The 241,059-nt window shown below is 41.3% G+C and overlaps 3 protein-coding genes and 2 long non-coding RNA genes across 16 annotated transcripts; 3 read left to right on the forward strand and 2 right to left on the reverse strand.

Annotated features, from left to right (window-relative positions):
- Positions 1-17,631: 17,631 nt before the first annotated feature.
- LOC140133404 (uncharacterized) lies at positions 17,632-27,575 on the reverse strand. The gene is made up of 3 exons (XR_011855886.1): positions 27,304-27,575; positions 18,973-19,007; positions 17,632-17,965 (listed from the first exon to the last, which is right to left on the reverse strand). It is a non-coding gene; the product is annotated as an uncharacterized lncRNA (long non-coding RNA).
- Positions 26,035-82,323, forward strand: TOPAZ1 (testis and ovary specific TOPAZ 1). Of its 5 annotated transcripts, none has more exons than XM_072153543.1 (21): positions 26,035-26,181; positions 28,489-28,596; positions 34,791-36,756; positions 41,195-41,253; positions 41,927-42,024; positions 42,652-42,704; positions 45,079-45,191; positions 47,230-47,315; positions 49,511-49,630; positions 59,299-59,362; positions 61,888-62,039; positions 63,533-63,625; positions 65,650-65,765; positions 71,520-71,586; positions 72,835-73,009; positions 73,155-73,255; positions 77,363-77,528; positions 78,295-78,459; positions 80,641-80,844; positions 81,755-81,938; positions 82,060-82,323. In XM_072153543.1, the coding sequence occupies exons 1-21, from the start codon at positions 26,172-26,174 to the stop codon at positions 82,271-82,273; spliced, it is 4,314 nt and encodes a 1,437-aa protein (XP_072009644.1). In that variant the 5' UTR covers positions 26,035-26,171; the 3' UTR covers positions 82,274-82,323. The 5 variants fall into 5 exon arrangements, with proteins under 5 accessions (XP_072009644.1, XP_072009642.1, XP_072009645.1 ...); XM_072153541.1 differs by lacking the exon at positions 26,035-26,181 and adding an exon at positions 26,883-27,104; XM_072153544.1 differs by lacking the exon at positions 26,035-26,181 and adding an exon at positions 27,080-27,140.
- Positions 82,324-87,626: 5,303 nt separating this feature from the next.
- TCAIM (T cell activation inhibitor, mitochondrial) lies at positions 87,627-129,068 on the forward strand. Of its 6 annotated transcripts, XM_072153552.1 has the most exons (12): positions 93,546-93,706; positions 100,450-100,519; positions 102,098-102,233; positions 104,905-105,058; positions 106,433-106,679; positions 107,488-107,610; positions 108,561-108,658; positions 110,031-110,122; positions 115,996-116,228; positions 117,512-117,643; positions 128,614-128,699; positions 128,801-129,068. In XM_072153552.1, coding segments are annotated over exons 2-12 (1,332 nt in total). In that variant the 5' UTR covers positions 93,546-93,706; positions 100,450-100,490; the 3' UTR covers positions 128,803-129,068. The 6 variants fall into 6 exon arrangements, with proteins under 6 accessions (XP_072009650.1, XP_072009648.1, XP_072009653.1 ...); XM_072153549.1 differs by lacking the exon at positions 93,546-93,706 and adding an exon at positions 87,627-87,647 and having other exon boundaries at positions 128,614-129,068; XM_072153547.1 differs by lacking the exon at positions 93,546-93,706 and adding an exon at positions 93,303-93,514 and having other exon boundaries at positions 128,614-129,068.
- A 17,382-nt stretch (positions 129,069-146,450) lies between these two features.
- LOC140134219 (uncharacterized) lies at positions 146,451-168,741 on the reverse strand. Its single transcript, XR_011856135.1, has 3 exons — positions 168,561-168,741; positions 166,038-166,125; positions 146,451-146,647 (listed from the first exon to the last, which is right to left on the reverse strand). It is a non-coding gene; the product is annotated as an uncharacterized lncRNA (long non-coding RNA).
- A 14,688-nt stretch (positions 168,742-183,429) lies between these two features.
- TRIM71 (tripartite motif containing 71) lies at positions 183,430-222,529 on the forward strand. 3 transcript variants are annotated; one of them, XM_072153553.1, is made up of 5 exons: positions 183,430-184,775; positions 196,997-197,062; positions 211,057-211,224; positions 216,217-216,351; positions 220,501-222,529. In XM_072153553.1, the coding sequence occupies exons 1-5, from the start codon at positions 183,993-183,995 to the stop codon at positions 221,950-221,952; spliced, it is 2,604 nt and encodes an 867-aa protein (XP_072009654.1). In that variant the 5' UTR covers positions 183,430-183,992; the 3' UTR covers positions 221,953-222,529. The 3 variants fall into 3 exon arrangements, with proteins under 3 accessions (XP_072009654.1, XP_072009655.1, XP_072009656.1); XM_072153554.1 differs by having other exon boundaries at positions 196,997-197,044; XM_072153555.1 differs by lacking the exon at positions 196,997-197,062.
- Positions 222,530-241,059: the final 18,530 nt, after the last annotated feature.

Below are 241,059 nucleotides of genomic sequence, written 5' to 3' on the forward strand. Positions count from 1 at the left end.
TATGACCACTGACTCTGGTCCTTGAAATGGACCATATAAAGCAGTATTCTGTGGGATAAAAAAAAAAGAGCTATATATAACTTGGGGGGCGGGGGGACTATCAGAAAAACAAACATCTTGTGCCTACCCCTTGAGGTGCTCCCGTTCACCTGCGACACTATACGTCATTGTACGTATACAATGAATTAATGTACAGTATACTGATAGTGAATTAATTTCTCCTGCTGTTGTGCAAATGTAACAGAATACAGATAGAAATGATTAGCAATTAGCAAGACAACCCCAATAATGAAGTGGTTCTGCAGGTGGTGACCACAGACCATTTCTCTTTTCTCGTCCCATTTGGCGGTTGTTTTGGTCACTTTTGCATTTTGTCATTGCTCTCACTCTTAAAGGTAGCATGAGGCAGTGTCTGCAACCCATAGAAGTTGCTCGGGTAGTGCAGCTCATCCATGATGGCACATCAATGGGCCCAATGTCCACATTTAGATATTGTGCTTACAGCTCCACATCGTGCAGGACAATTGACATTTACCAGAGTACACCAAAATTGGCAGATTCAACATTGGTGTCTTGTGCTCTACACGGATTAGAGCAGGTGCCGACTGAGCACATTTTACAGACGATGTGGAGAATGTTCTGTGGTCTGCAACATTTTCCAGCATGAACAGTTTGTCAATGGGCAGTAATGAAGTGTGGAGGCATATCTTTACAGTAGCTCCATGTAGCGGGACGTACAGTGACTGCCATTAGTTAAAGTGATGAGATCATCAAATGCATTGTGAGACCATATGCAGGTGCAGCGGGCCCTGAGTTTCTGACACATGACAATACTAGGCGTCATGTGGCTGCAGTTTGTCTGCAGCTCCTGCATGATGAAAGCATTGATGCTATGGAGTGGCCTGCCCATTTTCCAGGCCTGAATCAAATTGAACACATGTGAACATAATGGGGCTCATTTACTACTCAAACTTTGCACTTTTTTGGGAGATTGCACAGCTTGGACAGGTATTTAACACCTGTCTGAGCTGGGATTTGTGACACAGACTAGGGGGGTGTGCCATCCTACGATCCGACTGATTCGGACTGAGCGCAGGATTTAACTTCAAATTGCATTGCAAAACAATGCACTTACATGCCCCAAGAATAAGATGGTGAACTACGGCAGACCTGAGCAGGGAAGCAACACATGCAGGATATCGGGCGTCCAATCTTAGTGAATTGCGGCACAGTGCATTGTGGTTGGACAATGCACTTTCGGTAAATAAATGTGCCTCAATGTCTACCACACCGCAGACAGGAGTTGATGGATGCTTTAATCCAGGTCTGGACGGAGGAGAACATCTGTTACCCCATCAAGACCATGCCCATAAGGAGGTCATAGAGGCACAAGGAGGGCACACCAACTACTGAGCCTCATTTTCTTGTCTTGATCATTCCAAATCCATTCCCCAGCTGCTCTGTTCCAGTCATAGTGCAGGTTTCCACTGGATTCAATTTCCTATAAGCTCTAAGCAAATGATCGGCTGATAGGGCCTCTCTTAACAGTTCTTGCACTAGAAAATTGAGTGAGAAAGTACCCAGGGCAGCAAGAGCAGCATGGGATCAGGGATAGATATTAGGTGCCCTATATAATGTTAAGTGGACTATTTTCAGCAATTTTTTAAAATATATTTATTGCCCTGAATGAATTCAGAATAAAAGTAATAAAAAAAATATAGACTGAGAATTAGCGAACATTATGTTGTGTAAGTTAAATCTTCAGGAAATTAAGCTCTCTATTAATTACAGACCACTTTCCCAACTTCAACACCTGGCAATTGAGTACAAGAGGTTGCAGCGTTCGATTGAGCACAGCAAGGAAAGGTCCTGCAGCAACTCATCCTGAAAAGTTTTCTCAGGTAATAATGCTAATGACTGGTTTCTTCTGCCAGCAATCTGCTAGCATGGCCTACTGTAGCTACTAATTGTTCACATCTTTCATCTGACATGATTTGGAAGAGAGAATTGATAAATTCAGAGCTCTTGTAAGGAAAATACTATGGAAATATTCAACAATGAAATAATTAATATGTAAGAAGCTGGTGATGGGTGCCTCCAGCCACAAGCGACAATTCTTGTCTCCTGTTCCATCCCATGATTCTGGTATTTTGTATCTGGTGTCTGTGATCCTGGTCCTGGCAATAGGGAGCCTCATTCTCTATTTATTACTTATATTGCATCTGACTTTATATTGATAGGGGTGACTGTGTCTTTACCCTTGTTTTGCATTTAGCACTTTATATAATTTTCCAGGATGAAGAATTCTATTGCATACAGGACTTTGTAACTTACCAGTTCGCACAGTCTTTTACTCGACGTTGCTTGTGGTTGTACGTGGACCATAGTTATAAGTTGGGGTCCACATGTGTATTTTTGATGTGTCTTTTGTATACTTTTAAATGGTTTATTCCATCTGATGCTTGTCATCTATGTGTATTATTATTTTGTTATATATTTTAGTATTATTATATACCTACACTTTAGTTTGTTTGCCACTGCATGGTCTTGGCCCACTCCCTTCACTGGTGTCACATGGGATTATTTTTTGGATCTGGGTAACACACACTCACTCATTTTTTTTAGCTTTGGTTTTAGGGGCACTGGTAAGTATATATTTTTTCAAACATGATTTTATACAAAATTATCATTGGTGCTCTCGAGTGGACCTTTCTCCTTCTTATGGCCCTTTGAGGCCGTTGCTTGTTTCCTCCGTGTCCAAGTATTTGATAAAACATACATGTCTAGAAAGGTAGGTCGTCTTTAAGGCTGGATATTATAATCAAACTATAAACTTCCAGAGTATATAAAATATATTTTCTATATTGAACAGTTCCAGAAAATTCTGATTGCTAAACACAAAACTGACCATATATTACAACAATAAAATATGAGAAGTGTCACGGTTTATAAGGAAGCAGAAAACTGTATTGTAATGGCAGGACACAAACAAGGACAGTGAGCCCTGACACTGAGACCCCCAATCTGTCCCTACCTACTTATTGGGTCCCCCCTAATTTAGGCCAATGACTGGGCGACGTTCCCTCCCTGGGTAAGGTATGAACATGTAACAATACAGACAAACAAACACAATAAGGCGAGGTATACAATCCGGGTCGGCAACAGCGAGGAATAACAATAACCAAATCACAATCCTAATAGAGTAGTCAAGACACAGGCAATAAATCAGAATCCCGAACTAGAGAATGCAAGAGAAGCTAGTGAACACAGAAAGATAGCAGTTTGACCAGCAAGGTCTGATGGGAGTAGGCAGGTATATATGCAGTTCTCAGTAAATCCAAGCCACAGTTCACACACAAATCAACGCCACCTATTCTTCCAACTGCGGATAGTGCGACATTTTGGCACAGACATTACACGTATAAAGAGAGCAGCAAGAACTAGAGAAACAGGGAAGAGAAAACTGTCCCTTACTCTAATGCTAAGCTAGTCCCTACCTGTAGGTGATGGTCAGACAACTGGGGCTAACCCCGGGACTGACAACTTCTCTCTCTCTGAACAAAAAGACCTTTCCAGATATTAAGGAAAAGGACTAAAGGATACTAGGGTCTGGTGTACTAAATTTGGGCTGTCCTAGTGAAACGATTGCTACAAAAAGAACTTGGTGAACTACCAATCCCAGTATGCATGCAAACACACAAGCGAGACTGAATACAGGAAGGAGGGCAATAGGAAGGATAGGAAAAATTGGTAACAACCAGAGTAGTTCCACAAAAAAATATTAAATTAAACTATTAAATAAACACAAAGGGAAACAGACAGGAAAGTGGTGAGAGAATGAATACAAGAGAACAGACAAACCGCACAGAATCTCTCACCACATTCAAAAAACCATGCTACTAAAAAAGTGTAGATGTTCCAACAGAACAGAGTCAGGGATAAGATGCAGATACAATACCTAGCAAATACTGAATGACAAAACTGGCCTGTAATGGAGCCCAGCTATTTCTGGTAGGATAAGGCCGCGGTCACACGTACCGCTAGGCGTCCGTTCATAACGCGACGCTAGTGCACAGGGGGAGGTCCTCGGCCCTAACGCACATGCGTTTCCAGGGAAACGCATGCTATTGATAAGCCGATCGCATGCGTTTCTCTGGAAACGCATGTGCGTTCGGGCCAAGGACCGCCCCCTGCGCGCTATGAACGAACGCCTAGCAGTACCTGTGACCGAGGCCTAATACAAATGAACACAGTTGAGACCTAAAAACAGCAGCAGATAATGCAGAAACACCAGCAACAAGAAAACAGGTATAAACTAATCAGGCTACATAGCACAGTGGTAGAGAACCGACTAGTAGGGCCAAAGGATGCCGGTTTAAATCCTGACAATAAGCTGCATGGGATATATCAGGGGTAGGGAACCTATGGCTCGGGAGCCAGATATGGCTCTTTTGTTGGCTGCATCTGGCTCTCAGACAGATCTTTAATAAATAGTGATGGCTGCCGTGTGTCTCTTAGACTGATCACTGGACATAGGCAGCAATGTTACCGTTGCCTATGTCCTTTGTACGACCCAGGCGCCATCGTCTAAGCCTGGGTCAAAGAAGAGTGTTGGAGCGATGAGGAGCTGGCTGCAGGGAGCGCTAGTAAGTGATTTTTTTTTGCTGTGACTACCTATCTACCTGGGGGCATGTGCTGTGGCTACCTCTCTACCTGGGGGCATGTGCTGTGGCTACCTATCTACCTGGGGGCATGTGCTGGGGCTACCTATCTACTGGGAGTATGTGCTGTGGCTACCTATATACTGGGGGCGTGTGCTGTGGCTACCTTTCTACTTGGGGGTATGTGCTGTGGCTACCTATATACTGGGGGACATGTGCTATGGCTACCTATCTGATAGGTGCCGGTCTTTATAGGAACCTCGCAAGTGGACAGTGACAATCAGCGGCGCACTGGCCCTTTAAATCCGCGAGTGTCATTGCGCGCATGCTGGCCAGTCGGGACGGGAGCCGGAAAGTGGTGGGTTGAGTGAGCTCGGAAAGGGGCGCCGCCAAGGAGAGGGGCATGCGTGTGTCTGGGATCCAAGACCTAGATCGCAGGGGCACCCGTGATACTGGGACTACCTATCTACTGGGGGGCATGTGCATATGGTACGGCTCTTACGGAATAACATTTTAAAATATGTGGCGTTCATGGCTCTCTCAGCCAAAAAAGTTCCTGACCCCTGGGATATATAGTACATACTTTATTCACTGACAATTTCAGATCAGTCAAGTACTTTCTAATCCCAAACTGCCTTATGCTGATAATTATCGTCCCACTTGTGTAATCTATAAATAGAACTTGCCTGATGGAAGCAGCTTCAAAACTGGGTTATTCAGAAAATGCAAACAATAAAAATAGGACTGCAGTAAAAGAAAGAGACAATAGAATTGTTAGCAGTAACATGGAAATTGTTATTAGTATTTTTGTATATTAAAACACAAAATGTTCTTGAATATTAATGCAAGTTAAATTTTTTAGCTTTAGGATTAATTTGAAGTATATTTAAAGGATTGGTAACATTAGTTTTTCTGTGGGTTGGGGGGACAGGATACTAATTTACCAATACAAATCTATTAAAAGTTCTCCATACACTAAATCTATAGAAAGCACTGCAGAACCTTGTATATATGTATACTGGTATATTACTTCATATCCTGCCCTGCACAAAAAACTTGCAGTGGACAACCCTTTTATATTCTAAAAGTATATGGCCAAAAAAAATGTAAAATCAGAATTTCGGACATTTGAAATAAAAAAAAAACACAGTTGAGAAAAAAAGTTCAAAATTGGTTTTAACGGTTGTGCCCAGCAATGGGGGAGACTATAAAATATTACACATACTTTTCGGCTATTATTGCTGACAGTCTCTCCATTATATTCTATTGGGCCACTTCTCCCCTCAGCAGTGATTACAGGAAAAAAAAGAAGCGAATATAAGTTCTGTTGGACCATCCATTTAACGCAGGGCAAGATTGGTTCATGAAAGTCCATAGGATCTTTGTGTATGCACCAAAGGGAGAACAAAAAAAAAATTACAATCACCTGCTACTTGGTCTATTTTACTGCTTCTTACTTTTTTACAGGATTTTTTTGTTGGTGAATTTATAACAATGTGTATTGGAGGCTCAAAATGTGAACTTAGCCTTACTATACATGTACTGCTCTGCTCTGTATCAGGTCTATACATAAATGTAAATACATTTAATACACCTCTTTATACTTTCTACTTTATGCCTGTGATAATACTGTTAACTCTTTTATGTTTATCTTAAGGAAATCTACAATTAAAATCATGATAAACTGAGGACACTTACTTATAGATCCTGGAACTGTGGTAATCTTCTTACATGCTATCCATGGCCTCCTTCCTTCTCAATTATGCATTACCGGAACCCCTCTGTGCTCTGGCTTCACAGGCTGTTACAGTGTGCTGGGAAGTGTAGAGGTAGCAAGTGGGAGGGTTTGACATGCCCCTGCACCGTGTAAAAGCCTGTGAAGCTACAGAATGGAGGGTCTCTGGTAAATCCCCCACAGCTAGCATAATTTTAACGGTTGATTTTAGAAGGATGGAGGCCATGGATAATCAACATAAGATTACCACAGTCATTGTGCCTGGTTTATCATGCTTGATTTTGATGGTAGATTTTATAATTATCAATATCATTTAATAGCAATTTTTGAAATATTTAAATGATCACTAACTTTACAAATAGCAAAATCCATAGAACAGGTGAATTTTTGAGTCCCTATCTAAAAGTCCCAGTCAATAGCCTCTCACTCAGCCTAACCAGTTCCCTGTACTGAAGAGACCCAAACAGGTTGAATCTGTGCTCTCTATCGTTTGGAGTCTATTCCTTCTGGAATAGATATACTAAGTTTGGCTTCATCATCATGTTATTAGACTTCTTGTAGGACATACTTGGTGTTAAGGTGGCTGCCTTTCAAGGTGGCAAAAGGAGGCATTGTTTTCCATTTAACACCTTGGAAAACATATTTGCATTCTTCCCAGAAATCAAGGTGGCCAAATATGTGTTGTTTTTTCTCATTTGTTGCCTAGTTATTATATAATAATTATAACTATTATAATTATTATACTTTTTGATCTTATTTTTTTGGACCCAGAAAGGAAAAAGGTACAATCATGTGATCACATAAATATAGGCCATCTTTAAGGCAGCATTAGAGGCATAGTTTTCTTTTTTTCCCTTTTTGGAAAACTTATTTACAGACTCCTTTGTGTATATGTATATGTATATATATATATATATAGCTGTTAATAGTAGTAGCTAATAAGGAGTGAATTGTGGCAGGTCCGATGCCTTTCAATGGGCCTGTTGTTGTCATGGCGATGCATCAAGGGCCATATAGGTAAATGGAAGTAAAAAAAAATTGTTTACTTCACAGTGGATACAGATACAAATCAACAAAGTACAACCTCTTGTGGAGCGCATGACAATCAAATATTGATGGCATATCCTGTGGATAGACAATCAATAGTAATTCCTGGATCAACTCTCTGCATTTTTTAGGTGTCCGAAACCCATCAGTGTACCCAGTAAAATCACCATTCATTCTGGCTTTAAAAAGCAGACAACTCCTACAAGTAAATCACTCTACAGTATTCAATGGCACTTCATAATTTTTCTGAGATTGAAAATGTTCCAATGATAAGATCATCATTGTTTGGTGTAGACAGGGTCGGACTGGGGTGCCTGGGGCCCACCAGAGGAATTGATTTTGGGGGCCCACCATACCGCTACCTAGAAATATTCCCCATTTCACAGTTCACAGTGGCTGGATTGTGCTTAGCACTAACTTAACAATAAGAATAACTAACTATGACCCTTAACATCCTATTCTCTTCAGCACATAAGACTAGGCACTGACATTATAGAAATAGTCTAGATAGTCAGTAATTACAGTTATAAGACTCAGAAGTGGGATTCAGTACCTCACATGTCACACGTCTTCTCCTTTGGGTACTGAACTGCAGGACGACTTCTCCCTTTATTTTCTTATCACTGGAGAATTTTCCATCAGATATCTTCATCTCTGTGAGGCACATCTCCACACTGTGCAACTAAAAATATCACCGTCACTACAACATAATGTCACCTGGATAACAATGCCCCACACTGTGCTAGTACTCCTCCTATCCTGTATATATGAGCACAGCACAGTACTACTATTCCTATCCTGTATATATAGACACAGCACAGTACTACTACTCCTATCCTGTATATATGGGCACAGCACAGTACTACTCCTCCTATCCTGTATATAGGGATATAGCACAGTACTACTACTCCTATCCTGTATATATAGACAAAGCACAGTACTACTACTCCTATCCTCTATATATGGGCATAGCTAAGTACCACTACTATCCTGTATATGTGGCACAGCACAGTACTACTACTCCTACCCTGTATACATGGACACAGCACACTACTACTCCTATCCTGTGTATATGGGCAGAGCACAGTACTACTACTCCTATCCTGTATATACAGACATAGCACACTACTACTACTCCTATCCTGTATATATGGGCACAGCACAGTACTGCTACTCCTTTCCAGTATTTATGGACACAGCACAGTACTACTACTCCTTTCCAGTATATATGAGCACAGCAAAGTACTACTACTCCTATCCTGTACAGTATATATGGGCACAGCACAGTACTACTACTCCTATCCTGTATATATGGGCACAGTACAGTACTACTACTCCTATCCTGTATATATGGGGACAGCACAGTACTACTACTCCTATCATATATAGATATATATGAGCAAAACACAGTAGTACTACCCCTATCCTGTATATATGGGCACAGCACACTGCTACTACTCCCACCCTGTATATCTGGACACAGCACACTACTATTATTCCTATGCTGTATATATAGGCACAGTACTACTACTCCTATCCTGTATATATGGGCACAGTACAGTACTACTACTCCTATCCTGTATATAAGACACAGCACAGTACTACTACTCCTATCCTGTATATAAGGACACAGCACTACTACTCCTATCCTGTATATATGAGCACAGCACAGTACTACTACTCATATCCTGTATATATAGACACAGTACTACTACTCCTATCCTGTATATATGGACACAGTACTACTACTCTTTCCCTGTATATATGGGCACAGCACAGCACTACTACTCCTACCCTGTATATATGGGCACAGCACTACTACTCCTATCCTGTATATATGGACACAGCACTACTACTCCTACCCTGTATATATGGACACAGCACAGTACTACTACTCCTACCCTGTATATATGGGCACAGCACTACTACTCCTATCCTGTATATATGGACACAGCACTACTACTCCTACCCTGTATATATGGACACAGCACACTATTACTACACTTATTCTGTATGTCTGGGCACAGCACTACTACTCCTATCCTGCATATCCCCCTCCCCCCTTATTACATATAGTCTTCTAGTGCCCATTAATTATATATATTCCTGCAACCACTCCCATTATCATATAATATGTATATATTCCTGCAATTAGTGAAAATAACAAAACTCACTTACCTTTAGCAGCGCTCCCGCATCCTCTTCTTCTCTTCTCCCCGCTACAGCGCGACCGACAGGAACAAGATGCGCGGCAGCGTGAGTATATCATGATGCTGCCGCGCATCAGGAGTCACAGTGCGGCGCGTGCCGGCAAAGAAAACCGGGCGCGTTGCACGCACAATGCGCGTCAAAGCGCCGCGCATTACATTAAAGACGGTACTCGAGTGGCCACTTACGGCCGCATCGAGTACCGGTACTGTCACTCACTGGCAGGGGCCTCAGGTGGGGATGGAGGCCCCTGCCGTAGCGGACGTACCGGGGGCCCACTATGAGCCAATCCGACGCAGCAGGCAGGTGCCTCGGATGGGTATGGGGGCCCCTGCCGTAGTGGCGGTAACGAGGGCCCACCGGAGGATCCACCGGCCCTCCGGTGGGCCAGTCCGACCCTGGGTGTAGACAAAAAATAATAAAATAACATATAAAAGTGTATTTGTGATATGGAATTTAGCCTATTTAATTCAAGTATTTCCCTTAGACAAAAATCTTACTTTTGGTTTGCTGCCATCTTGTGAAAAGCTATAAGTACTACACGTTGATTAGGTGAAGAATAATATGTTTGACTGTAAAATGGATAGTAAATATCCAGATGATAGTAGATAAAGTACCTATTGGCCCACATTTGTTAAAGCGTTTGTGCCAGTTTTATGTCTGACTGCACTGAAAAGAACATGCAAACTGCTTGCACATGTATTTATGAAATGTTTTTGCCAGTTTTGTGCACTATGTCCGCCGCGCCCCAAAAATCTGCACCTAAAGGGGCATTCTGGTACTCATTCCGACTGTGCACCACATTTATTACTGCAACTTGACAGAATCGGTTAGAGCACACTTCCTGAGCAATGCAGGGTGCACCAGATTAATGAAGACCTCTGCAAAGTAGTGAGACAAACTGAATGTAAGGAGCAAAATAAGGATCTGATAGATAAAAAAAATTACTGTATATACTCGAGTATAAGTCGACCCAAGTATAAGCCGAGGCCCCTAATTTTACCACAAAAACCTGGTAAAACCTATATTTTTTTTACTCGAGTATAATCCGAGTTTGGGGTTTCAGCACAATTTTGTGTGCTGAAAAACTAGGCTAATACTCGAGTATATATGGTAGTAAGTTTGGCACGTTTATCTGAAATGGGTTTAATGTCTTGGTGTACCAATGGATCAAAACTGTCAACTGTCTCAACAAATTACCGAAATTTACTCCACTTTTCTCTTTAGCCTACTTCCGCTACATTTATCAAGTGATCTCAATGTTGGAGACAGATTTATAAAGTGCAATTTTTCAAAAAGTAACAAATTTAGAGGTAAATCCGCTCCATTTCCCTCGTGGGATAGCAAATTCTTAGGAATTAGTTACAACTTTTTTTCAGACTTTTCATCAAAACATCTCAAATCCAATGCAGACATTAACAATTACACCTCATATGCCACATTTACCTAAGCCACTATGATAAATCTAACATTCAACAAGCTCCTAAGACAGCCTTCTGCAGGAGACCTGCTTTGTTAGCCCCCACCTTTTCACACCCCTATGAAGATGATTCTCTGTGTTTTATATATGCGGCTGCACGCTTATAAACATTGTGAGTCTGCATTTGCTAAGAGACTGGTGTGTTATAGTGTCTGCTCTCATCAAAAGTCACCTTACAACTGGTGTTTTGAGTCCTAGATAACGATCTTTTACAAAATCAATACTATAAAAATAAGAAACGGTCTACTACTAGCGCTTGATGTTATCCCTGCCCCTCCTGATAAATATGACATCAGCCTCACCTGGTGTACAATTGCGCTATAACATTTCGTCAGGATTGGTTGCAGGCTATAGCTAGTGCATGGGCATGGGGCTGGGAACGCCACCCAGCAGCACACTACACATGGCACATGATGTCCCGACACACCACTTAATATAAATGAGCCCCTCTGTTTCTACCCCTCTTCCTCTGAAACTGAGGACAGGACTCGCAAACACTACATAGACATCTTTGAAGAGATCTAGCTTTAATATGTCTCAACTGTACTCAGGGTAAAACTGGGGGACCATGGGCCCATCAGTGAAATGGGGGCCCACCTACTGCTACATGGGAATGTTAGATGTATATACTAAAGTATAAACCGGGTTTTTCAGCAAAAAATGTATTGAAAAAGCCTAACTCAGCTTAAAAAAAAAAATGTACTCACCTTCCGACACACCTTGGGATGTCTTCTTTCCTTTGATGCTCCGGCTTTGCGTCTCTGCGCAGAGATGTCGCTCCCGTTATGACGTCAGCTGCTCACTGACATAGTGTATAGTGTGTGCACCCCCATTGGAGGGGGACCAGGAGCATCGATGGAAAGAAGACCTGCTGGGGGCGTCGGTGAGTACACATTCCATCGGGAGGGGCTACAGGCTATAAACTGGGGGAAAGTGCTGCTGGCTATATACTAGGGGGCAGGGGCTTCTGGCTATATACTGGGGGGCAGGGGCTGCTGGCTATATACTGAGGACAGGGGCTGCTGGCTATATACTGGGGCAAGGGGCTGCAGACTATATACTGAGGGGAGCAGGGGCTGCAGACTATATACTGGGGGACAGGGGCTGTAGGCTATATATGGGGGTGGGGTAGGGGCTGCTGGCTTTTACTGAGGGAAGGGGCTGCTGTCTATATACTGGGGGGCAGGGTCTTAAGGTTATATACTGGTTGGCAGAGGCTGTTGGCTATATACTGGGGGCCTGGGCTGCAGGCTATATACTGGGGGCGGGGACTGTGGCTATATACTGTGGGCATGGACTGCAGGCTATATACTGGGTGCAAGGGCTTCTGGCTATATACTGGGGGCAAGGTCTGCAGGCTATATACTGGGAGCAGGGGCTACCAGCTATATACCGGGGGCAGGGGCTACACATAATATACTATGGGGCAGGGGCGACAGGCTATATACTGGGGGGCAGGGGTTGCTGGCTATATACTGGGGGGTAAGGGCTGTAGGCTATATACTGGGGGTAGGGGCTGCAGGCTATATACTGAGGGCAGGGGCTTCAGGCTATATACTGAGGGCAGGGGCTGCTGGCTACATACTGGGGGGCAGGGGTTGCTGGCTATATACTGGGGGGTAAGGGCTGTAGGCTATATACTGGGGGTAGGGGCTGCAGGCTATATACTGAGGGCAGGGGCTTCAGGCTATATACTGAGGGCAGGGGCTGCTGGCTATATACTGGGGGCAGGGGCTACAGACTATATACTGAGGGGAGCAGGGGCTACAGGCTATATACTGGGTGCAGGAGCTATATGCTATATACTGGGGCAGGGGCTACAAGTTATATACTGGGAGTCAGGGGCTACAGGCTATATACTAGGGACAGGAGCTGCAGGCTATATACTGGGAAGGTAAAGGCTGCTGGCTATATACTGGGGGTAGGGGCTGCAGGTGATATACTGGGGGGATGGTCTGCAGGCTATATACTAGTTGGCAAGGCAATGCACTTACATACGCCAGGAAGAAGAAGGTGAACTCCGGCAGACCTGAATAGGGAAGCGACACATGCAGGATATCGAGTGCACAATCTTAGTGAATCGCGCCAGAGTGCATGATCGTCGGAACAATGCACTTACGCCGGGTAAGTAAATGTGCCCCAATAGATTTTCCCAGATTTTAGTGTTAAAATTAAATACCTCGGCTTATACTCGCGTAGTCTTATAAATGATTATATACAGGTACATTTTTAGGCCACACAGGAAAATTGTGGGTCCCTTCTCCTCTCCCCCCTCTAATTATGGGCCCCCTTGTATTTCCCCCTCATTTTGTAGCCCCTGACCCCCATCTTATTGTGGGTCTCCTGGTCTCCCACCCTCTTTTTCTAACCCATTCTCATCTTCTGTTCTCCCTCTCATTTGTGGTCTTCTCATTTTCCTCCTCTTAATGTTTCCCCCTTGTATCTCCTTCTCTTATTATGTGCCGCCTTTCATCTCCTTCTCATATTGTAGCCCCTTTATCTCTCCCCTCCTATTGTGCGCCTCCTGGTATCTCACCCTTTCATTGTGGGCCCCCCAGATCTTCTGTACCCCCTTTCACACCTCTCATTTATGGGCCCTCTCACCTCCCTCCTCTTAATGTTGTTCCCTTGTATCTCCCCATCTTTTTGTGCGACCCCTGGTATCCTCCCTCTCATTGTGGGTCCCATCTTCTGTACACCCTTTCATCCCCCTCTTTATTAGCCCCTCACACCTCCCTCCTTCTAATGTTGTCCCCTGGTTTCTCCCTCTCTCATCTACCCCTCTTTTTCTGACCCACTCTCAGCTTCACCTTTCATTGTGCCCCCCCCCCCCATCTTGTTGGCCCCTCTCTCGTTTTTCCCTTTTTTGTGACCCCTCTCATCTCTCTCTTTGTAATGAGGCCCCCTTTTATCTTGCCATATTTTTGTGGGCCCCCTCATCCCCCTCCCCCTTAGTGTGGCCCCCTCTGCTCTTTTTAGCATAGTTTAAAAAAAAAAAAAACACCACATATCTCACCTTTCCCTTGCAGCTCCTATTCTTTTCTACTGCTGTGTAACAGGCCGGCAGGCAATGACATCATCATCAGAGATGCACAATGATGATGTGCAGAGCTCATAGCTCTCCCCATCATCATTGATTTGGACTCCATGGGACATAGAGTTGAAGTCCTTGAAAAAAGGGGCGGAGTCGACGTGGTGAGGGGGCAGGGTCGCCGCTACAAGGGGGCGGAGCCAGCAAGTATCGGGACCCACTGGTGCTTTCACTGGAACACCGGTGGGTCAGTCCGACCCTGACTGTACTGCTATCCTTACAGATATTTTTATTTCTAATTGAAAAGCATAGTTCATTATTATTATATCCAGTATAAAGATATCCCCAAAAAATAAAAGGTACATCAATTTCTTAGCCTTTTTTTTTAAAAAAACACTGTACATGCCTCAGGGTCTGCTTTTTCATACATAAAAATAAGATTATCACTTGAACATCCCTTTCCCAGGGAAGTGACTTCAAAGTCTTTAGTTGAACTTCTATTTTTTCTGGATAGAGACACGAAAAACCTGTTTAATTTATGCATTCACTTTATTTTTATGCTGCCTTTCAACAAATTCTTATTCTGTGCCTTTCTCTGAAATCTGACATATTACAATGTATTCACAAAGACTAATTGTATGGATTCTGTTTTTGACTCCAATGTATATTTCATGAAGATGCAAATAGGTCTTTTTAACATCATTTTGCAGTTTCTCCATGGTGATAACTCAACTTTTATGAAATTTGACATTAACTGACAAAAGAGATGAATAGCCTACGACAGGAAATGTATTTTGAAGTGAAATGTTTTGGTTCTTTATATGAAGCAGAACACTTTTATTTTCTGTCTTGTTAATTGGTGTAAAAATATTCTCTTCAATTAAAATGCAGAAATATATATCTGAGTAAAAAGTTTTTTCTATAGTGTTTCACAGATCATTGAAAATGAAAAAAATCAAGACATGGGGGCATCCGCTATGCCTAGAGCAGAGGTAGTTCTATCATTGCCATAGACAGGGATTCTTTACTGTAAGAGCAGTGAGACTATGGGACTCTCTGCCGTATGAGCTTGTTATGAAGGATTCTTTGTAAACAAAACATTTTGAACAAAACATTTGATGTTGATCCAGTGAGTTATTCTACCTCCAATATCGAAGTTAGTTTGGCCCAATTGGCATCAGCAACCTGTTCTGACCTCTCTGCAACCACAATCACGTTAGCAGAGCATTCGGCGCAGCATCAGGCATATATAAACACTGCCTTTACGCTTATTGTAAACCAAGAGAACAGAAGTAGGTGTAAGAATATAAGGATAAAAGGACTGCCTGAGTCGTGGTCAGCTACAACACTGCCAAATGTAACAAGGGAACTATTTTCAACACTGCCTGGATCAGACAGAGACACCAAAATTGTAATTCAACGTGTTGAGCATTACCCCCCAGACCCAATAATCCGCCATGAGATATTATTAGTGGTCTATTGTCCTATGTGGACACATCACAGTTACTAGCTGCAGCTCGTGACAAACAAATCCAAAAATACTGCAACGATGAATTGCGATTTCTTTCAGGACATTGCACCATCTACCTAAGCCAAACGCAGGATCCTGAACCACTATTAGAAGCACTGCCGGCCGACAACATACAAAACTTCTGGCTGTTCCCGTTTGGACTAGCAATTCCTATAGAAGGAAGAAGAAATGTCATCAAGGACCCCGGAAGATCAGAATAACTCCTGGGAATTTCTGGGTATCGACCCTATACCCATTAAATCTTGGCTGCCGTACAATATCCAAAACAAACTGTCCACCATGCGAAATGGAATACAAGAAGGAGAAATGCAGAACCAATAACATGGACAATATGGATAACATTTCAAGTACTGGTGAGTGCAGAGATGTAATCCCAACCTAACCTTGCCTGTTCCCCCACTTTCTCTCCAGACCTCCCCCCCTCCCTCATCCTCTAAATAGGGGACGTTCCCGCTTACCATCTTCCCAAACGGAAACTTGCAAACTTCCCAATTACCTTAGCGAACATTTATGCACCCAACTCAAATCAACTCTGGGCACCATGGTTACACTACAAAGCATCCCTTGATAACAGATCTCCCTGAACGACTAGTGGGATAGCGACAGACTTGCTTCTCGTACCCCTTGCCCCCCCCCTTCCCCTTCCCTCCATTACCCTCTTGGTCCGACCATTTACCTCACACAAGCAAATCCTATTACGTACTAAGCTACCACAAGCAAGAAGAGGTAGCTCTTCAGATACATGTTTGGCGCCATAACCCCTACATGGCGCATTCATTATATGGTATGTAATTCGCTACTCTAGTTGAGTGGACCACTGTTAAGCCAGGTGAGGGAGAACCTTAGTCACACTATTGTCAGAAATGTTTATACAATGTACAAATCAATGTTTCTGTCATTGTTGCTGTAAGATATCATGTGTTATCACTGTTATATTATAAAACTAATAAAAATTCAGAATTGGAAAAAAAAACAAAGCAGAAGAATGGGGGGGTCAGATGGGGCCTCAGATCTCTTGTCGCTCATCGAAAAGAGTGGAGCAGATGGCCGTGCATGTCCATTCTGCTCCATTCATCTCTATGGAGCTGACGCAGATTGCCGATGCTGTGGATACTGAGACCCCCATTGATCAGCAAGTTAGGCCATATCCTGTGGAAGAAGAGATCAGGGCTGGATTAAGGTTGGTGGAGACCCCCATAATGAATATATTTTTATAAATGATATTTATAGCCAAGGCAAGTGCTGAGGGAACAGGGAGGAGGGGGAGACAGGTGTAACTAGGCTGTAAAGCCAGATCACAGAGGTGCTAGGGTAACTGCTTTGGCTTATTAGCATTAATATTAAAAGTTGATATATGAAGGAGGCTATGGATAACAAATATAAGAAGATTACCACAGCCATGTTGCCTAGATCTATGAGTAGGTGTATGGTAGATTTCGTTTAAATCATTTGTATAAAAAAAAAAAAGTTTATTTTGCCCTATTCTGACACCAATACCTTTTTCATACTACAGAGTATTTCCCTATGTAAGGCTGGATTCACACGACCGGTGCCCGCCGTAGCACGGCGGACACACGGCAGCGCGTGGGGAGAGGAGGAGCTGCTCACCCCCGCCCCTCCCTATAGAGATACATGGCGCGTAAGCGGCACCGTACTGTACCGTTCCCATAGGGCGCCGCGCGCCCATTGCCGTCTATGGGGGATGTACATACGCCCCCCTTGCGGTAGAGTGAATGCAGCCTAAGGTGTCAATTTTTGCAGGATGTTTTCATTGCTACCCTGTTGGGGACTTAATGACCCTAATGGTGCAGCAAGTTCACTGCATTTGGAATTTTTTGTTCCAGTTCCCAGTACATGCCATGGAAAATTAAATTCCGCGACTGGGAATTTCATTTTGTTACCCAGAAAAAAAAAACTCTGTACACAGAAAAATGGGGGAGCAAAAAAATTTTTTAATGCAGGAAGTGGTTAAACAATGCCAGCCATGCACCTGGGTGTATAATATAGCTCATGTTGGCTGACAACTTTTCATCTTTAACAGCTGCTGTGCATGCTCAGTTCTTCCACACCTTTTGACACCTCTTCCTTCCTGCTCACACATCTCGACCTCCTCTTCGCATCTCCTAAGTATTTTTTGATTTCTTTCTACTTCACCAGTCCAGCTCTCAGTCTCATGGCTTTCACGTTTCACTTCTTATAAGCTCAGCTCGCTTCTTCTCCTTACCCCTGTTCTGCCTGTCAAGTCTTGAGGTTTCTGCTTCTCAGCCATTCCCTGTTCACACACAATACAGTATGGGGTGGTTTCAGCTGAAATTGCAGGGCTTCCCTGGGCCACCACCCAGCCTCTCCTGCAGTGGTGGGGGACCCAGAAAGCGCTCCCCAGGTGCCCTTCCCATAATCCGTCCCTGGGAGAGATTGATTCTTACTTGTATTATGTATAAAACAGGTACCAACTAAAAGAGACATATTAGGAGAGCTGACAGATGCTCTTTTAAAATGTAATAGAATAGTAAGATTTGGAAACAAATTGCAGCTTAACTACTTAAATATAATCCTTTCAGAAAATATATATTTTATAGCAAGCTCAATGTATTGCTTTTTATATCTATTTTGTAGTTTACTATAAAGAACAGATATTATGTATGCATAGTAGTTTTATCTCTCTAAAACCCTAAAATAATAAGGAAATATTTTATAGGTGGTCTGTCTAGAAAGTAGTGTAATTTGTCATTTTCTCTGAATATCCAATAAGCTGTAAATGTAACCATCTAGAAGATGTGAAAGGATTGCACTCTTTCTGTCTAACTTTATTTGCAATTAGTTTCAGAGAATATAGTATGCCACTGCACAATCTAAAATGCCAATTTCCAGTGTAGTAGTAATATACATCCAAGTTGCCTGTCTCCATGGTAACACAGATGAAGCATGCACTAGTATTTTGCAATCTCGCTTTTCTCATTAACAATTGACATGGTACAGTAAATGGAAAAAATCGGAAAGAGAAAAAGTTTGGGATAAAATAATGAAAAATAGTATGTGCGCACAAAATGTCAGCATGATTAACATTCTCCATTTACAATAGATTTCTGGAAGTGCAATGCCTGAAAGGAGCACCATGGCTTAGAAAAGCAGAGAGCTATTTTTATAAAGCACATGGGATCCTTTAGTTTCTTGCTGTCTAATAAGTATATGATAACCTACAGAAGATTTATTAAGCTACAACATTGTTTCATATGGATTACACAAATTAAATGCCAATTAATAAAGATACATAAATACCTTTATTGGTGTCCTCCATTCACTTCAAGGTAGTCCTATAGAAATGAACTCAGTGTGAAAATTCCATATTATTTTCATAAGATAAAACACCAGTCAGTTTATTTTGCATACTTTAATCCTGTTATACAAATAAGACTACTGTATATACTCGAGTATAAGCCGACTCTAGTATAAGCCGAGTCCCCTAATTTCAACACAAAAACTGGGAATACCTATTGACTCGAGTATAAGCCGAGGGTGGGAAATGCATGGTCACAGACCCCCCCCCAGTATATAGCCAGCAAGACCCCTGTAGTATATAGCCTGCCAGACCCTGTAGTATATAGCCTGCCAGCCCCCTGTAGTATATATCCTGCCCAGCCCCTGTAGTATATAGACTGCCCAGCCCCTGTAGTATACAGCCTGCCAGACCCTGTAGTGTATAGCCTGCCAGACCCTGTAGTATACAGCCTGCCAGCCCCTGTAGTATATAGCCTGCCCAGTCTGTCTCCGTTGCTCCGGTGCCGGCTACTTGCCGACGTCATTGTTTGTGAGCCGCCAGTATCCCAAGGGGATCCGAAGAGGAGCGGAAAAACCCGAAGAGGATATATGGTAATTCATGTGCAAAAGAATTTGTGTAAGAATTTAAGGTCAACTAAACTTCACAGCATCCTGATAGGGCGGCAGGTACACACCTTACATCACAACTGCCGTAGGTGCTAGGGATTGGTGTAGGGTGTAGGGTGTGGTGTTACCTGTCTTTATGTATTTTGTGCTAGTACTAGATCCATTATTATTAATGAGTCAAAGAATAAAACCTATGTTTTATTTTTTAGATAACTTGCCTCTGCTTTCTAAGTGAAACTCATCACCATTTAAGGAGACATAAACAACTGACCAAAATTTTCTCAGTATGTTGATTAACGCTCTTCCAAAGCAAATTTTACCCCATTAACCAATACGTCACAGTGGTGTTAAAGATATTAGAGTCCTCTTCCGAATTATAATTGTTTTAATCAAGGGTGTTAACACTTAAAATGCCACCAGCGAAGCCCGCATAATAAGATAAATAAAAATTCGGAATAAAAATTCGGCTCATCCCTCAAAAAAATGAAATACTTTGTACAACTATGAAAAAGTAAAAAAAAAAATTGCACAAAAGGTTTTCAGTTTTTACAATCTATTAACCACTTAGTGACCACCTGTACGTCACTAAAGGGCCTTAGGCTAACCCGTTAGATCCCGCGGTCAATGCCGTGACAGCAGGATCTGTGTGCCTGCAGTGGCAGGGGCTCCCTCCCTCTCCCTGGCACCCCGCAATTGCATTTTCACTGCCGGGTCTGTCCGAGGTAAAGCCTGCTTGGTCCAACTTGACCGAGCAGACTGCATGTCAGCCTATGCAAGTACTATTATTGCAGTGCATTAGTATGAACTAGTGATCACATGATCACTAGTTCATATGCTAGTATTGTAAAAATTAATAAAGTAAATAAATAAATAAAAATTAAAAATAAAATTCACTAAAATGTTCTAAAAGCCCCTAACACATATAACACAATAAAAAATTGAAAAAAAGAACAACATATAATGTATCACTACGTCCCAAAATTACCAATCTATAATATTATAAAAACGGTTATGCCCGGCGGTGAACCCCGTAACAGTAAAATGCGCTAAAATGTAATAAAAAGTGACAAAAAGGTTGCATTGTCCCAAGAATGGTAGCAATAAAAATGTCAGCTAGTCCCGGAAAAAATTACATCTTAGCCAACTCTGTACTGCTAAGTATGAAAAAGTTATTGGAGTCAGAATCTGGCAAAATTAATATTTATTTATTTTGTGGTACAATTAAATAGTTTTTAAATCTGTAAACACTTAATAAAACCTATATAAATTTGGTATCCCTGTGATACCAAACCCTTTGATCGTACCAAACCAAAGAGTATATTAGAGATGCCATTTGGAGCGCACAGTGAAAGACGTAAAAACAGAGCACAGAATTTCCACTTCCCAGTACACGACATGGAATATTAAATAACGTCCCTAGAAAGTGCAGTTTGTTATGCAAGAAACAAGCTCTCATACAGCTCTGTACATGGAAAGATAAAAAAAGATATTGATTTTTGAAAGAGGGGAGTGATAAACAGAAAGTAAAATAGAAAAAGCCCATCAGTGGCAAGTGGTTAATATGCCCCCTTATACCACATGATAAAAAGTTTACAAATTCTCTGGTATAAGGGTTTGTGGTACCTGAGGCCACGTTCACACGTGGCATTTTGGTTACATTTGGAAACACAATCCAAAGGCTCCACTAGTGATCACATGTTTTGGTAACATTGTGTTTCCAACACGTTAACTAAAAGCGAAGTAAATTCAGTCCAGTGGCGCAACAACCGCCGTAGCAGCCATAGCGGTTGCTACGGGGCCAGGGCATCTCAGGGGCCCGGGATGGACAGCGGAGTATGTACTGCTCTCCGGACATGATCAGCACAGCATGCGGAGCCCGATTACAATGTGGGTACCGGGGCGCCTGTTACTGCTGTGCTGCTCATGTCCGCCCACCTGTACGGACCGCCGCCCACTGTCCTGCCCGCCCACAAACTTCTCCCGCCGCGAGGAACATAATCCTGCCCTCCCTTGCGGCCGATGGTGCAGCCATCGCTGTTCAGCAATTCCATCTGCCCGCGGCCTGCCCTCTCATCAGCCTGATGAAAGAACTACCTGGAATCCTCCCTACCCCAACACAGTTGCCACCGGTCACTACGGATCCCCAAACTCCCGCCCGTCCAAGCCACCCGTCTATCCCCGGCCCGGCCAATCAAAACACCAAGTAACTTTTTGTATATCTATATCTATCTATTTTGTGTGATCTATATGCATATATGTGTATATATGCCTGTATGTATGTGTATGTGGGTATATATGCCTGTATGCATGTATATATGTGTATATATGCATGTATGTATGTGTATGTGGGTATATATGCCTGTATGTATGTGTGTATATATGCCTGTATGTATGTGTATGTGGGTATATATGCCTGTATGTATGTGTATGTGTGTATATATGCCTATATGTATGTGGGTATATATGCCTGTATGTATGTGGGTATATATGCCTGTATGTATGTGTATGTGGGTACATATGCCTGTATGTATGTGTATGTGGGTATATATGCCTGTATGTATGTATATATGTGTATATATGCCTGTATGTATGTGTGCATATATGCCTGTATGTATGTGTATGTGGGTATATATGCCTGTATGTATGTGTATGTGGGTATATATGCCTGTATGTATGTGTATGTGTGTATATATGCCTGTATGTATGTGTATGTGGGTATATATGCCTGTATCTATGTGTATGTGGGTATATATGCCTGTATGTATGTGTATGTGGGTATATATGCCGGTACGCATGTGTATGTGTGTATATATGCCGGTACGCATGTGTATGTGGGTATATATGCCGGTACGCATGTGTATGTGGGTATATATCCCGGTACGCATGTGTATGTGGGTATATATATGCCGGTACGCATGTGTATGTGGGTATATATGTATGCCGGTACGCATGTGTATGTGTACGCATGTGTATGTGTGTATATATGCCGGTACGCATGTGTATGTGGGTATATATGCCGGTACGCATGTGTATGTGGGTATATATCCCGGTACGCATGTGTATGTGGGTATATATATGCCGGTACGCATGTGTATGTGGGTATATATATATATGCCGGTACGCATGTGTATGAGTGTATACTGTATTTATGTGGATTTCTGCATGACCCCCCTCCCCCTTCAAAAACATATACATACATTATAAAATCACATGCATTCATATATACACACATTTATATATTATACACACACTGGGGCACATTTACTAAGGTCCTTGCGCCACTTTTCTCGGAGTTTCCACATTCTTTCTAGTGCAAACTGTTTGCACAGGTATTTAAGAAGTGTCTGCACCACATTTGATTTGCATACGACCCTTTTTGTGGTGTGGTGCACTAGTCTTCATGCGACACAAATTTCTTCACGGAAGGGGTGCTCAGTCATACAGAGTTCAAAAGAATGCATGTCCCATGTTAAAGGTGCACCAAAAAAAAGTGGTGCTTTCTGTCAGGGCAGTGCAGTGGGCGCCAGATTCATGAAGAACATGCGCCAAAAATAATCATGTCTATACAAATATGGATATATTTTTGAAGGTGAAGGGGGGCCCCATGCAGAAATCCGCTATGGGGCCCAAGCTCTCCTAGTTACGCCTCTGATTCAATCTTACATTTTTTCTTTTATGAAGGAACTTGCCAAAGTTCTTCCTCAGCAACAGGGGCACAATAGAGATTGTGATGTATATGCTGTCATCAGGGGTGTAACTAGGAGATCTTAGGCCCCATAGCAAATTTCTGCATGGGACTCCCATTCCACATAATAAAAAAATGTATACATATTGGTACAGACACATATATATTGGTGGAGATACGTTTATACACTAATACATAGAGTATATACACACATACAGTTTTTACACATCCATACATTTATACAAACATACCATTTATACAAATCAAAATTGTCAAGCCCCGCCATGCTGGCTCAGCCGTATACATCAAGAGGAGGGGTCCTGGGCAGTTTTCTGCAAATTTTCACATGTGGTGACTGCAGTGGTTGTGCAGGTGCTGGGACAGGAATGTCCCGTGACGGCCCATTCCTCGTCGGCTGTGCACACTGTATTTTGGGCTGGGAAGTGCAGGAGGATGGAATGAGTTTGGGTGGATGTGGGGGGTGGGGGGGGAGTGGGCAGCTCTGCATTCAGCACAGCAGTTGTGGCTCTGTTACTGCTGTGCTGTAAGCAGGGAGAAAAGGGCCCCGGGAAAAACACTAATAAATTGTGGTTCCGTTATCCATCAAGGGCCCCTGTGCAGCACCAGGAATGTGCCCCCTGCCCAGCAGAGTGGAGGTTGTTACTCTACACTTTCTCCTGCAGAGTATTCTATTCATGAATTACCAAGCCTTTAAAAAAGAGGCACTTCTCATCCCTTAGAGCAAGGGATTAGAAAATTCAAGAAGTACCTGCAGCTTTGGATGTGACTTGAGTATCAAACATGATATAACCGTTGATACGTGTTTGCGTGGGTTTCCTCCCACACTCCAAAACATACTTGTAGGTTGATTAGATTGTGAGCCCCATGGGGACAGTGATTTGGCAAGCTCTGTGCAGCGCAGTGTAATCTGTGTGCGCTATACAAATAAAGAATTATTATTATTATTGATACTATTGTCAAATACAAAGTTTCAGTCATCTGAGATGATATAACAATAGACAGATGGTTGCGGCTCTGTATGTGAATGGAGTACCAGAGATTATATAATGGCATATATAAGACTGTTGCTATGGATGTGACTGGATTATCAGAGATAGTATAATAGCAAGGATTTGAAACTGCAACTTTGGATGTGACTGGAGTATAAGAGATGATATAATGGCAGATTGATACTCAAGTCACATCCAGAGTTGCAGTAATCGGAGTTAATATAATGGTAGATAGATGATTGCAGCACTGGATGTGAATGGGGTATCAGAAATTATTTAAAAATAGAGAGATGATGGCAGCTCTTGATGTAAATGGAGTACCAGGGGTGATCTAATGGCCTAAATAAGACTTCTGTTCTGAATGCCAGTGGAGTATCATAGTTGATATAATGGCAAGGAGAAGGCTGCAGCTATGGATGTGACTGGTTTATCAGAAGATATAACATCAGATTGATACTCCAGTCACATCCAGAGTTGCAGTCATCTGAGGTAATATAATGATAGATGGATAATTGCAGCTGTGGATGTTCCTGGAATATCAGAAATGATATAACAAATACATAGATGATTGCAGCTATATATGTGAATGGAGTATCAGAAATTATTTTATGCCTCTACAACAAAGTTGGCTAAGCCTCACAATTCAAATCATATTAATTCACACATAAGCTGTCTAAAGTTACATTCACACGAACGTATGGGGGACTTGTATACGGCCGCTGTATATGCGCCCCCCCATACACGCCAATGGGCGCACAGCTCGCTACGAGAGCGGTATGGATTCCGTAGTCGGGAGAAAGATAGGACATGTCCTATCTTTTGCCAGAATACGGCGCCGTGCACCATATATTGCTATGGAGAAGGGGGTGCTCTCCCCCTCCTCCTCTCCCTGGTGCCCATCTATGCCCGCCGTACTATGGTACTATGGAGGATCATGTGATCCTTAACTGAACAATCGCCATGACTGGACCTTTTGATTGTATTCATAAATATAGGATTATGGTCCTGGCAGGGCAATTGCTCATAGATATATAGAGAGCACATTACCCTCCATCTGCGGACATTTTATGGTCAGGAATGTCAGGCTGATGAGGTAAAAGACAGGAGGTTTCAAGTTACATATCAAGAAACACATATATAGCTGTATTATACTAAGAATGTCCTTTATTACCATAACGAGCAATAATAATGCCCTGTAGTAAAATAGAAGATGTGACTGGTTGCTGTCCAGACTTACTGCCACAGCAGCCAGACAATGGCTCCTGTAGTTTAGATGTTACTAAGAGTTATTTGGAAAGTCTGATGTGAAAATTTCCACTTAATAGATAGTATATGACATGGCCTGAGACACAGGGGGTATCTACTTTCAAAGTTGCTGCGGGGGGAAAAGGTGGCCGCTAGTGTGTACTCACTTCTTGTGAAGCGCTGCCAAACATGTCTGCCGTGCCTGAGACTCTGTTTAGTCACGTTTGAGCTGGGAGCACTCCTTTCCCAAAATATTAGTTAACAGAGCTTTTGACCAGCTGTGGAAGTGAAACATGAGTACCCTACTTCCTGGCTGGTAACGGTAACTTCCTACAGGAATGCACACAGCGGACGCTAACAAGCAGGGACACTGTATCCCACAGCGGACACATGGCGCTCGCATTGCGTTTAGAAGCAATTTAAGCGCACAGGGGTGTGCATAGGCACCATTGCATAAGCTTTTTCAGGGAAACACATGCGATTGGTAACCAGCACCTGGTGTCTTGCATTGCAAAGTAAGCGCTGCATGTAACTGCGCCTTTACTGTGAGGCCAGTTACACATGGCAGTGTTCTGGTCCAGATTTTTTATCAGAATTTGGAAGCCCAGCTACAGAGCTGCTTGTAGTGAGAAGAAGAACGCTATTGCCAAGGAATGTGGAGAGGTAAGTGTTTTTTTTTTTAATTTACAGCGTTTAGAATAAAAGGGAGGGGGCGGGGTAACAAAAAAAAGCAATAGAAAGATGGTCAGCTACAAAAATGGTAGCTATAAATTGTGTAGTATTTTAAATGGGGGAGCTAGGGGAAAGGGGGCATAAATGAGAAAGCTACAGAAAAGGGGTAGACAAAAGGCCGCGGTCACACGTACCGCTAGGCGTCCGTTCATAATGCGACGCTAGCGCACATGGGGCGGTTCTCAGCCTGAACGCACATGCGTTTCCAGAGAAACGCATGCGATCGGCTTATCAATCGCATGCGTTTCCTTTGAAAGATGCCAAAGAGGCTTTATGAGGCAGGGGCTATATGAAGGGGGCACTTAAATCAGAAAGGAAGGCATTACAAGGAGGAGGCTACAGTAAGGGGGCATTATACAGGGTGGAGTGTCACATGGGACATTATACTAAGGGGGGCTTTATATAGTGTGGGGGCCAGTAATATACTTTTGTGGAGATCACTGAGATTGTGAGCTGAATAGTTTCTGCTTCTACCCTCTATCGCTGTAAGTTGGAAGGCCTGAGATTTTAACTCTCCTCAGATGACAGGTCATCACAGGAGATGAGAGTCAGGCATCTTCCATATCCTTGAGAAGACACTGTCAACATGTACGTGTATTACAGAGTCACCGCCATGACACCTAAACTTCATGCTTCGAGGTTTTTAGGATGGATTCACCAAAATGTATTTGACTCTTGATAATCTAAACGGTGCTGCAACCATCGGTGTGTGAACATCCCCTTACAGGACAGAATGTGACAATGGCTAGTTATATAATAAAGCGTCGGCTATGAGCCCTGATAGACAGCGTAGATTATTATTATGGGTCCTGCCTCCTCTCCGCGGACCACACACTACGCACAGGATGTGACAGGTGCAGTCCCGCGCCGGGCGCCATTTCCGGCTACATGTGGGTGTTGTTCTGACTATCCTGTCCCCTGTGCTGTGAGGGTGACGGCGGGTGTCTGTGCAGGCAGAGGGCTCGGCATTAGGGCTTTGTAGTCGTGGACGCCTTGACGCAGTAGAGTCAGGACTGCGGCCTACACGCTGAGGCGTCATCTGTGGTGACTTACCGCTTAGAGCCGCCATAGGTCATCTAGTTTCCTTCCCTTGCGGCAGTTGTCCAGGAGTGCATGTGTTGTGTGCTGACACGAGGCCACAGTGCAGATGGCCGTGCTGCCTAGTTTTGCATGGCTGGCTTAGAGGTTGTAATCCTGTTTTTTCTATCCATAGATTTTTGTTCTACATTATTATAAGGTTTCCATAAATGATTGAGTTGCGCCCAAGAAAAGTTTCCAGGCTTTCAGAGAGTGGATCTGGTAGACCTGAATGTAATGTTTGTGAGGAGGATAGCCCTGCCCGGCCAGCTGTAGTGCAGCCCTGTAAGCAGGTAGTGGGGGCAGGTGATGGTCTCAAGAAGAGGGGTAGGAAACCAAAAATCAGACAACCAGACCACAGTGAAGAATCTCCCATAGGTTTGGGAAGTGATGAGGGTGGACCCCATGTGAGTCGCTTGTGTCATGAGAATAGGCCAGTAATAAAGAAAAGGAAGAATCTGAAAGATGCAGAAGACTCGCATTGTGCACTGACACTAGTGGATGCTGGTGAGGTTTTATGCCAACCAAAGATAGGACGAAAGCTTAAGCTAAGTGTATGTGATATCGCAGACTCTGGACAGGATGAAAGTTGTGGTACTGCTGTGCCAAAGCACAAAAGTAATGACCGGGCCACTTCTGTGGGTTTAGGAAGGTCCATTGATGATCAGGAGGCTGGTAGTGCCCAGAACAATGCCCTATCTGTGCAAATCAAAAGAAGGCGGAAATTGCTGATCCCGCAAAGTGTTAATAGTAAAGAAAGAAATGTAGGTGTGAGAAGGTCAACTGTGGTTAAACAAGAAGGTACTGCCCCAAATTATGCTTCACCTGAGCAGGGTACAAGGAGTAAGAAGAAAGCGGCCATCCAGCCATGTAGTACAGGTTTGGTGGTAGGAGATAAGTCTGTGAATGATGCTGAGCCAGGTAGCAGGTCATATAGGAAAAAATCCATCACTTTATGTGGAAGTGTTAATAGCCAGCCTGAGCCGAAAAAGAGAGGGAGGAAAGCAGGATCAGTGTTGTGCAAGGGAGTCAAAGAGGAGACTCCTAAGGATGACTTTGTTGTTAGTGGTGAGGCAGGAGAAAGTGCCCTTCATACTATTCATGTTAGAGTGCAGCGATCTTTACTAAGACAGGTTTCAAAAAAGAAAGTTGTTTCCTCAGAACATCTGAAGAGTAATGTGAAGGACCTGCACCTAGAACCTCTGAACGGGGAGGAAAGGAGATCCTCCGCAGAACGGACCTGCGTACAGACCAAGCCCAGCATACCTAGTAAGGAAATGTATTTATAAATGATGTTGATATATTGTAAAGTCCTTACAACAAATTCAGTATAAGGGTTCATTCACATGGACATATGGGGGATGTATGTAAGGCCGCAAGATTGCGTCCCTACATACGTCCCCCATAGACAGCAATAGGTGCACAGAGCGATACGGTGCTGAACACTGGGAGCAGATAGGACATTTCCTATCTTTCCCAGTGTGCACGGCGATACACCGCACATCTCTATGGAGAGGGGAGGGGTCATACCTTCTCCTCTCCAGAGCGCCAGAGGGGCACATGTTCATGTGAATGTAGCCTAATGGTCACCACTTCATATAAATGAGGGTGGATGCAAACTTCCTGTAAACCTGGGTCCTTTTCATATTAAACATTGCAAAGAAGCAGCACTATCCATGAGATCCAACATGCTTTATTCACCAATTGTAAATCGGCAACATTTCAGCTGCTCATTGCAGCATTTTTAGAGCTATATGATTGTACAATCGGTGAATAAAATATGTTTAATCTCATGGGTGTTGCTGCTTCTTTGCGACGTTTGATTATAACAGTATGTCTGTGTATCAGATACGGCAAAGACTGTTTAAATAAATAGAATCCAAAGGTATGTGAAAAATAAAAAGTGTACCTGCACTGTGGCACTATTACTATTGGTATAGGATAAGACTACATAACTGCTGTTTCTGCAACAGCCATGACACATGCATAGATCTAATAGATCTATGCATCACGCAGCACCATCTAACTGATCCACCAACAATGGTTCACCAAAAAAAATATGGATGTGACCCCTTGTAGTTATGTACATCTGTAATGTAGGGCGACTTGGTGATGGACATGAGAAGTCACAATGTAGCCATATGCAACAGATTTTCTCATCAAGTTGCACCCTTTAAAATTTGTGGGTTTAAATCTGCAGAAATTGCTCTTAAAATCCATTAGACTCTGCTGACAGGTTCCCTTTAAGCTAAATTGATATCACACCTTCCTCATCATGTTTCTTTCATGGCCCAGTGTGTTAGAATTATCCAGAAAATCATCTTTGAATTGAGATTCAAGGGGTTGTCTGGAAGTTGAAAAACATGTCTGTTTTGTTCCAAAACAGCGCCACACCAGACCACGGTTTTTGCTGGTATTGCAACTTAGCTGCTTAGAGATGAATGAAGCTGAGTTACAGTATTGGCACCAACCATGGTCAGGTGTGGCACTCTTTTTGATAGAAAGCGACCATGCTTTTTAAACGCCTTGAACCCTTTCACGACCCGTGACGTAATAGCACGTCACAGGTCAGCTGCAGGTGCATGGAGAGGGCTCAGGGGCTGAGCCCTCTCCATAGCCAGAAAGTCTTTGCTGCATATTGCAGCAAAGGCTTACCATTAACACCCGCACACCGCACAGCGCATGGGCGCCGCTATCTTGTTGGAGATCGTCACTCCCCGTGACGTCATCGGGGAGAGACGATCTGTTGCCAGGACAGCCTTGGGTCTTCCGAAGACCCAAGGCTGTTTAGATTTAACCCATTCATTACTATGTGCTAATTGCACAGTGTAATGTATGAGGATGAAAATCCCCATATACTGCCAAACTGTGCTATGGGAGTATATAATAGGACAACTTCGGGTTAAAGTACCCTAGGGGGTCTGAAAAATAGTAAAAGTAAAAATAAAAAAAGTAAAAAAAAAATTATAATTAAACAGCCTAAAAATATCACCCACCTTTCCCTAGAACTGATATAAACAGTAAAAATCATAAACGCATCAGGTATCGCCACGTCCAAAAATGGCCGATCTATCAAAATATAACAATGTTTTTTCACTGGAAACCGGAAAATAGTGCCCAAATTTAAAAATGGCACTTTTTTGCCATTTTGAAAAATATAATAAGTGATCAGAAGGTCGTACAGCCCTAAAAATGGTAGCATTGAAAACTTCATCACAGCTCCTACACCAAAATATGAAAAAGTTATTAGTGCCAGAAGATGGCAAAATATGAAAAAAAAAAAATAAATTTACAGGAGGTTTTCATTTTTGTAAATGTATGAAAACATTATAAAACCTATACATTTTTTGGTAATCGCAACGACCCAAAGAATTATGCAGACATGTCATTGGTGGCGCACAGTGAAAGAAAGCCCTATAATCCAAGCCCACATTTGGAATTTTTTTCAGCTTCCGAGTACACGGCATGGAATATTACATACCATCACTATGAAGTGCAGTTTGTTACACACAGCTCTTTAAGTGTAAAAAAAAAAAAAAAAAAATTGTTCTAGATTTTTGATTGTGGGGAGTGAAAATAGAAATGAAAAAACAAAAATGGAAAAAAAGAATGATGTCAATAACATTAAAGTGGACATTCAGGTGAAGAAAGTGTGACTTTCTTTCTAAACTCTTCAGCTCCACAACTTTATACCACCAATCACTTTAACAAAGATTTTCTGGACAATGCCACCACACTGGGTCATGAAAGAAAGATCTGGAAGGCCGTAAACCACCTGATTACTTCCTGGTGATCATTTAATAGGTCAGTTTCTGCTGATGGATTCTCTTTTAGAGCAGCTTTTGCCACACCAGATATTCTCTTTAAAATTGTACCCACATAGGCTGTTTTAAATCCAGTTGCATTATGGGTCCAGACTCTTTCTATATTTAGTAAATATTTGCCCTTGCCATTAATCAGGAGTGTCATTGAACTCTGCGTTCCGTCGGTCTGCTGGAAAACGTCTGGAAAACAAACTGTTGATATTCTACTGTCACTTGCAGGGATTGCTAAGGCTGCATTCACAAGTTGTGTTTTGTTTGCGCTTAATGATTGTGTTTTCAAAACACTGAAGAGGAGATTTGCCTAATTACATCATTGTTAACATTGTGTTTACTTGTGTGATTGTTAACATGAGTTAATATTGCACTAACCCTTGCGTTTTGTAAACGCAGTGTTCACAACGCTATAATTGGGCAAATCTCCTCTTCACCTGACAAAACGCAACATGTGAACGCAGACTAAATACTTCTTTTGCTGTGTTTGACTGACAATTGGTCAGACTGGGTTTGACATATTCAGGTTTTTTAGATGCAGCACAAGATTATGATCATCGAGTTTTGACTACTTGGACCTCCATTGGTCACTAGATTGTATTGGATTGCAGAGCCTAACACTCAGCTATCCTCTGCACTCTTTGACAGATAGCATTGTTTTAAACATTTTCCGAAACTCCTTGGAGTGGCAGGATGCCTACTGATCCTGCTGCATCATTCAATCAGTGAGGAAAGGACTGCAGGGGTCTTCTTGTGATCTGTGGGGGTTCTAACAATTGGAACCCCACCAATCAGATTGCTTTCCTCTATCCTTTGTATAGTGGATAACAATCAAAGTTGGTACAAACTGTATAACAGCAGTTTGGACCATACAGAGCAATATAGATACTTTTGTTTGTGTTAATAGAAGCAGGATAGTGAAAAAGGAGGCTCACTGCATGTTTGGTTACCATTGAAATAATTAGGAGCTAAGCCTGCATGGCTGTCTGATTTTTTGCTATATCCACCAAAAGGTGTTGATCGGTGTCAGTACCGGGTGTTGCAAGTTACTGTTGACCTTTCCTATGGATGGGTCATAATTGTATAGAAACTAGAAAATGGCTTAAACTACCATTATGTTTAGTATAAATGGGTTTTTATCTTGCCTTAACTAGTTAAAAGCCATATTGTCTGAACCATAGCACCTATGTGCCATTTTTAAGAAGCGAATCTCATTTTCAATATCTGCAATGTAATTTTAATGTACAGCTCCCACTCTTGTCTATAACTTGAGCTGTGGGTATCTGTGTCATCCTGTGTTATTAAAGAGGAGATTCTCTACTTTAAAATTACATCTGAACTGTGTTTCTAGATGCTACATTTATATCTGTTTGAAATTTGCCCGCTGGGGTCATAGAACACTGACAAATTTTACTGATGTATGTTACATTTATACGATGTTATAATTGTTCAGATATATAATCTGGGAATATTATAAATCAGACAATACCTTTTTGAGGCCAACTGAGTATATTTGATGCTGAGCTTTCGTGAATATTTGTTTCCTTTGTCAGACGTGATGTTAATTAACATCATGTATGCATGCAAGGTGATGACATGATTGTGTTTGAATAAATGTTGATATTTATTTTATTTTTATTATAACAAATGTGGAATGTTGTTCATGGAAAAGAAAACAACTTCTCCTGAAAATAAATTCAAACACACATTTTAGAGCAAAAAAATATTAACACCCACTTATTTTTGGAGAAACATGGTACTTCAGACTATGTACCAAAAGTTACTATAGTGTCACATGTCCAAGCTGCTCAGATCTGATTGTTTAAGACTAGTTGTGTCATCAGATGGAGATGCTGGTACTTAGTGCAGTGGAAATAAAACCCTATGCTACCTGGTCCGTCTCAAACCAATTCTGACTGAGCAGACCTGATACTTTGCAGTGGAAATATGTCTTTATATGGACCCCAAGGAGAGAACCTAATTCTATGCTCCCCCCACCACCACACTTTCTTTTGCATTTCTTACCTGTACAGTGCATAGCTTGTAAAGAATTTTTGTGAGCCTCTTTCAATAAAGCTCAGTTTATTACATATTTCAATGTAAGGCCTCATATATATTGCACATTACATTTTAGAGAATGCTACTGAATATACACTCACCGGCCACTTTATTAGGTACACCATGCTAGTAATGGGTTGGACCCCCTTTTGCCTTCAGAACTGCCTCAATTCTTCGTGGCATAGATTCAACAAGGTGCTGGAAGCATTCCTCAGATTTTGGTCCATATTGACATGATGGCATCACACAGTTGCAGCAGATTTGTCGGCTGCACATCCATGATGCGAATCTCCCGTTCCACCACATCCCAAAGATGCTCTATTGGATTGAGATCTGGTGACTGTGGAGGCCATTTGAGTACAGTGACCTCATTGTCATGTTCAAGAAACCAGTCTGAGATGATTCCAGCTTTATGACATGGCGCATTATCCTGCTGAAAGTAGCCATCAGATGTTGTGTACATTGTGGTCATAAAGGGATGGACATGGTCAGCAACAATACTCAGGTAGGCTGTGGCGTTGCAACGATGCTCAATTGGTACCAAGGGGCCCAAAGAGTGCCAAGAAAATATTCCCCACACCATAACACCACCACCACCAACCTGAACTGGTGATATAAGGCAGGATGGATCCATGCTTTCATGTTGTTGACGCCAAATTCTGACCCTACCATCCGAATGTCGCAGCAGAAATCGAGACTCATCAGACCAGGCAACGTTTTTCCAATCTTCTACTGTCCAATTTCGATGAGCTTGTGCAAATTGTAGACTCAGTTTCCTGTTCTTAGCTGAAAGGAGTGGCACCCGGTGTGATCTTCTGCTGTTGTAGCCTATCTGCCTCAAAGCTCGACGTACTGTGCGTTCAGAGATGCTCTTCTGCCTACCTTGGTTGTAACGGGTGGCGATTTGAGTCACTGTTGCCTTTCTATCAGCTCGAACCAGTCTGCCCATTCTCCTCTGACCTCTGGTATCAACAAGGCATTTCCGCCCACAGAACTGCCGCTCACTGGATGTTTTTTCTTTTCCGGGCCATTCTCTGTAAACCCTAGAGATGGTTGTGCGTGAATATCCCAGTAGATCAGCAGTTTCTGAAATACTCAGACCAGCCCTTCTGGCACCAACAACCATGCCACGTTCAAAGGCACTCAAATCACCTTTCTTCCCCATACTGATGCTCAGTTTGAACTGCAGGAGATTGTCTTGACCATGTCTACATGCCTAAATGCACTGAGTTGCCGCCATGTGATTGGCTGATTAGAAATTAAGTGTTAACGAGCAGTTGGACAGGTGTACCTAATAAAGTGGCCGGTGAGTGTATGTTTTGGCCGTTCTGTATTCTGCATTTGGCATACCTGTAGAATAATTGGAATGAACAAAATGAATATTCTTTATTCATTATTTCTGAAAGTCAAAGTGCAAATTTGGCTTTAGCTGTGTGCTACTTTGCAACCTAGTGTTCAAAATGACTTCTACGGCAGACGGGATGTATAAAGGCGTGTGTTTGAATTTGTGAATTTACTAATAGTTGATTAAACATTGACTTTAGAAAAATGCGAATTTAACGTCTAATATACCATAATTTTATTTTGCAGGTAGGAGCAACGCTGCAAATCGCGTTTCCAATGTGAAAAAGAGGAAGATCCCAGTCACTGCAGGACTTAATACAGACTGCTCTATGACAGTGAGTGAACAATCTACCTTGCTACAGCTTGAAGAAAATGCTGTAACTTCTGAAATGTCAGAAAACAACGTGGCTAAATGTTCAACAAAGACTTGCCACATTCATTCTCCAGGACTACCAAACCCTGTGGTAAGGTTACAGAACTGCAGAAGCCTTTACCATCTACGCTCTTCAAGCAAAGAGCAAGTTGTATTGCCTTCATCGAGCGTGCAAAACCAAATCTCCCCTACTGCACCATCCAGCAATGCTAGTATTTCCAGGATAGAAGACATAAATAACAATGAGAAAATGATTGGAACCACTTCCATTGTAAATAATCAAAATAATACAAAGTCATTTCTTAAAGTCAAGTTCAGCTTTAGAAAGAAAGAGCAAAACCATAGTAGCCAGTGTGAAGAAAGAAATATTGAGTTAACGTCCATTGACTCAATAGGTAAGGACCTGAACCGCGAAAGCCTCCAAAATAGGTCAAATGGCTTGACCAGGCTGAAATTGTCCAGGTCGCAGAATGGGACCTCAAAGAGTGAATTGGATAATGTCAATGGAATTTCGGCAGGGCAGAACTCCCTTAATGAAACCAGCACTTCCTTATGGAGTAGCTGGCGTACTAAAACGCTCTTCATGTCTGATGAAGAGATAAGCGACCATGACTTTGATAAGCCTTCTACCATATCTGTTTGCTCTTCTAATTTGCCTCAAACAAAGGAAGGAGATACTGGGACCTGCCAACGTGTTGTACCATACACTCCAAAAACTATTTGGAAGTGTTCTTGTGCTAGAACTTATGTTTTATCCATACCTCAGAAAAAACTTGCTGCTGTGCGAAACACAATCATCTTCGGTATTGAGGCAGAGCGGTCCATGGAGATTTACTCAAACGACAAAGACTCATTGCTTGAAAGCGTTGAGGGAAGAATGAATGAGAATGACGGTGAACCCGTATGTAAAAAGGAAAAGTTGAGTTTGCGGATTGGAAATGCTGCATCTCCCAATTCTTCCTCCTGTGAATCCACTTTGGATGCATCACTTTCCGCTAAATCTAAAGGTGTAACCGAGACAGGTGCTAGTGATACAAGTTTTTCTGTGCCCTCAGCATCAGAACCCTCAAGAAAGAATATAGTAGAATGCAGCAAATATTGTGGCCCTAATGACGAATTTAATGCCTCTTATCTTTCATCCTGTGACCTTATGGTGGATGAATCCCTTTCTAGTGAGAAACCGAGTGATACACAAGCACTTGTAGATACTTGTGACACCTGTCTTTCTATTCCCCAAACACAAGAACCTTGCATAGAAAGTAAGATCCCAAATAATGAATTCCAGTTGGAAAGTAAAGATAAAGCGCATTCCATTCCCAAATCCCCCTCAAGAATGGAAATTTGCATTGATCAGGAACCAATAACTAATGCACTTCCTTTCAAGATTCCGGATGATGAGACTGTTATTTTACTGCATGGAGGCATTGTTTGTGATCTCAAAAAAGACTTACAAAATGAAGTCTGTCCTACATCTACATCTCTGGAAGAAGTGAATGACCATCGATTAAGCAGCCATATTCATTCTGGCTCTGAGGACATACACTTCAACTTTAGCTCTTCTGAACGGATTGATGAAGAAGTAAAAGATAAAGAAGTGTTAGAAACAGAACTTCTATCGTCATCAACTGAAAACCTTGTTGTCGATCTGGTGAAAGCTTATAAAGAAGATGTACTGGTTATAGATGTCATTCAAGATGATCCAGAGCTCTTTGACTTTTCCACTAAGGAAGGGGGGCTTTCTTCAATTAAATATTGTAAAGCAAATAGTCATGTACAACCACACAAAATGTTGCTGATATCTGAAGTTCACAGAAAAGTTGTGCCTCCAGTCTATGAAAGGTAACATTGTTTAAATCTTTCTTTAAGGTAAGGTGAAAATGAAGGTGCCAATTTATTATGCCTTGTACCCTAGTCAGCATACGCTATTGTGTGCAGTCAGTGTAGACCAGTGATTTTCAACCTTTTCTGAGCCGCGGCACACTTTTTATACTTAGAAAATCCTGGGGCACACCACCAACCAAAATAGCACAAAATGACACTAAAACGGTCATAAAAGGCCTCCCTTTACTAATAAAAAACCCCTAGCGGCCTCCCTTTACTAATTAAGAGCCCCTAGCTGCCTCCCTTTACTAATTGAGCCCCTAGCGGCCCCCCTTTGCTCGTTAAAAGGCCCTAGCGGCCCCCCTTTGCTCGTTAAAAGGCCCTAGCGGCCCCCCTTTGCTCGTTAAAAGGCCCTAGAGGCCCCCCTTTGCTCGTTAAAAGGCCCTAGAGGCCCCCCTTTGCTCGTTAAAAGGCCCTAGAGGCCCCCCTTTGCTCGTAAAAAAAAAAAGACCCTAGCTGCCTTCCCTATACAAATAATAACCTTTATACTTACCCTTGATGTCTTCTTCCGCGTACCTTCACTCCTAATGGCGATCCGCCCATCTTCTGTAGCTCCTGCACCGCGCTCCTATGGTCACGTGACTTACGCGACCTGACGTCAGGTTGCGTCAGTCACGTGACATGGGCCGCGCGGTGCAGGAGCTACAGAAGATGGGCGGATCGCCGACGCGGGGCTTGTAGGTAAGTATGGGGCAGAAACACGGGGGCGCGGCGGCGGCACTACACCGGGGCACCATAGTTCGGGGAACTTTCCCCGCGGCACACTCAACCATGTGTCACGGCACACAGGTTGAAAATCACTGGTGTAGACCGATTATATAAAAAAAAAAAAAAAACTATGGCTTATTACACAGACCTATCATTTATTACAGCCTTCTGACTACTATTAACACTACCTGCAATAACAGATGAGTCAGTCAGGCTGTTCAGCAGATGCAATAAATCACTTCTCAGGACAGTGGGGGTTGGGGAGTACAGAGATATGAGGAGACGGGCACACGCAGAAGTAAATGGTCTTCCTCCTGTGTATTCGACTGCTGTGCTTATACTACTCCCTTCTCTCCGCTGACCCTACTATAGCCTTTTAGAGAGATGGGAGGGGGGGGGTTGGGTTTGCATAGATTATTAAATAGAGAAGATGCTGGGGGGAGGAGTTTTACTGTTTGTTGAAACATAAGAGCAGAGTGTACACAGAGCAGACATGATGGAGCTGCATGCTGTAATCACTGACTAGAGGAGGAGGAGCAGCCCCACCCCTCATCCTTTTCTGACCCTCAGGTCTGTAGAGTTCACTCTACAGACTGTCCCTGGCAACCAAAATGCTTGGCAGTCGGTAGAGATGCTGAGGGAAACAGAATTAGCAGAGAAACAGCTGCAGTAAGGTAAGGAATGTATATTGGGAAAATGTTCTTTTTCAGATATTGCAGCTATCGGAAAAACTTCATAAACTTTACAGTTTCACTTTAGTGTATTAGACCCGTAGTTCCCATGATTGTTCCTTTCTGTAGTGTTTTCATGATCCTGACACAAGTGAGCCATTAGAAAACACAGGGATAAGTTTGCTAATTGCCTCACTTTCTACATAGAGACCAATAGATCAGGGTGTAAAGGGAACATGCCATGGAGATTAGGATTTACAATCTGCCACCATCCTATTATCCAGGAAGGCGACGGGTGTACAATGATGTCCTTCTATATTCTGGGAGATGCAGCATTAGGATGAAAAAGATTAAAGGAAACCTACCACTTAGAATGGTCGGTATCGCAGTTTTAACACTTTTTAAACTCTAGAGCAGAACAGGCTTCGGCGCTGCGTGCGCCTCCATAGGAAATGACGGAGACGTTGCGCGAGCAGGGTCGCGCGCAGCGCCGAAGCCTCTTCTGCTCTAGAGTTTAAAAAGTGTTAAAACCGCGATACTGCGGTTTATAACACTAACGAAAGTAAGTGCCGGCACCAGCTCACCCTGAGCTGGTGCTTGGTATTTACTGCTTACACCGACCATTCTAAGTGGTAGGTTTCCTTTAACCGGTTAAGGACCGAGCCCTTTCCCGTTTTTTCATTTCCATTTTTCACTCCCCACCTTCAAAAATCTATAAGTTTTTTATTTTTACACGTAAAAAGCTATGTGATGGCTCGTTTTTTGCGTAACAAATTGCACTTCATAGTGATGGTATTAAATATTCCATGCCATGTACTGGGAAGCGGGAAAAAAATTCCAAATGCAGTGAAAATGGTGAAAAAACACATTTGTGTCGTATTCTTGTGGGCTTGGATATTACAGCTTTCACTTCACGCCACAAATGACGCATCTAATTTATTCTTTGGGTCAGTACGATTACAGGGATACCAAATTTGTATAGGTTTTATAATGTTTTCATACATTTACAAAAATTAAAACCTCATGAACAAAAATTTTTTTTTTATTTTGCCGTCTTCTTGTGCTTATAACTTTTTCATACTTTGGCGTATGGAGTTGAGGGTGGTGTCATCTTTTGCGACTTTTGATGATGTTTTCAATGATATTATTTTTAGGACTGTACGACCTTTTGATCACTTTTTATAGAATTTAAAATTTTTTTTTAAATGGCAAAAAAGTGCCAGTTTTGACTTTGGACGCGATTTTCCGTTACGGGGTTAAACGCAGTGAAAAACCGTTACTATATTTTGATAGATCGGGCATTTTCGGACGCGGCGATACCTAATGTGTTTATGATTTTTACTGTTTATTTATATTTATATCAGTTCTAGGGAAAGGGGGGTGATTTGAATTTTTAGGTTTTTTTATTATAATTTTTTTTTTTAAACTTTTTTTTAATTTTTATTTTTACTATTTTTCAGACTCCCTAGGGTACTTTAACCCTAGGTTGTCTGATCGATCCTACCATATACTGCCATACTACAGTATGGCAGTATATGGGGATTTTACTCCTCATACATTACAATGTGCTGATAGCACATTGTAATGAATGGGTTAACTCGAAGTAGCTTCGGGTCTTCGTGAGACCCGAAGCTACCATGGCAACGGATCGCCGCTCCCCGATGACATCACAGGGAGCGGCGATCCTCGGAAAGATGGCGGCGCCCATGCGCCGCCATCTGTTTGAAGCCGCCGGCAGCTTTGCCGGCGGCGTTCTGCAAGAAAACACCCGCGATCGGTGCCGGCACCGATCGCGGGTGTTACCGGTAAGCCTTTGCTGCAATATGCAGCAGAGACTTACCGGCTATGGAGAGGGCTCGACCCGCGAGCCCTCTCCATGCATCGGAACGCGACCGCCGCCGTGAATACACGGCGGGCGGTCGCGAACCGGTTAAATACTGTATACAAATGACCTTTAAAGGATTTATTCTCAAATATGCAATTTAAAAGTAACCTGTCAGCATGAAATGCCATGTCATGTTATGGAGGAGGAGTTGCTGAGCAGCTTTGTGGTAAAGTTTCAGTGTTCTACTTGCTGTCATTATATAGAAAGCTTCTATATTTACGTCCAGTGGACAGAACTCTGACCATGGTCACACAGGTGCACAGCTCGTTATATCACACAGCTCTGATTACTCTCTATGATACTAACGAGCTGCGCACCTGTGTGACCATGGTCAGATTTTTGTCCACCGGCAGTAAACATAGCAGCGAGCAGAAATCTAGAAAACCATAAGGAATTGATACAGAAAGTATATAGGAAAATTGTTACTTTTCATCATAAAAACGTTAACGTTAATTTACTGAAATGGGAACACCCCTTTAAGAACACCCAACCATACCAATGACCACTATAATAAAAATGACAATGCTCAACTCCTTAACCGACTGCTTTATAATTAAGTTTATGTTAACGTCTTTCTCACCACACCAAAAGACAGGAATAGATCATTTCCAGTGGTGTTTTCATGCACTTGTAGTCCCCGCAAGAGTTCTTAGTTAGCGGCAATATGTCACTTCTATATCTGTAACCCGTCCTGGGTCCTATACACGAGGGCAAGCATATATAGTGCAGATCATACTACATGTTTGCCTTTGTGTGTAGAACCCAGGACGTAACCTGTACATAATCTTGTATATAAACTGGGGAATGCCTGTAATACATAATTTTGGGCTATTTCGCTATTTTTCTTTTTGATTTTCGGTATATTGTAAAGTTGCGGGAATAATTGTTAGGGTGTGTTGAGACATGACATATATTTTGTCGGAATTTTCCATATAGCTCCATTCATCTCATTTGGAAAAGCTGATCCTTATGCTGCAGAAACAACCCTATTAAGTGTATAGGATGTCGTGTTTTGTTTTTTTGGGGTTTTTTTTGCAAATGTTTCGGGAAAATATCTGCAGTGTGTGAAAATAACTTTTAATGCATATTGTGATGTATTTATTACGCTGATGACTCTTATTTTTCTTACCAGCAAACCGTGTGTTAAAAGGATAGAATATGTTTCTGATCCAGAAAATGATTTCTTTGATGGTAAGAAAGTTGCTTTTATTTTCCATTGACAGTTTTAATGGAATGTAACATTAATTAGGTGTAATTACATGTGTATATATATGTATGTGTGCAATATTAAAAAACATATACAGGCAGTCCCCGGGTTACATACAAGATAGGGTCTGTAGGTTTGTTCTTAAGTTGAGTTTGTATGTAAGTCAGAACTGTATATTTTCTCAATCCCAGCCAGAACTTTTTTGGTCTCTGTGACAATTGGATTTTAAAAATGTTTGGTTGTCATAAGAATCAATATTAACACTAAAGCTTAATTACGGACACATTTGATAACTGTTACAGCTGTTTATTGTAGCCTAGGACTAAAGTACAATAAATTACCAATATCCAGAGGTCCGTTTTTTTACTAGGGGTCGTATGCAAGTCGAGTGTTCTTAAGTAGGGGACCGCCTGTATATATATTTGTTTTTTGTTTTTTGTTTTTTTTTTATATATGTATAAAAATGCTGATCAACAGAATGATGGACTATAAACTGGCCTGGTCAGTTTACAATATGCATTGCTAAGTAAAACTTCTTAAATCTGCTATGGTTGGTACAGGTTTTATTTGGGGCAGTGTAACAATAGTACTATGTTGTAGCACTATAGGTAATGGTCCATTCACTATAATATTCTCTTTTTGTTAATTTAATTTCAGTTGCATATCAACAGGATGCAAGCACCTCTTGTACAGAAACAAATAAAATAACGTTTTCCAAACTTGAAGAGAGAGGCCCTATAGAGAAACAAGATAAGGTGCGTATACAGTACATCTTATGTAAATCTAACACCCAAAAATGTGTTGTGTAATGATTCTTATGAGCATAATATCTGGCAATGATGCAGCTGTAACTTCTATGTTTGTGTTCTAATTTGCTTTTTGTGGCTGCAGTAGGAGGACCGATTATTGAATTTTATATTCAATGAAATATACTAGAAAGCTCTAAAAATGCAACGCATTTGGGGCATTTTATTGTGGGCTCTGTTTTAACAGCTTTCACTGTACGCACCAAATTATACCTCCCCTTAAATCCCTCGTTTGCTACGATCACGGGGATACCAAATTTATATAGGTTTTATTATGTTATAGTGGATTTAAAAGAATTAAAATCTTTTATACAAAAAAATGCCGATAACTTTTTCATACTTTGGTGTACTGACCTGTGTAAGGTGTAATTTTTTTGGGGATCCACTGACTATTTCATTCATATCACTTTGGGACTTATGTGACCGTTTTCTTTGAGCTCCTATAACGGTGTGTGTGAGCTTGCCCTGGAACGCAAAAGTGGGAGCCAAAGGCAGAGGGCAGAGAGCAGCACATTTTCTTTCATTTACCTTTGGTTTATCAAGTTAGTGAAATCCAAAATTCTCAATTTTTAACAGGACAGTCCTCAAGAGTCCCATCATGCCAGAAGTGTTGAAGAATCTAAAAGCAGGTCTGTGTGTTCTATTTTTTTTCACTAACCTCTTTGTAATCGAGGGCCATTGGTCTCTGCATATCTAGGTCAACATTTGCAGTTCAGTTATACTCTTCTTTAAAACGTACCTGTCATTTGAGAACACCATTCAAGTCATACAAAGAAAAAATAGAAAGTCCGCTCACCGATTCCCAGCAGATGGGTTAAGTCCGTGCTGTAGATCCCTCCTGGATTGGAGAAAGTAAGACACTTGCTTCTCAATTGTTGATCCAGCAAACAGGGCAATAAGATACAAAAAGCTTTATCGAATAAAATTTCTTTGTGCTTTATTTCAGGACCATACATAAAATTCACAATAATCCACGTATCAGCTTACAAAGTTCTTTGCATCACGGCAAAGCACGAAGAAATTTTATTCGATAAAGCTTTTTGGATGTTATTGTCCTGTTTGCTGGATCAACAATTGAAAAGCAAATTTGAGAACACCACCCTGTAGGCTATTGAATCCTGATGCCGGCAGATACTTTGATTTAGGCACAGGGATCTTTAGTTTAGCTTAAAAAGGCCTATCAACTCACATATGTAAATTAGCCCTCTGGTGCTACCCCTACGTCATTAGCCTCTATTCATGCCTCCGTATTTCTACCCGCCACTTTCAGGTGCTGAGAGCTGTGACGTCACCAAGCTCTCGGCACTTGCTGCCGGCCGGCTGTCCGAGAGTTGGTGTCTACGCATGTGTGATGAGTGCCTTTTAGGTTACATTAGCCACGCAATAATGGAGCCTTCCGTGGTTCATAATAATTTGAGTAAGAAGTCATAATTTGACATGAAAATAGTGAATATAACACGAAATAGTCAGTATTGACTTAATCTGTGAGGTGTGAGTAGCTTGTCTATGCAGTATCTTTCAAATTCTCCCTGCAGCCTGTCGGCTTATAAGCCGGAGGGGGTGGGAGCACTATACAGAGGGCTATAGCTTCGGATCTGTGGCACTTATAAGCTGACTTTCTCCCCCCCCCCCCCCCCCCCCTTTAACTGTTAAAGTGCCGTCGGGAGCAGAGATTGTGTTAACATAGATGCTTGTATAGTCAGTTTTACGCTTTCAAAAAAAACTGTCAAGCGTATAAATCTGCCTGAGAGTTCTCTACTCTCTCCCCTAAATCTGGCCGTGGAGCTTCAGCGGCTCACTGCAGCCTGCGGCCCCAGGTAGAATGTCATGAGACCGGAGCTGTATTTTTCACTATTGGCCGCTAGTTCTCCGGTCACATGACCTTGGACAGCAGAGCTGCGGTCGAGCAGCGCCCTCGGCGTCCAGATGGTACTGTGCGCATGCAAGCTCAGTACCATCGCTGGGATACCAGCTGCCATATTCACACCCCGATCCTGTATTATGACGTCATGGCGCCAGCCATAGTCTAGTTGGTGGTGGAGTGGCGTCAACCAAATGTTTGTTTAATAGGTGATGGAAGATTGCTATAACTGCTTGAATTTGTTTTTTTAACCACAGGAGATACTGACAGATGATTTTGTTGTATAAATAGTAGGAGTATTATTACTCTTCTGGAAAAATGTTAGTGTAACCTCTGGTAGGGAGTGATAGATCGTGATATAGATAATTATATAGTGATATAAATATATATATTGCACCCAAACTTCGGGTGATTAGCTGACACCACAAAATACAATTTTAGATTCATTTGAAAGAGGAAAAAAGAAGTAAGATTCTAGGTGTCACAGATCCAAAGTCCTAGCCCTTGGCAGGGACGCCACTGTTTTGATGTCTATAAATATCTTATCTACATGTAGTATGTACATTTGGGTTGTTTATAACTTTATGGCCACCCTAAAGCTCATTTTCTATGTTAGAGCACCTTTATTTATTTGTAAACTGAGGCATCTATGATTTTACCAGAGAGTAGAGTCTGGTGCATTCCTTGGGTCACGATATGCCTATTCATGAATTCTGTGTTCCAGTAGTCTTTGTGCGTAAACTAAAATTTATGCCATCGTACCTATTAGATAACATTTATGCCAGAGAACTGGTTTAAATGATAAATCTTTTAAAATAAGTTTACTGCTGCATTGTGATATGGATTTGAAGAATTTTGCTTTCCCATCAAATTCCACACATACCATAAGGGTATGATAAACTGTACACTGCTTTAGCATTTACCTTGGGCCGCACGGTCAGTCTTTCCCCCACAATGCGTATGGGCAACAATTTAAACTACTCCATTCATGGGTGTCCTAGATGTTCTAGAGATACGTGTGACTTTCTTCTATAGGATATTATGTATATGTCCACAAAGGGGAAAACCTTTGGGCAATTTTTATTCAAATTGCCCATTTCATTTCCTAACATTAAAATAGATTATTTTTTTTCTTTCCATAGTCCAGCAATTCAGGAGGCTTTGACTAGTAAACCCTTACCTACTCCTCTGCAGTCTCTTTTCCATCATCCGGAGTCTTCACTGATAAGTAATAGCCCTACACCATGGAAGAATGGTAAGATTACTTATCTTGAAACTTGGTTATTCCGGGAGTCAGTGAGGACCAGAATTGAAAGCCAAAGTTGCTTGTTTTTTTTACCGGGCAAACACTTACTGGTAACACCTGCTAGCACCGATTGCAGGTGTTATCCTGTCAATCGCTGTAGGAGGCTTCAAAAAGATGTGCACCACCATCTTGGTGAAAATCGTTCCTCCTCGTGACGTCATCGGGGAACGGCTATCAGTCGCCATGAACTAGGAGGAAAATCCCAATATGTAGGATCAATGCAACAACCTAGGGTAAAGTACCCCATGGGGTCTGAAAAATAGTAAAAATAAAGTTATAAAAAATAAAAATGATATTTAAAAAACCCTAAAAATTCAAATCGCCCCCTCCCCCTTTCCCTAGAAGTCATATAAATATAAACCGTAAAATTCATAAACACATTAGGTACTGCCACTTACGAAAATGCCAGATCTATCAAAATATAATAATGTTTTTTCACATTGTTTAAAGGGGTATTCCGGGAATATGAATGTCTGATACAAAAACCCATGATGCTATAAATAAATGAATATAACAAAACTCATTGTCATTAGTCACAAAATGAAGCTTAAATAGTTCGATTTTATGATTCACAAAATGTTATGGCCTCTCTAAAGTTATCACCAAGGTGGCCGCCACTGGAAACTACAAGTCCCAAGATCCTTTAGTTCTCAGTTACTCCTCCTCCCTCTTATGCTCTGCTCCTAGTGATGATGTAGCATGTTTTCTTGCACTGTTACCATAGTAATGATGTGTAACTGCCATCACCACAACACTGGCCATACAGAATGCAGTGCAACCAACCGACTACAGCCAAACATAGTGGTGATCACATGACCTGCCCAGACATGTGACCAGCGTCCATCTTCTGTCCTGTGTCTGCTCTGCAACGTACCGCGCGGAGGAAATTAAAGGGGTTATCCGGGTTTAAAAAATTTTATATGGCCGGGCTGGGGAGGGATAGTTAAACATAATAAACATGGACTTACCTACTCCGGCGCCGCCGATGTCCCGCGCCGCGGTCACTTCGATCCGTGCCCCTGTAAACAAACAGGGGCACGGAAGCCGCGCACAGGGAGCTTCCGGTCCGCGTTGTGGACGGCTCCTCCCATCCGTCCCTATCTCTCAGCGTTGTAAGCGCTGGGAGATGGTGCGCATGGGAGCATCCGGCCGGCCGGAAGCTCCCTGTGAGCCCTTGTACTGAAACCGGCGCACGGAGAAGAAGGGCCGCGGCGCGGGACATCGGCAGCACCGGAGGAGGTAAGTACATGTTTATTATGTTTAAATAGCCCCCCCCCCAGCCCGGCCATAAAAAAATGTTTAAACCCGGATAACCCCTTTAACGGACTGATTAAAGGGCCAGTAGCATTTTAATTTTTCATTACAGTCTATGTCCACAGCATTTTTCTGCTAACGGGAGCAAAATTTTAAATAACAACTAATTACACATTATCTTATATTTTAAGGACCCATTTGTATCTAAATTATGCTGATTCCTGGAATACCCCTTTAAGCCCGTAACAGAAAATAGCGCCCTAATTTGAAAATGGCATTTTTTTTTTTTGCCATTTTGAAAAATATTAAAAATTCAATAAAAAGTGATCAAAAGGTCATACATTCCTAAAAATGGTAGCATGTAAAGTATGAAAAAGTTATAAGTGCCAGAAGATGGCAAAATTAAAATTATACATTACATTATAAAACCTATATAAATATAGGCGCCCCCCCTCTTCGTATTGAAAAATAATAAACTCAGTACTTGGCTCCTGTGCCACCGGCATCCTCTTCTCCCTGTGGCTTTTTGTGCAGGTATGTGGGCAGAGGCACATCCATGCCTTCTCCCTGCTTACGCTGTATGAGGGGTTGTGCGTGCCAGATATACCGTGTGTAAAATGCATGTAATGTGTTTCTTACATGCATAGAATTGATTCTTCTCTGTCATGGAGATGTAATTTTGTAATTTATTAATTACATGTTTATAACAGTTTTTTTTGTTTTTTCTTTTAAGATGTGAACTGCAATAGGAAGGACATATCTCCACCAGAAGTGGCAGCTTCAGATATGAGGCTTAAATGGAAAAATGAAAAAGCTAGTGTAAGTGTCCTGTGAGTGAAAGTTTCTAGATTTCATTCAATGTTTGCGTCGTCTAAGCACAATTGTATCAGATCTGATCTGGTCTGCCCAGACATAAGAACCTATTCCGCTCTTGTTTTTTACTTTATACAGTTAAATGTTAGACTCACAAGTAAAGATTTGTTTCCACTGTGCAGAAACCAGATTTTTTTTTTCAAGCAAAAATCTGCATCAAATCCATCACAATGTGGACGTGATGCAGATTTTCACTCTATAGACTACTATGTAAATATTACACTCTTTCAGAAATCTACAATGAAGCCCAAGGAAAAAATGCATTGATGACATTACTTTTTCCTGTTCACATTCACCTTAATGCTACAGTATTCTGCTGTACATTCTCCACAGAAAAATCTGCACGAAATGTGCAATGTGTGCAGATAACCTAAAGCAGGTATATCTTGGTGTTACTGTTGGGTTTAGGTAGGAACAGTCCACACTGCTCTTTTTTTCATCCCTCAGCCTTTTGCTCCTTTCCCCATCAACCAGTACAGCTGTTGGACCATTAAAAGGGGTGTTCCCATTTCAGCTAATTAATGTTATTGTTTGTATGGTGAAAAATTATACTATTTTCCAATATACTTTCTATATAAATTTCTCATGGTTTTCTACATCTCTGCTTGCTGTCATTTTATAGGAAGCTTCATTGTTTACTTCCAGTGGACACAAATCTAACCATGGTCACACAGGTATGGGGCTCGTTAGATCACACAGAGCAATCAGATGTGTGTTTATAACGAGCTGTGCACCTGTGTGACCATGGTCAGATTTCTATCCACTGGAAGTAAATATGGAAGCTTTCTATAGAATGACAGCAAGCAGAGATCTAGAAAACTGAGCGGAATTGATACAGAAAGTGTATTGGAAAATTGTATAACTTTTTTCATTATTCAAACAATAACATTCATTTGCTTACATAAGAATACCCCTTTAATGTTCCACTTTACCCTTAAGTCTGAGAGGTTGGTTGCTTTCTCCTTTATGGTCGGTCTGTCGTGCTCTTTTTGTGTTCCTTAATGGGGAAGGAAGAAAGTGATCTTCACTTCCATTTACTTAGACTCTCGGGGCTCCTTCTATCCTGTTGCTCTCCCCTCCAAAGGCTTTCTGTTCTTCCTGGGCGACGTTGGCACTTGCCTATTTTGCTGTAAATCTGTACTTAGTTGAATAGCAGCGGTTGGTCCTTGATGATCTTTAACCACTATGTGGAACTCTGGAAGGCTTGTTTCATATTTTGTGCCTTCCCACCTCTCCAAGAGGTTCTGCTTTTTCTGCTGAGTAGTTCATCCATCTGGTGGCATCTTAATCTTGTATTCTTTTTGACGGTGGATTCAGTCTCCACATGTATTCTTCCTCTACTCTACACCATCCCACTCCCTTCCCTGATGCTGAAGACACATGACAGGAAGTAGGAGGGGGAGCTGGATGAGTGTAAAGGACTCGATACACGCTGCTTGGAGTGAGCCTGGTAACGTGAAAAAAACTTTTATAAAGTACAGAAATTATTCAGAATGCTGACAAAAGCATTTTTAAAATCAGAATGGCTATTGGAACCTGTCCTGTCACTGTTAAAAATAACATTCCTGGTGACCGGTTCGCTTTAGGCTTTGCTCAATCAGAGTTAAAGGAGCCAAGTATGTGTTACATCATGTACATATACACATATTTTAAACATATACCCCTTCCCAGTTTGGGAAAAAATAAGAGTAAAAGGCTGTTGTGAGGAATCCCCATTAATGGGGTTTGCCAATGAAAGGACGTTCTTAAATCTTACTCCTTCTGAAGCTAACATGATAAAGAGAACTTTTAACCTTCTTACTTTGCAATTTTACTCCGTTTTATTGCTAAGCTTGCTCCTGTCACCGCATTCGCTCTTCAGTGTAAAATAGAGCTCTGTGGACTGCACTAGCTCACCGATCACTTCCTGTTTCCACTGTCAACACAGCATCTTGTGTACAAGCATCGCACAATGTGCTTAGATTATCATGGTGCAGGGTGTAGCTTCTGAACATTCTACTAATATCTGACAGAAAAAGAGAGACAGATCTGAGTCTTGAGATGATATAATATACAATGACTTTCACCTCTGCTATTTCACTGATCCCATTGGACACATGTTTATTATTCTCCTTGATCTTGATTGCCTTTCTTTTCTCTAGCCTCGAATACAGCAAACTTGGCTTCCAAATGGGTATTGTAGATATCACTTTAACACCTTCAATGGCTGCACCAGCAGGCACTGCCCGTTCTTGCATATCCCTAAGATGTGTGATGAAAAGGTAAGCATTTCATTTGTGTGTGTGTGTGTATTTTGTTTAGTATTTTTCGTGTTTTTTTAAAAAATGTTTTGGTTTTTCTTAACCCCTTTATCTCTGCACCCGTTTTCAACAGGTCATTTTTTAATTTTTTTTTTTCAGCAATTCCTTCTACAAGCTATAGCTTTTTTTTTTTTCTGTCACCATAGTTGTATGGGCTCTTGTTGTTTCGGGACAAAATGTAGTTTTTTAAATGTGTTTGCTCAAATTTTACCCTAGTGATGTTTACACTAAAGATCATTTATAACTTTACAATTTTACTTTTTTTTTAATTTTTTTAATGCTGCTTTAGCTCCTATCACTTAGTGATGGTCAGTGTAAAATTCCTGAGTGTGGGCGGGGACTCTTTAAGCAGAAACTTCATGATTCCTCTGTGCTACTTAAATTATCAGTGTTTATCTACACTTTTATTTAGCTTTTGAACACTCTACTAGTATCTAAGCTACAGAAAAACGAGAGATAAGACAGGTCAGAGGTGGCCGGCCACACCAACCCGTTCCCATATCTTGCCGCGGGATACAGCGCTGGGAATAGGGACGTGTGGGCATGGCCACCACCTACGCTGGTCGGAAACCAAACTCGGAGCTTCCATACCCCCGTAATCAAACTGGGGCACAGACCACCAAGACTGCATTGCGGGACACCGGGAGCTATGGAAGAGGAGAGTACAGCTTTTTTTTTTTTAAACTTCTACAGCCTGCCTGCACGATTTTCAAAAGAGTTGGACAACACCTTTAATAACAACAGGGAATTAGAGAATGTGTTATTTTGTTATCCACAGTATATATTGTCTTGATGGGAATACCTCTTTAATAGCACAATTTTGGGTTTTCAAGTATCCTGCTGCTGAACTTTTAGTAACCCTTTCTCTGCAGTATATTTAAAAAAGAACACATCTGACATTTTTTCTAATCATTTTCTGCCTTAATCGCCAAACCTAAGTAATATAATAACTTTTCTCTGGTTCCATACACATGCAGTGAAATTGATGGGGTTTTAAAAAAAGAAAATTACCTTCCTTTGTATAATGGAATGGTTCTGTGGGAAAACTTTTTTGCATTGCCACTTTCCAGGTGCCACAACTTTTTTACATTTTTGGTTGATGTGGCTGTGTGAGGGCTTATTTTTCTTGAACCTAGGGTTCATAACATTTTTGGTCACAAGGAATATAATTTTTTTGTGAAAGAGCCCCCCCACCCCCCCTCAGAAATATTAGGCCTCCCTTGAAAGTAAGACCTAGCGGCAGTAATTACTACACCATACATGAGTATTACTAGATCATTTAGATGATTACGGCAAGAGGTTGTGACATGGGTGAAGAAATCGTAGGATAAAAGCATTGACTGTTGCAATGCAAATGCTATACGAACAGCTACCCAGGCAAGAAGAGGTCATTGAAGGAAAGTCTATTGCTAAACATAAGATAGTTGGGCCAATAATTCCTATATAAATGGAGTCAGCATGAAATTCTGAGTTTGGAGAGTTATTATTGAACAAGAAATCATCAACTTCTCTTACATCCTTATAACTGTGAAATCTTTCATGGTAAAGTAAGACAAGATGTCTTATTTTCGGGGAAACACGGTAGTACCCTTAATGACTAGCTTAAGAAGCTGGCGCAGTGGGCATTGAGGAGTTAATTAACACCAGGTTGCAACAGGAGAGTATAGCATATGTTGTGGTGATGGCTGCTTTAGCACACCCCAATGCTTTCCGCTGGCTTAAGCGCCAGGCATATACTGACAGCCAGGCTCCTATCGCAGCTGCTTTGGTCAGTGTAAGCCCTTAAATTCAGTACTGAGGGACTGTTGAAGTCATGAGGGCTATCCCCTCCCACAATCCAGATATCATATTAAGGATTAGAGAGATTCTCCTGGTTCTGGGTGCCAGGTTTCAGGAGATTTGAAGGTTGAATAGTGCCCCAGTTTAAATTTAGAAGGAACTGCATGAAAAAAATTAGCTTACAGTTTGCAGAAGTGCAAGCAACCTCTGCATCTGTACTTGGGGAAAGGGGGTGGTATGACACTGTACATATCTATTACATATTTTGGTAAAAGTGAAAAAAGAGCATATTTTTTCACATGAGTAGTAATAGTACGTCACATGTCGGGTGCATGGAGAGGGCTCACCGTTAACACCACTCATCACGACTTAAAAAAATGTTGCCGCCATCTTGGCGAAGATCGTTGCTCCCCGTGACTTCATCGGGGGACCGCAATTGGTCGCCATTTCAGCTTCGGGTCTTCAGAAGACCCGATGTCGTCTAGTTTTGACCCATTCATTTCAATGTGCGATTAGCACATTGGAGGTCTCGTAGGTAGTACACGTAGTAGTACATTGGAGGTCTCTTAGTAGTATATAGTGTCATTCCTAACCTCACCTTTTGGAACATTCTTTTGAGTCCTTCCTTTAGAAGCGGCAGAATTCAACAGGAAAATGCTGTCCTGGCAAAATACGGGGGACATCTAATCCAGAGGTACTAAACATTGGAACAGCATTTAAGAGTTGCACAGCATCCTCTGTACAATGTACACGGCCAGCACTTTTGTACCATATCTTTTATTTTCCGTATGGTGCTGTACGGTCTCGGCAACTTATCTGACTGATCAAACCCGCCCATGTACTTATAGGAAGCCAGGATGCTGCCTGGCTTTGGGGCAGTGGTGGTGGTACCTTGTACAGAGGTGAGGGTAGAGTACCCATACATTGCGGTCAGAACAAGGACATCTTTTTTTCCTTATACTTGGCCAACACCATGTTCTGATTGCTGAGTGCCTTAATGTCCCCCCCCCCCCCCCCTTTCTAAGTGGAGACCTAACCAGGGTTCCAGGGGACCTCTATGGTCTTCGCTACAGAACCTCTGGAACTGAGGGATTGGAATAGGGGAACACTGGGATAAAAGTTATCCACATCCATATGGTAACCCTTGTCCAGCAGTGTGTACACAGATCAGTCAATCGGAGCTCTCTGGGAGATGGCATGATGCCACCAGACATGGCTCTTTCCACTGATGATTGGTGCTGTCCTAGAGGAGGAGGGTAGCGAAACCGCTCTGGACTGCAAGGCAAAATTGGCCGCCACCTTGCCCCGATCACAGTTTCTACAGACAAAGTGATAGGTATTACTAACATCATAAGTAAATTTGCTGCTATTGGTTGGTCTGCATTGATCAGCGAATAGCAGTGATCATGAACTGGGGGGAGGGGGTGACAAAGCCCCTCTGGTCCACCGGTCAGGGTGGATGGCTGTCGGGAACAGTTGCCATCTTGACCCGATCACTGTGTCTGAACTGTGTTGGAAAGTAGCTATCCACCACACCGTTCTATGACAACGCGCGCCGGGAAGGGGTTTATGGGCTATACAATGTTTATTTTTTTGGCATTTTGGACAAAAGAGGGCTTATTTTTTGCGAGACGAGATGCAATAGTGGGTCTTTAGCTTATTGATGTGATTTTATTGACTCTATAATGTGTGGAGAAAAATAAAATAATCAATTCTTGTTTATTATTTTTATGCTATAGTGAACAAACCCCCCCCAAAAAATGCTAAAAATCCCAATCTTCTACGGATTACTGTGATACCTCATTTATGTAGTTTTATTTATATTTGTCCAATTTTATTGAAGGTATTGAAGGAAAACTAGAATTGGAAAAATTGCATTTGTATTAGTATTGCCATTTTTTCAGCTTCATACCCCAGGGGCTGGCAGCAGAGGATCGGACCTCCCTAGTAGGTGCTGCTCGCAAGGGGGGGGGGGTAAAATTCACGGCAAAAGCCCCCTACACAGCGTAGAAGGGGTTTGCACCCGCATTACAGACTGGTGTCAGCTGCGATTTGCAACAGACACCCGTTCTGTATAGTGCCGGCTATATAGTTACCCCCCTTACGCTGAATAACAGTAGAAAATCCATCCACAAATATACTATGCGGTTTCTTCTGAGTAAGAGTTACACGGAAGTGGCATTTTGGCACAATTAATCCTCCCGCGCCAATAAAATATTACTCTAAATGATAAAGATGGTAACAAAAATCCCCCTTACCGCCGTTTGACATAATAGTACGTCACGCATCGGGTTCGGATGTATGGAGAGGGCTCATGGACTCTCCCTAGAACTGATATACATATAAATACAGTAAAAATCATAAACACATTAGGTATCGCCATCCCCGATGTATCAAAATATTATAACGATTTTTCACTGCATTTAACCCCGTAACTGAAAATAGTGCCCAAAGTCGAAAATGGCCCTGTTTTGCCTTTTTGAAAAATATAAAAGATTCTATCAAATATGATCAAAAGGTCGTACAGTCCTAAAAATAGTAGCATTGAAAGCGTCATCAATTTGCAAAAAAAAGACGCTACCCACAGTTCTGTACACCAAAGTATAAGTTATTATCGCCAGAAGATGGCAATTTTTTTATTTTATTTTTTTTTTTTTTGGTACAGGAGGTTTTAATTTTTGTAAATGTATTAAAAAAATTATAAAACCTAATATAAATTTGTTATCCCCGTGTTCATACCTACCCAAAGAATAAAGTAGACGTCATTTGTGGCGCACAGTGAAATCCGTAAATTCAAGCCCAAAAGAAAATTTAGCAAATGCGTTTTTTCACCAATTGCACTGCATTTGGGAATTTTTTTACCCGCTTCCCAGTACACGCATGGAACATTAAATACCATCACTATGAAGTGCAGGGAATCCTTCTTCCAGCTCCCTCCCTGACTACACCATGCACTTTAGGCAACTATCCAAATCACTGTTTTTATGGTCGAACCACCCTAACTATATTGTGTTCTATATTCTATATGTTGAATATTGTTTTATCATATTGTTGGTGATTCTGACCTATACCAGGTATTGGTTCCTGGCTAACATTGTGTATTCATGTTAGTATTTACCGAAGGCAGTGATGGCGAACCTTTTAGAGACCGAGTGCCCAAACTTCAACAAAGACCCACTTATTTATTGCAAAGTGCCAACACAGAAATGTAATTTGTGATTTATACTCCCTTCTCTGTCACAGTTTTCATTGATACGAGCACCTGAGGCACCAATAAAGCAGAAAATAGTCCTCTGGTGATGGCCTGAGTGCCCACAGAAAGGGCTCAGAGTACCACCTCTGGCACCACTGCCATAGGTTAGCCATCACTGACCTAAGGGATGGTTGCTGGACACTAGCACATGAATGCTTTTTAATTGGTTTTATGAATTATTTTGCTTAATAAAGTTTATATATTTCTTGCATACATCCTGTCTTGTTCTTTAGGTTTATGATTTACGTTCCGGGATGTCAATTGTGTCAGTGTCTTTTGGCCTATGTATTTTCTGGACCATTCTTTTTGTGTAAATATGAAGTGCAATTTGTTGCGCAGAAAACAAGCCGTCACATCTCTTTACGTGGAAAAATAAAAAAGTTATAGATTTTTGAAGGTGGGGAAAGGAATGAAAAATGAAACCGCAAGAACCAAAAGGGGCCTTGGCGGAAAGGGGTTAAATATACTAACTCAGTGAGCTTTTAAAACTTTCCAGGCAAGGGAGAAGAGAAAATGTATTTCTGGTGTCATAAAGTGTTGCACTCTTGGAGCACTTTTTCCTTGAGAAGAGAGTGATCTCTACATATATATACTGGACTGTCGAGTCGCTAGACGTCCATATATAGCTGCACACGGTCTCTAGCCTTGCTTCACCCGACTCTGATCTAGTTAGAACACCACAAGCATTCCGATGTATTCAACTAGCTATCTGTATATTTCTCATAGCGCTAGCTGAACCATTGCTATCTCAAGTATTCATGTCATATTCACACTCTAAGCTAAATGGTGACTAGAAGTGAATGTTTAAGCTCTAATCTTTTTACTACACCAATCTCTCCCTCACTATCTGCATTAAAAAAAAAAAAAAAACTAACATTCCCCCCCCAACATGTTTCGCCACCACCAACGTGGCATCATCAGGGGTTTGCCCCAAACAATCTCAAAGCCACCTGGGTAAGAGAGAGGTCTGTCCACTATTTGTTGTATCCAGCAAAATAGTAATCTACGTCTTCATCCTCCGTCCCTCCAGCTGAGGCAATAGAAGCCAACGGGGAGTCGATGCTGCATATTGCTTCCTTCCTGAAAGCGTTCCGGGTGCAAATGTCTCTTAGTAGGAGGGGGGAGACCCCGTGATGTTAGTCACTGTCCATACAAGGACGGTGACATCACTGGGGATACACCCCCGTACATCTGCAGCAGCTAATGCCGATTTTCATGTCGCCCCCTCCCAGGGGGATCCTCGGGCACCATATCCCACTTTATAAGCATACAGTGGAATTCATCTGTGCCATATGTTGTAAGGATACGTCGGAATCCCCCCTGACGTGTCCTTACAACCTATAGCAAAAAATGTGATGTGAACACTGCCTTACAGATATTAGTCTGTGGGACTCAACAAGTCCCCGGCATCAGACTTTACATTATGGTATAGTAAATGTGTGTGAGGTGATGAAAGGTCCTCTTTAACCCCTTCACGCTCTGTGACGCATATATCCACCGCAGAGCTATGAAGGGTGTATGGAGAGGGCTCTCGGCTGAGTCCTCTTCATACAGAGATGGGCTTTGCTTCGTCGGGGGGCGGTGATCGGTTGCCAGACCCGAGGCTGAATGGTTTCTGCAGATTCGTTACAATGAGCCAGTGGCTCATTGTAATAAATCACATGCAAAAAGTCCATATACTACAATACAGTAGTATTGCAGTATATGGTAGGAACGATTAGACCATCTAGGGTTAAAGTACCCAAGATGGTCTAAGAAATTGTAGAAAAAAAAAATTTTTTAAATGTAAAAAAATTAATTAAATATTAAAAATTCAAATCACCCCCCTTTCCCTAGAACGGATATACAATATAATAAACAGTAAAAATCACAAACAGCGATGGCTGCCGGCAGCCTCAAAAAAAATAGCGGCGCATGGGCGCCGCCGTCTTACCTGGGATCGCCGCTCCCCGTGACGTCATCAGGGGGTGGCGATCCGTCTCCATGGGTCTCTTCGGAAGACCCGAGGCTATTTCGTGTTAACCCCTTCATTACAATGTGCTGATAGCACATTGCAATGAATGAGGAGGGAAATCCCCATATACTGCCATACTGTAGTTTGGCAGTATATGATAGGATCGATCAGACAACCTAGGGTTAAAGTACCCTAGGAAAATCAAAATACAAAAAGCCGATGAAATGTTTACGTCCTAAAATTTAAATATTTCTGCCTGAATAAAGAAGAACGTTTTAAGATCAATTTTATTAATACCATTAAAAAGTGGGCCTAATAACACCCGAATAACAGACTTAAATCAGAGTTTCAGGCTCTCGTGTACAACCACCAGAACAAAAATGATGAGTGTGATCAAAATGTTCTGCTTTGTATATGGGTTGCACGAGACTAAGTTAGATAGGGTCAGTGCGTGACTTAGACATTGGTCAATTCATTCATCACGTCGTCAAGTCATGCATACACAGCCCTAGCCAGATATATTTGACTGAGCCGTATTCACACTAGCTCAGTTCCATGTACGCCTAATCCCTGCCTGACGCGTTTCTGCATTGACCAGTTTCGGCTCATGCATCATCAGAGGCTGGATATAATGTTTTAGGCTTTGGGCAGCATGGACTTTCTATTTGTTCATACGTCCATGTCTGAACGTGTCGGCATTGTAGCGGCCGCTACAATGCCGACACGTTCAGACATGGACGTATGAACAAATAGAAAGTCCATGCTGCCCAAAGCCTAAAACATTATATCCAGCCTCTGATGATGCATGAGCCGAAACTGGTCAATGCAGAAACGCGTCAGGCAGGGATTAGGCGTACATGGAACTGAGCTAGTGTGAATACGGCTCAGTCAAATATATCTGGCTAGGGCTGTGTATGCATGACTTGACGACGTGATGAATGATTGACCAATGTCTAAGTCACGCACTGACCCTATCTAACTTAGTCTCGTGCAACCCATATACAAAGCAGAACATTTTGATCACACTCATCATTTTTGTTCTGGTGGTTGTACACGAGAGCCTGAAACTCTGATTTAAGTCTGTTATTCGGGTGTTATTAGGCCCACTTTTTAATGGTATTAATAAAATTGATCTTAAAACGTTCTTAAAGTACCCTAGGGAGTCTGAAAAATAGTAAAAATAAAAAAAAGTTAAAAAAAAAAATTATAATAAAAAAACAAAAATTTCAAATCACCCCCCTTTCCCTAGAACTGACATAAATATAAATAAACAGTAAAAATCATAAACACATTAGGTATCGATGCGTCCGAAAATGCATGATCTATCAAAATATGATAACGGTTTTTCAATGCGTTTAACCCTGTAACGGAAAATAGCGCCCAAAGTCGAAAATGGCACTTTTTTGCCATTTTGAAAAATATAAAAAAAATCTATAAAAAGTGATCAAAAGATCGTACAGTCCTAAAAATGATATCATTGAAAATATTATCAAATTTCGCAAAAAATGACATCACCCACAGCTCCGTACACCAAAGTATAAAAAAGTTATTAGCGCCAGAAGTTGGCAAAATAAAAAAAAAATTTTGTACAGGAGGTTTTAATTTTTGTAAATGTATGAAAACATTATAAAACCTATACAAGTTTGGTATCCCCTTAATCGTACCGACCCAAAGAATAAAGTAGACATGTCATTTGGGGCGCTCAGTGAAAGACGTAATATCCAAGCCCACAAGAAAATGGCGCAAATGCGTTTTTTCACCATTTTCACTGCAGTTGGAATTTTTTTCCTGCTTCTGAGTACATAGCATGGAATATTTAATACCATCACTATGAAGTGCAATTTGCTACGCAGAAAACAAGCCGTCACACAGCTCTTTACGCGTAAAAATAAAAAAGTTATAGATTTTTGAAGGTGGGGAGTGAAAAATGGACATGAAAAAACAGGAAAGGGCCCGGTCCTTAACCGGTTAAAAGTTGAGAATACGTATTAAATATTTTTGATTTTACAAACTTTGCTGTGACAAATTCCTAGTAAATGCTTTCAATGTGTATTACTTTCTTATTCCAGAATAGTATTCCTGTAGGCACAAATATTTGTAAATGTTAATGTGTTAAGTACCTGTTGCTGTTACATTAGATGCAGTTCTTATGTATGGTCACGTTCACATGCAACAGAATTTGTTATATACAGGCGGTCCCCGGATTACATACAAGATACATTCTATAGGTTTGTTCTTAAGTTGAATTTGTATGCAAGTCGAAACTGTATATTTTATCATTGTAACCCCAGCCAATTTTTTTTTTTTTTTTGTCTCTGTGATAATTGGATTTTAAAAACGTTGGGTTGTCATTAGAACCAGCATTAACAATAAAGCTTCATTACAGACACCTGTGATAACTGTTACAGCTGTTTATTGTAGCCTAAGGCTAAAGTACAGTAAATTACCAACATCCAGAGGGCCGTTTGTAACTAGGGGTCGTCTGTAAGTCGAGTGTTCTTAAGTAGGGGACTGTCTGTATTTTATTTTCTAGTGTTGTGTTATGGTAGTGATTTAGCTACATTATTAATTTAAAGGCACATAATCTTCTAAAATAGTTTATTATAAATTATAAAATAGTGTTGCCCTTTCTCCCCTCTATAGGTATGCATGGAGGTGTTGCATAAGCTGATTAATGAAAATAACACAGTTTTATTGAACCGTGCTGGTATGTATGAACATATGAGGGTCCAACATAAAATGCCATCTAACAGCGGAATATTTATCAGATTTACCAAAGTGAAAAATATGTGAATGTACACTGAGTGTTCACAATATACCTACTTTAGTGCAAAAACTAGCACACTTCACCAATGAAAAGCTGCCATTTTAGACCCACAGCTTCAATGGGGTACCAGATAAACATATTTCCATTTACTAGAGAACTTAGTGGGGTAAAAAGTATTTAGTCAGCCACCAATTGTATAAAGTCTCCCAAAGATGATGCCTGTAATTGACATCATAGGTAGACCTCAACTAAGTGAGACAAAATGTGAAGAATTTACGGGCAGTATACATACAAGATACAGGTTCCATAGGTTTGTTCTCAAGTCGAAACTGTATATTTTATCATTGAAGATCCAGCCAAAATTTTTTTTTTTTTGCCCCAGTGACAATTGAAGTTTCAAAAATTTTTGCTGTAATTGGACCAAGGATTATCAATTTAGCTTCATTACAGACACATTACAGCTGATCATTGCAGTCTGGGAGAGAGTAAAGCACCTGGAGAGCTTCAGCAGAGGTCACAGTGGGCAGAGGGGTCCCTTTTTAACTAGGGGTCGTCTGTATGTCTGCCCTTAAGTAGGGGACCTCCTGTATTTGCTAATTATGGTGAAAATAATTATTTTGTCACCTACAAACAAGCATGATTTCTGGCTCTCACAGACCTGTAACTTCTGCTTTAGGAGGCTCCTCTGTCCCCCACTCATTATCTGTAGTAAAGGCTCCTGATTGGACTTGTTATCAGTATAAAAGACACCTGTCCACAACCTTAAATGGTGACACTCCAAACTCCACTATGGGGAGGACCAAAGTGTTGGCAATGGACACCAGAAACATAATTGTAGACCTGCACCAGGCTGGGAAGATTGAATCTGCATTGGTAAGCAGCTTGTTGTGAGGAAATAAACTGTGGGAGCAATAATTAAAAAATGGAAGACCTAAAAGACCACTGATAATCTCCCACGATCAGGGGCTCCACACAAGGGAGGTCAAAATGATCACAAGAATGGTGAGCAAAAATCCCCGGACCACATGGGGGAACCTAGTGAATGACCTGCAGAAAGCTTGGACCAACATAACATAGGATAATGTCCGTAACACACTAAGCCCCCAGGTGTGCCTCCTGCTTAAGCCAGTACGTATCTGGGCCCATCTGATGTTTGCTACAGAGCATTTGGATGTTCCAGAAGAGTACTGTGACAATAATAATAATAATTCATTTATATAGCGCACACATTTCGCAGTGCTGCACAGATGTCATATGGTGATGAAACCAAAGCAGAACTGTTTATTAGAAACACAATTTACTTAAAGTCAGAAACTGCACTAAAAGTGTTTTGTCCGTGTATAATGCTGGGTGTGGCGAATCGCCAAGATCGTGCTCCAGAAATCATGAATCTGTCACTTCCCTGCACTGGCCTGACAGAGTTCACAGTTGCGGTGCAAACACTTCTTAAATAGCTGTGCAAGTCGTTTTGCAAGCCGTGCAACACCATACCTACTGGGAAACATGGCGGTGGCAACTTGTTACTTTGCTGAGTTTCCCTGAAAAGGGTCCTGGACGATTGATCTATGTACGTGAAAGAATGAATGGCACCATTTATCATGAGCGCAAACCTCTTCCCATCAGCAAGGGCATTGAAGATAAAAGTGCCTTTCAGCATGATAATTATCCCAAGCACAGCGCCAGAGTAACCAAGGAGTGGCATCATAAGAAGCATTTCAAGGTCCTGGAGTGGCCTAGCCATTCTCCAGATCTCAATCCCATAGAAAATTTTTGCAGGGAGTTGAAAGTCTGTGTTGCCCAGTGACTGCACCAAAACTCTAGAGGAGATCTGCATGGAGGAATGGGCAAACATACCAGCAACAGTGTGTGTGCCAACCTTGTGAAGACTTACAGAAAACTTTTGATCACTGTTATTTTCTGGATTTGTTCTCACATTTTGTCTCTCGTAGTTGAGGTCTACCTATGATTTCAAATACAGGCCTCATCTTTGGGAGAATTTATACAATTGGTGGTTGACTAAATACTTTTTCCTCACTATAAGTTCTTTAGTAAATGGAAAATGTTTTATCTTGTACCCCATTTAAGCTGCAGATCTAAAATAGCAGATTTATGTTGGTGAAGTGTTTAAGTTTTTGCACTAAAGTATGTATATTATGATCATTTGATGTACTTTTACATATGTTCCTACACAGGGTTAATCTGTAGAGTGTGGATTAATAAGGTAGAAAATCTGAGCCAAAGCTTTAGTGCTACCGATGCTCCAAAGTGCACATGTAAATCAATACGTTGACCATTTATTAAAAGTCAAATTTTATACTTAGTATGTCATATTTTGCTCTCCCTATATGAATAGGTAACATTGTCTTTTTAACATCCGCTTCTTTTACTGCCCTGTATTATGTGTTCAGTAGAAATAAAGGCTCCAAAACTTGCTGTACAAGTCACCATTCATGTTTACATCCTAGCTTGGATTTTCTCAAGGTTCTACAGTCAGTATCCTCCTCGACTTCATTACGACAGAGGCATTTTCTGTGCCCTTCTTAATTCATTGATAAATCGAGGTTTGTGGCAAGAGGTTTTCCTTGTCTTGGAATCTGCAGCTGCTTCTAAGATATTTGTAAGTATATTGAGTTTTCTTTGTTAATGCATTTGTAAGACTCAAAACATAATTATTTTCTTAGTTGATGCCAAGTATAAGTATCAACATGAAACCTATTTGTGAGGCTTGAAATTTGCTTATCATAGAGAGAGAGATTGATGGATATGTGCATTTTATAAAGGAGTTGACAAAAGATATTCATGACTTGTACAGGTGTATGATTGCTTTAGTTCCCACTGTTGTTTCTCCCCACTTTGTCACTGTAATGGGGGTCAAAAAGCCCTACTTCCCCCTGTGCACAACTGCATTGAGGAAGTATATGGATGGATCCTTTTTATTTTTGCAATTGGAAGGGGGTAAAAAATTATCACTCTCTCCAGCTATATGATGCCTCATAAGATCGAATGCATTTTACTAATGCCCCTGGTGAATGTGGAGGATGATTGTGCAGTAAAAACAGTTAAAGGGTTTTTAGGGGCAGGGGTATCCAAAATAATTTTTTTTTTTTTAAAGGCTTTCTTTCCCAGCTCAGGCTTCTAATTCCAGTGTTGCAGTGGTGTCTTCAGTACTGCCAACTAGATCCGCTCATCAATACCTAGAGATTGTAATTTGTGGTGAAGAACAAGTGATGTTCCTGGCACCGTGACCCCCAGTACTCCCAGCCAAGTTTAACACAATCTATATTTAAAAGCCCAAATGATCTGTTAAAAAATCTAAATTAATTTAAAGATTTTAGTCTGTATCCAGTTGTTGGCTTTTATTTGCATATTTAAAAGGTTGATAACAATTGCAAGATTTCAAGACTACTCAAGTCCTAACCAGTGACAGCCTCTGACTTGCTATCCGTACACTGACGATATATCCTACTTATGTGGACTCAGTCTGAGCCGAGAAGTTGGCTCCTACAATTCAAAACAAAACGAGAAAACCATAGGGTCATCTACAACCTACGTCTAAGGGTAATTACATAAAAGTTACATCCTATGGTACCCTCCCCCATCCCCATTGTCTTCAGCTCCCTGTCCCTTCCTAAAATAACATGTACATGCATCCAGGAAAGATGTAAAACCTTTCCAAACATAATGACCACTGACGGACAAAGATTCCCAACTCCTATAAAGAGTACATGATCCCACTAAACTCTCATGACCACACCAAATAAGAAAGGAGGACAGATCTACCTGTGCCAAAACACTTGTGCAGCTGTAACCATAAAATTGGAGATACGGGGGTACTAATATCAAAAGACCATTTCAACTTCTGAGAGGGGGGTATAGGAGTATGAATGTGTTGCATGGATTTATGTAACTATAACTCAGACCTGGTGGGGCCTCAATCAGAGGATGATAAAACTATCACACTCCCAAAATGCTACAATATTTACTGCTGTTATTTATATTATTCATGGTTCTTGCATTGATCACTTTCTTATCACTTGTCTCATCAGTCACTGTAGTGAAAATAACATACTTTCTTTCAAAGACCTATGGAGCTTTTCTTTTTCTTTCCAGCCACCCTTAGAGCACATCATCAAGATTTTTGAAGGTGTTGCCTTTTCTGGTTTGCAAACTGCTTTCTCAACTTTAGTGGGTATTTTCTGCAAGGTACGGTCAAAATGTATGTATTCTTCCTATGGACATAACACTGAACTAACAAAGAACTGTCGCCAGAATTTTACCCCCAAACCAACAATGCCTGCCAGTAAAGAGTTACAAGTACTCCCCATTTCACCTATAGTTATCTGCTAGAGAGGCACCATACCTTAATTAGACTGATATGCAAATTAGCATACTTGACTCCTTCTGGATATGACTCTTGGTTTCTCCCAGGCTGCCTGTGAATCACTTATTTTGACTGACTGCTCTGTTTCTTCATATCTAAGGCCCTGTCTCCTTGTTCCTGATTGACAGGTCTCACTGCTAGGACATGCTACTGTATGGAACTAGTGCTAAGGGACCATCTGTCAGTATTCAACTACAGACATATAAAGTTCTTTTCACTTATAGGATATATTGTGTCAAATCTGCTAAAAGAAGAGCAGATCCTGCCAGAGGGGGTACACAGTAGTATATAAGTGTGTTTGTTTGGTTTTACAATCCTTCATACTGGTGTTAGATGTCCTTTAACAACAATTTTGGATTTCTTCATAACAACTCAAGATCATAAGTGGGGTTTTTTTTTGTTTTTCAATAAAAATGTAATTTACTGTATATACTAGAGTATAAGCCGAGGCCCCTAATCATAACCAAAAAACTGGGAAAACATATCGACTCCTGTATAAGCTTAGGGTGGGAAATGCATTGTTCACAGCCTCCTTGCTCCCCCATTATATAGCCGGGCAGCCCTATCCAGAGTGTGCCAAGGCTATATGGGGGGGAAAAAAAAAATTAACACTGTACTCACCTTTCTGACATTGCATCAGTCAATGTCATTGTTTGCGCGACAGCGGCTCCGCCACTTTTGTGGTTGCCGGCATTGTGCAGGGACCCGAAGACTGAACTGGAGCACCCAAAGCAAGAAGAGGACCTGCAAAGGGTGTCGGAAAGAGGAGTACAGAGTTCATTTTTTCATAGAATTGAGTATAAGCCGAGTAAGGTTTTATCAGCACAATTTTCATGCTGAAAAACTCTGCTTATATTCGAGCTACTTATATACTGATATACAGTATCAATACAAGTATCATAACTGATTTTCTTTTTTTAAGTCTATATACAATGATTTTTTTTCTCTAAAACCTTATCTGCTTTGTATGTTACCTCCATATTTATAAATCAAAATCTCTGAAACAGAAAATGTAAATGTAATTCGGAAGCTTCCATTCCTAACCCTTGCCAAAAGACTGCTGTGGTTCATCAACTTTAATCATTACACCATTTGAAGGACATCTACCACTAGGATGAAGGATTGTAAACCAAGCACACTGACATACTGCTGTGCACCCCCTCATGCAGGATCTGCTCTTGTAGCTTCTAAAGCCCTTGTTTTTATGGAAAAAAGTGTTAAAAATTATGCAAATGAGCCTTAGGGCTCAAGCTCATTTGCATAATCAAAACTCTTTCTTCTTCTAAAAACGGGGGCTTAAGAAGCTTAAAGAAAAGCAGATCCTGCCGGAGGGGGCACACGCCAGTATGTCAGTGTTGTTGATTTACATCCCTTCATCCTGGTGGTAGATGTCCTTTAATGATTTTGGCTCCATATATTGCATGTGATCTAATGAAGTACAGACAGCTCTGTTGTGGGGTCTGTTGCTATGGGTGTAGCTATGACAGATTGGTTATAGATGGGAAAAGAAATCGCTTCACCTCACATATTTACTGTCATGAAGTCCATATAATATATTAATAACTTTCCTAAAGCAATAAATGAAAGTATTTTCAACCAATGCATGCTCTTTTTTTTTTTGCTATGAATATGGTTGTTAGGGACCCGATGTCACTCTGATCTTTGTTATATTCTGCAAAATCGGCACTGACTGAACCCTTTAATCTGGGAAAGGTGATGCCACCATTCTACTCTACGTGACACACTGGTTTAGAGCACTGAATTGCTTGACGCATATTCAACAGCTTCTAGATTACCTATTACTGGTGTTTTAGAGTTGTTTTCCATTTTCCCCCTTTTCCCACAGTTGGTACACGGTGGAATGAGCGTTACTCCTGCGGAAATTGGCCATATTATAGCAATAATGAGCAAGTGCAATGCTGCACAAAATCATATCGGCATCCTTTTCTCCATGAAATCACGGTAAGATATAATATCGTGTATCTGCAAATAATTTCTTAGCTGCAGACAGTTACCTTTTATGATTATTTGATTTTATTTTTCTTAAAATGGACATGAGAAATGTGAACGGCCTGGATTTCTTTGTGCCCCAGACTGCCATGTACAGATGGTTATTAGGGAAAGATAATGTATGGTCATGCACCACTATTCATTTCAAGATAAACAACGGTGTTTAATTCATCTTAAAAAATATATAAAAACCTGTAATAAAATATACATTTATTTCAATTCTGTGTGTGTGTGTGTATAATATATACTGTATTTTTCGGACTATAAGATGCACCTCAGATTTAGGCTTCCAAAAAAGGAAAAATATATTTTACACCAATTAAAATTTTCCTGTTGGTCTCACTAGAGCACATCACACACAGCTCTTCATCATCCATACAGTTACACACACAGAGCTCTGCATCATCCATACAGTTACACACACACACACACACACACACACACACACACACACACACACACACACACACACACACACACACACACTTCTGCTTCATCCATACAGTTACACACACAGAGCTCAGCTATACCCACAGAACCCCTTCTTTTTACCCTGTCCCAGCACAGCATGTGCCCATTCTCGGCAGTATGTGGTGAGAAGCATGTGGTCAGTCACATGATTTTGACATCACCGCAGGTCCTGTAGTACACCCGGGAGAGGTGTATGGCAATAAAGGAGTGAAAGAAGGAATGAAAAACGCAGAGGTGGTGGTCTGAATGGTGACCTATTCTTGTCGGAGGATCTGTGAATTAGTGTGAGGTCTTGAGAAAAACAATTAATTAACCAACAACGGATTTGATATTAATCAGATCGACTTGGGAACTTTGGAGCTCCAGTCAGAGTAAAATATATATTCTTTTGCATATATTTTTTCTCTTCTTTTTTGTATAATACAGCTGTCTGTGCTGTAAATACCGTAAGTATTACATATCTATATTGCACACATAAAAACTATCACTTAGACCACGAGTGATTACCTTATATCATCACACAATATAGTGCATGCACAAGAAGTATAGGTTATCAATAAGCCTTTCAATAGGTATTTCCTTTCTTCAACCAGGTCCGAATACCATAAGCGCTGAAATGTGGTGTTTAATTGATTAAATATGCCTGAGCTCAGGCTATACAAATTGTCTTAAGAACTGTCTTGCCACATATTAAGACCTTTGTGTTGATAAAAGTGTCTCTGTATATGTACGGAGGGAAATCTCTCTGCATACCTACGGAGAAGATGGTTTATTTTTATTTATTTCTTTACTCACGGACTGCAAGGATTATTGGAGTGTTTGGCACGTGGCTCGTCCATTTAATTTTCCAGCTGCTCACTGTCTGCGTGCCTCCTCAGTCAGTCCTGGCGTTTCAGATGAGTTTCAATAGTGGCAAAACAACAGGCTATAGCGAGATCTTCATCCCGTGAGTTCAAAAAGATGTAAGTAAAGATTTATCTTTCTACCACAAGGCGCCACTCATAACATTTTTGCTATACGCGTTTCAGATCTACTTGTTCCTTCCTCAGTAGGCATTTGAACCTGGTCCATTTTTAATATATATATATATATATATATATATATATATATATATATATATATCTCATTTTTTTTTTTTTTTTTAATAGGCTAATGTTCTCGGTATATCTGAAATCCCGATCTTGATTATCTATTCCCACACTGTATTGGCGTTTCCATATGTTTTTTCTTTTTCCTTCTTTCACATGGAAAGTTCTACATTTTGTGTGCATTTCTAGAGGAGTGGTATGTGTACATACACCAGTCTGTACATTGTAGCAGTTTGTTACACATTAGTTGGCAGTTATTGTCACAGTGGATGCACTACATTATTGTAGGATAGTAAAATACTACAATAAAATGCATCTAAGTTGTATCTAGTGGCTCGAAAGTACTAGCTAAAACATTTACAAGTTATATAGAGATCCATACAATAACATAGTATATGGTATATACAGCCACAAAATGTTCTTTGCTTAATTTTTACTTAATTAACCTATTAATTTACAGGAGTTCATCTAACATTCAGTACTTCACAAAGTTTTTGTCAGAATATCTGGTGGATTAACAGGTGGATTATCAATTTGTGTATGGGGGTGCAGTGCATCAGTCTGTGTGCTGGGTAATCGGCCAGACACAGACTGTGAACTACATCCTGCCCCCACCACATCTTATACATATCTTCCCAACATTTTATGGGTACAATAAGATCATTATTGATCATAAGATCATTCTGGCTGCAGGCCTAGTCCTCTAACGTCGATTTATAGACAATATTGTTTTTAAATGGGACCAATCAGAAGAAAGACTGCTGTCTTTTCTAAACAATCTAGATTTGGGGTAATTTAATTTAAACTTTTCCCCTACAACCAGTAGGTCTAAAATTACATTTTTGGATCTGCAGATAGAACCAAAGGGAGATCAACTGGTCTGCAGTTCCTACCATAAACAGACAGCTAGGATTGATTTGACAGATTTGATAGTTGTCACTTTCCACAATGGCTATTAAATATCCCTTATGGACAGTACCGAATATTGCGTCGTAACTGCACTATTGCAGAAAAATTTGAAGCAGAAGCTGTGGACCTCACCAAGACCATTTCAAAGTAAAAATTACCCCGAGAGAATACTTAAAAACTCTTTACAGAAAGCAAGAGATCTGGATAGACAAACTTTATTTCAGAAAAATACAGAAACTAACACACAAGATTCATTAGATAAAGACACTATATTCGTGTTTAAGCCGAGTTTTTCAGCACAAAAAATGTGCTGAAAAACCTCACCTCGGCTTATACACAAGTTGATTAAAAAAATATACTCGCCCTCCGGCAGCCCGATGCTCCACGCATCTCATCTCTTTTTCTTCTGTCTTCTTTAACAGCCACCATGGACGCATACTATGACGTCAGCAGCGGCCGCATCATAGTATGCACCTGCTGGAATAAAACATGGCCGCGTCCATGCCGGCTGTTAAAGAAGATGAGCAGTGCAGAAGAAAGAAAACGAGCCACGCCGACATCGGGAAGCCACGTTGGGCATCGGAGGCTGACTATATAAGTTTAAGTGCTGGGGGGGTTGGCTGTATACTCCATGCCATCCGTCAGTAAAAGAAAAAAGATTGGAGGGGAGGAGACTACATAGCTAAAAATCATGATACATTTCTTTAATTTGATTCTTTTGTACCTTCGGGTTTAAATGCAGAAATTGAACTTTTTGTCTTTCTAGAATGATTTTATACATTGCTTTCACATTGCCTATGTTGTCAATTTTTTTTTATTGTTTTCATTATATGGGTACAACCTGTATAGATGTGGAGGGGGTTGGGATGTAGTTCACCACCGTGTCTGGGTCAGGCTAATTACCTAGCACACAGACTGCTGAACTACACCTCCGTCCCCCATACACAGGTTGATAATTCACCTGTTAATCCACCAGATATTCTGTCAAAAACTTAGTGAAGTAATGAATGTTAAGTAAACTCCTGTAAATTAATAGGATAATTAGGAAAACATTAAGAATAGGATTATATTCTGGGTATTTTTATATAATAAAATGGGTTGTACATTTTTTGGCTGTATATACCATATACTATTTTAATGTATGGATCTCTATGTAACTTGTAAATCTATTTGCTAGTACTATCGAGACATTAGATAAAACTTTTTACGTTTTATTGTGTGTACACATACCATTCTAGAACTGCACACAAATGTAGATTACTACGTTTAGCAGAACTTTCCATGTGAAAGGCGGAGGAAAAAGGAAAAAAGAAAAAAACATATATGTAAATGCCAGTCTAGTGTGGGAATAGATAATCCAGATCGGGATTTCAGATATACTGAGAACATTATCCTATAAAGAAATTGGGCTAGGTTTGAATGCCTTAGAGGCTACTGAGGAAGGAGCAAGTAGCTCTGAACCACGTATAGCAAAAACTTAGTGGATTTTATCAGTGGCGCCCTGTGGAAGAAAGATAAATCATTACTTACATCTATTTTAACTCACGGCTATGCAGACAACAGCTGATCTGAAACTCCAGGACTGACTGAGGAGGCACACAGACCATTTAATGGACGAGCCACGTGCCAAACACTCCAATAATGCTTGCAACAGTCCATGAGTAAGGAAATGAATAAAAATAAACCATCTTCTCCGTACATATACAGAGACTTTTATTCAAGAAAATGTCTTAATATGTGGTAAGACTGTTCTTAAAGACTATTTTTATAACCTGGGCCCAGGCATATTTAACCAATTAAGCACCACATTTCAGCACTTATGGTATTCTGACCTGTTTGAAGAAAGGAAATACTCCTTGTGCATGCACTATATTGTGTGATGATATAAGGTGATCACCTGTGGTCTAAGTGATAGTTTTTATGTGTGCAACAGAAGATATGTAATAGTTACGGTATTTACAGCACAGATACAGCTGTATTATATATGTATATTCACAATTTGTAATTTGTTACAACTGGTCAATTCTAGCATCTATATTTTACGACATGTTTTTATATTTTATTTTTTGAGATGAATTAAATACTGTTGTTTATCTTGAAGTGAGCAGTGGTGCCCGACTACCATTCTCTTTCAGCTTATCAAATTTGACCAAGAGACAATTGGATCATCAGAGCACACTCTCTTAGCGGGCCCAATACAGATTCGAGTGCCCACTTACTACTTCTGCAGTGCTTCTAACTTGACTTAATTGGATCCTGCTAAAATGTACAGTATAACACGGCTAGTTTTTAGGAGAGTCAATTTTCTGGATTGGCAGTTAGGCCGCCAATAGATCCGCATCACGCAGCCAAACCCAAACATGAACATTCGGTCTGCTCATCTCTAGACATTATTAGAAATGTATGTTACAAAGCTCACTTATGTTGACTTGGGCTAGAGGTACAGGAATTAACCGGTTCTCTTCTTGAAAATTGGCTGTGAAAAACAATAGTTTTTCATCTTTTTGGCATACGTTTTTTATGGATCCTCATAAAGTGCAGTCCTTCTAAACACAGACTTGGACATACTATAATTTTAAACAGGCGCACTGTGCGGTAAAATAATGGACATGTGCAATTGTGTGCCGTACAGTTAAAAATAAGGCAGCACGTGGTCCTGTGCTTCTCGTCTAACTGACAGAATCTAATGACACATTCCCTTTGAATATTAGAAAATTCCTCTGCAGGTGCCGAAACCTACAGCTTTGGTTAGAGGAAAACCATCTGTTGCAGTCATAGAAAGCCACTTCGCTCTAGACATTTGTAGCTTTCACCATTCAAGTAAACATCTGTTCAAGGTATTGGACTGATGCGGCCCGGCCAACTAGGACTGCTCATTTACAATATTTCTTTCTGTAGTTGATATGCCCCTTTGAGACCTTTGGTTTTCTCCTACAGTCAACAGCCCCATTGACTGTGACATGTCAAGGCTTTAACATCCTGATTTCAGAGTCATTACTATTAGATCACCGTTTTATTTCTTCTTGGCTATTCATGTGGCTACAATAATGTGAGTATTCATGGGATGCATGTGTGATCACAGTAGCATAGTGTTGTGTTCATACATGCTCTGTAAGGTTTCAGACCAAAAATGGTGTTTAGAATATTTCATTATAACTGTCCCTGGGCTAAAAAGCTATTTCTTCTTGTGGTTTTTATTTTATTTTGTTTTTGTTTTAACATCATTGATTGGATGAAGTCTTGAGAGGAAGATTTCAAAATCAAATTGGGCTTATGACGTGGATGCAGCATTATCTGAAGTGGAGGTAACTATACATGTATTGGTAATTTCAGGTCTCTGGCCACCTGCATGAAAACATGTGCACTTTGGGGGCTACAAACATGGTAAAGGGGCCAACCCCCACGCTACAGCACAAATTCCAACCAAGAAATTAATAAATACCACCGTACAGTATTAAATATAACCCCAGAAATATATCAGATGACAACTCGTATAAACCCCAGACTAGACAATAATAATGTAGACCCTAGATCACAGGGTGCTGACACCAGTGCTGAGGACCGTGAGCAAAGCGATATGGAGTGTAGAGTGCATTTGACAGGATATCCCTGCTGAGTGGTCCTCTCTTGCTCTGTGTCTGCCACTTTGCTCTAGATCCTGATCCAAATACATATGACCAGCATCAGGAACCAGAGCAGCACCTGCAGCTAGAGAGAAACAGCAAACAAGCTTCTGAATCATAGATGGAAGCACTTTTTGGTTTCTTCTGCCACTCCCTGGTGGAGGCTGCAGATTGCACCTTCAGGAATTGCAGGCTGCAGGTTGTGCCCCCTTGTCTTAAAGGAAATCTACAATTACAAACTAGCATGATGAACCAGAAACACTTGCTCATATCCAAGCACAGTGAATGTGGCAATCTTATTTTTGTTATCCATGACCTCCTTCCTTCTAAAATCAATGCTTATGAGCCAGAAGGGCCTCATTGCTGTAGCATCACAGGCTGTTACACTGTGCAGGAGCACTAACTGCTCTTCCCTCACAGTGTGTGTGTGTATAGTAGGAAGGGGGAGTCCTGCACAGTGTTGTTGCCTGTAAAGCTTCAGCTTGGAGGGGCTCTGGTAACATCCCCAAGAGCACTTCTGGCTCATTAGCATAATTTTAAAAGTTAACTTTAGAAGGAATGGGGTCATGGATAACAAATATTGTGCTTGATAATCTTTTTTATATAGTGCAGTCAATTTCCGTAGCACTTGACAGATTATGAGGAGCATATACAAATAAAATAAGACATTACAGTGTAATTGTGATATGAAACAATGGGAATGAGGGCCCTACTTGCAAGAGCTCATGCTTGATTTTGATGGTAGATGTCTTTCGATTTATGGCCACCTTTGGGGTACCAAATTGACAAGTGCAATGTCATGTCTGCAGTGGGGTTCTTGGTGGTTGTCCACCCCAGCCACATATATAACATATCCTGTAGATGTATATAGAGAACAATATAGCTGTGGATGTCTTGTATTGTATGGTCACTTACATTTTATCTTTCCAGCATTGTAAAGTCAACAGTGATTGGATGAAACTTGGAACTTTGTATGTTACTGTCTGTACAGGATGTGAAAACCTAACTATGATTAAGAACTTTTCAAGATGTGTAGCAGAGGCACTTATGAAAGATTCAATCAATGAAAGACCAGAAATTCCCTACTGTGAACTTGCAGATGCTGGTAAGTGTACATAGGATATTCTGATCTTGTAGGTTTTCTAGAATTTGTTCTAGAATATGATTGTAAGGAAATGGCTGATTAGTGTGTTGCGTTGCTTTGGGGGGTTATTAACAAAAGAAAAAAAAATTGTTTTCTTCTTTTGCAGTATTTAAAAATCCGCAATTTAATGATATGCAGAAAAACCTCTTGGGGAGAATTGGCATTTCTATCATGTGTTTTTATCATCTCAAGGAACTTTGGCTAAAGGTATTTGTGGGAAGCTATAACTTGATTTTAAAAAATAAATCTTTCTTTATGGCACCATATTCCGCGGCACTATTCAGATCATGGGTTACATGTACATATAGGGTGCACATATAGAAAGTGAGCTCAGCTCTATTCAGAGCCACCATGAAAGGGAATAGAGCGGACCACATGTGCATGGCCCGACACCTGGCAGAATGGGGTTTGTCACATCTGTCAGACGTGAAGATTAGAATATCCCTTTAACCCCTTATCACTGATACTTGTTTTCAGCTTAATGACCACACTCTATATTTAGAATCAGAAATGTCACAATAATTGCTTATAACTGCGCAGCGCTTTAACGCAGTGATGGCTAACCTATGGCACTGGTGCCAGAGGTGGCACTCGGAGCCCTTTCTGTGGGCACTCAGGCCATCACCAGAGATGACTCCAGCTATCTTCCTGCAGTCCCAGACAGCCCAGGACTTGCTGTGCTCAGTACTATTTTAAAGTGACAGCGCTACCTGGGACTATTTTCTGCTTTATTGGTGTCCTCAGGTTGCTGGTATCAATGAAAACTGTGACAGAGAAGGGAGTATAAATCGAAAATTAAATTTGTGTTGGCACTGTGCGATAAATAAGCGGGTCTTTGTTGTAGTTTGGGCACTCGGCCTCTAAAAGGTTTGCCATCACTGCTTTAACATATCCAGGTGACTGAGAATGTTTTTGTTTTCTCGTGACACATTGTACTTCATGTAAGTTGAAAAATCTAAGTGATAAGTTTTGCGTTACATCCTGAAAAATACAGAAATTATGAGAAGCTGAAAAAATTTTAAAGTTTGAAATGTTCTGCTTTCCCGGCAGATTGTCAGACCACCCAAATCTAATATTTCCCGAATGTCTGCTTTATGTTTGCATGGTTTTTTATTCATCCTCTCTTATTTCTAGGATGTTATGAGGCCTAGAACTTTAGCTGCATTTTTTTCACAATTGCATGAAAATTGCCACATCTGACATTTTGAGTGAACCCCCCCCCCACCCCCACCCCCAGCTTTCAAGTGACTTTGAGAGACCTAAATAATAGTAAAACCCTATAAATTCCCCCACAATAGAAACTATATCCCTCAACATATATAAAACGCCAATTATGACAATCCTTTCATTGTTTCACAGGATTATAACAAAATGGAAGTGCAATTTAGGAACTTTTTTTTTTTTTGGAAAATACATTAATTTAGGCTGAAAATTACAGATTCAGGCTAAATTCACACTGCCGTGAGCCCGCCGTACTACGGCAGCGCAGGGAGAGGAGGAGGAGGTGAGCGCAGCTCACCCCCGCCCCTCTCCAGAGAAAGTAATGGCACACGGCGCCGTAATACGGGGAAAGATAGTTCATGTCCTATCTTTCCCCGGGCTACGGAGCGGTACAGGGCCGTGAGCCCATAGAAGTGTATGGGGGACGTATATCGGCCGCATATACGTCGGCCGTATATACGTCCCCCATACTGTAGTGTAAATGTAGCCTCACAATGGATTAAATGATGAATTGCTCTGCAACGTTTGCCACACAATTTCTCCTGTGTATGCCAACACCACATATGTACAGGCAGTCCCCGGATCACATACAAGATAGGGTCTGTAGGTTTGTTCTTAAGTTGAGTTTGTATGTAAGTCGGAACAGTTTATTTTCTCATTGTAAGCCCAGCCAGAACTTTTTTGGTCTCTGTGACAATTGGATTTTAACCGGTTAAGGACCGGGCCCTTTTACGTTTTTTCATTCTCATTTATCACTCCCCACCTTCAAAAATCTATAACTTTTTTATTTTTACACGTAAAAAGCTATGTGACGGCTCGTTTTTTGCGTAACAAATTGCACTTTAAAGTGATGGTATTAAATATTCCATGCCATGTACTGGGAAGCGGGGAAAAAAATTCCAAATGCAGTGAAAATGGTGAAAAAACGCATTTGTGTTGTATTCTTGTGGGCTTGGATATTACGGCTTTCACTTCACGCCGCAAATGACGCATCTAATTTATTCTTTGGGTCAGTACGTTTACAGGGATACCAAATTTGTATAGGTTTTATAATGTTTTCATACATTTACAAAAATTAAAACCTCATGAACAAAAATTTTTTTTTTTATTTTGCAGTCTTCTTGTGCTTATAACTTTTTCATACTTTGGTGTATGGAGCTGAGGGTGGTGTCAACTTTTGCGACTTTTGATGATGTTTTCAATGATATTATTTTTAGGACTGTACGACCTTTTGATCACTTTTTAATTTTTTTTTTAAATGGCAAAAAAGTGCCAGTTTTGACTTTGGACGCGATTTTCCGTTACGGGGTCAAACGCAGTGAAAAACCGTTATTATATTTTGATAGATCAGGCATTTTTGGACGCGGCGATACCTAATGTGGTTATGATTTTTACTGTTTATTTATATCAGTTCTAGGGAAAGGGGGGTGATTTGAATTTTTAGTTTTTTTTATTAGAATTTTTTTTTAAACTTTTTTTTTTTATTTTTACTATTTTTCAGACTCCCTAGGGTACTTTAACCTTAGGTTGTCTGATCGATCCTACCATATACTGCCATACTACAGTATGGCAGTATATGGGGATTTTACTCCTCATACATTACAATGTGCTGATAGCACATTGTAATGAATGGGTTAACCCGAAGTAGCTTCGGGTCTTCGTGAGACCCGAAGCTACCATGGCAACGGATCGCCGCTCCCCGATGACGTCACGGGGAGCGGCGATCCTCGGAAAGATGGCGGCGCATGGGCTTTGCCGGCGGCGTTCTGCAAGAAAACACCCGCGATCGGTGCCGGCACCGATCGCGGGTGTTACCGGTAAGCCTTTGCTGCAATATGCGGCAGACACTTGCCGGCTAAGGAGAGGGCTCGGCCCGCGAGCCCTCTCCATGCATCGGAACGCGACCGCCGCCGTGAATACACAGCGGGCGGTCGCGAACCGGTTAAAAACGTTGGGTTGTCATAAGAATCAATATTAACACTAAAGCTTCATTACAGACACCTGTGATAACTGTTACAGCTGATGATTGTAGCCTAGGACTAAAGTACAGTAAGTTACCAATATCCAGAGGTCTGTTTGTTAGGGGTTGTATGTAAGTAGAGTGTTAAGTAGGGGACCGCCTGTAGTAGTAATTTTTTTGTGGAGTAAGATACACTGTACAGATCATTTTGGGGGATCGAAGCTTATTCAAGAGATTTTATTAACTATTTCAAGGTAGACAGAAAGAAAACCATTCATTTTTGTTTTTTATTCTTCACACTTTTTTTTTTTTTTTTTGTCCTCAATGTAATATAAAAATGATATTTTTATTCTTTCACTACTGTTATGGTTATACCTCATTTATATAGTTTGTTTTATCTTTGTTCTATTTTCCGAAACAAAAACAATATTGGAGAAATTTACAGGCATAACTTCTTATTTTTATGTTGAAAGAGGTGGATTCTTTTTTTTTTTTTTTTGCAAAAACAGTTGTTCTTTTCAGCGGTATCATTTTTGGGTATGTTACTTTCTTTGATCCTTTCTAGGAACATTTTTGTGAGGGTATTTTATTATTTATATTATGGGACCTTTTCCTCACTTATATAATGGCGTTCACCCATCAACTCCAACAATGACTCTTGCACAGCTGACAACCTGCGATCAGAGTATAACAGCTTCTAGCGCTTTTACGCCGGAGGCAAAAGCAGGAATCCAGTGCCGAAGCTGCACTGGCAACACAGACCCCCCTGAGGTCCTTCATTGGACCCCGAGCTATAATGTGATACCATCGCCACCTTGCGATAATTTCTGTTGGGTGGCAATGGATGACGGAGGGACAGAGGTTTGGGGCAAGAGTACTGCGGTTGGCCTCAGTGGACACAAGGTTAAAATGTGGTGCTCAATATTTAAAGCTGTTTGAGAAAACAAGTTGAATAAGTATTTCAGTAGCACTTTTCGTAATAGTAAAATAAATGGAAAGAAAGGAAAATTGTATGCCCCTTTATTTTATTTTTCTTACACATTTCCATGGACAGTAAAAACAAAATTAAAATATGGTAAAATAAAATTCTTAAATGTGAAATTGTTTCAATGCCTGATGTCTTCCTTTTTAAGGGAAGAAAAGTGATCTACAAATTCCATGAGCTTAAGATTAATTATACAATCTTAAAGGGACTTTTTGACCAAGAAAGTGTTGCATCTCGATGTCACGTTGTTAACATTGCCGTTGAGATTTTCCTCAAGTCTGGGAACCTTGGTGGTGCAGTGCAGATTCTAAAAGGTATGTTTTGTACTATAGTCAAAGGAAACCTACCACTTTTAAAATTGGACTTATGACCCACAAATAGCTTGCATCAGCTCATGGTGAGCTGATGCCGGACCAGATCTTGACTAGTAGCAGAAACCGTTGTATTCCGTGAAATAGTGTTTTTAGCAGTATATTCAAATCTCCCTCCTGCGCACCACAATATTGCTGTGCGCGACCGTTTGTGCGCATTATCATGAGGTGCCGGAGGGCTGGTGACTTCACCAAGCTCTCGGGCACACTCACGCATGTGCACCAACATGGTGCGTCCGGCTAGGGTGCGCACAGCTATATCGTGGTGCGCCGCAGGGGGATTTGAATTTACCGCTAAAAACGCTTTTTCACAGAATACAGCGGTTTCTGCATCTGGTCCGGCATCAGCTCACCCTGAGCTTATGCAAGGTATTTCTGGGTTGGAAGTCAAATTTTAAAGTGGTAGGTTTCCTTTAATGCAGTAATTGCACATCTATCTTCAATTTCATTCAAATTAAGTTATGCATAAAGTATAATATATATGGTGTTATTCACTACTCATGGAAGAATCTTATTGGGGGAGATTTATCAGGCTGTCTCTCAGAATTGTATGAAAAAGGGAAGTGACCTCTGAGAAAAGAGGGCTGGGTCTTGGATTGAAAAATTATGAAATATGACAAGAATTACAAGAGAAATAAAAATTATTTTACTAGTAGGGTCTTTGCCTTGCAATGCTTTGCCTTCTATGATTAACATGTTTCTGTTTCAGAAAGTGATTGGATAATAAGCACTCCGATGTGGCCTTGTAACATGATGGATGTTTTGCACCGTCACAACTTGATGTGTTTGTTGGTGCAGGAGGCGCTGTCTAAGAATATGTTGACCTTGTGCTTTGAGATCCTTCAAAATCTGCCAGGATTCCAGGAGTCTCAGGGTAATGATATTATTAGGATAACTGTATAAAGTGTACCAGCAATTGCTTAGTAGATGACTAATTGATGCCACATTTATACTTTTTATCCAGTCATGCACCTTGGGCCATCTGTGTTGCACATATTTATATTATCACACATGTAGTCTGTGCCTCTAGGGCAGTGATGGCAAACCTTTTAGATGCAGAGTGCCCAAACTACATCCAAAACCCACATATTTTTCGCAAAGTGCCGAAAAAGTGCCGAATTTATACAGTAACTTATTACTTCCTGCTCTGTCACATGTTTAAATTGTATAGGCATCTGAGGACACAAATACAGTTAAAAGAAGGAGAAAAACTTTGATTATCATTGTAGCTTCCTTCTAGGATCCTCGGCTGCCTGGGGCTGCAAGAGGCCTTGAGTCCTGTCTGGTGAACTCTGCGGTGGGGTGATGGCCGGGTGCCCATATAGAGGGCTCTGAGTGCCACCTCTGGCACCCGTGCCATAGGTTCGCCACCACTGCTCTAGGGGAAAAAAATCACTTCTACATTTATTTTACATGGCAAAACCCTGGCTACTCGTTCTGAAATTGTCTTCAGTGTACTGCAGAACAAGAATGATGTCTAATGCAATTGGAGTATTCTTATGCTGCGAACAAAAATGATGGAATATGAAGAATTTTTTTTTTTAATTTGTTGCATCTTAAATGGATTAACACTTTTCCTTCCAGGCGTTTGCGGAAGTTTTGTTCACTTTATTGGCCAGAGCAATTTTTACTTTTTTGACATGTACAAATGAAACCAAAATTACATCATAAAGGTTAATACTAAACCGCAAAAAACCATATATTTTCTGAAAGCAGACACATGCCCCATTTTCAAAATTGCCTTAAAGTGAACCTGTCATCAGGATGGTCATTTTTAGATGATGGGTTCCAATAGCCTCTGGCATGTTAATTTAAAAATTGCCTTTATAGTACAGATTAATGACACTTCTTTTTAATTGTTTCTTTAACAACATGCCAGAGGCTATTGGAATCAGAATGTTGTGGACATATAGTGTAATGAAGAATTAAAATGCTACTGGTTATTTAAGGACAGCAGATAGACGCTGGTGACATGTCCTGCTACCTGGGCAGGCCATGTGATCACCACTATGTTAGACTGTAGTCGGTTGGTTTCCGTGCATCCAGTATGGGCAATGTTGGCCAGACGTCCTCTCAGAGAGGTAACGTGCGTTGATGGCAGTTACTATGTCATTTCTATGGTAAAAGAGCAAAAAAAAGTCTATTAGATCATCACTGGGAGCAGAGCATAAGAGGAAGGAGGAGTTACTGAATACTAAAGGATCGTGGGACTTGTAGTTTCCAGTGGTGGCCATCTAGGTAATAACTACTTTAGAGAGGCAATAAAATCTTGTGAATCATAAAATCAAACTATTTAAGCTTCATTTTGTTACTAATGACATTGAGTTTTGTGATATTCATTTATTTAAAGCATCATGGGTTTCTGTATCAGTAGTTCATGTTCCCGAAATACCCCTTTAAGTGAACTTTTGTGAAACCATATGTAGCTGCACTGGGTTCTGTGTGGTGTTCTAGGATATAATATGGCTTGCAACACAGAATGGCTGTGTAACACACATGATGATGCTTTTTAAGTGAATCACTGAACTGTGGCCAAATTTCACAGGTCGAGCACTGTGCTGAGGACAGGATGCTAAGTGACATAGCAATATATTATGCAACAAGTCTTCTCTTCCCACTGGGAAGCAGCACGGATTCCTGTTATCAGTATGGTGCTGTTGCTCAGCAGAGAAGCATGTATCCCTTGCACGTTGTTCCATGGAATCCGGCTACGCAAACTAAGGACAGTTGTCTGTAAATAAGTCTAAATGTGTTTTATGCCTCTGTAGAAATAGTGCATATTCAAAAGGGCATACCAGCACCTGTATTATAGACCTCTAAGAGATGCAACAATTTACCAAAACAATTGATAGAGCGGATGCTCTATTACAAATAAATCGCAAGCAGTATAAAAATTATAAAACTTAATGAAATCTGTATGTCAGCAAATATGCTGTTGTATAGTGACTAACCATAAAGGACTTAATGTATTTTATTTCTGTCACTGCCATCTTTGAGAGGTTCTTTTCAGTGCTAGAACTATAGTCTCACATGTTTCTCATTCATTTTGTTGCAGCCGATTTCAATGTCTCTCAATATGCTATGCTGTTTAATAAGGTATTGACTACCTGTGTTGCAAACCGGAGTATTGGCATGTCTTCGTCAATTATAGACTTTATGATTGCTAAGAAAATTGCAATAGATTACGCAAATCTACGGGGATTTATTACCACCTTAGGACAAAGTGGTCTATGGACAAAAGCAAGGGGCTATTATAAAAGTAAGTATTCAGTTCTATCAGTCCAGTGAATTATGTAACCCTTCATGTAATATGATTCTTCCTATGTTTCATTGGCAGGTGACAATTGAAAAAGACTGACTGTGGGCAAGAATAGGACTGCTCTATATTTTGTGTCACTTATTCTTAGATTCAGACCCTGTTACTGTAGCAATCATCTAATATTTGTTATCCATGGCCTCCTTCTCCATGCAGCATCTTTACAGGCCGTTACAGTCTCACCCTCACTCACTGTTCTCTCAGCACTTCACCTCTCTCAGCACTTCACCCCTCTCTCTGCCTGCTGTAATCTCACTGCCTCAGCAGAGGAGATTCAGCACAGTGTGAGGGAGAAGTGCTCCTGCACAGTACAAGCTACAACACAGAGGCGCTCTGGAAATACCACCCCTGAGTCTTTCTGGATCATTAGCATAATTTTCAAAAGTTGATAGAAGAAGTTAACCACAGTGACAGCGCTTAGATGTATGAGTGTGTCCCTGGTTTATCAGGAGTAGAGACTGTTGCCAAGATGGGAGGTTGTGGTGAGGAATGGTAAAAAGGGTTATAGTTGGTTAAAAAAATTAATGTCTTTTGGTAGTGCCATGTAATTTATTTAATTGTTGGTCTTTTTATGTGTAAAAAAATTAACTAAAATTTACAAATGTCTGATACTTCCTATGTCCTCCACACCTTCTTGACCATGCCTGGCAGCCATCATCCCGAGAAGCAGGGTTACTGCTCACTATGACACTGATGCAGGGCCGGTGCCAGCAATGGGCATAGCCGGGCAAGTGTCAGGGCCCAGGTCTCCTTGGGGGGCCACATAAGGCTGTATGGCAATAAGTTCATTCTAAAACATGCTGTTTCTTTTAGCTATATGACTGGTATTGTGTTGCATTTTATATTTGTTTAGGTGCCTTAACATTGGGATATTATCCCCTGTTTGAAGGAAAACATATTCCAAAGATTTTGTACATTCCCTCTTTCATGTCGGAAGTAGAAATGCTGATGACCATTGAGCACTTCATGGTATCAAATGCCAGCAGCATCCAGTCTCAGGTCGGATGCAACCAAAGTCTTCAAATTGTCCTGAAAAGGTTTGTAAGGATTTAAGACTGTGAGTTCTGAGCTTGTCATTTTTTTTCTATTTTTATTATATTTACAAAATGTTAAGATCAATTTTAAAAAAACTACTACTACTATTTTTGTATTTTGCAGAATGGAAGAGGACAGTGGCAAGTATAAAGATCTCTACCACGCTGCAGCAGACAGATTATTTGAAGCAGGAAGGTTATCAACCCCCAGACTTTTCATAAAGCACTTGACAGTCAATAACATAAATGAGCAAGTATATACTCTAGACAATAACTCTTCTCTTAAGTGGCTGAATGAGAACATAAAGTGGGCTGGAAATGTTTGGTGTGATCATTAGTGGCAAAAAAGTAAGTTGTACTACAGTATAAATATTATGTGTAAATATTTCACAGCAGTTAATTATTGCTAAATAAATAATAAAGGGACTATAATAGTAATAAGTAGTATATATTTAATTTGATTCGTAACTTGGGTTTTAGTAGGTTTTTATTTCTCATGTTTGTTAATGGTTCTTTTGTTATGCACAAAATCTTCAAAAAAGGACAAGAATAAATAAAGTAGTACATTTTGAAGAATGCTGTTGTTTTATTCTGATTTCTATACTTTGTATAACTAACAACAAAAATGCATTGGGCATCCAAAACAATATACAGACCAGCAAAAACAGGAGACAAAACCAGGAGTGATCCAACACAAAGAACAGGTGCAAGTCTTGCCATGATACTATATCTCATCTCTGTAAGGGCTTCCACCTCTTCTGTGCATTGGACCACTCTTAGTTTTGGCTCACGATAATGGAAGACCTAATGGAGATGTGAACTGAGCCTTATTTTGTAAAAAGTATACAAATGAGCTGAGAAGTCACTTTTTGCCTGGAATGAGTCTATTTGAGAGGCAGGAAGGGGAGTGTCGCTTCAGATACCCCTATCTTGGGTTCTACAGCACCTAGAACTTAAAAAAAAAAAAAAAAAAAAAAAAATCTGAAACTTGAAATTCTTTGTGATGACTTTAGAAGTATGGCTCCAGGAGAAATTAGGCTGGTACTTAACTGTTATCACAGCTGGGCCCCATCTGTAACACCTAAGATAGGAGAAGCTCAGATAGTGAATGTTTTTGTACTGTTAAATGCCACCATTTATTGATCATGACATCCATGGGGCAGGTCATCCCTCTGTCACCCATCTGCACTATGCAGCCATGATGACAATTGTGCCTTTCATGGCACTCAAAGGTTCAATGAAGACTCCCAGGTCTGTCTGTGTGTGTTATATGGGTTTTTGGCTAGCGTCAAATAATGCCTGTATGTTTCTAACAGACAGTATATTCACTGTATATCCATCTACATATCTAGTATTAGACTGGTCAGAACTCTATTGGACAACAATCCTCGGTTGATTCAACTAGCTCCATTGCTCTTGGTATTGCTATGCTGGGAAGGTGTGTCGGGGCTGTGGTTAAATCTATAGATACTTTAGTAATAGCTGGAGGCAGGCTGTATCATAATGAAGAAGTAAATTGGCAATATACTGCTATACTATTGTAGTGATGTAGATTGTAAGTTACTGGGGCCCAAAAATTAAATGTAATGTAATTTTTTTTTTTTTTTTAATTACAAACATTTAAATCAAACTTCCCTATTTCACTAACCATAAACCAACAAAATCCTAAGCATGTTGGTTATTCCCATGTCCCAAAATGCCCAATATCAAAAAATCTCTTGGGGAGAGCCCCCATGATAGGGGAAAAAATTGTCTGAATGGCTGTTTCGACACAACTTGAATAAAACGTGATAAAAAGTTCAAACCGTTCCCTAGTCAGAGATGTTGTTTTCTGTTTGTTTTTTTTATTTATTAAAACCTGGCCTTACTGACCCAAATCATAAAGGGAAATTATCATTTGGAGTGCGCAGTCAAAAGGCACACTCTCAATTTCTCCTCACTTGGAATTTTCTTACAGCTTACATGGAATATTGCATGGTGCCACTACAAAGTACAATTTGTCCTGCAGGAAGCAAGCAATCATACTCTGTAAAGTGAAGAATTAATAAAGTGGGAGAGTAAGGAGACTCTGCCTTCAGTATCTTACGCATTCCAAAAACCTCTAAGTTTAGAACCTGGAGATGTTAGATCATTTGTAAGTGACACTTTGTTCAAAGGCCAGCGATCATAGAACTTAATTTTGGTCTGTGCACTTACAAAGGCATTTAGGTTTTGTCCTTGCAATTTTACATTGTCTTTGACATAATCAGTGTAGTAAACAGTGTCTTGCTATAAAATCAGACCATCTTTGTGTGTAATTCATCAGGCAGCACTTATTCAGATGTCTGACTTTCAGTAAAGCAGACATGCTTCATTTTGCTGATGGCAGGGATAGCCCAGATTCTGCACCTGTCCACACATGAGTTCACATACATCAGGGATCCTGGCAGGCAAATCCACACATCGCAGAACATGATATTGACCTCGAAATAAAGCTTTTTGTGAAGAGTGAATGTTTCCTCTTGCTTATCCATCTTGTCAGGCTTCAGTGAAGCACAGGCTATATTTACCTCTGCTGAATTCAAATCAAGGTAATTTTTACACAATACATGTATGTGATCAGAAGTCTAAGTCATCTATCAGAAATATATATGAATGGAACCAAAGTTTATATTTTTCTTATATTCATTTCCGAAATGTCTGTTACAGTTCATTCTTCCCAATTATTAAGGACACCCGACTTACAGACGACCCATAGTTACAGATGGACCCATCTGCCCACTGTGACCTCTGGTGAAGCTCTCTGGATGCTTTAGTATAGTCCCAGACTGTAATGATCAGCTGTGAGGTGTCTGTAATGAAGCTTTATTAATAATCCTTGGTCCAATTACAGCAAAAAATTTTGAAACTCCAATTGTCACTGGGGCAAAAAAAAATTTTGTCTGGATCCACCATTATAAAATATACAGTTTCGACTTGTATACAAATTCAACTTAAGAACAAACCTACGGACCCTATCTTGTATGTAACCCGGGGACTGCCTGTATATAGTTCTTTCCCCTAAGTTGCTGTTCTTTTTATAGGCCACATTCAGAGTGTAATTTCATCAATAATAGTATGCCATCATCAGAAAAGTACACCTTATTTGATTTATTGAAATTACAAAATTAATTTGCTTCTCTTTGATAATAGCTGATTGTTTTCATCCTAGGCTTTGTGTTAAAAATATGTTTTGTAGCCTTATTGTTTGAAATATTGGTCTTATGGTACCGTATATACTCGTGTATAAGCCGAGTTTTTCAGCACAAAAAAAATGTGCTGAAAAACCTCACCTCGGCTTAAACACGAGTCAATTAAAAGAAAAAGAAAACTCGTCCTCTGGCACCCGGATCCTCAGCAGCAGCTCCCGATCCTCGGCGGCGGCTCCACTTCTCTCTTCTTTCTTCACTGGCCGGCAGTCGCGTCCATGCGATCTGCCAGTGGGCGGACACTATGATGCAGCAGTGTCGCCGCTGATGGCAGCAGCGACACCGCTGCAAAATAGTGTGCGCTCGCCGGCAGATCGCATGGACGCGACTGCCGGCCAGTGAAGAAAGTAGAGAGAAGCCACTGAGGATCGGGAGCCCCCGCCGCAGAGCATCAAAGGTGAGTATCATCGGAGGGTGAGTAAGTTTATTTATTTTTAATTCGCTTGGCATACTGGGGGCAGGCCGTATACTACATGGGGGCAGCTTGGCTGTATACTACATGGGGGCAGCTTGGCTGTATACTACATGGGGGCAGCTTGGCTGTATACTACATGGGGGCAGCTTGGTTGTATACTACATGGTGGCAGGCTGGCTGTATACTACTTGGGGGCAGGCTAGCTGTATACTACTTGGGGGCAGGCTGGCTGTATACTACACCCTCGGCTTATACACGAGTCAATAGGTTTTCCCAGTTTTTGGTGGTAAAATTAGGGGTCTCGGCTTATACTCGGGTCGGCTTATACTCGAGTATATACAGTAGTTTAATTTGATAACAGTATGGTGGTATTAGTATTTGGTAACGGTATAGTGAAATTATTAGGTTTGCCATGGACCAAAATTGGAAGTGGTTTAGTAACGGCATGAATGTATGAACCTATGAATCTAAAACTTAAGATGCTATTGTTTTTAATATCTCTAGCGCTTGGGCTGATATTTGAAACTGTTTTAGTATGTGGTAACACTTACATATAATGTTGTGGAAGCGGGCCACCCATTGGCTGATGGGGGCCCCCATCCTAAATTGGCTGCTCCATACCACTGGGGACCCTTACTCTGGCCCTGCCAACATTTCTGCCTGAGAATGTGATTGAAGACGGTGAACATTAATTTCTGACTTATTTTCTAGAATCAAGGGAAGAGTTAGGAAGGTAAATATTATGCACAATATATTCATATAAAAATCGGTGTATATGTACCATATTTTCCGGGCCATTAGGCGCACCGGAATATAAGGCGCATTAGTCCGATGCGCCTTATATATGTAATAATTCCATATATAAGGCGCATCGGACTATAAGGCGCAGGGTCCGGGGGCGTGGCGGAGGTCCGGGGGCGGAGCGGAGACCCGACAAGAAGAGACGCGACACGACCCGAAGACGAGACCCGACGAGACGCGGGGAAGGTGAGGGGGAGGTGGAGGAGGGCAGCGGACCATACTTACATAGGTCCCCGCCACCGGAGACAGCAGATCTCCAGCGGGAACTGCAGACCACGCGGCAGAAGTTGTTCGTGCCGCGTGGTCTGCAGTTCCCGCTGGAGATCTGCTGTCTCCGGTAGCGGGGACCTATGTAAGTAGGGTCCGCTGCCCTGTGCCATACATAGGGCGCACCGGACTATAAGGCGCACTTTGGATTTCCAAGGAAATCCAAGGCTTTTAAGTGCGCCTTATAGTCCGGAAAATACGGTAAGTTAATTATATTCAAGCAACTAACAGAAAATCTTTAACATGCATTTAACAGGTATCTGATTAGCCATGTTGAATTCACAGTAGATGCACTGGGACATGTGGTACTACAGAATTTGCTGCAGAGTGCAGGCGATTAGCAATAGTCTGTATGGCCTGTCTAAGCTGATCCTTATGCTGGTGCAGATCCCGCATGTCCTCTGGCAAAACCTGCACAGGTGCCTTTGCTTGGTCAGCGGGGTCCATGGCCTGAGCAAACTGTAACAAGCAGGGATTGTGAACCCACTGTGCTTTCCAACTGGTTTGACTTTGGGCCACACACAAGGGGCTTTATCCCTGGACATCTCTGGTATTCACCCTTTTACCCCTATACAGGGATCTGGACTTTGCTGCAGAGAGATCGCAAGGCCACTACCTCTTGTAGTAGTACCAGTGTGTATAACAGCTGGCCCAGCGGGCACAGAGACACCAATACATGGTACCAAGGGGCCAAGCAGAGCTGAAAGTCAGCCCATCAAGGCAGGCAGAGTACAAGCAGAAACGTAAAGAAACCGAGGGTTGTGGCAGGCAGCACAGGTTTAGAATACAAACAGAAATGGACATCATACAGAAAGTTAGAACTAGCTAACAACCTTGCGCAGGTGAGGAGAGTAGGGCATGCTGGACTATATAATGGGAGGTACATGCTGATAGGTTGGGAAAGCCTAGCTGGGGGACGCCCTGCTCCTTCAATGTGGAGAGAGAGAGGCGCCACCCTAAGGGCTAAGGGAGCAGAAGCATGGCCAGACACAGCAGCTGAAGGTAAGCCTGCGACGGGGAGCGCGACAAGGGGTGGAACCTAACACTAGCGTTTAACACAGTTTACACAAAATGATGTTTGAATTATGACATGGCAGACAGTGGACAACATGGCGCCCCGGCTAAAACAAGATGAAGTATGGGTGAACAAAATATGATATCTCTTACAAAAGTAAAAATCATAAACAAACATGTTAGGTATTACCGCGTCCCAAAATGTCCTATCTATCAAAATATAACTAATATTCCCGGCTTTTAACCCCTAATAGGAAACTTTTAAAAATATAAAATATTCAATTAAAAGTCCTAAAAATGGTAACATTGAAAACCTCATCAAAAGTCGCAAAAAATGACACCACCCACAGCTCCATACACTAAAGTATGAAAACATTATTAGCGCCAGAACATGGAAAAATGAAGATTTTATTTTTGTGCAGGAGGTTTCAATTTTTGTACATGTATGAAAACATAAAACCTATATAAATTAGGTATCCCCAGTGAAAGCCGTAGATGCCAAGCCCACAAGAAATTGAACCGTATATACTCGAGTTTATGTGCTGAAAAACCCAAACTCTGCTTACACCCGAGTCAAAAAATAAATAAATCAAAACTCAGCTTTCCGGCTATATACACTGGGGCAGGGGCTGGCAGGCTATATACACTGGGGCAGGGGCTGGCAGGCTATATACACTGGGGCAGGGGCTGGCTCGATGTATACTGGGTAGGCTGTGACCAATGCATTTCCCACCCTTGGCGTATACTTGTGAATCGGTTTTCCCAGTTTTTTGTGGTGAAATTGGGGACCTCTGCTTATACTCCAGTATACACGTATGTATATATGTATGTGTGTATATGTGTATATATATATAAGTACATTTTTATTTTCAATTCTTTTTTTTCACTAACCACCTTCAAAAATCTATAACTTTTTTATTTTTACACGTAAAGAGCTATGTGATGGCTTATTTTCTGAGTAACAAATTGGACTTCATAGTGATGGTATTTAATATTCCATGCCGTGTACTGGGAAGTGGGAAAAAAATTCCTAATGCAGTGAAAATGGTGAAGAAACGCCGCTTTCTTGTTGGCTTGGATTTTACGGCTTTCACTGAGCGCCACAAATGACATGTCTACTTTATTTTTTGGGTCGGTACGATTATGGGATACCAAATTTGTATAGGTTTTATAATGTTTTCATACATTTACAAAAATTTAAAACCACCTGTACAAAAATATTTTTTTTTTTATTTTGCCATCTTCTGGGGCCAATAGCTTTTTCATACTTCGGTTTACGGAGCTGTGGGTGGTGTCATTTTTTGTCGCTATTTTCCATTACAGGGAACTTTTTTTTTTAATTTTTACTTTTACTATTTTTCAGACTACCTAGGGTACTTTAACCCTAGGTTGTCTGATCGATCCTACCTTATACTGCCGTACTACAGTATGGCAGTATATGGGGATTTTCCTCCTCATTCATTACAATGTGCACATTTTAATGAAAGGGTTAAAACGAGACAGCCTCAGGTCTTCAGGAGCTCCCTGATGACATCACGCCTACTCGCCGCATCTGCGGCGATCGACAGGAAGACACCCGTGATCGGTTCTAGCAATATGCAGCAAAGACTTACCGGCCATGGAGTGAGCTCTCTCCATGCACCGAGACTTGACGCACGCCGTACTAGTAAGGGGTTAAATATTGTCATTATAAAGTGCAATTTGTTTCGCAGAAAACAATTCCTTAAATAAAGTATGGACTTTTAAAGGTGGGGAGTGAAAAAATTAAATTACAAAAACCAAAAAGGTCCTGGTCATTAAGGGCTTAAGGACATTTCATAAAAGTTGGATCAGCCTGTAGTGTTTATTTCCACTTTAATTTTGTGCGTTAATAAATTTTGTAGTTAAGAAATTTGATTTCTATTGATGATTTTTTTTTTTTTTTTTTTGTGATTTTGGTATATAGCCAGCTGCTTGCTGACATTAAACAAGAAAAAATGAAAGGTCACATAACATAAGTATTCAAACCCTTTGCTCAGTATTGAATAGAAGCAGCTTTTGAGCTTGTACAGCCAATGAGTCTTCATCTTGGAAGATGGACCTTTATCCAGGATATCTCTTTACTTGGCCGCATTCATTTTTCCTTCAATTGCAACCAGTCGTCCTGTCCCTGCAGTTGAAACCACCCCCACCCCTTTACATAGCATGATGCTGCCACCACTATGTGTCACTGTTGGGATTGTATTTGGCAGGTGATGAGCAGTGGCTGGTGTTCTCCACACACACCGCTTAGAACATTTTGGTGTTAATTCTTTCTTTGCTTCATCAGACAAGATAATCTTATTTCTCATAGTCTGTAAATCCTTCATATTTATTTTTTTTTGCAAACTGTATGCGGCTTTCCTATGTCTTGCACTGAGGAGAGTGTGGCTTCCGTTGCCACACTCTGCCATTAAAGCTTTCTCACATCTCCCTACTGCATCGTTCTCTTTGGGTGGTTCTCCCACGATTGCTTAATTTGGCTGGACAGTCATCTTGGGGAAGAGGTGTGGTCTTCCCAAACTATTTCAATTTAACCCCTTCCTGCCACGGCCCTTTTTCGATTTTGCGTTTTCATTTTTCACTCCCCACATTCAAAAATCTGTCACTTTTTTATTTTTCCATGTACAGAGCTGTGTGATGGCTTATTTTCTGCGTAGCAAATTACACTTCAAAATGGTGATATTTAATATTCCAAGCGGGAAAAAAATTCCAAATGCAGTGAAATTGGTTAAAAAAAATGCATTTGTGCCGTATTCTTGTGGGCTTGGATTTTACGGATTTCACTGTGCACCCCAAATGACATGTATACTTTATTCTTTGGGTCGTTACGATTACGGGGATACCAAATTTGTATAGGTTTTATAATGTTTTCATACATTTAAAAAAATTTTTTGGGGGATTTTGCCATCTTCTGGGGCTAATTACTTTTTCATAGTTTGGTGTATGGAGCTGTGGGCGGTGTCTTTTTTTTGCGGATTTTGAGGATGTTCACAATGTTAGCATTTTTAGGACTGTACGACCTTTTGATCACTTTTTAAAGAATTTTAATTTTTTTTTTAAATGGCAAAAAAGTGCCATTTTCGACTTTGGGCGCGATTTTCCGTTACGGGGTTAAACGCAGTGAGAAAACATTATCATATTTTGATAGATCGGGCATTTTCGGACGAGGCGATACCTAATGTGTTTGATTTTTACTGTTTATTTATATTTATATCAATTCTAGGGAAAGGGGGGTGATTTGAATTTTTAGGTTTTTTTATTACAATTTTTTTTTTACTTTTTTTTTATTTTTACTATTTTTCAGACTCCCTAGGGTACTTTAACCCTAGGGTGTCTGTACGATCCTATCATATACTGCCATACTACAGTATGGCAGTATATGGGGATTTTGCTACTCATACATTACAATGTGCTGACAGCACATGGTAATGAATGGGTTAACCCGAAGTAGCTTCGGGTCTTCGTATGACGTCACGGGGAGCGACGATCCACAGAAAGATGGCGTCTTTTCAAAGCCGCCGGCACCTTTGCCGGCGGCGATCAGCAGTAAAACACCGGGTGTTACCGGTAAGCCTTTGCTGCAATATGCAGCAAAGACTTACCGGCTATGGAGAGGGCTCGGCCCGCGAGCCCTCTCCATGTACCGGGACTGGACATGTGACGTACTATTACGTCACATGTCGGTAAGAGGTTAAAGGGGTATGCCCACAAACTAAAAATCTCAAATTTAAATTCCCTATAGTGCTGTTTACACGCTAAATATCATTTTTAACTCTTTACTTTACAATTTTACTCAGAAGCTAAAACAGCAATAAAACTATCAGTCAGTGATGGTCAGTGTAAAGTGTGGGCGGGGACTCGCTAAGCACACAATTATGATCCACCTTGTACTATGTCATGACAATGTGGTTAGATTATTATGGTACAAGATTTATATACACTTTCATTTAGCCTATGAACATTGTACTAGTATCTGACACTTGGAACGAAAGATAAGGGATCATAGATAAGATCCATGAGATGCATATCACACATGTTTTTCCCCCTCTCCTATGGCAGATATTACACATTGTCAGCTCTATATACCTCCCTCTGCCCAGGATAAAGAACTTACACGCTTGTAGCTTTCCACTCCTCACAATGTGTACAAGCCGCCATAAAGTCAATGTCTGTATCAGTGTGTAGAGCTTGTACTGGAATGCAAGGATGGGGGCCCGTGCAGGGAGCAGAGAGAAGCTACGTGAAGCCTCAGGCAAGATGGCTGCCGACCCTAAAGTCAGAAAGAAGATACAAGGTTATAAGGGCAACCAAAATGGTGTGTACACCAGGACTGATAGAGACGAGTTGGAATTATACCTGTGAGATGCTGTATTTTTGTTCATAACATTGAATTAGAGAATGTGTTATTTTGTTATCCTGAGTACATTTAACCCCTTAAGGACGCAGGGTATTTTCGCTCATTTCTCGCTCTCCATCTTCAAAAATCCATAACTTTTTCATTTTTCCGTGCACAGAGCTGTGTGAGGGTTTCTTTTGCGCGTAACAAATTTCTGTGATGTTATTTATTATTCCCTGCCATGTAGTGGAAAGCCGGAAAAATATTCCAAATGTGGAAAAATTAAATTAAAAAAAAAAACCGTGTGTGTGTCACGTTCTTGTGGGCTCAGTTTTTACAACTTTCACTCTGTGCTCCAAATAACACCTCTACTTTATTCTTTGGTTTGGTACGATCGCGGTGACACCAAATTTATATAGGTTTTATTGCATTTTATTACATTTTCAAAAATTAAACGAATGTGTACAAAAAAGAAAAAAAATGTTGTCATCTTCTGGCGCTAATAACTTTTTCATACTTTGGCGCACGGAGCTGTGTGATATGTCATTTTTTGAGAAATGAGCTGACATTTTCATTGCTACCATTGTGAGTACTGAGCGACATTTTGATCACTTTTCATATCATTTTTTATGTCTTGTAAAAAGGTGTAAAAGTCTCGTTATAGACACCGCTGGCCGTAACAGTTTTTATATTTTGATAGATCGGCCATTTTGGGACGCGGCGATACCTAATGTGTCTGATTTTTACTGTTTATTATAGTTTATGAGTTCTAGGGAAAGGGGGGTGATTTGAACTTTTAATATTTTATATATTTTTTACATTTTTAAACTTTTTTTTTTTTTCTTCACTATTTCTTAGACCAGCTAGACTACATTAGCCCTAGATGGTCCGATCGTTCCTACCATCTACTGCAATGCAACTGTATCGCAGTATATGGCATTTCTGCTCACTATACATTACAATGAGCCACTGGCTCATTGTAATCTTGTTTGCCCATGTACACAGCTATATAGTACCACAGCCCATGCAGGGGCACCTGCAGTCACAGTCCCTGCTCTGGGGACAACAAACCAGAGCAGGTCTGACATGTCTGCTCAGAGGAGAACAATCACAGCATAGAAGGGGCGACCACTGAAGACCTTCTCTAGGCAAAGTAAAACGGGGAGAAGGGAGACTATTCAGCACGACCGCTACTAAGGCTATTCTAACCGTGATGGGGCACAGCCAATAGCTGCTTCCCAGCCCGGGATTTAGAGGGTTAAACATACTGGCGGGGGAGGGGCCTTATAGGAGCGGACCCCGCCCCCTCCTGAAAGCCCGCACTGTGATTGCTGAAGGGCGGAGGGCTCCTCCCCTCAGCACAAGGGCAGACAGCAGAATACATGAGGAAAACACCTGCAAGTGATGAGGGGGCGGAGCCTAGTGCGGCCTAGGCCAGCCACAAGCCGGGGACTAAATTAGTGGAAGAATGCTGGAGTGTTGGTCCCTGGGCTCGGAGGTAAGTGCGTGCTGACCCGCCCCTCCCAGGGCACCGCCCCCTAAGCTGAAGGGCAGGTCGCGGCCCGCTGCATCTCAGTTCGCTGTTGGTGGGGGCGCTGTGCGGTGCTGCAGAGCCTGTCCTACGTAACGCAGGGAAAACGCATCTAATGAAGACAATTATGTGTGACATGCACAAAGAGTGACGCATGAGGTGAGCGCTCCCACAGCCTGGAGAGGGAGGGGTTAAAGGGGGAGGAACCCCCGATGTCTGCTGTAGTAATGTTATGTATGGTGGGGGGAGCTCCTATCACTACATGTAATATCTAATACAATGTCATGACGTATTAGATTATGTGTTACCGGAGGATGTAGTACTGTAGTAACTAATACTGGAGCATCTTCTATGTAGGAGGATGTTACACACCAAAGTAGCTAGTACTGAAGTATCTACACGTTCTATTCAATCTACCATGAAAATCCATCATGATACCAGGGACATTACTCATAGATCCAGACCTGTGACTGTGGTAATATTTTTATATTTGTTATCCATGGCCTCCTACCTTCTATGCCGGTGACAGACGACATTTTTGTTGCGTTTCTGCGGCAATTTCGAACACATTGAAAACGCTTTTTTTTTTTACTTATGCGTTTTTCATATGTTTGCTTGCGTTTTTTAAAAATGCAACGTTGATGTGCAGGCAGCTGTGTCTCATGGAATTTGAAAAAAACGTAGCAATCTTCTCCCTGCTGTTTGTGTATGTAATCACATGCGTTTTCAAAAACGCAACCGCTCTAAAAAACGCAATGAAAGCGCACCATAAAAACGCAGACAAAAAGCCATTGAAAATGCAAAAACAGTGCGTTTTTCAAGGATACAAAAATGCGATGAAAAAAAAGCAACAAAAACGCCACGTGTGTCACCGGCCCTACAGTCAACTATTAAAATTAATCTAATGAGCCTGAGGGGCTACCCCAGCCCCTCTGTGATCTGACCTTACAGAATTTTTACAAAGTCTCACCCAGACAGTGTGATGGTGATGACACATGGCGTTTTTAAGCATGCGGTTTCAGTCCGTTTAAAAATGCGTGTGTTTTTTAAAAAAAACACGTGCATTTTTGAAAAAGCTTCCGTTTTGTCCAATATTTTTTTCCCCAATTATCTTAATAGATAAAAAGGTTGTAACCAGCCAAAAGCATGGTAAACGGTTTCTCTGGAAACGCATATGCAATCGGCCTGAGCCCCGCCCCCTGTGCAACACTAGCGGAACGTGTGAACGTGCCATTAACATCTCCTCGCCCGGCTTACCAAGCACTGGTGCCTTAGAGAGGAGGAGGCTTGAGTACTGCTCTTTATAGGAAATGGTGTGGTACAGCTGTACACATGGGGAAAGATGGAGCCTGTTCTATTGTCTCCCCATGTGCGGTGCCTCTGCCGGGTCGCCATATCCGTCTCTGGGGACGAATATCTATATGAGGCCTAACAGTGTCTGTTCTGCAATTTCTGATAAATTACCTATACTACAGTCATGGCCATTAGTTTTGAGAATGACACAAATATTCCATTTTCACATGATCTGTTGCCCTCTGGTTTGTCAGAAGTTTTTATCACATACAGAAATACAAGTGCAGTCATATTATGAGTACCGTATTTTTCGGACTATAAGGCGCACTAAAAAACCTATGATTTTCTTAGAAATCATAAGTGCACCTTATAGTCCGATGCGCCTAATATATGAATCGGGAAGAGCTCCGGGCCAAATAGCCACAGCGCTTCTTCATCTGCTGCCTAACCCGCTTACCTCTGCTCCCTGTGTACTTGCTGCGGCTATCCGTGGGGGTTGCTCACTTCTCCTGGTTGCTCTCTCCTGGCGCGATCGGTGCCAAGTTCTGGAGTTTGCGGGGACCTAGGGCGTTCAATCTTCAAAATGTCGTAGGCATGGCGTCGTAGGCATTCTGACAGTAGCCGCCACTGCTGTGGAGCTTCTGAGTCGCCTCTATGCCTCTCTGCTCGGCAATCAAAACCACGCCCCCGGATAATCCGGTGCGCCTTATGTATGCACCAACACGTCTAAGCTGCCCTTTATTCTTAATGCGCCCTATACGCCGGTGCGCCTAAACAGCCGGAAAATGCGGTAACAAAAGCTTTTATTGACAGTTAGAATGAGTTAATGCAGCAAGTCAATATTTGCAGTGTTGACCCTTCTTCTTCAGGACCTCTGCAATTCTCCCTGGCGGCTCTCAATCAACTTCTGGACCAAATCCTGACTGATAGCAGTCCATTCCTGCACAATCAATGCTTGAATTTTGTCACAATTTGTTGGTTTTTGTTTGTCCACCGTCTCTTGATGATTGACCACAAGTTCTCAATGGGATTAAGATCTGGGGAGTTTTCAGCCATGGACTCAAAATCTCTATGTTTTTGTCCCCTGATCCATTTAGTTATCACTTTTGCTTTATGGCAAGGTGCTCCATCATGCTGGAAAAGGCATTGTTGATCACTAAACTGCTCTTGGACGGTTGGGAGAAGTTGCTCTTGGAGGACATTCTGGTATTATTCTTTATTCATGGAAGTGTTTTTAGGCAGGACTGTGAGAGATGCACCAAAAAGGAATACAATGTACTGAGTATACTGCAATAACCTTTATTATACACATATAAAAATGTAAAACTTATGTCCCCTATAGACATGCATGGGAACGAGTGGTAGACAATACAGGAACAACAAACAGACAAAAGCAAAGCTCTCTACCTTAATCAAAGATGCTTATAAATCCCTATGTACATGCAGACATTAAATCAATACCAGTACATCCACATAAGACAATACAGTATATAGGCCTGGGTAGTGGTAAAGTAAACAATGCCCAGGAAAAGCAAGGGAGGGTAGTAGGTACAAACCACAGGTAGGAGCAGAGGCCAGGCCTTACTCCTGGAGTCCCCGCCTCACAGTGCATGCAGATGCACTCACACCTGCCTCCTGCCATTCCTGGGCAAGCTCTGCACTGCTGTTACCTCGATCCTGAAGGTGAAACACTTTTAACCCTTTCACGACCCGTGACGTAATAGCACGTCACGGGTCGGCCGCGGGTGCATGGAGAGGGCTCACGCGCTGAGCCCTCTCCATAGCCGGTAAGTCTTTGCTGCATATTGCAGCAAAGGCTTACCGGTAACACCCGCGATCGGTGCTAGCACCGATCGCGGGTGTTTTCACCTCGATCGCCGCCGGCAATGCTGCCGGCGGCTTCAAATGCATGGCGGCGCGTGGGCGGGGAGTGGCGATCCGTCGCCATGGTAACCTCGGGTCTCGCGAAGACCCGAGGCTACTTCTGGTTAACCCATGCATTACAATGTGCTATCTGCACATTGTAATGTATGAGGAGTAAAATCCCCATATACTGCCATACTGTAGTATGGCAGTATATGATAGGATCGTGCAGACCCCCTAGGGTTAAAGTACCCTAGGGAGTCTGAAAAGTACTAAAAATAAAAATAAAAAAAAGTTAAAAAAAAAAAAAATTATAATAAAAAACCCTAAAAACTCAAATCACCCCCCTTTCCCTAGAACTGATATAAATATAAATAAACAGTAAAAATCATAAACACATTAGGTATCGCCGCGTCCGAAAATGCGCCCAAATTCGAAAATGGCACTTTTTTTGTCATTTAAAAAAATTAAAAAATTCTATAAAAAGTGATCACAAGGTCGTACAGTCCTAAAATTTATAAAATTGTAAACGTCATCAAAATCCGCAAAAAACGACACCACCCACAGCTCAGTACACCAAAGTATAAAAAAGTTATTAGCGCCAGAAGATGGCAAAATCCCAAAAAAATTTTTTGTACAGGAGGTTTTAATTTTTTTAAATGTATGAAAACATTATAAAACCTATACAAATTTGGTATCCCCGTAATCGTACCGACCCAAAGAATAAAGTAGACATGTCATTTGGGGCGCACAGTGAAATCCGTAAGATCCAAGCCCACAAGAAGGCGGCACAAATGCGTTTTTTTACCAATTTCACTGCATTTGGAATTTTTTTCCCGCTTCCTAGTACACGGCATGGAATATTCAATACCATCTCTATGAAGTGCAATTTGTTACGCAGAAAATAAGCCGTCACACAGCTCTGTACATGGAAAAATAAAAAAGTTATGGATTTTTGATCATGGGGAGTAAAAAATGAAAATGAAAAAACAAAAAAGGGCCAGGTCCTGAAAGGGTTAAGAGTCTGTCCTGGTGCTTGCTGGTCCTTCTTGGGCCCCCTGGAGCCTTGAATTCCTTGATGATGCAAGAATTCTATAAAAAGTGATCTACAGGTTGTACAGTCCTAAAAATATAAGCATTGAAAACGTCATCAAAAGTTGCAAAATATGACACCACCCACAGCTCTGTACACCAAAGTAAGAAAAAGGTTTTTTTAGCGCCAGAAGACGACAAAATAAAGAATTTATTTTGTACATGAGTTTTTAATTTTTATAAATGTATGAAAACATTATAAAACCTATACAAATTTGGTATCTCGGTGATCGTACTGACCCAATGAATGAAGTAGACATGTCATTTGGGACACACAGTGAAAGACGTAAAATCCAAGCCCACAAGAAATGGCGCAAATGTGTTTTTTCATCATTTTCACTGCATTCAGAATTTTTGTTCCCCCTTCCCAGTACACGGCATAGAATATTAAATACCATCACTATGAAGTGCAATTTGTAACGCAGAAAACAAGCCGTCACACAGCTCTTTATATGGAAAAATAAAAAAAGTATAGATTTTTGAAGGTGGGGAGTGAAAAATAAAGACGCAATAACAAAAAAGGGCCTGGTCCTTAACCCCTTAACGCTCTGCGCCGTAGCTCTACGGCGCAGAGGTATAAGGGATGTATGAAGAGGGCTCACGGGCTGAGTCCTCTTCATACAGAGGTGGGGGTTTTTGCATTTTGCACAAAACCCCCACCGCTAATAACCGCGGTCGGTGCTTGCACCGATCGCGGCTATTAACCCTCTAAACGCCGCCCGCAAAGTCGCGGGCGGCGTTTAAAAGACGGCGGCGCGTGGGCGCCGCCATCTTTTTTTCGATCGCCACGCCCCCGAACGTCATCGGGGGGCGGCGATCGGTTACCATGGTAGCCTCGGGTCTTCTCTTGACACGAGGCTACATGGTTTATGCAGGTTCGTTACAATGAGCCAGTGGCTCATTGTAATGTAAGACCTGCAAAAACGCCATATATTGCAATACTGTAGTATTGCAGTATATGGTAGGAGCGATCTGATCATCTAGGGTTATTGTACCCTAGATGGTCTAAAAAATAGTGAAAAAAAAAAGTTTAAAAAATAAAAAAAATTAATAAAATATTAAAAGTTCAAATCACCCCCCTTTCCCTAGAACGGATATAAAACATAACAAACAGTAAAAATCACAGACATATTAGGTATCGCCGCGTCCCAAAATGCCCGATCTATCAAAATATAAAAACGGTTACGGCCGGCGGTGACCTCCGAGGCGGGAAATGGCACCCAAATGTCCGAAATGCGACTTTTACACCTTTTTACATAACATAAAAAATGAAATAAAAAATGATCAAAATGTCGCACAGACCTCAAAATGGTAGCAATGTAAACGTTGCCTCATTTCGCAAAAAATGACCCCTCACACATTTCCGTGCGCCAAAGTATGAAAAAGTTATTAGCGTCAGAAGATGGCAAAAAATTTTTTTTCTTTTTTGTACACATTCGTTTAATTTTTGAAAATGTATTAAAACACAATAAAACCTATATAAATTTGGTATCACCGCGATCGCACCGAACCAAAGAATAAAGTAGGCGTGTTATTTGGAGCGAAGAGTGAAAGTCGTAAAAACTGAGCCCACAAGAACGTGACGCACGTGCAGTTTTTTTTCAATTTTTCCACATTTGGAATTTTTTTTCAGCTTCGCAGTACACGGCATGTTAAAATAAATAACATTACGGGAAAGTAAAATTTGTTACGCACAAAATAAGCCCTCACACAGGTCTGTACACGTAAAAATGAAAAAGTTATGGATTTTTGAAGTTGGAGAGCGAGAAATGAGCCGGAAAACCCTCCGTCCTTAAGGGGTTAAGGGATTCAAGAAAACCTACCACCACGGATGTACATATTAAGGTAGATCCGGTGGCAGGTTCCTCTAGAGTAGTCTTGCCCCTTTTTAGAGCTTATTCGTTTGTGGCTCAGAACTTTTATACATTTTAATTCCCCTAATATGCAAATTTTCTAAAGAGGCTACTGGGGCGTGGAGTAGCTGGAGCTGAGGCTACACAGAGCGGCTACTCCATGCCCCAGTAGCCTCTTGTGTTCTGACTACCAATGCATCTTTAGTTCGTTTGCGAAGCCGGGTACTGCTCATGAGCAGTAGCTATGTCTTTGGAGCCGAGATTGCGCAGCTGGCGGCCTGCTCTACGCGCATGTGCAGAGCCTGGCTTCGCAGATGAGTGTGCGTAGCTCCTTGCAGTTGTGCACTGAAGGTGCATTGGTAGGCGGAACGCAAGAGGCTACTGGGGCATGGAGTAGCCGCGCTGTGCTGCTCCAGCTACAGCTACTCCACACCCCAGTAGCATCTTTAGAAAATTAGCATATTAAGAGAATTAAAATGTTTAAAAAAGGGCAAGGCTAGTCTACATTAGATTAAAGGTTTCCTTTAAACATTTTAGACTTTTGTGCAAATCTCCAAATCTACACTTTCTGTACTCTGCACCCCTGCCCATATGCCTTATCCATGTGCCCCTGTCCTGTTCCCTCTCCAGTACAGACATTTCCTGGGTCTCATTATAATTTGGCCATTAATGACTGCACGGCTGTTTCCATTCTTTTCTGTGGGGGGTCGGAAAATTGCCAACAAACTTGAAGTGAATGGAGACAGCGGGCACTTACAAGTGTGAACTAGACCTTATCACTTATGTTTGTTTCTGTTTCAGACGCTCATTAGATTTCTACTAGATTTCTCCACAAAACTGAGATGTTTGCCTGCTGCAGAGCTGCAGAGAGGTAAGCTGTAGGTGACATCTCATCATTCACATCTCATACAACCTAGGCTTGATAATCACACTAAGAGACAGTGCACATTGCTGACCTGAAGGCGACCTAAGGAATAAACGGCCCTTGAGTTTATGTATTAGGAAAGAGCAGGTGAGATGCGCATTTACAGCAATTTGCTACAGTAAAAAAAACAAATTGTTAGATCTATAATTCTGCAGATAATCAGTTCTACTAACAATACTGTTTCAGTATTTTGGCGTATGTTATGCCATCTCAGGTCTTAATGTGTGACCTTATTACACCATTATTCAAGATCCATGATAAACTAGTGAAATGTAGCCTTAGGTGTAAATGGGATTGGTTTTTATATTATAGTTTATAAATGGACTGCATGATAATATATATATATTTTTGATAAGTGTCAGTCTGAATGAAATTGTAATGCATAATGTCTTTAATAAGCCGGGACATGCAATTTAAAGTTTACCCCACGTGTTATGTTGGGGAGGGGAGGTTCCATTCCTTGAAGCATAAGGTTGAAGATGCACAATGCTGCTGAATTCATTATGGGCCCTAACACAGAAATCCAGCTGAAGCCCTGGGCTAAATGTGCCCTAATCTGACAAGGCAACAGCACCTTCTTAATTGGTGTGTTTTATGGGTATATCTGCTGTGATCAGACCCTCATTGCTAAACATGTCTTGGCATTGAGTTTACAGTCACACGCTGCTGTCACGCAGTGCTAGTGCTGTGATTCAAAGCGCCGGGAGCCGTCCCTTGGCCCAATCTCATTAGCGTTTGCAGTGAAACGCAAGTGATTGTTTACCAATTGTATGCATTTCAATGCGAACGCGTTGACCTGAGGTACGCCACCATTGCATGAGCGCTGCGCTTGTAAACGCAGTGCTACCGCAGCCTGTGACCTCACCCTAAAGCTACATTTAGCCTTAAAAGGGTATTATAGGAATATAAAGTCTGACACAAAAACCCATGATGCTATAAATAAATGAATATAACAATTAAATGTCATTAGTCACAAAATAGAGCTTAAATAGTTTGATTTTATGATTCACAAAATTTTACAGCCTCTCTAAAATATGTAGAGTTATCACCAAGATGGCTGCCACTGGAAACTACAACTCTCATGATCCTTTAGTTTTCAGTAACTCCTCCTCCCTCTTATGCTCTGCTCCCAGTGATGATGTAACAGACTGTCTTGCTCTGTCACCATAGTAATGATGTGTAGCTGCCATCACTGCACATTACCTCTCTAAGATGACATAAAACTGGCCATACTGCATGCACTGCAACCAACCGACTACAGGCAAAATTAGTGCTGATCACATGACCTGCCCAGGAATCTGCAGGACTTGTGATGTCGGAGGAAATCAACAGACTGTTTAAATGACCAGTAGCATTTTATTCTTCAACATAGTGTATGTCCACAACATTTTTCTGCTAAGGGGAGCAAGATAACAACTAATTACATATAAGCTTTTAGGTACCCATTTGTATATGAATTATGCTGATTCCTGGAATACCCTTTAACAGAAGTGTAAAATTGATCTGTGTTTCCCTGTTTTGTAGGCTTTGTTGGGGCAAGTTTCCTTTGAATCATCTGGTCCAAGCCAGGGCCCTGTCTGGGGTTGAAGCAGTCAATGCTTTACGACCATTTTATTTTGCAGTGCACCCGGATTTCTTTGGGCGGCATCCAAGAGAAAGAGTAAGTGTTATTATTTTTAACAATTTTCAATTTTTAACAAAATAGATATATAAAGTTTCTATACAGCAATAGCATCTAGGGCAGGGGTAGGGAACCTATGGCTCGGGAGCCAGATATGGCTCTTTTGTTGGCTGCATCTGGCTCTCAGACAGATCTTTAATAAATAGTGATGGCTGCTGTGTGTGTCTCTTAGGCTGATCACTGGACACAGGCAGAGATGTTACCGCTGCCTACGTCCTTTGTACGACCCAGGTGCCATCGCCGCCATTGTCTAAGCCTTGGTGAAAGAGAAGACCGGGGAGGGATGAGGAGCTGGCTGAAGGGAGTGCTGGGGGGCATGTGCTGTGGCTACCTATCTACTGCATAGCTCCCAACCGTCCCGATTTTGACGGGACTTTCCCGTTTTTTGTACCTCTGCCCCGCGTCACGGGCAGCTATGATATTGTCACGGATTTCCCCCCCCAGGTCCCGCTGTGTCCCGGCGCTGTGTCCGCATAGTAAATACTTTGAAAGTCTGAACTCACAGTACAGAATGGCTTCTACAGACATCGGGGAGGAATCCTTTTCAGAGAAGTGTCGGGCTTAGCGCAGAGCAGGGACCACGTCATCAGCTTCAGATCTGTCCATATATGGTCACTGCATCTCCTAGGGTTCCCCAGAGCAGACATCGGGCAGGGAATCCTTTTCAGAGAAGTGTCGGCTTAGTGGAGAGAGCAGGGACCACGTCATCAGCTTCAGATCAGCATCTGTCCATATATGGTCAGTGCATCTCCTAGGGTTCCCCAGAGCAGACATCGGGAGGGAATCCTTTTCAGAGAAGTGTCGGCTTAGTGGAGAGAGCAGGGACCACGTCATCAGCTCAGATCTCTATCTGTCCATATATGGTCTCCAGGTCTTCCCCAGACACAAGCTCTTTATATAATTAAATTAAATAAAGTTTTGGCCAGGCTGAGATTCGAACCTGGGACCCTCTGCACCATAGACAGGAGCCTAACTAACTGAGCTATAAGCCCAGTGATACAGAGCTGGGGATTTCTGGTAAGTAAGACATGTTATCTGCCATTTACACTGTGACACAGACTAATGCACTGATATATAGAGAGGGATCTTCTCAGAGGTTATTATTGTAATTATTGAGACTATTATTACTATTATTATTATTATTATAAATTTTATTATTATGGAGATGATTATTAATAATGGTAAAAATAATAATAATCTCAATAATAATAATAATAATAATAATCTCCATAATAATAATAATCATCTCAATAATAATAATAATAATAGTCTCAATAATTACAATAATCTGAGAAGATCCCTCCCTATATACCAAGGCAGTATATAGTTCTTAGTTACCAAAATTCTCCACTTGTTAATCACTGAGGTTATAGCTCAGTGGGTTGAGGCGCTGTGTTATTATTGTACATGGACACTGCAGGTTCTGGGTTCAAATCCCAATGAGGATAATTTTTTTTTTTTTTTAAATTATGATTTTTATTATTTTTAATATGGCTAAAATTTGGGGCGTGGCCAGGGAGTGATTGGGGGTGTGGCTTAGGGGGATCGCCGCGGCACGCTACGCGTGCCGCCATTTTGTCCCTCTTTCCTTTTCCCAAATGTTGGGAGGTATGCTACTGGGAGGCATGTGCTGGGGCTACCTATACACTGGGAGGCATGTAGTGGGTGTCAGGATTTGGAGTAGTGGACCACCTGCAAAGTGGGATGGTCTTGCTGCAGTTTGGTACCACCAGGTCATTCCACAGGCGCGACTTGTCGTTGGTGGCAGCCAGGGTCAAGGTACAGGATCACTAGGCAGTCTCGTGGTCAGGAACAGGCAGACTGTCAAGTAAGGCGGAAATGATGCAAAGTCGGGGGCGGAGCAAGAGATCAGGGCTGGCAGCGAAGGAGCAGAATCAGGAACAGGTCAGGGGTCACAATGGGAGGTCAACACTTGGGAAGGAAACACTGTGGAAAACTTCCTCATAGGCATGAAGAACTAAGATCCGGCGGGGAATGCAGGGATCCGCCAGCCTTTATAGGAACCCAGGTAGTGGGTAGCGCCAATCAGCGGTGTGCTGACCCTTTGAATCTGCAAGTGCAGGTGTGCCCGCTGGCCAGGCGGGACAGGAGCAGGAACATGGAGAGGGGCACGGGTCTGCCTGTGATCCAAGACTTAGATCGCAGGGGCACCTGTGACACGGAGACTACCTATCTACTGGGGGGCATGTGCATATTGTACGGCTCTTACAGAATAACATTTTTAAATATGTGGCCTTCATGGCTCTCTCAGCCAAAAAGGTTCCTGACCCCTGATCTAGGGAATCACAAGTCCGAGCCTCTGTGGTGTTTGTTTACAATGATGGCGGAATAGCAGCAAATGACACAAAGCTAATTGCAGTCACATGTCGCATCTAATGCATGCGTTTAAAGACGCATTGCATCAGCTGAAGAGAGATTTGCCTAATTAACTTGTGGAATGCGTTTTGAAATGCATGAATTAGACACTTGTGACTGCACCCTCATTTTTGTTGGGTATGCTATCTGGGTTTTATACATATGTCCTGCTTCTTCTACTTTTTCTTCTACTTTGTTCACACTGATGGCAGAACTACAGCAAAGAAGTAGATAGCCTACGCAACATAAATGATAAATAATTTCTTCTTTTTAGGAGGTAAATGAAAACTCGCTAAAGAGGTTAAATGGTTATCTGGAGAATCTCCAAAAACCGGGACTTAGATCACACAAACCTGCCCGTCTTACGTTTTATGTTCGAGAAACCATACAGAACTTTGAGAACGAACAAGAATCAATAAAGGAACCAGGTAGATCCATTGTCATATGTGATGGAGTGTATATAGAGAACATGTAGCATTCTGTTTAGCCATTTATGATATGTCAGTATCACCGGATGCAGCAGAATACAATAGATAGGCTTCAGCCTTGATCACATGCTGAGGTTGCATTGCGTTTCCACTGCATTTGCTGAAACGCAATGTAACCTTAGCATGTGATCACATTTCAAGCCTTTGGAATGCACCAAAAGCGCTGCAAGGCATCATGTGAACGCAGTCTAAAATTCCAGAGAGTGGATGGGGACTGAGCAGACATTTTATGATTCCTCTGTGCTGTGAGATGTTGTGTGCTGGCAATGTGCTTAGATTATTGGGTTACAGGCTTTCTCTACACTTTCATTTATCTTCTGAACAATCTACTATTATCTGACACTGAGAAAAAGAGAGATGAGACAGATCAGAGTCATGAGATGGATATAATACACAATGGGGGACATGTATCACTCCTATTTCTTTCTTTTTTTGTGCAACTTTTTATGAGACTTTTCGGAGTTTGAGACTCTTTAGGTGCAGAATCAAGCAGCGTACCGTAGTTAGCTGCCTCAAGGATTTAGTACAGTGTGCTGTATTTATCTTTGTAGCCCTGATGTTTGTTAAACTTGTGAGACTTTTGGGCTCTGAAATTGTACCATTCTTGCACCTAATAAGTCCCAAAACAGAGCATGCTAGACCCAGACATACTTTTGGGAGCTACTATTTAGGACTAAAAAGTCGCACACCACAAAAAGCCGCAAAGGTGAGACTAAACAGCAACTTATCACATGTATCACAAAGAGGAAACACTTAAGATACATTGCAATGATTAAGTAGGCCAACTTCATGAAACTTAAAAAATTATGATACATGTGCCTCTATGACACATGACTCTAGCTCTGCTATCTCACCTATAACACACACAGTCAGCCCTGCTATGCCTCCATCTCCTCTAGGATAAACACCTTATCTTATCTGTAGTTTGTAGAGTAAACTCTGCACACTGCTTCTTGCCTGTGTCTGAGCTGGTCTTGTAATCCAGGGGTGGGGCAGGCTAACTATGGCTAACGCTTTCATTTTTAGAATTTTCATGTGTCCTCTGCTGTTCATTTATACAGATCACATATAATGGGTAACATCCCATAGGATTGTATTGGTCCCCTGTCACAGGACAGGATTGGGCTGTCAGTGTTACAGACCGATCCTGTCGCTGGCTCCTGGCCACTGTGCACAGACACGTCACAGCAGCTGCTCATGGCCAGGACTAAGGGAGAGAGGAGATCTATTTTTGAGTAGTAATACTGCCTATACAGGTGGCATAGAACCTTATACAATATCCCCTTACGTAATATTTTTACATAACATTCCCAGGCTTTCGAACAGTAAGCTTTACTTTAGACTCCAAGGATCTTCGGAGTACAGTCCTGGGCATTCTGAATTCCTGCAGCCTGTCCACTGACCATGTGCAAAGCTTATCAGATAATATCGGGTCTACAAAGACAGCCACATCTTCATACAACAGGCCAATAAAGTGGGACAAGACCTTTTACTCCTTTACTGGCTATAAGGACCCTGAGGAGGAGCTGGAGCAAGCACAGAAAACAGAAATAACAATTATGTAAGTTGCCTTCAAGTCAGTAGTCTACTTTTATTTTCTCAAAAAGAGCTTTTTACACAATGCAATATTATATGTTACAATAACATCTGGGCACAGATGGAGAGCAGCTGAAGTGAACATTATATTCCCAGGACCTGCTTTTTTCACTGGCAACCAGATAAATCTTTAAAGGAAACCTACCACTTGAAGAGGCAAGTTTCCGATGGCAATACCGGGCACCAGCTCAGGGTGATCCGGTATCCGGTATCGCGGTTTAAAACACTTTTTAAACTGTATAGCCGGCGCAGGCAGGTACGCGCTCGGCGCTTACCATGCTCGCGGCTCTCATTCACTTCCTATGTAGCCGCGCGCACGGTAAGCGCCGAGCGCGTACCTCCCTGCGCCGGCTATAAAGTTTAAAAAGTGTTTTAAACCGCGATACCGCAGTTTAAAACACTAACTAAAATAAGCTCCGGCACCAGCTCAGCCTGAGCTGGTGCCCGGTATTGCCATCGGAAACCTGCCACTTCAAGTGGTAGGTTTCCTTTAACTCATTCTTCAGGAAGCAAAATCATTGCTATTAGATATAGCCGTCAATTCTGACAACTGCTTTAAGGAGGTTTACAAAGGGAGGAGGCTCCCTCTTTATGGGAGGCCGTTCTCATGAACGGTAAGGTTCCCAGTAGTTCTCTCACCAATGTGCTTATTTTTCCCTATCTTGTGCTTTCTGACTTGCTACACCCAAAATAGGCCACAGAGAATGGCAGAAAACTGTTTTATATTGTTAATATATGTATATATCCCACTGAAAATAATTTTTTTTTATCAGTTCTTGGATACAGAGTAACCAACATATGGCACAGAAGAAGATGAGCAATAGTATTCCTCTAAGGGAAGAACTAGAACGTCTGAAAACAGAGCTGTCAAATGAGCTTCAACTTTCTAATGTTCGGTAAGTTATGTTTTATACTGTTATCTGGCATGCTGCCTGCTTCTGAATGCACCCTTATTGAAGTTGTAGACTTCAGTACTATTTTGTCAGAACGTGGTATCTATGGAGGCTCAAAGGGATTTCTGTCACTTAAAAACACAGCAATTAATGGTTTGTGATATAGTTTTTGCATCAAGGGTATGAGCTTAAAATTTAGCATTTTAAAAGGAAATGTTGGAAAAAAATATTCATATGGGAGTATTCCAGAATTGTTGATGTGAAATTTGCAGCGTTGTTTTGAGTGATGAAGGCTGTATCTACACACACAGTTTAAACATTGGCCCTGCATTCCAGTGAGCATCAAGTCCATGTGTATCTGACATGATTAATACAGAACATTAAAAATAGACTTATGCTTCATAGAGCTTTTGATATATTAAAGGGTCAGTCACCTTTGCTCTGATTCACTGGCTAGGTGTCTACAGGGATTGACTTCCTAATGTCTCCTGACACAAAGTAAATGCTTTGTGATGACTGCTTAGCCAATCAGTGGCCTGAGAAGAAACCTATCTCAGTCAATGATTTGACTGAACTAGTGTTTTTTTGTTTTTGTTTTTTTATTATTTTTGTGTACCACAAAGAAGTAGATTGCAACAGGGACCCCAGCAGTATCTGAGCTAATAAGAATCAGAATTGGGATATAACCTTTTGTTATTCCTGCATATTCAGCCTATTTAGAAGGGATGCCCAGAATATTTTATTTTCGTTCATCACCTTTCCTAGATGATAATGATGGTGATCGTTGGTGATTGTTTGCTGTCACCCTCACTGATCGATTGTTTGAAAAGAGGTTGGCTTTGAACACCAACATTTCTGACATCACTGTCATCAATGGAGCACAGTCCAATTTCGGTATATCCAATATAAGATCGTTATACTACCTGTGTTATCCCATTTCTCTCATTAACTAGATGGCAGAGAAGCTGGGGCATTGCTCATCGGTGTGGCCAGCTTCACAGTTTGGGACGTCTAATCAAGCACAATTGTGAGTCTCTGAAGAATGCAAAAGGTATATACCATCACCAATCTGGCTTTTCATGATCATGTCTTCCTATTTTATTGAAGGACAAATCATTAATCCTCCTTTTAGAGTGTATGAAAATTCTGTATATTATAGTTCTTAGATAGCTATTCAGACATTTATGACTTTTCATTAAAATATGACTTTCATTTCTTGAGACCCCCTCGGCCATCTAACAAATAAGACTTGGGTAACACAAATGAGGCTTTTTCTGGAGCACCGTATATACGGTATAGCCAACTCGAGTATAAGCTGAGGCCCCAAATTTAACCACCAAAAACTGGGAAAACCTATTGACTCGAGTATAAACCGAGGGTGGCCCCCCTAGTATACAGCCAGCCAGCCTGCCTGCCCCCTGTAGTGTACAGCCAGCCCGCCCCCTGTAGTGTACAGCCAGCCCGCCCCCTGTAGTATGCAGCCAGCCCGCCCCCTGTAGTATGCAGCCAGCCCGCCCCCTGTAGTATGCAGCCAGCCCGCCCCCTGTAGTATGCAGCCAGCCCGCCCAGCAAAAAAAAAAAAAACTTATATACTCACCCTCCGATGGCCCCGATTCTCCGCGTGGCTCCTCTATCTTCCCCCACTGGCTTTCATTTCTTGAGACCCCCTCGGCCATCTAACAAATAAGACTTGGGTAACACAAATGAGGCTTTTTCTGGAGCACCGTATATACGGTATAGCCATCTCGAGTATAAGCTGAGGCCCCAAATTTTACCACCAAAAACTGGGAAAACCTATTGACTCGAGTATAAGCCGAGGGTGGCCCCCCTAGTATACAGCCAGCCAGCAAAAAAATAAACTTATATACTCACCCTCCGATGGCCCCGATTCTCCGCGTGGCTCCTCTATCTTCCCCCGCTGCTCCTTTTCTTTCTTCGGTCTTCTGTAACAGCAGGTGCATACTATGATGTGGCCGCTGCTGAAGTGATAGTATGCCCCAGCCGGCAGATAACATGGCCGCGTCTATGCCGGCTGTTACAGAAGACCGAAAAAGAAGAGGAGTCATGGGGAAGACAGAAGAGGAGCCACGCCGATATCGGGGGCCGTGCTGAGCATCGGGGCCGCCGGAGGTGAGGTTTTTCAGCATGTTTTTTGTGCTGAAAAACTCGGCTTATACACAAGTATATTCTGTATATGTTCCAGTTTTTTCTCACCTGGCTGCAGTACTGTATAGCTAGGACTTAACTTGGACACCTGTTTAAGGTGATTAAGTAGTTGATTTGAAAGAAAGATATGCCCAACAATACAACATGGCACCAATCCTGCATTGTGGAGTTGGAGATGCTCTATATATTCATTTATTTCTCTGTACTGTGCTTACATTTACTTTATGTTGTTACTGCTTATTGTAAATTTCTCTTAGGACACACAATCATCTTTACAGACCGGACAGGCGTGAGTGCAGCTGGACATGTCATGTTAGGGACAATGGATGTTCATCACCACTGGACCAAGGTAAAATTCATGTTGGTCTTTTTTGTGATGTACAGTTGCTTCCTACAAGAGTGGCAACATGAAATTTTATGATCAAGTGAAACATGTTCGTCAGATCAGATTTTATCTGTATCACGCAAGTGTTCATGATTAACTTCATCATAAGTGAGAACCTGTCATGCACTTTAACCCACCCAAAATAAAGACTTCATTTAAAGCTGTGTTTAAAAAGTATTGTCCTCATCCCTAAATAGTTCCTGCTACAAAAGTAAGTTTGTAGACTTAGGGTGACACCACACATCACGTTTTTGGACCGTTTTGAAACATGTGTTTTCAGTCCATTTGAAAACTCATTGGTTTTTGAATGTTTACCATGTGTTTGGCTGGTTTTAATCTTTTTCACAGCTGCCTATGCTTCTAGAAATGAAGATAGACAAGTTCAAAGCAGCCAAATGCATGGTAAACATTTTAAACGGACTGAAAACGCATTCTTTAAAATGGTCAAAAAACGTGACGTGTGGCATCACCCTTATATGCAACTCTCCTGATGTTGAGTCATTCACACTAATTGAGTTCTGCATATTAAAATGTACTTGCATTTCCCTGCCTCCTTGCTCTTGACAGGTGTAAGTGCTGTGATATTTTGCTGTGGAACATGGTGAAAGAGAGAGAGAGAGAGCACTGTTACATCATTGGGCACTTAAAGTCATGTGTCCAGGATAACATCATCTAAGGTCCTGTTACATTTGCTACGTCTATCCCATGTATATGATCACATGAAATCACGGCATGCCTCTATAGACTTCTACTCATCCGCCATGGAATTCTGCTTCTCCCCATCCTCCACGGAGGCTGCTGTGTATTCATGTGATCAGATACACACGAAGGGTACATTGAGACGGATGTTATGGGAGCCGTGAACTGGTTGTACTACTTGCGACCAGATAACAACCCCCATAGACTTCTATGGATACCAGTGACGATGTGGTGAGCACATTATGTGTCACCACACTGTCACCGAGTCGGGCTCCGCTCCTCTGCCTATTGAGGGAGGAGTGGTGAAGAGTGCTCACCCCTCCCACCGCCTCCAAATGGCCCTCTCTATGCAACCTAAACCCTACCATAGTACCTGCTTTCTTATTTGTCAGTCAAATAGTATATGTTGTGCTTCTGCCTATCTACTGTACATGATGCATTTAAAGTAATATATTTCCTGTACTTTTACGGAAGTCTAGGACACTAATGAGATCGGCAAACAAGTGTTATTGCTGGAGGGTCAACCCCTAGAAACCCCACTGATCAGTATTTATGAAGGAACCCCAACATGTCTGTACAGGCAGCTGTACTTTATAATTATTTATATAGCGCCTACAGATTACGCAGTGCTGCACAGTGCTTGCCAAATCGGTCCTTTTTGTTTTTCTGATCATTTGGGGATCCTGGGATTAATCAGCCTGATAACACATTGATGGCTTATCATAAAATTGCTCCACTTGTGTAAGGATGGTCAGTTTCCGGCTAGATTGAGACATGCCATTTTGATGACAACAGAAGAAAAAAGTCCAGTTGGAGATGGCTGTATCAGACCTGTCACCAATTGAGATTTGGAAACCTAGCTTACAGTACAGGCAGTCCCCGGGTTACCTACAACATAGGTTTATTCTTAAGTTGAATTTGTATGTAAGTTGGAACTGTATATTTTATCATTGTAAACCCAGACCAAATTTTTTTGGTCTCTGTGACAATTGGATTTTAAAAATGTTTGGTTGTCATCAGAACCAGGATTAACAATAAAGCTTATTACACACACATTACAGACATCTGTGATAACTATTATGACTGTTTATTGTAGCCTAAGGCTTAAAGTACAATAAATTACCAACATCCAGAGGTCCGTTTGTAACTAGGAGGCGTCTATAAGTCGGGTGTTCTTAAGTAGGGGAATGCCTGAATAGAGTGACAAGAAGATATTGCAGCATCTTTACTTTATAGAAAATATATGTATCTGCTAAACCAGACTTGTCAGAACAGGTGCATTTTAAGTATATTATGTTGAAGTGGGTAAGAAATATTTCATGGGTTCTGACACAACATTTCCATATTACAAAGATCTAGGGTAATAATTGCTTTGCTTGAACCTTTTGATCAGAAACGCGGTAGACTCCTTATATTTCTGTGCATATAACAACCGTGATCTAAGCATTGCCAATGCCTGACTACCTTATCCACCTCTGTGTGTTCTGACATATTCCCTGAATAATCAATTTAATGACTCTACCTTCTTATGCAGGATGAAAGGAAAACTACTCCAAATAGCTCTAGAGAAAAGCAGACTCACAAGTGGAGAACGGATGCTTATCATGTGCTGCTGAAATGTTTTAGAGCTTGATTTATAAGCAGATCAGGGGCCAGAGCTTAGTTTTATGGCATACAGGAGACTTTAGAAATCAAGTTCCGACTGTGCTGGGATATTGAGGAATGATGTGTTTCTCTTTATTATAAGCCGCTACGATTTTATTTCAGTGGAGGACTCACAAAAAGAACATAACATAGGGAATATTTTCCTGTGTATCTCCTATGGGCATAAGATGCTCACAATTATGAGTTTGGTAGGATTTACACCCCTCTTCACGGTCGATAAATAAAATGTATACCGTCACACCTTGTGATCTCTAGCTAATGGTAACATTAAATAGGAAACTACATGTATACTATAATCATTGGAGATTATTTTAGGTTTACTCAAAATAAGATGTAAAATCAGTTATTCCAGCAGGAGAATTACCAGCGGTAATGGGGAGGCATTGATGGATTCCTCAGACAGAAGATTTGTTTCATTTGTAAGCATTTCTGTTGTAGTTTGTTATGGGTTGCTCTTGAGTTTTGGAAAGACATAGAATGCAGCATTATTACTATTCAATGAGCTATGTATTTCTTGTATTGAAGTTAACCCCTTAATGACCGCCCTATCGGGTTTTTACGGCGGTCATTAAGGGTACTTCTTCTGATGCGACGCCTTTCTACGGCGGCGCATCAGAAGAAGTTTTCGGGACACCGGGTCTCGCTGGTGCCGGTGTCGGGCTGTGATATCACAGCCCAGACCCGGCACTAACACCCGGGATCGGAAAAACTCCGATCCCGGGTGTTTAACCCCTTGCACGCCGCGGTCAAGCATGACCGCGGCGTGCAAGTGTGTCCCCCGTGGATCGGACCCCCCCGGTGTGCTTACCGGGGGATCCGATCCCTCCTGCCGCTGCCCCGGGTTCCGACGAGTGACCCGGGGCTGTCGGCTCCTCTTCTCACCGGGTCCTGCCTTCCTGGCAGGACCCGGCTGTAAGTAACTGAGCATGCGCAGCATGCTCAGTTACTTTCACTATACACTGCAATACGAGTGTATTGCAGTGTAAAGGCTTGAATAAGCGATCGGATGATCGCTTATTCAAGCCAAAAAGTAAAAAATGTAAAAAAGTAAAAAAAAAAAAATTTCATCTTTTTATAATATAATTAAATAAATAAATAAAATAAAAGTCCCATAATCTCCCCAGTAACACATAAAATGCAAATAAAGTATATAAAACACAAAACACGTACATATTTGGTATCACCGCGTCCGTATTAATCTGTACAATAAATCTAAATCAATATTGAACCCGCTCGGTGAACTACGTAAAAAAAAAACTCGAAAAACTTCCCATAATATACAATTTTTCATCAAACACCATCACAAAAAATGTTCTAAAAAGTGATCAAAAAAAAGTTACGGTACCTAATATGATACGACTGAAAAGAACAACTGTTTTCGCAAAAAATAAGCCCTCAACCAGATCTGACAACAGAAAAATACAGAAGTTATGGCCCTGAAAAGTTGTCAATAGTAAAAACAATGCGATTTTCTCCAATATTGGTTTTGCTCAGGAAAATTGAGCAAAATAAGAAAAACTATATAAGTGAGGTATCACCGCGTCCGTATTAATCTGTACAATATATCTAAATCAATATTGAACCCGCTCGGTGAACTACGTAAAAAAAAAACTCGAAAAACTTCCCATAATATACAATTTTTCATCAAACACCATCACAAAAAATGTTCTAAAAAGTGATCAAAAAAAGTTACGGTACCTAATATGATACGACTGAAAAGAACAACTGTTTTCGCAAAAAATAAGCCCTCAACCAGATCTGACAACAGAAAAATACAGAAGTTATGGCCCTGAAAAGTTGTCAATAGTAAAAACAATGCGATTTTCTCCAATATTGGTTTTGCTCAGGAAAATTGAGCAAAATAAGAAAAACTATATAAATGAGGTATCACCGCAATCGTAGTGAACCAGAGAATAAAGATAAAATATTATTTTTACGTTACGGTGAGCGGGGGGGGGGGGGAGAAATGCTCACAATCCAAAATAAAAATTGATGATTTTGTTTGTGTCCCCCTTGAAATAGTTAATAAAATCTCATGAATAAGCTTTAGACTCCCAAAATAAATTATTTATACATTGTATCTCATCCCATAAAAAATAAGCCCTCATATGATCGCATTACCAAAAAAAATAAAAATTTATAGGTCGTACAATGTGACAATACAAATCTGCTGTGGACGGCGCCTCCATTCATTCTATGCTCGGCCGTGCACCCATACAGCAGTTTACCACCACATATGTGGTATCAGTACACTCGGGAGGAATTGGGCATCAAGCGTTGCAGTGCGTTTCATCATTTAATTTATTCTGAAAATGTCAGTTTTGGCCTAAATGAATGTATTTCCAAAAAAATTCCATAGTTTCTAAATCGCAGGTCCATATTTTTTAACCCATGTGAAACACTTAAAGGGTTAATGGACTTAATAGAAGTTGTTTTACATACGTTGAGGGGTGAAGTTTCTATAGTGGGGTAATTTATGAGGTTTTACTATTATTTAGGCCTCTCAAAGTCACTTGGAAGCCGAGTTGTCCCTCAAAATGTGAGTTATGGCAATTTTCATGAAAATAAGAAAAATCGCACCTAAAGTTCTGCACCTCATAACATCCTAGAAAAATGACCGGAAGCATAAAATATCATCCCAACATAAAGCAGATATTCTGTAAATGTTAATTATCAAACTTTTTGGGTAGTTTTACTTCCTGTCTGGAAACCAGAACATTTCAAACTTGGAAAATGAAGAATTTTTACAAACTTTTGCCAAATTTTCACTTTTTTTCAGAACGAAACGCAAAACTTATCACTTAAATTTTATAACTAACATGAAGTACAATGTGTCACGAGAAAACATTCTCAAAATCACCAGGATATGTTAAAGCGTTCCGAAGTTATAACCAATTATCGTGAGACATGTCAGATTTGAAAAATCGAGTCTGGTCATTGAGCTGAAAACTAGTGTCGGTGATAAGGGGTTAAAGGAAATCTACCACATGCAGTATTGTACACCAAGCGCACTTACACACTGGTGTGTGTCCCCTGAAACAGGATCCATTCTTTCTTTATCTTTTAATGGCCTCAATTTGGAGGAAATTGTCTTTTAAAAGTATGCAAATGAGCCTCAGGGGCTCCTGTCTACATCGCAGGGGCCCCTTCTGGCTCAGTCTTCTGCTAATTATGACATCACTAACGCGCTGTCTTGGGAGGGAGGAGGCAGTAATGTGTATAATTATAGGATGACGGAGCCCTATCATGTAGGCGCGAGCCCTTGAGGCTAATTTGCATAATTTTAAAAGACAATTTTCTCTAAAACAAGGTCATTTAAAGATAAAGGAAGAACAGATCCTGTTTCAGGACACACACACACACACACAAGCATGTAAGTGTGTTTTGTGTACTATACTGCAAGTGGTAGATTTCCTTTAAAATTGTAAATTACATTGCATTGTATTACATTTTCAAATAACATTTCTTTAAAGCTTTTCGAAAGGTTACCCAATTACTACATACTTCAAAGAAAGTTATTGCAGCTACAGGATCGCATTGGTCATCTCCTTGGAGGCATAGAAGTAGTTCACATTGAGGACCTGCAGCCTTTACTGACCATGGAGGAGCAGTACTCTGTCCTTGATGCATTCTGCAAAAAGCTACTAAATAGGAGAGTGCCTGTTCACCCACGCAGTTTACGTGGACTGCAGATGATTTTGGAAAAGTAAGTTATGGAACTTTATACATCTACAAAAGTGGCCTTTAATGGCAGATGCTCCTAAAGTTTAGTTACTTCCCTAACCTCCGTCACAGCTCCCACCTAGCCAAACTAGTTCTCTACACTGATGCAAAAACACCAACATAGTGGAAATTTCACTTCCTGTCTTTGGGCGATGCGATTTTCTCTAATATTGGTTTTACTCAGTAAAATTGAACAAAGATAAGAAAAACTACATAAATGAGGTATCACCGCAGTCGTAGTGAACCAGAGAATAAAGATAAAATATTATTTTTAGGTTACGGTGAGCGGGGGGAAAAAAAGTGCTAAAGATCCAAAATAAAAATGGATAATTTTGTTTGTATCCCCTTGAAATATTTAATAAAATCTCATGAATAAGCTATAGACCCCCCCCCCCCCCCAAAAAAAAAATTAATTATCTATACATTGTATCTCACCTCACAAATTATAAGAATCACTACACTCTGGGAAAAATTAGGCATCAAACTTTGCAGAGCATTTCATCATTTTAGTCATAAAAGTATCATTTTTGGCCTAAATGAATGTATTTTCCAAAAAAAGTCAAAAGTTTTTAAATCACATTTCCATTTTGTTTTAACCCATGTGAAAAACTTAAAGGGTTAATAGAATAGAAGTTGTTTTATATACGTTGAGGGGTGAAGTTTCTATAGTGGAATAATTTATGGGGATTTACTATGATTTAGGCCTTTCAAAGTCACTTGGAAGCTGAGTTTTGACGATTTTCATGAAAATTTGAAAAATTGCACCTAAAGTTCTAAGCCTCATAACATCCTAGAAAAAAGAGAGGATGGATAAAATATCATTCTAAGGAAAGGTCACAGCATCCAATGCAGTTTAAAGAAGGCTGTACGCCTTTATTCACATGGGCATAAAAAAAGTAGCAACGTTTCAATTCACCATGAATCTTTGTCAAGCATGCTTGAAAACTTTGAAAATGAAGATTTTTTTCTGAAATTTTGCCAAATTTTCATTTTTTACCAGAATGAAACGCAAAACTTATAACTTAAATTTTACCATTATCATGAAGTACAATGTGTCTCGAGAAAACAATTTCAAAATCCCCTAGATATGTTAAAGCGTTCCTAAGTTATAACCAATTATTGTGAGACATGTCAGATTAAAAAAAAAAACGAGTCTGGTCATTGAGCTGAAAACAAGCATCGGTGATAAGAGGTTAAAGCTTTAGCAAAGTAAAAAAATGTGAAAAAGTTACCGAACCAAACTTTCTTTATTTTTCTTAAACACAGTGATAGTTTTGTGCCCCGTTTACATGAGATGGGGCATTTCATCATACCTGCTGTGTGCGACCCTCCATCTCTACAATGGTTTCTTCTGGCTAATGCTGAAAAAGCAAGAGAAAAATTAAAAAGGAAAGAAGAGTAAGTGAGATATTTCATATGCATGTGTCTATATTTGCTCTTTCAGAGTCTTTCAGACTGGTGAGACTCTGACTCTTTCCAATCAGTTTTTTGAAGAGGGTCATAGGATTGACCTGCGATACCCTGAGCCCCACAGCTTTTTCTGTTTTTGTGTTTCCGTTTTTCACTCCGTCTTTTTTACTTTTACATTTACAAAGCCATATGAGAGCTTGTTATCTGTGGAACAAATTGTACTTCCTAGTGGCAACACTAAATATTACCAGAGTACTGGGAAGCTGGAAAAAATTCTAAATATGGTGTAATTGATGAAAACCACATTTTCCATTTCTAGCCATTTTCTAACTGGTTCTTACAGCTTTCACTTTGTTGTCCAGATGGCACATCCGCTTTATTCCTTAGGTAAGTTTGATCATAAAGTTAACACATTTTTTATAGTTTAGTTGTGTGTCAATACCATTAAAAAATCGTAAAAAAAAAAAAATTTGCAAAAGAAAAAAATACTTTTTTATACTTTGGTGTACAGAGCTGTGTAAGGTATCTTTTTTTTGAGGGATAAGATGATGTTTTTGTTGATGGCATTTTGAGATCTGTGTGATCTTTTCATCACTTTTTACTAAAATTTTTACGAGTGGCAATTTGGACATTTTTTTACCTGTAAGGGCGTTCATGGTAAGGAATAATAGTTTTGATATTTTGGTTGGGCATTTTGGGACATTTTTCATGGGTTTTTTTTGTTTCTTTATTTTATATTCTTGGGAAAGGGGGTGATTTTGAATTTTAGCATTTTTTTCCATATTTTTTAAAACATTAAAAAAAATGTTTCCCTATTTTTCAGGCCCCCTAGGGTACTTGAACCCTAGGGGGTAAGATCACTTCAATACTACGCCATTCAGAAAACCAAAATGGCAAACTGCAGCATCTAGCTGGTTAACTGGCACCAGTAGGTGTCTGCACCAGACATCAGCTGTGTATTAAGAAGGCTCAGCTTATGAGCCCTTTTGATACAGCATTGGAAGAGTGAGATGTTAAAGATAGATAAAGTCATCCAGAGTTTCCCAGTACTCAGCATAAAATACTTAAAGGGGTTGTCCACTTGCAACCAACAATTGATATGGGTTGTGTCAGGAAAGGTTATACAACTTTCCAATATACTTTCTGTATCAATTCCTAGATCTCTGCTTACTGTCCTTCTATAGAAGCTTTTATGTTTACTTCCAGTGGATAGAAATCTGTCCATGGTCTCGCAGGTGCACAACTCGTTATATAACACAACCCTGATTACTCTCTGTGATACTAACAATGGATGCTTTCTATAGCAGGACAGCAAGGAGAGATCTAAAAAACCACGAGGCATTGATACAAAAAGTACAATGGAAAATAATATAACTAATATAACAAACCATATCAAATATTTGCTGAAAGTGGACAACCCCTTTTAATGCTGCCACTAGCTCTGCACACATAAAAATAAAGAAAAATGTTAAAGACGGGGAGTTAAGGGGTTGGTTCTTAAGGGGTTAATATTTCATAATGTCAAATACTAATTCTTTATATCTGTAATGTGCTATGAGAAGCCTGACAATCACTTGTAGCCTACCAGCGTTCAGATATTTCACAATACTGGGATGCTGGTTGTTAGGCTCCATTAATTCCAAGATATTTCCTTTTCTCACTGCAAATATTTCTACAATTTATTGCAGTATGTTTATTCAGAGACCAAGTTTACCCAATTACCGTATATACTTGAGTATAAGCCGACCCTAGTATAAGCCAAGGCCCCTAATTTTACCACCAAAAACTGGGAAAACCTATTGACTCGAGTATGAGCCGAGGGTGGGAGATGCATTTTTCACAGCCTCTCAGTATATAGCAAGCAAGCCCTCAGTAGTATACAGCTAGCCCCCTTTAGTATACAGCCACCCTCCTGTAGTAGCCAGCCAGTCCCCTTTAGAAGCCAGCCAGCTCCCTTGAGTAGCCAGCCCCCAGTTTGCCCAGCATTTAAAAAACATAAACGTGCATACCATATATACTTGTGTATAAAGCAAGTTTTCCATAGCGTCCCCCATGACGGCCCCAACTGGAGGATGACCCTTGACCTCTGTAGGGACAGGAAGCAGAGAGGTTAAATACCCCACCCCGGCATCCGTACTCCAGTGGCTTCCTGTCCCTACACATGGCATGGAGTAGAGAGAAGTCTCTCCTCATCCCCAGTAGTTGGGATGGTGAGGGGGAATCGTAGAGGCGCAGGGACTTGTCCCCTTACCCCAGGCAGTCTCGGCCTCGATCGGACTCCGGTCCTTTCCTCTGCCGCAAGAGAGACTGCATTCCTCCGGCTCTGCCCGCAGCTCCGCGAAGCTAAAGACACCCGGAGTGCGTCCATCGCGGAGGTCACGTGGGCCGGCTGCCGTCCGACTCTGGTGATGACGTCCGCCGGAAATGTGACGTCACGATGGCGCGACCCGGAAGCAGGAGTGTGGAGCGGTAAGATTCAAAAAGCGAGGTATGCACGTTGATCTGAGGTCTAATGATCGCATGTCAGCCCTGACCCAGGTGCTTCTGAGATCGGTCTCTATTCTAGGCATTTCCCAGCCATCAAGGTCGGTCATATGCTGTATGTTTGGTTCAATTGTACCATATACGATGTAGGTCTATATCCATGTGTATGTTTTCTTTAGAAACTTGTGCAGTGTATCCCTTGTTCAAGATACTTCAAGGTACTCTTTTACTTATACACCACATTGTATTGATGTCAGAAACTATCATGCATTTCTGTTAATGTTTAGGCTTACTGATATCAGTAGTCCCACGATTGGGAATATGGAGGCACATGGCATGGAGGCTTCGGGCCCGGACCTCCTATCCTTGAACCCTGTAAGTAGGGTCATTTAGGGATAGGGTGGTGGGTCACCTTCATATCCCCATATCATCACACGAGGTGTCCGATTATGGACTAATTACTCCTCCTTCTCCTTGGTAGGATCCCAGGGAAAAGGAGAAGGATAAAGGGAGAGCTAAGGACAAGGATCAGTCTAGCACAAAAAAGCAGCATCAAAAAAGTGCAATATGTGTCTAGAAAAACTCCCTACGGATTACAAAAAAACAGTTTGCAAAAATTGGGATAATTTACTCAGAGAGGAAAGAGCCTCGTTCGTAGATGAAATTCGTAACTTTATCAGAGACGAAGTTAAAACTTCAGTTACAACATCCATAGCGGCATTAATACCTCAAGAACCTCCACAAAGAATAATAGAATCCATGTTGGATTCAGCATCAGACTCAGAAGGAACTGGAACCAAGGAATCTGTAGATATGGATCCAGGCCCTTCAAATTCAGCAAGTAGGATGGAATCTAGATATCTACTGGCAACCGAAGATCTAGAACCACTTTTGAGAGCTATGAGGGATACCCTCAAAATAGAAGAAGTAGAAGAGACCAAGACTATTCAAGGTGAGCTGTTTGGACTTCTTAAAGTCAAAAAGAGACGCGTGTTTCCAATCAACAACACCCTCAAGGAATTAATACTGGAAGAATGGAGAGAGACAGAAAACAGGATCTCCATATCTAAAGAATTTAAAAACCGTCTTTCTTTTGATGAATCTGAAACCAAAATTTGGAATTCTACCATTCGAAGACGCAATCCAGTTAAAGGATCCCTTGGATCGGAAGGCGGACAGCCTTCTAAAAAAAGACATGGGAGTGTGCCATGTTAAATTTAAAATCCAATATCGCCACGACATCCACGGCTCGTACCCTCTTTCACTGGATAACCGAATTGGAAAATCATGTCAGAGATGGCACTCCGAGGGAGATGCTGTTAAAGGGGTATTCTCGCCTGGGCATTCACATTCAGTTTGATAAATCTGCCATATATAAACATTTCTTCAATTAGATGTTATTAAAAAAAATGTTCCTGTGTGAAGATAATTTCTCATAAATGTAGTCATTTTGTCCCTTAGAAACGAAAGAGCTTCCACGGATACGGCCACCTCTGATGGAGTGAGTGCACAAAGAAACAAAAAGGTTTTGTATATGAAATGTCCGGGAGTTACTGCAGGTCCCACAGCCGTCCTGTGGTAATGATTGCTGAATCCTGGTGGTCCGGCAGGACTCTATAGCACATGTCCGGCCACCGCTGCCAGAGTGTGACGTGGTCGTATCCGGGGAAGCCATCTCGTTTCTAAGGGACAACATGACCACATTTATGAGAAATTATCTCCACACAGGAACATTTTTTTTAATAACATCCAATTGAAGAAATGTTTATATATGGAAGATTAGTGAAACTGAATGTGAGTGCCCAGACGAGAATACCCCTTTATGTACCTTCCCCACATTGAGAGTGGCTACAGCCTTCATCGCAGATGCCTCAGCAGAAGGAGTAAGAATAAGCGCAAATGAAGGTGCACTATCTAATTCAGTCAGGAGATCACTTTGGCTTCGCCAATGGACTGGAGATTTCAGGTCAAAGTCAAAACTATGTGGTATTCCATTCGAAGGGGAATATCTATTCGTTTCTGAATTAGACACGCTTCTAGAAAAAGCGGCAGACAGGAAGAAAGGCTGTCCAGAATCGAGAAATAATCCAAGGAAAAAGCCCTTTCGGGACTCCAAGGGTAAGAAACAGTCCTACAGAGGGAAAGGCAAGCAGGGCAGGTGGAGCTACCCTAAAGGAGAGAGAGGAAGAGGCTTCTTACTTAGCGCCAGTAACTCTGCCCCAGCGTACAGAAAACAATGACGCCAGAGTGGGGGGAAGATTGTTGGAATTCCATTCACAGTGGGATCAAATTACATCGAATCCCTGGATACTAAGTATTCTTCAAGAAGGTTAACGCATAGAGCTAACCTCTCTTCCTCCCAGAAAGTTTGTCTTGACAGAACAACCCTCAGAAATCCTCTGTCCTACTATGGTCAAAGATACAAAAATTAATCCAGCTAGACGTAATCATCCCGGTGGCTCAGGAACATCTAAGGGAAGGACACTACTCGCTCCTCTTCTTGATAAAAAAAACCGAATGGCACATTCAGGATGATTTGCAATCTGAAGAACCTGAACAGATATGTACACTACTTGAAATTCAAGATGGAAACTGTGAGCTCAGCAGCTGTCCTGATCCAACCGGGAGCATTCATGTGTACGATAGATCTAAGAGATGCGTACTACCACGTGCCAATACATTCAACCTCACAATAATTCCTCAGGTTCGCAGCACTATCGCCCAGGGGAGAGGAAGTCCATTTTCAGTACAAGGCGCTGCCTTTTGGGATATCTTCGGCCCCAAGGACATTCACAAAACTTATGGTCGAAGTGATAGCATTCCTGAGGAAAAAAGGGATATTAGTTATTCCCTACCTGGACGACTTGTTAGTGGTGGCCAGTTCAAGACAAGAACTAATACATCACCGGGATGTTACGATGATAACCTTGCGGCAGTTTGGCTGGATAATAAATTTGGAGAAGTCCAAACTAACTCCAAGTACAAAAGTAGTCTTTTTAGGAACATTATTGGATTCAATTCCGCAAATGTCCTTCTTACCACCAGAGAAGACAACGAATCTGATACAGCAGACTATAGTATTTCAGGAAAGAAATCAATGCACAGTAAGAGAAGCCATGAGAATCCTTGGAATTATGACATCATGCATACAGTGCGTACAGTGGAGTCAGAGTCACACAAGATCCCTTCAGAGTTGGATATTGGCCTCCTGGGACAAAAATCCTCAACATCTGAATCAAAAAATACAGATACCAGAAGTAGTCAAGCGATCCTTGAATTGGTGGAAGAACACTTCAAATCTAGGAAGAGGAGTATCATGGCATCCCTGGCCAGTGATAAATATCCAGATGGACGCAAGTCAGTCAGGCTGGGGAGCAGACGTGGCAGGTCTCCCCACTCAGTCAATCAGATCCCGATCCTCAAATTACCGAGAATTGAGAGCTGTTTTAGAGATTTTAAGAGCCAGCACTCTGAGATTAAAGGGGAAACATATAAGAATATACTCGGACAATACCACCACGGTGGCTGATCTTCGTCATCAAGGGGGTACCAGGAACTCCGATCTCCTCAGTCTTTCAGGGAAGATATTTGCCTGGGCAGAAATCAACATCTGCTCCCTCTCAGCCACCCATCTAAAGGGGGAAAAGAATCTGATAGCAGACTATCTCAGTCGTCAGGTCATAGACCAAAACGAGTGGTGTCTGAACGAGAACATCTTCGCACGTCTCACACAAAGATGGGGACAACCAGCAATCGATCTCTTTGCGTCCAGCAAAAATGCGAAGGTTCCTCATTTCTTCTCTCTAGAACCAAAGACCCCGTTTGGTCAGAGAGATGCCTTCAGTCAGTACTGGAGCGGGCCTCTGATGTATGCATTTCCTCCCATACCTCTCATAGCACGGGTTGTTCTGAAGATCAGAGAGGACCAAGCAAGGATTATTCTCATTGTTCCCTGGTGGCCAAAGAGGAACTGGTTTCCGTGGTTAGGGAAGATGGCGTTGGAAGAACCTGTCATGCTGGAACCTCTAAACGACCTTCTGTTCCAGGGTCCAGTATACCATCCAAGTCCACAGGCTCTCCAGCTCTCGGCATGGATCCTGAAAGGATGTTGCTGATATCCAAAGGATTATCAAATAAGGTAATTTCCACGCTGAAGGCAAGCCGCAAGCCAGTTTCTCATAAAATCTATTCCAGGATATGGGGAAGATTTGTATCCTTTTGTGGCAGGACTCCTCCTAACCAACTATCCCCTAACATTTCACAGGTGCAGGATTTGACAAGGGCCTTAAGACAAGTTCTTTAAATGTCCAGATTTCACCCCTCAGCGCATTCTTCGACACCTCACTAGCAGAAAACAGGTGGATTCAAAGGTTTGTCAAAGCTACCGCTAGACTAAGGCCACACATAAAACAAAAAATCCCAAATTGGGATCTCTCATTAGTACTGAACCACCTCACGAAAATACCATTTGAACCCCTAGAGACGGTTAAAATTAGAGAGCTGACGTTAAAACTCACCTTTCTTATAGCCATAACAACAGCTAGGCGTTTGGGAGAAATCCAGACCTTGTCGATTAAAGAGCCCTATCTTAAAGGGGTATTCTCGTCTGGGCACTCACATTCAGTTTCACTAATCTTCCATATATAAACATTTCTTCAATTGGATGTTATTAAAAAAAATGTTCCTGTGTGGAGATAATTTCTCATAAATGTGGTCATGTTGTCCCTTAGAAACAAGATGGCTTCCCCGGATACGACCACGTCACACTCTGGCAGCGGTGGCCGGACATGTGCTATAGAGTCCTGCCGGACCACCAGGATTCAGCAATCATTACCACAGGACGGCTGTGGGACCTGCAGTAACTCCCGGACATTTCATATACAAAACCTTTTTGTTTCTTTGTGCACTCACTCCATCAGAGGTGGCCGTATCCGTGGAAGCTCTTTCGTTTCTAAGGGACAAAATGACTACATTTATGAGAAATTATCTTCACACAGGAACATTTTTTTTAATAACATCTAATTGAAGAAATGTTTATATATGGCAGATTTATCAAACTGAATGTGAATGCCCAGGCGAGAATACCCCTTTAAGATGTATGAGGATAAGGTCATGCTAATGTTAGATAAAACCTTCACACCCAAGGTAGCCTCATCCTTTCACCGTAACCAAGAGATTATTCTACCTTCTTTTTGTCAGAACCCAAGACATGCCAGAGAATTGGAGTGGCATATATTGGATGTCAGAAGATACCTTCTACATTATCTTGATATTACCAAGTCCTGGAGAAAAGATGACAACATTCTCCTACAATTCAAAGGAAGAAACAAGGGCAAAAAAGCTTCAAAGGCATCCATTGCTATATGGATCCGAACTATCATCAAAAAAGCTTATGATGCCAACAACTTGGACGTTCCGGGACTATTAAGGCCCACTCAACCAGAGGAGTGGCAGCCTCTTGGGCTGAGAAACGGGGTGCCTCACTAGAGGATATATGTAGAGCAGCTACCTGGTCTACTCACCTAACTTTTGCCAAACACTATAGGCTAGATGTTCAGAGTGCTAGAGACCAGTCCTTCGGAAGGAAGGTCTTACAAGCTGTTGCCCCCCCCCCCTAATTGATTATCTGGTACATCTCCAGTTGGGGCCGTCATGGGGGACGCTATGGAAAAGGAGAATTATTCTCACCGTTAATTCGGTTTCCATTAGTCCACCATGATGGCCCATATATATTCCCACCCTAAATTTTGAAAAGTCTAAGTTTAGGAAAAGTTGCCTATTTGTTCTGTGTGTAATAGTAACATACAATAAATGGGTTGCATCCAAGGCCTGTGTAGTTCTTTGGTAGCCACTGGAGTACGGATGCCGGGGTGGGGTATTTAACCTCTCTGTTTCCTGTCCCTACAGAGGTCAAGGGTCATCCTCCAGTTGGGGCCGTCATGGTGGACTAATGGAAACCGTATTAACGGAGAGAATAATTCTCCTTTTTCAGCACAAAAAACTTGCGGGCTGGCTACTGAAAGGGGCTGGCTGGCTACTAAAAGGGGCTAGATATATACTGCAGGGGGCTGGCTGGCTATATACTACTGGGGGCTGGCTGGCTATATACTACTGGGGGCTGGCTGGCTATATACTACTGGGGGCTGGCTGGCTATATACTAGGGGCTGGCTAGCTATATACTACTGGGGTTTGGCTGGCTATATACTATTGGAGGCTGGCTATATACTACTGGGGGCTGACTATATGCTACAGTGGGCTGGATATATACTACTGGGGGCTGGCTGGCTATATACTATTGGGGGCTCGCTGTATGCTACAGGGGGCTGGCTGGCTATATGCTACAGGGGGCTGGCTGGCTATATACTACAGGGGGCTGGCTGGCTATATACTACAGGGGGCTGGCTGGCTATATACTACTGGGGGCTGGCTGCCTATATACTACTAGGGGCTGGCTGCCTATATAGTACAGGGGGCTGGCTGGCTATATACTACAGGGGGCTGGCTATATACTACAGGGGGCTGGCTGGCTATATACTACTGGGGGCTGGCTATATACTACAGGGGGCTGGCTATATACTACAGGGGGCTGGCTGGCTATATACTACTGGGGGCTGGCTGCCTATATACTACTGGGGGCTGGCTGTCTATATACTACTGGGGGCTGGCTGCCTATATACTACTGGGGGCTGGCTGCCTATATACTACTGGGGGCTGGCTGGCTATATACTACTGGGGGATGGCTGGCTATATACTACTGGGGGGTGACTGGCTATATACTACTGGGGGATGGCTGGCTATATACTATTGGAGGCTGGCTGGCTATATACTACTGGGGGCTGACTATATACTACAGTGGGCTGGATATATACTACTGGGGGATGGCTGGCTATATACTACTGGGGGATGGCTGGCTATATACTACTGGGGGATGGCTGGCTATATACTACTGGGGGATGGCTGGCTATATACTACTGGGGGATGGCTGGCTACACACTACTGGGGGATGGCTGGCTACACACTACTGGGGGATGGCTGGCTACACACTACTGGGGGATGGCTGGCTACACACTACTGGGGGATGGCTGGCTACACACTACTAGGGGATGGCTGGCTACACACTACTGGGGGATGGCTGGCTACACACTACTGGGGGATGGCTGGCTACACACTACTGGGGGATGGCTGGCTATATACTGGGAGGCTGTGACCAATGCGTTTCCCACCCTCAGCTTATACTCGAATAAATAGGTTTTCCTAGTTTTTGGTGGTAAAATTAGGGTCCTCTTCTGTCTTCTGTAACAGCTGGCAGAGACATGGCCATGTGCTTTGCCGGCCGGCGTCTACTATGACATCATCAGCTGTTGCATCATAGTGTCTGCCTTCCGGCAGACCGCATGGGGGCGGCTCTGCCGGCTGTTACAGAAGACAGAAGAGGAGCCGCAGGGACTGGAGCATCACAGAGAAGACCAAAGAGGAGATGCCCCGAGCATTGAGGGCGCCGGAAGGTGAGTATGTAAGTTGATTTTTTTTTTTTTTATTGATTGAGGTGAGGTTTGTGCTGAAAAACTTGAAAAAACACGAGTATATATAGTAAGTGATTTCTGGAAAAATTGGACCAGCTCAATTTTTTTCACAAATGGGGTACTTGAGCCTGTATTCACAGACCTGATTCAACCATTGATGTGCAGGGTCATTGTTAGTGGCAGCAAACTGAGCATTCTTCCAAAGACCCCTGCCTCATGGGACCTCCTGGCAATTTCAATCATAATACTCAATGCAGCCGAACCAGCTGCTCAAGTACTCTTATTGGTCTCTGCAAGACACCAATACTTATTATACAAGATTCTACTTATGCCTCATGCCCCCTGTACAGAAGGATTTAGAGGCTGAAAGAGTAATACAAAAGAGATTTGACATGTGAGTTAATTTATTATTTTATGTCAGTGTTTTAATTTTATTCCAGGAGGAAGAGCTTATTGGGGGAACTATATTTATATAAAAGTTTATTATTGAGGGCTCAGGACTCTATATCTCTTATAATTTCCAATAGGGTGCCTTATTTATGTAACACTTTATTATATGGGGAATGTATATTATAATTATAATAAATATTTATACAGTGCCAACATATTTAGCAGAACTTTGACGTCCAAATTCAGTACTACATTATGGAGTTTAGGAACAATATAGGGGTATCAAAAAGTAAGAAGTCTCACGGGCAGGGGGCAGGGCCCTCCTTCCCCTTTTGCCATTTCAGTCTAGTGAGTGAACATTGGTCATATTAATAACCTCTTGTATGATCCCTTTGCTAGATTTGCATATTCTTATTTTTATCTTGCATCTTATTTTTATCTTGTAAAAATAATGGCTTGTAAAGCGCTACAGAATTTGGCGCTATATATAATAAAGTTTATTACTATTATTGGTCTACATAAAACCTTAATTTTTAAAATATTTTCTCTAATTTAATCAGGTTGAAAATTGAAGAACAAGAACTAACCCAAGCATGCAAAGACAGTGCATCGCTAAGCAGACTGTATAAGGAGCCCAGTGTTTCATGTGAGCAGATGATAAACTGTTGTCGACGGTTGATTGAGGAACCATTACCTAACTTGTTGGGGATGAATCTGTGTATCTCTCATTACTACTCTGTGTTGCAGGATGGAGACCTATGTATTCCCTGGAACTGGAAGAGCTCCAACAGTACATTAGCAACATGACCATTCTATACATTTCTATAAAGTTTATATAAAAATGTACAGTGTTTATGTGAGAGAATTTGGATGTGAAATACTGTAGTAGAACTATTAGCTGTGACAATCTTTAACACACCCAAAGTTAATGTGCAAACAACTTTGGATATGTAAGTTATAACATTACAAAAGAAAAAAAAAGAGTTTAGAAAGACGTGTTAATTAAAACATATTTATTTTTAATATTAAAAGTGGTTGTGTTGTTTCTAGTACAAACACTTTGTCAGTGCTGTATACATTTGCATTCAGACCTTAGAAAACTGGTTTGTCTGTGGGTTCTCTGCTCATATGACAAGGATATTATTTTGGGCAATCTGGTTTATTCTTTTAGGAAAATTATCACTAATATGTTACTAACTGTAACATATTCAAGTTCTTTGTAGATCAAATGATTTTCTGTCTGAAAACATTTATTTCCTCTCCAAAGAATAATTGTCTATGCCACAAGAGCAGGGCTTTGCTGGGACCTCCACTGGTTACTATAACATGGAATGATAATACATTTAAAGGGAACCTGTCACCAGGGATCTCATTTTCACAAAAGACAGGTTGCAGAAGCCAATCACGTCTGCATTGCAAATCTGACTTTCTGTTTCCTTCAAGCATTTGCCTCACAATATCATTGTGTGTTCTAACTTACCTTGATTCATGACACAATCCTCGGTTTAGTGCCAGAGGTTGGGCTTTGGTTTGGAAGCTTTTCTAAAAACAACACGTGACTTATCTGTAGTGCTCACTCACTCTTCAGCACTCAGCCCCCACGTTTGTGCTCCTGTCCAACCCCTCCCTCCCCCACTGATGTCCATTCACACCACTGTGAGTTCTGTTCCTGGGAAGGCGCACAAAGGTGGGGGCTGAGAGCTGAGGAGTGCACAGCACAGACAAGGCACATGTTGTATTTTGAAATGCATCCAAACCAAAGCCAACCCCTGGGACTAAACACTCACAATTATATTGTAATGCAAATGCTTAGAGAAGGCAGAAAGGCATATTTTCAATGCAGCTGTAATGGGCTTCTGCAATTTGTCTTTAGTGAAAATGAGGTCCCTGGTGACGGGTTCCCTTTTTATCAGTTCTGTGCACAGCATACAACCGCTGAAGAAATTCAGCTAGAGAGAAACCTGAGAAGTCAAATGTCTCCCTGGCAGAAGGGTTCTATGCTGAGGAAAAGCATGGGCTAGCTGTTCCTCTGTTTCTCAGAAGGCTGGTACGCTGTCGCATGCTAGTAGCCCAGGGTCTTTTGCAGAGTATCCCCGTCTCAGCCTCTTCTGGCTGCTCAGGTGGACTGGCAATCTTCTCTTCCAAGCTCTGTTCCCTTACAGCAAAGACACTAAGGACTGGGACTTTCTACCAATAGAGGAGTGGTTATATCTTAGTACAAAAACAATGACAAAGCGTTCTCCCATAGACTTAAATTGAGTCCCCACAATATTCTGTGGCAGAAAGATGCTAAGTAAGCAATTTTCCCGACAGCACCTGTCATACTAAAGGTCAAGCAGATTCTCCTCACCTCCTCAGTAATACCACACCTCTCCAGGTACGTCACCTAGCCAGCCAGCCGAATCCCTGTGCCTGCGCACTAGCCTCTCTTGGCTGCCATGCACAGTGTGCGTCAAAGCGGGTGCGCGTTCTCCACCTGCACATGCGCAGAATCCTAGGGAGCATCACTGTGCATGACAGCCAAAAGAGGCTAGTGCGTATACGCACAGTATTGAAGTGTTTGAGAACCCATGACTAGCCGACATATCACTGTCTCTGTCTATCAGTACAGGGTAAATTCCATAGCATGGTCACTTTATTGTGGCCCCACATGGGGAATACTTATAGTTGCCTATGCTGCAATGCGCTCAACATACAATGTGGGACGTTCCCATGGATTCCACTGGCTTTCCTGATCCACTAGGGTTGGATCCGCGATGACCTGCTCTGCTGTTGCTGTTCCGGATCCTGTTCACAATGCCAAAATGCATTGCTCGGGTTAGGGTTGGCCCCAAAGCTATTCTGGGTACACCAGGCACCATCGTGCCTTACCATCCTTTCCAGAGAGTAGCAACACGTGGTGACACCTCAACAATACCTGGAGGACCCAGCATAGCTTTGGAGCCACCCCTATCCTGGACACTGCACTTATTGCATGTGGGCACTTTTAATTCCCAGTCCTGGTTAGACCCCCATCCCCTCCAAAGTTCCTTAACATACACAGACCTGTTCTGTGTTCTCGAACACAGCAGCCTTATAGCCTCTTTTCCACCACGTTCCCATAACGGCCCCCACCTGGAGGTTGCTCCTTATATCCTGTAGGGACAGGAAGTCACAAAAGTTTAAAAGGCTCCTCCCTAGCACCCCACACCAGTGTCTTCCTGTCCCTAGGGGATACAAGTCGCAAGAGTTTCCTATCTGAGGAACACAAATGGTAAGGTTCTCAGGAACCAGTCCCACACTTTCTTAAGTGCTGGGAAAAGACCTAAAAACACCCCCGTCCCCTGTACTCTCCCCAGCTAGAACCTATCCAACGGTCCCGCGCGGCTAATGCTGGGTTCAGCAAGGGGAAAGGAAAATAGAGTACAGGGGCAGAAAAGTTACCTGCCGGGCCGGCGGCCAAAAGTTGGTCCTCCGCTCCGGGGAAGAGGAAAACTGGAAGCGACCTACCTCGGGGAAAATCTGTCGCACGTTCCGGCATCGAGTCATTGTGGCGCGAAATTTCTGGCGCATCACGAGGAACTTCCGGTCCGGACATCCAATCAGGTAACACTTCCGGGTCTCTCCAGAGGGGGTGGGGAGGAGCCCAGACATAAAACCGCCAAGCCTCAGGCATATGGCGTTGGTCTCAGACAAACACTAAGTTGGCTCCAGCGTCTCCATCTCCCACATGGCAGATGAAGCGATTAACGTGTTCCAGGTCCTGGTACCTGTAAGTACAAGCCCTGGGCTTCCTCTCTGTCACATTTCAGCTTTTCTATGTATTAATGGCTGTTATTATGTGTACCTTCTCAGGGCAAGGATCAGAAAGAGCCCAGAGAAAAGGAGCCAAGAGAGAGGGAAAAACCAGTTAAAAAACCTTCCAAACGTTGTGGGCTGTGTAATGCAAAAGTGGCAGAGGATTATAAAAAGAGTTTATGTCCAGACTGCTTAAATAAAATCCTCAAAGAGGAAAGATCTTCTTTAATAGATGAATTAAGATCAGTGATTAAAGAGGAAGTATCCTCATCTATTGCGGCCCACTTACCTGAACCCCCTAAGAAAAAAATTAAATATATCCAAACATCCTCTTCTGAAGAGGATTCGGATTTTCCCTCAGGATCCTTTAGTGAAAAAATGGAGGATGACCTTGAAGAGACTCAACCTAGAGATCTAAATCAAGCAAAATATCTATTTTCCTCAGAGGAACTGGATAATCTATTAAAAGCATTAAAAAATACTCTATATATCGAGGACGTGGTTGAACCATCCTCGGTTCAGTCTGAACTCTTCGGAGGATTAAAATATAAAAAGAAACGAGTCTTTCCAGTGGTAGACACATTAAAAGATCTAGTCCTAGAGGAGTGGAAAGCCCCAGAGAAGAGAATATCAGTTTCTAAAGAATTTTGCAATAGACTACTGTTTGAAGACAATGCTTTATGGGACTCTATACCTAAAATAGATGTTCAGGTCACCAAAGTGGTTAAAAAAACTGACCTTCCCTTTGAGGATATTGCACAGCTTAAAGACCCTTTAGATAGGAAGGCTGATGCCCTTTTGAAAAAAGCGTGGGAAGCATCCTCCCTAAACATAAAAACAAACATTGCGTCCACTTCTGTAGCTAGAACCCTCTTTTTGTGGCTCTCAGAGTTAGAAAACCACCTTATAAATAAAACCCCTAGAGAATCCATCATAGAGTCCATGCCCCTCTTAAAATCCGCTACCGCATTCCTTGCCGATGCATCTGCTGAAGCCTTAAGATTCTCGGCTAAAGAAGCGGCCCTGACTAACTCAGTCCGTAGGTCATTATGGGTGAAACAGTGGGGCGGTGATGTTAAATCAAAGACCATGTTATGTGGAATTCCATTTCAGGGAGAATTCGTATTTGGCAGCGAACTGGATTCTATCCTGGAAAAAGCTGCGGACAGAAAAAAGGGGTTTCCAGTTAACAAACCTTCCCCCAAAAGACCCTCTTTTTCCTTTCGCCCCTCTAGGGAAAATAAAACCCAATATAGAGGAAAGGGTAAGACTGGCAGGTGGAGCTACGCAAAAGGCGGAGCAGGTCGCGGGTACCTCTTTAACCCTGACCAAAGACAAAAAAGACAATGGGGCAGATTTATCAAGCAGTCTGAAAGTCAGAATATTTCCAGTTGCCCATGGCAACTAGTCACAGCTCAGCTTTCATTTCACCAGTGCTCATGAATATTTTAAAGGGGAGCTGTGATTGGTTGCCATGGACAATTGGAAATATTCTGACTTTCAGAATGCTTGATAAATCTGCCCCAATGACTTACAGGTGGGGGGGAGGCTTTCTTATTTTGTAACAAAATGGGAGGAAGTTTCCCCGAGTCCTTGGATTCGGCAGATTATAAAATCAGGTTACAGGATAGAATTTCTCCATCCCCCCCCTCAAAACTTCCAGATTTCTCCCAAATTTACCAAGACTCAAAATCTTCAGTTATGGGCCAACATTCAGCAGCTGTGTCACATGAATGTGATTGTCCCAGTACAGAAGTCAGAAGAAGGGAAAGGATTCTACTCCCCTCTATTTTTAGTAAAAAAAAAACGAACGGCACGTACCGTTTAATCATAAATCTAAAAAAATTGAACAAATTTATTGTAACCAAACATTTCAAGATGGAGTCAATAAGATCTACAGTACCTCTCATAGGTCAAAATTATTTTCTATGTACAGTGGATCTCAAAGACGCGTACTATCACGTCCCAATTTTCCAAAACCATCAGAAATATCTGAGGTTTGCGGTTCAATCCCCTCAGGGGAAAATCCTTCATTTCCAGTTCAGGGCACTACCGTTTGGAATTTCATCAGCTCCACGCATATTCACCAAGATAATGGTAGAAGTGGTAGCCTACTTGAGAAAGAAAAATATTGTAATAGTACCCTACTTAGACGACCTGCTCTTAGTGGCCAGAACAGAAGTAGAATTAAAAAGTCACCTACAGACATCTCTACTTCTCCTTCAGGATTTAGGCTGGGTAATAAACCAGGAGAAATCCAATTTCTCTCCAGAAAAAATAAAGATATTTCTAGGGGTAGTACTGGACTCAATGAAACAGAGTTCCTTCTTGCCACAAGAGAAGTGCAAAAAATTAAAACAATCTGTAAGTCTCTTTCAGGAGAAAATCTTTTGCAGCATCCGAGCAGCTCTAAGTCTACTGGGACTCCTGACCTCCTGCATCCAGTGCGTGGCCTGGGCACAAAGTCATACGAGAATCATGCAGGCCTGGACGATCCGAATATGGGACAAAAAATCCACTACATCTAGATCACAAGGTAAAAATCCCTTATCTAGTAAAACACTCGTTAAATTGGTGGAAAAATCCCCAAAATTTAAAGAAGGGGGTCTGGTGGAATCCCTCCCCGGTTCTCACAATACAGACAGACGCAAGCCTGCAAGGTTGGGGGGCAGTTCTCCCAGACCTACATCTTCAAGGACAGTGGGACAATCTATCCCGATCCATGTCCTCAAACTTCAGAGAGCTGAAAGCGGTCTTAGAAACGCTAAAAGCTGCACACAAATCCATAGAAGGTCAACATATCAAAATCTTCTCCGACAATACGACTACGGTCGCTTACCTTCGCAGGCAAGGGGGAACGAAATCAAAGAGCCTGACGAATCTATGTTGCCAAATTTTCAGATGGGCAGAATCTCACCTCCTCTCCCTCTCAGCAATCCACTTAAAAGGGATAGAGAATACAGAAGCAGATTTTTTGAGCAGAGTCACACTGGACTCAAACGAATGGTCTCTACATCCAGAAACCTTTTTGGAGATTTGCCACCTGTGGGGAACTCCAACTCTGGATCTGTTTGCCACCTTCCAAAACAAAAAGACGACCCTATTTTTCTCTCTGGATCCCAGGGGCTCTCCATCAGGCCTAGATGCTCTCAGCCAGTCATGGGGAACAGGTCTAGTCTATGCCTTTCCCCCTATATCTTTGATTCCAAAATCCGAAAAGATTTTTCTAATACTCATTGCTCCATTTTGGCCGAAAAGAAGCTGGTTCCCGGCTGTTCAAAGACTGTCAATAGACAATCCATATCATCTTCCCTACCGTCAGGACCTTCTAACACAGGGGCTATTATATCATCAAAACCTAAAACAATTAAATCTGACAGCCTGGATCCTGAGAGGTCGTTCTTAGCAGCCAGAGGACTCTCTAGTGAAGTGATCAGCACCATAAAAGCAAGCAGGAAACCAGTAACAAATGCCATCTATCAAAAGATCTGGAAGAAATTCTGCTCCTGGTGCGGAGACCGTCCTCCCTCTCTGGGAACCCCAAACCTAGCTCAAGTGTTAGACTTCCTACAGTCAGGGTTTTCCTTGGGTCTTAGGCCGAGCACACTCAAGGTCCAGATTTCTGCACTTAGTGTTTTTCTTGATTTTCCCCTGGCCAACCATCAGTGGGTCAAAAGATTTATCAAGGGGTGTTCCCGTATTAGACCTTACATTAAAAACCAAACTCCTCCTTGGGATCTTTCCTTAGTGTTAGACCATCTTACAGGGCCTTCCTTTGAACCCCTAGAGGCAAAAAACATAAAAAACCTTACACTAAAAACAGCCTTTCTTATAGCCATCACTACAGCTCGTAGATTAGGAGAAATTCAGGCCCTTTCATGTAAAGATCCCTTCTTAAGAGTCCTAGAGGATAAAATAGTCCTTAAACTAGACCCCTTATTTCTCCCAAAAGTGGTCTCTAACTTCCATCGCAAACAAGAGATTATTCTTCCCTCTTTCTATCCTAACCCTAAAACAGACGGTGAAAAGAAATGGCAGACCTTAGATGTTAGGAGGACAGATCTTCTGTATCTAGAAGCTACACAAAGTTGGAGGAAAGATTCTAACCTGTTAATAAATTTTGGGGGTAAAAACAAAGGCTGTAAAGCCTCTAAAGCAACACTAGCCAGGTGGATTAAATATACCATCATACTTTGTTATAAATCAGCCTACCAGAAAGTATTAAAGCTCATTCTACTAGAGCCATAGCAACTTCATGGGCAGAAAAAAGAGGCGCATCCTTAGACCAGATCTGCCGCGCAGCCACGTGGTCAAGCTCCTCTACATTCGCAAAGCACTACCGCCTGGACATTGCCTCTCAGAGCGATCTGTTGTTTGGCAGAAAGATTCTCCAGGCAGTGGTCCCTCCCAAATAATGGGTAATCTGGTAAGTCTCCAGGTGGGGGCCGTCATGGGAACGTGGTGGAAAAGATGGAATTAGTCTTACCGGTAATTCGGTTTCCACTAGTGACCATGACGGCCCCCCATTATTTCCCTCCCTTCCTTCCTTCTTGGTAACAGGTCCAAAGGTGTATGCACTTACATCCTTCCAGGTGGTACTTTGGTAGACACTGGTGTGGGGTGCTAGGGAGGAGCCTTTTAAACTTTTGTGACTTCCTGTCCCTACAGGATATAAGGAGCAACCTCCAGGTGGGGGCCGTCATGGTCACTAGTGGAAACCGAATTACCGGTAAGACTAATTCCATCTTTTCTGCTTGGAGAGAAATTCTCCCCTTCTTTATCCTCTGTCTTCCAGCAGTTGGGGGCCAGTGCTGTAGGAACAGCTTACAGTAGGATGTTGCCATCTATTGGACACAATTATTATTTCTCCCTTGCTGCAGACAAGAAAAATAATAATTGAAATTTCTAGCTGGAGCCTGGAGGGCTCCCAGCACCATGATTGTGGGTAAGCACTGGCTGACTTCTAGAGTGGACCCGCCACCACCCCCTGTTGCTACACCTCTGTGCTCAGGGATTGGACAGGGACACTTTACACATGTGAATATACCCCTGAACCAACAATAGTCAAGCAAATCATATGGCTAAGAGCAGAAACTCCAACCAGACACTGACTGAGGATGCCTGCAGCCATACTCCCCTCCAAAGGTAATATGGTATCTGGCATGGACCACCAATCTTATAATCCCTTTTATTTTACCTTGTTTTTAACCAAATTTTTCATGATCTACCATTTTAATGTGGATGGTTGGTGGTTCTTACAAAAATAACATAATTGGTTGGCCACATGTCTACTAATACTGTAAGTACTCTTAATCACAAGATTACGGTAAGTGGGAAAAATAACCACATGCCTCATAATAATTTCAATTAATTTTCAAAAATTAATTTAACAAAAAATCTGTTTTCTTTGCTTTACTGAAAAGGCAGTGACTGCTAAAATCCATTTTTTGAATAATATAAACTGGTTATACATCCAAAAACCATATAGTTGCCATCAAATTTCTTTGAGTGTAAAATCTTCTTTTTCTTTTCACCATTCCACAAAAGATCAACTTCAACTTCATGCTAACTTCAACTTCTACTCACAATCCTGATAGATGCACCAGATAGTATAGAGTCCTTTGGTGGGATTTATCAGAACTTGTATACCAGTTTTCTGATGTACATGCCCTGAAATAGTATGTTCCCCCATAAGCTTACCCAATGCCACGTTAGTGTGAAGGCTGTGCCCAACGATGGAGTAGGTCAGCGAGTGGCGTTCCCACCCCATGCCTGTTCACTAGTTATAGCTGCTCCAGGTTATGCCTGACATAGAATTGCCCCACCAGCCACCGGATATATTGGGATGGGCCAGGGTTTACTCAAGTCCTACAAATAGTTATAAGAAACCCTAGGTCAGTGATGGCAAACCTTTTAGATCATGAGTGCCCAAACTTCAACCAAACGCCACGTATTTATGGCAAAGTGCCAGCACAGCAATTAAGTCAGTAATTTATTGCTGAGGAAACCAACACAGATGAAATGAGGAGGGCAAATTTGGACTATTGCAGCTTTTCTCCAGGGTTCCTACATACAGGAAGAATTGTTGGGCCAGCATTCTTTGAGCCCTGTCTGTTGAACTCATTCTGTGGTGATGGCCTGGGTGCCCTCAGAGAGGACTCAGAGTGCCGCCTCTGGCACCCGTGCCATAGGTTCGCCACCACTGCCCTAGGTAGATTAACTGGTACCAAAATATAGGTTTTTTATTAATATTAACCCCTTAATGACCGCCGTATCGGCTTTTTACGGCGGTCATTAAGGGTACTTCTGACACGTACGCCTTTCTACGGCGGCGCGTCAGAAGAAGATTTCGGGACACCGGGTCTCGTTGGTGTCAGTGTCGGGCTGTGATCTTACAGCCTAGACCCGGCACTAACACCCAGGATCGGAAAAACTCAGATCAAGCATGACCGCTGCGTGCAAGTGTGTCCCCCGTGGATCGGACCCCCCGCCCCGGTGTGCTTACCGGGGGATCCGATCCCTCCTGCCGCAGCCCCGGGTTGCGACGAGTGACCCGGGGCTTCCGGCTCCTCTACCCGCCGGGTTCTGCCTTCCTGGCAGGACCCGGCTGTAAGTAACTGCGCAGCATGCTCAGTTACTTTCACTATACACTGCAATACAAGTGTATTGCAGTGTAAAGGCTTGTTCAAGCCAAGAAGTAGAAAATGTAAAAAAGTAAAAAAAAAAAATAAAAGATGAAATCATTTTATTATATAATTAAATAAATAAAATAAAAGTCCCATAATCTCCCCAGTTACACATGAAATGCAAATAAAGTATATAAAACACAAAAACATGTACATATTTGGTATCACCGCGTCTGCATCAATCTGTACAATAAATCTAAATCAATATTGAACCCGCTCGGTGAACAGCGTAAAAAAAAACTCTAAAAACTTCCCGTAATATACAATTTTTCATCAAACACCATCACAAAAAATGTTCTAAAAAGTGATCAAAAAAAGTTACGTTCCCTAATATGATACAACTGAAAAGAACAACTCTTTTCGCAAAAAATAAGCCCTCAACCAGGTCTGACAACAGAAAAATACAGAAGTTATGGCCCTGAAAAGTTGTCAATAGTAAAAACAATGCAATATTCTCCAATATTGGTTTTGCCCAGGAAAATTGAGCAAAGATAAGAAAAACTATATAAATGAGGTATCACCACAATCGTAGTGAACCAGAGAATAAAGATAAAATATTATTTTTATGTTACGATGAGCGGAGGAAAAAAAATGCTAAAAATCCAAAATAAAAATTGATGATTTTGTTTGTCCCCCTTGAAATAGTTAATAAAATCTTATGAATAAGCTATGGACCCCCAAAATGAATTATCTATACATTGTATCTCATCCTGTAAAAAATAAGCCTCATATGTTCGCATTACCAAAAAAAATAAAAATGTATAGGTTGTACAATGTGACAATACAAATCTGCTGTGAATGGCGCTGCTTTCATTCTATACTCGGCCGTGCGCCCGTACAGCAGTTTACCACCACATATGGGGTATCAGTAAACTCGGGAGGAATTGGGCATCAAGCATTGCAGTGCGTTTCATCATTTAATTTATTCTGAAACTGTCAGTTTGGCCTAAATGAATGTATTTTCCAAAAAAATTCCATAGTTTCTAAATCGCAGGTCCATATTGTTTTAAACCATGTGAAACACTTAAAGGGTTAATGGACTTAATAGAAGTTGTTTTACATACGTTGAGGGGTGAAGTTTCTATAGTGGGGTAATTTATGGGGTGTTACTATTATTTAGGCCTTTCAAAGTCACTTGGAATCTGAGTTGTCCCTCAAAATGTGAATTTTGGCAATTTTCATGAAAATGAGAAAAATCGCACCTAAAGTTCTGCGCCTCATAACATCCTAGAAAAGTGAGAGGATGCATAAAATATCATCTCAACATAAAGCAGACATTCCGTAAATGTTAATGATCAAGCTTTTTAGGTAGTTTTACTTCCTGTCTGGAAAGCAGAACATTTCAAACTTGGAAAATGAAGAATTTTTAAAAATTTTAGCAAAATTTTAACTTTTTTTCAGAACGAATCGCAAAACTTATCACTTAAATTTTATAACTAACATGAAGTACAATGTATCACGAGAAAACTTTCTCAAAATCACCAGGATATGTTAAAGCGTTCCGAAGTTATAACCAATTATCGTGAGACATGTCAGATTTGAAAAATCGAGTCTGGTCCATTGAGCTGAAAACTAGTGTCGGTGATAAGGGGTTAAATAAACTATGTGAAACTCTATATAATACAAACGTATTGGGGCTCACCGCTTATTCCTTGAATTGAAGTGTTTCATTTGGCCACACCATTTCCATAAGTGTAAAAGGGTATAAATTGGGGTTGAGGAGTGCTCCGGATGCAGTGGTCCAACGTACTATCCTACCCCTGGACTATGGAGAAGTGGATGTGTGAGACAATAGTGGATTTCTGCTCTGGGGAGGCAGTGTTGTTAGGGGGGTTGGGGGGGAGGGGGATGGAGGACATGGTTGTAAATGGAGGACACATATATAAATCATTCTACTGGAATGCCGTCACTGGACTCTGGAGCCATGAATGTGTAGAGTTATGAATTCTACTTATCTATCTGGCAGTCTGATGGATGAGTCTGTGATTGGTGAATATTAGTTCATCAGCTGTTTGATTGCATTATTCCAAAATAATTGAGGGAGAAACAGTGTAATGAGTTTATGGGTCTAGGACTCTAAGCTTTGGTAAAGAGAAATCTTAATGCATCAGCATGCTAAGACACTCTGGAAAATGTTCGACTTTATTAGAAGGGGGAAAAGGTTTGTGTCCCTGCGCACAACAGTCACTTTTGTCCAACTTCAATTACTGACATGCTTTTCTGCATGGAGAACAAAGCTGATTTGACCCATTATATAAGTGGATACTGTGGTCGTCGCTTTTCAGGAATTCACACTATATATACTACGTATATATTTAAAAGAGGTTCTTTATTTGCTTTTCTCTCTATCCTTTCCCCTTTGCGGGAAGCTACCCAAACCAAGCACACTTAGATGCAGGTGTGTGCCCCCTCTGTTGTGATCTTATCCTCGTTTATGTTCTTATGCCCTTGATATTTAAGAAAAAGGCTTTAAAAATTATGCAAATTAGCCTAAGGGGTTTCAGGCTCCATTAACATCTATGGAGTACATAGTCCTTCAGACTCATCTGCATAATTTTTAAAGCCTTTTTTCTGTAAAAGACAAGGGCATGAGAAGCTAAAAGAAGAGCAGATCCTGCCAGAGGGGGCACACGCCTGCATGTAAGTGTGCTTGGTTTACAATCAGCGCATGGGCATTGCCATCTTGTTGGAGATCGTCGCTCCCCAAAAGTCACAAAAAATTACAGAACCCACCGCTCCGTACACCAAGTATGAAAAAGTTATTAGCGCCAGAAGATGGCAAAATCTAAAAAAAAAATTTTGTACAGGAGGTTTTGTAAATTTATGAAAACATTACCGTGATCCCACCGACCCAAAGAATAAAGTAGACATGTCATTTGGCGCGCACAGTGAAAGCCATAAAATCCAAGCCCACAAGAAAACGGGCAAATGCGTTTTTTCACCAATTTCACTGCATTTGGAATTCTTTTCCCCTTTCCAATACATAGCATGGAAGAATAAATACTGTCACTATGAAGTGCGATTTGTTACGCAGAAAACAAGCCATGACAGAGCTCTATACGTAAAAAAAAAAAGTTATAGGTTTTTGATTGTGGGGAGTGAAAAATAGAAATGAAAAAACAAACAGCCTTTTACTTTTACTTAAACTAACCAGATGATGGCACCGGTGAGCCACACTATAGCGAAATCAAAACACAGCAAGGATGTCATACCCAAGGCCATAATATAAGGAGGTTTTGTCTACAAATAAGATCAACAACATGCAATATGCTAATGGAAAAAAGTACATAATGATATGTAATAAAAATGGTGAAAAAGTGTTCAATTTAAAAATATCAGCTTTTATTTAAATCTTTAATAAAACGTGAGATTGTAGGTATATGGAGAACACCACGGACACAATGTTAGCCTACACTTTTTGGAAAAAACCCTTATTTGTGGCTATGATCTATAATAGTTATAAATGAGGCTGGGGCTCCAGCCCCCAACATCAATATTTAGGCTGCAGCTGCATGGCATGTATGACCACCACTCCTATCGGGCAGACAATCCCTATGTTATCCTTATCAATCATTATGTTTGTGATTTGCTACTCCAATATCAAACACATGGGTTAAAGGGAACCTGTCGCCACATTTTTCACAACTACAGCTAGTGACAGATTCCCATAGAGCCCTATTAACAAACTAATACCCTTCTTTTAGCTAAAAATTGTTTCCCTCTAATCCCCATAAAATCAACTTTGTAATCATGGCTTCCATATAGCCAGATCTAGTGAGGTGACCCCCTCGGGTTGAATCCAGCTACTACTCCTCATGACTTTTCAACATCAGCAATTAATGTCATGTGGCCAGGATGACATCATCTAAGGTCCTTTTTCTTCCAAACATTTGCAAACTACCTCATGTATGTATCTGATGACATGAAATCACAGCAACCTCTATAGACTTCTACTCCTCCATAGAGGCAAACTGTATCATCCTGGTCACATGACATTAATTGCTATTGCTGAGAAGGCATTGGGAGGAGCTGCTAGATTCAGCCATAGGAGGCCACTCCCCCTTGACTTGCACTTGATCTGGCTTTATGGAAGGCAAGATTACTAAGCTGATTTTATGCAGATGTGAAGGAAACCAATTTTTAGTGAAAAGAATGCTGTCAGTTAGTTAATAATGTTCTATAGGAACCTGTCACTAGCTTTATTTGTAAAAAGAAATGTGGTGACAGGTTCCCTTTAAAAATGACTGCAGTGGAAATTTCACAGGGAATCTGACTGCAACCTATTGAGACCTATTGAAAATGACTGGTCAGGCTGGAACTTTAAAGTGAGAAAGGACAGAGACCACAGCAATAACTAATATGCTGTGGATTCACCTTGTGGTTAGGATTTGTGCCAGTTTACAATAATCAGCATTATGTGTGAAACAAAATGCAGGGTAGAAACATTTATCAAATCTTTTATTCTAAGAAGATTTAGCTCTCACTTGATCTCTGTGTCCATTTACCAACTCCTGCTCCTTTAATGTAATAATGATTCAGCCTGTGAGCAATGACGTTGGTCTCTTTGGTATAATGACTATATTGCATGCGATATGCACCAGAACTCTCTTCCCGGGCTTTACGTATGAGAAATGTATCTGTTTATGCTAATTGTTTACTGTCCACTTTTAGTCTTTTAAAACCAGTTAACACAAAAAAAGTGTTCTAAGAAAATCTAATAACCTGTGTTTTCTATTAAAGAGCACTTGTTATAGAAGTGTGTCTCAGAAGATTTTCTATTTATTCTTATGTGCAATTTATTCCAGTCCTGACCAGCTAAAATCCACCCTCAGTCTAATCTCTTTATGATGCATTGAAAGCAAACCTCTCACCAGGAATGTCATTTTTAGCTGGTAATAGGTTCCAATAGCCTATGCCAGTGGTGGCGAACCTATGGCACAGGTGCCAGAGGTGGCACTCAGAGCCCTTTCTGTGGTCACCCAGGCCTTCACCCCAACACAGAGTTTGCCAGCTAGGACTCAAGGCTTTCTCCTGTGATACAATACAGCCCAGGACCATGGTCAGTGCCAAGCTCAGTGCTATTTTAAAGTGACATCCTTGTCTGCCAGGACTACAGAAGGAGAAAGAAGGTGTGGATAGAGATGGATTGTCATTGGAGCTCCTGCTCTGGGTCCCCTGATTCTTTCTCTTCAAGGGACCCTGGAGGAAAGCTACAATCCAAATTTCGCCATCATCTTTCTATTGGTGAACTCAGGACGCCAATACGATTAAAACCTGTCATACAGCAAGGATCAATAAGTTACTTCTTAAATTGTCATGCTGGCACTTTGCAACATATAAGTGGGTTTTGGTTGTAGCCTGGGCACTCTGTCTCCAAAAGGTTCGCCATCACTGGCCTATGCTATGCCAATTTAAAAAATTCTGAATGATTTTAAGTAGTTTATTTAAGTTTTGTTCACATTGCATGGCTCCCTGCCAGCAGTGTGTGGTGAGTCCTGGGGGAGGGGCAGCTGAAGCCTATGGGGCACATTTACTTACCCGTCCTGTTGCCATCCCCGCTGTGTGTTGTCCAACGAGGATTTGGAGCTGCCGCGATTCACTAAGATCGTCCGTCCAATTTCCTGCATGTGTCGCTTCCCCCACTGAGGTCCGCCAGAGTTCACCTTCTTCTAACCGCTGCATGCCGGTGCCGATGCGCCAAAATCCGGTCGCGTGTGTCTCCTCCTGCATTCTTGCTCTACTCCATACAATCCCCCTCCCTTCCCTGCCTGCTCAATAGACTCGACAAGAAGTGGGGAAGGAGGGAGAGATTGATGAGTGTTCAGGAGAGAAGACTGACACAGGCACACATGGACAGCAGATGCCCCACCCCAAGACTCACCACATGCTGCTGACAGAGAGCCAGGTAATGTGAATTAAACTTAAATAATTACTGAAATTATTCATAATGCTGGCAAAGGCATTTTTAATATTAGCATAGCATGGACTATTGGAACCTGTCACCAGCTAAAAATTACATTCCTGGTGACAGATTTGCTTTAAAGGTAAAAATAAAACTACTTTACTAGTTTCTAGTTTACTATTTAGGTTTCAAGTATAGTAACATCGAAATATAACAAAATAATGCAGAATTATCCATATAATTCTTGCTACCCACAGTGATCATTTCACAGGCACGTCTTTCTATTTTGAGAAAGGGTCTTAGACCCAAAACGTGTACCTAGTCATTGTTTATATTACTTATTCAGGCTAGGGGTTTGTGACCGAATATTGAGGGCTTGTATTTGCATTTATAAGTTCATTAGCTTATTTATAAGGTCAGTGCTAAATTGGGGGAGGGATGTCTTTGAACAATTTTTGGCTATATTACACAGTTCTCCTGCTGGATTTCTTTCCGTTACATTAGCTTTTCTTTTAGGAAAACCAGCCTGGATGAATCCTATGATTCCTAAGTAAGCATTTCACCCTTAGTCTGTTGTTTGTGGCCCTTTTGTCATCAGTGTGTGATGTCCACTCACACAATAATGACCACAATAGAGACTACTCAAGCTGCATATAGTGAAATTGTCTTGACTGAAAAAGCTTATAAGAAGAACAAAGATTGAAATATTGGGTAAAAGTGTTGAAAAACTGTTTAAGATCCAATAAAAATTATGTTAGAAATATATTTTAAAGATATAACAAAATAATATTTTAGGAAAAGCCATATGCAAACCAACGTATCTGCCGCAGTTCACTGCTTGCATGATTTACATTCTTCTTCTGGAAAGGTATTGGAGGCTGACCTGTCAATAAGCCTGTTTTGCATATTGTTGAGGTTGCATTTTATACAAGGTCTCTTATTTGCATAATACATGAGTTGCATTTTATAAACTTAAGTCCATTTACCTCTAAACTTTGCATCTATATCAAAGCTGAGAATGATCACACTATACAAATAAATCCAGAGATTGCTCTGGCACACGATGAGTAAAGGGCAATCTATTTACACTTATTCCTTTTTTTTTTGATCCTGTATCAGTTTAAATCCCCATTCCCTACATTAAAGGGAACACTTAAGCCTCTCAAATTGCTGGTTTTAATTACACAGCTTTATAACACTTCCAGTAAAACTCAAAAGCTGTTCCCGTACAAATTTATAGCATTTCTCAAAGGCTGGCTGTACGTCTGTCAATCAACTTGATGCCTCAGATTCCAAAATGTAACCAGAAGCAAGGTGAACACAAAGCAGATGGAAGTCACAAAATGACACACAATTAAAGCAGCGTCTAGATTTACAATGTGATTGTTGAAATTTCCAGGTAGATGGCTGATACTCTTCCTCTAGGTCTGATTCACAGGCTCATAGTCTCAGTGACTCATTGTGACTCATCATTCATACTGGAATCTCAACACCCGCTAAGGCTCTTTCCAGGACGCCTCCCTGCTGCTTACTGAGAATAACATCTTGGGTTCATCAGATAATCAGTCTAATGAGGCCTGTGCAGTAATTGGTTTTCTTGTTGACCTATCCTTTATTAATGCAGACCATGGAATACTGCACACAAAACAGACTAACGTCTCCAGATTTCTTTCCGACTATTTATCGATAATAAATCATACAGGATGCATCAGTATTTCCTCAGTATTTTCAATTTGTGTTTTTCTCATTAATTAGGGCTTTTTCACATTATTTTTCATATCCGTGGTTCGGTGATTTCCACGGATACCTCATGAAGCAAATGTTTTCTATGGGTAATTTCACATTGGCTTATTTTTTTTATTGATCCGTTGTCCGTGGAAAAAATTATGAAACATGTCCTATTTTTTCACAGATGCGGAGCACAGAGGCAATAAAAGTCTATGGGTCCACACAAAAAGATTCATGCCAAGTCTTTTTTTTTCACTGATATACCAGGTGTGACATTTTCTAAGCAATTTTAAACATTCAGGTTTTTTATTTGCAGAGACAAAACACAACAGAAGCTGAGCACACACGGCAATGTGCAACTACTCTTATATTGACCTCTTCTTGCATAAGCCATATCTTCTCCATTTTTCAGTGTACAGTGCTGTACAGGGGCTTATTACTTGAGAGATACATTTTACTTCCTGGTGGTTCCATTTAATATTCTGTGCCATGACTGGGGCGCTGGAAAAAAAAACCAAATGTGGTTTGCAAAATAAAAATGCAGTTGCGCACACTTTGACTGTGTGATCCAGATGACACATCCACAGCTGACAGCCGCCACATATGAAAATGGTTCAGTCTAGGCAATGGACGGTTTTCCATATCTTCGTTATATCGATATGTATATCACATATACTGTGTCTATATTATAGGCACACAGGCGCATTATAATATTGTTTTGATTTAGTCTGATATGGACTGGATGCTGTTGTGAACACATGCAGTGGGACTGTGGGTATTAGGATCATGTTGGGTGTTGGTGATACTGCATTTGAACCAACTATTGACACTTCTTTATGAAGTCACATGACTTAGACCTCATGCACACGACTATATGGTCTTTTCCATCTGCGCCACATTTATAAAGGGGTGTAGACAGTTTACTTGCTTTCCTACGACTAGCTCGGCAAAAAAAGGGCATGGCCTAAGAAAAGGGGCATGGCCTTGCGTGATCCGTGCGCCAGAAATACTGCTGACCCGACAGAATTGTGTCCTAATCTTCTGGTGTAAGGTAAGCCAACTAAGAGGAGGTGCAGAATACAACTAGACATTCTTATACTAAGACAGATTTATCATCCAGCATTAGACACTTATATGAATCTGGTGTAGAATAAGACTGTCTCGTCTAACTCTGCACTGTCTAACCTTAGGACACTTTTTATAAATCTGCCCCTGTATGTGCATGAGGGCACAAATATCCCCATATCCCGCTGAAACGTGTCAGGGGGGACGAGGGTTGCACAATGTGTATGTGTATGTGTGTATGTTTTTTTATACTTTATTAAGTGGTTGTGTGGTAAAGTGACACTTTAGGGGCTTATATTTTATTTATTTATTTTAATGTTTTAAACTTTTTTTTAACTTTCTTTACTTTATACATACTTGAACTTGAACCAGTGATGCCCTGATCACTGGTTCAAGTCCAATACACTGGTCTACAAGGCTTCATTGTAGAACAGTGTAAAATGTCTGGCGGTGCTAACTAGAGATGAGCGAGCATACTCATGCGAGCTTGATGCTCGTTCAAGCATTAGCGTACTCGCAACTGCTCATTGCTCGGACGAGTATTTCGCCCGCTCGAGAAAATGGCATCTCCCGGCCTTTAGATTTTTGGCGGCCAGAAACAGAGCCAATCACAAGCCAGGAGACTCTGCCGTACAACCAGCATCACGTGGTACACTTACATGTCGATAGCAGTGGTTGGTTGGCCTGATCAGGTGACCCTGGAATAGACTAGCCCCTGCCCGGGCTGCTCGCATCATTCTCTGTCTGGATGCTGTTAGGGATAGAGCTGCTGCTGGTCAGGGATAGCGTTGGTTGTTCTATTAGATTAGTGTTAGGCAGGAGTGATTCTACAAGAACCCAACAGCCCTTCTTAGGGCTACATTAGCATTTTTCAAAAGTTAAAGTGACAGTCACAGCACAAAATCCTTTTGTGTGCTGTCAGTGTTGGTTAGAAACTAGCCATAGCAATCATCTTCTGAGGTTGCTGTCTGATTTCTTCTGCAAGTTTTGTTCTATAAAACCAAAAAAAAATAAAAAAATTACCCAAAAAAATTTACATATGTCTATAAAATAGACTTTGATTTGGAAAATGTTGAACCCGAGGGCTAAGGGTAGAGGACGAGGGCGTGGGCATCTAATTACTGATGAAGGCTTGACGGCTGAAACGTACGTCGGGGTCGGCGTGGGGCTTCTGTTTTCATGGGTAAGGTCTGACACATTCAGTTTCCATCTTTTAGTGACAATTTCAGCATTTGGATAATTTCTTTGGTCCTTCCCATATTATATCTTAACATAGAGTATTTCACTTGAACAATATAAACTGTACATGTTTCTTATTCACACCCCTGCCGTGTTTAGCCAGGGTTATGACCCCCTGAGCATATGTCTAAATATCTGTATGTTTTTTACATGTAAAATACAATAAAATTGAATTTTTACTTTTTCATGACTACAATGTGGTGGAATTTTTGTTTTTTGGTTCAGTAATTGTTCGCCTGTTCCACATCATATACCATTTCCTGTATTTGTGGCAACTTTTTGCAGGAGATATAAGTGTTTAATTACTGCAGGGGTCAGAGGCCGTGGTCCTGGGCGGGGTGAGAAACTACCTGCTGATGAGGGAGCAGGGGAACGCCGCAGAGCTACACTCCCTAGCTTCATGTCTCAACTTACTGGGACTCGTGGTAGAGCACTGTTGAGGCCACAACAGTGGAACAGGTGATGTCGTGGATTGCGAACAATGCTTCAAGTAATTTGTCCACCAGTCAGTCTTCCACGCAGTCCACCCATGTTACCCAGGTAAGCACTCCTCCAGCTCCTCCACCTCAACCTCCTTCCCCCCTCCCAAGATAATTTGGAATTTGATCCGGCATACTCTGACTGACGGATTGTGGTGTGCAACCTGTGCCACACCAGGATCAGCAGGGGTTCCACCACTACTAGCTTAACCACCACCAGTATGCGCAGGCATATGAATGCTAAACACCCCAACCAAGGCCGTTCACTTCCAGCCGGGCACACCAATGCTCCTTTCCCTGTGTCATTTGCTTCTTCTGCTAGTCAGCCCCCTGCCCAGGACCCCGGCACAAACACCTCCAACTCGAAAACCACACCTTCGCCTCCACGATCCTCCACAGCGTCCACCAATGTCTCCATGCGAGTTCAGCTGTCTATACCCCAGACGCTGGAGCGCAAGAGGAAATACAGTTCCACCCACCCACACGCCCAAGCCCTCAACGTCCACATCTCCAAATTACTGAGCCTGGAGATGCTGCAGTATAGGCTGGTAGATACCGAAGCCTTTCGCAACCTCATGTCGGTATTCTTCCCCAGCCGCCACTACTTTTCCCGATGTGCCGTCCCAGCCCTGCACCAGCACGTGGTGGGCGTGGCACCATCAGTCGGTAGCTCTAGGCGCAGCAGCAGTGCCGTTGCTAAGCGACAGCAGCCGTAGCTCAAACTGCTGAGCCTAGGCGATAAAAGGCACACCGCCCAAGAGCTGTTACAGGGCATGACGGCGCAGACCAATCTGTGGCTGGCACCGCTGAACCTCAAGCCAGATATGGTTGTTTGTGACAACGGCCGTAACCTGGTGGCGGCTCTGCAACTCGGCAGACTGACACATGCGCCATGCCTGGCCCATGTGTTCAATCTGATAGTTCAGCGGTTCCTCAAGACATACCCCAATCTGTCTGATTTGCTCACAAAGGTGCGCCGCATCAGGTGTGAATTTCAGAAAGTTGATCACAGATGCTGCCACTCTCAGGGCAGCGCAGCGCCGCCTCCAACTGCCCACTCACCGACTGTTGTGCTACGTGCCCACTAGATGGAATTCCACATTAACCATGTTATCCAGAGTTTACCAGCAGTGCAGAGCGATTGTAGACTGCCAGATGTCAACTTCCACCAGAACTGCTAGCCAGGTCAGTCAGCTTCCTCAAGTCTACAATGAGGAGTGGACGTGGATGTCTGATATCTGTCAGGTGCTGAGTAACTTTGAGGAGTCAACACAGATGGTCAGTGGCGAAGCCGCCATCATCAGCCTCATCATCCCGCTGCTTGGCCTGTTGAAAAACTCTCTGGTCAGCATGAAGTTGGAAGCTTTGCGCTTGTCACAAGAGACGTCGGAAGAAGATTCCCTTGTTGATAGCCAGAGCACCTTCCGGTCTGTTTCTCAGCACATGAGGAGGTGGAGGAGGATGAGGAGGAAGAGGAGGAGAATGTTGGCAAGACAGAAGAGGGGACCATTGCTCAGCCCTTATTAACTGTTCAGCGTGTATGGGCAGAAGAAGAGGAGTTGGAGGAAATGGAGAGTCAGGCCAGTGAGGGGAGTGAATTCTTGCGCGTTGGGACTCTGGCGCATATGGCAGATTTCATGCTAGGCTGCCTATCCCATGACCCTCGCGTTCAAAGAATTTTTTCCAGCACTGATTTCTAGGTATTCACTCTCCTGGACCCACGGTACAAGCAAAATCTTTCCACTCTCATCCCTGTAGAGGAAAGGAATGTGAGAGTGCATGAATACCAGCAGGCCCTGGTGCACAAGCTGAAACAGTCTTTCCCATCTGACACTGCTAGCGGCAGAGGGCGTACTTCTGCGGGACAATAGCGAGGGAGAGTAGGCCAGCAGGCAGCTTGTCCAGAACTGGCAGGGGTACGCTTTACAAGGCCTTTGCCAGTTTTATGTCACCCCAGCAAGACACTGTCACCTGTCCCCAGTCTCGGCAGAGTAGGGGTGATCTTTACAGAAAGATGGTGAGGGAGTACGTAGCTGACCATACCATCGTCCTAAATGATCACACAGCTCCCTACAACTACTGGGTTTCAAAGCTGGACATCTGGCCCGAACTGGCGCTGTACACCTTGGAGGTTCTTGCCTGCCCTGCCACTAGCGTGTTGTCAGAGCGGGTTTTCAGTGCAGCTGGTGCCATCATCACCAATAAGCGTACACGCCTGTCGACTGACAGCGCTGGCGCTTATCAAGATGAATCAAGCATGGATTTCTCATGATTTCCATTCTCCACCAGGTGAAAGCAGTTCAACCTGAATAATTCTCATGTATGCACTCCTCCTCCTCATTCTCCTCCTCTTTGTACACTAAAGCAGAGGCAACGGGCTATTTTTTGCCAGGGCCAACTGGCTCTAGTATTGTATGTATTACATTTTTATGGAGGGCCACATTCACGGTACTCAGTATTGCAAATGTTATGGGAGTGCCACAAACAGGTACTCTATGTAAAAAGTACAGCAATAACAGCTATGTGCTGCACACCTCTCTCATGGAGCTACAAACAGTCAAAGGTTGATCCAGTAAACCCAAATTGTAAAACATAGAAAATAAGTTCTGTCCGGAGCTCCCGATTCCCTTGCTTCCGTGTGTCTTTCTCTTCCAATATGTCACTCACAAAATAGAGAAATTCACACTCCTCCAGCACAAATTCCTGAATCCTCCGACAAGAATATACCGCCATTCAGACCAACACTCCTGTGTTTTTCTTGTGACCTCCTCCGTATGTAACATATGTTGCGGTAGATCGCTGGAAGAAATTCACCCGCAGATAGCATAGTACAGTTTAACACTCAGGATTTATTTAGGTTAAAAACATACTCACTAAAGAGCGATAAAAATGCGCATATAAAACTCCAATATGGGACGCCAGCTGCACATTCTCGCCCGACCCTGGGTTTCACCCGGTTTGGTTTCTTCTGGGGCGTTGCCCTAGGTACTCTATGGGGCACATTTACTTACCCGGTCCAGTCGCGATCCAGCGGCGCGTTCTCTGCTCTGCATTCGGGTCCGGCCGGGATTTATGAATGTAGTTCTTCCGCCGTCCACCAGGTGGCGCTGCTGCGCTGAAAGTCATCTCATCGCGCCGGAATTCACCACCTCGGACCAAGTGAAGGTAAGCGCTCCCCCAGCGACACTTTTCCGGTTTTTAAATGCGGCGGTTTTTCCGAATACGTCGGGTTTTCGTTCGGCCACGCCCCCGATTTCTGTCGCGCGCATGCCGGCGCCGATGCGCCACAATCCGATCGCGTGCGCCACAATCCCGGGGCAATTCAGGTACAATCGGCGCAAATCGGAAATATTCGCGTAACACGTCGGGAAAACGCGAATCGGGCCTTTAGTAAATGACCCCCTATGTATTTAATTTTTCTGGAGAGCCACCTACCCGCTCCTCTGTTTTAAAAAAAATTTGGGAGTGCCACATACAGGTACTCTATCTATTTAATTTTTCTGGAGGGCCACCTACCCCGTCCTCTGTTTTGAAAACTTTTTTGGACTGCCACATACAGGCACTCTATATATCTAATTTTTCTGGAGGGCCACCTACCCGGTCCTCTGTTTTAAAAAAATTTTGGGAGTGCCACATACAGGTACTGTCACGGGTGGTCCCGCGACCCATATATCGCGGGCTCACCCGTGCCCCCCGAGCTTCGCAGACGCGGTGCCGTCGTGACTCCCCTCTCCCCGCTCCGGAATCGCTGCCAGGTTCCGGCCGCGCGCGTCCCCGCCTCCTAGGGCGCACGCGCGGTATCTTCAGGAAATTTAAAGGGCCAGTGCACCGCTAATTGGTGCACTGGCTGATCACTTCCCCTTTAAAAACCCTGCACCTTTCTCACACTCTGGCCGGATCTTTGTGCCTCACAGCCTTAGAGAAAGCTCTATTGCGATTTGCCTGCGTTCCAGTGTCTCCTGCGTTCCAGTGTCTCCTGCGTTCCTGTGTCTCCTGCGTGCTTGACTCCCTCCGTGTTCCTGTGTTGCCTGACTACCTCTGTGTTCCCGTGTACCAGTGTCCCTCCGTATTGAGTTCTGTTTTCCCGTACCCTTCTGCTTGGACCTCCTGTTGCTGACCCCGGTTTGGATTCTGACATTGCATCTCTGCCGCCTGCCCTGACCCTGTGCCTGGACTTTGACCACGAGATTGATTGCCGTTCTTGTACCTCAACCTTGGCCGCCACTGCAGACAAGTCACGCCTGAGGAACGACCTGGTGGTACCACGCCGCAGCTTGTCTAACCCGCTTTGCGGCGGGCTCTGGTGAAAACCGGGTACGACTTAGACTCCGGTCCCAGGTAGTGGCTTGAGTCGTCGTCTGCAGTGGTCCAGTAGATCCACTTCCCGCAAGCCTGACAGTAAGATCCGGCCATGGATCCCGCCGAGGTTCCGTCTCCCAGCAAGCCAGATCTTGCCACTATTGTGATCCACCAGTCTCGGCAGATTGCTGCTCAGCGAGATCAACTGGAGCAAGTCACCGCCATGCATCAGCAACTGTTAGCTAACCAGCAACAGCAACAGGTACCTGAGGCTGCTCTTGCGACCCCTACTGCTCCGACTAGTCTGCCTGCTCTTGAACCTAGAATACGGTTGTCTATGCCTAGCAAGTACGACGGCGATCCCAAGATGTGAGTTTTATTACCCAGTGCTCCCTGCACATAGAACTTATGCCGACCCAATTCATCACGGAGCGATCTAAGGTGGCATTTATAGACAGCCTTCTCTCGGGGAAAGCCTTGGCTTGGGCTACTCCCCTTTGGGATAGGAACGACCCAGTTACGGCTTCTCTTGCAGCCTTTTTGTCTGAATTCCGGTCAGTATTTGAAGAACCGGCTCGGGCCTCCTCCGCAGAGTCAGCTTTATTGAATTTATGTCAGGGGAATTGCTCCGTGGGAGAGTATGCGGTCCAGTTCCGTACCTTAGCGTCGGAACTTTCCTGGAACGACGCGGCCTTGTCTGCAGCTTTTAAGAAAGGTCTGTCCTCACAGGTTAAGGACGCTCTGGCTGCTCGTGACCTACCATCTTCTCTGAGTGGGCTCATCTCCCTAGCCACCCGGATTGATGTGCGCTTCAGGGAGCGTGCCGAAGAGTCACGTTTTGAGCAGAATCCAGTCCGACCACGACGCCTTCCTCGACTAGCTCCTGTCTTCCAAAGACCGTTCCAGTCTCCAGTCGTACCACCTGCAGAGGAGTCTATGGAGGTGGATAGAGCCAAATTGTCTCCTCAGGAGCGTATCAGAAGACGCCAAGGAAACCTTTGCCTCTATTGCGGTAGTTCTGAGCATTTCCTTGCATCTTGTCCTATCCGACCCCAACGCCCGGGAAACGCCAGCACCTAGGGTTATTGGGAGAAGCGTCCCTAGGTGTGAACAGTGCTTCTCCACGCCTGTTGATTCCGGTGCTGCTCAGCGTTGGTTCCGGCAATCAAACCCAAGTATCTGCCTTCCTGGACTCCGGCTCCGCTGGGAACTTCATGGATGCTGCATTGGTTTCCCGGTACCACATTCCAGTGATTCTTCTTGACAAACCACTTGTTATTTCTTCGGTCAGTGGACAAATTCTCTCGGACCCAGTACGGTAGCCATGTCCGCTTACATAAAGGAAAATTTGCAAAAGGGGTTCATCCGCAAGTCTTCCTCCCACGCTGGAGCTGGATTTTTCTTTGTCTCTAAAAAGGATGGTTCCCTCCGACCCTGCATAGACTATCGCGGTCTCAACAAGGTTACGGTGAAGAACCGCTATCCTTTGCCTCTCATCACCGAACTCTTTGACCGTCTACGAGGTGCCAAAGTGTTTACCAAGCTGGATCTGTGAGGAGCATATAACCTCATCCGAATTCGGGAGGGCGATGAGTGGAAGACAGCTTTCAATACTCGTGACGGGCATTTTGAGTATTTGGTAATGCCCTTTGGTCTCTGCAATGCTCCAGCGGTATTCCAGGAGTTTGTTAATGATATTTTTAGAGACCTGCTCTACTCCTGTGTTATAGTCTACTTGGACGACATTTTGGTGTATTCTTCAGATCTTCCCTCTCACCAAAACCACGTCCGGCAGGTTCTCAGACGCTTAAGGACTAATCATTTATACGCCAAACTCGAGAAGTGTCAATTCCACCAGAGCAGTCTTCCGTTTTTGGGATACGTCATTTCTGGCCAGGGACTCCAGATGGACCCTTCTAAATTGGCAGCCGTACTTCAGTGGCCTCGCCAAGTGGGACTGCGTGCTGTTCAGAGATTTCTGGGCTTCGCCAATTACTATAGACAGTTTATTCCACACTTCTCTTCACTTGTGGCTCCTATTGTGGCATTGACTAAGAAGAATGCCAATCCTACACAATGGTCTCCAGCTGCTGAGGAAGCCTTTACTAAGTTAAAATCTGCCTTTGCCTCTGCGCCAGTACTTACAAGACCAGATATGGAGAAACCTTTTCAGTTGGAGGTTGATGCTTCATCCGTCGGTCCTGGTGCAGTTCTTACCCAGAAGGGGCCCAAGGGTCATACCTTCACCTGCGGGTTCTTCTCGAAGACATTCTCTCCTGCCGAGAAGAATTATTCCCTTGGAGATCGGGAACTGTTGGCCATAAAGCTGGCTTTGGAGGAGTGGCGGTATCTCCTGGAGGGGGCTCGTCACCCGGTTCACATTTATACCGACCACAAGAACCTCCTGTACCTCCAGACCGCTCAGCGACTGAATCCTCGTCAAGCCCGTTGGTCTCTTTTCTTCTCCCAATTTGATTTCTTAATACATTTCCGTCCTGCGGAGAAGAACGTTAAGGCAGATGCTCTCTCCCGTGCTTCGGATGTGGTTGGAGAAGACCTTGTGCCCAGTCATATTGTGCCTCCAGAACGTCTGGTCCTTGCAGCTCCAGTGGACCTTAGGCAGCTTCCACCAGGCAAGACGTACGTCAGACCTGCTCTTCATAAGAGGATCCTGATATGGGGACATTGCTCTTGTGTGGCTGGACACCCTGGAGTGCAGCGTTCCATAGCCCTTATTTCCCGTTATTATTGGTGGCCAGACCTGGCCAAAGATGTGCGAGATTTTGTGGGTTCCTGCTTCTCCTGTGCCCGAAACAAGTCATCACGCCTCAAACCTGCCGGTCTCCTGATGCCGTTGCCGATACCCAGCCGCCCGTGGACTCATGTGGCCATGGACTTCGTCACTGACCTGCCATCATCCTGGGGGAATACTGTCATCTGGGTGGTAACCGACCGGTTCTCGTAAATGTCCCATTTTGCCAGCCTGTTCTTCTCCCACATCTTTCGGCTGCATGGACTCCCATTGCACATTGTTTCGGACCGTGGGGTCCAGTTTGTCTCCCGTTTCTGGCGATCCCTGTGTAACCATCTTCAGGTGAAATTGGACTTCTCGTCAGCATATCATCCTCAGTCGAATGGACAGGTAGAGAGAGTCAATCAAACCCTTGGCTGCTACCTTCGGCACTTCGTCTCGGCCCGCCGAGATGACTGGTCTTCCTTGTTGCCATGGGCGGAGTTCTCATACAACTCCCTGGACTCTGAAGCTTCTGGTTCTACTCCCTTCTTCATTGTTTATGGACAACATCCATGTCCTCCTCTCCCTCTGCATGTGTCCACGGAGGTTCCTGCTGTCGACGAGTTGGTACGAGACCTTAAGACCATTTGGGAACAAACTCGCCTTTCGTTGAAGCAGGCTTCCGCCCGTACCAAGCTCCAAGCGGATAAGAAACGCAGGCCATCTCCTGTTTTTTCTCCTGGGGACAGGGTCTGGTTGTCAGCTAGATACATCCGGTTAAAGATTCCTGGATACAAGCTTGGTCCACGGTTCTTAGGTCCTTTCGAGGTTATATCCCGCATAAATCCGGTGTCTTACAAGCTGCGCCTTCCTTCCACCATGCGCATCCCGAAGTCCTTCCATGTCTCTCTACTCAAGCCTGTTATTCTGAACCACTTCTCCCGGCAAGTACCTCCTCCTGCTCCGGTGGCTGACTCCTCAGATATTTATGAGGTAAAGGAGATCCTCGACATGAAGACCGTAAAGGGTAAGCGGTTCTTCTTGGTTGACTGGAAGGGGTTCGGGCCTGAGGAGAGATCTTGGGAGCCTGAAGACAACATCCTGGACCATGATTTACTACAGAGATTTTTACAACCCAAGAAGAGGGGGAGGCCGAAGGGGGGGGGTACTGTTACTGTGTCCCCCGAGACTCGCAGGCGCGGTGCCGGCGCGACTCACCTCTCCCTGCTCCGAAATCGCTGCCAGGTTCCGGCCGCACGCGTCCCCGCCTCCTAGGGCGCGCGCGCGGTATCTTCAGGAAATTTAAAGGGCCAGTGCACCGCTAATTGGTGCACTGGCTGATCACTTCCCCTTTAAAAACCCTGCACCTTCCTCACACTCTGGCCGGATCTTTGTGCCTCACAGCCTTAGAGAAAGCTCTGTTGCGATTTGCCTGCGTTCCAGTGTCTCCTGCGTTCCAGTGTCTCCTGCGTTCCTGTGTCTCCTGCGTGCTTGACTCCCTCCGTGTTCCTGTGTTGCCTGACTACCTCTGTGTTCCCGTGTACCAGTGTCCCTCCGTATTGCTGTCATGAGTTCTGTGTTCCCGTACCCTTCTGCTTGGACCTCCTGTTGCTGACCCCGGCTTGGATTCTGACATTGCATCTCTGCCGCCTGCCCTGACCCTGTGCCTGGACTTTGACCACAAGATTGATTGCCGTTCTTGTACCTCAACCTTGGCCGCCACTGCAGACAAGTCATGCCTGAGGAACGACCTGGTGGTACCACGCCGCAGCTTGTCTAACCCGCTTTGCGGCGGGCTCTGGTGAAAACCGGGTACCACTTAGACTCCGGTCCCAGGTAATGGCTTGAGTCATCGTCTGCAGTGGTCCAGTGGATCCACTACCCGCAAGCCTGACAGGTAATCTATTTCATTTTTCTGGAGGGCCACCTACCCAGTCCTCTGTTTTGAAAACTTTTTGGGACTGCCACATACAGGCACTCTATCTATTTAATTTTTCTGGAGGGCCACCTACCTAGTCATCTGTTTTGAAAACTTTTTGGGACTGCCACATACAGGCACTATCCAAATTTAATTGTATCCATAGCAGCCTCCACACGTTGTCTTTATAGCAGCCTCCACACATCGTCTTTATAGCTGCCTCCACACGTCGTCTTTATAGCTGCCTCCACACGTTGTCTCCATTGTTACCTCCACACGTTGTCTCCATAGCTGCCTCCAAAAGTCGTCTCTATAGCTGCCTCCACACGTGTCCCCTTAGCAAACAAGCTGTGTCAGGCTAATTTTTCGGTTGTTTCACCAAATACGTTATGGAACTTGGTCACTCTGTCGCCGCCATGCTGTGTTATCGACTAAATATAACGTCAACCTTTTGTTATAGGAGATCATTTCAGCGCTTCTTCCTCACCTCCTTTGATTCCTCTCTGCCGCCATACTGATACGTACAGTGCTACATGTTATCCTCACCAAAAGGAATTTTTTAAATTGGTTTGAAGCCTGAGTCCATTTGGGGTATGTCGCCATGCCACTCTCTAGCCTGCGCTGCTGTCGCTGCCTCCGCATGCCTCCCCTATAGTGCCAGGGTCAATTATTGGGTGTTTTAGATGCTATGTCGCCTCACTCGGTTACTCTGTCATCGCCATGTTGTTGCCCATAATTTTGGCATAATGGTGCGATTAGGCAGCCTCAGAGGCATCCATGGAAGCTGCCCCTGCTGTTTCCTGTCCATTTCCGTGGTGTTTACATAATTTTCTGAGGTTTCCAGGTTTTTGGCCAAGCTTCCCTGTGCAAAGCCTTGGTCCCCTTGAAAAATGCTCGAGTCTCCCATTGACTTCAATGGGGTTCGTTATTCGAAACGAGTACTCGAGCATCGGAAAAAGTTTGAATCGAATAACGAGCACTCAAGCATTTTAGTGCTCGCTCATCTCTAGTCTTCATCAATCATTTCCCATTCAGGTAGTCCTTGGACACATATCTCTATGGACTATATCACAGATCCACCATCATCTAAAGATCACAACACCATCTGCATCATGGTGGCCCGATTTTCCAGGATGGCACACTTACCCATTAATAAGTTAATCTTGGCATCTACGTCTCAGATAAAGTTTATTTTCAGGTGTGTCCTAAGGAGATTGTGTACGTTAGGAGAACACAATTCACATCTCAATTCTGAAGACCCCAAAGTAACTTTCTGAAAATCAAATTGAACTTTTCAGTTAAGACGGTAAATCAAGGCCTGGTGAAGTTCATTTGGTCATATCTCTCTAGGATAATTGGATAAAATAACTGCAGCGGGCTGAGTTCGCACACATCAGACAGTTTCCCCACTAAATCTTCATTCTTGAAGGTGGTGTTTCTCATTAAACTTTCCTATGCCACACCTCCCATTTAGGTCTTTGTAGAACACCAAGAAGACTATGAGCTAGATCCAAAGGGATATCTCTACCTTCTTGTAAATTTGAAGGCGTATTGTCCACAGGAGTGCCCTTGGGTGAAGAGGAGGCATTGTCATGCACCTAAGCTTCTAAAAAGGTTCCTTAAAAAAATGAATACGTGGGGTATTCAAAGTCTAAAAAGGAGGTCGGTCACTGTCATGATTCTGCACTGATTCCTATGGCATTCTGGGTTCATGTTGAGATTCCTTTTGTTGGCAAGAATGTAGCCCAGTTCATCCTGGCTCATAGCAGGCTGTGGTGAATACCAGGGGCTTGTTAGACTTCACACGGCAGTACTTACTTTAGCTGGAAAAGTGAAACATCAGGCCAGCAAAGTTAGTGACTGTAGCAGTCACACCTCGCCCAATGCCTCCTTTCAGCTGTCCACTGCTGCCAGCACTGAGAATCTGGACCCAGAAGAGCCCCCACTCCAATGTGAGTTAGAAAAATCTGGCTGCTTCCCTGTGAATTGCCATGGGGCTGCTCTCCCAAAATATCCCAAACTAACAGCTGTCTCCATCCTCAGACTCGGCTGTTGTTATGGCTGTGGGTGTCATCTCGGACACACCTTGGGTATCCTCTTGCGACTGCAGCTATCTGCTTCTTGGGGCCCTTCTTAATCTTTGGATTGGACACAGAGGGGCCCATTTACTCACCCGTTCTCTGGAATTCACTGAAAGTGCATTGTCTGTCTATAATGCTGTGTGAAGTTAATCACTATGTGCGCCTGAAATCATGAATGTGTCGCTTTCCCGCTCAGGTCCGACAGAGTTCACCATCTTTGTTGTGGTGCATCTTAAACATAAGGTTTGCAACACAATTTAAAAGTTAAATACTGCGCTCAGTCCGAATAAGTCGGACCATCCAACGGCACGGCCCCTAATTTGTGTCATATGGAAGCCAGCGCAGCTGTGCCACAAAAGGGTCGCGTGCGCCACAATCCCAGCGCACACACTTCTTAAATACCTGTGCAAGCCGGTTTAGCACCGAAAAAGTTGCACAGTCTGACAAAAGTGTGCAGTGTGACCCATAGTAAATGTGTTGGAGCTCTGTCATCCTTTGTCTGGCTATATTGACAGCTATGCCATACCACAGAGAAATGCATAATTATCTATAAAGCGCATAGGTTATCAAAGATATATTAATACATAAAAAATACATTAAACTACAATAAAAGCACAACCAATACAATGATTAAAACTCTTACACTCTATCGTCTATGCCTTTTTAGGCTGCTTTTTCTCTGGTCCAGAGCCTCTGCGGGCTGGTGCCTCTCTGGGCCTGTGCCTCTCTGGGCCTGTGTCTTTGTGGGCCTGTGCCTCTGTGGGCTGGTGCCTCTGTGGGATGATGACTCTGTGGACTAGTGTCTCTGTGGGCCAATTCCTCTGTAGGCTAATGCCTCTGTGAGCTTGTGCCTCTGTGGGCTAGTGCCTCTTTGGGCTGATGCCCCTGTGGGTTGGTTCCTTTGTGGGAGGATGCATCTTTGAGCTGATGCCTCTGTGGACTGGTGCCTCTGTGGGCTATGGCCTCTGTGGGCTAGTCCCTTTGTGGGCTGGTGCCTCTTTCGGCTGATGCCTCTGTGGACTAGTGCCTCTATGGGCTGATGTCTCTATGGACTAGTGCCTCTGTGGGCTGATGTCTCTATGGACTAGTGCCTCTGTGGGCTGGTGCCCGTGTGGGCTGATGCCTCTGTGGGCTAGTGCCTGTGTGGGCTGATGCCTCTGTGGGCTAGTGCCTCTTTGGGCTGATGCCTCTTTTGGCTGATGTCTCTTTGGACTAGTACCTCTGTGGGCTCATGCCTCTGCGGACTAGTGCCTCTGCAGACTAGTGCCTCTGTGGGCTAGTGCCTCTGCAGGCAAGTGCCCCTTTGGGATGCTGACTCTGTGGGCTGTGCCTCTGTGGGCAGGTGCCTCTGTGGGCTGATAAATCTGTGGGCTAGTGCCTCTTTGGGCTAGTGCCTCTATGGACTAGTGCCTCTATGGGCTGATGTCTCTGTGGACTAGTGCCTCTTTGGGCTGGTGCCTTTGTGGGCTGGTGCCCCTGTGGGCTAGTGCCTCTGTGGGCTAGTGCCTCTTTGGGTGGATGCCACTATGGACTACTGCCTCTGTGGGCTCATGCCTTTGTGGGCTGATGCCTCTGTGGGTGAGTGCCTGTGTGGGCTGATGCCTGTGTGGGCTAGTGCCTCTGTGGGCTGATGCCTCTGTGGGCTGATGTCTCTCTGGACTAGTGCCTCTGTGGGCTCATGCCTCTGCGGACTAGTGCCTCTGCAGACTAGTGCCTCTGTGGGCTAGTGCCTTTTTGGGATGCTGACTCTGTGGGCTGTGCCTCTGTGGGCTGGTGCCTCTGTGGGCTGATAACTCTGTGGGCTAGTGCCTCTCTGGACTAGTGCCTCTGTGGGCTCATGCCTCTGCGGACTAGTGCCTCTGTGGGTTAATACTTCTTTGGACTGGTCCCTCTATTGGCTAATGCCTCTGTGGGCTAGTGCCTCTATTGGCTAATGCCTCTATGGGCTAGTGCCTCTGTGGGCTGGTGTCTCTTTCGGCTAATGCCTCTGTGGGCTAATACCTCTGTGGGCTAGTGCCTCTGTGGGCTGGTGCCTCTGTGGGCTAGTACCTCTGTGGGCCAGTGCCTCTCTTGAAGAAACAAAATGCAATTTTCAAACACAATAGACAAACATTACAGAAACAACTCTAAGGGGGTCATTTATCTTTAGTCAGGACATTTGTGCACGTCTTTTATTGGGTTTTTTTCTGGGTTTCTGGACTTATTTATCTTAGAGCAGTTGTTCTTAACCGGGGTTCTTTTGGACCCCAGGGGTCCGATGAGTCGGTCTCAGGGGTTCGGCAGAGCCTCCACCACTGAGGTCATGACAGACACATATTTGATTTATCTCTAGGGAAGGGTTCTGTGAATGTGCATATGAAACTGATGGGTTTGGTACCTCAAACAAGCTTAAGAACCACTGACTTCAAGGTTGAAATATAAAGTAGCTGAGTCTGTGAGGTTTTCGGAACTTTGGGGCAAATTTACTTACCCATATCGTCGTGATCCCCAAGGTGCGATATCCGACGAGGATTTGGAGCTGCCACAATTCACTAAGATTCGTGCGTCCAATTTCCTGCATGTGTTGCTTCCCCGCTGAGGTCCGCCGGAGTTCACCATCTTCTTTCCGGTGCATGTAAGTGCAACACAATTGCGACACAATTTTGAATGTTAAATCTCGCTCTCAGTCCGAATCAGTCGGGTTATCCGACGGTCACGCCCCCGATTTGTGATGCATGAAAGTCGGCGTGATTGCATCAAAATCCAATTGCGTGCAACAAAAACCCCAGTTAAATGCGGCACAAAACGGAAAAAGTCGGAAAACCCGACGAGATTGTAGTCCGTGGACCCTTGATAAATGTGCCCCTTTATATTAAAAAGCCACATAAAAGTCGTAAATTCATCTGTAACTCCTAAAGTTTTTCATACACCTGATAAGGGCTAGAGTTTATTTGTGAATTTTTAACCACGAATTGTGCCAAGATTGCAACTTTTTCATACGCGAACATCTGGATTTTAAAGATATAGCAGACGCAAAACAAGACGAAAAATTCTTGCGAGGTTAACTTTGCTAAGCGATTGAAGAAGTTGCAAATATAAGGGGGAAAAAAAGAGAAAATCATAACATAAAATTTTTTTATCGCAGCACTACCCTGACATTAACATTGATATGAAATGGACAGTGGGCATGCTGATGGCGACATACAGGTGCTTAACTGTATCACCAAATTTGAACAAGACAGAAAGTAGCACCAAGCACCAATCCACGCTGTAGCTGTAGATGTATGAGTAAAAAAAATCTTTTATTTTTTACTTTTTACAAATATTCCCAGGATATTCATCCACTTAAAAGGTATATCTTAGTACAAACACTTGAAGTATAACAGTTAAAAATAAAAATAATATACTATACATAGAAATATACACACTCTTTAAGACCTCAGGCTTGACTAAAAAAAGAGGCAAAAATGGCACTAATAGGGCCCAAGAGCACATTTCTGCCTTTTAAAAATAGAATATAGACTACAAAAATGTGGTCCGTGGATACTATGATTGTTTTTGAGTCCTTTATTCTTTATTTTTGCTGTTTAGTTGTTGATTACCAAAGTAATTTAAGTCGATACTTTGTATTTTTACACTGTCCGTGTCGCTCTGACTAGATGGTAATGTCTCTGTGATATATTGCAAGAAAGAGTACACAAATGGTCCTGTGTGGTATTAGGATACATGTCCAACAATATGTTTTTGTTACGATCGTCAGATCTTTAGTTTTTTCATTGTATAGAGCAGTGATGGCGAACCTTTTAGATACTGAGTGCCCAAACTACAACCAAAATGCACTTATTTACCGTGAAGTGCCAACATGGCACTTATTCCTACGTGTTCTTCCACATCTTTCAATTGTATCGGCAGCCTAATGCCACCAATACAGTTGATAGAAAGAGGGCAAATAGCTTCTCTCCAGGGTCTCTCTGTACAGGAAGAAGGGAGGGTCTAGCAGGATGACCTCCAAAGGTAATGCCAATCTGTCAACACCTTTAAAATAGTGTCCCTTTAAAATAGCGCTGAGAGCAGCATCTCATAAGTTGTCTGCGACTGCAGAAAGATTTGGTGGATTTGGTCCTGTTTGATAAAAATGGCCTGAGTGCCCACAGAAAGGAATCTGAGTGCCACCTCTGGCACCCGTGCCATAGGTTCGCCACCACTGGTATAGAGTCACACTCACAGTTTAGTTGAATAACACAGTGTCCTCCTTGGGGTCCGATGCCTCGCTGTGTGGGCCTTGCAAATGATGGTGATTATCTCGGCGTCCTCCGAGTGAGTGTGCGCATGCGCAAGTGCGCTACACTCCGTCAGATTAATAGAGCTGACGATCTCCAATTTCAGGATGGACAGGAATGAAGGAGCATCTGGGAGGTATACAGTGGATCTTCCTTGCTAAAAAAAATGCTTGTGTGCTCTGTGAACAGTTAAAACGAGGAATTGGGAAATGAATAGCAAACCCTGCTGGCTGTTGATGGTGCCTGTGTGCACTGTCAGCGGTTAGCAACTTCTCCACGGTGTGAATTGTAGTCCAATATCGCCAGACGCGTTTCAAAGCCTTCCTCGGCTCTTTCCTCAGTGGCTTAATGAATCCAAGAATAAAACATTACAAGGGCTCAAAACAATCATAGTATCCACAGACCACATTTTTGTAGTCTATATTCTATTTTTAAAAGGCAGAAATGTGCAATTGGGCCCTATTAGTGCCATTTTTGCCTCTTTTTTAGCCCAGCCTGAGGTCTTAAAGAGTGTGTATATTTCTATGTACAGGCAGTTACATACAAGATAGGTTCTGTAGGTTTGTTCTTAAGTTGAGTTTGTATGTAAGTCGGAACCATATACTTTAATATTGTAACCCCAGTCAAAATTTATTTGGTCTCTCTGACAATTGGATTTTTAAAAATGTTGGGTTGTCATAAGAAGTAGAATAAACAATAAAACGTAATTACAGGCACCATTGATAACTGTTATACCTGTTTATTGTAGCCTAACGATAAAGTACTGTAAATTACCAAAATCCGTTTGTAACTAGGGGTCGTATGTAAGTCAGGTGTTCTTAAGTAGGGGACCGCCTGTATAGTATATTGTTTTTATTTTTAACTGTTATACTTGAAGTGTTTGCACTAAGGTATAACTTTTAAGTGGATGAATATCCCGGGAATATTTGTGAAAAGTGAAAAATAAAAGATTTTTTTTACTCATACATCTACAACTACAGTGTGGATTGGTGCTTGGTGCTACTTTCTGTCTTGTTCAAAATCATAAGATAAATGACCCCTAGGTATACCATAAATATATCGCTAGTAACTAGCTAGTCTGCCACATAGTGATTAAAAGAAGTAGCATTGTTAGAGCAATTTTCCTCACTGAATTCTAAAAGCCAAATCTTTATTATTATATAAAAAATATAAAATCATACATAAATGTCTTTTATGCCGCTGCCTTTTTTTTTTGCCAAACAAGCTTTAAATTTTTATGGTGTCATCATAGAGAGGCGGGTCCATAGTATAGTGGAGTGGGGAGTGTATGTATATAGTGTCATCACGGAGAGGCAAGGCCAATGTGCGATCCCAGTGTAGTGGCGCGCATGCCCAAAACTGCCGATGTGCAGCTGCGCATGACGTCTACTGGCATAATGGGAGTAATTGCCCAAAAGTGAAATTGGAATGAAAGTATTGTACTGTAGGATGCATGAAGTAACATGTCAGATGTAGTTTAGTTACCAGTGTATAGTGTGTGCAGTAGCACACTCCATGAGCGCCAGACACATGTTCCATTATTAGTGTGGTGAGAGTATTTATTTATTTATGGATTTATTGTTTCATCATGTTTCAACAGATTGGAGACCATATTGCAGCTTTGAGCAACTTATCTAATGCTCCAGTTGTATCACTACTGTGTTACCAGATACTTTGCTATGTTGTATACTATCCTTGTCATTATTAGGGAAATACCTCTATTATTTGCTATAATGTTATCTATTTAACATAGAAATTGCCTAATCTGGACATTAATTTTGTAGTCATTACTCTATTTGTACATATGTATTATATACCTGAATCCCGAGTTTCTCTTTACACTTTTGCAATTTCATATTTTGTATTTTGTATTTTCAGGGGGTGCGAAACATTCTGTAATCACTACTGTAATGAAATTGTTTGCGTCATTAACAAGTAATACACAGTCTTCAATTCATATAATACATCATGGATGGGACCCCTAGACTGGGAGCACACCCCATCAGACATGCACTTATTTTGGATACTTTATTTTTATATGTATACTGTATATGCTTTGCTAGTGTTGTACAATAAAAACACTGTTCTCAAAAAATCATCATTCTTTTGCTTCACCATCATTTTAGAGTTATCATTTTTATATTTTTTTCATTGACAAGGTTAGTTGAGGACTGTTATGGGTGCTCCCGCAAACCCATATCGCACCTGCTCGTGTGGTGTTTGGGATGTTCACCTGTCCCCGCTCCTGATTCCGGGTCATCGGCCGCGCGCCCTAGGAGACGGGAGCTCGTGCGTGTCGGCTTCAGAAAATTGTAAGGGCTATTGCACCGTTAATTGGTGCTGCGTTGGACTGGAATGGGGCAGCCTTACTTGCCACCTTTAAAAAAGGACTTTCCCGACCGATCAAAGACGGCGCACTGGTCTCCCAGCACCGTTTCCTTGTGGTTCGTCTAGACAAGCCCCTGGTTATCTCAATAAAGTGACGGAAGGAACCGATATCCGTTACTCATAATCAAGGAACTCTTTGACCACCTCCGTTGTGCCAAGGTCTTGAATTGCACCTTCGGGGGGCATACAGTCTTATCCGCATACTTGCGGGTGACAATCGTCTCTATGCCTAACTGGAGAAGTGCCGGTTCCATCAGAAGAGCCTTCCGTTTATCATATCATCATTATATATCATCTCCGATAAAGGCCTAAAGATGGATCCTGCCAAGTTGTCTGCGGTACTTTAGTGTACAGTAAGACTTTATGCCATACAGTGATTCCTGGGCTTTGCAATTTATTACCGGAAATTCATTCCACACTTCTCTTCTCTCGTATCGCCCATTGCGGCCTTAAGAAAAGGCGCTGTTCAAAGACTCTGGCCTACGGCAGCTGAGGAGGCGTTCTCTAAACAGAAGTCTGCATTTTCTTCTGCTCCTGTACTGACACTGCCAGATTTAGAGAAACCTTCCTGCTTGAGGTTGACACCTCTTCAGTAGGTGCCTGAGCTGTTCTCACTCAGAAAGGACCCAAAGGCTGAATGCTTACCTGTGGCTTTTTCTCTAAAACCTTCTCTGCAGCCAAAAGGAATTACTTCATAGGAGATCGGGAACTTGTGGCCATTAAACTAGCCTTGTAATAGTGGTGCTGAAAGGAGCTCATCATCTGGTCAGCATATACTCTGATCATAAGATTCTCCTGTACCTCCAGACTGCTCAGTGTCTCAATCCATGACAAGCTCACTGGTCCCTCTTCTTTTCACGTTTCAACTTTCTGATCCATTTTCATCCTGCTGAAAAGAACTTCAAGACGGATGCTCTCTCTCGTGCCTCTGATGTTATTGGGCAAGAACCGGCTCTTCGGCATATCATCCCTCTTGAACGGCTGGCTGTGGCCACTCCAATGGACCTCCATTAGCTCCCTCCCAGCAAGGGAGCTAAATATATATAAGTAGAAGGGCACAGTACATATAAGTAAGGGTACAAAGTATATATGAGTAAGGGTATACTAATATATAATATATAATTAAGTGTGTACAGTATATAGAAGTAGAGACACAGTATCTAGAAGAGGAATCATAGTACCTATAACCATGGGTGTACAGTATATATAAGTAAAAGGTGCACAATATATAAGGTGGGGAGCACAGTATATATAAATAAGGGCTCAGTATATAGAAGTTGAGGGGCACAGTACATATAAGTAAGGCTGCATAGTATATATAAGTAAGGATATACAATATATATAAATATATATAAGTAAGTATATAACTAAGGGTGTACATTATATATAAGTAGGGGGCCCAGTATATATATAAATAAGGGGCATAGTATATATAAGTAGGGCAGCACAGTATATATATATATATATAGGCACTGTATACTGTATAAGGAAGGGTGCACAGTATATATAAATTGGGGGCACAGTGCATATAAGTTGAGGGGCACAGTACTTATAAGTAAGGCTACTTTGTATATACATATTAAGGGATAAACACTGTGTATATGTAAGAAGGCGGGCCAGTATATAAAAATAAGATGGGCAGAATATAAAAAAATAAAGTTTACAGTATATACAAATTAAGGGAGCACAGTGTATAAATGTTGAAATGTAATTTTTGATATATGAAGGGGGCATAGAGGTTTTGTTGTGGGGGCATAGTTTGGTCGATGGGGTATCACTTCCACATGACATCATGACAGGTCCTTGAATCGGGGATGGAGCATTTTAAGTTCATGGTGGCTTCTGTGTCCTGCAGTTTGAGGAGGGCCAGGTCTCTGACACATTCCCTCCATTACAGCAGCATGTATGTGATGTATACAATATAACTCAACATGATAACAGACACTCTTTACCTCATAGCAGAAGAGGCAAATCCAGAGAGGTCCTTGCGCGATCCCGGGAAGGTGATACTGGAATTATTTAGGGTCATCTAGCTCCATCCTGGAGGAATCCTCCCCCCTTGGTCAGGTGTGATCATTGTGTACAGGACTCTTCAGTTTGCAGAATGCTACAGCAATTGTGATGTTATCAGCTGTGTCCTTAGCTACGATATGTGTCCATAGCAACCAACCAGAGTTTAGCTTACATTGTGAAACTGCTATAGATTATAAAAACTGTTCTCTGATTGGTTGCCATGAATAAAATAAGCACTTTTACTAGAAACAGATTTGATAAATGAAGTCAATGATATATACTGTGGCTTGAAAGGGCATAAGTTAAGTTAAAAGGGTATAAAGATAATCATTGGAGGTGATTTATCAAAAGTGAGGTAAATCTGTTGTTCTTGTTGATCATGGAAACCAATCAGAGCTTAGCTTTAATTTCATAAACAGTTGTGGTAAAATGAAACCAGAGCTCTAATTGGATGCCATGGGCAACTAGAACAGTTGCGATCTGAGACACTTCTGATAAATCTCCACAAATAAGTATTCAAGTTGGTTATTAAAATTTAGTATAATATGTAATTAATATTAATTATATGCAACTGAACAAAATTTTACATGGAACTGCCAGGGCCGGTTCTAGAGAAAGTGGGGCCCTGGGCAAAACTAAAAGTGGGGCCCCAAAATAAAACTATTTTATGACCAGTCACAGTCAGGAAGAGGCTCTTTTAGTATGGTAAAACAAACTGTAATATGGGAGAATTTTATAGGAGATAGATAGATGATAGGGAGATTTATGGGCAGCATGGTGGCTCCGTGATTAGCACTACAGCCTTGCAGCACTGGTCAACATCTGCAAAGATTTTGTATGTTCTCTCTGTGTCTGCGTGGGTTTCCTCCGGGTCCTCCGGTTTCCTCCCACACTCCAAAAAATTACTGGTAGGTTGATTAGACTGTGAGGCCCATTGGGGAGGGGGACCAATATTTTCTGAAAGCAGACACTTGCCCCATTTTCAAAATTGCATCAAGGATTTTATAGAAATTGGCGCCTCCATGCAATTTTGATTCAAATTGAAACATATTAAAAATACTTAAAATTTGACTTTGATGGCAAAAAATTTGATCCAAACAGAAAATGTTTACCTTCACATCTCCTAAATGTAATACATGGACATTTGTAGAGTTCACAAATGTGCCCTATTGATATGTTCACATGAATAAATCCACATAATATCACAAAAGCTGTAATAACTAGATATCTGCTTTTCAGCTAGACATTTTTAGACAGTCACAACCTGCAAAATATATCAATAAAACAGAATAAAAAGTAAAGGCGCCATAAAACCTATAGAATTTTGAAAGCAGACAACCAGGCGATGCATTTGGCAATTAACATTCAAAATTTCCTCTAAAATATGTACAAATCCAGATACTTATATAAAGAAAATCTACTTTCCTAAAACAGTAAGTTGTGAGGAGATCATACAGACCCCACATGTGGATATTCACCAAAATATGCAGCAAAGGGAACTGCAGAAAATTCACACAGATCTATCATTGTCTGTTCCTTACACAATGGTAACCCAAATAAATAACTATATATCCATAAACCAAGCTAATGAGATAATAAAAGTCACTTTTAGATGTCGCCAATGTATTATCCGCACAATAACAGAACCCTCCACGCTTCATAAGAATGAGAGTGAGAATGTCATAACATAGGTGTAAATAATGGAGGATGATGGGAAATAAAAACTTTATTCCAGGACATGTGTGTGTTTTTGGTGTTACATATGGCTTTATGGACATGTTCTGGTCGCGGTGTAGTCACATTAGGCGAAGAGGATCGAATGTTCATCGTATCAGTCAATTTTCCCAACAAAAAAAAACTATCACAAAATAAAAGGGAATAAGAGAGAAAGGGCCACATGTATCACTTTTGTGCGCCTAGGTGTAGTAGTTGCGCCTAAATTCTGGCGCACTGTTTTGCCAGAATTATCACAAGCTACAACCATCTGTGATAAGTATATTTTCTGCCTCTTATTAATCACTTCACTTTAACACAGTTTAGGCGCAATTTTGGCGCAGTTAAGGCGTAATGTTAGATTCAGGCACTTACATGTGATCCTGCTACAAGCTCCTCTCTGCTTCTCCCACAGCCCAGAATGAAGATAACACAGCAGCACCCAGGTGTGTGACACCCAGCACCCAGTGACCTCCTCAGCAGGGGCTTCTCCTGGAGGGGATCCCCCAGTGCTGGTCTCCTGCTGCACCCCTGTAATTCTGTACAGTATCCCCCTCAGACACACTGGCATACCTCCCAACATTTGGGAAAAGGAAAGAGGGACAAAATGGCGGCACGCGTAGCGTGCCGCGGCGATCCCCCTAAGCCACACCCCCAATCACTCCCTGGCCACGCCCCAAATTTTAGCCATATTAAAAATAATAAAAATCATAATTTAAAAAAAAAAAAAAATTATCCTCATTGGGATTTGAACCCAGAACCTGCAGTGTCCATGTACAATAATAACACAGCGCCTCAACCCACTGAGCTATAACCTCAGTGATTAACAAGTGGAGAATTTTGGTAACTAAGAACTATATACTGCCTTGGTATATAGGGAGGGATCTTCTCAGATTATTGTAATTATTGAGACTATTATTATTATTATTATTATTATTATTGAGATGATTATTATTATTTTTACCATTATTAATAATCATCTCCATAATAATAAAATTTATAATAATAATAATAATAATAGTCTCAATAATTACAATAATAATCTCTGAGAAGATCCCTCTCTATATATCAGTGCATTAGTCTGTGTCACAGTGTAAATGGCAGATAACATGTCTTACTTACCAGAAATCCCCAGCTCTGTATCACTGGGCTTATAGCTCAGTTAGTTAAGCTCCTGTCTATGGTGCACAGGGTCCCAGGTTCGAATCTCAGCCTGGCCAAAACTTTATTTAATTTAATTATATAAAGAGCTTGTGTCTGGGGAAGACCTGGAGACCATATATGGACAGATAGAGATCTGACCTGATGACGTGGTCCCTGCTCTCTCCACTAAGCCGACACTTCTCTGAAAAGGATTCCCTGCCCGATGTCTGCTCTGGGGAACCCTAGGAGATGCAGTGACCATATATGGACAGATCTGAAGCTGATGACGTGGTCCCTGCTCTGCGCTAAGCCCGACACTTCTCTGAAAAGGATTCCCTCCCGATGTCTGTAGAAGCCATTCTGTACTGTGAGTTCAGGCTTTCAAAGTATTTACTATGCGGACACAGCAGCGGGACCTGGGGGGGAAATCCGTGACAATATCATAGCTGCCCGTGACGCGGGGCAGGGGTACAAAAAACGGGAAAGTCCCGTCAAAATCGGGACGGTTGGGAGCTATGCACTGGTGATACTGTGCACAATTACACAGGGGACACTTGTCAGTACTATGTGCAACATTCTGTAAAGTTCTCTTCTCTCTTGCTGTGAGCTCAGGATTCTGCAGAATGTTTTGTAAATAGAAGGTGATGAAGTGTAAATAGAGTCTGCAGCTCCTGTCTGCAGAGTATCTCATGTCTGTATGATCTGTTCTAGTGTCTGCAGTGTCTGGCTGATCTTTGCTGCTAGAAATGAGCTGCTCTGCAAAGGGGCTCAGTGCTTTCTTCTCAGTTAACGGCAGCTCCGGGCTGGAGTGTTTTTGCGCCCGTTTTTGCGCCTAAATGAAAAGTCGCAAGTGATGAATATCATTAGGCGCATCAAAACATCTGGATTGCTAGGATAAATGAGGGAAAGCTGGTTATTCTTTGCTGTGCAGCTAGCATTTAGTCGCATTTAGTCACACAAAAAATGGTGCGCCTGAATGAAAAGGCGCAAAAACAACAGAGAAAAACGATTGATACATGTGGCCCAAAGTGTGTTCTTAGATTTGCATAGAGAAGGGTTAAAAACATGAATATTAGTTGATATTATCCCTTCTCAAAATGTAGTAACATATAAAGTGACTATTGCCATTATCTGTGAGGTGCAGCAGCTCCTGTGTGCAGCTAATACTCCCTGCAGCCTGATGGCTAAGAATCTGGAGATGGGGGAGACACTTCAGGGGGCTGTAACTCTGGTTCTGTGACTCATAGAACCTCACTTCTTTTTTCCTATGAAAGAAGAGAGTCTCCTCTTTTATATGAATCTAAATTTGTGTTTCTAAAATGCAGAAAAACGGAGATATTAACTGTTAAACTGCCGTCGGAAGTGATATTTATATATAAAAATGGCACCTGATATTCTCACTTTAAACCTGAATATCTCTGGATCCATAGCACCTAGAAACAAAATTCAAGATTCATTTGAAAGAAGAGATTCTCCCCTTTCCCCCTGGGGGCCCTGGGCAATTGCCACCTTTGCCTACCCATAGCGCCGGCCCTGGGAACTGCATGTCTGTGGTTGCCAAAGAGGCAGCGGTTATGTAGTTTACATGGGACTGTGTGTGTGGAGGGCTAAAGGGAGAGAAGTGACACATAACATGGGTTTGTATTTTGTCGATAAAGAGACAAAATGAGAAATGTCAGGAAGGACATTTTTGGTGTAAAAAAATGGAAAATAAACCACAAAGGGTTTTTTGAGATTTTTTGAAGTCTTTTCCCACCAATAAGTAATAGTGGCATATGTGCTGTTGCAATTATTTTACTCTACTTACTTATTATTATTTAAAATAAAAAATAAAAAAACAGAGAGATTTATTAAAGGGCCAATGCCACTTTCATAAATCTGAAAAGCAGCAGAGCTCCAAAGGCAAACAGAGAACTATCGCAAAGAGCCTGCATAATGATATTTTTAGATTGGGCTTTAAATTGGGGGCTGAAGAGAAAGAATTGCAGTATTTTACATGGGACTGTATGTTGTGTTGGATAAAAGAAGTGCTGGTGTTTTAGGCATATGTAGCAAGCCTTGGAAACTGTCCAAAATAGTCTGGTTTCTGATGCATTTTATATGCCATCATTTTCCAGCGGGGAAGAGGATTCACAGAAATAAGTGACGTCACTTATTTGCTGCAGATCAAAAGACTGCAGTGTACTACTACTACTACTGTATTCTGCTGCGGATATACTGCATAATGCTGCAAAATCAAATCTGTATGTAATACATGTGCAGATACTGTTACATTGACCAATATGTTTGAGAAGTGTAATTTAGTTGGACTCAGGAGTGATTCCTTTTACATGGGACTGTATATTGATGTGGGGTGGGGGAGGGTTGAAGGCCCTCTTTCTTTTTGCATTGGATATTTGTGAGTTTAAATGGTTTGTTTTGAGGGTGCGTTCACGTGGCAGTGACGCATGCATTTTCAAATATACCAGAGCAGCTGAGAAGAGGAGATTTGCCTGATTATATAGCTGTTAACATGTTGTTTACAAAACAAATGTGTTAGCACATGTTACCACATGTATTCGTTAACACAATGTTAACACATGCGTTTTGTAAATGGAATAGGACTGCGTTACCTAGGACTGTTTGTTGTAGGGAAGTGATAATTTTTACTTGGGGGGAACCAGATGTTGATCTGTCTGTACTCCCAGACATCACATATAAGGTTATACTGCTATAATCTATCATCACTTGTAGAGACTGGAGAAGACTATTGTTATCTGTGGGTTAAGTCCTGATTTGCAGCGTGGAAAAAATAAAATTTTAATCCGTGTGTTAAGGAGCACCACATAGTCAGGGAGGCAGAAACTAAATGTGAAAGTCTGGCTCAGCAATCCCCCTCCATTGTGATTGACTTCTCAACTTTCAAACTGTCCTGCATTACTGATGGGTGTTGTACAGAAGTGTAGGACAGTTTAAAAGTAAAAATGTTGGTGCTCCTTAATACATGGATTAAGAGTTAATTTTATCCATGCTGGAATATCATTTCTTGTAAAGGTTTTCAGCATTTTCTTATTAGTACGTGCAGTAGGTGTGCAGTGCTTACACTTACAGCCCTAACCACAGCCCAGTCACCAGTAAAAAGCCCATAAAACAAGTGGTAATTCTTAAACCAACCCTAACACTAATGACCTGAGATAACATCACCCCTGTACACAAACCAAGAGCCATGCACTAGTGGAAATTGAAGGAGAAGGGAATTAGTAATCCTTCATTTCACCAACTATCCTGCCAGTGCCGAGCAATTCCATCATCGCTGAATATTTCTATGTAGTAGTAGGTGGGCCCCCAAATTTCAATTTCACTAGTGAGCCTCAGGTAGCCCAGTCCGACTGTGGGAGCACCAGTCCACCACAAAATTGGCGGCATGCAGCATTACCAGCATGTAAATGCTGCAGCTCATTCAGGAGATTAACTTAATTGTTGCCCGCTACTTTACCGGCGACATTTAAACAGATAATACTAGCAATTGGTTAATGTTGATCTGGCTCATACCTAATAACAAGTGTTCAGGAGATCGCACTGATTCGGACGCCATCTTGACTACTGTCCGCCATCTTAGATACAGCGGCCATGTTCCCTGACCATTGTCAAGTTAATGTCATGATTCAAACTTCATTTTATGTAACCTGTTTGCTCGCCTGTCAGCTAATGCCCTTTGACATTTAATGAGAAGCCAGTCTGTCCTTGATTATATTATGATTCTGGAGTCCACTTATCTTCTTCTTAGTATAAACAATATCTGTGTACAAGGTCTCTGAGCACAATTAATTAACTTTTTTCCCAGAATGTGCTGATGTCCAATGGAATCTAAGTGCCTTATCTCCTTTCATACAACACCCAAATGCTGATTTCTCTGTATTAAAATACAGCTGGGGTTTTTTGAAATAAACAGTTGGATTTGAGTGCATCTGTCATCTCGCTGCCGGCAGCTATCTCATCCTCCCTCAAAGGGTTAATTAGGACTCACCTTACAAAAGTCAAGAGGGCTGTTGGGGCCCTGCATAAAAATCCCTATCACAAGCCTCAGAACAGTCCAGAATTATTGAAATATTTCTCGGAATATCTAGGGTCCCACAAATGTGTGTGGCTTGTGGAAACTCCACCGAAAGGTGGAATGCCCCTCATAATTTGCAGGCAAGATCTAAACATCTATTTTACCAACATAAATTTTGGTAAAATGGACAATGGGGGAGATTCATCACTTTTGAGTAAAAAAATCACAAGGACATTTTCCCGCCACTCAGTGGTAGTGGCTTAAACATAGAACCACTTCTAGTGCAACGCCAGATTTATGATTTTTTTATTTTTTTAAATAATCCCCAAAAAATTGCAAGGTCACTCCACTCACCTCCTGGCATATGTGCTGTTGTGATTATTTTACACTACGATTATTAAAAAAAAATCCCAGAGAGATTTATTAAAGGGCCAACACCACATTAATAAATGCTCCAAAGACAGTTATAGAACTATCGCAAGGAGTCAGCCTAATTAAAAATTTCCCACAGTGACTTCTACAGAAAATATATAGTGTATTGCCGGAGGTTTACTTTCTGTACTTTTTTTTTTTTACGTGAAAAATATATAGACATACAGTGGAGTGTGCACACCACAACTTGCATTATTTCTGTACACGTCAATCGTAGATGAGATACATTTTCTGTTCCTCGTGAAGGGCTGTGCAGCTTCCAGAGGAAACTGTTTCTGGCAGTAGATCCCACGCAAGTTTTGCTATATGTAAAGTCTATTCTAAGATACTCCGTTTAGCAGCAGCTATTATTAGCTAACGTGTGTAACACAGACATATGAACCCTTAGCAAATGTATGCCTATTACGGTATCTTCCTACTCTTATATCACTCATGTAGAACATTCAGTACGAAAGTCCAAAAATACAGAACTACTGTGCCAGCTTCCCTGCTGAGGAGTTAAAAGTTACTTGTTTCACACGTGACAGAGCTTCTATGATGTAATGTGTCATCTCTACCATGCATCACGCAGAAAGAAGCAATCTATCATCACTTTTTCCCACATCCAAAGTGGAATTCTTGAGCTGTCTCCTCTGTAGGAAGAAGAATACAGTTACAATACAGCATCCGATGCTTGGAAAATGAAGATATTGATGGTTAAAGGTATAGATGAATCACATATTACTGATGATTAATACACATTGGGGCACATTTACTAAGGGTCCTGCGGCCGCGATTCCGTCGGGTTTTCCAGAATATTTCCGATTTGCAATGTTTTGCGCTGAATTGCCCCGGGTTTTGGCGCACATGATCGGATTGTGGCGCATCGTGACAGAGATGGGGGGCGTGGCCGTCGGACAACTCTACGCATTCAGAAAAACCGCAGAAGTTAAAAAATAATTGTGTCGCAAGATCAGCACTTACATGCACCAGGAAGAAGAAGGTAAACTCCGGCGGACCCCGGCGCAGCAGCGACACCTGCTGGATATTGGGCGCACGACCTTCGTGAATCCCGGCAGACCCGAAGCCTCGTTGGACAACGCACCACGGGATTGCGACTGGACCGGGTAAATAAATGTGCCCCATTATATCATAAACTCCCACCCAGGATAAAGGCACAATAACTTCTGAAGACCCTAATATCAGTGGATTACAACAATACATCACAAATGTAATCAGTAATAAGTGGCTGAGCACCATGCAGCATAAGATTTCATATAGAGAAGGTTTCTTCTTTGGTTCCTATTTAAATATCATGGATGAATTTATCAAAAGCTGGTTCATGTTGCAGTGGATATACTAGAGGTTTTGCCGTAGAATAGCAGTATTGAATGCATGAATGCAGGTTATAGTAAATGTATAGTAGATCCTGGGGAGGATCTGTATATAGGGGGCTTTATATAATTATATCTGGGGTGGATCTGTATATGGGGCAGACATTTAATTGAACTAGAGGGGACTGTACACTGAAAACTGCATTTTAATGAGGGCTCTAGATAATTAAACTAGAGAGGGGCTGTAAACTAAGTGGGGAATATACGGGTTCTATTTTAACTAGATTGTGGATGTTGTATATAATTTAATTGGGGTGGTCTGTATACTTTGTACACATTATTCATGATATCAAGTTTAGCTATTATTACCTTATTCATTATGACCTTTTTAACCAAATATAGTGCTGTGACAAGCCCTAATGGTTCCTACCAACATCAATGAGGGGAATTAACTATTTCTCCTGCACCAGAAAATGATGGATTTGTGCAAAAAATGCCTTCTGACACAATTATGAAGGGTTTTAGACCATCTATTGTCCTTTTTGTGACTCATCTGTCAAAGGGAGCCTTGTGAAAGAGACATGATTTTGGAGAAAGGGGAGGTGGCCATATTGGAATTAGCCTGTGTGCCAAAAAATAAAGGAGGGAGCGCCAAATTGTGGTAGACTGTTTAGAACTGCTTAAAGCATGTCTAAAAGTAGAATTCAACAGTCTTATGCTGCGACAGATTCATTATTACAATGATGAATTTAGGGCAGCACAGGACTAGTGTTGTCTCGCAGCCTGAATTTCCCCCAATGTGTTGGATAAAAGGCCACTAGGTGGCACTAATCAGCCTCATCAGAATCACAACCTTAATTCTGTTTTATATATGAATTTAGTCTCCTACATAGGGGAATTAGGCTAAGACAGCAAAATGCAGCTTCTTCCCTCAGCCAAGGAGCTACCGAAATAGCAAAACCGTGCTGTAACATGTTTTTTTTTTAAACCATACTGAAAAAAACAGCATTGCAGAGTGAGCTTTGCTGTTTTCTTAATTTTAGGTATTACAGAAATAGTGTAGCTCAGCGGCGTAGTTACAGGAGTCACATAGTTCCTATTGAGGCCCTATTACTTAAGTACTATTACTGTGGGTCTTAGGCCAAAATAATCAACTGTATCTGGACACAGATACAATTAAAGGTGAGAACAGTGCTGCAGGGTGTGTCACACAGGGCATTCTGGAGTTCTGCACTTCTGCCTACACCACTTAGCAGAAGCATAATGGCAGAACCGAAAATAGAGTTTTTTGGAGTGTTGGCAAGTGGTTGCATTGTATAAATACAGGCAGTCCCCGGATTACATACAAGATAGGGTCTGTAGGTTTGTTCTTAACCCCTTAATGACCGCTGTATCGTCTTTTTACGGCGGTCATTAAGGGTACTTCTTCTGACGCCTACGCCTTTCTACAGCGGCGCGTCAGAAGATTTCGGGACACAGGGTCTCACTGGTGCCGGTGTCGGGCTGTGATATCACAGCCCAGACCCGGCACTAACACCCGGGATCGGAAAAACTCCGATCCCGGGTGTTTAACCTCTTACACACGTGCAAGTGTGTCCCCCGTGGATCGGACCCCCCCGGTGAGCTTACCGGGGGATCCGATCCCTCCTGCCTCAGCCCCGGGTTCCGACGAGTGACCCGGGGCTGTCGGCTCCTCTCTGTGCTGGGTTCCGCCTCCTGGCAGGACCCGGCTGTGTGTAACTGAGCATGCTCAGCATGCTCAGTTACTTACACTATACACTGCAATACAAGTGTATTGCAGTGTAAAGGCTTGAATAAGCGATCGGATGATCGCTTATTCAAGCCAAGAAGTAGAAAATGTAAAAAAAGTTAAAAAAAAATAAATAAAATTTTTTTATAATATAATTAAATAAATAAATAAAATAAAAGTCCCATAATCTCCCCAGTAGCACATAAAATGCAAATAAAATAAATAAAACACAAAAACACGTACATATTTGGTATCACTGCGTCCGTATTAATCTGTACAATAAATATAAATCAATATTGAACCCGCTCAGTGAACTACGTAAAAAAAAAACTCGAAAAACCCATAATATACAATTTTCCATCAAACACCATCACAAAAAATGTTCTAAAAAGTGATCAAAAAAAGTTACGTTCCCTAATATGATACGACTGAAAAGAACAACTGTTTTCGCAAAAAATAAGCCCTCAACCAGATCTGACAACAGAAAAATAAAGAAGTTATGGCCCTGAAAAGTTGTCAATAGTAAAAACACCGCAATCGTAGTGAACCAGAGAATAAAGATAAAATATTATTTTTGCGTTACGGTGAGCGGGGGGAAAAAAATGCTAACAATTCAAAATAAAAATTGATGATTTTGTTTGTGTCCCCCTTGAAATAGTTAATAAAATCTCATGAATTAGCTTTAGACTCCCAAAATAAATTATCTATACATTGTATCTCATCCCGTACATAATAAGACCTCATACGTTCGCTTTAACAAAAAAAATAATTTGTAGGTCGTACAAAGTGACAATACAAATCTGCTGTGAATGGCGCCTCCATTCATTCTATACTCGGCCGTGCGCCCGTACAGCAGTTTACCACCACATATGGGGTATCAGTAAACTGGGGAGGAATTGGGCATCAAACGTTGCAGTGCGTTTCATCATTTAATTTATTAATTTATTCTGAAAATGTCAGTTTTGGCCTAAATGAATGTATTTTCCAAAAAAATTCTATAGTTTCTAAATCGCAGGTCCATATTTTTTAACCCATGTGAAACACTTAAAGGGTTAATAGACTTAAGTTGTTTTACATATGTTGAGGGGTGAACTTTCTATAGTGGGGTATTTTATGGGGTTTTACTATTATTTAGGCCTCTCAAAGTCACTTGGAAGCTGAGTTGTCCCTCAAAATGTGAGTTTTGGCAATTTTCATGTAAATAAGAAAAATCGCACCTAAAAGTTCTGCCCCTCATAACATCCTAGAAAAATGACCGGAAGCATAAAATATCATCCCAACATAAAGCAGGTATTCCGTAAATGTTAATTATCAAACTTTTTGGGTAGTTTTACATCTTGTCTGGAAACCAGAACATTTCAAACTTGGAAAATGAAGAATTTTTACAAACTTTTGCCAAATTTTCACTTTTTTTCAGAACGAAACGCAAAACTTATCACTTAAATTTTATAACTAACATGAAGTACAATGTGTCACGAGAAAACTATCTCAAAATCACAGAGATATGTTAAAGCGTTCCAAAGTTATAACCAATTATTGTGAGACATGTCAGATTTGGTCATTGAGCTGAAAACTAGTGTCGGTGATAAGGGGTTAAGTTGAATTTGTATGTAAGTCGGAACTATATATTTTATCATTGTAATCCCAGCCAGAACTTTTTTGGTCTCTGTGACAATTGGATTTTAAAAATGTTGGGTTGTCATAAGAATCAATATTAACACTAATGCTTCATTACAGACACATTTAATAACTGTTACAGCTGATCATTGTAGCCTAGGACTAAAGTACAATAAATTACCAATATCCAGTGGTCCGTTTGTAACTAGGGGTCGTATGTAAGTCGAGTGTTCTTAAGTAGGGGACCGCCTGTATCTATTTTGGGGGCCATATAATAAATTAGAAGGGTCATAATATATGATATAATTTATTAGGGACACAATATATAATTAGCTGGAGTATTATACATAATATCATTTTCTAGTGAGCACTATATGTAATGAAGGAGTGTATTTAATTGGGAGGGGCACTGTATATAATTTAATGGGAGAAAACTATATAATATTATATTATAATTACTTTAAATTACTCAGGGTACCACCGCGTATAGTAAAAAAATTGAAGGTCACTAATAATAATATTTGAATGCATTGAATATGATAGGATTAATTCAAGGGTGTTGTATATTATATATTATTTTAGGGGTCACCAGAATGTAATAAGATTAACTCAGGGGCACTATATATAATATAATTAATTAATGGGTCCCTGTACATAATGCAATTAAGGAATCACTTTGTCTTCTAATTAATTAATGGGTGTCCTTTTATATACAGGGAAAACATATTTTTGAGATTTGCAGGAGAAATTTTTTTGTGATATATGCAGGGACACTACATTATCAGTTGTGAGGGTTATTTTGGCTGCTAATATTTCTCCTAACTACTTCAGGGGGGTTATTTACAAAAAACTCTCAAAGGGATTGCCCAGCTATGCAATACCTATACATGGTGTGTAATAAAATACTTTTATTAGTTTACACATGGGGGTTGTAATTGGACATATAGGGATAATTGCACACAGTGATGTCACATATATGTAATACGTAGATGTAACTACCTACCCCTGAGCTTTACTATATCCTTTATAGAAGCTATATTCAGACAAACGTGTTGATGTTTGATTGTGCACAGACTAGAATTGAGCAGTGCAGGGTCTGTTTTTTCATTGACCCATTTACTTCGAAGGTGGATCAATTCTGTGAAACCAGAACCTTATAAAATATAGGATATGCACTATTTTTTCACACATCGGACACCAAAAGATTAAATACATATTATTTATATTAAATTATATATTGTGTGAATAAAGACTTAAATTATCCGACAAATCTATAAATAAATGCCGACAAAGATAATAACAATAGGTAACAACCGCACCCCTTCTGGCTCGTAGTCATTAACACTAAATGGTGTGAGGGTTGTCTCCAAAACTAGATAATAACTTAGTGACTACAACACTGATCACACACAGGCGAAGGTGTCATCTAGCAATGGATGATCACTCTGCTCCATCAGGTGCACAATTGTATTACGCCTTATTCCAGCAAAGACCTAAGTGCTTTAGCAGCAAGATGTCTTCAGCTCCTTGCACCTCCACATTGTGCCCCTGTAAAAACCTTCTCTTATATTGTGATCGTGGGATTACATTTTTGCACTGAAAGGGGTGTACCGGTACACAGCCGTGCGCCACATTTATCAAGCAATGTTTGACAGAATTGTGTTGCACGCTCCATGTTAGAGCTGCACTGTTGAAGCAGTGCAGGGTGCGCCAGATTTATGAAGAACAGGTGCCACAATTCCTGAATCTTGCGCACTCTGCACACTTCACAGGCTTGTTTTTCATGAATGTGGGCCATTGTTTCGATAGCTGCACACATCCCCATGTCTTTCTATGGGCTCATTCACACGCTGTGGTTTCAAGGTCGGACTTGATGGACTTGCGTCTTTTTCCAGCCTTATATACTATGATACTACTATGAAGGTTTAGGGCTCTTTCACATTGGCGTTGTTTTTTACACCTGTGGTTCAGTGATTTCCATGTATGCTTTTCAAAGCCATTGGACCACATTTACTAAAAACAATGCAAAGTGCACTATGTGCCATTTACCTGTGTAGTATGCAGTGGGCACCGTATTCATGATCTGTGGTGCCAGTTCTTCATGAATCTGGTGCCCCCTGCACTGCTCCGGCAGAGTGCACCTTTTTTTTTTTTTTTTTTTTTTGGGGGGGGGGGGGGGAGTCGCACCAGAACGCCCTCTTCAGTGCAGAATTTTGTTTCAAGTGGGGTATAGTGCAGCGTGCGGCACAAATGTTTCTTGGACACTTCTTAAATACATGTGCAAAGTCCGACAGAAAACTGGCGCAGGGGCTTTAATAAATCTGGGCCATTGTTTTCAATGGGTGATTTCAAGTTGGCTTATTTTTTCACTATAATAATAATAATAATTCTTTATTTATATAGCGCACACAGATTACACAGCACTGCACAAGCATGTCTAATTGGTCACAGATCCGTTGTCTGTCTCAAAGCGCACCATGTGAACACAGCCTCCATATCTACAAATGAAAAAAAAAATAGAAGTAGATTATTAACATGGAAGAGCAGCATATGCTTCCATTACAGTTTTATCTCTTTAGGGACTATATGTGGTATTTTTTTATTTTTTTTTTATAAATACTGAAAATAAATGTGTGAATGGGGTCGTAAGAGTTTTTTTATATCACAAAAAAAGGTTGCGCCAAAACAGCTGTGAACAGCTCGTGTGGAGTCCGTATAGTGTCCGTGTGCACATCACGAGCTCCTCTCTGTGATGCCGGAGCGGTCCATGTGGGACAGGCAGGGGGCGGCAGGTAGCTCCCTCCGCCTCCCGCATAAGTGTCGGCTACTAGAGAGCCTCCAGGGGGCACGGCAGGAGCCGCGGCGCAGACCCCAGCCCTTTGTGGTGTGTAGTAGGTGGCAGTAGTGTTTCCTGTTGTTGTGCGCTGCCCTCCCCTCCTCCGCCCACCCCTCACTGTTCTGGCGGAAGTGAGCGGCGCTCTCCTAATCATTAAAGCGCAGGATAGTGATCTCCAGAGCGCACGTCTAAGGCTAGAGCTCGGTCCACTCATCGCGTCCCCCCTCCTGCCCCCTGTATGGTCCGGAAGACCAACATGTGACGCTTGTCCCGGGGGAGCGCACCACGACACATGGAGGGGAGCCCCGGGCAACTGTCGCCAGCCGCATATTATACCTCAGCGATCGGATTGAAGAAGCGATCAGATCGGACACAAGTCCGGATTCGTGTGTAAACAGACTATGGAGTGGTGGGATGAGTATCTGAGCTCTGGCACAGGGGGGTGTGTCTGACTGCCGGGGGCTCCGCTGCCGCTACTGGGAAACTTGTAACATCCCGGGGACATGCTGTAGGCTGAGCCGCTCCTCCGCGTCCATGGCTTCGTTTCCCGAGGCGGCAGACTTCCAGCTGTGCCCGCTGTGTAAGGAGATGTGCGTGTCCTCTGCCCCCATCTCCTCGTCCAGCTCGTCGTCGTCCTCCTCACAAGCCTCGAGCAGCAGCAGCAGTAGCGGCGGTGGCAGCAGCACCCGCCGGCTGCACGTCCTGCCCTGTCTCCATGCCTTCTGCAGGCAGTGCCTAGAGGGGCACCGGAGCCCCGGGGACTCCCTGCAGCTGCACTGCCCCGTGTGTGACCACAAGGTGCTCATGTCTGAGGCTGGCATGGACGCCCTGCCCTCCTCCACCTTCCTGCACCTCAGTAACTTGCTGGACGCCGTAGTGGGAGCCGCCGACGAGCCGCAGAGCAATGGCAGCCGTGCGGGGGGCAGGAGGCAGCCGCGGCCCCGCTCCGCTTCGTGCTCCTCGTCCAGTCTCCTCCGCCGGGCGCCCCCCTGCCAGCCCGAGCCGCGCTGCTCGTCCTGTGACGAGGGGAATGGTGCCAGCTCCCACTGCCTGGACTGCCAGGAGAACCTGTGCGACAACTGCCTGCGGGCACACCAGAGGGTGCGCCTCACCAAGGACCACTTCATAGAGAGGTTCCCCGGGAGCAGGGCTGCCCCGGGCTGCATCAGCGGCACTGCCTCCCCCTGCAACTCAGCAGCATCCAGCGCTGCCACTACCTCATCCTCCTCTACCTCGTCCCCCTTCCAGGGCAGCGCCTTCTCCATCCTGCCCGTGTACCCAGAGAGGCTCTCCTACTGCCAGCAGCACGACGAGGAGGTGAGTCCTGCCGCACGGCTTGTATACATCATTGTCTAATGTTTGCTTGGAGCATTGTTGAAAAGATTTCCAAAGTGGCAAGAAAAGTGTCAAAATAATCTCCCCCCAACACCAGTAATGTGTCAGGCACAGTTCACACTAGACTTTCCATCCAGTCCACTGTAGTCCTTACTGACTGGTCCTGAAATGTCTGGTCACACAATGTGTGTGTATATAAATGTGCATTGGTTGGAATTGCTGATTTTTGGTTCCATCCATTGCCCCTTTAACCCTCAAGTTGCTTTGATGCAATTCTATTATCCAGTAAGTTGTCACATTTCATATCAACAGGCTCCTGTGTGTGTGTGTGTGTGTGTGTGTGTGTGTGGTTTTTTTTTCCTCTTTATCTCTAATTAAGTTTAGTTGTTGTTTTCCCTTATGTTATCATCACACTTTAATTTGTTGATGTGCAGATTTCTAGCTATAATACCGTGGAGGGAGGCAGTTCTTTATATTGTTCACAGCAGAGTTGAATTTGTTACAGTGCACCCCCTCCTATTTAGATAATGGAGTAATTTATTCCGTATTGTTGTGGAGAGCTTGTATGTGTGTGGCCCAGGCGGTGGCATCATGGCTGGAAGTGCTGTAAAAATCCATGTAGAAATTGGAGAGCTAAATAATCTCCCCATTTTCCAGGATATGCAGTGGTTTGATATGTATCTAAAGAGTAGATGTAATCAGGTCCCCGCTCCCGTGGTGAGATTTACGTTTTGTATGTTATGGGGGTGGGCGTGGTTGTGGTAGGTTGTGTTTTCAGTATTACAGATGATGTATCTTGTTCAGTCTTATAATACTACGTCTTTTATTCTCGTGTATTTGGCAGGTTAGCTTTGTGTTGTGTTATAGTGCTCTTTCAATATATGTGGTTTACGAATGGTTAATGGTCATTGCTGTAACAAAATGCAATATATATTAGTGATTGTAAAAAAAAATGTTTATTCCCATAACCACAACGAAAAGTTGTGTAATGGTCACATTACCATTTAATGTTACTAAAGTATTTTGTGCCCTTAATGCTAAACATTTTGATCGTTTTTGCGTATTAGGTGTGTGTTTTTGTTTGTTTGGTTTTTTTGAATATATCTTTATGTAAACCTTTAGAGGTGAAGAAATTGGGACACTACTTTTTACATTAATATCTTTTCATCCTATAGTAAAATAAGTGCAAATCTCTAGAACAGGTTAGTGGTACAAAACGTAGTAGTGTGTTGATCACTGCCCCTTACATGGCATCTCTATACCACTCATTATATGGATTCTGTCCCAATTACAAAAACATTATGTCACTTCCTACAAGAGTATTGGAAGTGACGGATGCACATGACATAATCTTATATGCAGTAAACTATTTTTACACGTTGTTTACATTCTAACAATTCAGACTTTCTCAGTTGTACAAAGGACAGTTTTGTTAGCAATGTAGAAAAGCAGATGATCCTCATAAGTGATGAGATGTGTTGTATGTCACCAGAGCCCTTTATGTAAGATGCATTGATTGAGGTGTAATCTCTGAAAGCTTTGTATAGATCTCCCCATATCTCTGACCCCATTCATACAAGTGGTATATTTAGAACTGCTTTATGTGTAAGATAAAACATTTGCTTGTGTATGTGTGTAAATAGTGGAGAATATATTTCCTGTTGCTTATGACTCATACATATAGTCTTCAAAGCTGCAAGTAGATTGCCATGTGCCCCTACAATTTCATAGGAGACCTGTCTATATGGAAGTCTGAGGATCTACAGAGTAACATACAAAGAGAACCTACAAGCTGCATGCAAGTGACTCTATAATCTAAGAATAGTAGCTGTATATCAGAATATTAGACATTCTGTGAATAGAATTTCCACAATTTTTGGAAGTCATATCAAGAAATATTTCTTAGTATAATCCTGATTGATTCTCCAAGACACGTTGTGATGGGAGGAGTTCTTATGGACATGGCTAGGGTGACTTTTTTTCTTTTTTTCCCCTGCCAGTTTGTGTGACTTCTCTCATCATGGCCAATGTATAAGTTCGTAGATAATTTGTGAGGTGCATACCCCGTTTCTATTTATTTATTTATTTTTTCTAAATAAGAGATGTAACCAGACTCCATGGGATGATTTGAGTTTTCTGTAGAATTGGTGTTTTGCTCGGGTTATAATCAAAGGTGGATTATGTAGAGATCCTCCTAGTAGTCACTGTGTCCACTTTGCTTGTCAAACCAGTTTATAATCGGCAAGTCTGAAACTTGTAGGCATTTATTACCCCTCTGCCCTTCAGCATTTCTGCCCAGATACTGTGACTCTCTAAAATGGAATTCCACTTGTAGTCATGAAAGTTTTCGTTCAGGATGGAATTTTTGTACTACTTGTATAATGTTCCCTCGCTCTGTTTTTGTGCAGTTAATTCCCTGCCTGAAAGCTGAATCGGTTGTAGAACTTCTTCTCATATTAAAAAGCAAGGAAATTATTGTTATGCACACACCATCTAAGAAAGTTGTAAATAGACAATCTCCTCTAAAAGTAGTTAATAAGTGTATTATAACTTACAATGTTTAAATGTTGTAAGTATAAAAATGTATAATAACTTTGCTACCAGTCATTGAAGAGCTGTGAAAGTAGAGGGCAAACACAATTACCCGGAAGCTGATGTCTTACAACGTGGAAACATTTTGTAATGTAATTTTTTACATGAATTTTCATTTTCACAAGGTTTTTGTTGTTAATATGAGCCAACTACGAGGATAACAAGAACAAGACCTTTATAGCTTGACACTTGATCAATCCAAAAACATGCGTTGGGTAGAAACTATATTCACATCATGTTTCTGGCTTAATTCTAATAGAAATGTCTGACTAAAGTGTATCAGAAATGCTCTTGGTCTTTTTCTTCTGAAAATTGCACAAAAATAATGAAGTTAAAGATTAAAAATTGTAGGACAGGACTCGTGTATGAATAGGTATATCTGTCTAACATTTCTGAATGACGTACTGTTATCTTTTTTTTTTTTAGGAGGAATGTGCATTGTTATGTCCTGATGTCTGGTATTCGTTTAGTCTGTATTTTGTCTACATGTTATGTATGTTGTAAAGGTTTCCAGTTAGTAAAAATCATAATTAGGAGATGAGTTTCTCTGTAAATCCTATACCACTATTTGGTCTGACTTATTAAACATTTAATTCTACTGAAATCAAAGAAAAATCAAAATGACATTCAATTAAAACCTCTTTGTTTTTGTTTTTTTATAACCATTTACTGATGAGTCTGAAAGATTCCTTTTTTTCTACTAGATTTTTAAGTTTTTACTATACTTTATTTTACAGAAGCTTATTTTACGATATATAATTTGCTGCCTTATAGAAATCCTCTGCTTAAGACCATCCATAACACTGGAAATGGATTTAACAAGTCTTATCCTAGTAGTAGTAAATTTCAATGTATTAAATACTCAGCTTTTCAATTGGGGAAATATAATAATTGGAGATTTAGCAAAACCAAGCTCCAGGGAATGCATGAACGTGTGCCTCGTAAAGAACAGTCAGATTTCGGTTTCTGTCTTTTATGGGCCAATTGGAAAATGGAAACAATGACCTACTTGGTTGTTGAAGAGGAGAACCCCACAAAGTTTTAATACTGGAAAATTTATTTGTGTCGGAACATGTCACCAAATCTGTGTTGGTATTGCAAAATTACAAAAAAATGAAGGGATGAATAATAAATGTCTGAAATCTTTGTTTCCTTGTCGCCCACAATTCATTAGTTATTAAAGTACATTGTATATGAGGAATAAAATAAACATTACTGAATGAATTGTTAAAAACGTATCCTTCACAATCTCTGTGTAGACCTGTGACAAGCTATGGCACTAGGCAATGTACACATCTACACATGGTAAATGTATATTTGGAATAAAAATGGCAGCAAGTGTCCTTGCATAACAGGCCTACACTTGGTACCAGGGTGAAGGTGAGGACAGTTGAATGAACAACTCATGCCAGCATCCACCTACTTAAGGGTATTTTGTGTTCAGTTAATGATAGTCAAGTTTTGGCTGAAGAAGCATCTAGTACAGGGTGTCCCCTATTTAAGAACACCCAACTTACAGATGACCCCTAGGTCCTCTGGATGTTGGTAATTTGCTGTACTTTAGCCCTAGGCTACAATAAACAACTTTAACAGTTATCTAAGGTGTCTGCAATTAAGCTTTATTGTTAATGCTGGTTATTATAAGAATCCAACATTTTTAAAATCCAATTGTCTCAGACCAAAAAAATTTTTGCTTGGGCTACAATTATAAAATATGTAGTTCCAACTTGCATACAAATTCAACTTAAGAACAAACCTATCTGGTACGTAACCCTGGACTGCATGTATTTATAATTCAGCAGGAGTCCTTCTCCAGTTTAATTTTATAGTGGCTTTAACAGCTTGGTAAATTTAGTTTTGGTAAATTTCTTGAGTAAGTTTACATCTTTTTGAATTAAAAGTTGCAACCAGGTCTAAAGTTTTCCCTGTATCAAGAGTGGGTTCCCACCTAGATTTTTACAAGTTCTTGAAAAGTTGCTTTTCGTAAATCTATGTATCACATCTGGATTTGCACAAAATATCTCAATTCAGCTCCAATAAAAAATCACAACTTTAGTACCAATCAACAAATGTGATTAATTTTAAGATTTATTGAAGATAGAAATGCTTGTTGTTTGCTCTAATTTTGTTTAAGATTTTCTGCCTGCTTAACCAGCATAAATGTGCAAAATGTTGGTTATATAGTGGTTTTGTCACCTGTGGATTGCTTGTTAGAAATATTGAGTAAAGACTGTATATAATGGTAACTGTTTGTTCTTCCATTATGTAAGTCTGTCTGATACCAGGTTTTAAGTTTGTGCCCATAACTTAATAAAAATTTGTACAGCCTTTCAATTTATGTTGTATTGGCCACCATTGGTTGTCATTTTGGTCATCCCTGGGTTCTTGCCTAAATGACTATAGTTCTAAATGTAAGCTGCACACAAGATGCACCACCTACATATTGTATTTTTAGGATCGATGATGCAATGATCTTTCTGTCTCGTGAGATCTATGCAACATATTGGGCCAGATATATAAAAACGATTGCAATGTGCCTAGTTTACACTTTCTTTTTGCAAGTTGCGTCAGATTATTTATGTGCTTGATATATATATTTTTTTTTTCCCCTTCGTGTTCATGCTGTTGGGATGTGTACTTAAACTAGGAACACACACTTCCAAGCCCTTTTTAAATGCACAGTTTAAAAAAGTCGGACCAAAAGCAAGGGCGACACAATTGTGGGGCACAAACATAACAAATACATGTGCTGGGTCCATGCCTATACTAAGACTTGGGCCATTACGCCATGTAAGCTGACAATACACATTTGATGATTGATAGTTATACGTTTGTAATGGATTAAATCATCCCATCAACTGTAGTCCTAGGTCTATGGTCACCTTTATTGCGAATTCTAAAGTATTAAGACTCGTATCATCCACACAGCTAACCACATCTTTAGATCAATAAAAAAAAATTGTGATCACTTATAACATTCATAACATATACATAGGTTAAAAGAGTAATTTCCAAACTATGTGGAAACAATCCTGGTTCAGATGGGCGAGATAATAGTTGTGCTATTAGTTTTTCAAGGATCCTCTTGAAAAAGCTGTGTGAAAAATGTGCATTGGGGTACCGGAGCTGTGTGGTGAAATTATGGGTAGGTGATATGGGGAGACCTAGGCATTTGATTTCCCTCATGTATGTGTCGTGATTAGGTGTACCGAGGCCTGTACTTTACTAAAATAGAATGACAATATATGGCATGTGATGGGAATAGTGTTTTGGGTAACTACACCTGTAAGCACCACTATTATTTCCCCCATCTGAACCATGATTGTTTCCACATAGTTTGGTTTATTTGGAAATTACTCTTTTAACCTATTTGTATGGTATGCATTTTTTGTAAGTGATCAATAAAATACTTTTGATCTAAAATTGCGACTAGCTTTATATATATATATATATATATATATATATATATATATATATATATATATATATATTTATTTTGTGATTTTTGGTTTTCAACAACCCTCTAAAGTAGTCAGAGCTGTGAGATAAGAATCTTAAATATCTCACTTGTTGTGTGATAAGGAGTAAAAGAATTGAGTTGGGGAGGAGGTTTTTCCCCATCTGAGTTACTGGCAATTCTGTCTACAGATTATTTCAGACTGCAGTAAAATGTGTACATCAAAAAAACTAGAATATTAAACCAGACATGTGGTAATGAGTCAGTGTCGCGTTTCTCAGACTTGGGCTCTGTCATTCACTTTTCACTGTGTTGTGGTTGAGGAATAATGTATTCAGATTCCAGTGTCAGTCATGTAGTTACGACTCTGATTTTTGATGTTGAGTGGTTAAGGATCTGATCATTCAACATCTTTATTTTGCATCTCTTCAGACAGACTTTCTTGTTGGGGGTGTTTGCTCATAAATACCATAGGACATAATTGATAAAACACCATCTTTTGTCTCAAAAATGTGGATGTAGTTATCATTTATGTCTAGTTAGATCTGCATATATAGGTCTTTTGACTCAACCTTCAAATTGTTATATGATAAAATTTCTTTTAGATTATAGTGTTCCAAACTATTAGTAGTATTATAGTCTGTACACACTTATGGTCTTATGGATATGTATGCCTTAAGCAGTTAATTAAAGGGGTTGTCCAGGTTTAAAGAAAAAAATAAGTTTATTTTTTACAGCTATACAGTAGTGGTCAATATTTTATATCAAGCATCACATTTTACAGTGCGGAGGAGGTTTGTAAATCTGTCCATAAGGTTTGGGCATGTAGAAGTAAATGTACGCAAATAAAGTGGGACTATTTAGACTCTATGTAGCTTTTGCTCATTGTTGGTATATATATTTATTTTAATCTTTGATTTTTTTTGGAAATGTTTAGACCATTTACCTTTTTATCTGAATCCCCCCCCCCCCCCGCCCCCCTCTTTTCAGAGGCCAAAATCCTTGGTTGTGGTACCTCCTTTAAAGGCCTTTAAAATCCAGGAAAATTTGTCCTTGTTGTGATAGTCGGCACCAGTGTGTCTGTTTTCCAAACATTCCCTGACTAGTGTCTCTGCATTTAGAGTAATGAGCTCAAACTCCATTGTCCTAGAGTCAATAAATTCCTTCAGGGTTCTATTTCCTTGGGGTAATTAAACAGGACTTCAAAGATGTGAAGATTTTAACCTCTTGAGGACCAGGGCAGTTGTGAAAATTCCTGGGGTGTGTGTCACATACCTTTTTTAAATGTCTCTCCTTAGATAGCGGCATGTTTGCCTGTGTAGTGGCAACAAAAAAATTCAATAAGAAAACTAGGTAACCAATACACCTAGAAATCTGCAACATCTGCAGCTCAACTTTTTATACAGCTGAAATATGAAGCTCTTAAGGTGGCCACACATTTGGCTAAACTTGATGAAAAGCAGTGTCATTGAAAACACATGGCCAGTTTAAGTGATTTGGACAGGCAATAGGAACTAAAATCTGTATTGCCTTGTGTGCAAAATTATTCACTTATTGTTCTACAAATATCTAATACCTCTAATGTGTACGTCCACATTTGGCCAACAGAGGTTGGTTTCAAATGTGGCAAATTTATCAGAAAAAAATAGTACTTGTTCCATTGTTTCCATTTGTTGTTCCATGCTTTAGAAAAATCCATATGTATGCTGCCAACCCCATATAGAGGAAAGAAGCAGATGGAAATTTCTGTAAAGGCCATGTATTCACATAGTATGGGAATAAAACTTTTTGTTAAGTTTCTGGTGATCCAGGGAGTTATTTTGACTGCCCTATTGGGGACAATTGGCATCAGCCTTGCAGCAACTATGATACTAATGCACTAATCTTAGTAAACCACAGACTTAAGATTTCGGCTGAACAACTTGGTTTGTAGAGTTAAAGAAAATACTTCACTGTGAGATAAATTTGTACCCTGCCCCCCCCCCACTAATTACTCTACTACCCCTCATAATTATTTCCCATGCTGACCCTCCACAATCTTTTTACTGCTGTTTAAAAAAAAAAACGGCATCACGCGGACGCGCATCCATGCTCGAAGGGCGATGTGCGCCGTGGTTGTCTTCAGGCCACATCGCTCCACCTGCAGTGATTGCCTCAACACTATACAGTGACGGGCAGGAGCTTCCTGTCTGGATGGAGGCCCCTGCCAGACCTCAAAAAGCCGCAGTTTGGGGATCCCTGTTCTATGGTGTATCAACTGCACAAATACAGAATAGATGCTGGTTCTACCTCTGGGATGGCCACTTCTTATAGTATAGAAAACATCCTTATCTGTGAGAATTTGGGTTTCCATCCTGTAAATGATGGGACTGGATTCTTTTCCTGCCCATTAGTTCTATCTGGTATTATAGCATCGCTCAAATGAAGCTAATGGGACTCTGCTGCAAAACCCTTCACAACATGTAGACTGTTTTTAGAAGAAAGTGGGCATTTTGTAATGTTGTACACAAAATTTTGCTACAAAATTTTGAGGCATTGGCATGTTTCTAGTGCATGCTCTTGCAACCTGTGCTTCTCCAGTTACAGCCATACTCCTTCATATGAAGTCTCGCTTCTTGCATTTTTTTTTTTCACTATGAAATTCAAAATCCTTTTATATAGTGTGACTGTCAGATTAACCGGTTTTCAACAGAGTTCTTTAATAATTTGCACCAATACCCTGCACCACACTTATCAAAGGTTTCAGAATGTATTTACCCGATTTTTCTCAGAAATCAAAGGTGCACCTTATATATGAAGCGTACTTACAGACAACAGCTGCCTTGAACTGTGCACAGATCTGCCACCTGCAGGTTATTCATCCTTATAATCAGGTGTGCCTTATATATGAACCTAGATGTTTTAGCAGGCATTTATCGATGGTGTGCCTTATAGTCCGAAAAATACGGTATGTATTTTATACACGAGTCAATAGAGCACATAGATAGATATATATCTATCTATCTATCACACTCGCCCTCCGGCAGCCCCTATGCGTAGTGCTGCGTTCTTCGGTAACATCCTGCAGGACGCCGCCATGGAAGCCAGAAGAGGACCTGTGCTTACATCGTGGGAGCAGCACTACGCATCGGGGCTGCCGGAGGGGGAGTATATCTCTTTTTTTTTTTTTTTTTTTTTATAGTGCTGGGCACGCTGTATACTACCGGGGCTGTGATCAATGCATTTCCCACCCTCGGCTTGTACTCGAGTCAACAGGTCTTCCCAGTTTTTGGTGGTAAAATTAGGGGTCTTGGCTTATACTCGAGCATATAGGGTAGTCCTTTGCTGCACCAGATTTATCTATCTTACTTTGAGACTCTTTCCCCATTGACTTTACAGCTGAACAACTTGATAACTGGTCAAGCTCTAGGGTGTTTGTAATAATCTGTGTATAGATGTGTGTTGGGTTTGTATGTAAATGTTGGCTAGTCCACATTTAAGGATGACTGGACAGGATAGGCACACACACAGGATTACATTGAGCCCAATGCTTTTAATGTCAAGTATTTGATCCTGAACGCAGCCAAATACTGAGTGTTGTTTAGTATATGTAAATATGCGACAATGGCAGCAGAGCCTTTTGTTTTAATTTAATTAGCAGAGATTGCTTCAAGTCGCATGGGTGGGAATCTTTGTCTAGATGGGAGCTTTGAAATGTAAGAGGAGAATCCAATTAAACTCTTATCTTGTTTTTACAGTGCCTCCCCTGTTTGTAGAATTAATTGGATAGCCAAACCCTTCCTCAGGGTTCCGCTCTGCAGGTTTTCTCATTATTTGCCATGTTATATGGCTGAGAACTCGGGCTCATTAGTTTGCAGAAAATATTGTAAATGGTCATAATGTGTTTACAGCCAAATGCAACACTGCAGTCACCATGTCACAAGGCAGGATGTTGCCTTGCTTGCATATGTCTCTATATATTGATAATTCCTGAAGTTTGTTGAGTGCCATATATTGGTTCACTGAATTTTAAAATCTACACTAGATTTTAGACAGCCACAAGATGGCAGGAACCATTCAATGAATTACATATAGGGTGCAGCCAGGATATAACACTAGACTTGCAAAAAGAGGAAAGAAAAGAACCCAAGCACACCATGAGTAAACACTAGATGTAGAGTACAAATGCTTTATTGAACAGATCGAGTCAAACGCTACAGGAGCTAAAATCAATAAAAGAAAGTTTAAGATGTTTAAAATTGGCAAATAACACAATGAGGTGAGGCTACAGCCCACCAACCACCTACACACTAGAGATTATGGGACGTGTATCTCGGGCTACATTCACACAAACGCATGCTCACCTGGCCGTAGCCTGGCGAGTATACGGCGGTGCGCGGTCATACACAAGGGAAGACTTTTTCCTGTGTGCGCTGTGGTACGGTGCCACGTATGTGAAATTGTACTTTAGCTATCTATGTGGGCGTAATGCATTCAAATATTCCTAAATTGTCCTCCAAAAGGGGTATATAACACAAAGTTCATACAAAATCCATGTGACTATATAAAGGTCCAATACATGCTCGCATAACTAAAATAATGAAATGCATTCAAAGCACCCTGAGTTGATCTTGCTTAAGAGAAATTTGAATATATCAACCTACATAATGGCAAGGGTTAACCAAACAAAGTATTATTAAACTTGCATAGGTGGTTGAGGGCGTCAACGCGTCCCTACACGGATCGCCATAAACAATAGCTTACTCGGGGAGTAGCAGTAGATTTGGTCACTACTGGTTTCTGGTTGTGTCACCAAAGGACCCCGCTTGGTTATAATGAAGACTGGTTCTATCAAGGTTTTTTTTTATTGGTGCTACCTGCAGAGCTACTTTAACCAAATATGACACCACTCTGACAAGTGTGGTAGTGGCAGAACATTCACTGCATAAGTGGATACAACCTTGCTCCTAGCCCTCATTCATACAAATGTTCTAGGCCGTATGTTCATTGATTTCATAGATGGTATATGGACATATTTCGCTTGACTTGTGTTATGGACATTACCATATATTTTCTGTTTGAAGTTATCCAAGAAGGTTAACATTTTTGTTATTGACATAGCTTCAGAATATGAAACAGAGTTATGTAGGATGGTGTCTGCGTACTATGACCTCAAAGACAACTTCTCCATCGTGGCCTTGAAGAGAGTACATTGTGTTCCTCCTCCATACGCTGAGGAAGACTGGAGCATATAACGTGTGTTGTCTATCATATGTTCCTTTCTGCGCATAGACATAAACATGACCAAATTTAGGATTAGCCAATCGCAAACGAGCATAGTACCTAACAAGATACTAGAGTCTTGTAATATAGCTCTCATCCCAGTATTGGACTAACTGATCCATCACCAATTTGGAATTCACTATACAGAGGGGTTTGGAGACCCTCCCCTAAAATATCTCTAAACACTCCATTTACTCCACAGCCCTGTGTGTGAACTGTGTGCAAGGTGCAAACTACAAATCACAAGATTTATAGGGATTTATATCTTGAAAATAATTTTCAGTTTGGTGACCATATAGAAAATTTTAAATGCAAAAAAAATTTCGTTATGATGGGCCTCTTTTTGATTTTGGGTTCCCTGGGGTCCAGAGCTTTAGTTGGCCGATGAGCTGACTGGTTGGCAGTAAGTTTGTAACTTTTGACTGTTTACTTTCATTTAATAGGCTATAGCTGTACATAGGCAGCAGGAAACTATTATTACAAATATTACTGGTCTGATTAGCTTCTTATGTATAGAGGTAGATAACTATTATATATTATATTGTAGCTAATTCCCGTTAAATAAGAACGTGGTGTGATACTTAACAAGTTAATGTGTGGTTTGCCATTTACTTGGGTTATTTTTAAAGATCTAGTATTGGCAGAACATTTAACATGGTTGAAATTGTTCATGTAGAAGCTGGGAATAGACCTGCGAAAACCTCTCCTGCGGTTACATGGGTTGGCTTAAGAAATTTAAATGTTTAAAAAAAAGTTTGTTTTTAAAGCTCGTATTTTGGTAGAAATTTTACCCACATGGATAATGCTTTTTATGTCTTGCTAGGTAGAGTATAATATTTCAACATCTCTGACGCATGTTCTTCTCTTTTTGGTGGGGGTCCCTCTTTAACAGATTGACAAATATGGAATGCGCAAGACAGTGTATACCCTGGCGGATCTGGTGAGGATTAAGAATTGGGTAATTTTTTAAAATCTTTTTCTGTTACCTTTTCTTCCCAAAATTTAAAATCTGCCAAGTAAAGTGAAATGTTCTAGAATTTCTATGTATTATGACACTTTTTAAACATAACTTTATTATTAGCTTAGTGTAATGAATTTATGTATATTTCTGCATTTTTAACCACCTTTGTCTGAATCCATTGTTCAAGGACATATTACACACATAATTATAGATCCAGCAGAAGTCTAGATGCACCTGAAAATTAATTCATTTTGGTTCTGAAGTGTGTCAAGTTCATAAATTAAATGATAGATTCAATAATTTTGATGTACATTAATGTTTTAGGCAGGTCTTCAAACTGAAAATAGTGACATGAGAATTGGTGATCTTTGGGGCAGATTTTTTTTCATAATTTATTTACACGACCGTAGTCGGCACCTCCCTGGCTGAAAAATGGCCCATTTTAAAGCTAACATAGTATGTTCAAATGGTGGTAAGGTCCAATATTTTTCGCTAACAGTGGCTTTCATGCATCAGACCCACTATTTTTGTCAAAAATGGCAAAGTATCTAATATTTATGAAATGTGCAGCCAAGATGTGGTCATTTGTATGTCCATTTGGGGAAATTTTGACATATCTGCTCTGTGTTCTCCTGGGAGGTAAGGTACAGCCAGATGTTCCTGATGGCGCTTTTGCTGTGAACTATTAAGATGGTTGACTCTAGCCATAGATGTAGAGACTTTTGCAGTAGCCTCTAAGATGCCGTTTTGTTACATTTGCATATTTTGCTCAATCTGCTAAAATATAATGTTATAGGTTTTGTGTGAACCTTTAAACATTTGAACGACATCTATACATATGTTATCATATACTTTCCATTCAGGTTTGTCCCAGATCCATGAATTCTTTACTGAGGCTTTTCCAACATAGCAATTCTTGTTCTAACAAAGAACATAAGGGGTGGCTTTACAAAGGAGCAAAAATGGCAGCTATTTCCCCTTTTAAAATTAAGTATGTTTTCCTCCCTCTGACCTAAAATATTGATTCAATTAAAAACGTGTAGCTTAATGTTATGGCCCCTTTTTGACCTCCTCTTGTACCCCTCCTGCTTCATATACACGGCATTAATGCTTTGTAGGTTATTTAACCCCTCATTTGCTGGCATGAATTGTTTTTGCTTTTACTTATTTCCGAATAATTGAGGTACAGAATATAAAATTGATAATGTCTTCTCAGTAAAGTCCTACAAGTTGCCACAGATGGGGGGATGAGTTTATGCCTGTGTCTGTGTGTATACAATGTGAAAATGGTTGGAATAAAAATATAGAAAAATAACCAATGGTTACATGCCCGTACCTCTGCAGTGGCCCCAGCTGCTGTGTTGTGTTTTGGACCGTAAAAACATTACCAAGCCAATATGCACTTCTGAGGTCTTGGTCTGGTACCCTGGACCTAAGGCTACATTTGAGATGGCTGGCGGTTGAATAAGGTTTTGGTCAACATTTTTGTGATTCTTGTAAACAACTTTACAGTCTAACATACCCTTGGAGACCCTGATGAATGATTATGGCTGTAACTTTTTAAAATGGTACATGTACGTCCTAAAGATGTTACGGCTGTACCAAGAAGGTTCACGGACCTATACCTCTCCATACAGGGCAGGAATCTGCTGTATTACACAGGGGACATCTGCAGCTTACTTCTCCCACTGGTCCTGGCAGTTAATATTTTAGTTGGCATAGTCAATGCTGATAATTTCACATAAATGTCAGCTTCACACTTGCCCGGCCATATTGCTAGCAATCGGCAACCCCAACAACATCTTCAGGAGTTGTTGATTGGTTGCCATGACGTTCTCATAGAGGCCTACTCTTTACTATAGCCTGCTGGAGGCTGTAATATTGGTGCTGTATACTCACAATATACTGCAACAGTTTGTTAATAAATTCCGTTTGTGTAGACCTTAATCTCAAATAAATTTCATTGAATGTCCGATAACCAATGTAAATCCAACTTTGTCCGACTGCAACCTTTATAATCAACCATTTGATGGGTGATTAATGCATTTACATAGGCCTATTGTCGGAAATCGTTGCTTTTATAAATGCATGTGCCTAAAAAGTATCGAATGCTAAAAATGTGTAATGAGGGTTTTAAAAAAAAAATATATCCCACTGATTATTACTTCATTGTTTGATTTATGTGGTTGTCAATGAAAGACTAATGCAGTGCAGGTTTGTTTTTTTTTGTTTTTTTATAGTTATGAAGTATTGATAATTTAACTTGGACCTTGAAATTGTCATTTTGCTCTTCAACTCAGATGAGCAGTCATATAGCTGTTATTGTACAGCTTGTACTGGGCCCTGATCTCATGCGTGCTTGTAGACTATCACTTCTCCCATGCTGTGCCATTTACGTCACGGGCAAGATTGTTTGCATGCTGCATGTAAACATAGGAAGGACACTTCTACAGAATGAATAAGCAAGGCTACGTTACCTTGATTCGTTGTAAGCGCTTCTGTTTTCTATGCATAGTTGTGGCTATTGAGCTAGATATTATGAAAAATAATTTTATTTGCTTTATAGGACCTCATAATAGGAGGAAAACTGTACCTGTAATATCTTTATGTTCAGGGTCCCACCACAAACAATTGGATTTCCCACACTGATTGGGTTAGAAAATGTGTGTATATTTTTATAAGCGCGTTAGAGTACACGGATAACTGGTGGTGAAGTAGGATTGACTGTTTTTAATTTAGGAGCCTTGGGCACCAAGCTTTGGTGAGACTTTGGAGTGTGATTCATGGCTGGGATTCCTGGAAGTAGCTTTAGAGGGGGTGGGGTGAGGAGCGGATGGAGTTAAATAGAGACTGCTGATTTCTCATAATCTCCTTGTGTGTCACCTTCTCATCCCACTTTATGAGTAAGTGTGTGGTTTATGATAGGCCTAATAATGCTAGGCCTATGAAGCATCTACGCTTAACCCGTTCAAGTCCTTGCCTTATTTGGAATATATTTATATTAAGTTTTGAAATAGTTTTTTATGATTAGTCTGTAGGTAAATGGTGAGGTTTACATTAAAAATGATTCTAACTTTATATTTTTGAGACAGAATGTTACATTTCTTTTTAAGGATATTTTTAACCTTTTAGGAATTTCTATCGTTTTCTTTCAATCAAATTCCGTGATGAACGCCCTGATATTTGCAAATTGGCCCTGAGTGATGAGACTGACATCTGTCTCATCTGCCAGAACACTCCTGTTGTTTGCAAAAATTGATTGTAACGTGTAAACAGCATCTGAATGACAACTCCATTGTAAAGAGTACAGATGAGGCTCCTAAACAAAAGGCCTCTTCTGTGTACTCAGAAATCAGTAGTATGGGGAATGACAATGCCTTTTCTTTAAACAGCACTCCCCTTTAAATGGACACGGTTACCAGATTTTACCCTATTAAACTTTTAACCCCATCAGGTAGGGCAGTGACGGCGAACCGTTTGGAAACAAAGTGCCCAAACTATACTCAAAACCCACTTATATGTTGCAAATTGATCCCTTCTGTATCATCGGTTTTGATCGTATTGGCGTCCTGAGTTTAATACAGTAGAAAGTGGATGGGGAAAATTGATTGTAGCTTCCCTCCAGGGTCCCCTGAAAAGGAAAAATAAGGGGACCCAGAGCAGGAGCTCCAATGATAATCCATCTCTGTCCATACCTTCCTTCTCCTCCTGTAGTCCTGGCAGCCAAGGATGTCGCTTTAAAATAGCGCTGAGCTTGGTACGTCCTGGGATGTATTGGACCTCAGGAGGAAGCCTTGAGTTCTATCTGGCAAACTGAGTTAAAGTGGGCCTAGGTGCCCACAAAAAGGCTCGGAGTGCCACCTCTGGCACCTGTGCCATAGGTTCGCCACCACTGAGATAGGGCATGAAATTTCCCCTCTTGTTAAATCGCACCCCTTTTTACCTAAAAAAAAAAAAAAAAAAAAAAAATGTTGTCTGAGAGCTACGGAACAAGAGTTACAGGTAGATGGACACAGTTGAAAAATAGATCTTTATCTTCTGATCACTTTTCCAGCTATTTCTATCCCCTTTAAGGCATTTGTAAAGCTGCAATTGTCTAAGGGGAGAGTGACAAATGATCACTTTATAAAAACATGCAAGGACCAATTTGACATACTCTGTGCAGTGCTGCGTAACCTGTGTGCGCTATATAAAGGATTATTATTAATTTGCTGTACCAAGAACTTTTACTACTTGTGTGGAAACTGAAGGGTTAACTGGTCTAATTCTCCCCCCCCCCCTTATGTTTGACCTACTACTCTTACTCTTTCCCCCACATCCTTCACCTAACATGCTGCATTGATCAGTGTCTTTAAACTTCGAGTATACCATTACAATGTCCTTTTATAAGACCATAAAGGAATTCCTTTGGTTAGTAAAAGGCAAGGTATGTGGTCCTGCTCCCCCCCCCCCCTTTCTTGTGCATTGCCTGGCTAGTGAAGGTCATGCTGCTGGAGTCATCTTAAAGAAATGCCTTATTGAAAATAGAGGGATATCTATCAATCTCATCAAGGTGATCCGGCGCAGGAGATTCTGCAGATTTTTCACTTCATTGAAAAATTCAGTGGTTTATTTTTTTTCCCACCTCATTGAAGACTGTAAGCAGTCTTTCCCTGTAGTTGATCTCTGGGTGCATAGTCCATATATTAGTGTGTTGAAGGATCTTGGTGTCCAGATTCCGTTTATAGAACTGCCTAATTACTGCTTTAATGCTTAAGGCCTTGTTTCAATTAATAACTAATAAATATTGAGATGCCACATTCCTTAAGTGTTAGTATAATTGCTTTAAGGGAATAGAATATGAAGTCATTTTTTTTTTTTTTTTCCCCTTTTGCGCTGAAAAAAAAAAAAATATTATATATATTTATATTTCCATTAAAATTTTTATATATTGAGAAAATTAAGTAACAAAAAATACTAAGGGGAAGATTTATCATCAAGTTTCTGAGGTAAAACTGTTCTACTTGCCCATGCTCCAATTTAAGCCAGCTCAGATTTAATTTTATAAACATCTGTGGGGAAATGAAAGATGAGCTCCGGTTGCCATGGGCAACTAGAATAGTTCTGCTCTAAAAGACTTGTGATAAATTTCCGCCTAAGTTTTTATTGTCTTTCATGTTCTTATTTACTATTGTAACACTACCAAATCTGAAATATTAAAAAATAAAATGCTAAATTCCAACTTTTTTTTTATTGATATAACCGGTGTCTAGGTTTGGTGATCAATAGTATGTGGCTGACGGCGCAACCTTCATAGAGTAGAGGTTGTAGCCAGTAAAACAAAGTTAGTTGGAGATTCACTTGTCTCATCCAAAGTGGTCATGCACTGTCAGGTGTTCTTGCTTATTACTATTATATTTTTCTTTGATCAAAACCGTCATGTGTATTTAGTAGCCCTGAATTATATAGTACAGTAAGATATTAATGGCTTTGTTGGAAACCTGTGTGCTTAAAATGGTTTATCGTTTATTTTGTGCAGCACTTTCTTGTAATGGCCTCATCATAAAGCCCTATCTTTTGTCCAGTACAGGTGGTCCCCCTACTTAAGGACACCCAACTTGGACGGACCCCTGTGACCTCTGGATGCTTTACTTTAGTCCCAGGCTGCAATGATCAGCTGTAATGTGTCTGTAATGAAGCTTTATTGATAATCCTTGGTCCAATTACAGCAAAAAAATTTGAAACTTTGTCACTGGGGCAAAAATTTTTTTGCCGACTTGCATACAAATTCAACTTAAGAACAAACCTATGGAACCTATCTTGTACAAAACCTTTTTCCCTTAAAAGGGTTCAGACGAGATCTGGGGAATTCAGTCATGAGCTTACAGATTCACATTCTTTTGAATTCTATTTATTTTTGTTTCCTATTTGAAAGGAACACTAGTTAGATGCATGACGGCAAATTATCAAGTCTCACAAAATCCTTAACCCCTTAAGGACGCAGGGTTTTTCGGCTCATTTCTCGCTCTCCAACTTCAAAAATCCATAACTTTTTCATTTTTACGTGTACAGACCTGTGTGGGGGCTTATTTTGTGCGTAACAAATTTTACTTTCCCGTAATGTTATTTATTTTAACATGCCGTGTACTGCGAAGCTGAAAAAAAATTCCAAATGTGGAAAAATTGAAAAAAAAACGCACGTGCGTCACGTTCTTGTGGGCTCAGTTTTTACGACTTTCACTCTTCGCTCCAAATAACACGCCTACTTTATTCTTTGGTTCGGTGCGATCGCGGTGATACCAAATTTATATAGGTTTTATTGTGTTTTGATACATTTTCAAAAATTAAACGAATGTGTACAAAAAAGAGAAAAAATGTTTTGCCATCTTCTGACGCTAATAACTTTTTCATACTTTGGCGCACGGAGATGTGTGAGGGGTAATTTTTTGCGAAATGAGGCAACGTTTTCAATGCTACCATTTTGAGCTCTGTGCGACATTTTGATCTTTTTTTTTATTTCATTTTTTTATGTTATGTAAAAAGGTGTATAAGTCGCATTTCGGACATTTGGGCACCATTTCCCGCCTCGGAGGTCACCGCCGCCCGTAACCGTTTTTATATTTTGATCGGGCATTTTGGGACGCGGCGATACCTAATATGTTTGATTTTTACTGGTTGTTATGTTTTATATCCGTTTTAGGGAAAGGGGGGTGATTTGAATTTTTAATATTTTATACATTTTTTTTATTTTTTACTTTTTTTTTTCTTCCACTATTTTTTAGACCATCTAGGGTACATTAACCCTAGATGGTCAGATCGCTCCTACCATATACTGCAATACTTCTGTATTGCAATATATGGCATTTTTGCAGGTCCTACATTACAATGAGCCACTGGCTCATTGTAACGAACCTGCATAAGCCATGTAGCCTCGTGTCAAAAGACCCGAGGCTACCATGGTAACCGATCGCCGCCCCCCCGATGACGTTCGGGGGGCGCGGTGATCGTAATAAAGATGGCCTTCTTTTAAACGCCGCCAGCGACTTTGCCGGCGGCGTTGAGAGGGTAAATAGCCGTGATCGGTGCAAGCACCGACCGCAGTTATTAGCGGTGGGGGGTTTCTGCAAAATGCAAAAACCCCCACCTTTGTATGAAAAGGACTCGGCCCATGAGCCCTCTTCATACATCCCCTATACCTCTGCGCCGTAGAGCTACGGCACAGAGCGTTAAGGGGTTAAAGGAGTTTTCCCACAAAGACAAGATTCTTAAATCTACTCAGGATAACAAAATAATACATTCAATATTCACAAAAATACAGCATCTCCCAGATATAATTCCAACCGGTGTCTAGCAGTCTTGGAGTTTTATGGTTGGATCCAGGGAATCCAAAATTTGTAATTTTCTGACTTTGGTTGGAAAATTCTTCTAGCGTATCTTGCATTGGAGGGGTAGGAAGCAGGCTGCACACTACAGACACAGGCACTTCCTGGATTAGCTGTGCTTCTAGCAGCGTGGAGAGTTCAAAGTGGCATCTGTCTTGCTCTACAAACTAGATAAGTTCTCTATCCCAGGGGAGAGGGTTACATAGCAGCGCTGACTTTTTGATTTGGCTAAGGCAGGAGAGCTCAGTGTGTCATTGACTCTGATCTGTCTCCTCTCTCTTTAATGTGTCAGATACTAGTACACTCTTTAGAAGCTAAATAAAAGTGTAGATAAACACTGTACCCTAATCATTTAAGCGCATTGTCAGCACACAGCATCTCCTAGGACAGTGGTGGCGAACCTATGGCACTGGTGCCAGAGGTGGCACTCGGAGCCCTTTCTGTGGGCACCCAGGCCTTCACCCAACACAGAGTTTGCCAGCTAGGAACAAGGCTTTCTCCTATGATACAGTACAGCCCAGAATGTGCCAAACTCAGCGTTGTTTTAAAGCGACATCCTTGGCTGCCAGGACTACAGGAGGAGCAAGAAGGTGTGGATTGAGATGGATTGTCATTGGAGCTCCTGCTCTGGGTCCCCCAATTCTTCCTCTTCAGGGGACCCTGGAGGGAAGCTACAATCCAAATTTCTCAATGATCTTTCTATTGTATTGGTGAACTCAGGATGCCAATACAGCAGGATCAAGTTCTTTGATCATGTTGGCACTTTGTGACATATAAGTGGGTTTTGGTTGTAGCTTGGGCACTCTGTCTCCAAAAGGTTCGCCATCACTGTCCTAGGACAATCATGAAGTTTTTGCTTAGAGTCCCCACCCACACTGATTTTACACTGACCATCACTGAGTGATAGTTTTATTGCCGTTTTGGCTCAGAAGTAAAATTGCACAGTAAGGGGTCAAAAATGTATCTTTGTGTAAACAAGACTAGGGGATTAAAATCTGATTTAATCCCTTAACTTTCTTTAATAGGCAAAACCTTGCAGAAAAAAGATTTACAAGTAAACTGCTACTTAAAGTTTTGTTTTTGCAATTGGAGCAGTTTGAGTACTGTATTTTCTATTTCAGATATTTTCTTATTTTCTCAGTAAAGTCAACTCGTAGATAACAATCAAGTTATGAGTCTTATGACTAATATTGACATTTTATCAATTACTGATTTTTAGCTGGAATCTCACATTTTGCTAACAGATTTATTTTTTCCATTGAGTCAATTGCTTTATTGTGCATTAAATCAGTACAGAGAAGAGAGGGAAATGTTTTTGGCACTGAAGGGATTGGGATCCTTCAAAGGAATGGCGATTGTTTTCAGAAGAGAGAAGGGGATTGGATTCTGGAGCGCAAGTATAAATGAAGCGTATACAGGAACAAATGGGGATTTGTTAGCCTAGATCTTAAATATGCAGACAAGGGGATGTCAGGGGAAGCTTAGAATGGTAACAAGAAATTCTTTTAACCCAAAGACTAGTCTGACAGTAATTCCCCCCTCCCAGGGAGAGACTTGTTAGTTTTAACCTTTTCGTAGCTATAGGTGTGAGGTGTTCTTTTAATAGTATATGGAAAGTGTGGATTTGGCCTTCTAGTGAATATTCTACACTTTTTTTTTTTTTTTTTTCCCCCATTTTAATTAACAGATTTTACTCCCCTAATTTTAGAGTATTACAGGTTCATGAAATAATGGATCTTATTGTGTGTGAACTTTAAGTATATGCACAAAAGCAAATAGAAAAAAAAACAGAATGCCCTTTTAGATGTTGTGTAGTATTTGTTTTGTGTCCGCAATGTAGACTTAATTTTGTTATGCCTCCCATAATGACACCAATGTCATTTTGTAGAGACAGTGTTTTCACCTCTTTGAGAACCGTTCCTCTGGTGCAATTTTTGTGCTGTACTAATGTGGACTCTTAGTATTTATACATGACTCCATTATGCAGCTTTCTATTAGCATAAAGATTCTCTCTCCCTTTTAAAACCAGCTGTCCAGGCAATTATTTGAAAAGAAAACGTTTGGGAGGCCTCATCCTGTTTGCGTTCCAAGTTTCATGTTTGTTTCTTAAGACACTTGCTACTTTTTATAATAAGACAATGAGGTCCTTTGTATCATTGCGGCTCGTGTAGCCTTCCAGCTGCGGGGCACGTGATGACACCCTGGAGCCTGGCAACCATTAATCTTATTGGCACATCCTCTTAATGTGTCATCCCTGTAGTTTAAAGCTAAACTTTTAAGCTAAAATTTCAACTCGAGATACAGCTTTTTCCTTTTGTTGCAGTAAGTTTTCCTGTCTTTTAGAAACCTAACATTTCTTATTTTGTCCATTTAGTCATGTGAGTAATTTATCTGTAGAACAAATTGTACCTCCTGGTGGCACCACTTCATATTCTATGGAATTGAATATTTAAGGAGTCTTTAAAAATGCCATCACTATTCAAATTTATGCAGCTGCCTAAATAATAAGTCTTTTTAAGTTTTTTTAAACATTTTTAAAATCTCCATTTTTGAGGGTTTGACTGCTAGTGATCAGAATGGTCTCTGATCAAGCTTTAAATCGTTAGCGACATCAAGGAACTTTTACTATCTAGACGAGTTGTAATTTTTTATTTTTTTTCGCCTGACCCATCATATTTCCCTGAACTCCAAACCTGGTCTAAACTGTTCATACCTGTCAGATTCTGTCTGGAGTGGCTGGAGCCTCGTAGTTTATTCAGTGTGCAGTGCTCTGTCGTGGGACAATTGAGACTGGCATTTAAAATGCCAGTCTAATAATTTTTCCCCAACATATTTGTATTACTACCATTAAGGGTAATGATTTGTTTGGACTTTATGAAGTTAGCCATGATAAATGTGGAGGATTTGGGTGTATTTCTTGCTAACACAAAAAATTGGGAAGCTTGTGCTACCAAACGTGTTATTTGAAAACTGGCAAAGATTGAAATTGCAGAATTTCTTGGTTGTATAATATTTTAATGCTAATATAATTTCCATAATTTGAGGTTATATATTGTTGTGACCAAGCACCTTAATGCCCCACCCCCTTATGCTTTTAAAGTTGGGGAAGAAACTAGTTTATTTGTTTTTGTCAAGAAATGGACAGGACTGCTAACTTTATGAAACAAAGATTGTACCACTTTATGGGACATTTTTCCTTTTTAGTCTAATGACAACTGACCTAAAGTTTACCCCTGCAGCATTAGCCAGAAGTGTGCAGGATAGAATGAAGACTTCTTACATATTCAGGATGGTTTCTTGTGTTTTTTGCAGCAGCTGGGCCCATTGATGATTTAAAACTGCTACAACCTTTGACCTTCCTACTCGTGTCAATCTCTATCTGACCCTGTGTTCGGTTCTTTTTTTTCTGAAAGACCAGTAATGCTGTTGTCAAAAAAAAAAGTGACAGATGATGGGGAAATCCCTATGGTAAAAACCTTTTGTTATGTATGTTGAATATGGCAAGAGTGTATTGGCAAGCTTTAAGTGCTATAGACATGGCAAGGATTGCAGAATGGCTATAAAATCCTATTTGATGCTTGTATGTTCTACATGTAGCACCCACTATATACTTTAATTGTAGATAAAGTACTGGTATTCAATACAAAACAAATGGGGCTCTCTATACAGTATTAGTAATTTTGGGTTTTAACTAACTCCTAGATTGATAAGCCAGGTGTATAATTTATAGATATCCCGGGCCATAATTCCAATGGCTATGCAAAGGTTTTACTTTGCCCCCCACAGATCTAGATCTTTGGAGAAGAGATCCAGTGAAACAGCTATATGCAGGTTGCAATGGAGACCCTGACTTTTTGGAATCTGCCCTACTTCCAGAAGGCCCAGGAGGCTAACAGTACGAAGATGGGAGCAGTGATTGCCGGACAATGGGTTGGGGGGGGGGGGGTTTGAGGTGCGGTGGAAATCATGGCTTCCATGAAGTTAGCCTTTTATGTAAAGATTGCTCCGTACAGGGCAACCACATTTGGCACCCATAAGCTGTATAAAGATCTTTTTATGTATGTTTGTCTATTATTGAGATCCTTTTTTAATAGTTCAGATTCACAACTGACTTGAAGTGTTGGATTGTATTTCTTTTGGTTGCGCGCACACCAGTAATGCTGCCCAGTGACCCTGTATCTAGCTAAATAAAACAGTTTACCTTGGTGAACTTGTGATTTATTCCAGTAAAAATATAAATTCATGTAATCCAGAGTCAATGTTACCCAATTGGTACAAGGTTATTGAATGTTTCAGATAACTGGACTATAATAGGAAGAAAACCTTTAAAAAGAAATGGGTTACCTCTGCTTTAATTCTCATATAGTAGGCAATCCCTGGGTTATGTACAGGATATTTTATTTAGGTTTGTACTCAAGATGAATTTGTATGCAACTCGGAACAGGTATATTTTGTCAGTAACTTTTATTTCTGACCCTGTGACAATTGGATTTTCTAAATTTTGGATTGTCTTGGGAACCTTTTGTCACCTTTAATAATTCTTACTGATTATCATTGGATCTTGGGGCCTAAAGTTTAACTTCTCAGCATCTGGAAATCCATCTGTAAGTGTTCTTATGTCGATGACTGCCTGTAGATCTTTGCTAGATTATTAACCTTTCTTTATTGTCTAGTGTTTATAATGGTATTGGGCGATTTTCTCCATTACCTGGATATAGTACCATTTGATCATTATTCTTGAATGAATACAGTAACAAAGTTGCCATTGTGCATATGTTTCATTGGGTTTAGACTTTTTGTTGTGCCAAGTAATGCTCCTTTGTTAGTGTCCACATGTGAAGCCAAGATATGATACCCTTTGGCTTCTTCTCTTTCCTATTTAGCCCATGGCTATCTAGATCATGCTGGAAAGAGGGGTGGATTAAAACACTTTAGTGATGCAAGAGAGGTCATAGCGTCAGGTCAGGGCTTAACTCTAGTGACCATTCATCACATGTTGATTGATTGCCACATGTTTCCCGGGGACATATCCATCAGCTCCCCCCTCCTGAGGGAGCAGATGGACAAAAAAGCAGCCAGAGCTTGTGCCACCCAGGAATTTCCTCTGTTGTTAAATGCTTTTCCTGTTTGGTGACATAGTGGTTTTACTTATCTATTTATTTTGAAAAAAACAACAAGAATGGCAAATACTGATTTCTCGAGTTTCCTTCAAACTGACCCTTACACAAATTGTGGCCACCTTTTTTAAAGTGAATATTTTTCTTTTTGTGTTTAGTGTATTAGTTTCATTTAGTATTCTGCATTGCCTAACTTTACAGAATGATCAATAATTCTTTATAGTTATTACATCTGGCATTGGTGAAGGCCAATATGTCTCTGAATCAGCTGTGTTCCAGCTAAAAGTTAAACCAAATAAATGGCTCTGTTGAAAGTAATTCTCAAAAGCAACCATTTTTACAGTATAAACCCATTTAGAGCATATGGATGTCATAATATAACTTATGTACCCTATTAGAACATATAGTCATCTCTTCTGTTGAGCTCACGTTAACCATCTATTACATAGCCTTCCATTTGTCTTCTACAAAGAGATATTGTAATGACTTCATAGGGTGTATGGAGGGTCTAATGTGCTTGATTTGATCAAATCTTTTATATATGTTTTGGTGATGGATGCAGAAGTTTTCTTCCCTACAAGCAGGATAAACTACTGTAGTCTTGTCAACAATCTATATTATGTAAAGTTGTAATATATGTCCTTAAGGAGAGTCAGTCACCAGATTTTTACCTCGGATTTTAAACTACTAGTCCCCTAGTAAGGTATCCTTTCTAGAATTGTCTTGTGTTTCTGTGTGCTACAGAACAGGGGATATAGTAAGGATAAATTCATGGTTGGAATTCAAATTACAGATAAAAATTCAATTCCATACTGCTGCATCTCTCTCTCCTTGTTTCTCAGGTTCTGTAGCACACAGAACCCCAGGCCTGATGAGATTTGGAGGACGACGTTTCATACCCTACCTGAGGGTGCTGGTAATTTAGTGGGGTAAATGTATATGTGACCAGTTCCTTTTAAAATTATTAATCCAATGTAGATAAAGAACCTCTTTTACCCATCACATTTCTGAGTAAAAGGGAGATGGGTTTAAGAGATCAGGAATGATCAAATTAGTTTCCATTTTGCTGCCAACCTACTTGTCTGTCCTTCTTAGTCCTATCTTGAAACAAAGCAAATGACCATCCATTTAGAATATTGTTGTCTGGGTGGGTCGGTTTAAGATGAGCAGACCTTTCCTGCTGTGCTCGAGTACAGTCTTGTTGTAAATATTAAAATTGAAGTGACAGTGAATAAGTAAGGTGCCCCTTTACTACACGATTTATTTGGTTAGAAAAACCTCTGAAACTCAAAAGTATTACGACTGTTACGAATGTTCCGATTCTGGTTTCTTGAAGTTGAGTAGCCAATATGTATACAAGGTTGTTGTGGTCTTATTTATATGTGTGTGGCTTTATTGATTTTTCTCTAAATTAAAGTAATTGAGCCTATCTGCTAATATCTGCTAATGACCAATAATTGTATCTCCCTGGCAAAGTTTTTTATTTATTTTTTGTTTATTTGCTATACCCTAGGTCCTGCATTTCTACTGTGATACTTGCTCTACGCCGATCTGTCGTGAGTGCACTATGGGACGTCATGCTGGGCACAGCTTTGTTTATCTCCAAGATGCTCTTCAGGATTCAAGGGCACTTACCATCCAGCTATTGGCAGATGCTCAGCAAGGACGCCAAGCTATCCAGGTAAACAAATGTTAATAATTGTAATTCTGATATATAACCTTGTGGTATAAAACCTGTAAATTCATAATCTTCAATACATAAAATATCTCCTTGTTTTCATAAACTTTCTTTGTAAGGATTGGACAACTATTTTAGTTACAGGAGTACATGGAGTAAATGAGATCTTATTACCTAACTTTATTTCTTGATCAAAATTCATATTAAAAAAAAAAGGGGGGCAAACCTGGCTGTCTTGGTGAGCCATATGTGTACGTGACTGTGACTAAGTGCCTTAGCACTCTAAATGAGAAAAACCTGTAAAACAGCCCGGCCACTTCAGTCAGAGAATTATCACAATTGGGTATATGAACACATGGCTTTTTTTTTTTTTTTTTCTCCCACCAAACCTTCAAAGAATGTTATTTGGGGGGGGGGGGGTTCTTTTTTTTTCTACTTAAGCACAATAGAGGAGACCTCTCGTATATTCTGTCCTTATATGATTTAAAAAAAAATTGAGCAAATAGAGGTAGCTGTTATTTAAAAAAAATTATAGATATAAAATTTTTAGAAGTTTTTAAACTTAGACCATTACTTTTGAACAGAAAGCTCTTTCCCTAGTGTGGCCTTACATGAACTTAAATGGTTGGCCACTTTTCCACATGTTTTTGTAATGTGTGGGGTCAAGATATGGTAATTTTTACCTATACACGTCTATTAAAAGCTCTGTTCCACTTGATATGTAAAGTGAAGCCTCCTGTGTTTTACCTCATCAGCCAGACATTCGCTGATAGAGGGCCATGCGATCTCTATCCGTCATAGAGCAATCTCCCTTCCAGGACCTTAATCATTCATGAATACTATCATATCCCAGCAGGACTATTTTTCATGGACAGATAAAAATCATATGACCCTTCATGGGTGCCCATTTTATGAAGGCTTGGCCGATGATGTAAAAGACAGGATGCTTCACTTTAGAACTTTTAACCGTTGTATATTGGTAAATTACCCTGCCCCCCACAATTACACATTACAAAAAACATGAGGTCATGAAGTGACCAACCTCTAATATTAAGTGACATTAAATGTACAGTATTTTTCGGACTGTAAGGCGCACTGGAGTATAAGGCGCACCATCAATAAATGCCTGCTAAAATGTCTAGGTTCATTTATAAGGCGCACTGGACTATAAGGCGCATTTGATTATAAGGATGTATGACCAGCAGGTGGCAGACCTGTGCACAGTTCAAGGCAGCTGTTGTCTGTAAGTACGATTCATATATAAGGCGCACTGGACTATAAGGCAAAGGATCAAAGGATTTTTTTTGTGTGCCATATAGTCTGAAAAATATGGTACTTAATAATTCGAAACCAGGCAACTTTCTTGAATTAATTAAAATTGACTCCTTAAAAAAAAAAAAAGTCCTAGCCCGTTACTCTTTTATAGAAGATGGTTGAGTGTGTATAATTTAATTGGTTGTAAGTTACATCCTTGGATCTTCATGACAATCCTCCTATCCCTGGAGTACAGTAAAGAAAAAAAAAAAAAAAGTTCATGCCATCTGTGATCTATTCTGTCCATTAGCATTAGGTCACACAGTAGAGATAAAGGCCACTGTTAGACCAGCAATGGGTTTTTTTCCCCTTTTCTTTCCTGAAGCTGAAAGAAAATCCATTTAGGGTAAACATGAATTTGAAAAGGATGCAGTAAATGAGGTAATTAGGCACCTTCCACCTCTGCCTGCCCATAGGCCGCCCATGGTGAATGGTGGGTATAGTGGCTTTTTTTTAAATAACTTTTGTGTAGGGTGCTGGAGGGGTAGCTCATTAGCCATACACAGAGGAAGTAATTCTGTTATCGCTCAACATCAAAGGGTCAGAAAGCTGGTTGCACAGAAGGGTCATTAGGACACACAAAAACTTTTGTCCTCCTATGGCAGATGAATTCATTGAGATGAAGCCTGTGCCACATTATGTAGGAAAGAATGACCACCAGATAAGACATGAAAATGGCAAGTAGTTAATAATTTGTGCCACCTCGTTACATATTGGTGCAAATGTTTCTTCACCTGGGAAAAACATACCAATTTAAAGGAAAGGCTTCATCGTGACCATGCTACTCATTCAGTCAGTCAAACGGTGTACAGCAGGAATAGCTTGGCTGATGGCTAGATCGATATGGGATTTTTTAATTTTTTTTTTTCAAGGAAAAGGCATAAAAGCGAAATTATTCCATGTGAGATGTTTCTGTACAGAACTTTTTTTTTTTTTCTTTTAGAATTCTTGAATACTGAAATGTTGCATGTTGTATACATTTCTACCCTATTTAAATCAAGTTCTTATTTTGGAGGTCCAACCTCTCATTGAATATATATTGTCAGGACCAGGTCATAAACTTGTCTTTGCATCCACCTTTTTTGAGGGATATCTTGACTTTTCTTCTAGTGTAACTTCTAGCTGGGGGATTGAAGTCCCTGATCTTTATGTGCTTAAGTCTGGTGGGTGGCTGTCCTCCCTGTATCCAAATACCACCATTTAATGATTAAGATGACACGCAGATTTATTTATTTATTTTTTTTTTTTGGTAATTTGAAAGGTTTTTTTTTTTACTTTCTTATACTTTTCGTCTTCAAATATGATCACATTTTATTTGTGATTTCTATATTGTTGTGCAACACTTCCCATGTAGGGTCCAAGGCAGCGTAATTTTTGTGTGGGCTTTATCAAGTGTTTGTGCAACGTTTATACATGTTTTAACAATTTCATTTTTTTTAATCTAATTTTTATTTATCCTATTCTAATCGGTCAGGAATGCACTTGCCCTGTGATGATAAATTATTCTGTTCAGAAGGACATTTTGCATAGTGGTATACTATGAATATTAAAAACACAGAATATCAGAAACTTATTTCCAGATGAGGATTTTTGTACACAGATCCTTCACATTTGGCACTCTATTTGATGCTATATTTGTGGTAGATTTAACTGGGTTTGTTTTCTGACCTCTTTTTATAATGCAGATTTTCCAATTAAAAAAAAAAAAAAGCTCACACATGTAAATGGGGTTTATTGCTCGCACTCGGTCACAATTTAATTTTTAACCAACTTTCAATCATAGATGTCAGCTTTGCTTCCTGCACAACAAAAAGCTTTGCAGATCCGTGGCTTATAGCCCTGCCATAAATGCTTGTCTTTAAGGGCTCCTTCTGTTACTTCTACTTGAAATGGTCCTTACCAGAGCTCTGAGCATTGTTATTACTGCTCTGCCAATCTGGGGTCACAGCTTCAGCCACCCAGTCAGGCTTCCATGTAACCTTTCAAGCATTGTTGCTCACTAAGGAAGGGAACCAGAGAAGAATGTAGATAAATTGGAAGGGCCTGCATTGGGGGAGGGGGGGGTTGATCTAAGCAATGTACATACCTGCCGGTTCACGAAGAAACTATCCTTTACCAGTTGCTGTTGATCAGTCTGAAAAGCAAGGAGAGCTTTATACTCTATTTGGAATAGCAGTGGCCTTGCCCTATAAACTAAATCTGTAATGTGAATGCCCACCTTCTTGGCTTGTGTACAAGGTTAAAAAATGGCATTTCTGGTTCTGTATCTGGTTTGGTATCTGTAGATAGCCTGAATCTTTGGACCTGTGAGTTTTTAGGGGTTTTTTTTTTGTGTATATATAATTATTATTATTTTTATTTTTTTGTTTTCTGGTATTCATTATAGAAGGACTGTGATCAGCTATAAATCTACATACATGTATGTATCCACCTTTTTGTAGAGGTCTTCACACTCTGTATTCTTTATATTTTTCATTGTTAATATAAAGACATGAATATTTTTTTCTATGTGCCTCTTTATATGTGAGTCATGCGGGTGGTCACCGAAGACCATTACTTGGGATTAAATGTAAGGAGAAAGATGTCAATTTTTGAGAGGGTTCAACCAATGGACTTGACCAAAATGAACATTTTAATATTGTAGTTAAAAGTTGCACAGAAACTTTTCACAAAAAAACTAATTTACTTCCCATAACTTGAGTTACTAGCACAGGACAATTAGCAGGAATTTAAAATCTTTCCTTATGGAGACCACTTTAGGCCACCTTGCAGGCTTGAGGAGATTTCTAGCCATTAAAGGGGTATTCTCGTCTGGGTATTCACATCCAGATTCATTAATCTGCCATATATAAACATTTCTTCAATTAGATATTAAAAAAATGTTCCTGTGTGAAGATAATTTCTCATAAATGTAGTGATATGGTAATGAACGCTAAATCCTGGTGGTCAGGCAGGGCTCAATAGTATATGTCTGACCACTGCTGCCAAAATGTGAGGTGGTCGTATCTGAGGAATCTCGTTTCTAAGTGACAACATGGCAACATTTAGGAGAAATTATCATCACACAGGAACGTTTTTTTTTTAATAACATCCAATTGAAGAAATGTTTTACATGTGGCAAATGAATTTGACTAAATGTGAATGCCCAGATGGGAATACCCCTATAATGCTCCACTGGGGGATTCTGGTAAATATACAATGTTTCCTGGATGGTAAAAATGAAAACCTTGCCTCTTAGCTGTCTTGTAAGGCAGCCCCCATACAAGGCAGCTAAGAGGCAAGGTTTTCCTTATCCCATCCTGGAAAGCGTATTTGCATAAGCAATCCATAGTAAAGTCTCATGCAGTGATGGACAGTCTTCCCTGTATTGGCATACACACAGTTATGGCTGCCAAGATGAAGACTGTGTGCTTTTAATAGTAAGGGGTGCATTTAATGAATCCTTTTCCACCCAAAAAAATAACTTCACTCTTAATGTTGTGATGAAATCAACTGCAAGATTGTACAACCCCACCTTAAATGGTTAAATCTGTTTACTGGATTGTAATACATTTGAGAGGGTCCTGAGAACACGGTGACCTCCGTGCTGGTATCAGGGTGTGTGACATTAGGAAAGATATGAAGCATGTAACAGAAAGCATTTTTTTAATTGTGAATGTGGTTTCTTATTTCATCCTGTAGCTGACTCTTGAGCAGGCCCAAGCACTGGCAGAGCAAGTTGAGATGAAAGCCAAAGTCACGCAATCTGAGATCAAAGCGGTCACATCCAGACACAAAAAGGCTCTCGAGGAGAGGGAATGTGAGCTGCTATGGAAGGTTAGTAACACGCTGGCCAATAATGTTTATAATTACGTGGATTATTGGGGGTCGATCACTTCATTTTGATTGTAACTTTTTTAATAGAAAAACAAATATCTTGTTTAAATTCAATCTGTCTCCTGGATGTGGCCAATATTAGTACGGTAGTTAATCATAACTTTTGTATGTTAATCATAACTTGTGTATGTTAGTTGCGGCAGGGGGATTTTCAATCCAGAACTACTAGTCTTGCAAGTGTGTGGTCCTTTAAAGGGAACTTGTCACCATATATTTGTACCATGAAACTACTACCCCCACCCTCTCCGAATGCCCTCATTTATGTGAAATCTCATCCTTTACCTATAAAAAAAACAATTGGCCTCAAGTCATTTGATTATGAAGAGAAGTGTCATATTTTTCCTGAGATGAGTCAAGCTTAGTCTGCAGGGGAATAGTTGGAGACGCAAGCTCCAGATATTTTTTTAACTGCCTGTATCTCGCCGTTGGAGATCATTTCCTGATGTGATCTTAAAAATGTCATTCTAATCTTTTAATATGACCGGGGCCTAGGCTTTTCTTGGTGCCTGGAGGCAACTGGACCCAGAATACCCGAGTGGCTGGCGGTTGCGGCCTAGGGCACGCTGTGGTCACGGTGCTGGGCTTGGTCACCGTAGGGCTGTCCTACAGCCTGGCAGGTCTCCAACAGGTGGTGTGTGCAAGAAATGTGGAGGGAGAGGGCGCTATTCGCAACTACCAGCCTGCTTATGTATTTGCAGGGTGTGTCACTTCAGATGTCCATTCTTCGGTTCTATAGTACCTAGACACATGTGCAACGCCCCTGCCGTCTCTAAGCTTAACTCCTCTCAGGCAAATATGACTGTTCTTTGCTCATTTTCACATGGCTTTGGAGGAGACTTATTGTAGGGAGAGATTTCATATAAGAGGCCATTTCAGAAGGCATATACCTGGTAGTAAAATTTGATTTCCCTTTTAAGCTGGAAATTCACACTCATTGAGCTTCACCGCTGAATTTCCCCAGTATTAAAAGCTGCTGGAGGGTTCTGATTTGGATTTTAAAGATTTTGCTTACAACAGAAGGGAGAAGTTTTGTTTTTTGTTGTTTGCTTTTTAACTGTTCAGTATTCCTACTGTATTGAAATAATAAAAACTCACATTTTCTGTGATTGAGCACAGCTTTATCATTGGACAGTGACATTATACATTACACCTGAGGTATTCCAGTACTTATACACTAGTCTTATTCTCATCAATGTTCATCTAGATTTGGGTCATCTTGGGTGAATCTGTCCAGTATCCTGGACTTGGAGATATTTTACCTCTTCCCAAAGTCTTGTATTGGCGGGTACTGATGCATCCAGATATAAAGTTGGTTTTGTTTCTTTAACTCTTGAAATAACTCAACTGCGTAACATAAGAAAGAACCAATAACTGGTGGATGGAGCCTGCACAAAGAGTGCAGGGGTGTGTTTTGGGGTTAAGGGAGTTGTTGAGCAGGTCAACCCAGAGATCAGTATACGCTGACCCCTCTGAGTACTTGTATGATGTACAGCTCTGGGTTACAGGTTTATGTTTAAGTTTTGCTACGATCTGTGGATACTAAACACGCATATGATGAAACTGATATTTAGGGCAGCTCTCCTACATTGTTTGTAGTTTCGTAGGGCGAAACTGCTGACAGATTCCCTTTTTAAAGAAGCATTTTCTCAAAAAGTAAATTTCTTCATTCACATAAGACTCTCATCCAGGCTCCGATGCGAATGAATAGAGAAATTGACGTCTGTACAGAAGACTTGTCTGTCTTTTGAACAGAAATCCAGGTCTCAAAATGTCTGTCTTCTTACTAGCAGGTCTATTAGGAAAATTGTCTTCTCCAGTTTGCTTCATATTCCTTTCTCACGAACTAGAGAAAAAAACTCTCTGGGAGTGTTTCTCTAATGGATTCTTGCACATGCATTCTGGAATTTACAATATAGCTTTCCTTCAGGTGTACCTGAACTTTTGAGGACTGGCAGTCCCCAGGTTACATACAAGATAGGTTCCATAGGTTCGTTCGTCAGTTGAATTTGTATGCAAGTTGAAACTGTATATTTTATTATAATTTTTGCCCCAGTGACAATTGGAGTTTCAATTTTTTTTTTTTTTTTTTTTTTTGCTGTAATGGGAACAAAGATTATCAATAAAACTTCATTACAGACACTTTACTTTAGTCCCAGACTGCAATAATCAGCTGTAAAGCAACTAGAGAGCTTCACCAGCGGTCACAGTTGGTAGAGGGGTCCGTCTTTAATTAGAGGTCATCTGGGGTGTTATTCAGTAGGGGGACTAACTGTAACTTTTTCGGGAAAAGCTGCCATAGTTTTGCATCTGAGACGTAACAGAATCTGTAGAAATCAATATATCCATTTAGTACCCTCATTGTATGAAAGACTTGCAGAATGCAAATCCTATCATTAACAAACTGTCTGGAAATGTTAGTGATAAACCTTGCAATAGAAATCTTTTTTTCAGACTAGGAAATTTAGAGGTTTTGCTGTATGTCACTGGTGGTCTAGCCTGCTTGTGTGAACTTACATTGTCTGTTGAAATGCAGTAATGGCAAACTTTTTAGAGGCAGAGTGCCCAAAACAACCAAAACCAATTTATTTATCGTCAAGTGTCAACATGGCAACTTATCACTCCTTGTTCTTCCACAACTTTCAATCGTATTGGCCCCCTGAGGCCACCAATACATTTGAAAGAAAATGTACAAATTCAGACTATCAATATAGCTTCTCTCCAGAAGCCCTCTGTACAGGAATAATCATAGTTCCAGTAGGAGCTCTAAAGATGCTCCAGCACATTCTTCCTCTTCCTGCAATTCCAAACAGCCAAAGATGTGTCGCTTTAAAGTATCATTGAGAACAGCATTTCATAAGTTGCCTTGGCCCGCAGGGAGGTTTTTTGCATCCCTGTGCCATAGGTTCATCACCGCTGCGCTAGTGGGTGAAATTTCCCTAATTTCAATGACAATCTACATTTTTCTCAGTCTCTAGACTTATAAAATGAATGTCTTTGATTATTGGAACTATTTTGTGTCCTCTGTACTGAGAAATTTGGCAGGGGATGGTGCAAACTCCTGACCATCTACTCTGTACCAGGGCAAGGAAAGTGATCTCTTATCATTCAGATAAATAACTGCCCATGTATAGCATAACGATAAAAGAGAGGGGGGGAGGTTGATGCTCACTAGTACAATTAACCCTTAGTAATTTGCAATGTGCATAAGCTATATTTGTTGCACTCACATTTGTTGGTGGTTCAACCAGACACAACTCTGTTTAAAACTTTCCAATCTGAGTGGCTCTGGTGCTGCCGCTTCAGGCCCAATCTGCAGGTTTGCAATCCAACATCTAAGTGGCGTAAGTCTGACAATCCAGAGTTCTGAATTCATTCAAATTTTATTTTAAAAATGCAATAATCTATTAAAAAAGGACAAAGTTCAGCAAAAGTCTAGACTTTTACCTGAAAACTAGTTTTATAAAAGATGTTTTCTGAAGCCTCATTCAAACCTTGAGGATGTAGTGTCTGGATTCTGTACATTCATTACCCCTCCCTTGTACATTTAAATCTATTGTGTAGATTGTGAGCAGGCCTACGTAAGCAAAAGATCCTACCTTCAAACTAGGGATGTAAATATGAAGTGATTTCCATCTGATCTGATGAGGCATTCATTCCTGAAAGCGAGATGCGTTCTCTGCTGATTTTTCAATAGATTGAATTGTATTTTGGGAATAAGGCTTTGTATATGTAACATCTAATGGCTGATACCAGATAAAAAGTAGTTGATTGCCGGATGAATCGCCCTCTTATCTTGTATGCCAAACTTGCTCCAGCACTTGGTAAGTATTTCTAGATAAGGTCCGATAAATCTTGAAAGTGCCCCAAGCTAATCTCTCGGACCAAACCATGATCTACTTTTTCTCTGGTCAGATAAATGTTGGCCCATGCAATGCTTTCTTCAGAGATCACTTCTCTTACCTGTGGCTACTGCAGGGCAAATGTTCTATATTGATATTCTGTGGAGAATATTGGCTGATATGCTTATTTTGAAATTCTCTGGTATTCTTCCTGCGTTTTTACATTTTGTTTTTGTTTATTTTAATACAGGTTGAGAAAATACGTCAGGTGAAAGCCAAGTCTCTCTACCACCAGGTTGATAAACTCCACCAGGCTCTTAACAAATTGGACAGCACAATTAATGCAGTTCAGCAAGTTTTGGAAGAAGGCTGTACAATGGATATTTTCATAGCCCGGGACCGTGTCTTAGCCCAGGTGCAAGATATAAAAAATGCTAGAGGCTTGTTACAACTTCAAGAGGATGATAGAATTATGTTTACTCCACCTGATCAGGCCCTTTATCTTGCAATCAAATCAATGGGCCTTGTAAGTAGTGGAGCATTTGCAGCTCTAACAAAAGCCACAGGAGAAGGCTTAAAACGAGCCCTTCAAGGCAAAGTTGCCTCTTTCACAGTAATTGGCTATGACCATGATGGTGAAGCACGTTTGTCAGGTGGAGATCTCCTCACTGTTCTAGTTATGGGTCCTGATGGAAATCTGTTTGCAGCTGAGGTAACTGACCAGATGAATGGTACATATTTGGTTAGTTATAGACCACAGCTTGAAGGAGAACACCTAATTTCTGTAATGGTGTGCAATCAACACATTGAGAACAGCCCTTTTAAAGTCAGTGTAAAATCAGGTCGATGCTATTTAGGCATTGGTCTACCATCAATTTCTTTTGGAGGAGAAGGAGATATTGATGGAAAGCTTTGTCGTCCCTGGGGTGTCTGTGTAGACAGAGAAGGATATATTATTGTGGCTGACAGGAGTAACAACCGCATTCAAATTTTCAAACCATGTGGCACCTTTCATCACAAATTTGGCAGCTTGGGATCAAGGCCTGGGCAGTTTGACCGCCCTGCTGGTGTTGCTTGTGACAGTTCCCGTAGGATAGTTGTAGCTGACAAGGACAACCATCGTGTTCAAGTTTTCACCTTTGAGGGCCAATTCTTATTGAAATTTGGGGAGAAAGGGACCAAGAACGGTCAATTCAACTACCCCTGGGATGTTGCTATTAATTCTGAAGGGAAGATTCTAGTATCTGATACTCGGAACCATCGTGTTCAACTATTTGGTCCAGATGGGACATTCCTAAATAAATATGGTTTTGAAGGTGCTCTCTGGAAGCACTTTGATTCCCCACGTGGAGTGGCATTCAGCCAGGATGGCTATCTTGTGGTAACAGACTTTAACAACCATCGACTGCTGATAATCAAGCCAGACTGCCAGTCTGCACATTTCTTGGGCACAGAAGGAACAGGAAACGGGCAGTTTCTGCGGCCACAGGGTGTTGCAGTTGATCAAGAAGGACGCATTATTGTGGCAGACTCCAGAAACCACAGAGTGCAAATTTTTGAGCCAAATGGGAGCTTCTTGTGTAAATTTGGCACTCAAGGAAGTGGCTTTGGTCAGATGGATCGTCCATCTGGAATGGCTGTCACACCTGATGGCACAATTGTTGTGGTGGATTTTGGTAACAACCGAATTTTAGCCTTCTAATCAGTTTTCAAAATAATATTGTCTCAGGGAAATGTTATCAAGAAGTTTATAATATACATCAAGACAGAGCACCTACCTCATTTTGTTTTTTTTTTTGTTTTTTCTTGTAAACACAAACTGCAATTGCAAAAGTAGAGCCTGTGAAGAATAAATCAAAATTGGGAAGAACAATCTACCTCATATCCTCACACAGAGTGTTATTTTGATTTTTGTTTTGTTTTTTTCTGATCCTGCACAAAATACTAATATCAGTTTACCTCAAACTACACCTACTAAGAGAATGTGTAAAAATGAAAAAAAATCTCTTCTGAGAGAAAAAAAAAAGCCAAAAAGGGCTATAAACTTTAAACGTTACCAGGAAAAACATTGACATTTTTGTTCAAAACACGTCCTCTTTAACCAAATTTGAAATTCTTCCCTTTTCCGTGCTGCTGCAACAGAGGACACCTTGAATATTGCGATTACCTCAATACGTATCAAACCAGAAATACCTCAGTATGCGAATTCTACAAGGTGTTTTTTTTATTTTCTCCTGCATACCTCAAACTGAAGACGATATACTATTTTCTGAACTTTTTTTTTTATTGTTATTAATATGGTGTTTTTTTTGTTTTTTTTTTTTTAGTTTTTATTGGTTGTATTGATCAATTGCTTGCTCTCAAGTCAGTGTTCTTTTTACAAATTCCAGTCATAGATGTTTGTCTCTTGTGTGTGCGAGTGATTTTGTGTGTGTTTTCGTATTACAGCAAGATTTTTATATGTTCATTTTAAATACCCTGGGGGTCGACTATTGTGGAAGATGAAGCACAACATGTAAAGGTCACGCTATTTTCTTGTTGAAACAAAAGTTTTTTGTGGGTTACATTTGTGCAGAACTGATGGATGCATTAGAATAAACTGCTTTGGGTTAAACTCATGATTGATCTGACAGGAGACGATCACAGCAAAGCACCGAGTCTGGATCATTTCCAGTATATGTGCACATGTCAAAGCAGTTATACGGTATTGATGTTCTGTAAAGATCACTTGTTGTGCATATGGCTATTGTTACAATATAGGGTTAATGGTAATCTACTGTTCTGATTTTCATGGCACGGTTGATCTAACCTTTTTTTTTTTTTTTTTTTTTGCTTTGCAGAGATCTCGGTTAATCTAGTGTATTTTTAGCTTGTGTCCATATCTGCAATACATGACATCTAGTTTCTAAAGTCTTGTCTATGATGGATAGATTAATATAATTTTTATTATGAATTGTGAAGTTAAAAAAAAACTTGCAGAATAAGACGATAATCCCATTGTATATACAGTTCTTTACGGCTTTTTTTTTTTTTTTTTTTTTTTAATATTATTTTGTGTATGATACATTTTGGAATCTGAGTCCTACTCGGAAGATGCCAGAAATGTAATTCCTTTTTCATGGCTAAAAAAATGTCACAACTATAACTCTGCATCTTTTAATTTTTTTTTTTTTTTTAATAGTTGTAAATGAAGAAAAAAAAAAAAAATTCAGATACAAATGCAGTGAGAAGTTCAGCAAAATGCTGTGAGAGAATCGACCTTAAGAGTAATTTTTTTTTTTTTGTGACCAAAGTTGAAATGTATACATTTGGCCAGAGCACTCCATTTTATAAATTTTATAAAATTTAGTTTTCTATTGTGAAGCTTCTCCTGAGAAAAACAATTTTATTAGTAGTTTTGTTTTTAAAGATGAATGAAGCTTTACATTAAAAGAATAAATAAATGCCCAACCAAAGAGTTAAAGTATTTCCTCATAACAGAGGGGTTTCCCCCCCCCCCTCTTCCTAACAGATCTGCAAGTCAACTTATATATTTGTGTGATTATGAACCTATTCTTTTCTCCATGATTTGCACTTTTTGTTTTTCCTTTTTTTTTTTTTATAATATATATTGAGCCGAAAAGAAGGCTGGGTTAAACATAATCTGTAAAACAGGGGTTCTGCTTTAAGGATTAAGATTTACATACCTCGCTCCAGTTAATGCTCTGGCTGCACTTAATGCTCGGATGCCAGTTGAGTAGACGCACGCCCTCTTAAGAGGTGTTTATCTGACTTTTCAACTAGTAGAAGTAGGTGATAAGTGAGTTGTAGAGATTAATATATTTAGAGTAATAATTTCTGGCCTAGACGGCAGTTTTTATGCTTTAATTTTATGGCCTGAAAAAAGTGCCACCAATTCTAACCTAGTCTTGGACCCTGGGCTTCCAAGTGTTGTAGAGTCCATTGTGTATATTATGCAAGATCTATTAGCTTACTACCAAATATTATATCATAAAGCTTGTTCATAGGAAACTCTTGGCCCATGTATTTGTTTTGGAAAATAATTTGAGTTGCATAGAAACGCCAATATTTTATCTCCAGGATAGTCACCATCTGCAGTGTAAACACTGTTCTTCTAGCCCAGTCAATATATATGTGGTTACATCAGTATTTTGTGCACCTATGAATCTTAAATTGGAGAAATGTGAAGAATCCTATATAATATTGGTGCAGTCCCACAGGGAATTGCAATTTTTATCGGCCACTTTTCTAGCTTTTTTTTTTTTTTCCTTCTTCCCTTTCCTTAAGCCTCATATGTACTGGTGATCTGAATTTTGGAATCCATATACAAAACTTGATTCATTGTGCGTCTAAAGTGCAATGCTTCCATATTTGCCACTTTTACTTTCTGAGTTTACTTAATTAAAATTAATACAAACCTAAAAGTGGGAGAATTTTTACATCTGATTTCTAAGAATCTTGATATATTCTAAATTCTCCATGGGACTGCACCATTTCAGCCACAGTGGAATGTAATTCTTATGTTTTAAAATATGAACTATGCCTCTAGGACATTGAATGTATGTGTATAATATTTTTGTACCCAAATCTTCCCTTTTATAAATGTGAATGTGATGCGTTTCTGTAAACGCAATCTAAAAACCAAAGATTTTTTTTTTCACCTTTTGATATTAACGTTTCTTTGTTTTGTTTAAATAAGTGCTTTTCCTTACAGCAAAATAAATGGATAGAGATACTGTTGTTCTCCTTTAAAAATTTAAATTGCTGGGCCACATGGTTTTTAAAGTGCTTTGTAGGGGGGGGGGTTGTTTTTGTACAAAATGGCAACACAAAAAACAAAAACACAGAGTATCGATTAATGGAGAACCTGACTCTTGTTTTTTACTCTGAGAAGACCATACATGTGAAATACAATGGTAACCATCACTTTGTGTGAACATTTTCAAGTTTGTAATCATTAACCAGGGCCAAATCCTACCAATTCTACTAATTTCTTAACAAAATGCTTGGTTGGTTATTGGGAAATATTTCTGTTTGCCGAAAGCTTTGTTCACACTACAGAATGGCAAATGGTGTGGGTGGTAACTGATTGTGGGAAGGAGAGTCAACCAAAAATATTGTGACTCTAAACTGTGGTATAGGAACCTGGCTTTTGGTTCAGTTGCAAGTTTCCATATGGCAGGATTTTTTTTAATAAAGTGGAAAACTGTGCATGTGGTAGACTAGAAGAGCTAAAAATAAAGTGTTACCGTTTTTACTACTTTGTATGGTGTATTGTCTTACGATATCAGGTCAGATTGAAATGTTCTATGTGTTCATGCATGTTGTTGGCACATTAGCATGAGGCATCCTGTGAAAACACCTGTAAAAGGCATGGTATGACGTATGTATCAGCATAGTATCATTATGTCGCTGTATCTACTTGTATTTTCAGTCCATACCATTTTGTTAATGATAATGAAACCTTAAAGTTTGTTTACAAACTACAAAAAATGTGAGCCTATAATTAAATGTTTTCACCAATATTTTCCAAGCAAGCACCACTGGTATGGCATGATGGCCATATTGAAAGGGTCTGTACCATTGGCCCTCTTGTGTGCATAGTGTAGTGCATGCTCTATTATGTACTACTCTAGTTGTGATGTATCTTCTGCTGGCATTCCTGCTTTCTTTGCATCGACCTCACTGGATAAATGATCTTGTCAGTGACGGCAAGTCCCATACTTGTGTTCTGTTCACCTTATTAGTGTATACTAGTATATCATAATCTGGTTAAGCGTTAATGTGTGATTTTTACTGATACAAGTTGCAATTGCTTTGCTAAAGTGTTGAAGTGTCTAGAAGGTGTCAAACGTATCTCTCGATGCCGATTCCTATCTTACGACCTCCGCTTTCAAACCACTTTGTCACTGCATACTTCCTTTCAGTGAATAGCTACCACCACTTAGATGTGTTATGCTTAAGCCAGTTCTCTGGATATCATCAAATATAAAATTCTTTACCACTTTGCATCCTGAGACAGAACATGTTCAGGTAGACTACGGCAAAGACAGAGCATGCCCTAATCATGTTGGACATCTGTGGCTTGGGCTTATACACACGCCATGCTTTCCAGGACCCAATGTGTAAGCCTATAGAAATGAGTTAATCTGTGAATGGATAGCACACGGAAAAAGACAACAGCCATGTGCATGAGGGTAAACTCTTAGGAATCCACCTCCAAAATATAAAATCTTTTCATTTATCACAGGTTTATGCAGTGCTTGTAGAAAATGCTGTAATTGGTATATAGTTTTTAGCCGAACCATGCTAATGTGTGGGATACTAGTTTTTTTTTTGGGGGGGGGGGGGGGGGGGTTTGTCCTATAAATAAGACAGAATAAGTTTGAATGGTACTCAGGAAAACTAGTTTAACTATAATAATATGGTCCATATTTGTAGATTTTACATTATTATTATTTTTTTTTTTTCCCCCTGGTGATCACAAAACTGTCTAAGGCTATATTCACACTGCCGTTGCACGCCCGTACCGTAACGGCAGTGCACGGGGAGAGGAGGAGGAAGTGAGTGCAGCTCACCCCGCCCCTCTCCATAGGAAGTAATGGCGCACGGCGCCGTACTACGGGTAAAGATAGGACAGGTCCTATCTTTTTCCCGTGTACGGTGCGGCACCGTACCGCTCCTGTAGGGCGCCGTGCACCCATTGCCGTCTATGGAGGACATATATCGGCCATATATACGTCCTCCATACGTTAGTGTGAATGCAGCCTAAAGTGTATAATAAATTGTGCAGTGTGGGGTTCTACCCATCAGTCAGCACACCTAAACAAGCCATTAGATAGATGTCATCTGAACTCATTGGATAATGGATATGGCGCTCATCTAGCAGATGTTGGGAATCCTCTTCCTACAGGAGAGGGTTTTTTTTCCTCCCTTTCTCAATTAAAGGTAGTTTCACATGGGCAAGTTCAGTCCAGGACATTTACCAGTCCTAACCTGGCACAGCTGAACTGTGGTATCATGACCGTGTTTTTTTTTTTTTTTTTTTTTTTCCCTAAACAATTATTAAAATGGCTATTCAAGGCTGCAGGCAATAATAAATGTAGAAAAAAGAATGTATTAAGTGATTTCCCCTACACAATTGCGTTTTGGCAAGTAAAACCTACAAAATCTACTTTGAGCACATTGGTTTATACCCACAATCGGCAGATATGGTATACTTGGTAATAACAAGGCTAGATTTATGCAATTATGTATCAGGCACTTTGCAGTGTGCAGTACCAGGTATATCCAGTCAATCAGAAGTATAGAAATAAAGGCAAAATTATTGCTAACCTTTTTCATATGATTGGCCATTCTGAGTACAATCTCCTAAAGCTCAGTCTCATTTCTCATACATCGGCGTAGAAAACCATTGGAAGCAGCTCCACTTGCTTCCAAATCAGTTGTATGTATCATTGGGGATGAGGTATTATACCTCCCATGTGTAATGGCTTCCTGCAGCCACGTATCTTGCATGGCCACGCTTGTAAATGCAAGTTCGATTTTTATAGCTGATTTGAAGAATGTTAAATTGTTGTACTGGAAGGTTTAAATGTAGTTTGATATTAAATAAAAATTAAAAAAAAATGGCAAAATTGTATAAAAATGAAAGTAAAAAAAGAAAACGAAGTGTCTGTGTGGTCTTAGACCACTTCTTTAATAATTGTACTTGCCTTGCTGCAAACTCAGGTAGAATTTTTTTTAATTGTATGGTTTTCTTATGAGATGGAGAGATGTTTCAGAAATGAATGTAATGTGTCATTAGTCATTTTCTTTGCTCCCATGTTTGTCTGCTTTTGTTGTCCTGTAGGTTTCTTCTTTGTGCATTTTTTTTTTTTTTTGGGAAGATAATTCTGTCTACCATCACAAGAAAAATAGACCGTCCAGCCATGAAAATCTCCCACTGGTTGTTCTGTGTTTTTTTTTTCTTTTTATCATTTGCCTAGCTCAGAATATTTTGCTTTAACATGTCCAAATGGCATCAAGAAAAAAGTGTAATAAATATGAGTATCCAATAAAATATCTGCCACAGACAAGGAGACTTGGCGAGTAGGGATAAAGGATACATGTACCGAGATGGAGATGGGTATTTAAGTCTCCTCCTCTATGGCAGGTGAGGTAATATCAGACTTCTAATCATTCCTACTATCTGCAGTCATTGAGTTGACATTTCAACTTTTTTTTACTTTTTTTTTTTTTTTTTTTTTTTCTTATTTCTTTGCATTATATAAGGTATATGCACAAATTTTAATATGACACAGATTTTCCACCAAAAATGTACCTATCAAAATATGTGCCTGACAGTAATTTCAAGCTATGGCCTGTAGGAGCGTAATCTGCCCAACTTCTATGTGAGGGGGACATTGTGGCACAGATCGAAAATCTGTGCCAAAATTGTGTGGCCAGTGCCATACAGTGTTTTTGTTTGTTTTTTTTTCTCTTATCTTTCCTCTCTACATTTTGGTGTTTGAACCATTTGTCAACTGAGTGTACAAGAGCGCTGCGCTTCCCACAAGTCATGTAGTTCGGGATAAAGTGTTTTTTTTTTTCGTAAGGAGACGTACACTCTCCGCTCTTTACCGCATCTCTTTACATGGAAATTGGTTTTTAATATTTACAATATTGACAACCGTGACACCTGCATACCAGTTGCTGTAGTAAAATTGCATAGATCTTAGCAGTTGGGGTACTTGAGTCCAATAGTCATGTCCGTACAAACTTCTTTTTTTTTTAATGATGTGCCTTTTTTTTTTTTTTTTTTTTTTGTCAGTTTGTATCATTTCTGTTGTCCAATGTGTGTGTTTTTTTATTATTATTATTGTGCTCTGTGGGTGTTTTGTAAGCACAGACTAAATCCCAGTAGGGACGGTGTTACAAAGATGACGCTAGGCAATCTTGTATTGCTTTGTGGTCTTGCATCTGCTTCACCTTGACAAGGTTGAGAACTCTTGAATGTTTTTCATGGTCTTTTGGGTCTGACACTTTTTTGATGATGGTGTAAGCCTGTAATGCGTTGCACTAATGGCACCACTGGGTCACGTGAGCAGCAGCCCCACAATCGAGTTGTTTGCACAGAACTCCCACACTGTATGTAGGAAGAGAATGACTGAATGTGTGCCTCTCTTTCAAAGGGCAAAGGTTAAACGATGTTCTGATGAAAATTGCTGAATGTACTGTCCTCCATGGTCCAGAGAGAAGGCTCTGAGATGTAGCAAAGGGATGAAATGTCAGCTACTGTGGGAGCCTTTAAATAAAGTCACTGTTTCTGTGGACCTTAAATTGTTCCTATGCAGTTTACTATTTTTATTTTTGTTTGCTTAAATAAATGTTTTATGTTTCACTGTTGTCAATGGATGTGTTTTTTTTTTTCTTCTGATTTTTAATGCAATGTTGTGCTGCATCAGCTGCACAGGAACCAAAAGAAAAATCTCCACATGTGAATTATACGATTTAAAAAAAAAAAAAAAAAAAAAAATTGGTCCTAGTCTCTGCAGGTAGCTTCTCTTTCGGCTTGAGCACTGTACACTAAAAAAAAAAATCAAACATAATGAATTTACAAATTTGGCTCCATAAGCACACTTATTATACCCTCACCCTATGCAGATTCTGTTGGTTTTTATTGTTAGTAAGATGTATTGGGGGGATATAGACGGGGGCCACATGAAAATTGCAGTCTTATTGATAAATGAGACAAGACACTTGACATTTTTAGCCTCTTTACCAACTACCGTATATACTCGAATATAAGCCCAGACCCCCAATTTTACCACCAAAAACTGGTAAAACCTATTGACTTGAGTATAAGCAGAGGGTCGGAAATGCATTGATCACAACCCCCTCCCCCCCCCCCCCCCCCCCAGTATATTGCCAGGCTGCCCCCTTGAGTATACAGCCAGCCCAGCAGTAAAAAAAAAAAAAAAAAAAAAAAAACTTATACACTCACCCTCCGGTGGCCGCGTTGTCCGCACTGCTCCCCCGCTGTCTGCACGGCTCCTCTTCTGTCTTCTATCATCTTCCGCAGGGCGCCGCCATGTCCTTCTCCCAGCAGTCGCATAGTATGACGTCAGCAGCGGCGCGTCATACTATGCACCTGCTGGCCGGGAAAAACGTGGCGGCGCCCTGCAGAAGATAGAAGGGGACCCGCGCGGACATCGGGGCCACCAGAGGGTGAGTATATGGGGTTTTTTTTAAGTGCTGGGCTGGCTATTGACTCGTGTAGTTGAGGATTTTCAGCACATTTATACACGAGTATATACGGTAATCCCACAATGGTGGAGGGGCCTAGAAATAAAATTCTGAAATGCCAGAAATTTGGAGCAGGTTTTGGGTGTCATCTGGTCTCGTCCAAGTCTAGGTGCATTGAGCAATATGGTGCAGTTTCAGCCCCTGTTCACATCTCTTCAAGGTCTTCAGCTATTTTAAGTGATTGGTTATTTTCTTCTCTATAAATTCTTGCACCTGTTTGGATACAGAGAAGGTACTGTAGCTAGAACCTGTTCTGTGTTCAACCAGTCCCGGGTTTCATCTCGAAATAAACGAAGACCTAATGGAGACTTGACCCTAAATCTGTCCTGTAGTGCCCTACAGTTGGATCTACCACTCACTGTTAACACTTTATACTACAGTATTTTCATCTACTCCTTAAATCTCTATTTAATTTGAAGATATATATTTTTGGGCCACATGGGTCTGTGCTGCAGTTGTTTTGATATTAGGGCAGAATATACTGTAAAAGTCATGCATATATTAACGCAAACTTAATGCTAGCTGCAAAATGTCTGATGTAGACCTGTCCAGTAAAAAACATAAATAAATAATCCTAGAACGGTCAATGTGTTTAACCATAATTTACATCAGTATAGTGTATGACATGTAAAACAAATCCTATCCAGAGACTGCCAAAGGCCATGAGTAGGTCCCCTTTCAGGTAAAGGTATGATAGCTTTAGGTATTGGGTATTTCTGTGCTGTATGAATTTGTATAGATGCAACATTTTTCATCCATATGTGCACACGTCATTGTTTCTGTACTTGTATAAAATACAGTGGGCTGGCAAATGACGGCTGACAGAATGCACCTCCCAATGGTTCTGGTCTCCTTGGATACAGCAGTGTTTTCATAGACTTCTATGGACCATACAGAACACAAATACTGGAGAAAATAGAACATGCTCCATTTATTCATTGTTAATGTCTCACTTGAGGTACGGTGGGCAATACGGCCTTTTAAATGGAAGTCCCCATGCAACCCACATGAAAATGGTAGCATACGGCTGTTTTCAGACGTTCATGTGAAGACTACCTTATACTGTAAATTTCCCAGATTTGCAATAGTTATGACCTGGTTGCCTATGACCTGTATGTGTTTGGCACATGAATTGGTGTCTAACAACCTTCCAGGGGCTGTAGCCGGAATCTGTTATCGGTATAAGTATATAACAAATCATTGAGCAATGATTTTCTTTTTTTTAAGAATAAATGTAGGCGGTTTTATAGCTGAAACTACAGTATCCTTTAATTTAGTTTAATAGATTAAAGTACTAAACATTAGTTTATATTATGGGGGAAAGAAAGACCTTCCTAGTGATATTTAGGCACACAAATTCTTCAGGTGTGAGCTACAAAATATTTGGTAATACATCGAGATTTATAGGTTTTGAACAGGTTTCATAACAGCTTTTTTTTTTTTTTTTTTAATGGGTTTTAAACGTTTTTTCAGTGCTGCAAATGTAGTGAGTACTAATGAGCAGGCATCTCCTCGCCACCGGCATTCTTCATAGCTTTCAGTGTGGGCCTCTGCATTTCTGGGAAACCCATGAGCCCCGCAGTTGTTTTTGTTCTCTCTTGTGCACAGGCATACAAAGCATTGCCTGCAGGAGGTGGAAAAGCAAGGAGTAATATTAGCATGTTTGCATGTGAAAGCTCTGCGTTCCTGAGAGGGGATGGAGAGTGAGGCAGAGAACTGAACCATTCACTTAAAAACAGGGACCACACAATCTGACACTACAGTGAAGATAGATCTCGCTCCAGGAAAACAGAGGCAGAATAAATGAGCGGCAGCGCACATTTCTCTTCCACAGGAAGGACCTGATCGCTGTAGTGGGAGCAGACTTCAAAGAGCCATCACCTGAGAGGCCTTAGCACTGGGCTGATTGATGGAGGCTGAGGGCCCCCAATCGTTCCTCTGGATTACAGCCTCAGATTATTCCATCTGTACACCTCACAAATGAAACTAAATAAATCCATATGTACTAAAAGTATGAATCGGGTCAAGGTCTTTTTGGTTTTTTTTCTTATCAGAGAATAGGGGAAGTAGAGCGTTTGTGATCAGATTGTGCAGAGTTTTGTCAGAGTTGTGATTCCTTGCATCATATCGCTGCAGGGAGTCCATTCTTTGCTGCAGCAAAGCAGTAGCAGAATTGATTTTAGTGTGAGTGCTGCTGGTAATTACATGATGCTAGGAATCCCATCCCCGGCAGGGTTGTGGGCCCATGACAAAGGATTTGGCACATTCCATTATCACAGAACAAAAATGAGAAACTGGCAAACATTCTATAGTTTGAAAAAAAGAAAATAAGTAAAATTAAAACAATGGTATAGGAAGTTCCACCATTCGTTATCTGACAAAGGCCATATATTCACCCCTGTCCACTCATTTTTTACATATATTCTCATATTGGGAGGATCTACTTAAGAACACTCGACTTACATACAACCCCTAGTTACAAACGGACCACTGGATATTGGTAATTTATTGTACTTTAGTCCTACGCTACAATAAACAGTTATCACAGGTGTCTGTAATGAAGCTTTAGTATTAATATTGATTCTTATGACAACCCAACATTTTTAAAAAAAACAATTGTCACAGAGACCCAAAAAAGTTCTGGCTGGGTTTACAATGATAAAATATACAGTTCTTACTTACATACAAATTCAACTTAAGAACAAACCTACAGACCCTATCTTGTATGTAACCTGGGACTGCCTGTATATAGTTGACAACTTATTTTGTCCATATTGTTAACCTCTAAAAGTCAATGAGGCGGTCGTTGGTATTCAGACTGGCTCTAAAACCTCTAGCTCTGCCTCAGCCTAGTTTGTTATAAGGTACAGATATTACAACAATTACAACAGGTCTAACCTGGAAGAGAAATCTGCTATAAGCCTCTTCTGGTTCACACCCTGCCTGCCAACCGTTCTCTCTGACGCCTCCAAAATGATAGGGAAGGGGAAATTCAACTCCTTCATGACCACTGTATTTGGACTCTACGGTGGTTATTAAGAGTACTTAATGAAGAATACAGCAGGATTTCGGGTCCTTTAAGTGCCAGTGCTGAACTGTGTTTTCACACCCTTAGCAGCGGAAATCGGAAAAGTTCTGATCCCAGATGTTTAAACCCTTTGGCACGTGGACCCGTCAGCAACCTGCGACTGTAATGCCTGTTACTAGCAGATATAATGCACAGCACTACATTAGTAGTGCATTAAATAAGAGATCAAACAATCTCATGTATCTGTCCCCAATGTAAGAGAATAAAAGGCGTTTAAAAAAAGAAACACAAAAATTGCTTGCCTCTAAGAAAAAAGTTAAAACATTTTGTATCACAACACCCATACCACCCCAAGTTAAAAAAACTATGCTAGTATGTATCATGTATGACAAAAAATACTGTAAAATAATAAAGGAAAAACAATGCCATAATTGATATTTATGTTTTCCCCCAAAAGTATTTAATTATGCAAGGGAAGGTCATTTAGAAAAAAAAAAAAGAAAAACTATAAATTTGATATAGGTGTATGCATATTGAGCCAGAGAAAAAAATTATTATGCTATTTTGGTTCAGCTAAATAGGCTAAAAAACATTTGTTTTCCTTTAAAAAGTTTACCAGTATGAAGATGGGGTATGAATCCCAAAATAGTGCTATTAAAATCTACATTTCTACTGGACATTCTGTGGAGTGATAATATAACAGAGATGATTCTTCAGCCTGCGATACTTCATTCTTCTGTGGATCTACAAGATTTCTGTAAATCCCTCGACCAGCCTGTTCCAGTTATTCCAGATTGGAGCTCTCCTTCAGCGATCCCGCAACTGTCACCGACTTGGCAACATAGTGTTCCTAGGAAGCAGAGGCGTAGATCACCAGAGGCAATTCGACTTTCTCCATCTCGTGCTTCCCCGCGGACCAAACCATGTCAGGGCTCTGGTACCCTCACACGTAAGTTGCTTTCTTTGGGTGATTTGATTAATCATCTGTGTCTGCCTGGAACAGAATTTTCCTATCGCCAAATTAAGCATTTTAAATCTTCTCTATTGGGTGATGCTGCTGATAGGCAGAGCGACTCTCTCCTGCTCTTAAGCCTTGATGCAGAAAAGGCCTTTGATCGCTTAGGGTGGCCTTTTATGTTCTCTACACTGGAGCACTTTGGGATCCGAGGCCTTTATAAGACCCCCTCAGCTACAGTGAGACTCCCCCACGCCTCTTCAGCCCCCTTCCCACTGCTGAACAGGACCAGACAGGGATGGCCATTGTCACCTCTCCTTTTTATGCTAAGCATAGAGCCCCTCACGGCAGCTCTACGCCTCCATCCTGCCATTAGTGGGTATAAAGTCCGGGACAGAGAATTCAAAATTACTCTGTTTGGAGACGATGTCCTCTTGACACTGACTGCCTCACGTCACACTACCAGACCTTCATTCTCTTCTTATAGAATTTGGTCATCTCTCGGGTTATAAGGTAAATAATGGTAAAACGGAAGCCCTTCCCATACAATTTCCACTGGAACAAATCGCTCTGTTTAAAACTAACTACCCGTATAAGTGGTGCACAGAGTCTATTGGATATTTGGGAACATACAGGCAGTCCCCTACTTAAGAACACCTGACTTACATACGACCCCTAGTTACAAACGGACCTCTGGATGTTGGTAAGTTACTGTACTTTAGTCCTAGGCTACAATAAACAGCTTTAACAGTTATCACAGGTGTCTGTAATTAAGCTTTATTATTAATCTTGGTTCTTATGAGAATCCAACATTTTTTAAATCCAATTGTCACAGAGACCAAAAAATTTTTGACTGGGATTACAATAATAAAGTATACGGTTCCGACTTACATACAAACTCAACTTAAGAACAAACCTACAGAACCTATCTTGTATGTAACCCGGGGACTGCCTGTATACGCGCACTGCTCTCCAAATGGTCCACACTCTGACTTTCGCTATTTGGTCGTATTTCGGCCATTAAAATGACCATATTACCTAAACTACTCTATCTTTTTGAGACCCTCCCTATCCCAGTCCCGCTCAAAGACCTCCGCTCCCTGCAGACTTCTATTTTGAAGTTTATTTGGGCTAATAAATAAAACACCGAATTGCGAAAAATGTTCTCCTAAATTCCAAAGCCAAGGGAGGCCTATCCCTCCCCAATCTTATTTACTACTATTGGGCCGCTCACCTCCGTAGGATCCCAGCATGGCCCACGCTACCGGCATATTCTAAATGGATGGAGGTGGAAAAGCTATGGCTAGCTCCAGCGCATCCTAACTCCCTTCTCTGGAATGACCCTCACTCCCCTCCTTCCTCAGCTCTGCTGGGCCCGATGGCACTGACCAGAGACATCTGGCGACTCTGTAGCAAGCGTTTCTCCCTGGCCTTCCCCAACTCGGCGATGACTTCCTCCTCCTTTTATCCCAAGTTTCTGGTTGGCATGACCGTGCAGGCCTCTTCCACATCGCCGATCTGGTGGATCCCACAATGCGAGCTCTGATACCTTTCCCAGATCTTCAGGCTAAACATAATCTCCCTTCCTTTGCCATCTTTCAATACTTGCAGATCAAACACTACGCAAATTTCCTGTTTCAGTCAGACTCTTCGACTTCAGGGCTCATCTCCTCTATATATGCTACCCTAACGGGCCCAACGCCTGATCGGCTTCCGAGGCATAAATATATGCCTAAGTGGGATACCTATATAGGGGAAACAATACCTGATGAACATTGGCTTTTAATCTGGAGACGGGCAGCGAAATCAGCCACATGTATAATAAATAAAGAGAACCAATTCAAAGTTCACTGCACTGGTATCACACCCCCTCCCAATTGCTGCACACTCTTAACCCTGCCCTTCCTCACACTTGCTGGAGGTGTGGCGGCCCTCAAGCTAATGTTTATCATGTCTTCTGGGACTGTCCCTTGCTCACACCCTTTTGGACACAGGTACAAGAGACTCTTTCCCAGGTTCTCTCGATAGACCTCCCACTATGTCCAAAATCCTATATACTAAATATTTTTCCACACTCTTGTCTTAATCCTAAACATTCTTACGGCTGCGGAATGTTTTATTGCCAAGTTCTGGAGGAAAAACTCCCCCCCCCCTCCCCTCCCGTTATGACCTATATGCTCGCATTAAAGAAGTTAGGTCCATGGAATACCTATCTGCTACGCTTCAAGACAAGGCAGATAAGTTCCACCTTATTTGGGATCCCTGTGACTCATACTGGATCACCCAGGACATCCCCCAAGTTTGGCTTGTGCTCCCCCTTTCCCTCCCTGTATCCCCAGTCTTGTCTGTGTTTGTCGAGTTAGCCATAACTTTTTCCCTTAAGGTTACATTTATTATTTTTGTTTTTCTTATGTTTTACTTTGTATTCCACCCTTTTGATAAGGGGCCTTTTACAATTACAGAGTGAATTATGCACTACATTGGAGTTTAAAGGCTGCACATTTGTGCTCGCTGGGTATTGCACTACCCTACATACCTGAGGTTTCTTTTCTATAGCTGTCATCCTTTTGCTTCATGTATGACCACTAATTATGTACATGCTATGTGAATGTTTTGTACTATTTTGTTAAAAATTAAATAAAAATTCTCTATTGGGATCAGAGGCCGCCCCTAGCCCTACACTTTTTCTCACAGCCTTTATTCAATTCTTAATGTGCATGCTAATATATCACATCCCTACATGACTCAATGGGAGTCCTGGTTGAGTAAACATATCGGCCACAACAATGGCAGACTATCGGGGCGAGGGTACACAAATCTTCTATATGCACTCTATATAAGGAAAACCAGCTAAAAAATTTGCTAAATTGGTATCTAAAGCTTTTACACAAATTTTACCCCTCGGCCCCGAACATATGTTGGTTATGTGGAGGAGTGGATGCCACCTTGTTCCATATTTCCTGGAGTTGCCCATCTCTGCTCCATTTCTGGCTGCAGGTTAGGTATATATACTTTCTTAATCTAAATCCTAACATCGTAATGGCTGAAGTGCTTGGTATCTTTATATTGGAGACGCTCTGTTCCACCATCATTACTAGATCTATATGCAGGCCTCGGAGACCTCAGATCTGTGGTTTCATATAACTGCTATGCTAGGGTCACCTATAATGATAGATCACGTTCCTGAAACATCTCTGTATTGCTGTGCTACTTATGGTGCTATCATACTTATACAACGGATAATTTCAGAATGTCACAAATATAAAAGTTATAGTTTGTAGAAGGAATTGACAAAACAAATGACAAGAAAAAAGGCCTGGGCATTAATGTGGAAAACAGGTGTGGAGATGAGAGTTTAAAGAGAACCTGTCACCAGGTTTTACCCCACTAAACTAATTGTCACCTCAGCTAGGGTATGAAATGTTGCTTTCCCAAATTCCCTCTTATTTGACATCTCCCCGATTTACCTGCTCTTAACCCCTTCACGCTCTGTGACGGATATTTCCGCCACAGAGCTATGAAGGGTGTATGAAGAGGGCTCACGGGCTGAGCCCTCTTCATACAGAGATGGGCTTTGCTGCATATTGCAGCAAAGACCCATCGCGAACACCCGAGGTCGGTGCTTGCACCGATCGAGGGTGTCAATCTCTTCTTTGCTGCCGGCAAAGCAGCCGGCTGCAATGAAAGCATGGCGCATGTGCGCCGCCATGTTTCCTCCGTTCGTCGCTCCCCCGAACGTCATCGGGGGGTGGCGCTCGGTTGCCATGACAGCCTTGGGTCTTCGTCTGACCCGAGGCTGATTGGCTTCTGCAGTTTCGTTACAATGAACCAGCAGAAATGCCATATACTGCAATACAGTAGCATTGCAGTATATGGTAGGAACGAACGGACTATCTAGGGTTAATGTACCCTAGATGGTCTAAGAAATGGTGAAGAAAAAAAAAAAAGTTTATAATTTTTTTTTACATTTTTTTTTTTAAAGTTCAAATCACCCCCCTTTCTGTAGAACCGATATAAAAATCACAGACACATTAGGTATCGCCGCGTCCCAAAATGCCCGATCTATCAAAATATAAAAACGGTTATAACCGGTGGTGACCTCAGAGACGGGAAACGGCGCCCAAATGTGCGAAATGCGACTTTTACACCTTTTTACATGACATAGAAAATGTAATGATCAAAATGTTGCACAGTCCTCAAAATGGTAGCAATGAAAACGTCGGCTCATTTTGCAAAAAAAATGACATCACACATCTCCGTGCACCAAAGTATGAAAAAGTTATTAGCGTCAGAAGTACACATTCATTTTTTTGAAAATGTATTAAAACGCAATAAAACCTATATAAATTTGGTATCACCGCGATCGCACCGAACCAAAGAATAAAGCAGAGTTGTTATTTGGAGTGAAGAGTGAAAGTAGTTAAAACTGAGCCCACAAGAACATGACGAACATGCGTTTTTTTTTTTTTAATTTTTCCACATTTTGCTGCTTCCCAGTACATAAATGAAGGAAAGTAAAATTTGTTACGCGCAAAATAAGCCCTTACACAGCTCTGTACATGGAAAAATGAAAAAGTTAACTAATCTCATGTGAAAATGAGTTAGGTATAGTGTTTGCAGGGGTAGTGTCACCCAGTACCTGCCTATTTAACTGCTTGTATGTCCAGTTCTGTAGCTCATAAAACCATATCCTTGGATCTAAAAGATGAGGTTCTTATATTTAATAAGACAAAAAAAGCTTGTTTCCAGGTACTATAGAATCAAAGATGAGGTTTCTGAAGTGACACTCCCTACAGCCACTAAACTTGTCTAATCTCAGATGAAAATGAAATAAGAGCCATATTTGTTTGACTTTGGAGGAGATTATTTATAGGCAAATGGTAGAGATTTCACAAAAAAGTTTTTAGAAAAAAAAAAAATGTAATACCCCACCTGTGGGGTTAAACCTGGCAACAGGTTAGCTTTAAAGGGGTTTTCCCTCAAAAGAAAATTATCACATCTGAATCGCCTAGTGATGTTAACACAATAAAGATAATTTTAACCCCTTACTTTACGTTACTCAGTGTTATTTCTGTTTTAGCTCCTATGACTCTCTATGGTGCGCAGTGCAAAATTCCAGGGTGTGGGCGGGGCCTCTCTAAGCAGACACATTATGATCCATCTAGTTCTCTAGGGTGACAATGTGGTTAGATTATCAGTGTACAGGTGTATGTACAAGTGAATCTGGCTTCTGACATTGTAATAGGCATCTAATGGATCTCATGCATCTCTGATCTGTCTCATTTCTTTGTCAATGTGTTAGTACAGAGTCAGTTCTGCTACATCTCTGTTATCAGTCTCAAAGACATGTGCCTGCATTCCCCTTCCCCGGATCACTTCTCTCCTAGTAGCTCGACACTTCTCGCAATCTCCTGCCAGGAAGTGAATCAGTGTCAGTCTCTGGGCTACATGCTAGGATTGCAGGGGGCTTAGCTACAGGCACAAGACACAGGGTCGGGCCGCCATGTTGGATGAGATTGTGCTGCTGAGATTACCAAGTCTGAAGTTACAGGGTCGGATCCAGGGGCAACTGAAATTGTGCACAGCAGGGCTGATAGAAATGCGAAATGCTGCATTATCATTGTAGAATCCCCTACCTTATGTTCTATAGTATCTAGATACTATTTTTTTCATATTAAAGATAAGAATCTCAGCTGTCAGATCACAGGCTTACAGGGCAGTACTTTGCACCTCCTATTAGAAGGTCTATTTGATGCAACACAATAATGAATTTTCTGCAGGACGGGTTATGTTCTATCCGGGCACACCCCTAATTACATAGGACACGTCCCTTAATTGGAGTTGTCAAATAAATGTGGCTCATGGCATTTCAGGTGCAAATGTCTCCAGTTTTCTGTGTACATTGATACATCTCCCCCTTTGTCTTTAGCGGTCTGTATCTGCAGTTTTGGAGCTCGAAAAGCCATTAGCATGTGATCTGAAAGATTAGATTCACAATAACTGGCGGTTCTTACGGTTATTTCAGGGCTTGTACAACAGGTCTCCTTTGATTTGCAAGAATCATTAGTAATTGAGATCATTTTCCCCTCTATGCCACCCCATGCCAAGTGGGTGTACATGGGCGTGTGGTGGCCCACCCCCTTATCTCTTGCCCCCTGCACGTTTTAAAAAATGAAAACCTTTTGTACGAAAAAAAAAAATATTCATTTTTCCATATTCTGCCGCTATTGGGGATTTTAACTTTTTTTTTTTTTTTACACATTTTCATATTTTTTAAACCCCTATGGTACCTTAACCATGTGGGGTATGATCGGTTGTACCATATACTAGCATAATACAGTATATGGTGACTTTGCACATTATCTGTTACAACGTGCCAACGATGTCAAAGGGAGCAAAAATCACCCAGTCAAAGGGACTGGAGTGATTTTGCAACAAAATTTGCGACTTTTAAAAAAGTCACACATCATAAATCTGACTTGCACATCTGGATTGTCTCAAAATATCAGACGTTAGCATGAAGAATAAAGAAGTAGAGT

Source organism: Engystomops pustulosus, chromosome 5 (genome assembly GCF_040894005.1).
Source record: "Engystomops pustulosus chromosome 5, aEngPut4.maternal, whole genome shotgun sequence".
Classification (NCBI taxonomy): Eukaryota; Metazoa; Chordata; class Amphibia; order Anura; family Leptodactylidae; genus Engystomops; species Engystomops pustulosus.

Excerpts from the sequence above, each read along its gene's own strand:
- TOPAZ1 (XM_072153540.1), top strand. The coding sequence starts at position 27,498 with ATGATTGAGTTGCGCCCAAGAAAAGTTTCCAGGCTTTCAGAGAGTGGA. Across the intron at positions 65,766-71,519 it reads CTTTTCTCCATGAAATCACG|TCTTGAGAGGAAGATTTCAA; the intron begins GTAAGATATAAT and ends GATTGGATGAAG. Across the intron at positions 81,939-82,059 it reads CTTCAAATTGTCCTGAAAAG|AATGGAAGAGGACAGTGGCA; the intron begins GTTTGTAAGGAT and ends TGTATTTTGCAG.
- TCAIM (XM_072153549.1), top strand. The coding sequence starts at position 100,491 with ATGTTTGCCTGCTGCAGAGCTGCAGAGAG. Across the intron at positions 116,229-117,511 it reads CTGCAGATGATTTTGGAAAA|TGATAGTTTTGTGCCCCGTT; the intron begins GTAAGTTATGGA and ends TCTTAAACACAG. Across the intron at positions 117,644-128,613 it reads AAATTAAAAAGGAAAGAAGA|GTTGAAAATTGAAGAACAAG; the intron begins GTAAGTGAGATA and ends TAATTTAATCAG.
- TRIM71 (XM_072153553.1), top strand. The coding sequence starts at position 183,993 with ATGGCTTCGTTTCCCGAGGCGGCAGACTTCCAGCTGTGCCCGCTGTGT. Across the intron at positions 211,225-216,216 it reads AAGGACGCCAAGCTATCCAG|CTGACTCTTGAGCAGGCCCA; the intron begins GTAAACAAATGT and ends TTCATCCTGTAG. Across the intron at positions 216,352-220,500 it reads AATGTGAGCTGCTATGGAAG|GTTGAGAAAATACGTCAGGT; the intron begins GTTAGTAACACG and ends ATTTTAATACAG.